This window comes from Xiphophorus maculatus, chromosome 8 (assembly GCF_002775205.1).
Source record: "Xiphophorus maculatus strain JP 163 A chromosome 8, X_maculatus-5.0-male, whole genome shotgun sequence".
Taxonomy (NCBI): Eukaryota; Metazoa; Chordata; class Actinopteri; order Cyprinodontiformes; family Poeciliidae; genus Xiphophorus; species Xiphophorus maculatus.
The window spans coordinates 27,581,394-27,836,836 of NC_036450.1; the positions used below are offsets into that span (position 1 = coordinate 27,581,394).

Here is a 255,443-nt window from a genome sequence, read left to right on the forward strand (position 1 = left end):
TCTAATATAATGTTTGAATTCCTCTTTAAAGGCTGAAAAGCAAGGTTTATGATTTGAGAATTTAGCTCTATGCATACATTTTTTGCAACTAATAAAATTAGGTTGATAATATAAAATGTTTTGTTTTATTAGTGGGATAGGAGAAGAATCTAAACAACATATTTACATAAGTGAGGGAAAAGTCACCAAGAATTTTTGGGGAAATAAATGTACAGATATTTTCACAAACAATACATGAGAAATGGCATGTCCAAAATAAATGACAGAAATCTTCCTCATATGGTTGGCGGAATGAACAGTTCATGTCTTGTTTGTAATGTTGAAGAAAAAACTTGCAGGGATAAAACGATGGATCACCTTAAAAGACACTATTTTGACCTTATTAACAATTAAATAGTTAGTCGGAAGACACCAGACTTTTTTCTAGTTGAGTTTGGAGGCAAAGTTATTCCAATAAGAGATAACATTTGAAACAGAGACAATGTCCTTCCGGAATAAGGCACGTACAATGTTAATGTTACTAAAAATCCTCTGATTTCACATTTTTATCCCCTTTTCTAAACATTTCAAATATATTTTTTTTATTTCTTAAGATTGTTCCTTTGCTTTTTAGTGGGAAAACAGATTTGACCAACACAAATTTCAGCAGGGTCTAGACTTGGTAAATTCAGTACAGAAATTATAGAGGATTTAAGAAGCATTATATTACCAGATGAGATAGCATCAAAAACAAACGCATATTTCTTTGGTGATTAGGGAAGACCAAACTTTTCTTGAAGTTCAGAATGAGACATTAAGACACCATCAGGATTAAAAAGCTGCTGAACTAAGATGATTCCATGTTCAAACCAATTTTCCAAGAAAAAAAGACTTATGTTTGTACAAAATGTCTCCATTTTGTTGGAGTCTCCATTGTTCCAAAGATGATATTGATGGGGCGAAAAATTGTGCTTGTAAATTAGAAATCAGGAAAGAAGCATTTGTTTGTGGAAATTAGATAGCTTTATGGGGAGTTTTTAATGTTGGAGAGTAAGGAGACTAAACTTAAGGCCACCAAATTTTATTTTATTTCTCTCCGAAGAGTTTTTGCGGTGCTAGTGGCTCGTATTTTTTGTACAGTAGGCAGACAGGAAGGAGGGTGAGGAGAAGACATGCGGTAAAGATCGTCGGGACCGGGAGTTGAACCCGCGACGTGAGGACTAAGGCCTCCAAACGTGGGGTGTGCTAACCCCGTGCGCCACCACAGCACACCCCAAGGCCACCAAATTTTAAGAAAAGTAATTAGGTATAAAATTTCAGATTGGGGATGAATTTTTAAGAAATTGTTTTATCCAATTTATTTTGAACATATTGTTTTATGTTGAAAAGAAAAGAAAATCAAGGCCACCAAGTTCATATGAGTTCATTAAGACTGATTTTCTGATATAACGAATCCTATTTTCCATAAATATCTGTAAAGCATTTTATCAATGATCTCAGTTGTTTGTTTATTTACAGAAAGAGACAAAGCTGGGTAAGTTAAACGGGAAATGCCTTCTGCTTTTGCTAACAAAATTTTTCCTCGAATTGATAAATTTTTGAAGCCAATAATTTGGTTGTTTTGGGGTTTTTTGCACATTTTCTATAATGGGGTTGAAGTTCAGAGCATTTCTAAATGTGAAAATGAATCATTCAGTCAGGAAGTAATACCACTTGCACGTGCCATTGGTAACATGACTCTTTTTCCTGAGTTTTCAGGAACAAATACACAAGTTGGCCCTAAAATACAAAATGGACCCTGCTACAATAAGTCGGGTAGCTGCAAGTCGTATTTGTAGAAAACATGATGGAAGAAACCTTGTATCATCATTCATCAACTCCAGCATCTGCACTCAAAACCCAACATTCAAGTCCAACTGTCTTAGATGATGAAAACATCAAATCGTACACAGGCAGCAAATGAGACTGTATCAGCCCTTTGCCTGCTGATGTCCAAAAAGTTATAGTAGAACATATTGTAAAACAGGACTCACCAGTGCACCAGCTTCCTCCAAGAGAGCTAGGGTTTTTCTCTGGCAACATTCCAAAATGTTGTCTTTACTTTTTCTGTAAAGAAAATCTTTTTCTTTACAGAAAAAGATTTTAGCATATGGCGGCTTCGAGCTAAGCAAGTGATCAACATTAGCCCATCGGAAGGGCAGCAGCGCCATATGATACTCAATGGCTTACTTACCCCTGCCTTTAAATGTGACTCTTTTCATTGGAGTCCAAGCCACACCAGGTACTTATTTTCAAGAATTAGAGAAATCATATGGTAATGTTACAGGAGGGGAAGAGCTGTATATTCAGTTTCTAGAGACACATCAGAACAGTGGAGAGAGGGCGTCTGACTATCTGTCACAAATGTAGACCACCTGCATGTTATTGTTTACATAAAGAAATTTCCCGCATGCGGACAATGCTGGAGAGCAAAAAGACTATTCTTTTACATGACATTCATAGCCGCAGTGCAAGGGTAGAATAATTCCGTTAACTCAATGAAACTTGGAAATTTAGGTATTATTAATTTCGTACAGCAAAGGGGGAAAACCGCTAAAGTACAATTCAAAACCACGTCTTCCTTGCTCTCTCCATTGGCCAGGCTACTCGTTGCCATAGCAACTGACAGCAACGCCCCTAAAAAACACTGACATATTTCCCACACAAAGAGCAGAACATTCAGTCTGTTGCAGTGGTGTAGTTGGGGCCTGCCCATAGCAATGCATAGGGATGTAATCCCTATGCATTGCATGGCAGGCACCTATTGTTCTACACCTCAAAATAACTGCCGCTTCCTACTACCGTTAATGCGGCTCGTACCGCTGCATGCCCCCTCACAATATATATATCAAAACGTGAGGCTCAATCCCGTGAGGGGAGCTATTACTTTTGTTGGCATTTCGAGTAACTGTGGCGACATAATTAACAAAAAACGAGCCAAATTTAACTCAAAACAAAAGTCTAACTGACACAAAACAGTGTCAGTTAGACTCAAAATAGACATAGAATTTAGTCTGCCTCTCTGAACTGCTCTTTAGAACTACAATGACTGAAGGTTAGAACTACAACATGGCGGACACTGAGTGCCTACAAAAGAGGTCTGAGCTGAATGTCAGAACTACAAACATGGAGGAACTGTCAGTTACTACAGAGGAGGACTGAGCTGGCCTTTAGAACTACTTGTGTTTTGGGCATTATATAACTGATTTTACCCAACCATTGTTACACATGGGATTAGTGTGGCAATTTAAAATGAAGCTTACTGAAAATTTCAAAATAAAAGCCTTGAATATTTTTACATCATGTAGTTGCTCTTTTTGGCTTTATTTGACTTTTTCATCCAAAGCACTGTTACACATGATATTAGTTTAGCTCTTTGAAATGAAGCATACTGAAAATTTCAAAATAAAAGCCTTGAATATTTTTACATCAGATAATTGCTCTTTTTGGCTTTATGTGACTTTTTTATCCAAAGCACTGTTACACATGGGATTAGTGTGGCAATTTAAAATTAAGCTTAACAAAAATTTCAAAATAAAAGCCTTGACAATTTTTACATCAGATAATTGCTCTTTTGAGCATTATATAACTGATTTAACCCAGCAATTGTTACACATGGGATTAGTTTGGCACTTTGAAATGAAGCTTAACAAAAATTTCAAAATAAAAGCCTTGAGAAATCTTACATTAGGTAATTGCTCTTTTGAGCAATAAATAACTGATTTAACCCAATGACTATTAGACATGGGATTAGTTTGGACCTTTGAAATTAAGCTTAACAAAAATTTCAAAATAAAAGCCTCAACATGCCCCTGAGGTTAGTGCACCGCCGCAGGCGGTGCAATAATATTATTCTGCATTATCTTTTTCTCTCAGGTCAGGGAACTGCCTTGCGCAGCAAGGCAGTTCATTAGCATTAGCATTTTAGCTTATATAAGCTATTAGCTATTTATTTGACTTATTAGCCATGTTTAGTCTACTGAATGGAGTAATACCATTATAGAAAACATCCCAGTGATGTCCCACATGCTACTGACAGCAATCACGCTAACATTAGCATTTTTGCTAATTTTAGCTGATACACTTACTTTATCATACTGAATGGTGCAAGTCAATGTTAGTAAACATTCTTGTCATTGTATTCATATGATTGCAGCTTTCTTTAGCATTGATGCTAATTTGTAGCATCAGAACGCTGGGTCCAAACCGACGGGCACACTTTGGCAGGCCCCGGTTAAATTTCTTCAGGAATTTTCTAGTTTTAGGCTTAATGTTTATTTTGCAATTATTAATAGGTGATTTCTGTGGTACTAAACTAAAAACTAAACTAAAAACATATCGCTGCACTTGACTATGGCTAGCTCAATGTTACTGCATCTTATCTTTGAAGAAAAAATAATAAAAGCTGGTTAAGCTAAATAAAAAATAAATACTTTACAGCAGCGGTCCCCAACCTTTTTAGTCGTGCGGACCCACCCCCCGCGCAATTTTGCTGGACGGGGGGGAGGGGGGGGGCCACACGCGCAGTACTCCGATGTTGTTTTGTTACTCTTTTTTTTTTTTTTTTTACTTTATTTACAGATAAAGAATATACAATTGCAGACAGTAGGTGCTGGGGTAACAAATCCATAGGATTCCAAGAAAGAAAAGGAAAAAAAAAAATCTAAATAAAATAACAGATTACAAATCAAATTAATTGCTTAAGGTTATAAGTTTCATAGCTTTAGAGTTGGTGCACAATCTTAAAGAGTCCAAAAAACATCTTACATAAGCTCTAAAAACAGTGAGGTTAGGTTTGTTTTTAGCAAATTTACAGGCATGTATGTGGAATTTAGCCAACAGAATAAGAAAGTTTAGAATATATTCTTTCCCAGACATACTGTTATTGGAAATACCAAAGAAAACATGTTTAACATTCAAAGGAATAAGTATATTACATTTCTGACTGAAGAAAATATTGAAGTCACACCAAAAAATTTTGCTGAAAGAGCATTCCCAAAAAAGGTGGGTTAATGTTTCTTTTTCGATGTGACAAAAGGAACAAAGAGGATCAATATTTGGAATATATTTAGTCAGTGCTGAATTTACTGGGTAACACCTGTGTAGAATTTTAAGAGACACCTCTCGTACTTTATTTGAGACAAAAAACTTTCTTGGCAATAACCATGTTTGTTCCCAATCAATATCTGTATAGAGATTGTTCCAAAAAAGATTGAAGCAGGTTTGCTAATAGTATTCCTCTGGATTCTTTCTCTAATATGTTTATTTCCAGTTTTAATACTGCGGAAAGGATCTGAATTACCAATAAATAACTCTGGAAATCTGGGATATTGGACATGGGCTGTACCTGACGTTGATATAAGAAATTTCAAACCTGCTGGAATAGCATCGAAAACAACAAATTCTTTAGGGGTCACAGGGAATTTATATTTACAAAGAAATTCACCATAATTAAACAGTTGACCATCCTCATTAAACAATTGTTTTACAGATAGAATATCATTATCCACCCAGTTCTTAAGAAATAGGGACTTATGCTTGAAGCAAATATTTTGGTTATTCCAAATAAATCAGTTGTGAGGGGAAAAGTTATGTTTATAAACCAATGTCCATAGAATAAAAGTAATTGCTTATGGAAGCTAGATAAATTAACAGGGAGTTTTTCTATTTTGTAATTACATCTTGATAAAAAGTCTAGGCCGCCCAAGGATTTAAAGACTTGTGTAGGAATCCAATGCCACATTGAATTAGGATTTTTCAAATATCTTTGGATGCACCTAACTTTGAATGTAGAATGTAGGGTATTAAAGTCCAGAACATTGAAACCACCCGAACTTAGTCTATCATAACATTCTTCTTAATAAGATGGGGCTTTTTTCCCCAAATGAAATCAAAGAGTATTTTATCAATTTTAGTGCAAAGGCTGTTTGGGACATTAAGAGCTGAACGGGCATAGACAAGACGAGAAAGACCTTCGGTTTTGGCCAGCAGAACTCGACCAGTGATAGTCAGGTCTCTTTGTAACCATAGATTAAATCTTTGTTGGCAAGAGGGTATAATTGGATCAAAGTTTTTATTAATTCTTGCTGTTTGCTCTTTAACTATAGTCATCCCAAGGTATTTAATTTCAGATTTCACAGGAATTCCTGACAAAGATAATTCATTACAACTATTGATTGGAAGAATTTCACATTTAGATAAGTTAAGTTTAAGACCAGAAGCTACTGAAAATGTATTTAAAAGTTTAAGTGCAACATCAATTTGAAACGTATCTTGTAAGAACAAAGTCGTATCATCAGCTAGTTGACTCAATAGTATAGTTTTTCCTGCAACTGAGATTCCTTTGAGATCACTATTTTTAATAAAAGTAGCTAGAATTTGCATAGGGAGAAGAAACAAAAAGGGTGATACAGGGCATCCCTGACGAATCCCACGTTCTATTTTAAATCTTTTGGTAGTTCCATGGGGTAATTTTATTGAGCTATTTCCATAAGCATAAAGAGTGCGGATTGATTGTTGAAAATTCTCTCCAAAGCCAAATAAGCTGAGGGTTTTGAAGATGAACTCATGTTCTATCGAGTCAAAAGCCTTTTGAAAATCTAAAAATAAAATAACACTGTTAGCTGAAACTATTTCTGGATAGTCTAAGATATCAAGAACCAATCATATATTATCAATAATATGCCTTCCGGCCATAAAGCCGTTCTGAGATTCCTCTATAACACAGGTGTCAAACTCCAGTCCTCGAGGGCCGCTGTCCTGCAGTTTTTAGATGTGCCACAGGTACAAAACACTGGAATCAAATGGCTTAATTACCTCCGTCTTGTGTAGATCAGTTCTCCAGAGCCTTAATGACCTAATTATTCTATTCAGGTGTGGTGCAGCAGAGGCACATCTAAAAGTTGCAGGACTGCGGCCCTCCAGGACTGGAGTTTGACACCCCTGCTCTATAATATCACTAAGAACTGTTTTAAATTTTTTAGCCAAACAACTGGCTAAGATTTTGTAATCACTGTTAAGTAAAGGAATAGGACACCAATTATCTAAAATTAATGCATCCTTCTGAGGTTTTGGGATTAGAGTAATTAGACTTTGAGAAAGTGATGGGGGGAGTCTTTCATTCCTAATGCTTTCAATAAATACAGAATGTAAAAATGGAGTGAGTTCTTCTGAGAACGTCTTATAAAGTTCTGATGTAAGTCCATCTGTACCAGGGGATTTATTTGATTTAAGACTATTAATAGCTTCTTTAATTTCATCAGGTGTGATTGGAGAGTCACATAATATTTTGTTTTTGTCATGATTCCAGCCCTTCAGCTCTGCCTTGGCTGTGCTGATTGCTTATTGCCCTCACCTGCACTGAGCTGGTCCCTACTTAAACAGCTGCTCGTCACCAGCTCAGTGTGAGATCGTCTGTTGCCCCTGTCACAGCTTTCAAGCCTTTGTTATCTCATGTTTCAAAGAGTTGTCTGGTTTCTGATCCTGCCTGTTTTTTGACCACAGATTTTTGCCTAATCCTTCTGCTGTAGAGAGTCCTGTTGCTGAACCCTGCCTGTTTCTGACCCTGCCTCCTGCCTTCTGGATTTTGGATTTTCACTGCCTGAGAACCTCCCGTGCATGACCCTGGACCGTTTTACGACTTATCCTCTGGTTGGTGGATTTTGTCCTGAGACCCCCACAGATCTCCCCTTGTCCATTCCCCTTACCCTCCCCCGGCTGGACTCCTGATCCCTGTGGATTCCTCGTCTCCGACCCACCAGTCTTACCACACCCTTCAACACCATTTACTTTTTGTAATAAAACCTTTTGGTTACCATCCTCTTGTTGTGGCTGCGTTTTGGGTTCTGGCTGATTCTGCTTTTAACATTACAGTTTTGGTCACCAATTGTTTCTATACCACTTACAGAGTTAAAGAAATAATTATGTTCCTCAGGAGAATGTCTAGACTCGTACAATGATTTGTAAAACCTTTCACATATATTGGCAGTCATTTTGGGGTCATCAATAATTGTGCCATTTGAATTAAGTTTAGTAATTCCATTTTTTGTTTTTCTTTGCTTTTCAAGTTTGAAGAAATAGCTAGAGTTTTGTTCCCCCTCTTCTAACCATTTGGCCCGTGAACGTATAAAAGCTCCTTTTGCCTTATTAATATAAATTTGATCAAGTTTAAGCTGAAGGGTTTGTAACATCTGTTGTTCTGATAGATTTTCAGGAAGAGTAGATGATAATGAAATCAACTCGGAGACCAAGCATGTTTCCTCCTTTATGCTATTTTTTATTCTATTTGCCCCAGCTTTACTTAAGATCTTTCTTAATTGGGGCCTGCCATGCAAAGCAATGGCAGGAACCTATTACTATTGTCGGAGAGAAGCGTCTCTTTAAGTATTATTGGGGCCTGCCATGCAAAGCAATGGCAGGAACCTATTACTATTGTCGGAGAGAAGCGTCTCTTTAAGTTTCTTCTTTATTTTTCTTCCGTCACCGTTAATGCGGCTCATACCGCTGGGTGCACACCTACAAATGAGGTATCAAAACGTGCAGAAAATTCACGCCATTGGAGCTATTATTTTTGGTGGGATTTGGGCTTAACGTGGCGACATAATTCGCAAAAAACTGCGAAAAAAAACCCATTATAAGTCAATGGGAAAAATCCTGGAAATACCCTATTTTTGAGGATTTTCTGTGTCGTCACAAATTCACCTAGAAATGCCATTCAAATTTCATTTTGTAGATACGTCTGTGATCTCTTCCAAAGTGAAGACGGCTCGTCGATACCAGTTACGGTTTGTCCACAATTTGCCTCTAAGCGACCCAAAGTTTCTCATTTTTCCTAAAGTTAGAGGGCTTCTCTCGCTGATTAGAGTGAGAGATCAAGACAACTTTTTCAACCCAAATCATTTTTGAAATCGCCATCACGGCCACAAATATCGCACGATTAGTATCAAAATCGGTCCTGACATTGATACGCCTGTCTGCTCCGGTAAAATGTTTTCGAAATTTATCTAGACCGTACGGTTTTCTGTCACGGTGCTTCAGAGCAAAGTCATGCGACAGGATTTTCTGAGGCTCTCAGGCTGTCTCACTGACACTTCACACCTTGGTGTGAAACTTATTTAACATAGCAACGGATCTCAAGAGGCTATTGGCTGCTGATTTGGACTACAAATACGCATCATTGTAGTTCTATCTATCCTCAGTTGAAACAGATCAGGACTGAACTGGCCTTTATAACTAATTGCTGCTATGGGCTGTATATAACTGATTTAACTCAGTAACTGTTACACATGGGATTAGTTTTGAACTTTAAAATGAAGCTTAACAAAAATTTCACAATAAAAGCCTTGAATATTTTTACATCAGAAAATTGCTCTTTTGAGCTGTATATAACTGATTTAACCCAGCAATTGTTACACATGGGATTAGTGTGGCAATTTAAAATTAAGCTTGATGAAAATTTCAAAATAAAAGCCTTGAATATTTTTACATCAGGTAATTGCTGTTTTTGGCTTTATTTGACTTTTTCATCCAAAGCACTGTTACACATGGTATTAGTTTGGCCCTTTGAAATGAAGCTTAACAAAAATTTCAAAATAAAAGCCTTGAATATTTTTACATCATGTAATTGCTCTTTTTGGCTTTATTTGACTTTTTCATCCAAAGCACTGTTACACATGGTATTAGTTTGGCCCTTTGAAATGAAGCATACTGAAAATTTCAAAATAAAAGCCTTGAATATTTTTACATCAACTACTTGCATTTTCAGCATTATATAACTGATTTAACCCAATGACTATTACACATGGGATTAAAATAGACTGTTTTGCATGAGCAGCAGATAGATCCTCTATTGCACATGTGTCAAACTCAAGGCCCGCGGGCCACATGTGGCCCGCTACGTCATTTTATGTGGCCCTCTCCCCCCTACCACCGTTTTACAGCCCCATTGATTGACTTAAAATAGGTTTTGAGCACGAATTGACTACAAACTACATATCCCATAATGCCTTCCGATTCTTACCAACCAACATTACGGCTTCTCGCCACTAGAGTGCAGCAGAGTCACCTCAAGCTGATTATTAATTTTCCCAGCGAATAAAACTGAAACATCGACAAGCTAAGAAGCTAAAGAGCGAAGTTCCGTGATGTTTCAATCGAGGACTTTTACTTTTACCGTCTACTGCCCCCTGATTTGATGCCACAGCTTCGACTCCATGCAGCTCGTATTTTGTCCACGTTTGGAAGCACCTATCTGTGCGAAGAGATGTTTTCAATAATGACTTTAAACAAGACCAAGCACAGATCGCGCATTACTGACGAAAACCTACACGCCGTTTTGCGGATTGCCACAGAATAGAACTAAAACCAGACATCGACAAACTGACCAGGGGAAAACGGTGCCTGACATCCGGCCAGAAAACATTGGTAAGCACAAACAAACTACATTTAAATAGAATGAATGTAAAACCAAAACTCAGTATACTGGAATATGCATATAGTTTATTGATTTTGCTTGTGTTTTGTTTATTTACAGAACACAACACAATGAGGATGTGTGTGAGTTATTGACAGGGTGAAGAGGGATCAGCGTTGTGTTCAAGGACAGGCAACGTCACCTCATTGTTTTGTTCTTATGTGAAATGCATGTTCGTTGCGTAATAAATAACGAAAAAGTTTTGTGAATGAAGTTGAGAGTTAATATCAAAACTTGTTTTTTATTATTTGTCTGCTTATCTTCAAAGCAGACAAAGAATAATTTTCCCAGCGAATAAAACTGAAACATCGACAAGCTAACGAGCTAAACAGCAAAGTTTAGCTGAGCAGTTTAAAAATACTGAGCATATTTTTAAACTGCTCAGTTTAAAAATCCTGTAATTTTTAAACTGAGCAGTAATTTTACATCCATGCAAACTCAAATGTAATATTTAAAACTTGAATACATAAAATCAGTTATTTAACAATATGAGGTGTTGTTTAAAAATAAAAAAGATAGCAATTTCTTTTTATTGCAGAGACATTAGATTCTTAAATTTATGGTATTCTTTAAATGTTGTAATTTTGGTTCATTGTAAACTTTACCTGTAAAACGTTTGTAGAAATCTTTAACATAAGGTCAATATATATTTTTAAACTGTAATATGTTGTGTGTGTGTGCGTTATTGAAAATTTATATTTGTGACAATCATTAGGTAAATGCTAATGAACTGCCTTCCTGCAGTTTATGAGCATTGAACTGTTACTAAACAGTTCAATGCAAGGTTCATTAGCGTTAGCATTTTAGCTTCAATAAGCTATTAGCTATTTATTTTACTTTTTAGCAATGTTTAGTATACTGAATGGAGTAAATCAATTACAGAAAATATCCTAGTGATTTCCCACATACTGATGAAAGCAATGACGCTAACATTAGCGTTTCTGCTGATTTTAGCTGATATACTTACTTTATAATACTGAACGGTGCACGTCCGCCTCGCTTAACGTTCTTGCGGTTCTCCGCGTGCCACTGCTTACGTCGCGGCGTTCTTTGGCGTCGACGCCGATTTGTGGCGCGACGACGCCGGGCCCGAACCCCACGGCCGCGCCTTGGCAGGCCCCGGCTAAATTTCTTCCGAAATTTTTTTTCTTTTCTAGTTATAATTCTTTATTTTTCTTCCGTAACCGTTAATGCGGCTCATACCGCTGCGTGCACACCTACAAATGAGGTATCAAAATGTGCAGAAAATTCACGCCATTGGAGCTATTACTTCTGGTGGGATTTGGGCTTAACGTGGCGACATAATTCGCAAAAAACTACGAAAAAAACCCCATTATAACTCAATGGGAAAAATCCTAGAAATACCCTATTTTTGAGGATTTGCTGTGTCGTCACAAATTCACCTAGAAATGCCATTCAAATTTCATTTTGTAGATACGTCTGTGATCTCTTCGAAAGTGAAGACGGCTCGTCGATACCAGTTACGGTTTGTCCACAATTTGCCTCTAAGCGACCCAAACTTTCTCATTTTTGCTGAAATTACAGTGACAGCCGATCTCGGTTCATATCTGGGCACAACATTTCTTTCTCTCATCACTGTAAATGCTCTGAGTGAGGTACAGATATGAATCTCGGGACTATCGCAGAAGACACATTGAACTGTCATACGCTCGAAACGCTTTTCGAATATGTATTACGGTTCCCGAAAAAGAAGGATTTGTTTCCAATGCTTTTTTTCAGTAAAGTGTGTTTGCTCAAACACACTTGTGTGTTTGAGAGCTCAGAGCTCAGAGCTCACACCTGCTGAGACCATTATTTGCCATAGCAACGGACCTCAAGAGGCTATTGGCTGCTGGTTAGGACTACGAATACGCATCACTGTAGTTCTATCTATAGTGGAATACTCAGTTGAAACAGATCAGGACTGAGAACTGGCCTTTAGAACTACTGCTGCTATGGGCTGTATATAACTGATTTAACTCAGTAACTGTTACACATGGGATTAGTTTGGAACTTTAAAATGGAGCATAATAATAATTTCAAAATAAAAGCCTTGAATATTTTTACATCAGGTAATTGCTGTTTTTGGCTTTATTTGACGTTTTCATCCAAAGCACTGTTACACATGGGATTACTTTGGAACTTTAAAATGGAGAATAATAATAATTTCAAAATAAAAGCCTTGAATATTTTTACATCAGGTAATTGCTTTTTTTGGCCGTATATGACTTTTTCATCCAAAGCAATGTTACACATGGGATTAGTTTGGAACTTTAAAATGGAGAATAATAATTTCAAAATAAAAGCCTTGAATATTTTTACATCAGGTAATTGCTGTTTTTGGCTTTATTTGACGTTTTCATCCAAAGCACTGTTACACATGGGATTACTTTGGAACTTTAAAATGGAGAATAATAATAATTTCAAAATAAAAGCCTTGAATATTTTTACATCAGGTAATTGCTGTTTTTGGCTTTATATGACTTTTTCATCCAAAGCACTGTTACACATGGGATTAGTTTGGAACTTTAAAATGGAGCATAATAATTTCAAAATAAAAGCCTTGAATATTTTTACATCAGGTAATTGCTGTTTTTGGCTTTATTTGACTTTTTCATCCAAAGCACTGTTACACGTGGTATTAGTTTGGCCCTTTGAAATGAAGCATACTGAAAATTTCAAAATAAAAGCCTTGAATAATTTTACATGACGTAATTGCTCTTTTTGGCTTTATTTGACTTTTTCATCCAAAGCACTGTTACACATGGTATTAGTTCAGAACTTTATAATGAAGCATACTAAAAATTTCAAAATAAAAGCCTTGAATATTTTTACATGACGTAATTGCTCTTTTTGACTTTATTTGACTTTTTCATCCAAAGCACTCTTACACGTGGTATTAGTTCAGAACTTTAAAATGAAGCATACTGAAATTTCAAAATAAAAGCCTCAACATGCCCCTGAGGTTAGTGCACCGCCGCAGGCAGTGCAATAATATTATTCTGCATTATCTGTTTCTCTCAGGTTAGGGAACTGCCTTGCACAGCAAGGCAGTTCATTAGCATTAGCATTTTAGCTTAAATAAGCTATTAGCTATTTATTGGACTTATTAGCCATGTTTAGTATACTGAATGGAGTAAGTCCATTATAGAGAACATCCTAGTGATGTCCCACATGCTAGTGACAGCAATGATGCTAACATTAGCATTTTGCTAACTACTTGCGTTTTCAGCATTATATAACTGATTTAACCCAATGACTGTTATACATGGAATTAGTTTGGACCTTTGAATTGAAGTTTAACAAAAATTCCAAAATAAAAGCCTTGACATATTTTACATCAGATAATTGCTCTTTTGAGCAATAAATAACTGATTTAACCCAATGACTATTACACATGGGATTAGTTTGGAACTTTAAAATGGAGCATAATAATAATTTCAAAATAAAAGCCTTGAATATTTTTACATCATGTAATTGCTCTTTTTGGCTTCATTTGACTTTTTCATCCAAAGCACTGTTACACATGGTATTAGTTTGGCCCTTTGAAATGAAGCATACAGAAAATTTCAAAATCAAAGCCTTGAATATTTTTACATGACGTAATTGCTCTTTTTGGCTTTATTGGGGCCTGCCATGCAAAGCAATGGCAGGAACCTATTGCTATTCTCCCAAGAAAAGTTTCTTTATTATTATTATTATAATTCTTTATTTTTCATCCGTAACCGTTAATGCGGCTCATACCGCTGCGTGCACACCTACAAAAGAGGTATCAAAACCTGCAGAAAATTCACGCCATTCCAGCTATTACTTTTGGTGGGATTCGGGATGAACATGGCGACATAATTCGCAAAAAACTACGAAAAAAACCCCATTATAATTCAATGGGAAAACTCCTACAAACGCCCTAATACCCTACTGGCTAAAACAGAGAATTGTCTCCCCCAGCTGGCTCAAATGAAGTATTGTAAGTCTGAAAAGCGAAAAGAGCAAGTATGAAAAAAAAAAAAGATTGTGCCTTGGATATACTGGATTAAACAAAACTTTAAATTTGATTGGTAAACATCCAACAGGTAGATGTGAGTGTGGTATGGATATGGAAACAGTAGAACATGTAATAATTAATTGTGGAAAATATAAAGCAAGTACAATAAATTAGGAAATATGATATAGAGACATTTAAACTTAATAAGATATTAATTAAACACAAAATAAATAAAGCGGTTATTACATTTTTGAAGGTAACAGGATTATATGTAAGACTTTAGATTGGGGAGCGGTTAACTGAAACGTGGGGCGTGCTAACCCCCTGCGCCACCACAGCACGCCCCATGAATATTTATGTTATTTCATAAAATTTCTTAAGAAAACTAAACTGATAGAAAGGATTTAGTGTTGTTTTTTTTTTAAGTTGCGCCCTGATCCACACTCCATACCAGTAGGTGGCGGTAATGCACACCATTAAGTTGCTTGCCAACCGCCATTAAAAACAAAAAGAAGAAGAAGAGCTTTCTGCTTCCGACTGCTTGGTTAAGGTAAGTATTATTAGAACTGCTTACAGTTGTTAAATGTAATGTGTTCTTTAAGAAATGTGATCGATTTTAAAAGTTTGACTGCTGTGGGATATTTTGTTGTGGCTCTGATAGCGTAGCTGCTAGCTTGATGGAACCACAATTTGTTCACATGTTAGCACTTTGCTAACTGGCTTTCGTGAAACCTGTTAGGCTACAAAATCTCTGTTAACATCAATCTGATCAGCTGAAATAAGGCAATTTTGTTTTACCTCAACCTAGAGCTATTGTGACTTGCAGAAATTGCCACAAATAACCGGAACTAGCATATTAAGCTACTTCACTGAATCAGTTGCTTCGGATACAGATACTCTCAGCTGCCGTCTTGTGCCGACAGTGAAAAACAGCAGAACTACATAATATTAGCTTGGTATGATGTAAATTATAATTTTTGTTTGAATTACATAAAATAACTTCATGATCTGAGTTTTTTTTCATTATGCTTGGCCTATCAATAATTTCAAATAATAAAACATAAAATATCTGGGTTTATTTTGTTCATCCGAACCAGAACCTCCAGGTTCTCCGTTGTAGAGTTTTACTGAAAATCAGCGGAGAAATATCTGTAGCGCAGCAGCTGCGGTACAGTCTGCCCACTAGAGTAGAACTGAACCGAACCAAACATGAACGTATTTCATCGCCTAACGAAAGACAAGGAAGCAAAGAGATTTCGGCTAAAGAAATCTGAACTTGATTACATTGCAGCATCCTTTAGCGTCGATGCCAATTTGTAGCGTGACGACGCCGGGCACAAACCAGACGGGCGCGCCTTGGCAGGCCCCGGCTAAATTTCTTCAGAAATTTTGTTTTTCTAGTTTGACTTTTTCATCCAAAGCACTCTTACACGTGGTATTAGTTCAGAACTTTAAAATGAAGCATACTGAAAATTTCAAAATAAAAGCCTTGAATACTTTTACATCAGCTACTTGTGTTTTGAGCATTATATAACTATTTTAACCCAAGGACTATTACGCATGGGATTAGTTTGGCCCTTTGAAATGAAGCATACTGAAACTTCCAAAATAAAAGCCTCGACAACATTTTAAATCGTACCGAACGGTGCACGTCCGCCTCGCTTAACGTTCTTGCGGTTCTCCGCGTGCCACTGGTCACGTCGCGGCGTTCTTTGGCGTCGACGCCGATTTGTGGCGCGACGACGCCGGGCCCGAACCCCACGGGCGCGCCTTGGCAGGCCCCGGCTAAATTTCTTCCGAAATTTTCTAGTTGGGGCCTGCCATGCAAAGCAATGGCAGGAACCTATTGCTATTCTCCCAAGAAAAGTTTCTTTATTGGGGCCTGCCATGCAAATGGCAGGAACCTATTACTATTGTCGGAGAGAAGTGTCTCTTTATTTATTTTTCTTCCGTAACCGTTAATGCGGCTCATACCGCTGGGTGCACACCTACAAATGAGGTATCAAAACGTGCAGAAAATTCACGCCATGATTGCTATTACTTTTGGTGGGATTTGGGCTTAACGTGGCGACATAATTCGCAAAAAACTACGAAAAAAATCCCATTATAAGTCAATGGGAAAAATCCTAGAAATACCCTATTTTTGAGGATTTGCTGTGTCGTCACAAATTCACCTAGAAATGCCATTCAAATTTCATTTTGTAGATACGTCTGTGATCTCTTCGAAAGTGAAGACGGCTCGTCGATACCAGTTACGGTTTGTCCACAATTTGCCTCTAAGCGACCCAAAGTTTCTCATTTTTGGTCATATTAGAGTGACAGCCGACCTCGGATCAGATATGGGCACAACATTTCTTTCTCTCATCACTGTAAATGCTCTGAGTGAGGTACAGATATGAATCTCGGGACTATCGCAGAAGACACATTGAACTGTCATACGCTTAAAACGCTTTTCGAATATGTATTACGGTTCCCGAACAAGAAGGATTTGTTTCCAATGCTTTTTTTCAGTAAAGTGTGTTTGCTCAAACACACTTGTGTGTTTGAGAGCTCACAGCTCAGAGCTCACACCTGCTGAGACCATTATTTGCCATAGCAACGGAACTCAAGAGGCTATTGGCTGGTGATTTGGACTACAAAAACGCATCACTGTAGTTCTATCTATCCTCAGTTGAAACAGATCAGGACTGAGAACTGGCCTTTACAACTACTTGCTGCTTTGGGCTGTATATAACTGATTTAACTCAGTAACTGTTACACATGGGATTAGTTTGGAACTTTAAAATTAAGCATATTGAAAATTTCACAATAAAAGCCCTGAATATTTTTACATGACGTAATTGCTCTTTTTTGGCTTTATTTGACTTTTTCATCCAAAGCACTGTTACACATGGTATTAGTTTGGCCCTTTAAAATGAAGCTTAACAAAAATTTCAAAATAAAAGCCTTGAATATTTTACATGACGTAATTGCTCTTTTTGGCCGTATATGACTTTTTCATCCGAAGCAATGTTACACATGGGATTAGTTCGGAACTTTAAAATGGAGCTTAATAATAATTTCAAAATAAAAGCCTTGAATATTTTACATGACGTCATTGCTCTTTTTGGCCGTATGACTTTTTCATCCAAAGCACTGTTACACATGGTATTAGTTCGGAACTTTAAAATGGAGCATAATAATAATTACAAAATAAAAGCCTTGAATATTTTTACATCATGCAATTGCTCTTTTTGGCTTTGTATGACTTTATCATCCAAAGCACTGTTACACGTGGTATTAGTTTGGCCCTTTAAAATGAAGCTTAACAAAAATTTCAAAATAAAAGCCTTGAATATTTTTACATGACGTAATTGCTCTTTTTGGCTTTATTTGACTTTTCCATCCAAAGCACTCTTACACGTGGTATTAGTTCAGAACTTTAAAATGAAGCATACTGAAAATTTCAAAATAAAAGCCTTGACATATTTTAGATCAGATAATTGCTCTTTTGAGCAATAAATAACTGATTTAACCCAATGACTATTACACATGGGATTAGTTTGGACCTTTGAAATTAAGCTTAACAAAAATTTCAAAATAAAAGCCTCAACATGCCCCTGAGGTTAGTGCACCGCCGCAGGCAGTGCAATAATATTATTCTGCATTATCTGTTTCTCTCAGGTTAGGGAACTGCCTTGCACAGCAAGGCAGTTCATTAGCATTAGCATTTTAGCTTAAATAAGCTATTAGCTATTTATTGGACTTATTAGCCATGTTTAGTATACTGAATGGAGTAAGTCCATTATAGAGAACATCCTAGTGATGTCCCACATGCTAGTGACAGCAATGATGCTAACATTAGCATTTTGCTAACTACTTGCGTTTTCAGCATTATATAACTGATTTAACCCAATGACTGTTATACATGGAATTAGTTTGGAACTTTAAAATGGAGCATAATAATAATTTCAAAATAAAAGCCTTGACATATTTTACATCAGATAATTGCTCTTTTGAGCAATAAATAACTGATTTAACCCAATGACTATTACACATGGGATTAGTTTGGAACTTTAAAATGGAGCATAATAATAATTTCAAAATAAAAGCCTTGAATATTTTTACATCATGTAATTGCTCTTTTTGGCTTTATTTGACTTTTTCATCCAAAGCACTGTTACACATGGTATTAGTTCAGAACTTTAAAATGAAGCATACTGAAAATTTCAAAATAAAAGCCTTGAATATTTTTACATCAGGTAATTGCTCTTTTTGGCTTTATTTGACTTTTTCATCCAAAGCACTGTTACACGTGGTATTAGTTTGGCCCTTTGAAATGAAGCATTCTGAAAATTTCAAAATAAAAGCCTTGAATAGTTTTACATGACGTAATTGCTCTTTTTGGCTTTATTTGACTTTTTCATCCAAAGCACTGTTACACGTGGTATTAGTTTGGCCCTTTGAAATGAAGCATTCTGAAAATTTCAAAATAAAAGCCTTGAATAGTTTTACATGACGTAATTGCTCTTTTTGGCTTTATTTGACTTTTTCATCCAAAGCACTGTTACACATGGTATTAGTTTGGCCCTTTGAAATGAAGCATACTGAAAATTTCAAAATAAAAGCCTTGAATATTTTTACATGACGTAATTGCTCTTTTTGGCTTTATTTGACTTTTTCATCCAAAGCACTCTTACACGTGGTATTAGTTCAGAACTTTAAAATGAAGCATACTGAAAATTTCAAAATAAAAGCCTTGAATACTTTTACATCAGCTACTTGTGTTTTGAGCATTATATAACTATTTTAACCCAAGGACTATTACGCATGGGATTAGTTTGGCCCTTTGAAATGAAGCATACTGAAACTTCCAAAATAAAAGCCTTGACAACATTTTAAATCGTACCGAATGGTGCACGTCCGCCTCGCTTAACGTTCTTGCGGTTCTCCGCGTGCCACTGGTGACGTCGCGGCGTTCTTTGGCGTCGACGCCGATTTGTGGCGCGACGACGCCGGGCCCGAACCCCACGGGCGCGCCTTGGCAGGCCCCGTCTAAATTTCTTCCGAAATTTTCTAGTTATTATTGGGGCCTGCCATGCAAAGCAATGGCAGGAACCTATTGTTATTGTCGGAGAAAGTGTTTCTTTATTGGGGCCTGCCATGCAAATGGCAGGAACCTATTACTATTGTCGGAGAGAAGTGTCTCTTTATTTATTTTTCTTCCGTAACCGTTAATGCGGCTCATACCGCTGGGTGCACACCTACAAATGAGGTATCAAAACGTGCAGAAAATTCACGCCATGATTGCTATTACTTTTGGTGGGATTTGGGCTTAACGTGGCGACATAATTCGCAAAAAACTACGAAAAAAATCCCATTATAAGTCAATGGGAAAAATCCTAGAAATACCCTATTTTACCCTATTTTTGAGGATTTTCTGTGTCGTCACAAATTCACCTAGAAATGCCATTCAAATTTCATTTTGTAGATACGTCTGTGATCTCTTCGAAAGTGAAGACGGCTCGTCGATACCAGTTACGGTTTGTCCACAATTTGCCTCTAAGCGACCCAAAGTTTCTCATTTTTCTTCAAATTAGAGTGACAGCAGACCTCGGTTCATATCTGGGCACAACATTTCTTTCTCTCATCACTGTAAATGCTCTGAGTGAGGTACAGATATGAATCTCGGGACTATCGCAGAAGACACATTGAACTGTCATACGCTTAAAACGCTTTTCGAATATGTATTACGGTTCCCGAACAAGAAGGATTTGTTTCCAATGCTTTTTTTCAGTAAAGTGTGTTTGCTCAAACACACTTGTGTGTTTGAGCGCTCAGAGCTCAGAGCTCACACCTGCTGAGACCATTATTTGCCATAGCAACGGATCTCAAGAGGCTATTGGCTGCTGGTTAGGACTACGAATACGCATCACTGTAGTTCTATCTATAGTGGAATACTCAGTTGAAACAGAGGAGGACTGAACTGGCCTTTAGAACTGCTATGGGCTGTATATAACTGATTTAACTCAGTAACTGTTACACATGGGATTAGTTTGGAACTTTAAAATTAAGCATACTGAAAATTTCAAAATAAAAGCCTTGAATATTTTACATGACGTAATTGCTCTTTTTGGCCGTATATGACTTTTTCATCCAAAGCACTGTTACACATGGGATTAGTTCGGAACTTTCAAATGGAGCATAATAATAATTTCAAAATAAAAGCCTTGAATATTTTTACATCAACTACTTTTGTTTTGAGCATTATATAACTGATTTAACCCAATGACTATTACACATGGGATTAGTTTGGCCCTTTAAAATGAAGCATACTGAAAATTTCAAAATAAAAGCCTTGAATATTTTTACATCATGTAATTGCTCTTTTTGGCCGTATATGACTTTTTCATCCAAAGCACTGTTACACATGGGATTAGTTCGGAACTTTAAAATGGAGCATAATAATAATTTCAAATTAAAAGCCTTGAATATTGTTACATCAACTACTTGTGTTTTGAGCATTATATAACTGATTTTATCCAATGACTGTTATTCATGGGATTAGGTTGGCCCATTGAAATGAAGCATACTGAAAATTTCAAAATAAAAGCCTTGAATATTTTTACATCATGTAATTGCTCTTTTTTGGCTTTATTTGACTTTTTCATCCAAAGCACTGTTACACATGGTATTAGTTCAGAACTTTAAAATGAAGCGTAATGAAAATTTCAAAATAAAAGCCTTGAATATTTTTAAATCAGGTAATTGCTGTTTTTGGCTTTATGTGACTTTTTCATCCAAAGCACTGTTACACATGGTATTAGTTTGGCCCTTTGAAATGAAGCATACTGAAAATGTCAAAATAAAAGCCTTGAATATTTTTACATGACGTAATTGCTCTTTTTGGCTTTATTTGACTTTTTCATCCAAAGCACTGTTACACGTGGTATTAGTTCGGAACTTTAAAATGAAGCATACTGAAAATTTCAAAATAAAAGCCTTGAATATTTTTACATGACGTAATTGCTCTTTTTGGCTTTATTTGACTTTTTCATCCAAAGCACTGTTACACATGGAATTAGTTTGTCCCTTTGAAATGAAGCATACTGAAAATTTCAAAATAAAAGCCTTGAAGATTTTTACATGACGTAATTGCTCTTTTTGGCTTTATTTGACTTTTTCATCCAAAGCACTCTTACACGTGGTATTAGTTCAGAACTTTAAAATGAAGCATACTGAAAATTTCAAAATAAAAGCCTTGAATATTTTTACATCAGCTACTTGCGTTTTGAGCATTATATAACTATTTTAACCCAAGGACTATTACGCATGGGATTAGTTTGGCCCTTTGAAATGAAGTTTAACAAAACTTCCAAAATAAAAGCCTCGACAACATTTTAAATCGTACCGAACGGTGCGCGTCCGCCTCGCTCGACGTTCTTGCGGTTCTCCGCGTGCCGCTGATCGCGTCGCGGCGTCCTTTGGCGTCGACGCCGATTTCTGGCGTGACGACGCCGGGCGCAGGCCCCGGCTAAATTTCTTCCGAAATTTTCTAGTTGGGGCCTGCCATGCAAAGCAATGGCAGGAACCTATTACTATTGTCGGAGAGAAGCGTCTCTTTAAGTATTATTATAATTCTTTATTTTTCTTCCGTAACCGTTAATGCGGCTCATACCGCTGCGTGCACACCTACAAATGAGGTATCAAAATGTGCAGAAAATTCACGCCATTGGAGCTATTACTTCTGGTGGGATTTGGGCTTAACGTGGCGACATAATTCGCAAAAAACTACGAAAAAAACCCCATTATAACTCAATGGGAAAAATCCTAGAAATACCCTATTTTTGAGGATTTGCTGTGTCGTCACAAATTCACCTAGAAATGCCATTCAAATTTCATTTTGTAGATACGTCTGTGATCTCTTCGAAAGTGAAGACGGCTCGTCGATACCAGTTACGGTTTGTCCACAATTTGCCTCTAAGCGACCCAAACTTTCTCATTTTTGCTGAAATTACAGTGACAGCCGATCTCGGTTCATATCTGGGCACAACATTTCTTTCTCTCATCACTGTAAATGCTCTGAGTGAGGTACAGATATGAATCTCGGGACTATCGCAGAAGACACATTGAACTGTCATACGCTCGAAACGCTTTTCGAATATGTATTACGGTTCCCGAAAAAGAAGGATTTGTTTCCAATGCTTTTTTTCAGTAAAGTGTGTTTGCTCAAACACACTTGTGTGTTTGAGAGCTCAGAGCTCAGAGCTCACACCTGCTGAGACCATTATTTGCCATAGCAACGGACCTCAAGAGGCTATTGGCTGCTGGTTAGGACTACGAATACGCATCACTGTAGTTCTATCTATAGTGGAATACTCAGTTGAAACAGATCAGGACTGAGAACTGGCCTTTAGAACTACTGCTGCTATGGGCTGTATATAACTGATTTAACTCAGTAACTGTTACACATGGGATTAGTTTGGAACTTTAAAATGGAGCATAATAATAATTTCAAAATAAAAGCCTTGAATATTTTTACATCAGGTAATTGCTGTTTTTGGCTTTATTTGACGTTTTCATCCAAAGCACTGTTACACATGGGATTACTTTGGAACTTTAAAATGGAGAATAATAATAATTTCAAAATAAAAGCCTTGAATATTTTTACATCAGGTAATTGCTTTTTTTGGCCGTATATGACTTTTTCATCCAAAGCAATGTTACACATGGGATTAGTTTGGAACTTTAAAATGGAGAATAATAATTTCAAAATAAAAGCCTTGAATATTTTTACATCAGGTAATTGCTGTTTTTGGCTTTATTTGACGTTTTCATCCAAAGCACTGTTACACATGGGATTACTTTGGAACTTTCAAATGGAGAATAATAATAATTTCAAAATAAAAGCCTTGAATATTTTTACATCAGGTAATTGCTGTTTTTGGCTTTATATGACTTTTTCATCCAAAGCACTGTTACACATGGGATTAGTTTGGAACTTTAAAATGGAGCATAATAATTTCAAAATAAAAGCCTTGAATATTTTTACATCAGGTAATTGCTGTTTTTGGCTTTATTTGACTTTTTCATCCAAAGCACTGTTACACGTGGTATTAGTTTGGCCCTTTGAAATGAAGCATACTGAAAATTTCAAAATAAAAGCCTTGAATAATTTTACATGACGTAATTGCTCTTTTTGGCTTTATTTGACTTTTTCATCCAAAGCACTGTTACACATGGTATTAGTTCAGAACTTTATAATGAAGCATACTAAAAATTTCAAAATAAAAGCCTTGAATATTTTTACATGACGTAATTGCTCTTTTTGACTTTATTTGACTTTTTCATCCAAAGCACTCTTACACGTGGTATTAGTTCAGAACTTTAAAATGAAGCATACTGAAATTTCAAAATAAAAGCCTCAACATGCCCCTGAGGTTAGTGCACCGCCGCAGGCAGTGCAATAATATTATTCTGCATTATCTGTTTCTCTCAGGTTAGGGAACTGCCTTGCACAGCAAGGCAGTTCATTAGCATTAGCATTTTAGCTTAAATAAGCTATTAGCTATTTATTGGACTTATTAGCCATGTTTAGTATACTGAATGGAGTAAGTCCATTATAGAGAACATCCTAGTGATGTCCCACATGCTAGTGACAGCAATGATGCTAACATTAGCATTTTGCTAACTACTTGCGTTTTCAGCATTATATAACTGATTTAACCCAATGACTGTTATACATGGAATTAGTTTGGACCTTTGAATTGAAGTTTAACAAAAATTCCAAAATAAAAGCCTTGACATATTTTACATCAGATAATTGCTCTTTTGAGCAATAAATAACTGATTTAACCCAATGACTATTACACATGGGATTAGTTTGGAACTTTAAAATGGAGCATAATAATAATTTCAAAATAAAAGCCTTGAATATTTTTACATCATGTAATTGCTCTTTTTGGCTTCATTTGACTTTTTCATCCAAAGCACTGTTACACATGGTATTAGTTTGGCCCTTTGAAATGAAGCATACAGAAAATTTCAAAATCAAAGCCTTGAATATTTTTACATGACGTAATTGCTCTTTTTGGCTTTATTTGACTTTTTCATCCAAAGCACTCTTACACGTGGTATTAGTTCAGAACTTTAAAATGAAGCATACTGAAAATTTCAAAATAAAAGCCTTGAATACTTTTACATCAGCTACTTGTGTTTTGAGCATTATATAACTATTTTAACCCAAGGACTATTACGCATGGGATTAGTTTGGCCCTTTGAAATGAAGCATACTGAAACTTCCAAAATAAAAGCCTCGACAACATTTTAAATCGTACCGAACGGTGCACGTCCGCCTCGCTTAACGTTCTTGCGGTTCTCCGCGTGCCACTGATCACGTCGCGGCGTTCTTTGGCGTCGACGCCGATTTGTGGCGCGACGACGCCGGGCCCATGCCCGACGGGCGCGCCTCGGCAGGCCCCGGCTAAATTTCTTCCGAAATTTTCTAGTTGGGGCCTGCCATGCAAATGGCAGGAACCTATTACTATTGTCGGAGAGAAGTGTCTCTTTATTTATTTTTCTTCCGTAACCGTTAATGCGGCTCATACCGCTGGGTGCACACCTACAAATGAGGTATCAAAACGTGCAGAAAATTCACGCCATGATTGCTATTACTTTTGGTGGGATTTGGGCTTAACGTGGCGACATAATTCGCAAAAAACTACGAAAAAAACCCCATTATAACTCAATGGGAAAAATCCTAGAAATACCCTATTTTTGAGGATTTGCTGTGTCGTCACAAATTCACCTAGAAATGCCATTCAAATTTCATTTTGTAGATACGTCTGTGATCTCTTCGAAAGTGAAGACGGCTCGTCGATACCAGTTACGGTTTGTCCACAATTTGCCTCTAAGCGACCCAAAGTTTCTCATTTTTGGTCATATTAGAGTGACAGCCGACCTCGGATCAGATATGGGCACAACATTTCTTTCTCTCATCACTGTAAATGCTCTGAGTGAGGTACAGATATGAATCTCGGGACTATCGCAGAAGACACATTGAACTGTCATACGCTTAAAACGCTTTTCGAATATGTATTACGGTTCCCGAACAAGAAGGATTTGTTTCCAATGCTTTTTTTCAGTAAAGTGTGTTTGCTCAAACACACTTGTGTGTTTGAGAGCTCACAGCTCACAGCTCACACCTGCTGAGACCATTATTTGCCATAGCAACGGATCTCAAGAGGCTATTGGCTGGTGATTTGGACTACAAAAACGCATCACTGTAGTTCTATCTATCCTCAGTTGAAACAGATCAGGACTGAGAACTGGCCTTTACAACTACTTGCTGCTTTGGGCTGTATATAACTGATTTAACTCAGTAACTGTTACACATGGGATTAGTTTGGAACTTTAAAATTAAGCATATTGAAAATTTCACAATAAAAGCCCTGAATATTTTTACATGACGTAATTGCTCTTTTTTGGCTTTATTTGACTTTTTCATCCAAAGCACTGTTACACATGGTATTAGTTTGGCCCTTTAAAATGAAGCTTAACAAAAATTTCAAAATAAAAGCCTTGAATATTTTACATGACGTAATTGCTCTTTTTGGCCGTATATGACTTTTTCATCCGAAGCAATGTTACACATGGGATTAGTTCGGAACTTTAAAATGGAGCTTAATAATAATTTCAAAATAAAAGCCTTGAATATTTTACATGACGTCATTGCTCTTTTTGGCCGTATGACTTTTTCATCCAAAGCAATGTTACACATGGGATTAGTTCGGAACTTTAAAATGGAGCATAATAATAATTTCAAAATAAAAGCCTTGAATATTTTTACATCAGGTAATTGCTGTTTTTGGCTTTATGTGACTTTTTCATCCAAAGCACTGTTACACGTGGTAGTAGTTTGGCCCTTTAAAATGAAGCTTAACAAAAATTTCAAAATAAAAGCCTTGAATATTTTTACATGACGTAATTGCTCTTTTTGGCTTTATTTGACTTTTTCATCCAAAGCACTGTTACACATGGTATTAGTTTGGCCCTTTGAAATGAATATTAACAAAAATTTCAAAATAAAAGCCTTGAATATTTTTACATCATGTAATTGCTCTTTTTGGCTTTATTTGACTTTTTCATCCAAAGCACTGTTACACGTGGTATTAGTTTGGCCCTTTGAAATGAAGCTTAACAAAAGTTTCAAAATAAAAGCCTTGAATATTTTTACATGACGTAATTGCTCTTTTTGGCTTTATTTGACTTTTTCATCCAAAGCACTCTTACAGGTGGTATTAGTTCAGAACTTTAAAATGAAGCATACTGAAAATTTCAAAATAAAAGCCTTGAATATTTTACATGAAGTAATTGGTCTTTTTGGCATTATGTGACTTTTTCATCCAAAGCACTGTTACACGTGGTATTAGTTTGGCCCTCTGAAATGAAGCATACTGAAAATTTCAAAATAAAAGCCTTGAATATTTTTACATCATGTAATTGCTTTTTTTGGCCGTATATTAATTTTTCATCCACAGCACTGTTACACATGGGATTAGTTTGGCCCTTTGAAATGAAGATTAACAAAAATTTCAAAATAAAAGCCTTGAATATTTTGACATCATGTAATTGCTCTGTTTTGGCTTTATTTGACTTTTTCATCCAAAGCACTGTTACACATGGTATTAGTTTGGCCCTTTGAAATGAAGCATACTGAAAATTTCAAAATAAAAGCCTTGAATATTTTTACATGACGTAATTGCTCTTTTTGGCTTTATTTGACTTTTTCAACCAAAGCACTCTTACACGTGGTATTAGTTCAGAACTTTAAAATGAAGCATACTGAAAATTTCAAAATAAAAGCCTTGAATACTTTTACATCAGCTACTTGTGTTTTGAGCATTATATAACTATTTTAACCCAAGGACTATTACGCATGGGATTAGTTTGGCCCTTTGAAATGAAGCATACTGAAACTTCCAAAATAAAAGCCTTGACAACATTTTAAATCGTACCGAATGGTGCACGTCCGCCTCGCTTAACGTTCTTGCGGTTCTCCGCGTGCCACTGGTGACGTCGCGGCGTTCTTTGGCGTCGAAGCCGATTTGTGGCGCGACGACGCCGGGCCCGAACCCCACGGGCGCGCCTTGGCAGGCCCCGTCTAAATTTCTTCCGAAATTTTCTAGTTGGGGCCTGCCATGCAAAGCAATGGCAGGAACCTATTACTCTACACCCAACAAGCGTCTCTTTATTATTATAGTTCTTTATTTTTCTTCCGTAACCGTTAATGCGGCTCATACCGCTGGGTGCACACCTACAAATGAGGTATCAAAACGTGCAGAAAATTCACGCCATTGTTGCTATTACTTTTGGTGGGATTTGGGCTTAACGTGGCGACATAATTCGCAAAAAACTACGAAAAAAACCCCATTATAAGTCAATGGGAAAAATCCTGGAAATACCCTATTTTTGAGGATTTTCTGTGTCGTCACTAATTCACGTAGAAATGCCATTCAAATTTCATTTTGTAGATACGTCTGTGATCTCTTCGAAAGTGAAGACGGCTCGTCGATAACAGTTACGGTTTGTCCACAATTTGCCTCTAAGCGACCCAAAGTTTCTCATTTTTCTTCAAATTAGAGTGACAGCCCATCTCGGTTCATATCTGGGCACAACATTTCTTTCTCTCATCACTGTAAATGCTCTGAGTGAGGTACAGATATGAATCTCGGGACTATCGCAGAAGACACATTGAACTGTCATACGCTTAAAACGCTTTTCGAATATGTATTACGGTTCCCGAACAAGAAGGATTTGTTTCCAATGCTTTTTTTCAGTAAAGTGTGTTTGCTCAAACACACTTGTGTGTTTGAGAGCTCACAGCTCAGAGCTCACACCTGCTGAGACCATTATTTGCCATAGCAACGGACCTCAAGAGGCTATTGGCTGCTGGTTAGGACTACGAATACGCATCACTGTAGTTCTATCTATAGTGGAATACTCAGTTGAAACAGATCAGGACTGAGAACTGGCCTTTAGAACTACTGCTGCTATGGGCTGTATATAACTGATTTAACTCAGTAACTGTTACACATGGGATTAGTTTGGAACTTTAAAATGGAGCATAATAATAATTTCAAAATAAAAGCCTTGAATATTTTTACATCAGGTAATTGCTGTTTTTGGCTTTATTTGACGTCTTCATCCAAAGCACTGTTACACATGGGATTACTTTGGAACTTTAAAATGGAGAATAATAATTTCAAAATAAAAGCCTTGAATATTTTCACATCAGGTAATTGCTTTTTTTGGCCGTATATGACTTTTTCATCCAAAGCAATGTTACACATGGGATTAGTTTGGAACTTTAAAATGGAGAATAATATTTTCAAAATAAAAGCCTTGAATATTTTTACATCAGGTAATTGCTGTTTTTGGCTTTATTTGACGTTTTAATCCAAAGCACTGTTACACATGGGATTACTTTGGAACTTTAAAATGGAGAATAATAATAATTTCAAAATAAAAGCCTTGAATATTTTTACATCAGGTAATTGCTTTTTTTGGCCGTATATGACTTTTTCATCCAAAGCAATGTTACACATGGGATTAGTTTGGAACTTTAAAATGGAGAATAATAATTTCAAAATAAAAGCCTTGAATATTTTTACATCAGGTAATTGCTGTTTTTGGCTTTATTTGACGTTTTCATCCAAAGCACTGTTACACATGGGATTAGTTTGGAACGTTAAAATGGAGCATAATAATAATTTCAAAATAAAAGCCTTGAATATTTTTACATCAGGTAATTGCTCTTTTTGGCTTTATTTGACTTTTTCATCCAAAGCACTGTTACACGTGGTATTAGTTTGGCCCTTTGAAATGAAGCATTCTGAAAATTTCAAAATAAAAGCCTTGAATAATTTTACATGACGTAATTGCTCTTTTTGGCTTTATTTGACTTTTTCATCCAAAGCACTGTTACACGTGGTATTAGTTTGGCCCTTTGAAATGGAGCATACTGAAAATTTCAAAATAAAAGCCTTGAATATTTTTACATCATGTAATTGCTCTTTTTGGCATTATTTGACTTTTTCATCCAAAGCACTGTTACACATGGGATTAGTTTGGCCCTTTGAAATGAAGCATACTGAAAATTTTAAAATAAAAGCCTTGAATATTTTTACATGACGTAATTGCTGTTTGTGGCTTTATGTGACTTTTTCATCCAAAGCACTGTTACACATGGGATTAGTTTGGAACTTTAAAATTAAGCATACTGAAAATTTCAAAATAAAAGCCTTGAATATTTTACATGACGTAATTGCTTTTTTTGGCCGTATATGACTTTTTCATCCAAAGCACTGTTACACATGGGATTAGTTCGGAACTTTAAAATGGAGCATACTGAAAATTTCAAAATAAAAGCCTTGAATATTTTTACATCAGCTACTTGTGTTTTGAGCATTATATAACTATTTTAACCCAAGGACTATTACGCATGGGATTAGTTTGGCCCTTTGAAATGAAGTTTAACAAAACTTCCAAAATAAAAGCCTTGACAACATTTTAAATCGTACTGAATGGTGCACGTCCGCCTCGCTTAACGTTCTTGTGGTTCTCCGCGTGCCACTGGTTACGTTGCGGCGTTCTTTGGCGTCGACGCCGATTTGTGGCGTGACGACGCCGGGCCCAAGCCCGACGGGCGCGCCTTGGCAGGCCCCGGCTAAATTTCTTCAGAAATTTTGTTTTTCTAGTTGGGGCCTGCCATGCAAAGCAATGGCAGGAACCTATTACTCTACACCCAACAAGCGTCTCTTTATTATAATTCTTTATTTTTCTTCCGTCACCGTTAATGCGGCTCATACCGCTGGGTGCACACCTACAAATGAGGTATCAAAACGTGCAGAAAATTCACGCCATTGGAGCTATTATTTTTGGTGGGATTTGGGCTTAACGTGGCGACATAATTCGCAAAAAACTACGAAAAAACCCCCATTATAAGTCAATGGGAAAAATCCTGGAAATACCCTATTTTTGAGGATTTGCTGTGTCGTCACAAATTCACCTAGAAATGCCATTCAAATTTCATTTTGTAGATACGTCTGTGATCTCTTCGAAAGTGAAGACGGCTCGTCGATACCAGTTACGGTTTGTCCACAATTTGCCTCTAAGCGACCCAAAGTTTCTCATTTTTCTTCACATTAGAGTGACAGCCCATCTCGGTTCATATCTGGGCACAACATTTCTTTCTCTCATCACTGTAAATGCTCTGAGTGAGGTACAGATATGAATCTCGGGACTATCGCAGAAGACACATTGAACTGTCATACGCTTAAAACGCTTTTCGAATATGTATTACGGTTCCCGAACAAGAAGGATTTGTTTCCAATGCTTTTTTTCAGTAAAGTGTGTTTGCTCAAACACACTTGTGTGTTTGAGAGCTCACAGCTCAGAGCTCACACCTGCTGAGACCATTATTTGCCATAGCAACGGAACTCAAGAGGCTATTGGCTGCTGGTTAGGACTACGAATACGCATCACTGTAGTTCTATCTATCCTCAGTTGAAACAGATCAGGACTGAGAACTGGCCTTTAGAACTACTGCTGCTATGGGCTGTATATAACTGATTTAACTCAGTAACTGTTACACATGGGATTAGTTTGGAACTTTAAAATGGAGCATAATAATAATTTCAAAATAAAAGCCTTGAATATTTTTACATCAGGTAATTGCTGTTTTTGGCTTTATTTGACGTTTTCATCCAAAGCACTGTTACACATGGGATTACTTTGGAACTTTAAAATGGAGAATAATAATAATTTCAAAATAAAAGCCTTGAATATTTTTACATCAGGTAATTGCTTTTTTTGGCCGTATATGACTTTTTCATCCAAAGCAATGTTACACATGGGATTAGTTTGGAACTTTAAAATGGAGAATAATAATTTCAAAATAAAAGCCTTGAATATTTTTACATCAGGTAATTGCTGTTTTTGGCTTTATTTGACGTTTTCATCCAAAGCACTGTTACACATGGGATTACTTTGGAACTTTAAAATGGAGAATAATAATAATTTCAAAATAAAAGCCTTGAATATTTTTACATCAGGTAATTGCTGTTTTTGGCTTTATATGACTTTTTCATCCAAAGCACTGTTACACATGGGATTAGTTTGGCCCTTTGAAATGAAGCATACTGAAAATTTCAAAATAAAAGCCTTGAATATTTTTACATCAGCTACTTGTGTTTTGAGCATTATATAACTATTTTAACCCAAGGACTATTACGCATGGGATTAGTTTGGCCCTTTGAAATGAAGTTTAACAAAACTTCCAAAATAAAAGCCTCGACAACATTTTAAATCGTACCGAACGGTGCACGTCCGCCTCGCTTAACGTTCTTGCGGTTCTCCGCGTGCCACTGCTTACGTCGCGGCGTTCTTTGGCGTCGACGCCGATTTGTGGCGCGACGACGCCGGGCCCGAACCCCACGGCCGCGCCTTGGCAGGCCCCGGCTAAATTTCTTCCGAAATTTTCTAGTTGGGGCCTGCCATGCAAAGCAATGGCAGGAACCTATTACTCTACACCCAACAAGCGTCTCTTTATTATAATTCTTTATTTTTCTTCCGTCACCGTTAATGCGGCTCATACCGCTGGGTGCACACCTACAAATGAGGTATCAAAACGTGCAGAAAATTCACGCCATTGGAGCTATTATTTTTGGTGGGATTTGGGCTTAACGTGGCGACATAATTCGCAAAAAACTACGAAAAAAACCCCATTATAAGTCAATGGGAAAAATCCTGGAAATACCCTATTTTTGAGGATTTTCTGTGTCGTCACAAATTCACCTAGAAATGCCATTCAAATTTCATTTTGTAGATACGTCTGTGATCTCTTCGAAAGTGAAGACGGCTCGTCGATAACAGTTACGGTTTGTCCACAATTTGCCTCTAAGCGACCCAAAGTTTCTCATTTTTCCTAAAGTTAGAGTGCTTCTCTCGCTGATTAGAGTGAGAGATCAAGACAACTTTTTCAACCCAAATCATTTTTGAAATCGCCATCACGCCCACAAATATCGCACGATTAGTATCAAAATCGGTCCTGACATTGATACGCCTGTCTGCTCCGGTAAAATCTTTTCGAAATTTATCTAGATCGTACGGTTTTCTGTCACGGTGCTTCAGAGCAAAGTCATGCGACAGGATTTTCTGAGGCTGTCTGAGGCTCTCTCCCATGTATTTGAATAGAATTTCAGATCTGGGCACAACATTTCTTTCTCTCATCGCTGTAAATGTTCTGAGTGAGGTACAGATATGAATCTCGGGACTATCGCAGAAGACACATTGACCTGTCATACGCTTCAAACGCTTTTCGAATATGTATTACGGTTCCCGAACAAGAAGGATTTGTTTCCAATGCTTTTTTGTCAGTAAAACGTGTTTGCTCAAACACACAATTGTGTGTTTGAGAGCTCAGAGCTCACAGCTCACACCCTGCTGAGACCATTATTTGCCATAGCAACGGATCTCAAGAGGCTATTGGCTGCTGGTTTGGACTACGAATACGCATCGCTGTAGTTCTATCTATCCTCAGTTGAAACAGATCAGGACTGAACTGGCCTTTAGAACTACCTGCTGCTATGGGCTGTATATAACTGATTTAACTCAGTAACTGTTACACATGGGATTAGTTTTGAACTTTAAAATGAAGCTTAACAAAAATTTCACAATAAAAGCCTTGAATATTTTTACATCATGTAATTGCTCTTTTTGGCTTTATTTGACTTTTTCATCCAAAGCACTGTTACACATGGTATTAGTTTGGCCCTTTGAAATGAAGCTTAACAAAAATTTCAAAATAAAAGCCTTGAATATTTTTACATCAGGAAATTGCTCTTTTGAGCTTTATATAACTGATTTAACCCAGCAATTGTTACACATGTGATTAGTGTGGCAATTTAAAATTAAGCTTGATGAAAATTTCAAAATAAAAGCCTTGAATATTTTTACATCAGGTAATTGCTGTTTTTGGCTTTATGTGACTTTTTCATCCAAAGCACTGTTACACGTGGTATTAGTTTGGCCCTCTGAAATGAAGCATACTGAACATTTCAAAATAAAAGCCTTGAATATTTTTACATCAACTACTTGCTTTTTCAGCATTATATAACTGATTTAACCCAATGACTATTACACATGGGATTAAAATAGACTGTTTTGCATGAGCAGCAGATAGATCCTCTATTGCACATGTGTCAAACTCAAGGCCCGCGGGCCACATGTGGCCGGCTACGTCATTTTATGTCGCCCTCTCCCCCCTACCACCGTTTTACAGCCCCATTGATTGACTTAAAATAGGTTTTGAGCACGAATTGACTACAACCTACATATCCCATAATGCCTTCCGATTCTTACCAACCAACATTACGGCTTCTCGCCACTAGAGTGCAGCAGAGTCACCTCAAGCTGATCATTAATTTTCCCAGCGAATAAAACTGAAACATCGACAAGCTAACAAGCTAAAGAGCGAAGTCCCGTGATGTTTCAATCGAGGACTTTTACCGTCTACTGCCCCCTGATTTGATGCCACAGCTTCGACTCCATGCAGCTCGTGTTTTGTCCACGTTTGGAAGCACCTATCTGTGCGAACAGATGTTTTCAATAATGACTTTAAACAAGACCAAGCACAGATCGCGCATTACTGACGAAAACCTACACGCCGTTTTGCGGATTGCCACAGAATAGAACTAAAACCAGACATCGACGAACTGACCAGGGGAAAACGGTGCCAGACATCCGGCCAGAAAACATTGGTAAGGACGAACAAACTACATTTAAATAGAATGAATGTAAAACCAAAACGCAGTATACTGGAATATGCATATAGTTTATTGATTTTGCTTGTGTTTTGTTTATTTACAGAACACAACGCAATTTTTAAACTGAGCAGTAATTTTACATCCATGCAAACTCAAATGTAATATTTAAAACTTGAATACATAAAATCAGTTATTTAACAATATGAGGTGTTGTTTAAAAATAAAAAAGATAGCAATTTCTTTTTATTGCAGAGACATTAGATTCTTAAATTTATGGTATTCTTTAAATGTTGTAATTTTGGTTCATTGTAAACTTTACCTGTAAAAAGTTTGTAGAAATCTTTAACATAAGGTCAATATATATTTTTAAACTGTAATATGTTGTGTGTGTGCGTTATTGAAAATTTATATTTGTGACAATCATTAGGTAAATGCTAATGAACTGCCTTCCTGCAGTTTATGAGCATTGAACTGTTAGTGAACAGTTAAATGCAAGGTTCATTAGCGTTAGCATTTTAGCTTCAATAAGCTATTAGCTATTTATTTTACTTTTTAGCAATGTTTAGTATACTGAATGGAGTAAATCAATTACAGAAAATATCCTAGTGATTTCCCACATACTGATGAAAGCAATGACGCTAACATTAGCGTTTCTGCTGATTTTAGCTGATATACTTACTTTATAATACTGAACGGTGCACGTCCGCCTCACTTAACGTTCTTGCGATTCTCCGCGTGCCACTGATCACGTCGCGGCGTTCTTTAGCGTCGACGCCGATTTGTAGCGTGACGACGCCGGGCCCATGCCCGACGGGCGCGCCTTGGCAGGCCCCGGCTAAATTTCTTCCGAAATTTTCTAGTTGGGGCCTGCCATGCAAAGCAATGGCAGGAACCTATTACTATTGTCGGAGAGAAGCGTCTCTTTATTATAGAACTTTATTTTTCTTCCGTAACCGTTAATGCGGCTCGTACCGCTGGGTGCACACCTACAAATGAGGTATCAAAACGTGCAGAAAATTCACGCCATTGGAGCTATTACTTCTGGTGGGATTTGGGCTTAACGTGGCGACATAATTCGCAAAAAACTACGAAAAAAACCCCATTATAACTCAATGGGAAAAATCCTAGAAATACCCTATTTTTGAGGATTTGCTGTGTCGTCACAAATTCACCTAGAAATGCCATTCAAATTTCATTTTGTAGATACGTCTGTGATCTCTTCGAAAGTGAAGACGGCTCGTCGATACCAGTTACGGTTTGTCCACAATTTGCCTCTAAGCGACCCAAAGTTTCTCATTTTTCTTCATATTAGAGTGACAGCCGATCTCGGTTCATATCTGGGCACAACATTTCTTTCTCTCATCGCTGTAAATGCTCTGAGTGAGGTACAGATATGAATCTCAGGACTATCGCAGAAGACACATTGAACTGTCATACGCTTAAAACGCTTTTCGAATATGTATTAGGGTTCCCGAACAAGAAGGATTTGTTTCCAATGCTTTTTTTCAGTAAAGTGTGTTTGCTCAAACACACTTGTGTGTTTGAGAGCTCACAGCTCAGAGCTCACACCTGCTGAGACCATTATTTGCCATAGCAACGGAACTCAAGAGGCTATTGGTTGCTGGTTAGGACTACGAATACGCATCGCTGTAGTTCTATCTATCCTCAGTTGAAACAGATCAGGACTGAGAACTGGCCTTTAGAACTACCTGCTGCTTTGGGCTGTATATAACTGATTTAACTCAGTAACTGTTACACATGGGATTAGTTTGGAACTTTAAAATGGAGCATAATAATAATTTCAAAATAAAAGCCTTGAATATTTTTACATCAGGTAATTGCTGTTTTTGGCCTTATTTGACGTTTTCATCCAAAGCACTGTTACACATGGGATTACTTTGGAACTTTAAAATGGAGAATAATAATAATTTCAAAATAAAAGCCTTGAATATTTTTACATCAGGTAATTGCTTTTTTTGGCCGTATATGACTTTTTCATCCAAAGCAATGTTACACATGGGATTACTTTGGAACTTTAAAATGGAGAATAATAATAATTTCAAAATAAAAGCCTTGAATATTTTTACATCAGGTAATTGCTGTTTTTGGCTTTATATGACTTTTTCATCCAAAGCACTGTTACACATGGGATTACTTTGGAACTTTAAAATGGAGCATAATAATAATTTCAAAATAAAAGCCTTGAATATTTTTACATGATGTAATTGCTCTTTTTGGCTTTATTTGACTTTTTCATCCAAAGCACTGTTACACATGGTATTAGTTCAGAACTTTATAATGAAGCATACTAAAAATTTCAAAATAAAAGCCTTGAATATTTTTACATGACGTAATTGCTCTTTTTGACTTTATTTGACTTTTTCATCCAAAGCACTCTTACACGTGGTATTAGTTCAGAACTTTAAAATGAAGCATACTGAAATTTCAAAATAAAAGCCTCAACATGCCCCTGAGGTTAGTGCACCGCCGCAGGCAGTGCAATAATATTATTCTGCATTATCTGTTTCTCTCAGGTTAGGGAACTGCCTTGCACAGCAAGGCAGTTCATTAGCATTAGCATTTTAGCTTAAATAAGCTATTAGCTATTTATTGGACTTATTAGCCATGTTTAGTATACTGAATGGAGTAAGTCCATTATAGAGAACATCCTAGTGATGTCCCACATGCTAGTGACAGCAATGATGCTAACATTAGCATTTTGCTAACTACTTGCGTTTTCAGCATTATATAACTGATTTAACCCAATGACTGTTATACATGGAATTAGTTTGGACCTTTGAATTGAAGTTTAACAAAAATTCCAAAATAAAAGCCTTGACATATTTTACATCAGATAATTGCTCTTTTGAGCAATAAATAACTGATTTAACCCAATGACTATTACACATGGGATTAGTTTGGAACTTTAAAATGGAGCATAATAATAATTTCAAAATAAAAGCCTTGAATATTTTTACATCATGTAATTGCTCTTTTTGGCTTCATTTGACTTTTTCATCCAAAGCACTGTTACACGTGGTATTAGTTTGGCCCTTTGAAATGAAGCATACAGAAAATTTCAAAATAAAAGCCTTGAATAATTTTACATGACGTAATTGCTCTTTTTGGCTTTATTTGACTTTTTCATCCAAAGCACTCTTACACGTGGTATTAGTTTGGCCCTTTGAAATGAAGCATACTGAAAATTTCAAAATAAAAGCCTTGAATATTTTTACATCAGCTACTTGTGTTTTGAGCATTATATAACTATTTTAACCCAAGGACTATTACGCATGGGATTAGTTTGGCCCTTTGAAATGAAGCATACTGAAACTTCCAAAATAAAAGCCTCGACAACATTTTAAATCGTACCGAACGGTGCACGTCCGCCTCGCTTAACGTTCTTGCGGTTCTCCGCGTGCCACTGGTGACGTCGCGGCGTTCTTTGGCGTCGACGCCGATTTGTGGCGCGACGACGCCGGGCCCGAACCCCACGGGCGCGCCTTGGCAGGCCCCGTCTAAATTTCTTCCGAAATTTTTTCTTCTTTATTTTTCTTCCGTAACCGTTAATGCGGCTCATACCGCTTGGTGCACACCTACAAATGAGGTATCAAAACCTGCAGAAAATTCACGCCATTCCAGCTATTACTTCTGGTGGGATTTGGGCTTAACGTGGCGACATAATTCGCAAAAAACTGCGAAAAAAACCCCATTATAAGTCAATGGGAAAAATCCTGGAAATACCCTATTTTTGAGGATTTGCTGTGTCGTCACAAATTCACCTAGAAATGCCATTCAAATTTCATTTTGTAGATACGTCTGTGATCTCTTCGAAAGTGAAGACGGCTCGTCGATACCAGTTACGGTTTGTCCACAATTTGCCTCTAAGCGACCCAAAGTTTCTCATTTTTCTTCAAATTAGAGTGACAGCCCATCTCGGTTCATATCTGGGCACAACATTTCTTTCTCTCATCACTGTAAATGCTCTGAGTGAGGTACAGATATGAATCTCGGGACTATCGCAGAAGACACATTGAACTGTCATACGCTCGAAACGCTTTTCGAATATGTATTACGGTTCCCGAACAAGAAGGATTTGTTTCCAATGCTTTTTTTCAGTAAAGTGTGTTTGCTCAAACACACTTGTGTGTTTGAGAGCTCACAGCTCAGAGCTCACACCTGCTGAGACCATTATTTGCCATAGCAACGGAACTCAAGAGGCTATTGGCTGCTGATTTGGACTACGAATACGCATCGCTGTAGTTCTATCTATCCTCAGTTGAAACAGATCAGGACTGAGAACTGGCCTTTAGAACTACTGCTGCTATGGGCTGTATATAACTGATTTAACTCAGTAACTGTTACACATGGGATTAGTTTGGAACTTTAAAATGGAGCATAATAATAATTTCAAAATAAAAGCCTTGAATAGTTTTACATCAGGTAATTGCTTTTTTTGGCCGTATATGACTTTTTCATCCAAAGCAATGTTACACATGGGATTAGTTTGGAACTTTAAAATGGAGAATAATAATTTCAAAATAAAAGCCTTGAATATTTTTACATCAGGTAATTGCTGTTTTTGGCTTTATTTGACGTTTTCATCCAAAGCACTGTTACACATGGGATTACTTTGGAACTTTAAAATGGAGAATAATAATAATTTCAAAATAAAAGCCTTGAATATTTTTACATCAGGTAATTGCTTTTTTTGGCCGTATATGACTTTTTCATCCAAAGCAATGTTACACATGGGATTAGTTTGGAACTTTAAAATGGAGAATAATAATTTCAAAATAAAAGCCTTGAATATTTTTACATCAGGTAATTGCTGTTTTTGGCTTTATTTGACTTTTTCATCCAAAGCACTGTTACACATGGGATTAGTTCGGAACTTTAAAATGGAGCATAATAATAATTTCAAAATAAAAGCCTTGAATATTTTTACATCATGCAATTGCTGTTTTTGGCTTTATTTGACTTTTTCATCCAAAGCACTGTTACACATGGGATTAGTTCGGAACTTTAAAATGGAGCATAATAATAATTTCAAAATAAAAGCCTTGAATATTTTTACATCATGCAATTGCTGTTTTTGGCTTTGTATGACTTTTTCATCCAAAGCACTGTTACACATGGGATTAGTTTGGAACTTTAAAATGGAGCATAATAATAATTTCAAAATAAAAGCCTTGAATATTTTTACATCAGGTAATTGCTCTTTTTGGCTTTATTTGACTTTTTCATCCAAAGCACTGTTACACATGGGATTAGTTTGGAACTTTAAAATGAAGCATACTGAAAATTTCAAAATAAAAGCCTTGAATATTTTTACATCATGTAATTGCTCTTTTTGGCTTTATTTGACTTTTTCATCCAAAGCACTGTTACACATGGTATTAGTTTGGAACTTTAAAATGAAGCATAATAATAATTTCAAAATAAAAGCCTTGAATATTTTTACATCATGTAATTGCTGTTTTTGGCTTTGTATGACTTTTTCATCCAAAGCACTGTTACACATGGGATTAGTTCGGAACTTTAAAATGAAACATACTGAAAATTTCAAAATAAAAGCCTTGAATATTTTTACATCATGTAATTGCTCTTTTTGGCTTTATTTGACTTTTTCATCCAAAGCACTGTTACACATGGGATTAGTTTGGCCCTTTGAAATGAAGCATACTCAAAATTTCAAAATAAAAGCCTTGAATATTTTTACATGACGTAATTGCTGTTTGTGGCTTTATGTGACTTTTTCATCCAAAGCACTGTTACACATGGGATTAGTTCAGAACTTTAAAATGGAGCATACTGAAAATTTCAAAATAAAAGCCTTGAATATTTTACATGACGTAATTGCTTTTTTTTGGCCGTATATGACTTTTTCATCCAAAGCACTGTTACACATGGGATTAGTTCGGAACTTTAAAATGGAGCATACTGAAAATTTCAAAATAAAAGCCTTGAATATTTTTACATCAGCTACTTGTGTTTTGAGCATTATATAACTATTTTAACCCAAGGACTATTACGCATGGGATTAGTTTGGCCCTTTGAAATGAAGTTTAACAAAACTTCCAAAATAAAAGCCTTGACAACATTTTAAATCGTACTGAATGGTGCACGTCCGCCTCGCTTAACGTTCTTGTGGTTCTCCGCGTGCCACTGATTACGTTGCGGCGTTCTTTAGCGTCGACGCCGATTTGTGGCGTGACGACGCCGGGCCCAAGCCCGACGGGCGCGCCTTGGCAGGCCCCGGCTAAATTTCTTCAGAAATTTTGTTTTTCTAGTTGGGGCCTGCCATGCAAAGCAATGGCAGGAACCTATTACTATTGTCGGAGAGAAGCGTCTCTTTATTATAGAACTTTATTTTTCTTCCGTAACCGTTAATGCGGCTCATACCGCTGGGTGCACACCTACAAATGAGGTATCAAAACGTGCAGAAAATTCACGCCATTGGAGCTATTATTTTTGGTGGGATTTGGGCTTAACGTGGCGACATAATTCGCAAAAAACTACGAAAAAAACCCCATTATAACTCAATGGGAAAAATCCTAGAAATACCCTATTTTTGAGGATTTGCTGTGTCGTCACAAATTCACCTAGAAATGCCATTCAAATTTCATTTTGTAGATACGTCTGTGATCTCTTCGAAAGTGAAGACGGCTCGTCGATACCAGTTACGGTTTGTCCACAATTTGCCTCTAAGCGACCCAAACTTTCTCATTTTTGCTGAAATTACAGTGACAGCCCATCTCGGTTCATATCTGGGCACAACATTTCTTTCTCTCATCGCTGTAAATGCTCTGAGTGAGGTACAGATATGAATCTCGGGACTATCGCAGAAGACACATTGAACTGTCATACGCTCGAAACGCTTTTCGAATATGTATTACGGTTCCCGAACAAGAAGGATTTGTTTCCAATGCTTTTTTTCAGTAAAGTGTGTTTGCTCAAACACACTTGTGTGTTTGAGAGCTCACAGCTCAGAGCTCACACCTGCTGAGACCATTATTTGCCATAGCAACGGAACTCAAGAGGCTATTGGCTGCTGATTTGGACTACGAATACGCATCACTGTAGTTCTATCTATCCTCAGTTGAAACAGATCAGGACTGAGAACTGGCCTTTAGAACTACTGCTGCTATGGGCTGTATATAACTGATTTAACTCAGTAACTGTTACACATGGGATTAGTTTGGAACTTTAAAATGGAGCATAATAATAATTTCAAAATAAAAGCCTTGAATAGTTTTACATCAGGTAATTGCTGTTTTTGGCTTTATTTGACGTTTTCATCCAAAGCACTGTTACACATGGGATTACTTTGGAACTTTAAAATGGAGAATAATAATAATTTCAAAATAAAAGCCTTGAATATTTTTACATCAGGTAATTGCTTTTTTTGGCCGTATATGACTTTTTCATCCAAAGCAATGTTACACATGGGATTAGTTTGGAACTTTAAAATGGAGAATAATAATTTCAAAATAAAAGCCTTGAATATTTTTACATCAGGTAATTGCTGTTTTTGGCTTTATTTGACTTTTTCATCCAAAGCACTGTTACACATGGGATTCGTTCGGAACTTTAAAATGGAGCATAATAATAATTTCAAAATAAAAGCCTTGAATATTTTTACATCATGCAATTGCTGTTTTTGGCTTTGTATGACTTTTTCATCCAAAGCACTGTTACACATGTGATTAGTTCGGAACTTTAAAATTAAGCATAATAATAATTTCAAAATAAAAGCCTTGAATATTTTTACATCAGGTCATTGCTCTTTTTGGCTTTGTATGACTTTTTCATCCAAAGCACTGTTACACATGTGATTAGTTCGGAACTTTAAAATTAAGCATAATAATAATTTCAAAATAAAAGCCTTGAATATTTTTACATCATGTAATTGCTCTTTTTGACTTTGTATGACTTTTTCATCCAAAGCACTGTTACACATGGTATTAGTTTGGCCCTTTGAAATGAAGCTTAACAAAAATTTCAAAATAAAAGCCTTGAATATTTTTACATGACGTAATTGCTCTTTTTGGCTTTATTTGACTTTTTCATCCAAAGCACTGTTACACATGGGATTAGTTTGGCCCTTTGAAATGAAGCATACTGAAAATTTTAAAATAAAAGCCTTGAATATTTTTACATGACGTAATTGCTCTTTTTGGCTTTATTTGACTTTTTCATCCAAAGCACTGTTACACATGGTATTACTTTGGCCCTTTGAAATGAAGCATACTGAAAATTTCAAAATAAAAGCCTTGAATATTTTTACATGACGTAATTGCTCTTTTTGGCTTTATTTGACTTTTTCATCCAAAGCACTCTTACACGTGGTATTAGTTCAGAACTTTAAAATGAAGCATACTGAAAATTTCAAAATAAAAGCCTTGAATATTTTTACATCAGCTACTTGTGTTTTGAGCATTATATCACTATTTTAACCGAAGGACTATTACGCTTGGGATTAGTTTGGCCCTTTGAAATGAAGTTTAACAAAACTTCCAAAATAAAAGCCTCGACAACATTTTAAATCGTACCGAACGGTGCACGTCCGCCTCGCTTAACGTTCTTGCGGTTCTCCGCGTGCCACTGATTACGTCGCGGCGTTCTTTGGCGTCAACGCCGATTTGTGGCGTGACCACGCCGGGCCCGAACCCCACGGGCGCGCCTTGGCAGGCCCCGGCTAAATTTCTTCCGAAATTTTGTTTTTCTAGTTCTTCTTTATTTTTCTTCCGTAACCGTTAATGCAGCTCATACTGCTGGGTGCACACCTACAAATGAGGTATCAAAACGTGCAGAAAATTCACGCCATTCCAGCTATTACTTTTGGTGGGATTTGGGCTTAACGTGGCGACATAATTCGCAAAAAACTACGAAAAAAACCCCATTATAAGTCAATGGGAAAAATCCTAGAAATACCCTATTTTTGAGGATTTTCTGTGTCGTCACAAATTCACCTAGAAATGCCATTCAAATTTCATTTTGTAGATACGTCTGTGATCTCTTCGAAAGTGAAGACGGCTCGTCGATACCAGTTACGGTTTGTCCACAATTTGCCTCTAAGCGACCCAAAGTTTCTCATTTTTCTTCAAATTAGAGTGACAGCCCATCTCGGTTCATATCTGGGCACAACATTTCTTTCTCTCATCACTGTAAATGCTCTGAGTGAGGTACAGATATGAATCTCGGGACTATCGCAGAAGACACATTGAACTGTCATACGCTTAAAACGCTTTTCGAATATGTATTACGGTTCCCGAACAAGAAGGATTTGTTTCCAATGCTTTTTTTCAGTAAAGTGTGTTTGCTCAAACACACTTGTGTGTTTGAGAGCTCACAGCTCAGAGCTCACACCTGCTGAGACCATTATTTGCCATAGCAACGGAACTCAAGAGGCTATTGGCTGCTGATTTGGACTACGAATACGCATCGCTGTAGTTCTATCTATCCTCAGTTGACACAGATCAGGACTGAGAACTGGCCTTTACAACTACTTGCTGCTTTGGGCTGTATATAACTGATTTAACTCAGTAACTGTTACACATGGGATTAGTTTTACACTTTAAAATTAAGCATATTGAAAATTTCACAATAAAAGCCCTGAATATTTTTACATGACGTAATTGCTCTTTTTTGGCTTTATTTGACTTTTTCATCCAAAGCACTGTTACACATGGTATTAGTTTGGCCCTTTAAAATGAGGCTTAACAAAAATTTCAAAATAAAAGCCTTGAATATTTTTACATGACATAATTGCTCTTTTTGGCTTTATTTGACTTTTTCATCCAAAGCACTGTTACACATGGTATTAGTTTGGAACTTTAAAATGGAGCATAATAATAATTTCAAAATAAAAGCCTTGAATATTTTTACATCATGTAATTGCTGTTTTTGGCTTTGTATGACTTTTTCATCCAAAGCACTGTTACACATGGGATTAGTTCGGAACTTTAAAATGAAACATACTGAAAATTTCAAAATAAAAGCCTTGAATATTTTTACATCATGTAATTGCTCTTTTTGGCTTTATTTGACTTTTTCATCCAAAGCACTGTTACACATGGGATTAGTTTGGCCCTTTGAAATGAAGCATACTGAAAATTTTAAAATAAAAGCCTTGAATATTTTTACATGACGTAATTGCTGTTTGTGGCTTTATGTGACTTTTTCATCCAAAGCACTGTTACACATGGGATTAGTTTGGAACTTTAAAATTAAGCATACTGAAAATTTCAAAATAAAAGCCTTGAATATTTTACATGACGTAATTGCTTTTTTTGGCCGTATATGACTTTTTCATCCAAAGCACTGTTACACATGGGATTAGTTCGGAACTTTAAAATGGAGCATACTGAAAATTTCAAAATAAAAGCCTTGAATATTTTTACATCAGCTACTTGTGTTTTGAGCATTATATAACTATTTTAACCCAAGGACTATTACGCATGGGATTAGTTTGGCCCTTTGAAATGAAGTTTAACAAAACTTCCAAAATAAAAGCCTTGACAACATTTTAAATCGTACTGAATGGTGCACGTCCGCCTCGCTTAACGTTCTTGTGGTTCTCCGCGTGCCACTGGTTACGTTGCGGCGTTCTTTGGCGTCGACGCCGATTTGTGGCGTGACGACGCCGGGCCCAAGCCCGACGGGCGCGCCTTGGCAGGCCCCGGCTAAATTTCTTCAGAAATTTTGTTTTTCTAGTTATTATTATAGAACTTTATTTTTCTTCCGTAACCGTTAATGCGGCTCATACCGCTGGGTGCACACCTACAAATGAGGTATCAAAACGTGCAGAAAATTCACGCCATTCCAGCTATTACTTTTGGTGGGATTTGGGCTTAACGTGGCGACATAATTCGCAAAAAACTACGAAAAAAACCCCATTATAACTCAATGGGAAAAATCCTAGAAATACCCTATTTTTGAGGATTTGCTGTGTCGTCACAAATTCACCTAGAAATGCCATTCAAATTTCATTTTGTAGATACGTCTGTGATCTCTTCGAAAGTGAAGACGGCTCGTCGATACCAGTTACGGTTTGTCCACAATTTGCCTCTAAGCGACCCAAAGTTTCTCATTTTTGCTCAAATTAGAGTGACAGCCGACCTCGGATCAGATATGGGCACAACATTTCTTTCTCTCATCACTGTAAATGCTCTGAGTGAGGTACAGATATGAATCTCGGGACTATCGCAGAAGACACATTGAACTGTCATACGCTTAAAACGCTTTTCGAATATGTATTACGGTTCCCGAACAAGAAGGATTTGTTTCCAATGCTTTTTTTCAGTAAAGTGTGTTTGCTCAAACACACTTGTGTGTTTGAGAGCTCAGAGCTCACAGCTCACACCTGCTGAGACCATTATTTACCATAGCAACGGAACTCAAGAGGCTATTGGCTGCTGGTTAGGACTACGAATACGCATCACTGTAGTTCTATCTATCCTCAGTTGAAACAGATCAGGACTGAGAACTGGCCTTTACAACTACTTGCTGCTTTGGGCTGTATATAACTGATTTAACTCAGTAACTGTTACACATGGGATTAGTTTTACACTTTAAAATTAAGCATATTGAAAATTTCACAATAAAAGCCCTGAATATTTTTACATGACGTAATTGCTCTTTTTTGGCTTTATTTGACTTTTTCATCCAAAGCACTGTTACACATGGTATTAGTTTGGCCCTTTAAAATGAAGCTTAACAAAAATTTCAAAATAAAAGCCTTGAATATTTTTACATCAGCTACTTGTGTTTTGAGCATTATATAACTATTTTAACCGAAGGACTATTACGCTTGGGATTAGTTTGGCCCTTTGAAATGAAGCATCCTGCAAATTTCAAAATAAAAGCCTTGAATATTTTTACATGACGTAATTGCTCTTTTTGGCTTTATTTGACTTTTTCATCCAAAGCACTGTTACACATGGGATTACTTTGGAACTTTAAAATGGAGAATAATAATAATTTCAAAATAAAAGCCTTGAATATTTTTACATCAGGTAATTGCTGTTTTTGGCTTTATATGACTTTTTCATCCAAAGCACTGTTACACATGGGATTAGTTTGGAACTTTAAAATGGAGCATAATAATAATTTCAAAATAAAAGCCTTGAATATTTTTACATCAGGTAATTGCTGTTTTTGGCTTTATGTGACTTTTTCATCCAAAGCAATGTTACACATGGGATTAGTTTGGAACTTTGAAATTAAGCATACTGAAAATTTCAAAATAAAAGCCTTGAATATTTTCACATCAGGTAATTGCTTTTTTTGGCCGTATATGACTTTTTCATCCAAAGCAATGTTACACATGGGATTAGTTTGGAACTTTAAAATGGAGAATAATAATTTCAAAATAAAAGCCTTGAATATTTTTACATCAGGTAATTGCTGTTTTTGGCTTTATTTGACGTTTTCATCCAAATCACTGTTACACATGGGATTACTTTGGAACTTTAAAATGGAGAATAATAATAATTTCAAAATAAAAGCCTTGAATATTTTTACATCAGGTAATTGCTTTTTTTGGCCGTATATGACTTTTTCATCCAAAGCAATGTTACACATGGGATTAGTTTGGAACTCTAAAATGGAGAATAATAATTTCAAAATAAAAGCCTTGAATATTTTTACATCAGGTAATTGCTGTTTTTGGCTTTATTTGACGTTTTCATCCAAAGCACTGTTACACATGGGATTACTTTGGAACTTTAAAATGGAGAATAATAATAATTTCAAAATAAAAGCCTTGAATATTTTTACATCAGGTAATTGCTGTTTTTGGCTTTATATGACTTTTTCATCCAAAGCACTGTTACACATGGGATTAGTTTGGCCCTTTGAAATGAAGCATACTGAAAATTTTAAAATAAAAGCCTTGAATATTTTTACATGACGTAATTGCTGTTTGTGGCTTTATGTGACTTTTTCATCCAAAGCACTGTTATACATGGGATTAGTTTGGAACTTTAAAATTAAGCATACTGAAAATTTCAAAATAAAAGCCTTGAATATTTTACATGACGTAATTGCTTTTTTTGGCCGTATATGACTTTTTCATCCAAAGCACTGTTACACATGGTATTAGTTCGGAACTTTGAAATGAAGCATACTGAAAATTTCAAAATAAAAGCCTTGAATATTTTTACATCAGCTACTTGTGTTTTGAGCATTATATAACTATTTTAACCCAAGGACTATTACGCATGTTATTAGTTTGGGCCTTTGAAATGAAGTTTAACAAAACTTCCAAAATAAAAGCCTTGACAACATTTTAAATCGTACCGAATGGTGTACGTCCGCCTCGCTTAACGTTCTTGCGGTTCTCCGCGTGCCACTGATTACGTCGCGGCGTTCTTTAGCGTCGACGCCAATTTGTGGCGTGACGACGCCGGGCCCAAGCCCGACGGGCGCGCCTTGGCAGGCCCCGGCTAAATTTCTTCAGAAATTTTGTTTTTCTAGTTCATCTTCCAATATGCAGGGTTCCTTTTAGTAGTTCTATTAGGGGAAATACAAACCTCTAACAAAATGCCTTTATGATCAGTAAGAGGTGCTTGAATAATCTCAGCTTTGCAATTTGAATGTTGTAAGAAGTCAGATATTAGCTAAAAATCAATTCTTGAGTGTTGTGAACCAGCTTTGTTTTTCCATGTAAAGATTTTTGTGTTTGGATTATTTAGCCTCCAAATGTCTATTAAACTTTGTTCATTCATAAAGTCAACAATGTGAGAATGCCTGCTAGGCCATCGGTCAACCTCATCATTCACAGTAATTGTTAGAGGCTGGAGTTTTTGTAGAGAGCTGTTTTGTCCACCAGGGGGAGCCACAAGGAGGCTTCTGGAGGAGGATGGTCACCGAGCACCTGTGCGTTATCAGCCTCATCTACACCAGCATAAGAGGAGCGGGTGGCCAGTTCGCCGGCGCCGGGGTGTTATACCTGTTTTGGTACCCTGAGCCCCTCTGAGCGTAGTTCTCTGAGAATTAATTCGTGTACTCTGCTAATCTGAGCCTTTTTCCTCTGACCTTCTCTCAGGATTCCTCCCGTGGAACCGTCCCTCGGTTGACTACGGTCCGACTACCTGCCCGCCCTCCGACGTGCCTCCCTTCGGCTACTCCCCGCCATCGGAACCCCTCTCTTGTGCAAGAACCCGGACTCCAGCTTCTCTACGACCTACCTCCCTGGCGAATCCTCTTCATCTCTCCCAGTAAGCCCGCTCCATTCCTCCTTCCCCATAATTCCTACTACCCACTTACCTGTCATCTCTCCAGTCCTCAAATCACTGACGCCCGGATCCAGTGGGGGCTCGAACTTACTCACATTTCACTACTGTTGATCTGTTCATCAATAAATTTTATTTATCCGATTCCTCCATCACCTGTTTGTGTTCTGCATGTGGGTTAAGCGAATAGCATCCAATATGACAGTAATGTTCAAATCTCCTCCTAAAATTATCTTAATATCATTACATTTTTTAACAAGAGCATCAATACTGGAGTTCAAAGTTTCAAACAGCATGACATTTTCCTTGGTGTCGTTATAACCATAAATGTTACCAATAAGAAAGAAAGAATTATCACATTTGATAACTGTGAGAATATAGTGTCCAGCTGGGTCGGTTTCGGTGAAGATGATGCTGCTATTAAATTAGTGTTTCAAAGTTAATGTACCTGCTGCACGGTGAGCTCCATGGGCCATCCACAAATCTTCTCCCCACTGAGCTTTCCAAAGTTTATAGTCACTATCAATGGAATGAGTCTCTTGAAGCAAACAAAAATCAGCATCACAATTTTTTGCAAATAGAAATAAAGCTTTTCTTTTAGTGATATCCCTCAGTCCTCGAACATTAACTGAGAAGAACTTTAACATAGTAATAAACAAACAAGATAAGTGTCTGAGTTTTAGTCAAACTTAACTGGGAACATAGAACTTTTCCTCCTTAATAGGTTGAATGGGATCCGACGAAACAGCTATTCAATTTCCTTGCCGTCCACAAAAGCTCGTCCTCCTACAAAGTACGCGATCTTCTTATCCTTGTGGGCTTGTTGGATTACTGGCCACAGCCGGCTCCGTTTCTCGCAGTCTTCCACAGAAAGATCTTCTTTGAACAGGAGATTTCTTTGCTTCAAGTAGCCAGAATTCTTTGCCATTTTCCAGATCATGTTGCGGAAATGCTGCATAGAGAATTGGATGACGATATCTCTAGGTGTGACTTGATTGGATGTTTTCTACCTAGCCGAATCAATCACCTCCAGAATCTTCTCTTTGTAATTTGGGATTATATTCTGACATACCTCCACTACCTTGAGCCTTACATCCTCCGTCCCTTCTTCGGGCATGCCACGGAGATTCCACCGCTTCTTCTCGCGTGTTAGCTCCAGGACTTTGTTTTCCAATGCTTGAATCTTTTCCTCAGCTTTGCTGACTCGGCTGACCGTGGTGTGCTGTGTGCTTTTAATATCTTGTATGTCAGCGGAGAGAAAATTAATAGTAGACTTCAAGTCATCGATGGATTTCCCAATAGATGTCCCTTGCTCCTCGATAGCTAGCTTTAGCACCACTATCACGTTCTCTGCTGTGGCTTGCTCCATTTTACCTTTCTTGGTAGACGGTGACTTCGTAGGAGTAAGTTCTAGATGACCTTCAGTTTTGCGTTTTGTTGTAGAGGATGAAGACATTACAAATATATCTGTTCCGACAGGAGAAGAATAAAGTTGGAGGAAAGTTCCGAATAACATCTAAACGCCAGCCGCCATCTTGGCTCTGTTTTGTTACTCATAGACCCTTTTCACATGACGTCACACAACTTCCGTTTTGGCTCGAAGCTGTGTATCCTTAGTTCCGGTGTACATAGTAAGTAATGATAAAGTTGTCTATTTCATATATATATGTCATATATATATATATATATATATATATATATATATATATATATATAGAGAGAGAGATGTATAAATCTGACAGCATATGTTGATCAGACAGATCACCGGAGCATGGAGTTTACACAGTCTCTAAAACATTTGCCTAAAATAAGATTTGAAGATATATCACGATTTGCAAACCAGTTCTCTCTGACAAAAAAATCTAAATTAGACAAAGGCTACAAATTCTTCACCGAACAATACCTGTTTGACTATGAAGGTAGGTATTTTTGTTTTGCGTAACCGTTAGCTTAGCATTAGTGAATTTTGTTAGCTAGCTAACTACGTGACATAACTGTTCCTTAACCAGAACTTTTTACTGTTTTTGAACTATAACGTTTTAGGCTCTAATCTTGATCAGATTATTAAATTATAGACTGGAGTTGCCACTCATCCCATAAAATAGGGATTTGTTTGTTATAAGCAGAGATGTCCGGTGCCGCCGCTGCTTTGTAATGCCTTTAATCGGACCACTTTTTCGGTAACGAATAATCTAACGAGTTCGTATTTCAAATCCAGTAATCAGATTAAAGTTATTTATCCAAATCATTGCACATTAATATTTTCTTGTGTATTTATTTTTATTCCTTCTTTGCGTCTTTGGGAGAGACTCTGTGACAGTTAGCAGTGACAGAAACATGAACAGTGCATGGAGATGCGCATTTTGTTGCTGGAAAAACAGAAATATCTTCAAGCCCAACTGTTATTTGTGGCTTTTGTCTTGTTTTTTCTAAACTTATAAAAAATAATGATTCACCGGTTGCGTTTTTTGCGCTGACAGAGAGTATATTTTTCCTAAATGTGGCTAAAGCTGCTGCTAGGTGGTTTACTCTCCGATCGGAGGCTGTTTATTTTATACACAGATAGAGAATGGTGAATTTACAATGATTAGTAACAGCTATCTAACACTTAAATGCTGTTATTATTAAACTTACCTTTTATTATATCCTTAAGATTATGAGAATGCGGGAAGTTTTCAGCTTGGTTCCCAAGGCAAAATCACACCGGAAGTAAAGATACCCAGTTTTGAGTTATGGCGGCCATTGTCTGACGTCACTGTGAAAAGGGTCTATTCTGCTACAAGTTGGCTCAATTTTGACGCGCAAGATGTAACTGGTAAAATCCGGTTTAGGATTTTCAAAATAAAACATCCGGAAGTAGTTCATTATTTCTTGCGCGGCCCGGTACCAATTTGTCCGCGGACCACTGCTTTACAGTACAAACCACAGGGTGAAAATAGCAATATAAATAATTTTATCATTGTAGTTTTTCATTAGGACTGTGATGGCCAAATCCATGGCCACACTCTGATGTCTGTAACTCTGTTTTATGCACAGTTTATTTTTTCATACAAACACAACAACACTTTAGTTTCAATAAAAACATTTATTAGTTGATTTGAATGCATTTGTTCTATTTGTTAGCGCGCACATTTAGTTAGCATATGTATTTATATCAACTTAAAGTTAATTTTGTTTGCTTATTAAGATTAATTCTGTTTGTTTTCCCACCGGTACTTACCTTCCTTCTAGTTGCCAGACAAAGGATGGGGGCCAGGGCTCAGCAGGCTTACATGCTGATTGGACTGCACCACTAGTTCCTGCTGGCAGGGGGAATTTGTAGTTTCTTTGTTTAGATAAGTTTTGTATTTAAGTAAATATTAGTATTTAAAGTTTAATATTTTTGATTTTCAGTTTTGGGTCTTTAGTTTAGCCAAACTTAGCTGTACTGTTATTGGTTTTGTGTTATTTGTAAATGTATTCTGTTTAGTTACCCCTATTGTGTCTTAATTGGTCTGATCAGCCAGTATATAAACCCCTGTGTGTCATTTCTGTTAGGTCAGTTATGTTTGTTTGTGCAGCCAGTTTGTTTACATTTTTTGCCTGAGTTCAATTTTGTTTCTTTGACCTCTTTTATGAGCTCAGTTTATCTTTTGTTATTTATAATCTTTGGGTTAAAATAAAAAACCCTATTTTTCTAATATGTCCTGTGACTCCTGTTTTTAACTCGGTCCATCACAATGACAGATGTCATAAAGGACTACAAATGGTCAGGTGTGCATAAAACTGACATGATACTGTCTTAAACATGACATAACACCTGTTAGGAACATATTAACAGGTGTCATGAAGTGTCATTCAGTAAATGACACTTTTAATGAGAATTTGCTTTAAAAATGGGATGACTGGTGTAGCGGACCCCCCCTCAAATGAAGGATTTTGGCTTTACTGATGAACAGTGAGGCTTATTGGAAGTAAATCCTGAGTTTCACCGTAAGAGCTGTAGCACAAACACAAACACAAAAAGACAGTGTAACACTCTCTTACAACCATAATGTTTGAAAACAATGTTCACTACTAATAACATCAACCGATTCAAAAACTATACCGTACTTGATTACAATAAAGCAAAAATTACAATTACAATTAATCAATATTAGAAATATTCTGTTACAAAATAAACATGCCTTGTGCTTCTGTCAAGGGAGCCGCTAATAACTAAATACATTTTATAACAGTGTCGCCACTTATCTTCTGTTTCTTCTGTTGCCAAGCCGCCGCCTCACAACAGTGGAAGTTCTCCCATTATTTACTGAATGACATTTCATGACACCTGTTAGTATGTTCCTAACAGGTGTTATGTCATGTTTATGACAGTATCATGTCAGTCTTATGCACATCCTGTCAAATAAAGTGTTACCCACATTTTTCAAGAGTACATTGCCAATATACTATAACAGCATTGTACAACTGTCAACACATTCAAAGTTTACAGACAACATGCTTATGAAAATTAGCACAATAAAACAATCCATACACTTTAGAGCACAGGTGTCAAACTCCAGTCCTCGAGGGCCGCTGTCCTACAGCTTTTAGATGTGCCACAGGTACAAAACACTGGAATGAAATGGCTTAATTACCTCCTCCTTGTGTAGATCAGTTCTCCCAGCCTTGCTAATGACCTAATTATTCTATTCAGGTGTGGTGCAGCAGAGGCACATCTAAAAGTTGGAGGACACCGGCCCTCGAGGACTGGAGTTTGACACCCCTGCTTTAGAGGGCATGTGAAAAATATTTCAACAAGGACAGAGTATTGTTTTAATACAATGTCAAAGTATTCCAGAATTACTCCAGACAAACTGAAATTTCTCCTTCCTAAGATTCACTGCACGACTACACTTTACAGAAACCTACAAAAGAGAACAATAGAGCAATTAAACAGAGAAAGTAGTTGTATTTTAAAGATTGCAGAAAAACAGCAAAGAAAAAAGTAAGACTTACAATTTTAGCATAGCGTTGTGGACTCGCTATGTATGTGGCATCATCAGAACTGATGATGATTGGGACTGGATGCCTGGGGTGAAAAACATTTCAGGTGTCTTCTTTGCCTGTTTATGTTAGAAGTAGAAAAAATAGTCAGCAATATCATAGAATCAGTTGATGTATTTGGCATTAACTATGAAGCTGTTTTAAGTGTGGACTTAAGGGAGACAAACTACCTTAAAAGCTTTCCATCCATGATTTGAACACGTTGATCCTTGCAGGGTGGTGAGGGGGGCTAGTGGTGCCCATCTCCAGCAGTCAAAAGATGAGAGGCAGGGTTCACCTTGGACAGGTCACCAGTCCATCACAGGGCCCTGAAAGCTAACAATGAATAAAATATATGAAAGAGAAATGGTAGATTAACAAGGGGAATAAATTCTGTCCACTTATTTTTTAAATCAAATCATGTTTATTAAGCACTTAGTGCTGGCAACACACCAGTTTTTGCTGTTAAAAATGTAGCCAGCTGCTCAGTAAAAAAAAAAAAGCCTTACACCATGAAGACGATGTGGAGGTGCATCCTCAGAACTGGTTGGTGATCTGGTGGAGCCAGAAGTGTGAACTGGAGCTAATGCAGTTCACTAACACATCGTACATCATACATCTGAAAATGGATTGGGTAAAGACAGCTTCTGTGTTTTAGTTAAGAAACTGAAAACAAAAGATCATATTCGGAGAGATGTACAACTGAAGATAGTCAAAAAGCGAAGCTCTCGATTTACCGGTCGATCTACGCTCCCACCCTTATCCATTCTCATGAGCTTTGGGTCATGACTGAAAGAACGAGATCGAGGATACATCCATCCATCCATCCATCCATCCATCCATCCATCCATCCATCCATCCATCCATCCATCCATCCATCCATCCATCCATCCATCCATCCATTTTCTGTTCACCCTTGTCCCCAAAGGGGTCGGGAGGGTTGCTGGTGCCTATCTCCAGCTACGTTCCAGGCGGGAGGCGGGGTGCACCCTGGACAGGTCGCCAGTCTGTCGCAGGGCAACACAAAGACATACAGGACAAACAACCATTCACACACATATACACCCCTAGGGAGAATTTAGATAGACTAATTAACCTAACAGTCATGTTTTTGGACTGTGGGAGGAAGCCGGAGAACCCGGAGAGAACCCACGCATGCACAGGGAGAACATGCAAACTCCATGCAGAAAGACCCCGGGCCGGGAATAGAACCCAGGACCTTCTTGCTGCAAGGCAACAGTGCTACCAACTGCGCCACTGTGCAGCCCCACTGCGCCACTGTGCAGCCCCTACAGTGGCCACTTGTATCGCGGATACAAGTGGCCAAAATGGGTTTTCTCTGTAGGGTGTCTGGGCTCTCCCTTAGAGATAGGGTGAGAAGATCAGTCATCCGGAAGAGACTCAGAGTAGAGCCACTGCTCCTTCACGTCAAGCAGCTCGAGAGGAGCCATTTGAAGTGGCTCGGGCATCTGGTCAGGATGCCTCCTGGATGCCTCCCTGGTGAGGTGTTCCGGGCACGTCCCACCGGGAGGACGCCCTGGGGAAGACCCAGGACACGCTGGAGGGATTATGTTTCTCAGCTGGCCTGGGAGCGCCTGGGGATTCCCCCGGAGGAGCTGGAACAAGTGGCTGGGGAGAGGGAAGTCTGGGCCTCCCTCCTGAAGCTGCTACTTCCGCGACCCGATCCCGAATAAAGCGGAAGAGGATGGATGGATGGATGGATGGATGGATGGATGGATGGATGGATGGATGGATGGATGGATGGATGGATGGATGGATGGATGGATGGGTGGGTGGATGGATGGATGGATGGATGGATGGATGGATGGATGGATGGATGGATGGATGGATGGATGGATGGATGATGGATGGATGGATGGATGGATGGATGATACCTGCTACATTTAGTGTTAAGGACAAGTATTGTTTTGGTTGTAGAACCTCTGTCACTAAACTGTCAATGTTTGATATTTTGAGGTATGAAAACATTATTTACTTTGTTAAACAACATTACATCAAGTTCCACTATAAGGACTGTTATTTTTTTAATTCTTTGACATTTTAACAAAAATTGTAAAAGATTATTAAGGGACCTAAAATGGCATACTTTATTAGCCTAAAGTATACACTGAGATATAATTTAAACATACTGAAATTAATCATTTTAAGTAAGCGTTAAGTGAATTTTAAAAAATTCTATTTTGAGGATATATTTTAAAATATATGCTCAGATATCTTTTAAATATCTTTAAAACATATATTTTAAAGATATTTAAAATATCTTTTAAATATACACTTGAGGAAGTATATATTTACACTTGAGCAAATACATATTTTGTTCACTTAAAGTATACTTTTATTTAATATATTTCTTAAAAGTGTATTTTGGTACAATTATATTTAAGTATGTTTAAAGCAAGGGTACTCAAAGTCGGTCCTGGAGGGCCAGAATGCTGCAACTTTTAGTTCTCTCCCTGGTTTAACACACCTGGATCAAATGATGGCTCGGATGCATAGACATGGTAAAAAGGTTGTTACTACCACCAGGGAGAGAACTAGTACCGACTTTGGGGACCCCTGGTTTAAAGTTATAATGTCAAAATTGGTACAAGCATGCCTTTAGTATACTTTGTATATATTTATAGGTAGCACACTTAATACTTAGTATACTTAAAATGTACTTACACGAATGTAAGTATATTTGAAATATACTTAAGTATTTTTTCACTAGGGTGATGACCCATCTGTTATTTGTTTTCCTATTTTTATATTAAATTCTGGTTCTACAAATGCTATTCCTATTTTTTCAGTTATTTTTGATGCATCTATAAATATTTCAATACTGTATATTGATAATAATTGTTTACATATAATTGTACTGAATAATTATCTATGACACAAGATGTATCTTTTTTTTAACCATTAATGATAAATCTACTATTGATTCTGGTAGGATCCAGGGTGGTATAATTGATATTGGTGTTGTTTGACTAAGCTACATATTTTAAATTATTTTCTTTTCTTTTCAATTGTCCATCCAAAACTGCTCATTTCTCTTTTTTCTTTTTCCCAGCAAGGATTTAAAATTTCCCATGTTGGATGATCCAAGTTACTGCCTTGTAAATTTAACCAATAATTTATTAGTTTTGTTCTTCTTAAACCTAAAGGCGTTTCTCCCATTTCTACTTCTATTGCTGCTGTTGATGTAGTTCTAAATGTTCGTGTGCACAATCTGAATGCCTGACGCTGAATAATGTCTAATTTGGCTAGATGAGTTTTAGCCGCTGAACTGTAAACTATACAACCAAAGTCTATGTTAAATCTTACCTACCTTTTGAATTTTTTTATGTTCTTTGACAGTGGTCTCTGAAAGGCTGGTATCCTGCAACTTTTAGATGTCTCTGCCTTCAGCACACCTGGATCCAATATTAACTATTAGCAGAGCTTTGTAAAGCCTGTCTGCATGCTAAGTGAGGCAGTTCAGCCTTTTAATTCAAGTGTGTAGATTCTAGATTGTGCATAGCTGACATCTCCCGTTCACAATGAACAGGAGATGGCAGCAATTTGCCCTTCATGCCCGAAACCAAAGAAGCAGAAGAAGTCCAGAAGAAGAATGCTGTGTTACAGTTGTATTCAAATGTTGGAATTTTCATTTACAAACCGAAAAAAAAAACAAAAAAAAAACAAAAAAAACTTACCAACCCCTACATCTAATTCAAATTCAGCATTGACAAACTGTTCATTAGCTCAACATCTGGTCTGTATGTCATTAATTAAGTTTCACCAATACTGTGTATTATTTTGTCACGTAGTCCCTCTAGTCTTTCATCTAGTCATAGGATGAAAGACATGCTTAAGGATTCGACCTATATCGCTAACCGTGATTGATGTAGACACTTTGCACAGTAATAAAGATCAGGTTTAGATGGCAGATTAAGATTTCCAACTTCAAAGTATTTTGGTGTGACGTCATTTCTATGATAAAGTTCCGATTTCCGAGGCAAACTAAACGCACCAAAATATAAGGAATTGTCCGGGAGTAACGCTGTGATTCTGTTATATGGTATTTGTTAACACTGAAAATAACTATTTGCTTTATCTCAAGTTACCACGGATAATGCGCTGTCGTAGACCTTTGTTCCCGCTATTGGCTGTCAGTTCTGAAGGTGGGATTTTAAGAGGTTCTGATAGCGGCTAACTACAGCCAGCTAACCAGATCCAGTCTCCGTGATCCCCGGGTTGGTTTACGAGGTAACTAAATCTATCAAATGCTGTTTGTAGCCTTTTTGTGTACAGTGACATGTTGAAGTGTGTGACGTGTACCTTGGTGCTAAATGTGCAAGCTATTTTATTTTTAGAAGTTTTAACGCAACTACTTTGCAAGGTTAGATTAGGAGGCTCAGCAATAGCCCTCTTTGCTAACATCAGCCTGGTCAGTTGATTATTTTTGAGCATTAGTCTAAACATATAGCAACATGCTTTATTTACACGCTCACCATGAAATCGTCTGGGCTAAAACATTTCAACAGTTGTTAACAAAAACTTGACACTAAATCTTTCCTGAACATCAGTTTGATGAGATTACTGAGACTTTCTAAGCTGAGTTCAGCTGCTTATTAATGCTTGTCTAAAACAAATCTAACCTCCTGTTAGAACTGCTGTCTGGAACACAGTCATTCCGTTGGATCTGATTTCTCCATTCCAACAGCAATATTTGTTGAAATTGTAGACAGCCTTGTGTTTATGGTTAACTTTTATAGTTTATGTTTGCTGTTCCCTCATGTCTAACTGGAAAGTGTCTGAACTACAAGTACTAAGTCACTAATGTTGTTGCTTAAGTTCCTTGAGAGTTTATCACTGATTGCTGTTCTGTTTCACAAAACCTGGTCCTCATCAGGATAATGTTGTCTGTGTGAATAACAGCACTGAGCCCTGTTCTCCAGCCTGCTTCATGCTAACAGCCTTCTCACTCCAACCAGGTGCTGATAGTTCTACGATGGAGCTGAATCAGTAGTTAGAGCAGCAGGAGGAGTTGAGGCTTCATCATAATCCACTGCTTTAACGCCATTCAACAGGAACTGTTTTGGAAAAGAGCCCTAAGGTAAAAGAAAGCCAAACCTCCCTAAGCCTTAGGCTCTGCTTTGTAAGACTCAGGAAATGGCTTTCCTGGACAATCCAGCAATTATCCTGGCCCACATCAGACAGTCCCATGTGACCAGTGATGATACAGGAATGTGTGAGATGGTTTTAATAGACCAGGATGTGGATCTGGAGAAGTGCCAGCTTACTCTGGTAACCAGCGGCAGCTGTGGGTCATCTGAGTCCACCTCTCTCAGTGAAGATAGTGGTACCATGGTGGACAGTCATACTTGTGACCTCTCTCAGTCCATGGACATCACTTCTAGCTGGGACTTTGGCATCCGCCGACGCTCCAACACAGGTAAACCCATCTGCAGGCGCTTGCTGGTTGTTTGGGCAGGCTTTCTGTTGGGCCCAGTTGTAACAGGTCGTACAGCTCAGGCAGCCAGAAAGCCCGTTCCTCTGTAGTTCTGTGGTGCTGTGTCCAATCTGTGACTCTTATGGGTCATTGAAAATGATTGCTGTTGTGGTGAAATCATGGGATCAGATGTATGTTAGCTATATAAAAATCATTCAGTGAAATGTGGAGAGTGGACTAGATGAAACTGGAAGTAGCCAGTTTTAGACAAGCAGGACTGGTTCAGTTTATTTATATAGAGCCAACTCATAACATTGTCTCAAGTCACTGTAGAAAAAAGTCAACGTAATGAAGTCATACAGGCAGATCCAAGGTCAAGTCCATCCATACCAATTTGATCCTAGTTATCAAACTGTTGGTGTCATCGTTCAGTGTGTGTTGTTGTGTCATGTTTAGGCCTGTCACGGTAGCAAATTTTGCTGAACGATTAATTGTCTCAAAAATTATTGCGATAAACAATAATATTGTTTGAAGACCTTTTTACACTTATTTAATGGAAATGACGTAATAATGCATGCGATTTCTTGCCAAAGATAGATACACTTTATTTTCAAAAGAACACTAAACACTGGAGCTGATAAACAAAACAACCAAAAACAAAAATAAAATGGATTCTCAGTCTCCATTAACAAAAAAATACCTAGGATTTCTGTCGACTAATGTGTGGTCTGTCAGGTTTTGAAAATGGGCCGACAATGGAACGACAGCTCTAAAATCGTGTAGTGTGCGCTGGGTTTTACACTAAGGAAATGAGGAAGGGAGGAGTCAGTGGAGAGCACCGGAGTTGAGCCTTTTTTCATTCAGTGTCATTAACAGAAAGAGAAAAAGGTCGGAAGAGACGATAATGCCGATAATTAAAATGACGTGGATAGTTTTAATTTATCGTACGATTAATTGATTTATCGTTTATCGCGACAGGCCTAGTCATGTTACTTAAAATCCACAGCAGGCAAGCACTGAGCTAACTTTGATTGGTTGTTGATCGAAAAGTTAAAATGACATTGCATATAAAGTGAACACATCTTAGCAAACTCAATAAAATAAGTGCTATCCACCTTATTCCTAGCCCCCATGAGGCTTTGCGTAAACTATGGGCTTGACTTCCGTCGCAAACCTGAATCGTCATTTGTTTACATTTTAGCAACTTACTAGCCGGCTTTCATCAGAGCTTTTAGGCTATGGAATATATGGGAACACCAGCTATCACACCTTAAATGTAACAGTATTGTTTTAACCCTGCCGACAGCTCAGTGACGTGCGGTAAAGTTCATAGCTGGTGAGGCACTGACTTAATAATAATCAGATTTGCAAATATAGACCCTCCTGAATGTTGTTGTTTACATACAGAAATTTCATGCATGCGGACAACGCTGGAGAGCAAAAACACTATCCCTTTACATGCCATCCATAGCTGTGCTGCCGTGGTAGAATAATTTTAACTCAATGAAACTTGGAAATGTAGGTATTATTAATTTAGTGCTATGCTCCACACCAAAGGGAAAAACAGTTAAAGTACAACTCAAAACCAATTCTTTCTCACTCTCTATATCAGCCAAGCTACACACAGACTCGTTGCCATAGCAACTGACAACAATGGCACTTTATACTTCAGGAGACAACACCAAAAGAACACTCAAATATTTCCCACATAAAGAACTGAACATTAAGTCTGTTGCAGGAGCATGATTTTAGGCTTACTGTTTATTTTGCAATTATTAATAAGTGATTGCTGTTGTAGGTTATAGCTACCGGTGCTAATCTAACTCAAGGTTTCCCTTCCCAAGGGCAGTCATTCATCCAGCGGCCTGTCGTGTTTTTGAGTTAAAGAATGTTTATGGTTGAGAGGAAATTTGAAAATATCACTTGGTAATTATGTGTTATTAAAAGATTTGAAGATTAATACCTGAACACCAACTATAAAGTCTTAAAAATCCACACATTTTAAAAAGACTTTAAAAAATAAGCGATGCTTAGCTTGGTGGGGACACAAGTAAAGCTTGGTGGCCCACCAGGCGTATAATACACTGGGGGAATCCCTGTAGCACAACAGTTTGTGGGTTGTTTCTTTTCTGCATTCTTTACAAATACAAGCTGTAGCTCACAAAACGCACATTTAATTAATAAACTAAACAAAAAAAATTTATTGCCGTCTTACCTTTACATATAATTGAAGTCCATGCGCCACTTATTCTGCACAAAAATATCAGATGTACTTGGCTCCAAAGCCAAGTCTATCCTCTATACAAGTTGAGAAAGGATAGCAAAGAAGGCAGAACATCTAGCAGGACATCCACAAAGCCTGTCTTTTCTTTCCATTTGAAACAGCAGCCATTTTACCATTTTGTCTCGTAGTTTGAAGCAAACCTTTCAGCTCAGGTATTGGTCTTAATTTAGTAATTTCCTGCTTTGATTGAAAATTCACTTTAGAAAATTGCTTAAGTGTAGAAATGTAGTCATCCATGTTGAAGTCAGAAGAGAGGAGGAAACAGTATATCACTGCACTTGACTTATTTACTGTGTGGCTAGCTCGCTGTCACTTACTCTGCAGACGTGGAGTCACAAGACCAGTGTCTGGAATCATAAGCGCCCCTTGCTATGAGGCAAGAAAACTGTCTGCCTCACCTCGGACCTATTCTCTGCCTTTTAGGATCACTCTTCCGCACACAAAGCACGTTAAACACACACAGTTGACAAAAACACTGTACATTATATACTGTACATAAGCTATCCATCCATCCATTTTCTGTACACCCTTGTCCCTAGTGGGGTTGGGATGAGTGATGGTACCTATTTACCTTTCGGGCGAGAGGTGGGTTACACCCTGGACAGGTTGCCAGTCTGTCACAGGGCTATACATAAGCTAAATTATGGAAAATCATTTTGTATATTAAATGTTTTTTAACCATTTTATTGGCGACATACAGACAGGAGGAACATGCTCTCATCGAATGACAGCCAGCCAACTTACTCAGAGGTTGCGCAATCCAAGATGAGGCTTAGCTCGCTGCTGCCTCACCAGCTATGCTTCCGAGCATTTGAATGGGAAATTGTGAAAATTCAACAATTGTGAAAAAATGTTTTTAATTGGTTAAACAAAATGAAAAATAAAAACTTTATAATACAAACCACAGGGTAAAAATAGCAATATAAATTATCTTACCATTACATATTATTTTTCCATGATGACTCCCCTGACCGCACGTCACTGCTACAGCTATTGCAGGGTGGGATGGTGAAAGAAGCGGCCGCAAATAACCCGCACTAGCATATTTAGCTACTTCACTGACACAGTTGCTTCGGATGTGGATTTTTTTCCGTTGGCTTTTTGGCCACACAATGAAACGAGCATACACGGGGGGGAAATCCCGGGGTGGGGGTGATAATAGAAAAGTTTAGAATTGTCCCCCACAAAAAAAAAAATATAAAAGAAACCTTTGTATTTAAACAATATGAATATAAAAAGGCGAAAAAAACTGAATGAAATAAATTTGCCATACATGAAAGAAAAAAATAAGAATGAATTTTTACAAACCCCCGCCATTATTAGAACAATGGTTCAGTCCAAAGTTTAAAAGGAGCAACAGCAATGCTGCACAGGCTCTGTCAGAGCCGCTGAAGAGAGGAGTTGGCTGTGGTCCTGCAGCACAAACAAAAAACCCTCCAGTAAGTTGGAGCAAAAGATGTAACACCTTTTATTTACTTTCACTGCACAATAATAAGAAACACATTAACAATAAAAATCAGACTACAGTTTATTTCATTAATTTGGCTGAATTATGCCTTGGAAATCAAATCTATCAAAATTGGCTGGATTGCTTTGATAGACTTAGCTTTGTTTGTCGAAGGTAGCAAATATCAGTTACATTTAGCTCTTTAACTCTTACATTAGTAAGAGTTTGAAACGGAGGGACTGATCACTACACCTAGCCGACAGCTCAATGTGTGGGAGCCAAGAGCAGAAGCAGAATCAATGTTTGTACTGCCCCAGATCAGTGTTGTATAGTAACGAAGTAAAAATACTTCACTACTTTACTTAAGTATATTTTGGAGTACTTCATACTTTCCTGGAGTATGAAAATTTTTGATGACTTTCACTTTTACTTCACTATATTTCCGAACTTAATTGCGTACTTTTACTCCGATACATTTTCAATGTGTGGTTTAGTTACTCGTTACAAAAAAGCGAGAGAGAGAAACGAAGTGTTTTGACCCCACCTACTGATTAGCAAGTAGCAAGTAGGCTACCGAACAAAGTCCGTAGCCTACTTGCCTGGGCTTGTTCATCACCACCAATAGGATACACCTGTTTCGCTTCTCCCATTAAACACAAAGCAAGTCTTGCAATCAGGAACAGCCGCAAGGAGCAGGAGACGGAGACCACAACGACTGCAACTACGTCAGACACGGCTCCAGGGGAACCACCAGCTGGTGATAGGGTGACCAGACGTCCTCTTTTTCCCGGACATGTCCTACTTTTCAGACCTAAAAAGATGTCCGGGGGGAATTTAAAAATTGTCCGGGATTTTGGTCAATTGCCTCAAAACACATTACATAGCTTACAGTGCATTGTAGGGCACTGCGCACGGCGCTGCGTGTCACGTAATCCCTGAGCCGCGTCAGTGGGCAGCATCCCCCCACCAGATACTTTAAGACTTTTACTCAAGTAACATTTCAGTCAGTGACTTCGACTTTTACCAAAGTCATATTTTGGAGAGGTACTTGTACTTTTACTTGACTCTGAGATTTCAGTACTTTATACAACACTGCCCCAGATTGACTCAATGGTTAAGAGGCAAAGAGCCTTTCCAGACTCTCAGACAAGTGTTTTCATTCATTACTCAATGGCTTATTTTTAAAATACAATTGTAAAAAAAAAACAGATGATTTTTTTTTTTCAAGATTGATACTCATTTAAGATATTTTGTAAGCCTTGTTATTGAGTGCGCCACCTCTTCTGCCGTCATCTGTTGGGGAAGCAGCATCAGAACTGCTCAACCTGATAAAGAAGACTGGCTCTGTTCTGGCCCTGTTCTGGGGACGACCGTGGAACCTCTGGAGATGATGATGCAAAGGAGGATTCTTCATAAAATTATTTACAACTCTGGACACTGTATTTCCCTTTGGGATCGATCACTAAAGTATTTTTGAATTTGAAACGAATTTGAATTTTGAGACACTGTAATACTTAATTTCATTTATATCTCACCCATTCTGTTGTAAATCTGTTATTGTACTCGGAATCACATTTGACTCTAGAATACTTTTATACATAAAAGACTGCAAAGCAAGCCCACATCATCAACCCCCCACCAACATTCTGCTTGTTGAAGGAAAGACCCGTTGACATAGTGTTGCTGTCGGTTCCAGCTGAGCAACGCCTTCAGCTGTTTAAACTATTCCTCCAGAATAATAGCTGTCTATTTACGATTAGCTTGGCTGAGAAACAAAAGGTAGGTAGAAATAATGAATATCTGGGAAGATTCATAAGTTAAACTTAACACTCCAAGCACCAAGGTTTTTATAGAAAAATATCCAGATTTTTTATGTGCTTGTGGTTTTAGAAGCTCTATATTGAAAATGGTAAGAAATAAAGGCATACATTTCTGCTTTTCTATCTGCAGCATTTTTTTTCCTAGACAAAAAGTGACCCTTCTAATTGAGTAATACCTATTCAGTACTGTCTGCTACGGAAGCAAGACCCAGCGGCCCGCAGCGGACTCGCGTAGCAGCACTAGTCGGAGGAGGAGAAAGCGAAGGCGGTGCGACCGGCAGCGGAAGCGCGGCTGTCGAAGTGGACTAACAGCTAAGCTAAACACTAACCCCCACAGATCGCCGCTTCCGTCCATCTTCCTCTCCAACGTCCGCTCTCTGGACAACAAAATAGACCATCTGCAACTAGAACTGTCTTCAAAGAGAGAGTTGAGGAACTGCTGCGCTCTCATTCTGACGGAGACATGGCTCAACTCATCCATACCGGACAACGTTGTTAGCCTGGAGGGGCTCGCTACATTCCGCGCAGACAGGAGCAGCGCTCTCAGTGGTAAAACCCGAGGAGGGGGGCTGTGTATTTACATCAACAACAACTGGTGTAAAAATGCCATGAATGTTGCCAGTTACTGCTCCCCGGACATCGAGCTTCTCACTGTTAACTGCAGACCATTCTACCTGCTCAGGGAGTTTACTGTTGTTAGCATCACTGCTGTGTATGTGCCCCCCAGTGCTAACACTAAAGAGGCTATGAGTGTTCTCTACCGGACCATCAGTGAGTTGCAATCCTCACACACAGAAGGCGTTTTCATCATTGCTGGGGATTTTAACCAGGCCAACATGAAGACTGTTCTCCCTCACTTCAACCAGTATGTGGATTTTCCAACCAGGGGAGGAAATACTCTAGACTTGGCCTACACCAACATCAAAGAAGCATTCAGAGCAGCCCCCTGCTCCCACCTTGGCTTTTCAGAACACCTATCTGTTATGCTAATTCCTGCATACAAGCCCCTGCTGATCAGAACAAAACCTACAGTGAGGCAGGTGAGAGTGTGGACTGAGGGGGCCATGGAGGCACTTTAGGACTGTTTTGAGTGCTCTGACTGGGAGATGTTCAAGGCAGCAGCCACTTACAACGACCAGATCAACATCGATGAGTACGCCATGACTGTGTCAGCCTACATCAACAAATGCACAGAGGACGTCAGCATCACTAAGAACATTATCACCCAGGCCAACCAAAAACCCTGGATGACTAAGGAGGTACGGGAAATGCTAAAAGCACGGAACTCAGCCTTCAAGTCTGGCGACAAGGAGGCACTGAGGACAGCGAGAGCCAACTTGAACCGTGCTATCAGGTTAGCAAAGCGAACCCACAGTCGGAAAATACAGGAGTTCTTCCACGACACCAGCAACACCAGGAGTATGTGGCAAGGCATAAAGGCGATCACAGATTACAATCCATCCTCCCCCCCAGTGGGTGAAGTTGATGCTGACTTTCTAAATGGACTCAATAACTTCTTTGGGAGGTTCGAGGCACTGAACAGTACTCCGGCAAGGAAAACTGTTCCCCACCAGGAAGAGGAGGCACTCTGCCTGGACACAGCCGATGTGTTGAAGACTCTGAAAAGAGTCAACCCACGGAAGGCCCCAGGCCCCGACAACATACCTGGGCGGGTGTTCAGGGAATGCGCAGGTCAGCTGGCTGGTGTCCTAACAGACATTTTTAACACCTCACTGGCAGTGGCGGAGCTAGACTTTTATTTCTGGGGGGGCGAATGGGGGGCCAGGGCTATCTGTAAGGGGTCCACTGACTATGACAATGACAATACAGTAAAAGTACTTTCATTCACATACTATATATAAATAAAGACTCATGAAATGAGATTTGCTCATGTAATTTGCAGTTTATTATCAATGCATGCCACACAAAGCATAAGTGGACATTAACCTCTAAATGACACCATTGTAACAAGACAAGACTTACAATGAGAATGCAGTGTCACACAGTTCACAATTACAATATCTCAAAAAAGAAGGTTGTATGTTATGGAAACTGTTATTTAATAGATGCTACATGTGCATTTTATTTTCGAACTTAATGCAGCTATGACCAAATGTACTGACTCCTAAACTATCATTGGTACAAGTAGCCCTTTTAGCCCTTTTATATTGACTCCATGCATACATTGCATTTACATGGTGCTCTAACTTTGAGTGAAGCTTAAATCCAGACTCCTTGGACAATGCCTTTTTCCAATTACTGAAGCCGGAATGCGAAGCAAAGACACTATCTGGTGCATTAGGCAAAGAAAAATGCCTACAGGCAAAGCAGTAGGAGGAGTCTTTAATAACAGAATATTCTAACCAAGAATAGTCTTTGTACCAGGAGCTGTGAAAAGTTCTCTTTCTTGTTCCATGCTGAGTTCTGGGGAAGTTTGTCAAACTTGGCTGAACAGGGCCCTGTTCTTTTGACTTTGAAATATCTGGAATACAGACACAATGGTTATGTACACATAATTTACATGATCATTATGTCATGTAAATTGTGCAGCTACTAAGCAGGTCTTAGTGTAAGTAAAATTACCACTGGGTCCTTTTGGAAAAGCAAAAGGAGTGCTGGACACTGCTGAGAAGAGATCAGTGGTATCTCCTGCAATTGCCCCTTCTGGCTCATCATCATCCTGGTCAGGCGCAGAGCTTTCTGTGTTTTCAGACTCCTCCTTTGATGGAACTACGTTGTAAAAACAGTACATTAACATAATTGAACCAACAATTAAAGAAACACATTAGCAGAAGCCAGCAAGTAAAAATAACCTAAAACGGGGCAGGAATTTGACTGTTTCTGTAGATACTCTGACCTGGTGATGGTGGATTGGTGTTTGCCAGACTTTCTTTCTCGTGACTGTTCTCAGGACATGAGCTACCAGGACTGCTGATGTCAGAGCTGAACCCTGTTTGATCTGTGCCTGATTTGCTTCTTTTTATAAAGAAGCTGTCTATCCTGCCTCCCTGTCTTTTCATTCTCAACTGACCCTAGGAAAAAAAACAAGCCAGTCATGTTATGCCAAGTATCACTTCCTATTACTTAGTGTTAATAGATCCCCACTTCCAGTGTGTAGGTCAGGGGAAACAGACTGTGGCTGTATGTTCAGCATTCAAACTTCTCAGCTACTGGACCGACTAACCTGTTTTTGTTCATGATCATTATCGACTTTATTTATAAAGCACTTTAACAGCAGCCAGAGCTGAAATAAAGTGCTAAACATCAGCGATAAGATAAAAGAAAACATAAAAGAAAATGACAAAGCTAAACACATAAGAATTTAAATAAATTAAACATTTCATGGAAAACATAATAAAGCAAAAAGAGTAACAGATTAAATTGTCACAAGTTCATGCCCTTTCCTAGGGGAAACGGAACCTCTAACAAAGTGTTGCCGTTTCATAGAAAATGTTTAGAAAAGAATTAGTAAAAATAGCAAATGTCAGTGGGGAACTTGTGTGGAGTTTTTTCACTCATTTTATAGTACAAGCTGGCTCCATTAGCATTACCTTTCACAGGTAAGAAAGAAAGAACACAATTTTATGAACAGAATTTCTTGACTTTGTGGCCAAACGACAGCTTCTGAGCCAATAAATATTTCCCATGTAATTATATTGGCCAGAAGTAACTACTCTGATTTTTATTTTCTTAGTATAGCTAACATTTTTCATTCTGTATAGTTTTATTTAATGCGAGAGCTAATAAGAAATCGCTGTTAGAAAGAAAGAGCATTACAGACCAGAGGATTTTGGCAGGTCATATAATCAGGAATGTCGTGATCCATTCTGTCTGATAACACATGCACCACGTTGGATACTTTTTTTTTTACTTCCCGTATTTATCCTCCCGACATTGTTCAGGCAGACGTGAGTGGTAAACACACTGAAACACGTCAGCGTCTTTACAATACTTTTTGCTTCTGCGTGCATTACGAGTCTGACTGGCAGACGTGACGTATCATAGCAACTGGCCGACTCGCTCACTAAGTCGGCGTCTACGTATGTCTATAGCTGTAGCATTGTTAGCTTGATGCTCGCAACTTATAGTAGTAACTCAACTACCAGAAACTATTTCCTGGCTGAGCACAAAATGTTTTTAACGGGGTTTTTTTATTGGTAGTAGTAAACCATTGTAAAACTTACCTTTGAAGTCAGATTATCCGTCTTGGAGTCAAATCGACTGTATTCCTCTTAGCTGTACAATATTTCTCTATCGTCTCTTCGCGGTTCTCCTTCTCTTCTTCTGTTGGGTCAACTCTGTTGTGTCCAAATGGTGTATCACAATAAACGTAAATGGTGCATATCGCCCCCTGCTGCTTTTGAGCAGTCACAACAGTCACAAGTGTCACAACCCATTGTGGTACATAGTGCTACCTACTGTGAAGGAATGACTGGGTGTCGTGACATGTCGATCATTTGGGGGGGCCGCTGGGGGGGCCAATCAGATGGCTGGGGGGGCACTGGCCCCCCCGGCCCCCCCTCTAGCTCCGCCTCTGCTCACTGGACCAAGCCACAGTGCCAGCCTGTCTCAAAACTGCCTCCATCATTCCGGTGCCAAAGAAACCTCAAGTCACCTCTTTCAACGATTGCCGGCCTGTGGCACTGACTCCCATCATGATGAAGTGCTTTGAAAGGCTGGTAAAAGAACACATCGTCTCCAGACTCCCCTCCACATTCGACCCGTTCCAGTTTGCCTACCGCCGAAACCGCTCCACTGAGGATGCCATCTCCTCCGCCCTACACCTGAGCCTGGCTCACCTGGAGGAGAAGAACACTCATGTGCGGATGTTGTTCCTGGACTTCAGCTCAGCGTTCAACACAATCATCCCACAGCATCTGGCAGAAAAACTGGGACACCTGGGCTTCAGCACCCCCTGCGCAACTGGCTGCTAGACTTCCTCACCGACAGACCTCAGTCAGTCCGGATCGGACAACACACCTCCGATGTCATCACCCTCAGCACAGGCTCCCCTCAGGGCTGCGTCCTGAGCCCTCTGCTGTTCACTCTGATGACACACAACTGCGTCCCCAGGTTCGCCACCAATCACATCGTGAAGTTTACGGACGACACAACGGTGGTGGGCCTCATCAGAGACGACAACGACCTGGACTACAGAGAGGAGGTGGAGCAGCTCGTGGACTGGTGCAGAGACAACAGCCTGATCCTGAACGTTGACAAGACGAAGGAGATGATCGTCGACTTCAGGAAGAACCGGCCCAGCCACGCTCCACTGCTCATCAACAGCTCGGCTGTGGAGGTTGTCAGCAGCACCAAATTCCTGGGGGTGCACATCACAAACGACCTCACCTGGACTGTGAACACCGACGTGACCAGAGACGTTCTGGTCAAGAGGGCACAGAAACGCTTGTGTTTCCTGCGGAGGATGAGAAGAGCACACCTGCCCCCGCCCATCCTCAAGACGTTCTACAGAAGCACCATAGAGAGCATTCTGACCAGCTGCCTCTCTGTGTGGTGTGGAGGCTGCAGCGCCTCCGACTGGAAGAACGTGAGGAGAGTGGTGCGGACAGCAGAGAGGATCATCGGGGCCCCCCTTCCCTCCATTCAGGACATTTTATCCCAGCGATGCGTGTCCCGAGGCCGAAACATCGTCAGTGACCACTCACACCCCCACCATGGACTGTTCTCCTTGCTGCCCTCTGGAAAGAGGTTCCGCAGCATCCGGTGCAGGTCTACCAGATTCTGAAACAGCTTTTTCCCACTTGCCATCAGACTGCTGAACTCTTAACTGGACTGCACTCAAAAACTGGTCTCCACTTCATACCTTGCACATATACATAGCAAAATTATTTCCATTTTACTGTCAGTCCTGCACTTTATATTTTATATTCATATTTTATCCTGTATTTTATTTTATTCTGGAGTAACCTCACAACATTGGAACCTCAAAACATTGTCCTGAGCCGTATGCAACAAAATTTCGTTCTGTATACACCCTGTGTATGCAAAATGACAATAAAGTCAGTCTAAGTCTAAGTCAGTAGTTGTTGTTTTTTTTAAATTTTGCTTAGTAATTTTTCATGTATTATATTCTGGAATTGACCATCTTCCAGAATTCTATAGAGTTGTAAATTGATGTTTTTAAAAGAGACTGTCTGTCATTTACATTGATGTCCCAAATATTCACACACATACCTGCAGCTTTATATTAGAATTTACTTTCATTCAGCTGAGAAGTTTTTCTTTCTTATAGATAAAATATGCACTGATCAAATCATAACAAAATTCAAATTTGTTTCAAATTCAAAAATACTTTGGTGATCCCAAAGGGAAATACAGTGTCCAGAGTTGTCCATAATTTTCTTAATTTTATGAAGAATCCTCCTTTGCATCATCATCTCCAGAGGTTCCACTGTCGTCCCCAGGACAGAGCCAGCCTTCTTTATCAGGTTGAGCAGTTCTGATGCTGCTTCCCCAACAGATGACGGCAGAAGAGGTGGTGCTCTCAATAACAAGGCTTACAAAATATCTTAAATGAGTATCAATCTTGAAAAAAAATCATCTGTTTTTTTTTTACAATTGTATTTTTAAAATAAGCCATTGAGTAATGAATGAAAACACTTGGCTGAGAGTCTGGAAAGCCTCTTTGCCTCTTAAGCGTTGAGTCAATCTGGGGCAGTACAAACATTGATTCTGCTTCTAGTCAGAAAAAATGTGTTTGTAAAATTAAAGCTAACTTATGAGCTAAACCTGCCATGGGTATGAATATATTACAGCTTAAATTTACCACTGAGGAACCAGCTTGATCAAAGGTACCTTTTCACACACTGCTTCTGCTTTGTTATTCTTTATGAACAGCATATGGTGGGTTTAGATCAAGTGGAGAAAGAATTGGTTCTAAATTGTGAGATATTATAAATGCTGTTTTCTTGACCTGCCAGACCTTTCATCTTGACAAATGAAGAAAGAATAGAATAACCCAAACTAGACAAGCATATTTGCATGCAACCCCTGTCTCATTTTATCTTAAGTATTTAATACTCAAAAATGTAAAAATATTAGCATATTACAGGTTTCCCTGTTTTTGCTTAGTAACTCCCTTCTTTTAAAGTGTCTTTAGACAGTATACCTGGAAATGGTCTCATTGATTCAGTCAGCAAATTTTGAAGCTGTTGCCTGAATGTCATTGAATTTACAATATAACCTGTTTGATACCATGATGAGAAGTGTAAGACTTTCTATTTGATTGTCAGAATACCAAATCTGCCATTTAAGCTAATCCTCAAATCATTCATCATTGTGCTTAAGATGGGATATGGGTTTGTTTGATGCAGAGATGCACCGATAGAATGGTTCAAATCTGGTTGACCCAATAGATTTTTATTTCAAATGGACCCAGTTTTCATTGTAAACTACAGTAATTTCAGTCTGTATGAAGTACATATTTGGAGTCTTGATCATGCAGACAATGGAATCACACTGACTGTTTTGTTATTGACTGTGATGCAACACATTCACGGTTTCTTATAATGTTTACATGCTGTGAACTTTTAATATGGCTTGTTTTGTCATGTTAAAACTATGAACTTAAATATATTTTACTGGGATATTATTTGTTATATCAAGATAATGCAGAAATTCAAAGTTGAAAAGAAAAACATTGAGTGTTTTGCATTAATATTCAGCATTAATATTCAGCTGTATTCTGATAATTACACTCAAAATATAAACTCTTCTCCAGAGGTCACCTAAGCAAGTACAGTTTACTATTGTGTAATTTAATCTGTGTTTCTGTCCTCTGAGGTTTTATGGAGAATAACCAGCATCATGACCAAGGAACACTGTAGACAGGTCAGAGAAGCTGTGGGGACGTTTAAAGCAGGATTAGGTTAGCAAACTATATATTCCATGCTGTATATATCTTTTAGCTGCAAAGGTCAGGTGAGATGATCGGTTTTCAGTCTTGCACTCAACAAATCTGAACTTTACCTATTACTCTAGAACAAAGTAATTTCTGAAAAAAACCCATAAGAAGTTCTGTTTGTAGTATGCTACAAGCCAAGGAAGTTGCTCTGGACAAACGTCAACTTTTTAGTCTACATGTAGAACTGAAAATTACTACACCTGGATCACGCTTTCCCTATGTTACTAGCACAACTAAGTAATTAAATGGTTTAGATCACAGCATGTTCTTATATGACAGAGTAGCCATTAAAAGTCCAGACCTAAATCCAACCAAATTTCTGTCAAGAGTTAAAAACTGATATTTACGGATACTTTCCATCCAGTCTCACTGGGTCTGAGCCAATCTGCAGATACGAAAAAGCACGTGTAAGTGGTTTGTTAACTTATACACAATGAGGTTTTACTTTTTATTTTCAACTTTGAAATTATGTACAACGTATTGTGGAATGCACTGAAGTTGAATCCATAATGTAACAAAATGGAGAAAAAGTTCAAAGCATGTGTAAGGCAATGGAAGGTAAAGCTTCAGAGTCCTAAAGGGGTTCTGACTCTTGACAGGACCAAAATGGTCTACCTGTGAAAGTTGACCAGAATAAACTGGCCTAGTTCCTCCCTGAATGATCGGTGCATCTCTGATTTGATGTGATGCAGAAATCTCCATTTAGTGAGCCCCAATTAAAGGGGTAGAATTAAATCTGCCTCAAGCGACTTGTCCTTAAAAGGTGAATATGGTTTTGCCACGAGGGAGTCCAAAGGTAGAGATCACCTTTCCTTTTGACTCTCTTGATAGTTGTAAACTGTTTTGTGGTGTTAAGCTCAGGGTTCTGGGAATGGGGTAGTATTCTACATTCCTCTCAGGTTTTGCACTTAGATTTAAATACTGACCTGTGGTGGCTGTCTCATCAGGATTCCAACAGGAAAGCTGTGAAAAGCCTGGTGCTGCTGGTAAGATGAGTGGGGTAAACCAATACCTTGGTAATAAGTCCTATGTTTTTTTGGGGGCGGGGGGTTCTTGACATAATTGATGTTTTTGTGTATATGCCCAAAATCAAGACATTGCTGTTCTCCACTGTATTTCACATTTGAATGTGTACACTGTTTGTATACTGTACTGTGTCCATTTTATACAATGTAAATATGTATTGGGGTTATTATTCCTTAAAGTTAAAACAATCATTACCATCTTTAATTTGTTGTTTTAAACTAGATATTTTAATTCATAGTTATTACATAGATGGATAATGTGGCTTTAGTAGAAACTGAAGATGCTTTAATGTAAATGGTTCAGTCGACTGTGACTGTCATGGTGTGATTTACATAAACTATGAATTTTATTCCACAGATTTGTACTAGCTTGGAAATGTTTGCATGTAAAAGAAATGTAAAATTTGTTTTTCTTTGCAGCACAAAGACTTGAAAGACTCAGAAAAGAACGGCAAAATCAAATCAAATGTAAAAATGTTCAGTGGAAGGAAAGGACAAGCTCTCATTCTGGTATGGATCCTTCAATTTTTCTGCTTCCAATATCAAAATATTTGAGCAAATCCATGTTACCACTGTTGTCTTGCAGCAAGAAGGTCGTTGGTTTAAATTTGATATGATTTATTTACTTCAGACAGGTTTTTAAAAACAAGAAAAAAGCAATCATTAGGACAGAGGATACATGTGCATACATAACCAAGAACAAAATATTTTGTGTACCACTACTTTTCTGTTTGAAAAGGAGTAGGAAGAAGTGAACACTTTTTCAGTCCTACTTCTTATTTCAGTTTAATGAAATATATTACTACTGACTCAATGATTATCAAAAAATTGTAATTAAAACCATATTATAATATTCATGTGCCTGATCAATATACTGGGCTAAAGAGCCAACAAATAAATTATATTACATAGACAAAATGGTTACAACTAACTCTCATAACAAGACAAGAAAATCTATTAATAATAATAATAATGGTAATAATGACCACTGTAAACAACAACTGGACATACAGCATCAGGATAATTACCAACTCCTTGCCAAGGTACACCTAACAATTCTTCTTAATCTGTCTTTAATTTTTATACAACAATAAATAAAAATAAAAAAAAGACAGAGAGAGAAAAACTGACTCTGATGTACATGCAATATTGCAGAGTCACGTCAGCCAACACAACCCTACAACATCCAGTTCCTTAAGAAACCCAGGATGAATTTCATCCACCCACTGGGCCTTGCCACCGAGGAGCTTTTTAACCACGTAGGTGGCCTCGTCCCCAGAGATTGGAGAGCCCGACCCAGAGTCCCCAGGCTCAGCTTCCTCAATGTTGGTGGGATTGATGAGGTCTTCGAAGTATTCTGCCCACCGGCCCACAACATCCCGAGTTGAGGTCAGCAGCACACCATCCCCACTATCAACAGTGTTGGTGCTGCACTGCTTCCCCCTCTTGAGATGCCGGATGGCAGACCAGAATCGCCTCGAAGCCGTACGGAAGTCTTTCTCCTTGGCTTCTCCAAACTCCTCCCATGCCCAAGTTTTTGCCTCAGCAACCACCCAAGCCTTAGAAAACCAACCTCAAATTGGTTTTCTAAGCTTAACGGGTAAAAATCAGCTGAGTAAAATTTTTTTGGCCCACTAGAAAAAGATCGGATTTAAGACTTTTTTTCCATTCTTTTTTTTTTTTTTTCCCATTTTCTAAAATAGGTCTCCAGAGTTGAAAATCATTCATCCTTTTGTGTCATCTCATCTGGACTACTGTAATGCCATTTTTACCTGCCTGGATAGGTTCCCAATTTCATGTTTGCAATCAATACAGAAAGCAGCAGCTAGACTTCTCACCAAATCCAGTAAATTCAGCCATATCACTCTGGTTATATTCTCTACATTGGCTACCGGTCGAATTTAGAATTCGTCTTAAAGTACTTGTGCTGATGTACTGAGCTTTAAATGGTCAGACTCCAGATCATCTTTGTCAGCTTTTAACTAAATTCTCTGCTGCTCGTGATCTTCGTTCCAAACACTACATCTCTTGGTTGCTCCTTGGTTGCTCTTTCAGTTAGTGGCCCCAAGACTGTGGAACAGTTTTCCCTTGCTGCTCCGTTTTGCACACTGTGGATGTTTTTGAAAAGCAACTGGAAACGGTTTTATTTTTCCAGGCTTTTATGTCATGATTTTATTGTTATGTTTGTTTTATGCTTTGCATAGTTTAAGGTTGATTTTTATTTTACTACGCCTTGTGATTTTATGTTTGTGAAAAGCACTTTATAATTAAGCTTTACTTATTTGCCAGCCCACCAGTTCATGCCTGCAGGTTTGCAGTTAACAATAATCACCCCAATGTTGCCAACTCAGCGACTTTCTTGCTACATTTTGTGACATTTCAGACAAAAAAAATCGGTATCAGCCAAAATCGGAATTGCAGGTCAGGCTTTTTAATGACCAGAAAACTGCAATTGGTGCAGCCTTATTATTAAAAACTTGTTCCTTCAATGATAATTCCCCATGATCTCTAAATAAAATTAAGTGGAAACTTATCAGCTAATGTACATTTAAGCTATAACTGAGTTCTGCAGCATCAAGACTATATAAAACAAATATCAAGAACTAAACACAGACACATTAAGTATTTTGTATTTAGTTCACAAAAGTGTAAACACCCTGGTGAAAATTCCAATTGTTTGAGACCATGATAAATTATTTCACAGCCATTTTATCTCTTATAATGTGACACAGACCAACTGAAGAATGAGCAAATTTGTTTGGAAGATTATATGTGAAAACATAGTAAGGTGTAATTTGTTAATGTGCATGTGAACACTCTAAAATTGCACTTTGAAAAGCCACTATATGCATTACAGGGCAAAAGTTCAATCTTATTTCTGTAGTATACAGCCAATCAAAATGCACTTTTAAAGTAGACCTAATTATCTGTTTTAGGATTTATTTCCTGTACATATTTAAACAAAAAGCTTTTGTGTAAATGTACAAAAGAAATAGAAGTGTGTTGGCTGTCAATCTAGGTAGTTAAGACTGAATAAAGTTACTCTGATCTTTTTTAATTCTTTGAGTTGACTTGAGTTATGTTTGCTGAATGTTGTTTTCTTTTCTTTTCCAAATTTTGTTGCTTTCTTGTTTCTGTCCAGCGGAAGATTTGGGATCTCTGTTTGAAAAGCGGGACTACAAAGACAGGCCGCGAACAGCTGGGGCCAAATCCACCTTATCACTACGGCTGGAACAGTGTCCACAGCAGCTCAACAACCCCTTTAATGAATACTCTAAATTTGATGGCAAGGTAAGCTCATGGAGAGCCATGAAGATTGAAGGGCTTTGGTATATGTTAGTGATGAAACTGCGATGAAGCTTTGATCACTGCCAAATGATGACATCTATTCAGCTTATTAAATGCATTTCATAAGCTGCTAATGTAATTATTTGTAAAAAATAAAATGTATATCTTTGTTTAATGTAAAATGAAGAACATGACGGTGCCATGGAATCTAATACTATTTTTCAAATTTTTATCAATAAGTATTTTGTCCAAGTTCTAAAGATTTGATAAGTGAAACTTGTTTTTAAGCTGCACCAGTTTTTAACAAGTTAAGGTACACTGACTCATTAGCTGTAACTTATGCACTTTATTCGGTTATATTTAGAAACAAAATGTTGATGTTGTACTCCATTAAATGGTAAATGCTCTGTACTTGAATAGCACTGTATCAAATTGAGAGGACCCCAAAGCTCTTCAAAGTACATTCAATCATTCACATGCTGATGGTGGTGAGCTAAATATCAAAATATTGTATTTATTTAGTAACTCCATTGTAGCAAAGTTTGCCTTTTTTTTAAAAACATTACATGCTGTAAGAGAGATACTACATACAGTAAATACAAAATTTTGATGTTTTCTTTCAGCATCACCTGTAGGGATGCACCTATTGCAGTTTTCTGGCCGATCACCGATTACCGATCTTTTAAAAAGCCGAACTTACTGATTCCGATTTTGGTTGATACCAATTTTTGTTTGAAATGTTGCTCAATATATCAAGAAGGTTCCTGAATTGGCAACAATGGGGTGACTATTGTTAACTGTAAATGTGCAGACATGACTTGGTCGGCCAGTTTGTCAGTCAAACCTTTCTCACGGGAGAAAAGAAAATTTTTAGACCTTTGCCGAGGTTGATGACATCGGTGGATAAGATCTGCTTCACATGTAAAAATCGGCCTATGGGGCGTGCTGTGGTGGCGCAGGGGGTTAGCACGCCCCACGTTTGGAGGCCTTAGTCCTCGACGGGGACGTCGCGGGTTCGATTCCCGGTCCCAACGACCTTTGCCGCATGTCTTACCCCCTCTCCTCACCCTCCTTCCTGTCTGCCTACTGTCGAAAAAATACGAGCCACTAGCGCCGCAAAAACTCTTCGGAGAAAAAAAATGGAGAAATAAAAAAAATCGGCCTATCACCGATCACCCAATATTAAGGAAATCGGTGCACCCCTAATATACAGTCTTTTCTCTCTTTATCTCAAGGGTCACATAGGTACCACAGCTACCAAGAAGATAGATGTCTACCTCTCAATGCAGATGACTCAGGAGAAAGTGCATCCGATGACAGTGGTCACCATTGCAAACGCTCGTGTTCACGACCTCATTGGACTCATCTGCTGGCAGTACACAAGCGAGGGACGAGAACCCAAACTCAGGTGAGTACAAACAAATTCCAAATACAGTTTTGTGTTAAAGCTCTTCATTAACAGTGTTTCCTGTTCACCTATGTTGTTATATACAGGGCATTAACACTGTTATTTTGCTTACAGTGAGAATGTGGAGGCCTATTGCCTTCACATTGCTGAGGATGATGGTGAGGTGGATACTGACTTCCCACCACTTGATTCCAATGAGCCAATCCATAAGTTTGGCTTTAGCACGCTAGCATTGGTGGAGAAATACTCTTCACCTGGCTTGACTTCTAGACAGTCACTGTTTGTCAGAATGTAAGTATGAAAATGTGCAGAAGCAATATTATAGGGCGCTCCACCCAGTCTGGTTGTTTGTCACTGGGCAAGACACTTCATGCACCTTGCCTGCTGATGTTGGTCAGAAGAGCCAATGGCACAAAATGGCAGCCTGGCTTCTGTCAGACTGCCAAAGGGCAGCTATTGCTACTATCCATTATCAGTGTGTGAATGTGTCCTTTGACATCTCAATTTGATATTAGAAGTGAACTAAAAATAAAATTGATTATTAACTAATGTTGTGTTTTAGAATGAACAAATGATGATGGCATCATTTGTTTGTTCTAACACAGAATAATGATGCCATTTTCAGGCTTTGAAACTTTTGCTGTGCATTTATAGTTGGACTCTCCATACCTCACTGTTTCCATATTTTTCTTTTTAGAAATGCTGCTCATGGTTTCTCTTTAATTCCTGTGGATAGTCTGAAGGTAACCATGAAGGAGATTCTCCAAAAAGCACTCAAGAAGAGAAAGGGTTCACAGAAAGGGTCAGGTAATGATGCTTTGGTCGCTCAAAGTTCTTGGTGTGGTGTGCGTAGTGTTTGTTTTTGGTCGTTATGATGCGATGGTTGTTTTGGGGTTAAATTTTTAAAAATGTAACCACAAAAAACTCTTTCGCACTGGCAAGTCTCACTCTAACCTAGCATTTCTCAACGGGGGCGGTACCGCCCCCCGGGGGACGTTCAGAGGACGGCAGGGGGCGCTGGCGGAAATTTTTGCAAAAGGGGGAGCGGGGATTCCTTTGGGGGGCGGTTGCTCAAAGGTAAACTTTACACCTTAAATGCACAACAATACCAATTTAGACTTTGAGCAAATTGTTAAACTTGTACTGTGTAAAATTAAACATGCTTGGCTAGACTGTATCGATCTCTTCAGTGTTTGTAGCTTCTCGGCTCAGCTCCGCGGTCCTGCTACTGGTAGCTTCACCGCATCAGTTCATTGTTACACTGACTGATGACATTACTGTGATTCACTTGTCTGGTGTCTCATTTTCAAGTATTTTATGTTTAAGTTTGTTTAAGAAAGAATCCAAAGAAAATTAAATTTTACATCACAAGCTAATATTATGTCGTTCCGGCATTTCACACTGTCGGTGCAAAATTACAGCTCTGAGAGAACCGTTTCTCTCTCCTTTATTGCTGCCTTTTCCTCAGTGAGACAAGCTGCTGCGGCGCTGTTAAATCAGTCATTCCAAAACTTTCTGCATGTGTTCCTGGTTCTGCTTGTGATTAAATTCATAATTGTTCCTCCATACTGAGCAGCTCTCTGATAGCAAATGGCATGTCTGCTGTTCACAGCTAAACTATAATGTTGTTTTGGAATTTGATGTGAGGTCATTAAGAGCTAATCAATGAATGTGGTCAGCTATCATTTAAATTGGTTTGGTGCTGTACTCGGCTCGGTGTGGCTAGTACTACCCCTGAAGTAGGTATCAATACATGAGAACAGCTGGGCAGAACAGCGCCGGATTTGCTAATGAAAAATAACTCTGGTCGGGAATGACTGGGACCGAATCGGTAAGACGGGCTAGTGGAAAAGTGCCTTTAGAGCAGGGGTGGGCAATCCTGGTCCTCGAGAGCCGGTGTCCTTAGATGTCTCCCTGGTCCAACACACTTGAATCCAACAGCTGAATCACCTCCTAAGTGCAGTCAAGTTCTCCAGAGTCCTGCTAATGACCTCATTATTTGACTCGGGTGTGTTGAAGTAGAGACGCATCTAAAAGTTGCAGGAGACCGACCCTCGAGGCCTGGAGTTGCCCACCCCTGCTTTAGAGGATCCTTGTTAAAGCAGGGTAGGTATGAGCTCCCAGGCAGCTGTTTTCTCAGGACTACAGTAGGCGTAGAGTGGAACTTGGTTATGTCAGTCTTAAATGAAGCACATGTAATTTCTTAGACATTTTCATTCATTTCATGTGTGTTGTGCACATAAGTCTATTTTTCAATTCATAACAACCCACACAAAAGGTGTTTGGCTGTTGTCCACTTTTAAAAATCTGATCGGTCTCTGCTGTCTTCGCCAAAAACATCCAGTTAGTTGTTGTGGAAAACACGTGAGCTTCAAAGATGCACTGTATCCTCTTTAGTTCTGCAGCCAACTGGTACCATTTGTCATCAATTATTGCTCCCTCATACTGTCAAGCTACTCCGGTGGCTCGATTTGATTTGGCATATAGAGGCAGTATTAGTCATTTTAGAGAACACTTCTCCACTGAGTACTAAAGACATGGTCTTTGCTTCCTCTGCCCTAACATTTAAACTTGAAATAATCAGTTAATGTATGCACTGTAAAAACTCCAAAACACAGATTCACACAGATACCTCTGTTTGGAGGTATCTGTGTGAAGGCCTGATATAGTGAATCAGCCCTTCACATATATAGTGAAGGGCTGATTCACTATATATGAATCAGCCCTTACAGTTAATGCAAATCATCAAGAAAAATTCCCTGACAACTGACTTACAGACTGTGAACAACTACAAGGAACTGAATGGTAAATGAAAGTGATCCCTTGACACTCCTACAGGGCCCATGTATCGTCTGGAGAAGCAGATGGAGCCGAATGTTGCAGTCGACCTGGATTCTACTCTGGAAAGCCAGAACACCCTGGAGTTTTGCCTGGTCAGAGAAAACAGTGAGTAAACTCGGCATGAAGGTTTAAATATGAGGTCTGCTGCAAACTTCATTTCAGTGACTGTTGTGGCAATTCACCATCCCAGAATGTTGTCGGCTGCTGCTGCTTCACCAAATGAAATATTCTTCAAATCATTTCTATGCCATATGTACAGTATATAGCAAGTTTAGACCAAACGCAGGCCCACTAAAAACTCTATAAGGAAAAGTGAAAGTTTTGTGAGTGAGCAGAGATCTTATTATCAGGAGCTCTTGTGTTTTATTTAGACTTCTTTTCTTAACTCGGCTTATTCATTTTACAGGCTCCAGAGGTGAGGAGAGCTCTGAGGAGGACCCTACTATTGATATAACCACAGTCCAAGACATGTTGAGCAGTCACCACTACAAGTCCTTCAAGATCAGCTTGATTCATAAGCTGCGTTTCACCACAGATGTCCAGCTAGGTACATGCTACTCAGTGAGGTGCTGCTGTCTTTTCCAGATATGAAAATGTTTTTGTTTGTACTGATTCTTGTGTATAAAGTCTGTTTTAAAAAGACAGTTAAATGTGTGAAACGTTGACCAATAATGACAAGATATGCTGAAGGATTCTTGATGGAGGCAGTACTTTTAAAACTAATGGAAAATGATACAGACTCACTCTGTGCCTGTCTCCACTCAGGGCAGTGTGGAACATGATAGTTCTAGAGGACTGTTCATATGAGCAACAACTCAAGTAGTCTACACATGCAAATAAATGTAGAAAAAAAATCCACAATTAAAGTTATAGGTAAAGAATTGGAATGATTGAACACACTTGTCTACATCCCAGAAAGAAGGACACCAGGGGCTGGCTGTTCCTCTGGGGAATCGTTACCTGGACCTGGGAGTATAGAGTGCATCTTCTTGTGTGTCTTTACACATGGTATTTCAATCAATCAATCAATCAATCAAATTTTATTTGTATAGCACATTTCAGCAGCAAGGCATTTCAAAGTGCTTTACATCATTACAAACACAGAATCACAATGCAATATAGAATCAATCTTTAAGTCAAGTTCCATCAATAAATTTGTAATTGATTACATTTCAAATACAATTCTAAACAGGTGGGTTTTCAGTTGAGATTTAAAAGAAGTCAGTGTTTCAGCTGTTTTACAGTTTTCTGGAAGTTTGTTCCAAATTTGTGGTGCATAGATGCTGAAAGCTGCTTCTCCTCGTTTGATTCTGGTTCTGGGGATGCAGAGCAGACCAGAACCGGAAGACCTGAGAGGTCTGGAAGGTTGATACAATAAAAGCAGATCTTTAATGTATTGTGGTGCTAAGCCGTTCAGTGATTTGTAAACTAACAACAGTATTTTAAAGTCTATTCTTTGAGCTACAGGGAGCCAGTGAAGGGACTTTAAAACTGGTGTTATGTGCTCTATCTTCCTGGTTTTAGTGAGAACGCCAGCAGCAGCATTCTGGATCAGCTGCAGCTGTTTGATTGATTTGTTGGACAGACCTGTGAAGACGCTGTTGCAATAATCAATACGACTGAAGATAAATGCATGGATGAGTTTCTCTAGATCTGGCTGAGACATTAGTCCTTTAATCCTGGAAATGTTCTTCAGGTGATAGAAGGCCGACTTTGTAACTGTCTTTATGTGGCTCTGGAGGTTCAGGTCAGAGTCCATCACTACTCCCAGGTTTCGGGCCTGATCGCTGGTTTTCAGTTGTAATAACTGAAGCTGTGCATTGACTCTACATCGTTCCTCTTTAGGTCCAAAAATAATAACTTCAGTTTTGTTTCTGTTCAGCTGGAGAAAGTTTTGGCACATCCACACATTTATCTGTTCAGTGATTGGATGGGTTCTGAGTCCCCTGGTGACATCGTAATGTAGAGCTGTGCGTCATCTGCATAGTTATGGTAGCTAATATTATTTCCTGTTATAACCTGAGCTAGTGGGAGCATATAAATATTGAATAAAAGGGGCCCTAGGATTGAACCTTGGGGTACCCCACATGTGACCTTTGACCTCTTTGATGAAAAGTTTTCAATTGAAACAAAGAAATCCCTGTTCTTTATGTAGGATTCAAACCAGTTTAGCACTGGACCGGAGAGTCCGGCCCAACTCTCCAGTCGATTCAGTAATATGTCATGGTCAACAGTGTCAAAAGCTGCACTGAGGTCCAACAGAACCAGCACTGTGATTCTGCCACAGTCCGTATTTATATGGATGTCATTGAACACTTTTACGAGGGCGGTCTCTGTGCTGTGGTGAGCACGAAAACCAGACTGGAAGGAGTCAAAGAGGTTGGTTATAGTTAGGAAGCTAGTTAATTGTTTACACACAGTTTTTTCAATAACTTTGCTGATGAATGGGAGGTCAGAGGTCGGCCTGTAATTCTGCATTAGCGATTTGTCCAGATTGTTCTTTTTTATAAGTGGTTTGATTACTGCTGTTTTCAAAGCCTGGGGGAAAACGCCTGATGAGAGCGATGAGTTTACTATTTGGATCAGGTCAGTAGCAACGACAGGCAGGACTTTCTTAAAGAAATGTGTGGGTAAAACATCCAGACAGCAGGAACTGGAGCTTAGTTGACTTATAATTTCCTGTAGGGTTTTATAATTAAGTAGTTGGAATTGGGTCATTTTTCCTGTATTTGTTTTGTTTGGGCACAGCATTGGTACTGACTTTATAGTGGATGTACAGATTAATCCTCTGATTTTTTGAATTTTCTCTGAGAAGAAGCTGGAAAACTGGTTGCAGGCGGCAATACATTGGAATTCAGGTGGTAACGTCACAGGAAGGTTTGTGATTCTGTCAACTGTTGCAAATAAGCTCGAGCATTGTTAATGTTTTTGTTTATGACATCTGCAAAGAAAGCCTCTCTTGCATGTTTTAGTGTTAAATGATAGTTACGTAGTCTTTCTTTATAGATGTCACAATGAACGTGGAGTTGAGTTTTACGCCATTTTTGTTCTGCCCTACGGCAGAGTTGTCTTGCAGATCTAACTGTTTGTGTATTTTTGTGTATTATTTAGATGTTTAGAAGATGGAGCAGAATACACAAGTAGAAACAAAACTGCTTCAAGACTTTTTCTATGTTAATAAAAAGTTTATAGCGGGAGAGGGAGATTGATTAGATGATGGGCTCATTATCTTTGCCGATGTTCTCCTCCAGGAAGAAATTGCAGCTAAACGAAACACCGGGTGTAGCTTCAATGGCATGAAAAATAACTGAGAATACAAAGTCAACAGCAAATGATGCAAATTGGAGAGTAGTAGAAGAAGAAGATAGCAGACTGAGGAAGGTAGTCAGCGTGACCAACTTTGATGGTCCCACCTGCAAACTACACCTTTTATATAATGTTTGTTTTTAGTGTGATGTGTAAAACAAGTTTTCTCTGCTGACCCAGCCAGTGACCTAATGTTACTCCCATCAATCGGCAAATACTACCTGAATCTCTCAAAGTTAAAAGAAAGCTGACTCGTCTATTTATTTCGAACTATTAAAACAGCTGTACTTTACATGGCTTTATTTTCATTTAGAGCTTTCTGAATAAATCTAATTATCCAGGAATGTTTAATATATTTTACTTTTATTTTATTCCAGTTGTACTCAAATCACCCATCACAAGTGTTTTAATCATGCCTGGTTGGTTTTTGACTGGTTGACTTTTTTTCAAGTACCGGTATATATCAGAAAACAATTTCTGTGCAACATACAGATGACACAATAAATCACAATAAATGTTCTGTTCTTTTTGACAAACATAATGATCAGTTTGCAGACAGGAGTCTCACAGCAGCAGGCATGTCTGCATTGTTGTTATAAACAAGCATCTGCATCACAGCAGATCTGCAACATCCACAGCATGCTGTCTTGTACAAGTCAATGTACAGTATATACCAGGGCTGTTTTTATTTGCTGAGCTAAAGTGAACAGACGTCATTGGTGAATTATGTTGCTTGTAGGGGGTTTGGATGTTAGAATGAGTTGACCATTTGCATCTTATCTTGTGGTATTGTCTCTAGGCCACAAATTACACATTGCTTTTCAGTGCTTCTTCAGATCCATTAGATTTTATGTTACAACAGGACACATTATCTCTGTGGTGCTACAGTTGTTGGCCTTTTAATTGAGTTTTTCACATTTTATTTTGATTTTATGGTTTTATGCAGATGCTCTGGATAAATCATGCTCTTAATGTTTACTTAAAAATAAGTGCTTTTACCACATAACCCAATCCTATTAGCTTTTTTTTTTACCTTAAATATTTCCACCATCCAAAACTGTCCTTGCAGGCATTTCAGGTGAAAAAGTGGAAATCGATCCTGTCACAAGTCAGAAGTTTTGGATTCGCCAAAAACCCATCTCTATTGACTCGGACCACCTTTGTGCATGTGACCTTGTTGAGGAGAGAAGTCCCAGTAAGTGTTCTCATGAGGTTCTCTAAAGTGAGCCCCTGTCTGGTCATCCTTATAAATTGATGGTTTCTGATTGTGTAATGTTTTAGAAATGAACTGTGTAATTACAACTGCAAAATGATTTCACATCTCATCAGAAGGTCTTAGCATTTTTTAGGCATGGATAGGAAAGAGTAGAATGATTGGGTCCTAATGATTCTAAAAGGCCACCAACTGTATTTTTGTGTAATGGAACACTGATTTCACTCCCCCTTTTTTGGCTAATTTGAAGTCCTTATAGCTGCAGTATGAAACCTTTATAATTTTGTATTTATATTTTTGTCAATTTGTTCAGGGTTTCCCCCAGAAAACTTGCTAAGCCTGGTGGTCGGTTCACCGAGACGGTCCACCAGGGTTTTGTATTAAAAGATGTTAAGTTGACAGGAAATGTAAAATATTACTGGGTAATTATATGTTACGGGAATACATTGCCGACAATACTTAAACTCACAACTATAGAATCTTAAAAACAACAAATTAAAAAAAAAAATACAGTTAAAATAAATATCAATTATTTGCACTTCTGATAAATCCAGATTAAGTAATCAGTTAGTGGCTCTAAAAACATGATGTAATGCTGATCACATTTAGCACCGGCCCAAAGCAAAAGTGAACTAAGAGAATATCAAATTTGATTTAATGTTTTCAGCATAGTTAAATTAAAAGATTTTAAATTGTTTAACATTTAAATTTAAGATGCTAAGGAATTGGCAAGTTTACTTTGTAAAAGTTCAAAGAACAATCTTTATAATTGGGTTGTTTTGTTACCACAATTAGAATCTGATACTCTTAGTTTAATCTTTGAGTTTTAGCTGTTTGTTCACAAATACATCTAAGTAAACTACAATTGTAATTGAGTGCTCGGCCAATTAAACGAGGCCCCATGTCCCAGATTTCACTAAATCCATGGTGACATGCTGTCTGGTGCTGATGTTCTTAGCAACAAGAGGGACCCCTAAATCAAATTCTGCTCACGGTCTCATGCAACATTGGTGTTTGAAAAAAAATCAAAAATGTCAGATGCTTTTTGATTACGTTTCTGACGTCACTGTGACAAGTCGATGTCAACTGAACTTTTACCATGTTGAGTCCGACTTTAAAAAATATGAACTTGTGCGACCCCCAGTCATGACAGTAGGTTGCAAGACTAATAATCTGTGAAACAACTGACTTCATCTGCCTCCTCCTTCAGCTTTTATTGCCATCTGAAGAAATGCACCGCTTTCGGCTGGGACCAACCAATCAGAGCCAGGAACGCAACGCTGTCAAACTCTCATGTACTCTCTGCATGAGGTGCAAATGGCAGAGAAACATTTTAGCGTTACAGGAAAACCGTTTATCTGCCATCATTAGTGGCTATGCCACTGATGATGAGATTTCACAGGATCTGCTGAATGGGGAAAAAGCTGTAGAGAGAGGAAGAGGTGTGGGGAAGAGCAGCGGCACATGAGGTTGTGATTGACATCCTCCGGGCTCTGATTGGTTGTTTTCAGTTAGAACGGGGGAAGGCAGATAAACTCAGTTTTTTTTCACAGATTATCTGTCTGATACCATACTGTCATGACATGATGACAAATATGTAAAATAATATATTTTATAAAAGTTGCATACTGCAGCTTTAAAATACCTTGACTAAAAAGTTTCACTCAGTTATAAGCAAACTTTTGATATGTAGCCAATCAATTCAGTCTAAGTTACATTTTCTGTATGTCAGAACATGACTTTCTGTCATTCCTCTCTCTCAAAGCTGCCTTTCAGAGGAATAGAGGCCCTATTAGAATGATGTTGCGTAATTGGATGTGTTGGAGCTGCAACCTCCTTTCTGTACATTTATAAATCAACAATCAGTTAACTAATATAACAATATTTATTCCTGACCAGAACAAGTGTCCGTAGTACAAGATGTTTATGGTTATAGTTTTCATTAATACACACACAGAACATTATGTTCTTTGGCTAATGGTAGCTCCACAACAACTAAAGTCTCGTAGATTCACAGGAATGTGACATCATTTTCAGACCAAGGCAGTGACTTTTCAATCTGTACACAATAGACCAATAAGAAGTAATAGCCTTCCTTGTTTTCTGGCTTACATTTTCTCTGGCATCTGGCACAAATACTGCCTATTTACACTAGCTTAGCTTTTATATGTTTTATCCAGATAAAGTTTTATTAGATATGCCACTTCCTCTCATCTCGGGTGTGTTATTCTTACAAATGAAACCACTCGATCAATAAGAGATTTTTTTTTTCTTTAATTTTCCATCTTTGATTTATTTATTTTTCCTGGAATTATACAAATGCATGACCCATGATGTATGACAAGGAGAGACTGGTTGATTTGTGTGCTTTTTTGACCAGTTGAACATGTTTTCTGTTCTACAGGTCATGCCATTTTTAAGATTACTTATCACAGCAACCATGACTACAAGGCTCTGTACTTTGAGTCTGATGCTGCTACTGTCAATGAAATTGTGCTCAAGGTGAGTTCTACATGAATGATGTGACCCTGCAGCTCCTGTACTGTAATCTGTGTGGCGTGCTCATATATACACTCTGATCTACTACACCTCTGGTTGCATGATTTATTCACACATGACCGTATTCTGACTTGCATCCACCCAAATTCCCAGCCTTCCAACCTTTTGGTCAGAAGGTTGGAATTTTGTCCTGACTCATAGCTTCATTCTGTAGTGCCTGAAAAAAGTATCTTAAATTAATCCTTTCAATAATAATCAACATTTTATAGAATCACATAAACAGTTCACAGCTATTCAGCTCAGTTATCCAGTTCTTTCCCCTCATCGTTATCACTGAAATTGTTCCAGAGTCCTTCCATTGTTTGTGATTATCTGCACTGTAGACAAAGTTGTGTGTAAATTACTGCTACTCTTTTAGTGAGGAACAAAGGTTTTCTAACAATATTTCTTTAGCTAATGCCTAACCCGTTAATCATTGCAATTGCTAAGTCTAAGGTAAACTTTATGACTAAAAAGTTGAAATACTAAATCACTTTTTTTTTTTCCTTTTGCTAGGTGAACTACATCCTGGAGTCTCGGGCCAGCACCTCCCGGGCAGATTACTTTGCCCAAAAGCAACGCAAACTTAGCCGCAGGACAAGCTTTAGTTTCCAGAAGGAGAAGAAAACTGGGCAGTAGATGCACACTACTGAAACCACTCCACTGAGGCTACACAGGTCCATCGGCCAGACGCCTTTCACTCCTGTACAAAGAGCATCTTGGATGTAGTTCAAGATTTCAGATATAGAATCTGATATAAAGTCAAGTTAAAGACTAAAGATATGGCAGAAAACAAAAGTTGTTCTTCAGCTGGTGCAGATTGAAAACCTCTGTAGCCCAATGAAGGAGCAGATTTCATAACTAGAAGGAACTTGCATGTTGACTTTTGGACAGATTAGCTGCTGTGCTCTGATTCTTCACTTGTTGCCTCTGTATGCGAGTACTGCTCAAGCAAGTTGTTAAAGTTACACGTTGAACATTAGTTTCACTTCTCTTTTGTTAACAGATTTGAATCCTCACCATTTTATGTATAGTATATACAAATTTTATAATCAGAAAATTAAATAACATCAAATTATATTAGCCAGTTTGGCTTTTTTTTCCACTTCTTCCTTGAATCACCCACATTTTGCAGTCATTTTACTCCCGTTTGTTTAGAACAGCATTGCCTGTTAGGTTTTTCAACTGTACTGTTGTGAAGTTCTGTTCTTCTTAATTGTGATGAATCTTCTCGGTTTGCAAAATTTCCATTAACACCCCAAGATCTGCTTCCAAGAAATGTGTGTGTGTGTATGTATGTCTAAAATTTTAATTATTTCGTGAAGAATCAACAAGTGGGACACAATCGTGAGGTGGAATGAAATTTATTGGATATTTTAAACTTCTTTAACAAATATAAAACTGCAAAGTGAAACCAAAATCGTTTGGCCACAATGCAAAACGATATGTTTGGGATAAAAGCAACACAGCTCACCCTGAACACACCATCCCCACTGTCAAACATGGTGGTGGCAGCATCATGGTTTGGGCCTGCTTTTCTTCAGCAGGGACAGGGAAGATGGTTAAAATTGATGGGAAGATGGATGGATGGAGCCAAATACAGGACCATTCTGGAAGAAAACCTGTTGGAGTCTGCAAAAGACCAGAGACTGGGACGGAGATTTATCTTCCAACAAGACAATGATCCCAAACATAAAGTAAAACCTACAATAAAATGGTTCACAAATAAATATATCCAGGTCTTAGAATGGCCAAGTTAAAGTCCAGACCTGAATTCAATTGAGAATCTGTGGAAGGAGCTGAAAACTGCTGTTCACAAGCGCTCTCCATCCAACCTCACTGAGCTCCAGCTGTTTTGCAAGGAAGAATGGGCAAGAATTTCAGTCTCTCGATGTGCAAAACTGATAGACATACCCCATGCGACTTGCAGCAGTAATCGCAGCAAAAGGTGGCGCTACAAAGTATTAACGCAAGGGGCCAAATAATATTGCACGCCCCATTCTCCCATTTAAAAAAACTATTAAAGTTTACAATATCCAATAAATTTTGTTCCACCTCATGATTGTGCCCCACTTGTTGATTCTTCACAAAATAATAAAAATTTTAGATTTTTATGTTTGAAGCCTGAAAAGTGGCAAAAGGTTGAAAAGTTTAAGGGGGCCGAATACTTTCACAAGGCATATATGTCATACATGAATGTATAAAATTCTGCTGAAGAAATGTGTATCAGCTCGTACAAAAATTGCAGCACCTGTATCCATCATGTAAGAAATGTTCCATTTCGCTTCATGAAGTCTACTTTGTTCCTGGCATCAATACCACATGAACAAAATTGCTTTAATATTTCTTAGCCATAGTAATCCATATTCACAAAATGAAAATGTTCAAAATTATTTTATCTCTCTTTCAAATATGATTTACTGTACTTGTTAATTATCAATTAGCACAGGAGGAGTGTCCACCTCCAGTCTTCTCCTGCATATTTTAGATAAACCCCTACCACGCCTAAATCAAGCGGCTGAATTCCCTTGTCAGTCAGCCAGCTCTGCAGAGGCCTGCTAACCAGCCAGTCATTGATTCAGGAGGCTGGAGCGGAGAGTCCCTGAAGGAGCAGAATAGAAGAAGATTTCATCTGAAAAGCTGGAGGTAGTCAAATCCTTGATATTGCACAGATTGCAACTAATGTTTTCTGTGCTTTTTAATAATGACACTCCCTCTTCCTTCATGCAAATTGCGAGGTACAATTGTCAAATTAACCTTAATTGAGCTGTCCAGCAGTCATTAGATGTATGTGTGTGTTGGAAATATTGAAATGCAATGCAGGAGTTCTGATTAAAAAAACATGGTCGTTTACATCAGCTTTTTCTAGATATTGTAGGATTTATAACAGTGGGATTTGGATAACAATACATATCAATGCAAGTATATGGATTATATGTAGCAACAAACTGCAAATCTTTTTTTAGTTCTGTTTGAGTTCAGATTATTATGGGTTGTTCACCCTTAGCTAAATTTGACCTTGTGGGTTTATTTTTCTATAATACAGTAAAAAGTGCATACAGTAGCTTATCAAGATCAAGTCTAACTATGGAAAATATTGACTGAATTTTTAGAAGGGCAAAAACATCAGGGAATTATTTTCAATGTGATTACATTGTATTGATGTAAGGCCCAACGACAGGTTTCCGGTCGTTGGGCATTTATTTGTTAGCTGTTACCAGTGAGTTGGTCACAGGAGTAACTTCTAGTAACTAGGAACATGCATGTTGTAGTGATGTTTAAAAGCAGGTACACTGCCCTCTGCTGGCCTCTTCCTTTATGACCCTCAACATTTAGACTTGCTGAATATAAGACACTTTAGATTTCAAGTTTGATGTAATGCATACTTCATCATTATATCAGCTTGTTTGTGCTGTCTTACTTAAACTGCTTATTGACCAAGTACAGACTGTTTAATATTTCTACTTCCATTTGTGGGTCATAAGAATAAAGGGCAGAGATGGAGGATTATTCAAATTCAGTTTTTAAAGAAGGCTGCACAGTGGCGCAGTTGATTGCAAGAAGGTCCTGGGTTCAATTCCCGGCCAGGGGTCTTTCTGCCTGGAGTTTGCATGTTCTCCCTGTGCACTGGATACTCCGGCTTTCTCCCACTGTCCAAAAACATGACTGTTAAGTAAATTGGTCTCTCTAAATTCTCCCTAGGTGTGAGTGTGTGTGTATGGTTGTTTGTCCTGTCTGTCTCTGTGTTGCAGACTGGCAACCTGTTCGCTGGAGATAGGCACCAGCACCCTTCCCGACCCCACTAGGGAGAAGGGTGTACAGAAAATGGATGGACTTTTTAAAGAGCTTATTTCACTGATCCCAGGTTATGAACCTTTATAGTTGAATCTTACTAAAACCAAATCCATCAAAATGCAACAAATCCTTTATCTGCTATTTAAACTATTTCTTTATCTGTAAATTGTATTTGGAAATGTTTTACCTTAAATTTCCTTCCACATACATCTTTTCTAATTTGCCTGTGCTTGTAACCGTTCTTTGGAACCTAGCCTGTGGTTCTTACTATTATTGCTCAGATTTTTGCCTACAACACAGGTTTCCGGTCATTGGGCATTTATTTGTTAGCTGTAAAATGGGACTGTCATGTTCCGGGTCAAATTGACCCGTTTTAAAGTTTAAACATTTTTTAAAAGTAGTTGGAAGTATTTTTTTTGCATGAAACTTTTTCTATTTGTATTAATAGGTGCACTCTACATATAAATTAAAAATGTATTCATTTTACACATTTGTACCAACCCCTACGTCTACTTTTTACATAGATACTGTTTGGGTCAATTTGACCCGGCAGTCAGGTTAAACTGCAAAAACAGATACAAAAATGTCCAATTCTATATGTTTCCTTGCAGCCATGAACCATATTTCACCACACACACAAACACACCCCACGACACATATACATGCACACTCCGACACACACAAGTCCACTTTCTCACTACTCTCTTTACTTCACTAGGAAGCAGGTGTTCACACAACTTTTGACGGGAATCTTTTCTGTTCCCGTGGACAAACTCCACCCACACTGAGTGGACACTCAGGAGAAGTGGAGGAAAACATAAATACTCTCTGTATGACTCATTTATCTTGATTTTAATCAGTGGATCAATTCGGCCCTGTGTGTCTCAAATTCAATTATAAAGATCACCCATTGGAAAAAAATAAATAAATGTAATATAAAAAAAAATACCAAAGATCAATTTAAAGAAAATTATAGTTTTTTTGTGTCTAGGTTTTTTTCAGTGGACATTTAAAATGTTCAAATGAGTAAATGTTGTCGTCATTGATCCTTAATTTCTGAGAAATAAAAAAACATCATTGCACATATATTGATTGAAATGGTTAGTATTAACAAAAGAAAATGGCTCATTTGTAATATTCTTGTCTTTTAAATACTCTGATTAAAAAGCTTAACTTGAATAAATATCCCCTTGAGAAAAGAAAGTAGGCAGTTCCTGTTCCATTTATTGGACATGGTTTATAAATAGACACACACACACACACACACACACACACATATATATATGTTGAAAGTATAAAAAATACAAGATTACAGGATTTTCTAAACATTTTAGTGAGGTCTCTTATTGTTTAACATGATAAATAGAAATGAAGAAAACAAATCTTGCACAGCATTGTATCACTTTCACGGGCTCATTCATCAAGCATGTTGCAGTTACTAACATGTTAAAATGAGATTGGAGAAGAAAAATCAAATAACATGCAGCCAGTCAACTTTTCAAGATTTTTTTTTACAGTACTTTATCTTAAAAGTAACTTTTTTAAAAAATATATATATATATGTGTAAGCCTCAAGTTTCATTGTACTTTGTTGCACAGATTCTGAGGACTGAGAAAGATATATCGCTAAAGGACAACAAATTGATCCACCTTCATTTGTGATTAATAAGAAATTTACATATTTGTGATATACTGCGACTTATATGTTTTTGTGGTGTCAGGTAAACCATATTTAGATAGACTATTAGCACTCAAACATACAATAAATTCAAGCCACACCCTTCTTTCCATTCACCTCTAGGATAAAAGAGGTGAATGGAATTCACCTCTTTTATCTTTTAGGATGCTACAAATACACAATTGACAGAAAAAATGAGGCAATATGGCTAAGTGGTATTATTAAACTTTCTACATTTTTGTACCTAATAAACAAATTAAAGACTCTGATTCGCTAAAACTAATAAGGATATCATACATGTAATAAACCTAGATCGGCACAAATTCACAGCTAACTACTTCTGTCCCTATTTCAGAAGTCTACCTTACAGTTACCGTGCCAAAATCTGGCTCACTTTGTTCAAAGGACAATAACTCCTATAGATTTTGTGAAAATATCCAAAAAGACAACTCATAAAATTGTATTTCAAAGAAGTTGCATTACATGTTGGTATTTGACCAAGTTGAGTTTTTAGATAACTTTCACTATTCACAGTGTTTAAACTGAAGAGTACAGGCCAACACCTCTAGTGGGGCTTGTAACTGGCACCATTTTAACATCCATTCTGAAGGTTTTCAAGTCCAGGATTGATCTGCTAATTCTGCAGAGCAGAATAAAGAAATGTTATGCTGATGTGAACTTCTCTAAGTATGCCTTTAGACAGAAGAGTCCATGTTTTCAATAGAGTACTTTTTCAAATCAGTATAAAATGTTGTGCCTTTTGTACTAGATATCTTAAACAGCACAAGATGTTTCTTTCTCGGTCATCCTTTATGTCTAATAAGAATTTACACTTCCATCAAAATCATTACTTTTCACACCAGTCTCTAAAGTCTCTATATATTTCTATAATAATATGTATGTATCATACATAATATAGCAGATGCTACACCTGCAGGAATGTGGTACTTAATTGATGAAATAACCTTGCATAGAAAGTGTTTGCGTTGCTAAGAAAATAATGTTTCTTATTTCCAGCATGTCATACCATAAAAGTTAAATATGAAAATATTTATGTCGTACTCACATAATAACCACTATTTACTTATCTGAGATATTAAAAAAACAATATGTGAGTTTAGCAGTCCCAACCAAGGGGAATGTTTTGTAACAGTAGAAACCAGGAAATGACTTGTGGATGACTTAAAAGCATTTTATAGTGTTAAAATAAATAACTAATATATTGTACTTCTACACCTGATGAGAAATATTTTAATAATAAAGAATACTGACCAAGCAGGCATGAATGTATGTAATTTCTACAGTTGCACTACACACAACTGTATACAGCTAGACCAATAGAAATATGTGCAAGAATTTGTATGTATTTCTATACACATCTATTTTCAACAAAAGGTGCCCTTAAATGATGTCATCAAGCAGATGTGGTGCACCAACCCAGTCCAGTGTTCTGGGCTCAGAGGCAGCCATGATCATGCACATAAACTGTTTGCCAGTCCTCTTATCAATTGGATAAATAGTTGTAGGTGTGAACCTTCTGTTGCTTTCCACAAATTCACAAAGCTGTTGATACACATTTGGGTATTCATGGCGTAGAAAAACTCCTCTCATTCTCAGTTCCCGTTGTATATTGATGAAACAGATTTCTCGTGCCTTCCGACCTTCCTCTCCTTCCATGTCAATATCAGCCGTTCCTGGAGGTGGTGTAAGGATCAGTGTTTCCATGTCATTCTCTTTCTTGTGAACCTTTCTCTCAGGACTAAAAGAAGCCAATGCAATTTTTGCATATTTTCTAACTGTAGGAGCTTGATTCCTTGGCGATGGCCCATCGGGCAGCTGGTCACCCACAGCAATGGATACATTCAAGATGAAACATTCGTTTGGGTCATATTCTTTACCAGCTTCTTGCAGCTCATTACAGTATTCCCCCAGGTTGTCCTTGAAGCTTTCAAGCTCCCGAAGAGACAGGTATGTAGGAGACATTGGTAAACTATTCAGGCCATACTGTAGGAAGCTACAAGATGAAGAAGGATTTGGAAAGCCAAGGAAGAGGACCCCCCTACCTCGAGAAAGGTAGCCAACCTTGGCAACACGGGAGAAGGCTTTGTGGACTTCAACAGTCTCCCGGCAGTGTTTTATAATATGCCGGCATGTGCTTCCAATTCTTCCATATAAGCAGCTTTCTTTATGTATGTCCCAATCCTCTCTACGGCAGTTCCGAGAACAGTAGTAGGTGTAACAGCTGTGGCAGGATTTAAAATAAAGACAAGCATTGAATAAGGTCTCTGTTCTCCGGCACTTATTGTTGGAGCACATCATTGTATCATCCTCATCTGGACTTTGATCTGGAGAGCATTCCTCTGCGGTCTTCATTGCATCACTTGGCCCATCCATGTCACGAAAAACATCTGGATTAATTTTGATTGAAGTTGGCTGCTTATCCAGAGGCAGTGGTTCATCTGTATCTGGCTTTGAGCATTTTCTGGACAGAGATACTGCTTCTTCCTCATCAATTAACTTCTTTAATTGGTCCAAAATCTCCTCACTTGTTCGTCTACTGGGTGGCTTGTAGTCAGTCACAAGATCTGCTAGGAGCTCATCAAGCTGCTCAAGGCTTTGCTGAAGTGAGGCATTATCATGTGTCTTTTCTTTGGTTGAGCTATCAAAGTCATGTAATTCTAGACCCTCAGCGTTTCTAGAGTCAAGAATATCCCAACTTGCAGACCGTCCTTCAGCCTTGTTAAGATTTCCTGGCCTAATGTCATTATCAGTGATTGTTATTTCAGGAGTAACAAACCAAAGTTTGCTTGTGGGACTTTTTGACGTCTCTGTTGGACTTTTGTCAATAAGTGAATTATCAGACACTGATAAGGCTGCATAGCGTCTTGGTGAACTGGAAAGATTGACTACCACTGGTTTTGGTTTGTCACCTGTGGCCGTAGGCGGCTTCCTGGAGTCCAAAAGATCATCGTAGCTCTGACCTCTCTGTACAGGAAGAGGTTGTTCTCTTTCTACACGTGAGTTGAGAATGTTGTCCCAAGACCTGGAATAAGATTTGGAATCTGTACCTATTTTTTGAGGTTCTACACATGGATTGGTATACCATGGAGTTAGTACAGGCTCTTGCCGGACTCTGGTTGGAGTGATCTGCGACACATAGGAGGCTGGATTAGTAGAATAACCAGATGCATCAGAGCCATACCAGTCATCAGTTTGTGGTTGAGTGACTCTAGCATGTCTTCGACCTTCAGTATAGTATGCCCTTGCTGGAACATGGTGCTCTGGGGGGACTGCAAACATATCACTGGAATAATAAAATCGTGGTGGTGCTGTCTGAATTTGATAAGTTCTTGGATCATCACCATACAATATACTTGTGGGGGGTGTGCTTATGATGTATGGCCCTGGTTCATTTTCAGCATATGGTTTGGGATATCCTGACTGCACAGAGTAAGGGTGGGGCTCCATTTCAGAATAATATGGCCTAGTAGCTACAGCATGCACTATTCGAGTCCTTGGATCTTGCACATACTGTACTTTGGGACTGTATGTTTTACCTGGTGTGTAGTGCTCATCATGAAAAAAAGATCCTGGTTTTGGAGCAGGAGCAGTCACATATCTGGCTACATCATCTGCATAAAAGAAATTAGTTGGCACATTAGGACTGGAATGAGCTCTATGTTCTCTACCATAATAATCACTAGCAGAAGGCATTCTTTGTAATGGAAGCTCCATGTGTTGTAGGTAAGTATTTGGCATGCTTCGGGAATATTGATAAGCTTGCCTACTTTCTGCACCCATTGAGTCAGTGGGAGTTGGAGTTCTGGAGTAGGAGAAATGACGTGGCACAGTCAGACTTCTCCCAGTACTGTGATGCCTCTGCCAGGGTATTTCCATTGCAGATGTTGTCTGTTTTCGACCTGAATGATGTAATGCTGCATCATCGGGCTTGATGTCCACTCGACACCTAACATGGGGGCTAGTTGCTGATTTATCTAGACTTCCATCCTCAAATTTATCAGAAGCATAGTGTGGTGAATATCTACTGCTGTCACCAATTTGAGGCTGCAGCTTAATGGGATGTACTTCATGCATATGAGTCCTTGTTGCTACATAAGATGACTCTCTAAGTGGGGATGCTTCAGCTCTCCAGCGAGAATCTTTTGGAACCCTTTGGGACTCTCTTCCTTTCCTTCCTGATGATGAGTAACCTTCAAAAGTCACAGGAGTGAGGCCAGTCTGAACACGAGAGGCACTTTTTGACCTGGTCCTTCTTTTATTTTCAGGGACAACTACCTCACTTGCCCTTTCTGCAGCCACTGATTGAGGAGTTAATCTGTGACTGAAAATGTCTGGAGCAGAAAAACGGTATCTCTGGTGGCAACCCAGGGCATTCCAAGCAACATCTGGGTTGGCTGCATGCCTATCAGCTTTTCTGTGTGGGGACTCCATTGAGGACTTGTGTGATTTTGGGTACTCCAATGACTTATAGTCAAAGGTTTGACAGTGCCTCTTATTAACTTTGCTTTGACTGTCCTCCACTGTAATGCAATTTATAAAATCACATTGTTTGGAGGGTTGCAAAGATTTGTAGTGGGTAGATATAGGAATCACTTTTATGTCTTGATGCACAGTTGATACCAGTATATCAGGTGGATCTGTGCGTGTCATCTTAAAGGGATTCCTTTAGTTTTCTCCATGAAGTTGCCTCAATATTGTGGTAACCTAAGGAGGCAAACAAACAGACAATCATTTTTCTTTCTGTTTACGTTAGATAAAGGACATGTATTAAAAGACATAAACATGCTTTTAAATGTATTAAAAGACATTTTTTATGCTTTTTATTAAAACATAAAAAATAAATTTGTGACAAAGTGAACGATGTGAAAAAGTGATTGCTCAATCAAGAAACTGTGGTGAAATTTCCCAGGAGTGACTAGCAGACCAAAATTACCCCAAGAGTACAGCAGCGACTGCAGGCCTCACTTGCGCCAGTTAAGTTCAGAGATAATGCCTCCATCATAAGAGACTGGACAAAAATAACCCCATGGGACAGTGGTAAAATGAAAACCACCACTGAGCGTAAAACAGAAAGACCCCATTAAAGCTCTTCTCATTTTTTCAGAAAGATCTTGATGATCTAAAATAAAACAACCTCTTTTTAAGAACTGAAAAGGATGCAAATCCTGAAATCACTGGCTATCCACAAATCAGGAGAAAAACAGTTTAGAACAAAAATGGCAGAGAAACCCTACCAGCTTCCACTGTGAATACAGACACCATTGTAGTTGGATACTTAATTCCTCATAATATTGCTCATTTAATCATCATTTAAAGATCATTTAAGTCACCACAGACGACAGTCAGCAGACAGACAAGATCATTGCAGATCAACGCCCAGGGAAAAGGGTCCTAACATCTCTTGCATGGAGCTCTTTATGGAGTGGCTGACGAGCTCCAATACATTTTCAACTGAGGTAGCCAGGTAGCGCTGAAACACGAAGAGAGAGGGAGCTCATGAGGAGAGCTCCTACAGGTCAGTAACCAGAACTCACAACCACAGTAATATTTCGGTCAGTGAGCAATAAAAGCAGTTTATCATGATCTACGTATTGTCGAGATTGCACTGCAACACAGAAATACTGGAACTAGATCCCCACCCCCAGGAAAACCTAATTCTGCTTCTGTTTTTTAAACTCTACAGTTAGACAAATCCCTCTTAGCATTTTATCAAAACATAACAATATATTATTTACATATAAAATTACCTTTTATATTTTGATGCTGTTTGTAACATGCTAAACTGGATACAAAGAGAAGATTTGCATAAACCGACGAGTCACCTTCAAGAGTTGGGTACTTTATATATGAAAACTTGTGCAACTTGTGTTAGTCAAATTCTTCCTATTTATAGCATGCTACATCTCATTGTTTTACTCAAAATAAAGACTAGTATTAGAATTAGATTGTGTTTCAGGCAGAAAGCTGTGCTTTGTTGGTGCTTGTTGACCCACAACTCTACAAAGAAAAAAGCTTTCAAGAGAGGATCCAGTTATTGGTTCTTTGAGTCCTGGGGAGGATATGAAACTGTGTTATTCTGGTTCCATGAGCCTGAAGAAAATGAGTCTGACATAGTAAGCATAGTGTACAAGAAGTTAGAGTGACATAAATTCTGTATACTGCACTGCACTGAAGTATGTTTTTGTGTTCCTGGAAACAATGTTTTTCATAGTAGCAAATCTAGTAGATGCTTAACAATTGTTGCTAATAATAATAATTATTATTATTAATAATAATAATAATAAAAGTTGCCTACCACTCTGCGTATTGATGTATAAATGTGTGTGTGTTTCTGAATGTGATTCTAGTGTCAAGCGCTTTAAGTAATCAAAATGATTGGAAAAGCGCTATATATGTTTAGTCCATTTACCAATTTATGAATAACAACAATAATTGTTGTTAATAATTGTAGCTCACATTATGTGTACTAAGAATTAGTTGTGACCCATAATATTCACATGTACTAATTTATTTTAATTTATTAATCTATTAATTTAATTATTTTAATATATTTCTTTGATTGAAATATATTCAATCAAAGAATGATTACAAAAAAAACAGCTCAGATTCAAATGACCATAAATCATCTGGTCTTGAAGCCCATAGGAGATGTGATGCCAAACACAAATGTTGTGTCCTTTACCTTTGCTTATGCCAAATTCTAATTTAAGACAAGAATCTTGTTCAAACTTTGGAAGTCTGATTTTTATTTAGAAAATGAATAATTAAAAAAATAAGAATCACCCTTTTCTTAAGCTGCAGTCACATTGTTTTTGATTTTGGCATGTGTACTGGCATATCAAGAAGCATTTCTTTTATAGGTACAGGTGTAAAACATTGGGCATGTTTTGTGAACTATTATGTATGTGAACTATTTTTATAGTTTACAATCTTACCCTCATATATAACATGTGTAATGGGACAATGACCACCCAAAATTGACTGGCCACTTTTGCTTTCAGATTGACTTCCTGTTTGCCTTAGACACAATCTGGATGCTAAAGGCAGTGCTTCGACCGTCATTGCTGAATTCTGTTTTATTCTTCTTCTTTCACTTCACACAGTGAAAATACACCAAAACTACTCTGTAAGATGTTTACCTCCTATTGGACCAGTAGATAGCACTGTTTTGCAGTTTGTATGCCCCATTCTAATAGTTGTAATGTTCTATCAGCCGAGGTTTAGATTGGCAGGATGCCAACCCCACTGGGGTTGTGGGATTAGGTCATTAGAGGACCGTAATATCTTACTAACTCCAGGGTTTAGGAGTTTTATTTTGCTTTTGTTTGAATAATATTCAGTGCATGTTGCTTGTTGACTCATAAAGAAGCTCAGAGAATAAAGTGAGTCCAACCAAAATTAAAGGTAGAGAAACTATTCTTTGTTCATAAAGTGTGGGTATTCAGAGGGCAAAGGTGAAACAATTCTATGTTAAATTCCATATATATTTGTACTGGTAAAATCGGTATACACTTGGATGTTTAACACGCAACTTAATGCAGTAAAGCTTTAAAACAGTTGATTTAGCCTATCTAGTACACTATACCTTGGTTATTTTCATTGAGTGAAGGACGGTAATGTGAAAAAAGTAATGTGTAAAGTTAATTATTACTGGTGAGAAAAGTAAACAAGGTTTATTAAACAAAAGTAATGTAAAGCATTAATATTGTACAATATAAAAGGTTTGTTGGTTAACAAAAAAATGAGATGCAATCTGGATGCTAAAGGCAACGCTTTGGCCATCATTACTGATTCCTGTTTTATTTTTCTTCAAATTATGATCATCACTGTTGCAGCAGTCCTGACACTGTTGTCAGGACTATTTTATTGAAAATGATATGGTAATAAATAATATGTCTAAAATAGTTAATAAATTCAACAATTTCTTTGTTCTTTCTTGTTGGTCCAAAACTAGTAGAAGAAATACAAGATCCTGTGAATGTTAATATTGTAATAGAAAGAAATGTCTATACAATATTTGTTAAACCAGTTAATGAAAGTGAAGTTATATTGTTAACGCTGAAAAAACATCCTCTGATTATGACATTGACATGCTATTGGTAAAAAAAAAAAAGTAATTGAGAGGATTTCTAACATTCTTACTCATATTTAGAATTTATCTTTATTAACTGGTCAGTTTCCCAATAGTATGAAAATTGCTAAAGTTATTTACACTGTATCCGGAGATAAAAACCACTTCACAAATTACCACCTTGTTTCTCTTTTTCTACAATTTTCCAAAATCCTGGAAAAGCTATTCAACAGCAGACTGGACTGGGCTTCATGGGAGGACAAGTGGAGGTGGCTGAGGAATATAAATACCTTGGTGTTCATTTGGACAACAGACTGGATTGGTAACAGTTCCAGTAACAAGCCACACCATTCAGTTTATAAAACTCCTGAAAACTGAACTGAGGCCAGGTGAGTTTAGAGCACCTGAGTGAAGTTGGCCCCCCCACCTTCTTCAAATTAGACAAAATTGGTGTCAATCAACTCAGCTACGTTTGTGCTGGTTTGTGCAGCAAAAATTTTCGTTTGTGCCGCTATCATTTTAAAGATATAAAGAAATGTTTTTAGAGGTCATCAAAGGTCAACCAGCCCCCCACCTTCTTCAAATCAGACGAAATGGGTGTCAATCAACTCGGCTACGTTTGTGCTGGTTTGTGCAGCAAAGATTTTTGTTTGTGCTGCTTCAGTTTTGAAGATATTAAGGAAAGGGTAAAGGTCAAAAGGTCAACCAGCCCCCCCACCTTCTTCAAATCAGACGAAATGGGTGTCAATCAACTCGGCTACATTTGTGCTGGTTTGTGCAGCAAAGATTTTCATTTGTGCAGCTATCATTTTAAAGATATTAAGAGGGCTGGTTGACCTTTGATGACCTCTAAAACATTTCTTAATATCTTTAAAATGATAGCAGCACAAATGAAAATCTTTGCTGCACAAACCAGCACAAACGTAGCCGAGTTGATTGACACCAATTTTGTCTAATTTGAAGAAGGTGGGGGGGCCAACTTCACTCAGGTGTTTAGAGCGCCTGTTACAGTTCATATGCTGACAAAAGTCAGAGTGGAAACAATTTAGTTCATGGGCTGCAGGAAGCCTCCCACCAGCCTGGTGGGGAAACCAAATCTTAACACCACAGGTGAAATCCTTTAGGCTCTTGGACCTGATTCTTCAGCTCACCATCGAACCTGGCCTGTACAATAAAGCAGGACCAGTCTCAAATATATATATAATCAAACATTCCAGTGTGCACACAAAAAATATAATCGGCACTCATTGCACTATGAATAATCCTAATCAATGCATTTCTAAGTACAAATTTTCTAGATAAATCTTATTCATAAAAAGTCAATAAATATGCTCCATACAAACAACAAACAATGCAAAAATCATCTAGATAAGCAAATACTTTTAATATTTAAGGCATCTCATTGTTCTCCAATTTGTTTGTTCAGAGTCGCAATAGAGCATCCAAATTGATATCAATTAACGCCAAGTCTTCATAAAATGACTCACCAATTCCGCAGTTCATAAGGCATACAAGCGGTTTTGTGTTTCTCTTATCCCTCAGCTTACGACCGGAGACTCCTAAAGTTAGTACAATTTTATCAGCATCATACAAGATTAAAGAAAAACAGAATGTTGCGCTTAACCGACCTGCAGCTCTGCTCTCCCAAACTTGTTCTAATCCTCCATGCTTTTTGCTCCAGCTAATATACCCAACAAATGAGCTGACGGTGGTACATGTGACTCAGACGCTCAACAATGATTGGCTGTTTAGTAAATCTCGCGAGAATTGCAACTACCGCGAGATTTTGGAGGGCAATAGTAGCGAACCAAAAAATGGAACTCAACATTTCACTTGGGTTACATATGGTATTAAATGCTGAGCTGAAGTCCACAAAGAGCATTCTGACGTAGCTCCCCTGCTTCTCTAAGTGGGTCAGGGCAGCATGAAGTGCAGTGGATACAGCGTCCTCTGTGGACCTCTTTGCTTTGTAGGCAAATTGGAGAGGGTCCAGCTCAGCAGGCAGGCCAGCGAGGATGTGACTCCGCACCAGTCTCTCGAAGCACTTCATGATGATCGGTGTGAGTGCCACTGGACGGTAGTCGTTCAGGGTGTTGATGTTGGTTCTTTTCGGCAGGGGGACAATGGTAGAGGACTTTAGGCAGGGAGGGACAGTGGCTTGAGACAGGGACTGGTTAAAAATCTTTGTGAAGATTCCAGCCAGTTGGTCTGCACAGTCTTTAAGCACCCGTCCCGACACACCGTCAGGTCCCGCAGCCTTCCTTGGGTTCACCTTCCTCATCACCTCACTCTCCTCTACTCCTCTACACTCTCCTCCACATATCATTTGATTTGAAGATATTATTCTAGGAAAAAATCTGGTGGGTGTGGCAAAATACTTTCACAGCAGCCCACAGAGGCATTAAAACAATCAGCCTCAAGTTTTCATCAAGGATAATGAAATTTGGTACACATATCTCAAGACCTGCAAAGAAGTCTCTTGAAGCCATGATCCAAATCTGGCCATTTTGATCCTCTAATACAGTTTACTTTTCCTACAGATTCCCATTTAAAGACTTAAAAATTACTCAAACGCTAATAATCAAAAGCTATCAAAAACGTTTTAGTAGTTTTTATCCATCCATCCATCCATCCATCTTCTTCCGCTTATCCGAGGTCGGGTCGCGGGGGAAGGGAGGCCCAGACTTCCCTCTCCCCGGCCACTTCTTCCAGCTCTTCCGGGGGAATCCCGAGGCGTTCCCAGGCCAGCCGAGAGACATAGTCCCTCCAGCGTCTCCTGGGTCTTCCCCGGGGCCTCCTCCCGGTGGGACGTGCCCAGAACACCTCACCAGGGAGGCGTCCAGGAGGCATCCTGACCAGATGCCCGACCCACCTCAACTGGCTCCTCTCGATGTGAAGGAGCAGCGGCTCTACTCTGAGTCCCTGACTGAGCTTCTCACCCTATCTCTAAGGGAGAGCCCAGCCACCCTACGGAGAAAACCCATTTCGGCCGCTTGTATCCGCGATCTCGTTCTTTCGGTCATGACCCAAAGCTCATGACCATAGATGAGGGTGGGAACATAGATCGACCGGTAAATCGAGAGCTTCGTTTTCTGGCTCAGCTCTTTCTTCACCACAACGGACCGGTACAACGCCCGCATAACGGCAGACGCTGCACCAATCCACCTGTCGACCTCCCGCTCCCTTCTTCCCCCATTCGTGAACAAGATCCCGAGATACTTGAACTCCTCCACTTGGGGCAGGACACCCCCCCTGACCCGGAGAAGGCACTCTACCCTTTTCCGGCTCAAGACCATGGCCTCGGATTTGGAGGCACTGATCCCCATCCCGGCCGCTTCACACTCGGCTGCAAACCGCTCCAGCGAGAGCTGCAGATCACAATCTGATGAAGCCAAAAGGACCACATCGTCTGCAAAAAGCAGAGATGAGATCCTAAAGCCACCAAATCGGATCCCCTCAACACCTTGGCTGCGCCTAGAAATTCTGTCCATGAAAGTGATGAACAGAATCGGTGACAAAGGGCAGCCCTGGCAGAGTCCAACTCTCACCGGGAACGAGCCCGACTTACTGCCGGCAATGCGGACCAGACTCTGACACCGGTCATACAGGGACCTGACAGCCCGTACCAAAGGGCCCGGTACCCCATACTCCCGGAGAACCCCCCACAGGGCTCCCCGAGGGACACGGTCGAACGCCTTCTCCAAGTCCACAAAACACATGTAGACTGGTTGGGCGAACTCCCATGCACCCTCCAGGACTCTGCCGAGGGTGTAGAGCTGGTCCAGTGTTCCACGACCAGGACGAAAACCGCACTGCTCTTCCTGAATCCGAGGTTCGACTATCCGACGGACCCCCCTCTCCAGGACCCCCGAATAGACCTTGCCGGGGAGGCTTAAGAGTGTGACCCCTCTGTAATTGGAGCACACCCTCAGGTCCCCCTTTTTGAACAGGGGGACCACCACCCCAGTCTGCCAATCCAGGGGAACTGCCCCCGATGTCCATGCGATATTGCAGAGTCGCGTCAACCAACACAACCCTACAGCATCCAGAGCCTTAAGGAACTCTGGGCGGATCTCATCCACCCCCGGGGCCTTGCCACCGAGGAGCTTTTTAACCACCTCGGCGACCTCGTCCCCAGAGATTGGAGAGCCCAACCCAGAGTCCCCAGGCTCCGCTTCCTCAATGGAAGGCATGCTGGTGGGATTGAGGAGGTCTTCGAAGTACTCTGCCCACTGGCCCACAATGTCCCGAGTAGAGGTCAGCAGCACACCATCCCCACTATAAACAGTGTTGGTGCTGCACCGCTTCCCCCCCCTGAGACGCCGGATGGTGGACCAGAATAGCCTCGACGCCGTACGGAAGTCTTTCTCCATGGCCTCTCCAAACTCCTCCCACGCCCGAGTTTTTGCCTCAGCAACCACCCGAGCCGCATGACGCTTCACCCGCCGGTACCCATCAGCTGCTTCCGGAGTCCCACAGGCCAAAAAGGCCCGATAGGACTCCTTCTTCAGCCTGACGGCATCCCTCACCGAAGGTGTCCACCAACGGGTTCGAGGGTTGCCGCCGCGACTGGCACCGACAACCTTGCGGCCACAGCTTCGATCGGCCGCCTCGACAATGGAGGCACGGAACATGGTCCACTCAGACTCCATGTCCCCCACCTCCCCGGGACGTGTTCGAAGTTTTGCCAGAGATGGGAGTTAAAGCTCCGTCTCACAGGGGATTCCGCCAGACGTTCCCAGCAGACCCTCACAACACGTTTGGGCCTGCCAGGTCTGACCGGCTTTCTCCCCCACCACCGGAGCCAACTCACCACCAGGTAGTGGTCAGTGAACAGCTCCGCACCTCTCTTCACCCGAGTGTCCAAGACATACGGCCGCAGATCCGATGAAACGATGACAAAGTCGATCATCGAACTGCAGCCTAGGGTGTCCTGGTGCCAAGTGCACATATGGACACCCTTATGCTTGAACATGGTGTTCGTTATGGACAATCCATGGCGAGCACAGAAGTCCAGCAACAGAACACCGCTCGAGTTCAGGTCGGGCAGGCCGTTCCTCCCAACCACGCCCCTCCAGGTCTCACTGTCATTGCCCATGTGAGCGTTGAAGTCCCCCAGCAGAACAAGGGAGTCCCCAGGAGGAGCACTCTCCAGTACCCCCTCTAAGGACTCCAAAAAGGATGGGTAATCTGAACTGTCGTTCAGCCCGTAAGCACAAACGACAGTTAGAACCCGTCCCCCCACCCGTAGACGGAGGGATGCTACCGGGGTAAACCCCAACGTACAGGCGCCGAGATGGGGAGCAACAAGTATGCCCACTCCTGCTCGACGTCTCTCACCCTGGGCAACTCCAGAGTGGAAGTATGTCCAGCCCCTCTCAAGGAGACTGGTTCCAGAACCAGAGCCATGCGTCGAGGGGAGACAGACTATTTCTAGCCGGAACCTCTCGACCTCACGCACTAGCTCCGGCTCCTTCCCCACCAGAGAGGTGACATTCCACGTCCCAAGAGCCAGTTTCTGCAACTGAGGATCGGACCGCCAGGGTCCCCTCCCTTGCCCGCCACCCATCACACAGTGCACCCGACCCCTTTGGCCCCTCCCACGGGTGGTGGGCCCATGGGAGCGGGGGCCCATGTTTCCTCTTTGGGCTGAGCCCAGCCGGGCTCCATGGGTAAAAGCCCGGCCACCAGACGCTCGCCATCATGCCCCCCCTCCAGGCCTGGCTCCAGAGTGGGGCCCCGGTGACCCGCATCCGGGCGAGGGAACACCAAGTCCAAGGTTTTCCTTCGTCATTGGGGTCTTCAGGCTGCACTTTGTCTGGTCCCTCACCTAGGACCTATCTGCCTTGGGTGACCCTACCAGGGGCATGAAGCCCCAGACAGCATAGCTCCTAGGATTATTGGGACACTCAAACCCCTCCACAGTAGTTTTTACTGTGACAAATTTGCCACCTTATTTTTAAATAAAACTGTGAAAATAAGGGAAACAATAAACTCCTCTGTGACTGCTGTTGGGAAACAATTAACTATGTTTTCCCCTAAACAGAATTTACCTTTGATGACCCACTTTAACCTGATCACTCAAAAAGATTTGAGTTACACTTTACATCATATGAAATCATCCACCTGTTCCCTGGACATCATACCTACGAATTTATTCTTAAAGGTCTCAGAGGTTTTGGCTCCGGACCCTTTACAAATAATTAACAAGTCACTCTCCTCTGAAGTCTTTCCTCAGGCTCTAAAGACTGCGGTAGTTAAACCACTTCTCAAAAAGCATAATCCTGCTCATCAATTTTAAGCAATTATCGACCAATATCAAACTTACCTTTTTTGTCTAAAATACTAGAAAAAATTGTTTTTCAGCAGATAAATGGCTTTCTGGCCCTGAACAACTGTTTTGATGTCCATCAGTCAGGCTTCCGTGAACATCACAGCACTGAAACGGCTCTTGTCAAAATATTCAATGACCTTCGTCTAAACACTGACCGTAATAAAATGTCAATATTAGTTTTACTTCACTTGAGTGCTGCATTCGACACAGTCGATCATGATATTTTATTATCCCAATTAGAAAATTGGGTTGGCATTTCTGGTATAGTACTCAGCTGGCTTAAATCTTACCTGTCTAATAGAATCTTTTGTGTGTCCATAGGCAATTTTAAATCCAAACCGAATGAAATTATATATGGAGTTCCCCAAGGTTCCATCCTGGGGCCGCTTCTTTTTAATATCTATATGCTTCCATTAATTCAAATTATACGAAATAATAAGATAGAATACCACAATTATGCCGATGACACACAGCATCATAATCCTGACTGTAATCTTTCACCAGGAGAAAGTCAGGTTCAAATACTCACTAAATGTATTGAGCAGATTAATGTCTGGATGGGCCAAAATTTTCTCCAACTAAATAAAAATAAAACTGAAATATTAGTGTTTGGAATAAAAAAGCATAGATTAAATATAATCACCCACCTTCAGTCCATTGGATTAAAATGCTCTGATGAAGCTAAGAATCTGGGGGTGATCATGGATCTTGATCTGAACTTTAATAACCACATCAAATCTATCATAAAAACATCATACTACCATCTAAAAAATTGCTAAAATTACACGACTCATGTCCCCACAGGACCCTGAAAAATTAGTTCATGCCTTTGTTTTTAGTAGACTTGATTACTGAAATGGAATTTTTACTGGATTATCAAAAAAAGCAATAAGACAGCTCCAGCTTCCCCAGAATGCTGCTGCAAGAGTCCTAACTAAAACAAAAAGAGATCAACATATCAGTCCAGTTCTAAAATCTCTTCACTGGCTGCCTGTTGCTCGAAGAATAGAATTTAAAATCTCCTTAATGGTTTACAAAGCACTTCATAATAGAAACCCAGACTACATTTCTGATCTTCTTCAACCATATATACTGTAATGGTCTCGCTATCTCGTGTCTTGAACCAACGCTAACCATCAGCCAAACTCCTTTCACACGAGTCAGGATTTGTCAGCTCCTCTTTATTTTTCATGTAGAACGGAGTGAAACTGCGAAAACAAACTACTCAGAATAAGCTCAAAGCAGCTAATAGAAATGTTTCAGATACAGTTACATAAGTACCAAACAACGCTACGTAATGGTCTAAAATATCTTAACAGCCTGCTAGCAATGACGTAGCAAACAATCGACTCACTCACATTTATCTTCAGAACCAACATAAATTCAATAGACAACTCACTCAGTCTTACACGTTAACACAAACGCCCATTCTGAACTACAAGATGTCACTTACAGGCATTGCCTCGAAGAAACCGAACAGAATGCGACACCCACAACAGACACATCCGTCCATCTGCTCCACCGCTAGACAAACAAACGCACACTAAGCAACATAAAAGTAAAGCATTTCCCATTTCCCAAAACGTCCTGCAGATGGCAGCAATGTGCCATACAAAATAAAACACCCACAGTTCACAGTTTACAAGACAACTTACAGGACATATACCACTCAGACCTTTAAGATCATCATAATCAAACCTTCTAACTATTCCGAGAGTCAGAACTAAACACGGTGAAGCAGCTTTTAGTTTTTATGCTCCAACACTCTGGAATAAGCTTCCTGCTCATTGTAAGACTGCCTTGAGTTTATTTAAAACAAGGTTAAAAACCTTCTTATTTGACGTTGCCTATTCTTAAATTTTTGTTTTTTTAACTATATTCAAAATAGTAATGTTTATTTTGTTTATTTTTAATCTGTTGTATGTTGTTTTTAACTTTTTTGTAAAAGCACTTTGAATTGTCTTTGGCTGAAAGGTGCTATATAAATAAAGTTGCCTTACTATGTTAAAATTGGACAAGAATGAACTGTGTCAATCCACAAACAGACACTGTTCATGATATAAGTGAAACTGCATCTAGTAGCAGATGTCATATTCAAATCCTACAGGAAATCTTCACTAATCTTTCGCCACCAAAAAGGAAGAGACTCAAACTTCTATTAGGAAGGTCAGATTTCAGCCATTTTCAAGTCTTCACATCAAACTGGAACTGAAAAGAACTGAAAGTAATTCAGAAGGCTTGCTAAAAGTTTTAATTATTATTAGGCCCGAGCAGTTAAGTGCAGCAAATGTGTATTGCAATTTAGTGTTCATTTTTATTATGCTTCTGTCAAATTAATTGCCTTTTTGAGTCCTAAACATATATGAAAACTCACCAAACTTGGCGGACGCATAAGGCCTGGGTGAAATGTATGTATTTTAAGGTCATCACAAAAATCAGTTGAAAGAGACCGTTCCGCGGTCAATTGGACTCTCAATGAGTAGGCGGGTATAAACCCAAATGCCTAATGTGGAACCATACCAGAGATATGGCAAACATGACACACTAATATGTCTTGTGCTTATCACAGGAAGTGACTGGGTTGACAGATGTTTTTCTGTCAACCAGTCAACTGAATGTGCTATGTAACACCATAATTGTACCGTACCATTTTCTTATCAACCTACAACTGACGAGGGCCCATGAACAGTGCTGTATTGGTCGGTTGTATGGGTCATTTTTACAATGGAAACAGACAAAACAGGATACTGTACCCCACTGATCTTCAGCTGAAACAAAACAAAACATATGAAAGAGACACATTTGTAGCCTAAGGATACCTTATGGTGAAGTGACAAACACATATTAAAGGAGTTCAACAGGAGTAAAGTAGGGAATAGATCAATGGCCAGTGGAATGAAGAGAAAATTACTGACAATTGCTAAACAATTGTCAGTAATTGTTTACCAACTGTAAACAATTACTGACAATTGTTTTGTTGAACAAGCTTGCAACAAAACAAGCTTGTAGCATGTTTGTGGGAATATGTTCAAAATATTCTTTATTTGTGCGTTGATGTGTTGTTGATGTCTATAGTCACCTACCAGTATTGCATGTGTTATTATTTAAATTTTTGTTGTTTTTATTTCCTCTTAAGATATGACCAAACTGATAAGAGATTTCCAGTGAACCCTGACTGCCAAAGGCAGACATGCTTAAGACAGGAGTCAAGATATCATGATTTAATTCTTTTCAGATTTTGTTGAATGTTTTTTTTCTCCATATTTGGTTCTGACTGCTTCACCTGGCAAGAACTGGAGTAGTTACAACCTGAAAGGAAATATCCTGATTGTACTACATCTTCTAAAAGATGTAGTACAATCATGCTTTAGGCCTCATTATGCTTGAGACCTAAAGCATGAAGATATTTGTTTAAAGTCTTCATTTTGTTATCTGGTGGGATATAACGTGAAGATCTCAGTAAAAGAATCTGATACAATACTGAGAGTTTTTATTTACGCACATTTAAACCTGGGTTGTAATGATTAACCAGCAGACCCTATATTGTCAGATGGTTGAATAGCACTGGCTCCTGCCCTAATTTAATGTGAAATATTTCTGCATGGCCCTGTTCTACAGCATCCAGCCTCTGAAGAATCCAGCCTCTGCAGCAGTACTACACTGACGGCCTGCAGTCTGTGAAATAAAATAAACTTGAGCCGCCGAGCGCAGACATCGTCGTCGCATTGAGGCGCTGAGCTTGCAAACGCTGCGCGTTGGGAGTACTGCATGAATAGCCGCTGCCCGGAGCCAGAATCCTGATGAGGATGATGTCAGTGTTCTAAGATGGGAAAACAGCTAGTAATGAGCCGCCTGATTCTTCACCGCTTTACTGCATGCTCAGAGCGCAAAGCTCGACACTCACTGCACGCTGCAAATGAATTCAGACGAATAGATTGTTGCAGATTTAAGCCTGCCCAGTTCACACCGTGTTCATCATGTAATGACAGATAAATCACTGCACCAAGAATAACTAAATGCCGCAGCTGCAGAAGATGGAAAGCTTCACGTGATCAGTCACCGCACACATCACAGTGGTCTTACAGCACAAATATATATATATATATATATATATATAATGAAGCTTCAGTCTTACCGCATTAATCTCAGCTTTTGCTTGTCCATATTTTGTCAGGCCAGAGCGCAGGTGTTCTCCCAATGACGACATCTGATATGTGCACACGGTGAAACTGCAATGTGCACCTTATTAGTCAGTCAGACTCCAGGGGAGAATTCTTCCTTTCGTCCTGATCTTACATCGCTAGTGAATCTGCGCAACACAGCTGCGCAGACCCGTCGCAGCGTCCGCGTCGATGTGGCCGCAACCACAACCCTATCCTCCCCCCTTCCCTTCTTCCATTCCGCCTCCATGATAGCAGGCGCTTAGGACAGGGAAATCAGTTTTGTGTAATATTTTTTTTAGGAATGTTGACTGGTATTCTTTAAAACATCATTAAAATATGAATTACTCTTTCCATTCAGATATAAATATTTCCTTCTGTCGAACATTGGCATTTAGTCCCAGTTCCATGGAGGTCTGAAGACATGCATGGTGGTGCATGTCTTTACCATGAGAAATTTTCATTTTCTGGAATTTTAAAGGCTAATACAAAAACACTTGTACAAATAACAAGTCCGTTTCATAGACTTTTTCTAGACCAAATTTACCATAGGGATCAGGGCGGTCGGTGCTTTTTCATGGGGGCAATTAAAAAAAAGAATGAAACAAAAAACAGGACAATATTTCATCATTTACCTGTTTTTTGTTTCATTCTTTTTTTAATTGCAAAAAGCCACTTGTGTCAGCCTCTGTCTAGCCTATTGGCTTCAGGGCTGTGTCTGGTGCATTTTGTTAAAATGTTTTCCTTCATTCTTATAGCTTGATTGTCATGTTATCTAAACTGGCAATGCACATTAATAAAATAATATTGACCATAGGACACTGTATTTATAAAAGATAGCATTATTCCTACGCAGAAAGACCTAATAAACCTTTTTAATATAGAAAAAATAAACTGCATTTACTGTTACACTATGATTTGTTTTTTAAATTGCCATTCATATTATATCAGCTAATAATTGCATGTGATAAAACATAACAAACTCAACATCCTTAGCAAATAACTATCATGGTTTACCATAATAGTGGACCAAAAACACCATAAGAAACTGAGGCAATCATAGCTAACTGTTCTGTACCGTGTTTGCCTTAGGAGATGATTATGGGATGAAGAGACTTTATTCTTATGAATTACTTGTTACATTTCTTTGTCTCTAAAGTTACAGCCATCTAAAATTAGAGATGGTTTTTACGAGTAACAACTGAATATGTAATCATGCATATAATTTGCCAAATCACAAGAAGAATTGCTTATAAGACTATTAAATTGAATGTAACATTTAATGTGTATTTTTTGACAAATCATATTGCCATCTTGGAAATGTGGCAGTGTTCACAGAGCAAGTTGTGTTTGTTGTTAAAAAAATGCAAAGTATTGAAATAATTTTTGTTTTACTCTACGGAACATGTGAGAATACATTACATTTTGCTCTGTGTTAAACAAGTCATAAAAAACCCACAATGACTTTGGAAAGCAAAAACTATCTATTTAAAATACATTTAAAATACATTTGTTGTTGTTATAGTTTTACTTTTTAACAGTACAAATGCCTAAACAGTGACCGGTTCGCCATTTTGGATGTCGAAGTTGCGACACACTCGAACACGTGCTTACTTTGATTGAGTACACACTTCATGGAGGGGCGAGGATGAAAGTATTGGGGCGCATTATTTTGAACACGGCTGCGCGTGTTCAAAATTACGGTGGCCGACAGGTGCAAATGCGCAGCAAAAGAGAAATATGCAAACAAAAAAAAAACGCGCACAAATTAAATGCGGCAAGCAAAAAGCGAATAAAATGCAGCAAACAAAAAGAGAGACGCAAACAAAAAAGAAGACACCCCCGAATGAAATGCAGCAAACAAAAAGAGAGACGCAAACAAAAAAGAAGACACCCCCGAATGAAATGCAGCAAACAAAGAGTGTTGAAAACGGAAGTGCTCCAGACCACTAGGGGGAGTCAAAGAAAATAGTATTCATTTCTATGGGACCAGATGCAAGATTCAGAGAAAGAAATTTGAAAGAAAGTAAAGGTATCTCTCTGAATCTTGCATCTGGTCCCATAGAAATGAATACTATTTTCTTTGACTCCCCCTAGTGGTCTGGAGCACTTCCGTTTTCAACACTTTTTGTTTGCTGCATTTCATTCGGGGGTGTCTTCTTTTTTGTTTGCGTCTCTCTTTTTGTTTGCTGCATTTTATTCGCTTTTTGCTTGCCGCATTTAATTTGTGCGCGTGTTTTTTTTTTGTTTGCATGTTTTCTCTTTTGCTGCGCATTTGCACCTGTCGGCCACCGTACAAAATAGCGTCGTACTGGCTTCATTTGACTTCCTACAGACTTCCGGGATGTTCCTACAGTGCACTCTAGTGGTGGTAAATTGTAAAGTCTTAATTTCCACTAGGCTACATTTTCATTAACAAAGAAAATACTCCTACATCAGTTCAGCTGTTTCTCCTTTGTGTATCTTCTCTGTCTTCTCAAACCTCTAGTCGGTTCTGGCAGATTTTTGATTGTACTGAGCCTGGTTTCGGTTCTGTTGGAGGTTTTTTCCTTTGAAATGGGAGTTTTTCCTCTCCATACATGCTCATGAGGGATTGCTGTAAAGTCAATGACACAAAGCAAGCGATTGTCTACTGTCACTACGTGTTCATCCAGGAGGAGTGAACATGACACTATGGGGTGGACCTTGCTTACGCTCCCCTCTCTCACCCTGTCTTTGCTTCTCTCTTGGCAGTATTACTTCTTTGTCTTCAATGATAAGATTAGGTTACCCCAACTGCAAGTGATACAGCTTCATAAATATCTTGCTTTTCATAAATAATTGGCAAGTTTGCCAGCTAAAGTGAGCATGTGTACAGAAATAGGCTGCAGGCAGGTAAAGCAGTCACTGTTTATGGAGCAGCAAACCAAAGATGGATATTTCTGTTCTGCCCAACAACAATCACCCTGAAAAGTTTCTGCAGCTCGATGTTGGCATTTTGGATGCTACCCATGGCATGTTCCAGGTTGGAGCATTTGTTTCCAGTCAGAGACGATGGCAGAACCGGGTCTATTTACAGGTATGGAACAACAGAGCTACCATTACTCTACAGCATGCTCTTTCTGCACAGTGATTTTGTGTGTAATATGTATTGTTCTTATATTAGTTAAAGTCTTTCTATACTTTAACTAATAAATATTTAAATATTTGTTAAAGTATAGAAAGGCTAAGCTTGCATGTAATTGCATGAGGTCAGATGCAAGCATATTCTGATAAAACAGTAATTTAACAGAGTTCTGTTGTTGCCTCAACTACATTAAAAGGTATAGTTTAGGAGTTCAAGTTTAGGTTACTTTGTAAATCTGCAAAATCTACAAAATCTGCAGTGTTAAGATTTTATTCTCAGAATAATTTTATTCTTAGAATTCTTTTATTAATTATTTCTTTTTTTTCCTGACAGCGGGAACAAACAACCCAACATGGAAGAAAAATTCCTCCGTACTCAGAGGGCAGTCCTGTGGTGCTTGTGGACAGATATCTGGAGAAGCATATAACTCCAGTAACTCTGAAGTATAACATCAAAAGGAATCCTCTTTACATGGATTTAAAATCCATCGACACGGTGGACAGTGGCGGAAGATTTAAGCCTTCCTGGACCATCAAAGAATATGACACAAAAACTATCCATGGCAACTTAGATTATTTGAAGGTATTTTGCAGTTAATGACAGAAAATAAGGGATTTTGTAGCCTTTATAATCATAAACTACTGTATATGTTCATTTTTAACAAAGGCAATAAAAGGTCAGCTCATTTGATCAACCTTTAGAACATTTCCACCACATTGAGTCAGCTTTTCACCTGTGAACCACATCTAAATGTTTAATTAGGAAGCAACTTAGACTTATACTGACTTTATTGTCATTTTGCATCCACAGGGTGTATACAGAACGAAATTTCGTTGCATACGGCTCAGGACAGTGTTTTGAGGTTCCAATGTTGTGAGGTTACTACAGAATAAAATAAAATACAGTATAAAATATGAATATAAATATGAATATAAAATATAAAGTGCAGGACTGACAGTAAAATGGAAGTTCTCGGTAACACTTCATTTGACGGGGTGAGCGTAAGACTCGCATGACACTGTCAAAGTTAGCATTTCAATGGACTTTCAAGGCAAATTTTAGAACAATTTTGCATTAGAAGTGTCATTATTTACTGAATGTCACTTCATGACAACAGTCATGAACATGGGCGTGCCATAGGTTTTTGATTTCTCTCCAGACTTACTGAAACAGTGCCAAAAGAACCAACGACTCTGATGGCTCAAATTAGCATCCATTCTTCAATTGTAAATGTGGTCGTTTACCGTCAGGCCAGAAGGTAGGAGTGTGAATAGTCCATGTTGGGGGTGGGTATCTATGATACCAACAGGAGATCAGATCTCCTGTAGGTAATGCTCTTCAGTCTAGTTTTGAAGCATACATGAAGTGTTTTTGGAGAGATGTGACCTTTTGCAGCTGATGTTGTGCTGCATTATCCAGTCTAAGTCGAAGTCGAAGTCTAAGGAACAATTGTGCAACTGTGAGATGCGTTGAGGCCATTACCAGGGTACTTATAAGGTAATGGCCTTATTTACAGAACAAAAGCAATCCTTCAGGTCATTTGGCCTATCTCTAGACTGCATAGGTAAATGTCAAAGTGGAGTCAACGTGGACTAACTCCAGCACTTCTAGTGGTAGTGGTTAGCGCGACCCATATTTGGAGGCCTTGAGTCCTCGACGCGGCCGTCGCGGGTTCGACTCCCGGATCCGACGATATTTGCCGCATGTCTTCACTTCTTCTGTTTAATGTAGATGGCTTGATTTAATGCTCCTTTGAACCATTCTCAGTCCAGATGTGCATCAAATGTTTAATGTTTAGCTGAGTTTTTTAATTTTTTTTTAGCATAAACCAAAAAAAAAAAACTAAGCAAGTGCAACACTTGTCAGATATGTAAAATAGACAGTTTAAAAAGGAGTTTAAAAACATAAATCACAACCCCTTGCCAAAAAGGATAAATTGTTTTCCTTTTTGCTTCTGTTGTTCGGTTGGTTAAAATTCCCAGGAAGAAATTACTATGAAATTAGTAGAAAATCACTGAGAAAATGACGATTGGTTTTCACTTTTTTGTCCCCCAATATAGGACACAAAAACACCCAAGGAGTTGGACTTCTGGCTTGAAGACCTGTACACTCCAGGATTTGACTCTCTGCTCAAGAGAAAAGAAGCAGAGCACAAGAGAAAAAGACTTTCCAAAATTGTTCTCTCAATAATTTTGCTGATTTGTGCTTCTCTTATCGTCATAATAGTGCCTATTGTAGTTTTACAACAGAACTGAATTGGATGCAAAAATCGTGCCATAATCTGCGTCATCTACTCTAAAAGACAATAGGGGCTGTCAGTGATTCAGTGTCCAAACTATCTACCAATAAGATCAAAATCATTACCTCCAAAATATAAAATATTTTGGAGGTAATGATTGGCTTTTTTTAATCATAAAGAATATGGGTGATTGTGGTCCTACTTGCTATGAAATTAAAATAAAAATTTTGTAAAACATCTAGTCATACAAAACTGTAAAAGGCATCTATCTGCATTAAACTTACACACCCCATCTTACAGGAAATTACATTTTTCTCAAAACTAAAACTTATGGACATTTTAAAGTTTTTGAAGGTCAGCTTGCTGCAATCTTCTGAAAATTTTGCTCCTGACTGAAGGATGAGTGAATATGTTATTTTCAACAGGTCATATGTAAAATGATCGTACTTGGCAAAAATGACAAAAGCACACAATACATATTATATTGTAAAGGATAATAGAATCTATTCTAGTCTAAATGTTTTATTACTTGCATGCAAGAAACGCAATGGTAGTCAACTTTTCCTCCTGCATGTAGGATGAAGAGTTATGTGCTTTAGACAAACACATAACCAATGCTTATAACGACTAATCTGGCTGCCTTCATTTTAAAAGGACAATTATTATGCAAATTTCTATTTAAGTGTCATAAAGATAAAATTTTTTGCTGTGCTATTAAATTCATAGATGATATTGGGTCTCAGGGCTCTTTGAATCACTATAATTAATTTCAGAGAGCTGGTTGATTAGTTTGTATGGTAAGCTCAATTAAAGGAAATCTGCTTAAGAGTTCCATATTATTAAGCAGGCCACAGGTTTCAAGCAATATGGGAAAGAGAAAGGATCTCTCTGCTGACGAAAATCATCAGATAGTGTAGTGCCATATGACAAGATATAAAAACATTAGATATTTAACAAAAGCTAAAGCGTTACTATACTGTGAAGAGATTTGTGACTGATTCAGAACAAAGATGGGTTTGTGCAGATAAAGACATAATGAGGAAGGTTTCTGTTAGACAAATTCATCAGATTAAGAGAGCAGCTGTTAAAATGCTGTTAAAACTGTTTGCCGCCCAAAGCAGCAAACAGTTATTTGAAACTGCTGGTGCCTCTGGAACCCCAAGGTGGAGGATCCTCCAGAGGCCTGTTGTGTACTATTCGCCCACCCCTAACCAGAGCTCACAAGCAGAAATGGTTACAGTGGGCCCAGCCGTACATGAAGATTAATTTTCAAACAGACTTGTTCACTGATGACTGCTGTGCAACCCTGGATGGTCCAGATGGACGCAGCAGTGGATTGTTGGTGGATGGCCACCACGTCCTGATGTGACGTCAGCAAGGAGGTGGTGGAGTCATTTTTTAGGCCGAACTCATGGGGACAGAGCTGGTCGGCCCCTTCAGAGTCCCCGAAGGTGTGAAAATGACCTCAGCAAAGTATATGGACTTTCTGACTGATCACTTTCTTTCATTGTTCAAAAAGAAGAGCCATACCTTCCATAGCAAAATCATCTTCATGCATGACAGTGCACCATCTCATGCTGCAAGGAATACCACTGTGTCATTGGCTGCTATGGGCATGAAAGGGGATAAACTCATGGTGTGGTCACCATCCTCCTCTGACCTCAACCCTATTGAGAACCTTTGGAGTTTCCTCAAGCAGAAGATCTGAGGGTGGAATGCAGTTCATATCAAAACAGCAGCTCTAGGAAGGTTTTCTGACATCCTGCAAAGAAATTCAAGCAGAAACTTTCCACAAACTCACAAGTTCAATGGATCAAGAATTGTGCTGTGATATCAAAGAAGGGCTCCTATGTTAACATGTAACTCGGTCTGTTAAGATGTTTTTGATTGAAATAGCTTTTGATTTTAGTACATGTAACCACTAAATACTTCACATTTAAAGAGTGACCGTTTGCAGTTCTCTATAATCCATAAAATGTTTAGAAAATCTGCTGTGCATAATAATTTGGAACAGTGCATTTTGAGGGTTTTTTTTTTGTTTTTTTTTTTTTAGAAAATAAATGAAAAACCTCTCATTGGGTTGTTTGTTCAATAAAATTTGATTTATACTGTAATACTTCATGACTTGAAAATTATCCTGACCATCATTTGCATTGACCATTTAGGAAAATCTGAGAAAATATCACTTGCATAATAATTTGGAACATGGTGTATGATTCAAAAACACAAACCAAAAACATATTTCATTTGATTCATTTATTGCAATAAAGATATACAAAGTATTTGTAATCATAACTGTTAAAATGTTAGAAAAAGCATATCTGTGACTGTTAACAGTACAGTGAATCAAATCATTACTACTTCAACCAGCCAGGTTGATTCCATCCATGTTTGTCAAAGCTTGGCATTGCTTTTTTTTAATCTTAACCAGGTCGTTGTCTCAAAAGGCATTGAAAAGATAGTCAAAAAATAAAATTTAGCTAAAATTAAAAGGCAAGAATACTAACAGAAAACCATGCAAATAAATGTTGTACTGAGTCCAAAATATTACACAAGAAAAACAGAAAAAGAAATTCCAGATCTAAAATAAATACTTTCTTCATACTAAATGAAACATTATTAGACTATGAAGATTATTTACAGGTTAGGCCATGTTAGTGAAAAGGAGGCCAATGTCCGCAGGTTTTTAGGATTGCGATTACTTTATTATGTTGGAAATCTTATTAAGTCACTTTGGTTCTGGAATGAGCAGGTGACAGGGATCAGGCTAAGAAAGAATAACAGTGGATTATGATCTCAGAAACGCTGCCTTAAATCTGAAATATTAACAAATGACTTCTGATCTGTGGAATATTCTCCAATATTCTTTATAACCTATTAATAAAGAGAACCGATCAAATCAATAGGCACAAACCCGAACTATTTGTAAAAGTTATATTTTGGTCAAAATGTGACATATCAAAGACAAAGATTTCCTATAGGTCAGACTGACAGGTATATGTATGTGTATATGCTGAATATAGGTTTATATATTTTCTTTAACATACAAATACAGAATAATGTGTGTGCATGGTTTCTTCAGTGTTGCTCTAGAACAGAAGGGAGAGTGATGGCTCACAGTATGGCAATGAACATAAAGTCACATCTTTATTCTGTTTAGTACACAAAAGTGATTTCAAACATCAAAGCTAATTTCTCTGAGTACAGGCTTAAATAAAGTCCAGCTTGTTCTGTGCATTTATTTGTATATTCTTCAGTTAGTTCATATTGAAGGCTCAATGGACATTTATAGAATTCACCATTAACAGCTCAAAATAGCCTGAAGTGTACAGCAGCTGCCTGGGATGGATAATTATCATACTGCTTATGATAACTGGGGAAAATGATTGATAAGAACTGACTTGTGGTCATAAGGATAAACTTGATTATGTTTGGAAAAACTATAAATAATATAATTGGAGTTGTTACTATTGCTGTTTGAGCTGTTGGTTCCATGACAGTATCAATCAATCAATATCATTACATTTGAAAATGTGAATGCAGTTATTGTATGCTGTTTAGTACCACAACTGCACTACACAATGGACCTGCTGTACTGTTTGGTAATGGGTGTCTTGGCTTTACAATAGTTTGGATTTGTGGGGATATGAATGAAGGACAGATGTATCACTAAGACCAGTGAAGAACACATTTTGTGAGCTGCATCTTTGAGAGAAAACCTGATTTTTAAACAAACTTAAAACTAATTCTGAAAGGTCTACAACATTCCACTTTGATAGAACAGTCCTCAGAGTGGGAATGCTTCCTACAGCTTCCCCAAACACAAGAAAATGAGCTGGGAAGTTTGTCCCCCCAAACAGAAAGAAACCACCTTAATCTTGTCTTCAACATTGGAAAGTTTTCCTTAGACAATCAGGAACATCCTCTCTCACTTCTTCAGATGGGTATAATAATGGTACAGGTGCTTTGATGATTTCTCAGGACAAAGTGTCTGGAACACTTTGTCCACAGAAGGATGAGTGATAAAGAACTAGTCTTATTGCTGTCTATGTGGAAAATTAAATACATGAAAATGAGCAATCAAAAAAAAAACATCTGCTCACTCAGAAGCCGGACTTCATTATACATACATTACATTCCACTAACCTAAGCATTGGTTGACATTCTTCTTCATAAATTGCATACAATCAATGACTGATTATAAGGGAGCTACAAGGTGAATATTAAACTTGTTTAAAAAAAAAGAACACACGACTTGAAGAGTAAATCAAAACAGAATTGAACTCGACTTTACTGATGAAAGCCATCTCTTTATCTAAAACTACATTGATCAGCAAAATTAGGAGCTGTTCATCTGACTTGCAAATATGAAGACCTAAATCACTTTCTATAGTCGAACAATCTGCAAAGTCACATCAATTCTCTTATTTCTTAATCAAATGGACTTATTTACTTTAGTCAACATTTACTCAGAATTTGAGCTGAAAGGTATCGCCTCACTCTAAACTAAGTCTATTCCTGATCTAATCTATTTTTTAATTTGACAGCAGAAGTACACCATTAAAACTGTACTTATTGACTTCTAATGACCGCATAAGCAATAGATGTCCATTTATTAAGTTTATTTTGTAAAAACCTTTAAAAATCAGCCAAATTTTACTTCTCCAAGCATAAATTACAGTTCTATTCGAGCTTTGTGTTCTACATCTGACCTATTTTTCACACCTCAGAGCAGGGAAGTTCTATATGGCTTTTAATGGAACCATGGTACTGCTGCTTGGAGCCAATGGAGGATGTGTTGAAGGTTCCCATCAAATGAAGCAAGGCTCCTCTGCACAGAAAACCACTGGACTAGAACTTCAGCTCACCCGCTCAAATGCATAGAGGTACATCTTCACGCTCAGTCAAGACATTTTCTGGATGTGGGGAGGTGTGAGCTCTGTGAGAACAGGAGGAAACAGTCCACAGTGCAGCCTGATGGAGCCCAGTAGGTTGACATGACAGTGTATATAAGTGCCAAATATTACAGTCAGTGGACAGAGCACTTCAACAACAATGTGCAGTAAAAACCAGAGCACACCAAATTCAGCGACACTACAGATGCATCTACATAACAAATGAGCTAAGACTGAAGACAAACCACGGATTGCTTCCACATTTATCCACAAATCACACAGCCACTGGCTTTGGAGAAAGGAAAGCATCATTAAGGCAAGGTTTTAATTAGGTCGTTGAAGAGAGTATAGTCTTTAGAAGGGAAGAACAGAAACAAACATTACTCAGCAGCTTCCAACCAACAAGGCTAATTATCATTAGCTTCACATCTTTGCTAACTAATGGCATGTTTAATTTGAAATAAAATACAATCTGATGCAGGCACTGGACCCAAACGGTCAACTGTGTCCAATAACAGGCTATTGAAAATGATCAACAGCTTTACAATGGAAGACCAGCAGAGTTTTGAACCATAAGCAGATTAGATGAATCTAAAAACCAAATGACAGAAAGGCTTCATGCAATCAACCCTCAAAGCTAAACTGATTCAACTAAGAAAGAGTTACCATAAATGCATTAAAATTATTACTTAACCACCAATAATATGGATCATATTGTTTATCTGATTAGAGATTCAACTAATTTCATCAGATCCAACCGAAAGGCACATCTGTAAGGCTTTAGAATGTGTGGTTCTCTCCAATGTCTAAAACAAATAAACTAGGTGATTATTGCTAACAGACATGGCAACTGGTCCTAATAACCTCAAAAGATATTCTATACCATAAGGAACAAAAAACCACAAATATAATGAATGCCTGAATTGCAGCCTGAGAGAAAAGAATGTGAACAGAAATGACAACTTATGCACGAAAGTTGAAAAAAACTAAAGCTACAAAAAAACAGAACATTTGGAATAAATAGAAAAGAAGGGAGCCAAGAGGGCAACCTTACCTATAATTTCCACCCTAACCCTAAAATTCCTTCATCAACGTCTCAACCGGTATCACTTCCTTCTTTAGATCAACAGTGGCTGTGTTTTCTACAGTCTCTGGAGTGTGATGGTGCACCTTTTATTTTGGGCTTTAACTGGAACATGTGTGGCTTTGCTATCAGCCGCAGAAGTGAATGTGAGACTTAAAGACGCAGAATTTTTCCCTGTGCTAACACTAAGAATAGAAGGTGAGGACACTCTGATGGTTGCCACGCACGAGGAGGATGGGAGGCAGGTCCTTAGACAGCACCTCCAGCCAGGCCATATAGAGGGCACTAGAGACTGCGCCCTTCCGAGCTAATGGCAGACTCCTGGAGAGAGGAATAACAGTTAAAACAAAGATCTAGTTCTTTCATACTTGGGCTACAGCGTTGGAATGGACACACTGTCACATTCATGAAGTGGTGCTACAACCGACAATCAATGGTGAATGCTGGCTTACATGACGATGAGGTTGGCAGTGCTGGAGTGTTCCTTCAGTAGCTCATTGAGCCTGATCTGACGATTGGTCTGGAGAACAAATACAACACACAGTTGGAAAACATTCCTCTAGATCCCCCCACTCAGACTCAGGGTGTGGGGGGCAGGACAATCTCACAGATGGAAACAGATGCATTTCATCATGCCTTTTTGATGCTGTACTCCTTTATGTTTTCTCTGCTAATTGCATAAGCTGCGGTCATTGTTGTAGAATGATCTGTAAATACAACAATCATCCAGGCTCTTCAAATGTCAGTGTATCATGTGAAGACGTCAAGAAAACAACTGACAGCTTATGATTTAGTTTGAAGCTTTGCAGTGACTTTAGCAGCTAGAACCGAGAACAGCTGTGACTGCAGGCAGTATATTACAAGTTAGGTGGGTTGCCAGGCTTTACACGCCCTTTTTCCCCCAGGCTAAGCGTTTCTTGTTTTTACTTTTACTATACACAAGAAGAAAAAAAAAAATCACAATCCTTTATTTATTTGTTTTAAATAAGCCATACTGCAAGCATTGAGCACATCACTGGCAGAGCAGAATTGTTCCTGATAGTTGATCGGGGCATGAAGCCGAGAGCACACACCAGTCACACCGCCTCGCACACTGTCGCGGTTTGATCCCTGAAGTTTACCTTGGTGCAGATTGCCTCATAATTGCGCATCATGCTGGCTTTATTTTTTTCTTCTTATTTTTTGAGTGACACGATGCATTGAACGGGCACCATATCAAATGTTTTGTCAACTTAGTGAGGCAGCAATGCTGCGCGCGGAAATCAGAAAAACTTTTTCCCTAAAGCACAGGCAACCAAAACAGTCTATGTCTCTGAAACTCAATAGACATGAAATGGAAGAGCTACTAAAGCCACATGAATGAAATCTTCCATTTGTCCCTCTGTGTCCAGCAGAGAGATGTGCAGTGCAGCAGATTTCTCATCATGCAGGGCCGGTCCAAGGCTGCATGAGGCCTTGAGCAGAATTTGATTTAAGGGCCCTTCTTGCTGCTAAAAACATCAGCACCACTAACAGCATTTCACATGGATTTAGTAAATTCTGGGAGAGGGGTTCTAGTTTATTTGGCCAACCGTAAAAGTGATAATTGTAGTTCCTGAGATGTATTTGTGAACAAACGGAGCTTAAACTTAAAGATTAAACTCATAGCATCAGATTGTGGTAACCAAACAATCCAACTATGAAGATTGTTCTTAAGTAAACTTTGCCAGCTCCTTAAAATCTTACATTTAAACCACCGGGCTTAGCTAGTTTCCTGGGGGAAACCCTGGGACTGGCATGAATCAGAAACCTTCTGATGTCTGAATGCTGTCATTGATCAGGTAAGTTTTTATCTGATGATATTCTGCTTTAACTGGGTTAAAGTCATGTGACATATTCCTGCAGAATGTTGACCAAGATTTGATTGCGTAAGCTTGATTTTGTGACCGGATTGGTGACGTTAAAAGTTAGTGTCAAGCTTCACCAGGACCTCACTGTGTTTGAGATGACATAGAAGCAGCATGCTGAGTGTACTGCTCAGCAGTGTACTGCAGCTGAGTGTACTGCTCAGAGTGAATCACTGCATCATTCTATTTTACCATGCAAATACTTTTGCATGGTAAAATAACGAAATAAAATATTATTGCAGCATTTTCCTTCCAAACCAGTGAATCATGTGTGCTGCAGACCTTGGCGCGGTACAGTTCCAGCTCATTGTCTGTGATCCTCCAGGGTTCACTGTTTTTCAACCTCTCAGCTGCCTCCAGTTCCATGTTGTCTTCCTTCAGCCGATAAGGTTCAACCATCTCCTCAAAGGTTGCCACACTGAGTCAGAACACAGAATTTGTGGTTAACAACATGATATAAGCCGCAGACTTCATGGTACAGCCACAGTTTCCAGAACGTGACATCTGTACAACAAAAAAGTCACACTGGCTTCTGAGTGGGATTGGATGATATTCTTAGGATGTAGGTTTAAATAATCATATATGAGCAGTGATAAGTCTTCACCCATGTCAACAAACATAACGGACAGGAAACCAATCTGCTGCTTTTTGATGTCCCTTAGAAGCCCAACTTAAAATAATAAGTGAAAACAGGAGGGAGGGAAAGCTGGCATTTGAATCTTTAAAAAGCAAGAAACACTGACATGAAATATATTCTGTCACACTTTTTTACAATTAGGAATTCTGGAGCATCCAAAGATTAGTTTGAGCTTGTTGTCAAAATACCCCTTTGCTGGTAATCAATGATGATATATTTTCACCACCAGATGGCAACAGTGAGCTGAACATTTTCTAATGAAACTTACTTCTAACACACTAGGTTTAAAAACATTCTGAACAACAAATACCTAAAAGAAGACAAAAATGTGTTCCTGTTTTTCAGAGAAATGTGTTGTTTTTTTCTCCACGTTTATGTGATTCTCTCTGTGACCTCAATGGGAACAAAAATAATGTATATGTTTGACATTCTAAATGTTTAAAAAGCCTCTTCTGTCCCCATTTATGTGAACAACCTGCAGAATGTCGAGGGAAAACTATTGATCAGCTGATATCAAGCACATGTTTGATGTTGCCTTTATTGTTGCCCAGTTTTTAACTTGGCTTTAACTCATTCAGTCCTAAAGCATCTTTTAGAAACTCTAAAATATAAAGGTCAATCATAATACAAAAACTCTATTTATTTCAAAGTTTGCATCTCCAGAAAATATTGAGTGGATGAGACTTTGAAAGTAGAGCCAGACTTTAGAAGTGACCTAGTCAAGTACAGGTGAAATGTTCTCAGAGGAAGGCGAGATGATGGTGAGGATGACATGAAAACGACTGAAAGGACAAACTTACTGTTCCTTCTTGGGCTTGGTGTTGATGTCCCCCAGCACGGTGATGTCAGAGAAGTCTATTCTGAACTTGCTCAGTAGAGTTGCCATCCTGCAAAAAAAAAAGTCATTGTAGGTTTTGTGTTTTATTGCTCAGAGCCGCAGAGTTCACCTGGAACTGGAGCTCATTTATTTCTGCACTAACTTCAAAGGAGCAGAATGCCTGACAGAGTGAGGCATCGGGTGTGCTGCACAGCACTTTCGTGTTATTATTTCTCTGCCATCAACAGCTAATAATGCACATGTTGAATATTTCATGTCTTTACACTGACAGTTGGCATAGCAACTTTACAGTGGTAGCACCCAGTCTGTAGCTCCTGTCTACTTTCTTTTTTCACAATTTCAGCTTGAGAGAACCCCTCACACAGCACACAACCAGAATGGAAACAAACAGTGATGGGTGGTCCCTAGTGCACGCTGGGGCACCTTCCCAAATGTGGAGGGTAAAAAAAATCTAAAAATGATCTATAAAGAATTGTATCATCAAAGCCTACTTTCCTTAATAATGTATGCCCAAATGAAATCTGATTTGCACAAAATTTCCACCAAACGAGTCATTGTGAATTTCCCCTGATAGAAAGGTTTTGTGTTGATGGCGACAACTGCAGGTTAACAGTAAAGCTAGGCCGAATTCTCCATCTCAAGTAACAGTTCAGAAGATTTTTCAGATGGCAGGTAAGCTGTTGGTCAGTGTGTTTTATTGCTCTTAGCTTCCATGGCGCTCTGTTCTGTTTCACTGTTTACTTTTTCCTGCTATCATTTGTTTTTTGCATAAATGATAATCATATCATTTATGAACACTGCGGTAATTTATAGATGTTTATGTTTTTCTGGTTAGCATAATGTGGATCAATGTTGCTAAGATTTCTTTTTTTTTGTTAACGATAATACTCTTGTTGCCTTGTCGAGTTTCTGTGCTGTCATAATAATGTTAATGATTGGATATTGTTATGTTTGCTGGTTCAAATGATCGTTCTGATGTACAGGGAGGAGCTAAAGTCCTATTTGCTGACTCAGGTTTATGAAAATCTATATGTGTGTTTGTTTTTAGCTGTGATCATTTAATCTATACCAATGTGTTTCAGTTCTTTTAGGAAGAAAGGTCTGTTGGTTTATTGCTATTAGTTGATTCTCTTCAGTTTTAATATGTTTGTTCAAAGTTAAACTTGAAGACAATCTTTGGTGTTTTTCACAGTTTTGAGTCTGATTCAGAGATGACAGTGATTTAATGATTAACTACTGTATATTTACTGAAGTTACATTAGATCTTTTATTTTAGTTAAATAAAATATAATTGTAGTCATTTTCTTACCATTCATTTGAATTCTTTTACTGGAATAGGGAGGAAAATCTATTGGCACATCAGCCTCACAAAAGAATTTTTTTTTTTACCAGCCGCCTCTGGAAGCAAACCACGGAAACACTTGGAGCCCAGTAAAGAAGACTGATGATGAGAAGCAAATGAAGCAGTTAAACACATCAAAACTTAGATGAGTGCTGCTTGATGTACTGGTATGAAAGTGATGCAGTGAATGGAGGAGAAACAGTGAAGTGCTTTGTGTTTGTTCAAAGAGCATGCAATCCTCTTTGTTTAAAACTGAGAAGAACAAAGTGCATCCAGTATTGTACAGATGAAAGGCTCTGCTGCTACTGTAGCACCAAATTAATTTTATCCTACAAAAGGAAGTGGGAGGCAGCTGGAAGAACCATGACAGACTATGGAAGTGAGAGTGTGTACCAGAAAACACTGTAGGAAGGGTCATCCATACATTAAAAAACCATAATGGCACCAAAGTTTAGCAAATCTAGTCAATGGACAGTTTAATTTAACTAGCTTTGTGGAATATAACACTTATCTTTATATTATAAATTCCTGGTGGGAGCAACGTGGAAATCTGTTCTGACAGGTTTACAACTTGTGTTGTCGGCTTCTACCATAGAAAGCATTCCTCGGTCTCGTTCTTAAATAAGTTTCCTTGGAAATCCAGCTGCTTATTTACAGACTGAACAGAGAGTGCACGGATCATATCAATACAGAGTAATAAAGAGTTTTTATAATCACAGGATGGGACCCAGCTGGAAAACTTAAAATTATCCATAATACCTCATTTCAGCACAAACAGGAATATTGTGTCAAGTATTAGATTTTGCTGGAATTGCTCTGTAACCCTGACTGTCTCCAAGTATTTACTCCAAACCTGTATGTTCTCTGGAACATCTGTCTGACAAACATATCCAACTTCCTACCTTTCCTGTGGTCTTTTTTCTCTTTCCCCTCTAATGTTTCAGACACCATTAAGTATGGGATAATGAAAGTTAGCAGCTTTGCAATAAAAATATCTGCATCTTGTACTCAGATTTGTGTTAAACTCTTAATGATTAAACTAGACATATTAGAGCACTCTGCCAGTCACTGACGAGACAGTGATGTCTGATTCTTAACATAAATAAAGAAATATGATTTTATAGTGAAACAATAACAGCTGTAATGAAGTAACCCAGAAGAAGACTGACCCCAGCAGAGACAGGATGTTCCCAGGATGTGTTGCGCTCTTTCAAACACAGCAACTTTGATGGTTCACCTTCTTGATTATAGGCAAAAATGCTATTTTTAACAATGAAGACTACTTTCCAAAAGTTTTGACATTAGGTGATTTATTTCCTTCCTCTTAAGCTAACAAGAAAGAGCATTTTTATACCAAGCAGCTCCTTTTAGTAGCATGAAACATTTGCAGCCTAAGTAACTTTCTGAAAACCATATAAGAGTTGCAACCAGCATGTAGAGAAGTTTCTCCATATCTGAGAGGATGTCTTATCAAAGTTACACTGCCAACATTAGTAATAAATGGCATCGATTCTTCAAACTTATAGGTAACCGTTGTGAACACATCCCCTGCTCCTACAGGAGCTGTAGATGGAACAAGAGCTTCATGCCAAGATCTCCATTTATCTCCAGTTGGGGTTATGGTATCCTTTTTACTAATTTGTTAAAAAAAATTACTTTAAAAAAAACTTCAGTTGTATTTCATGTCATTATTAATTACCCCAGAAGTAGATGTCCAGATGTTTTATAGAAAACGATATGAGAAAAAGCAGTTTTTAACAGTGACAGGTGTTAAACTCAAAGACTTTAAAAGTGTGTTTGTAAGCACTGAGAGCAGAACTGCTGGGGAAGAAAGAACTTCATACTTTCAGTAAAATTAACTGCATCTCAACTGCTTTTATAAAGTAAGTCACAAAAGCTGGAGTAAAGGGCAGGAAAAGTTGTCAGGCCTTACGCTCTGCGGTCATGATCAATCCTGTTGATCTTCCCTCCAATGAAAACACGGATCTTGCAGTCCTTCCACCTCTTCTTGTTGGTTAGCAAGTATGGGATCAACAGGGTCAGACCTGATCCAAGGAAAGCAAACCGATCAGCTTATACAAACCTGAAACCAACAAAACCTAATATCAAATGTGTGCATTTTTCTCAAAAGTACAATCCATTAAGAATGTACTGCTTATAAATGTACATTTAGTTTACATACTATTTCTCTGATTTATAGTTTTCAATAAACCTTACCTGTAAATCTACACTGTATAATTAATATACTGTAATAAATATGAAATAACATTTATTTCACACTTCTTGTTTTTTATTTTGCATATCAAAATCTTCCTCACCGCTCAAAAGCGATGAGTCCGACTTGTAAATGATATTTAAAAAAGAGGATTTAAAATTGGGTGAACCGGAACAGAAAGAGGTATGAATCCTGTCTGCATCCATATCTGAAGTGAGAATAATTTCATCCATACTGCCTCGTAGGGTGTCAATGGGCTGTAGTAGTGACAAATGATGAGGATGACATGTGTCTCAGGCCCATCATGTTTTTACACTCATCTGGAATCTGATTAGCATACCGTTTCTGTCAGCTCCATTAATGAACACAGCAATGATTGAATCTATTGGAATAGCTCAGGAATGTTTTCCTGCAATCAAGATTTGTTTCAATAAAATTACAATGCAAATGTGATTTTATAAGTTAAATTTTTAATGAACATATGTTTTTCTTCTGGATGTAAACCATTAGTGTTTGGTCTAGTGAAGTGTTTCTCAATTCCGGTCCTCAGGCCCCCCTGCCCTGCATGTTTTAGGTGTTTCCCTTCTGCCACACACCTGGATTGAATCTTTGGGTGATTAACAGGCTTCTGCAGCACTTGATGGTCATGCAATCATTTGAATCAGCTGTTCTGGTATAGAGGCACATCTAAAACATGCAGAGCAGGGGGGCCTGAGGACTGGAATTGAGAAGCACTGGTCTAATGCAAGTATGTGAAAAGAGTGACCATGTCCATGTTCTTATTTAAAAGTTTTTAAGTACACAAAGTCTGTCTTCAGATAACTAAAATAAAAATGAAGCACTGGAACAGCTCCAGAAGGCAACAGAGAAACTTTAATGCAGTGGTGCCAAAATTCAGTCCTCGAGGGTCGACATCCTGCATGTTTCAGTTCTCTCCCTGGTGGTAGTAAACTTTTCAGCATGTCAATGTTCTTCTTAGGCTTCTAATGAGCCATCATTTAATCCAGGTGGTTAAACCAGGGAGAGAACTAAAACATGCAGGATGCCGGCCCTCGAAGACTGACTTTGGGCACCACTGCTTCAATGGGACAAGGTTCTTTTGGTTTGTGGCTGCAGTTTACTGATCTCTGGCTGATTTCCTTTACCGGACAAGAAGTCCGGTCCCGTCTCACCTCCATCATCAAACAGCCACCAGACATCCACTGTGCCCTTCCCCTGTTTCTGCTGGAACTGCTGACTGGCCTCCAGCAACCTCTGGTCAGACACATTTAAAGGAACGGTTGGACTCTTCTTGTCTGTAAGGCAGACAGACACACAGCACATCCAATCAGTAACAGCAAAGTGACAATTAAGGGTCAGAAAAACTCAGGTGTTTAAAACTTTTCATGTCCATCTCTTTATTTTGAGAACCTTAGCCTTAATGGGGAACTATAATGAATCAAAATGAAGTCACACTGAAGCAGAGGAGAAACACTGTTAACACTGAGGAGCCAACAGACAGCAGCTGAGATGTTTCTGAAGCAGAATTAGCATCCTGGAAAAGAACTGTAGGAAGGAAGAAGCTTCAGATGCTTTGGAGAAACTGAAATGTCACCAAAAAACGATAACTACCGAGTATCTGAAGTGAGATAAAAGTCATGTGATGCAGCAGGACATCAGAGACTGAGTGGAAACCAGAAGAAGTTTGAGACTGATCAGGAGAAATGACTGTTCTTCAAGCCAAGTAGCTAGCAGGCGGAAGCACAGAACAAGCAGAGACTGAAGACAGAGACAGCAGGATGCAGGGCAGAATGTTAGTAGAAAAGATTTCTAAATCTACTGTGAATGATGAGGTGACAGGATGAGAGAGGATGAAGCATAAAAATGGAAGAAAGCCAGCACACAGTAGAAAATCTCAGGGAGAAGAAGTTGAAGGCAACAAAATGAAAGGGGTCTCCTGCCTTTTTTCAACAGAGGTTGAGTTGTAGCTTTGCCATCTTCATCATCATCTGGGAAGTATGAAACAAAAGAACAAAAAAGAGAACATACTTAATGTGAAATGCTGATTTGATGAACCCTCCAAGTACCAATGATGTTTCGCTGTGCTCAGGAAGATGTTAGTTAATAAAAAAAAGGAAGAAAAAAAACCCATCCACAAGTCAATTGTTTGCCAGTAAGTTACAATGCAGTAACCATGAAGTGAACAGAAAACCTAGGAAACAGAACAAAGTTCAACTGTTCTCCGTGGCTTCTGGAAAATTTCTCGTGTCCGTCATGAACAATAAAAGCTGAAGCAGGAACTCTGAGCCAGAACTGCCTCATTAAATCAAACACAAGTCCACTGCCTTTTGTAAGCAACATGTGAGTGTCTCAAATAGACATGAATCAGTTCTAATTCTTCACACTTCTACTTCACCAAGACTGTGCTTTGGATTAAGGTGAATGTTTGCATGATGACTCAGTGAGGGGCAAGGCTACAGTTCTAAGAGGATTAGCCAATAAATGGTTTTAATCTTCATTTTGCTCTTTTTTGTATGATCACTGAGACAGCTCCTCCATAGTAGAGGTTCTGGTCAAAAAAGTGTAATATCATGAAAAAGTTAATTTAAATCAGTAATTCCACTAAAAAAGTGAAACTTGTATATTATATTCATTCTTTACACACAGACCGATATATTTCAAATATTTTTTTCTTTTAATGTTGATGGTTAACTCACAATTAATGAAAACTCCAAACTCAGTATCTCAGAAAATTAGAATATTACTTAAGACCAATACAAAAAAGGATTTTTAGAAATGTTGGCCAACTGTAAAGTATGAACATTAAAAATATGAGCATGTATAGAACTTAGTACTTAGTTGGGGCTCCTTTTGTACAGATAACTACAGCAATGGGGCATGGCATTGAGTCGATCAGTCTGTGGTACTGCTCAGGTGTTATGAGAGCACAGGTTGCTCTGATAGTGACCTTCAGCTCTTCTGAATTGTTGGGTCTGGGTCTTTCTCTTCACATAATGCCATAGATTTTCTATACGGTTAAGGTCAGGTGTGTTTGCTGGCCAATTAAGAACAGGGATACCATGGTCCTTAAACCAGGTACTGGTGCTCTGGCACTGTGTGAAGGTGCTAAGTCATGTTTGAAAATTAAATCTGTATTTCCATAAAGCTAGTCAGCAGCGGGAAGTGCCCTAAAACTTCTTGGTAGATGATTGCATTCACCTTGGTCTTCAGAAAACACAGTGGACCAACTCCAGCAGATGGCATGGTAACCCAAATCATCACTGACTGTGGAGATTTTGACTGGAACACAAGCAACATGGATTCTGTGTCTCTGCTCTCTTCCTCCAGACTCTGGGACCTTGATTTCCAAAGGAAATGCAAAATTTACTTTCATCAGCGAACATAACTTTGGACCACTCAGCAGTAGTCTAGAGTCCTGTTTGTCTTTAGCCAAGCTGAGACGCTTCTGATGCTGTCTTGTTCAAGAGTGGCTTGACACAAGGAATGCGACAGCTGAAATCCATATCTTTCCTGTGCGTGGTGGTTCTTGAAGCACCGACTCCAGTTGCAGTCCACTCTTTATGAATCTTCTCCACATTTTTAAATGGGCTTTGTTTCACAATCTACTCCAGGATGTGGTTACTTGCTTGTCCACTTTTTTTCTACCACATCTTTTCTTCCCCTTCACCTCTCTATGAATGTGCTTGAACACAGAGCTCTGTGCACAGCCAGCCTCTTTAGCAATGATGTTTCTGTCTTGCCCTCTTGTGCTAGGTGTCAAAGGTTATCTTTTGGACAACTGTCAGGTCAGAAGCCATCCCCATGATTGTGTAGCCTACAGAACTAAACAGAGAGACAATTTCAAAGCATTTGCACGTGTTTTGAACTAATTAGCTGATTAGTGTGTGGCACCAGGGTACTTCAATACTGAACCTTTTCACAATATTCTAATTTTCTGAGATACTGACTTTGAAGTTTTTATTAGTTGTCCATTCCAAAAAGAAATAAACATGTGAACTATATCAGTCTGTAGGTAATGAATTATTATAATATACAAATTTTACTTTTTGAATGGAATTACTCATTTAAATAAACTTTTTCATGATATTCTAATTTTTTGACCTCCACCTATATGTGTAGCTCTTTCTGTTTTGGTACTAAGTAATTAATGTGACGACGAGGTGTTTGTCCCGCAACTAGTAGGTTGCCAGTTCAGTTCCTACTCTGTCTGCCTTGGGCTCCATGCAACATACTTGCAGGGAGCTGCATGGCAGCTTTGCCTCTGTCAGACTGACCCAGAGCAACTGTGGTTACTATCCAGAAGTTAGCCACTATCAGTGTGTGAATGACTAAATGACTGTGATGTGAAGCGCTTTGGAGTCCTCTGGGCTTGATAAAGCATTCTACAAGCACAAGCCATTTACATTCTGAAAGGAGAATATTCAACATAGGCAATAAGAAAAGAAAAATGTAGCTTTACCTTCTCAACTTCAGGAGCAACAGACCATACTGATCATACTGATCTCTGATTTAGAATAGAATAGAATATAATTTATTGATCCCTAATGGGATCAATAAAGTATATTATTTGTTGAACGCTACTCCATCTTGGGTAATAAGATTTCATCTTTTTGGGTTTTCACAGCAACCCATCAGAATATATTCAAGAAAAACTGGCTCAATGAACACTGGACGGTTTTACTCCTTTACGACCCTACTAAAAAATATTACAAATACTTTTCATCTGGACATCTAGCCTGGTCAGTGCCTTCTTACCAATTCCACTTACTTCACAGTCTCGGCTTTCTCCCATTGACTTCAATTCCTCCAGTAGAATTTCGACAGGGCCAATCAGAAGGAGGAGTTGTGACAATGACATCAATTTTCTGTGCCGTTTTAGAATTGTAGTGTGCCTGTAGTCCTCCATTCTCTTGCAATGGAGGAAGAGAACGAAGCCGTTCATGTTCAAATATTGAATTAATATCATCAGCCGCCTCTTTCAGCTCAGCACTTCTCTCTTCATTGCAGGCAATTTCCAGGAAACTTCATTCCATTACATAAGCCACGGACAGACGTTAGCAATTGGGTAAAATTTAAACCCTCAGAGTCTACACCTAGAGGAAGCAATCATTTCTCAACAACCAAAAGCACACACCCTCTGTAGGAAGCAAAAAGCAGCATTGTACAAGAGGCTTGTTTTTATATCAATGTTTTGGTTTGGGGCAAGTAAGTGAAACGAGTCATGTTTGGCTTTATGATAGAAGGCACACTTGTCGGCACAATTGCCTCATTGCTGAGAAGGGCCTTTCTGTGTTGAGTTTCTATGTTCTCCCTGTTCGGTTCACACCAAGTACGTTAGATTCTCTCCCAAAATCCAAAAGCATGCAGATTAGGATAACTAGTCTCTTAAAGTGGCCTATGTGCGCGTGTGTGTATGTAAACCATGTTTTCATATCCTTGCCTGTCTACATTGTGGGGTTGTGGGAACAAATCCTGGTCCCCATGAGGGAAAATGCTGTTTTTGGGTTAGGGGTTAGGTATGTGATGATTAGGCTGTAAGGAATGGAAGTTAATGTAAAGTCTGTGTGTTCTGCGTGTACGTACCCACGTACGTACATGCATGTTAGTGCTGCCCTGTGATGGACTCCACCTCGTGCTTTCTGATTGCTTGGACCAATAACACAGTCTCATTGGACAAACATTTAAATCATAAGCTTTACATTTCTCAAAAATATACATTTGAATGACAGCATAAGAATTACAGATGAAGCAGTAAACAACACTTTCTCAAGGTACTGCAAATTGTGCTTTCAAAATGGAAAGACAAAAGTTTTTCAATTTATCCTACGGTAACAGTACTGAAAAAACAAGTAAGTATCTTAAGATTCTGAACTTTCCTCTCTAGTCTTAATAAAAGCAAAAGCATGGTTGTACTGTGTGCAAAACTATGGGAACAGTTGTGTGACTATTTCAGCTCTACAAGTGGCACTTTTACATTACACTGTTGCTATCTCTCCCACACATGTATAGACAAACACACAGTGTTGCCAAAAACATCTGTGAGGCAAACACAGTCAGCTCAGCCAGGGGATCTAGGTCTCTAGGTCACTTCCTGTCTGGGCAGAGCTTTAGGGTATGCAAAGGGGGTTAGAGATTAGCAGAACTTTCTCGCAATAGGGTTGAATTGATTAGCTAAATGAAAAGCTTTACTACAAACACACATAACACACTAAAGAACTACGGGTGTAATAATTTGCTTTGTAATATTTCCCATCTGCCATGTCTGTGTCTCATCTACAGCAGCTTCCTGTGTGAGCTGCAGGAAATGAGCTGACTGACCTTTCTGTACAGCTGGACTGTTCTGCAGGCTGGTGGTCTTTGAAGACGGCTTGGATGAATCACAATCCGAGTCTTTGCTTGTGTCAATGGACACAATGACGTCCTTCGCTCCTGAAGACTTCTCCTGGGAGGACAACAACTCATCTGGCAAAAACAGCAATTTAGAGCACAGATTGAGCGGAAGCCAAAACAAAATACTTAAATTAGAATAAGTTCCACATGGAGAACTAAATAATTTTCAACTTTTCAAATTGTTGCAACACTAAAGAATTTAAAAAAAGATGTGATGGGTGGGATTTGATTATTTTGTGTCTAATTCTGAATGCCTTGCTCATACTGGCCATATGGGGAATCAGTTTTTTATAAAGAGGCTCTAGTGGCAGGGGTCTTATACCTTGTCCTTGGATATGAGACACATCCAGCCCCTCCTGCAGCCGCAGAATAACAGCACCATACTGGAAATCAAAGGCATCACTGAGGAGGACAAAAAAAAAAAAACACATGGTGACAGAAAAGCAGGTCATTGACTGCATCAAACCATCAATGGGCTTGTGAAATAAAGGCCAGTTGAGCAAAAAAAAAAGAAAAGAAAAAAAACCTTAGAAAAAAATAAAGCAAAGCATTTGGAGCTCAACTGATTTAAACCCAACACTGTAGCTTGATCTCTGTAGCATGTCGGCCTCCACAGCTACATAAAATTTAAAAAAATTTTTTTAAAAATCTGAGAGTGCATAACTGTATGTATTAATTAGCTCCACTGATGCAGGACAAGACTATTTGTAACTGTCAGGTCTAGTCTAGACCGTCTAAACTTAAAATCCCCACCCTTCATGAACTCTTAGTTGAGTCTTTCACACGCAATCTCAAGCTTCAATCATAAGAAAGATTTGCTACCTACTGCATTATTACAAGGGCTGCACTGTTCTTCCTCCACCTTCACCCCTACTTTGTTTTCTATTTGTTTTAATATTAACCATGTTTAACCATAGCTGCTCTCCATTTTGATAATCTTCTAATACAATAGCTGCTAAAGTGAAATGGGAGTTGGCAGGTCAAAGCTTTACAAAAGCTAGGGTTTGGAAATTTGCCAAAAAATTCTGATTGGTGCACCTGTTTTTTAACTGAAGCAAATTATCCTATAATGCCCCCCCTTTTATTTATAGGGGTAAAAAGATCATCTTTGTCTAGTTGTAAAAAGATGCAAGATACCAAAGAATGGCATCAATAATGCCATTCCAGTGGAGGGATGGCGGAATGACAGAGCGGAGGGGGCAGACTTGGAGGACAGGGAGTGGTCTGTTTCTCCTAACGTGGCCAGAGGAAGGGAAAGAGAGAGAGCCATGTTGTTTGAGCAAGATCGACGCTCCAGCTCTGAAGAACAGGAGATCTGGCAAGATCTGAATAGTTTTTGATGTTTAGTATGGCATCTATAATATCAAGTGTCATGTGTCTTGATTATTTATAGTCAGAAAAAAAAACTAATAAAATTGAGTCTTGATTAAAAAAAAAAAGAAGCCTCAGTTCAAAATCGACCTGTAATGTAAGTATTGCTTTAGGTGCTCCTACTTACTGGATCATATTAATGTAAGTCTCCACATTCATCATGTCACCATCTCTCCAGTCATTCTTGAAGCCAAGCACCAGTGTGTTTGGCCGGAGACGACCCAGACCCGCAGCCTGAAAGAACAAAAGTTCAAATCACTGAACATCACCCTCACTTTTATCTGGCTTTAGGCAGAACAGCAGCAAGCACTACGAGTATGACTGGTTGCATAGGTTTAGACTGCCATTTCAAAGTTTAACAAACATCTTTTTGAGCAACAAGTTTCTAAATGCTTCTATTGAATGAAAGTAGTGTTCAGTTGCATGCTTATTTTGGGGGCAAGTTGTGGATTAACCTAATTAATACATGGACTTGTCATTTTTAGCCTTAGCACTTGAGTTTGAAGGTTTAGTACTATTGATGACTGACCATTAAAAATGACCTTCAAAATTGCTAGGATTTAGCAATTAGACTTAAGGGGGACATATCATGTAAAATCTATTTTTTTGTGTACTTTGGATGCATAGAAGTAAAAAAATGATTAAACTTATTCTCTCCCGGTGCTCTGTAGATATCTTTATATTTTTGGGGGTTATATTTTTCAGTCTGTTCATTTTTCTCTTTTGCCTATAACATTTTTCTTGCCTATGACATCACCGCATATGACTTTCAGCAAATCAAATTTGTGAATCCACCAATTTAATATTTTTTCTTGCAGCAATTTTGTAGTCCAAATTCAGTTATGCTGAAGTTGCAAACAGACGAGTCAAAAGGTTCGATTACAGCCCGTATTAACACACATAACTCCTTACATCGCCCCTGGCATCAGGGCCTCTTCAAAGTGTCTGGTCAAATTTTATTTTTCTCAGGAATGCTCCCACAGTGGGAAAAGTCTGTTTGAACATGAGTACTTCAGCAACCTGCGCCAGTATCAAGAGGGATTTTCTGAAAGACTTCGTCTGATTGAGGGTCAGTTCCTTATCTCTATGGAAATGAGGGACACAGCAAAGTGGTAAGCTGCTAATAACGCTAAAATAAGAGCGTTTATTTTAGCTATGAATTTAGTGTGTTGATAATGACGTCCTGGCCATGCGTCCAATAGTATTCTGCTTCTGTTAGCACTGTGTGCTAGCTGTTAGCTGCCTCTTTGAGAATATAATTGTTCTTCATGTTTTGGATATAATGTTTTGGCTTTGTTTTAGCCATTTTTGTCTTGAGGAACAAAAATTATCCAAATGCATTCAGTGACGTTCTTGACACTCACCTTAGCTAACTCCTTAATTATGTCAAGGCTTTATTTATTTATTTACTTTATTTATCATCTTTCAATTCCTTTATTTAATCAGGTAAACCCCGTTGAGATCTAGATCTCATTTTCAAGAGGGACCTGAAACAAACTTCACTCCCCATCGGGGAATCGAACCCTGGTATCCCGCGTGACAGGCGGGGATACTCACCACTATACTAACGAGGAGATTTCCTAAGAAATTATGTACTTATTTCTTAGGAAATAAGTACATAAAAACACCAGCATTATTGTTGGAATGGTTAAAGAACCAATACAGTTTAAGGTAATGTTTCAAGGTAATGCAAGAACATTAGATAATACATGAATTGCTGCTCACAGACAAATAGAGCCTTGGAAAACTGAACTAGTTTCTCACCTGGAGCAGGTACTGGGAACCCTGTCGCAGGTCCTCAGCAAACACTGGTGTGTAGAAGGCCTTGGTCTCATTCCTCATTAGCCAGCGCTGGTACCGGGACTGATCTGCTGCAAGGTCTTTGAAGTTTGGCTTTCTATAGCCCTGCTGGAAAACAACAGAACCTTCCATTCATCACTGCTGATACATAACTCCATGTAGAAATCTTGTGCTTATTAAATACCAGAGGTGGGGACTCGAGTCACATGACTTGGACTCGAGTCAGACTCGAGTCGTTAAAATCACGACTTGAGACTTGACTTGAAAAAATACTCGGACTTGACTTTGACTTTCATGCCATTGACTTGGGACTTGACTCGTCTTGAAGCTGTTTACTTGAAAAGACTTGATATTTTTTACTCAAAGTCTTAAAATTTAAAACACATTATTTATAAAGTGGCGTCATTAATTAATGTCACTCATTCCGTATCAATATGCGCAGACCGTCACTATGGTTTTCCTCTCTCCTTATGTATGTATGTGTACGTAGCTGCAGCACAACCAATCAAATTAACAGGATTTGGACGTTTAAAAAAACGCGGCAAAGCTACAGAGCTCAGGGAACGAAATACGAAATAACCGCTCGAATGTGCTTCTGCGAGTAATTTCTTTTGGCTACGTAGGTTATAAACTTTCGACTAAAAAACGAACTGCAACTTGTAAAACATGCAAGAAGAGAATATCGGATGGAGATGCCACGACGTCTAACTTTGTCCGGCATTCGAAGTTTCACAAAGATCGGTAGGTGGCACTTTTCTTTTGCTGTAAGATAGTTGACTTTAGCTAACTTCGTGTTAGCATGTGTACTCCGGGTTAAATTGGTGATTATTTACCATAAATCAGGTCCTTCAAATGCCTCCACAAATAATGTGCACCGTGTTAGCTCAGGAAGTCGGTGGATAGTGAGCGGGGCTCCGGAACAGAAAGCAGATTCTGGACCTGAACACAGGGAACAGAGTCTCTCTGTCCCATCATGATGATGAGCCGGGTCTAGTATCATCTAAGGATGGTTGGTGTATTTGAAGACATCTACGTTGGGAAATTATATTGACAATATATTGTTTTGACAGGAAAAAAAAGAGGAAAAAACTGCTGTTATGGTTCTTTGTATTGTGCTGTGGAAATGTCAGCATTTTCGTCTTTTTTTATTGAATATCAAGTTTAACAGAACTGGGCAATAAAGTGGTCCAATTTAAAAATGTTTTTTATACTTTGTGTTCAGCTACACATGTTCTATCATTTGAGATAAATACATATTTTAAAAAGAACAAATGGTCTATTATTTGAATTTTATGTATAATTGCAAATAAAAAAATAAATAAAATAAAAACGACTCGAAATGACTTGAAATTAAAGGTTCCTGACTTGAGACTTGACTCGACTTTTGTCTGTCTTTACTTGAGACTTGACTCGGACTTGAGGACAAAGACTTGAGACTTACTTGAGACTTGCAACACAGTGACTTGGTCACACCTCTGTTAAATACTGAGCTGATCTACCCTTTGGCTCAAAGTTATGGCTCATGGAAAAATTAATGGGATGTTGCAAATTAATGTAAACAGTATAAAATTATGATTTTATAAATCAGCCTTAATTTAGACTTTTTTTTTTTCTTTAATGAAGAGCGGGTGAACAATCCAGCTCTTCAGCCAGGAAAGTGTAATGCTATTAGCTGGGAATGTTTATGCCATTTAACTTGAGCCAAGTTCCTTTTCATACCTAATGGAAGCAACAGAACCAAGCAGGAGAGCAAACAAGAGGCCACAGCTAGAGGGCTGCTGCCAGTGAGAACTGCACAGAGGCCGCATTCATCCGCTCGCCAAGGCCTTTCAGTTGTGAAGCATTTATGCCCAGCAGGGGATTTGCTAAGCATGCAAACACAACAACTTATTTGCAATTATGGATAACTGATGTTTTTACTGCAGAGGTCTCATTATCTTGTATGGTCTAAGTTTTTCCCTGCTGCAGTATCACACCTGATCAATTATTCCCTCGGATTCCCTGAGAGATCAGAAATAAATCTGTCACTTCAATCAAAACTGCTGAAATGTGGAAAACTAAAACATGAAGGCTTTTCAAACTCCACTGTAGATTTTACAGCAGATCGTATTATATGGCGTTTAAAACAAATGACAAAAAAAAATCAAGATTTCTGTAGGAAGGTTAAAGCAACTATCTAAAGGTGGAGTCACAGGTTAAAACAGACATTCAGAAAGCGCCAGAATTGTCTGGTTTCCTTATTCAACACATGGTGAGAACAAATGTTTTTCACTTCTATGAGAACAAACTTTGTCCATACGGTTGAAAGGTAGAATAACATGGATGAAGCAAGGACAAAGATTTGGTTGGCAAAGCTTTTAGAGGGAGTGTTGTACTTAATCATCTTCTCCTTTGGATTGGCCCCTAATTTTTTTCCATCTGTTTTTGGCGCCACCCTCTGATTGCATGCTCACAAAAATCTGGGTAACATGAGAACATCCACAAAGACTCCAGGCCGACTCTAGGGTATACTGCTGAGATTTATGTCACACATGGAGGTAAGTGGACAGCAGAGCTGACTATAAGGTTTGATTTGATCCAAACCATCTTAGAAACAGTTTTAAAGATTATATAAAAACAAAATGGAAAAAGAAAAAAAACCTAGTAAAGTGAAAAGAGTAGAACCCAGCTCTCTCTGAGGCTCTTTGCAAGGATTATTACTTCACCTTAAAACTTCCCATGTGTCAGCTGTCAGCTAGATTCATAACAACAGGAAACTTTGATCAAGCAGAAAACTTAGAGCAAGGATACCACAACCAGCAGCAAAGTGTGGCCACAGATCAAGAGTCACTAACAATCTTTAAACAGCCTCAATCACTTAACACTACTGTGAAAATAAAAGCTGCCATTTCGTGGCCAGAGTCCTGGCTTAGAGTGGCCATGAGCTCAATCCACAGTGAAGGTGACAGAGTGTTGGTGGAAGGAGTCAAACGACCGAGTAAGACTGGGAGCTGCTCAGTCGTTAATAGATGTGATTGTTGTTAGAGTGACAATTAGCCCTTTCCATTATTTGTCCAAAACATTAAGTATCTTCACAAGCTTTTATTGAACTATACAATTTTCAATCGTCAATAATTTTCCCCAGCTCATCTTTATAAACATGAAAAAGGGGAAAAAAACAGAACTCACCATGCGGACATGGCCACAGATCATAAGGCCGACGTTCTTTGTAAAGGTGTGAACAAGATCCAGGAGAGCAGGACGAGAGTTGGGATACCCTGTCATCACCAAGCACTGCGGTCTTCAAAGGAAAACAGAACAAACAATGTAACAGTGTGTAAAGATTTGGCATGTTAACACGCATTTTTTATTTTGGTGTACTGCGTGACATTTATGAGATTAGAAGGTTTCAAATCTGCTGACTTTTTTGTGACCTTCACACAGGGATAATCTTAACACAAATTAGGGGCAGAGTAGCGCACTTCAAAGAACATACTTTAAGCAAAGGGATTTATTAGAAGCAGAGAAGGGAGACAAGCACCTAAGAGGAACAGGTGCCTTTAAATCCCTGCTTGTGCTACCATGGGAACAGCCAGTGCCACATGGTTACCAATAAGTCCACAAAAGCAACCCTGTTACTGTGCTGTGTGCACCCAAACCTTCAGGAGTAACAGTATATTAGATCTTTACTGGTATAAGTAAGACAATACCAGTGAGACAAAACCAGCATGCATTAACTTTTCTAGTACTGTTTTTTCTAGTACTGCTAGAAAAGCAGAAAGTTCAGTAGTTTGTTTACCACAAAGCAACTATTTCTTCTGCCAATTAATCTGAAAAGCACTGCAATGTCATTTCCACACGAGAGTCAGTTGTTAAGGTTAAGGCATTTGAGGCTAATGTGGCTAACAATCTCAAAAATGAAGGTGGGGCTAAGTCTGAGGCTGACAGTAATAGCAGCAGAAAGTAGGTACTGTAACAACCCTTAACATACCCTAATGCTGTAGGAAAGGAAATATTCAGGAAAGTTTCCAGAAAGACCCAAATTATACAACGCTGCTGCTTAATACATCCACATGAACCACTCTCGTGTAGACTTAAAAGGTTTTTAATGTGCCACATCCATGTTTGTTTTGAATACAAAGTACTTTAATTGATTCTGTACTTGCTCCTCAGTTGTAAAATTTATTTGCATCAACATCAAATTGACAGCCAAATGGAAACACTCAGTGAAGATAAGGAATTATAGTAAAAAATATCTACATAGCTGAATTAGGGGTTGACTAGACCAGTGGTTCTCAAATGGGGGTACGCGTACCCCTGGGGGTACGTGGAGGTACTGCAGGGGGTACGTGAAGCTTTTCAAAATATCTTTAAAAAATCAGTAGGCTCCTCATAATAAGTCTTGGGAAAAATGATTTTGTAAAAAGTTTGATAAAATATAAATGTGTGTTCATGCACTGAATTTTATATTCAGTATTAAGTTTCAATATCCTTTAAAATAAAACGGACCCCCCCACCAAGTTAGTTTGACCCATGGACCCAGGGCACTCGTCAATGACCTGTCGTTATCATGATTACACTGTAACTATGGAGACGTGGCTAAAGCGTAGCAGCAATGCTGCTGAAAGTACAGATAAAGTGAAAAAGAAGGCACTGTACCTCTTTTTTATTCCAAAAATGTTTTGCCCGTGTCAGGGGGTACTTGACTAAAAATATATTTTTAAGGGGGTACATCACTGAAAAAAGTTTGAGAACCACTGGACTAGACAATTCTTTACTCTGCAATGGCTTTTTAAGTGGCTAGTCACAATCATGTGACAAAATTGATTTTTTCAGAAGATGAACTTGGCGAGTTTGTTAGTTTGAATTGTATTTTTTAACAAAGTAGTTTACCAACTAGGGGTACTGCAAACTCTGGCAAAGGGTACTGGAATAGGAGCGCTGCATGGCGTCATGGTTAAAGCAGGTGCCCTATATAGAGGGTGTCCCGAGCTCGACTCCCATTCCCAGTCTCTTTACCTCATGCCCTCCCCTCTCGCCTCCTGAGCTGGCAGAGGAGCAGCAGGTGGCTGCACTGAATTTTATTGTCATCAAAGGTGATCCATTCTTAAGCTTAGTTAATAATACTTCCATGGCACAATTGTGGTCAGCGTACTGATGCCCATCCAATTCATCAGTATCAGACTGATAATACTTAGTCTAAGTGGGTTTTTTGGTAATGTTTGCTGTGTAGACATTTGTGTACAGTTTTGCAAAACAGGAAAGTGACACTTTTTTGGTTTAATATTTTTCAAAACAACAATTGAATTATCTTCTTTTTATTGGTTTCCCCCTAATTAAGGAAGCTAACATTTTGCAGTATTATAATTAATCATATTTTTGTTCTCAACTAGAAAGAAGTATGTTCCTTCACAAAATGTTGCCATTGGATCAAAAATGATATTGAGCATTTCTCTTAGTATCTGTAACAAGATTGAAATGTTTGTATGGCAACAATCCTGAGGCCTAGGCTTTGTCCTGAGTGGACCAAACTACGATGGAAGTGTTCCTTTGCTGTCAGTTTGAGAGTTCATTTTATTGCATTGCTTACTTTTAACCAACAATCTGATTGTTGAACAAGTTAATGAATTTTAATCACAAGCAACTTAGCAGTACAACATAACATAATCATCTTAATTAAAAAACAAATATCTAATACAGACAGCTAACATGCTCCATGGTGAAATGTCCTGGGTTCAAATCCCAGCCTGGTATCTTTCTGCATGGAGTTTACATGTTCTGTTATAACGACATTGTCTTATTTCCACCAAGAACTATGTACAGGAGATTTTTTGCCAGAACATCTTTTTTAAAGGTTAAAGTGAAAAGAGTGTAAAGATTTGGCATGTTAACAAGCATTTTAATAAAGATGTAGAGTAAACTATTTTTGAATATGATAGAACTAGTATCTGTAGTTCTAGTTTCATATCAATGCTCCTTCTGAAAATACTGTAGATGTTTAGGGAGAGTAAGTGCAACACCTCTGCTATACCTGAAGTTCTTGACATGGTCCTCCACTGCACTGAGGTGCAGTGTGTGAGTCAGAGCCTGCTGGTAGGTTAGAGCCTGGGTTGACGAGCCCCAGTTCACATCTGCAAAGGCGGACACACGCAGGCAAAAACACACTGGAGTTAGTCAATGTGTTTATGGATCAGTCTGCCAAGCTAAAGGCCATGTGACCCATGCAGAGCTACAGTCAGAGAAAAGGCCTACTCTGTGTGTGTAGCTGCATGTCAAACTGCGTGAACACACGTGTGTGTTCTGAGCTTTGTGTTTAGCGGAGTACAGATCAGCTTCATGTTACTTAGAAAACATTTCTTCCTCCTCCAAATTCTGGTTTTCCAACAGCAAAGCTACATTCTGAACAACTTTTTTTGGGGACCCTGGAGAGCCTGGTCCAATTCGGTCTTACTTAACAGAAAGGAGAGGTTGATCTCCTTTCCTCATCCTCAGAGGATGAACTGATATTGCCGTCAGCAGAACTTAATGAGCTGATTACAGAGTATTTTTCTTTACAAAAAACCATCATATTTCTTCACTACTGTTACTGATCCACAGCCAAGGAGAAAAACATTTAAATTTAAATCCATTCCTATTATATTCTGCCTCTAAATTCAGATAGTACTTGTTATGAACATTTAGATATTGTTAATATGTAAATTTAGCAAACAACAAAACATCTTAAGCAGTTTAGTGCAGAGGTCCTGAGGATGGCATACAGAGAACAGTTTTACTGAAATGTGTCACATTATTTGTCACACCTGCAAAAAGCACATCTGCAAAAACAAAAACTCACCTGGCTTTTTGTGACTCACATAGATGTAGAGAGCCATAACAATGACATTAGTGAGTAGAGCAGCCGCCCAGTTGATGACAAACATCACCACACAGCATAGCACAGCTCCAGCAAGCGAAACCCACATGTTGTAGTATTTGAAGCTGGGACGCCAGCCTGGAGCAGCAACAACAATTTATCACAAGAAGAGAAAGTTTGGGCCATGGATGTATGATGCTGTGGGAGAGTTAGAAGTTATCAAAAAAAACAACCATATAATGAAGCTAAGATACAAATTCTCTTTAAGCTTGAGACAAATTCTATTAGAATAATTAGAATTAGAAGAAGAAGGGGCACTGTTGTTCTCCGAATAAGGTCATGGTCTCTAAAACAGTGAACAGAGTTATTAAGGGCATGGACAACAAATGCTTGGGTTAAACAATGAAAATTAGAAGGAATTAGACTCAGGACTATAAGGTTATAACAGCTATTAACAGGATCACATTTAACACAAAAGCTAGACGGACTTTAGTGATGGCATATAACTAATGTGTGTTGTTACAGAAGGAGTCAACAACAAACCACAGGACATAAACGGTACACCGGTATCTCTCTTTTTCCCATGAAAGGTTTGCAGTTCCCAGAGGCAGATGGAGTTGGAGGGGGGGTGGGTCAGAACACAAAACTGGGTTTCCAACTTGTGGTTCCACATGCAGGACAAAACATTCTGTCTAAGTGAGTCATGTACCATTTAGGTCCAGATGACCTGCTGCAGATATTAGAAACAGATAAATAATCTGTACCTGTTGGTCTGCACAGGATTTGGTATAGAAGGAGGAAAGAGCACAACTTAATAAAATACCATCTACTCAGCAGTAAAACATGTATTTTAAATAACAAATTAAAGAGTTCAACTCCAAAAAATGTATTTCAAAACTGCTGTTATTTTAGGAAAGACAAACAAAACATAACAGCAGAGGTCAGGAATGTGATTTGACATTGTGTTTGTTTTCATATTGTATATTTATTTTATTTTAAATCTGTATCTCATTTCTCAGCCTGTCTGTGCAGCCATCTCCTCTTTCCTTCACACTGCGCAAGCGCACGTCAACAAATCCTGTCGTGTGGAACTGAGTGAATGGGGAAGTTTGCGTGTTGCTGCGGAAAACTACCTCGAGGGTGCAGCAAGTCAAAATGCATAAACACAGTGAGTCTAATATGACATTTATAAAACAAGCACTTGACAGAGTTTGGCTATATTGAGGCTCACTGCCAAAAAACAGACATCCGGAGCGGCCAAATAGCAGGTAAAGCAGCGCACAACTACCAACACTCGGAAGAGCATCACAGTCAGAAAGCTAAACAAATAACCCGAAAAATAATTTAAGTCTTCAAGCTGACGGTGCAAGATCCTGGGTTCTGCTCTTGCTGTTGGACCACTGCTACTCGCTACTGGTAGTAATATTTCACAGACGTAGCACCGCTCTACCTCGACTTGGCAGTGAACTCTCACACCAAACGTTTGCTTAAGATCGGTAGAGATCGGCCTTGTGGATGATCGCAATCAGAAGCAAAAAACCTGATCAGAGTATCCCTATTTGAGACCATGCTAAAATCTTTGGAAAAACTCCACAATAATGGTCACCATCCCCACCAGTTCTTATAAGCTGCGAGTCAACAGCAGGAATGCATGCTTCTGCTTAGGATCAGTTGATACTCTAGTCACTCGTTTTAATTCTTGGTAATGTTTCATCACATTTACATTTTAGTACAACTGAACTTCAAATTTAAAATCATTAATTCAATGTCATTAAACCAATCACAGAACGTGTAGAAAACCTCCAACATTGTCTAACATTCTTAGCTTAACATATTTTTATGCTGTTTTTCACTTTTTGCACCTTGATCTTACCTGGAGAGTTGGCCAGGGATGCGTGGAACACAGAGAAATTGATCAAGGCGTAGGATGCCAGGAAAAAGTTGGAGATAATTGGCGCAATTGTGTTTAACTCAGCTGGAAGCAGAAGAAACAGAAACTTAAGAAAAATGATTATTTCCACTTTCTCTCCAACTGCCTTACTTAACAGTATGATGGGTTATTAAAAATACTACACTTTAAAACAAAATAGATACCAGAGAAAAGTTAAAACCTCTTTTTAGAGGGGAAAGTCATAACGCACTGTACAACATAAATCACAGTTAAGTCGTACAAACAAGCACAAGAAGCAACAACAAGTCTGGGAAAACACTTTTTAAAAACATCTTTAGAATCAGCAAAACAAAGCTGCACCGATGGTCCCCCGAGTGTCCAACTAAATATAACGGAAGATTGTGGGTTTGGGAGCCAAGACCAGCAGTGTATTTAGTTAAAAGCTGACACAAATAATCAAGAACCTGGCCAAGAACTTTTAAGCCAAATTCTAAAATCCACTAAGATGCAGGAAAGTGCACCGGGTGATGCCAATACTTTACTAGATATGGTGAGAAGTCTGGCTGCTGCGTTCAGAACAGCTGCCAGACGAGACACCGACCATCTGTGCAGACTGGTGAAATAGCATTACAACATTCCAGGCTGATGACAGAAAAAATGTGTCATATTTTGGAACTATTGTTATTAAAATTAAAGCCACATAGGCTTTGTTAACCAAAACCTAATGTGGATTAAAATGCAACTCCTAGATAAAAAAAAAAAAAATTTAAATATGAACATACTACATTTAAAACCATTTCAGAAGCCAGTGAGATATAATAGTTTGAAAGCATAAAATCCCCTGATGAGCTTTTTATGCTTTTAAGCTAATGTTATTTATATATTTTTACCATAAACTTTAGATGTACAAGTTAGTGTAAAAAATGTAAAAGTAAGCAACGAGAGCAGCGTACCGATTAGGATGAAAGCCAGAGCGATGCCGAAGGTCAGGATGTAGCCTCGGAGAGGCTCATTGTTCTTCCCGTATCCTTTGGCAAATATTCCAATATAAGGGTAGATGTTGTCTTTACATAAAGCCTGCAAAAAACAGAAATGCCGTTATAGTCCTGAGTCTAATTCCTTGTAATTTTCATTGTTTAACCCAAGCATTTGTTGTCCATGCCCTTAATAACTCTGTTCACTGTTTTAGAGACCATGACCTTATTCGGAGAACAACAGTGCCCCTTCTTCTTCTAATTCTAATTATTCTAATAGAATTTGTCTCAAGGTTCATATCTTAAAGAACATAGTACTAATACGTAAAGAGGGATAAACAGTTTGCCAGTAGTATAATGTATTAGTTATGCCGGTGCATGGATTAACTCTTACCTGGAATACTTTAGGCGCACTCACTAAAGAGGCCAGAGCAGAGGACAGAGTGGCAGAGAATATTCCAGCTGAGATGATGGGAGAAAAACCTGAAACCAAGCTCATCACCTGAAGCAACACAGAAACAAAGTCAACTTTCTGACGTTTCCATCTAGGAAATACGTGGCAAATTCATGTCGCTATTTGTATGTGCCAAGTGTGACTTTGTTTGCATTCATTCTGAAACCAGATTCAAAGGAAGATCTGGGTTGGTTGAGGGAGTGGTAACGTTTGCATGACACAACCTCAAAACGTTTTTTTGGTGTTACTTACTGTATTTCCATAGACCATATGTAGTGATTTTATAATCTCATACATTTGCCATTTTAATTAATACTTTATCTCTCCCAACAACATGGTCCTCAATCACAAGTGTTGCACTCAATGGATATGAAGTAATTTACATGACATAGCCAAGCAGAGCATGTGTGTGGGTTTGTTGTGAAGTGTTAGTGTTTTGTGCGACAGTTGAATAAGTAAAGGAGGGTGGGCCTGCCAGCACACATGAACAAAGAACAGGAAGTTCAACTTGGTAGCATTGTTTGTATCTGTATGTATTAAGTTCTTTCTGATTTGGGCTTTTTGCACAGAATGAAGACATTACAATGCTTTGAGAATTGCTTGGTTTGGAGTTTTACCTAATTCTCTGCAAATAAAAAACATTAACAAATTCTTCTTTTATTGAAGCTGCTTCATACCTGGAAGTCATAATGGAGTCCATAGCGGCAGGTTTTTTGGCTCTTGCAGCTAGAGAAGTCAAAGCCAAACTTGCAGGAAGCACCAGTGCAGTTTGCAGTGCTGATTGTGTCATTCGGATTTCCACTGGCATCTCTCACAATGCAAGACCCTAAAGTCAGAAAAGCAGAACACACATAAGATGTATCCTCAAAAAAAGGTGGGTGAAAACTGCAACAGGAGAGCAGGGTGTACCTGTGGAAACTGCGACCCCCAAGTAGACAATGCCTGTAATCAATATGGCTAGTAGTGTTCCTCTGGGGATTGCCATCTGTGGGTCCTGCAACAAACACATGCAACAAAACCTACAAATATTGACCAAGCTATAAATAAAATATAAATGAAATAGCTCTATTTGCTCATGGATGACAAACAATATTGAAATGATCGTTTAAACAATTGCTCATTTTATTTGGAAACTCATTCCAATCAGCACCATAAAAACAAACTGAAAGGGGAATTTGATTAAATAGTTTAAATGATTAGGTTTTATAGCTAATTACACAATTATTTTAAACTGAGGTTAAAAATAATGTTGAAATAAAACTCTGAAGAAGGTTGATCCAACAACCTTCTTGTTGTTGGATTAACAAGAAGTTGTAGGTAGGGTGCAGCGATTGCAGTTATTTGGCCAATCGCTTTAATTGCGATTGGCCAAATTGGCCAATTAATGATTGATTGACTACCAATCATTAAAAAGCCTGAAACTGCCAATTCCAATTTTGGTCGATACCAATTTTTTTTGTCTGAAATGTTGCTCAGTATATCAAGAAAATTATCAACAGTGTGGTGACTACTGTTAACTGTAAATGTGCAAACATGACCTGATGGACCGGTCTATCAGTCAAACCTCACTCATAGAAAAGAGCAGAAGAGGACAGTGGTTGATTTTTAAACCTTCATTGAGATAGATAAGATTGGATTCAGCCGACCACCAATTTCACAAACTTAAGTAAATTTGTTGGCCGATAAATTGGTGCACCCCCAGTAATAGGATTCTGACATTTGACACCTGTGTGCACCGTAAGTGCATCTACCTTTAGTTGCATTGTTTACTGCAACAATGTCTTCACAGCTCTGGCAAAAAAAAATTAAAATCAATCCTCCAGCTGCAGCTGATTGAAAATACTGCTGCTGGGGTTCTCACTAAAACAAGGAAGTTAGAGCATATCACCCAGTTCTAAAGTCCTTACAATGAGACAACAGACTTTAAAATACTGTTAGTTTATAAATCACTTAACGGCTTAGTACCACAATACATTAAAAAATCTGCTTGTGTTGGATCAACCTTTCAGACCTCTCAGGTCTTCTGGCCCTGCTCTGCATCAGAACCAGAAGCAAACATGAAGAAGCAGCATTCAGCTTCTACGCACCACAAATATGGAATAAACTTAGAGAAAACTACGAAACAGCCGGAATACTGAGTTCCTTTAAATCAAGACTAAAGGCCACTTGTTTAGAGTTGCTTTTGAATCATAATAAATGAAACACTGGCCAACATAATTGATGTGTATTAATGACACTTGACAAAATGTCAAATGTTTGATGTTTTCTCAATTGTTGTAATGTCTTCTATACCTTTGTTTTTTTGTGTTTTTATCATGTAAAGCATTTTACATCATGTAAATGCCTTGTTGCTGAAATGTACTATACAAATAAACTTGATTGATTTATTGATACGTGGACACTTTTTTAAAATGTGTATGAACTGGCTGACTTACAGCAAGGTCTCCAGAAATGTTAGCACCAGCCAGAATCCCAGTGGCTGCGGGGAAGAAGATGGCAAAGACAGAAAAGAACGTCTCATCTCGAAAGTCTGGTCCCATGTTCTCCCACATGATTTCACCTGAAATCAAAAAACAAGTGCAAGAAGCAGTTGTAATTGCTGCTATTAACCACTGTAAAATATCTGAAATATGAAAAATAAAAGTTTGGTTAAAAAGAAAAAAAAGAACTTTGAGTCACAGGCTGATCATACCATCATATCCAAAGAAGCCTGAAGGTTTCTTTGACTCCACAGAAATGAAGGATCCGATAAAATAGTTCACAATAGCTGTGACAAGGACAACAAGCAGGAAGATCTGGGCCTGAAGAAAACAAATGACTGAATTATTATTTCTTGAATTCTATTAAAATCAGAGGGTTACAGAGAGATATGAAAGTTTTCGAGAAACTTTGTGTTTCTATACTGATGGTATCAGCTGACAGGTTATACCTTAGCCTCCCATTCCATTCCTGCCACAGAGATACCCAACAGAACGATTACTGTAATGGTGCCAATGATTCGGATGTCATTGATGTCATCAGTCATGAGCGCATCCGCACCCTGACAGACATTTCAGGGAGATGTTAAACAAAAATGCAATGATCAGTAGGTGGACATTTAAATAATACCTGACTTGCATTAAAACTGAATCTGCTAATAAGTCATCACAAAAAAAGCTTTACAATGAGCAACATAGGGAATCAAAAGACTTACTCTGAGAAGTTCCACAACAGTTTCAGCAAAGCCGACTACATACATGGCCACAGCCACTGCATTAGCAAAGGCAAATATCAGGCCAATAGAGCCTCCAAACTCTGGACCCAAACTCCTCGAGATCAAGTAGTACGCTCCTCCTGCATGAAGACCAAAACATGGTGAGACTGAAGACTGAAGTCATCCAGTTTTTGGAAGAAAGAGAAAGAGAAATGTGATTAATCATGCAAATGCTTATTGCGACAGGCCTACTCAGAACTATTTGTTTGTGGTTTCATGCTGTAATACTGTTCTACATCATAAAAACGGATCAAAATCAATGATCACAATCACATGGCATCAAAAAAATGTATTCAGCCTAATGTGGATCAAAGCCAGCCTGAGTCTGGGTCCAAACATGGTATGCTCTGTGGGAAACTCATGTTTACAAGCTCCCACTAGTCCCAGTCCATGATGTGAAAGTGATTGTCAAACACTTTCGTTATTGCATCAGCACCCAGCCCACTAGAGAGAATGCCATGACCACAAAAACAGAAAAGAAATGACTTGTGAGGAACTCAGAGCTATTTCAGTTCCAGGATCCAAACTGGAACAGACACTCTACATCAGCTGCCTGCCTGTGCCTGCCTTTTAGAAGATCTAAAAGAGCTTAACGTCACAAAGAGGCCTCTTTGGAGACTGCATAGTAAACTGGTTTACTGGGTTTCTGGTGTTTTCTGATGGGTACTGCAACACCACTTTATAAGTATGTCTGCATCTCTGTGTTAAACTCCAGAGCTAATCCCAACTATCTGTTCATATTGCCAACATCAAAAACTGTTAAGCCCCCCACATACTCGGGCGTACTGTGTGCATTTTAACCAATTTAAATGGGTATTACTAATCCAGGTTGCTCTAGAGGCAGACTGGGACTCGACAAATACCTCCTCGAACAAATCCATTGGTGGCTATGGCAGAAGTAGAGAGGCCAGTAATGGTTGTCACAACAGTTGCCATGCCGACGATCACACAGGCCAGAGCTGCAAAATAAAACACAAAGATGTATCATGTTAAGTCGTTTCACTCAGAGCTCTGTGAAGTGTTAAGGGCCCTTACCCACAATCAAACCCCCCCTGTAGTTACTTAGAGGTTATTTTTCACATCACAGTGGAAAATCCCAGCTTGTGGGCTAGTGTGATGGCTGTAGGCTTCTGAACAGATTATTGATAACTACACCACATGCCAGTGGTCTGCAACCTAGCCAGAATGTTTTCAGTATCCACAGGAGACCAGCTCTCTAACACCAGTGGTAAAATCTGGTCCTGCTCACATATCACATATCAGACAACACATATCACTAACATCATATGTGCATAAAAAAAGGTCCCTTATTGAACCACTTCTGTTCAACACCAATAAAACTGTCCAAAGGTGGAGTCCAGTAATCTGTCCTGTCTCTGTGCCCTTTAGCATTGTGGATCCAATATAGCCGGGGTGCCCAAAGTCGGTCCTCGAGGGCCTGCATCCTGCATGTTTTAGTTCTCTCCCTTGTTTAACGCACCTGGATCAAATGATGGCTTGTTAGAAGGCCGAAGAAGAACACTGACATGCTGAAAAGGTTGTTACTACTACCAAGGAGAGAACTAAAACGTGCAGGATCCCGGCCGTTGAGGCCCAACTTTGGGCACCCCTGCAATAGAGGATTTAAGGCACCAACTGACCTGCTCCGTCTTTAGGCTAAGAAGGACTAATGGATATCCTGAATCCAAACCAGGTCAGTGAATTCATCCAAGTTAGCTTATTATAAAACTGAAAGAATAACCCTTGTAACCTTTTTTCAAGCAACAAGGGGAAAAGTGATTTGCCCTCATTTCTGCCAGCAGACAAACAAGTAGGTGCGGCTGGTATAAGTTGGCTAGTAGAGCTAAGCCCTCCCTGAAGTTTACAATAAAGTTGTTAAAATAACTTAAAAACTATCTACAAATAATTACATTTTAGAAATAATGTATCACATTTTGTTAAATTTTCAACAAACCTGGTGTCAAACTGCCTGGGGAAAATCCCGGGGTCTTTCCGAAGGGCTAACTTCTGACTGCCCCATTCAGCCTGTCTGTCATGGCACAGAATGACTGACAGGCGTCTAGCCACGCCCCCTCGGTTTAGCTCAATTGGACTAATTTTGGTCAGCCCAGGGCCGGCTACAGGATTCATCCAAGGATGGACTTGCCTTGAGCTTGAGTGTGTCCCAGAAAAGCAGTCGGAGTGCTCTTATTTAAAGAGTTCTCTTTAAACTCTTATTCTTTAAACTCTTATTTAAAGAGTTCTCTTTAAATAAGGCAGGCCTTATTTAAAAACATTGTATCTTGTTTCATTTTATCAGTGTGATTCTGTCCAGGAGTGTTGGAAAATTAATGCAGATAAATTAATTTGGACAGAATTATGCAAGCTTATGTAAGCTTTGGTATGTTTCCGTGGTTGATTTCTTATGATTGACTACAGCAGGTTTTATTCCTATTTTGCAAATTGGATGCGTCTCTTATTTGGAATTATATATATATGTATATATATAAGCCCATCCTTCAAATATCACCACCAGCCGTCACTGCAAATAAGGTTAACATTTCTGAGTCTAGCTTTGAGGTTTTTGGGTCCTAAACTCACATAGCCCCCCTTAGAGAAGAACTGTAGTCTGCAAATGTAAAATATCTTTTTTAAAAAAACAATAGTTTACACTTGTTTGTCCATTTTACCCCTTTAAAAGGATCCAGGACTAGTTGAACATGTTGGCCTAAATATGTTGCAATTTTCCTATTACCTAAAAAATTGCTGTTTGTGATACGCCAAAACTCAATAATTGCATCAAAATGTGCATTTTTTGTTGTATTTTTCACGGAGGTCACCATTTTTTCACCGATGGGTTGATGACGCGTTTTGGTCCATTCTGTACTGGAGTCTACAGAGTTAAAACAGGAAGGCTAACTTTTCCCGAGTAGTTGTTTATCATATTGCGTTTGACTGGTGTAATTTTAGATAATGCCATACTGTGTCACTATTGGCTGTGATTAAAAAAATAGGCAAATCTGGATAATATCCCACATGAAATAAAGGAGAGTGCAGTGCGGGAGCCGCAGTGGAACACAACGAAGGACCTAATCTGGACCTTTCTTCACAACACTTTGAGCCATTTATACCAGCAGAACTAACGAAGGCTCTAACAGATGATCATTACCTTAACGAGCTAAAATTAAATGTCGTGCTGCCATGCTGAGACAGGCAGAGCTTGACGATATGTATATATATATCAGTATTTATGCACTATACTGCCTGCGGTACTGCCATCACCGATCCGACCGGAAACCATGGCTGTACGGTGTTGGTGGTAACAATGTCCGGTGTCGCTATTACCACCACACCAGACTCTACACAGCACAGCTGATGCCAACCGGACACAGCGATACAGACGCTGGGAGAAACGTCAAAGACAAGCAGCGCTAATGGAGCTATCACTACTGGAAATGCTAATGGAGCTACAACACTGGTACTGTGGAACCACTACCAACACCGAACAAATTTCGGACCATACACCGCTATTGCCTAACTGGACACAGAGTTACAGAAGTACTTACCAGATCACACAGTCCGACCAGAGTCCTTCACCGTTTCATTTACGAAGCTGAAGGCAGCAGCAGAAAAACACCAGCTCCTACTGCCAACTCTGTCCTCTTCCTCCATTTGGTCCTCCTCCTCTCACCTCTTCTGATTTCTATGTTCTGATCGATTTCAATGTGCTCCGGTTCAAATTAAAAAGGCTTGACGTTACTCATCACTGTTTTGGCTGGAGGAGCCAGGCAGTTGGACCATTACACGTCATTTACCCAGAATGCATTGCAGCGTGAACAACATGGCGACATTTCTGTGAAAATATTTTTATTAAAATTTATAAAAAACTAAATACCCTACAGTATTATTACTGTATTGTTTTTTCATCCAAGATAAATATTTCCCAAATAAGGTCTATTTTTATAACTAATTGTGGTTCCCTATAAAATTAAATATGCTCTTCTTTACTAAACTGAACTGTGTTCATCCCAACAGCTGCTTTTCATTCAGCAGTGCAGAACCGTCATGCTGTAAACAGGTGACTTCCTGTTTCTGAAAAAGAACAAGTGACATTACAACAACTTTTTCATCTAGTAAGTCAAGAGTTGTTGCATCAGATTGTGTTTGTTTGTAATACCTTGTGGGGACCATTTTCTTGACACATACTACAATGTGGGGACCGAAGCCTGGTCCCCACAAGGGGAAATGCTGTTTTTGGGTCAGGGATTAGATTTAGAACTAAGGTGTAAATTGAGTTTTGGCTAGGGTTAAGGTTAGGTATGTAATGGTTAGGGTTAGTGTAAGGATAAGGATCAGGCTGTAGAAATGAATGGAAGTCAATGGAAAATCCCCACAAATATAGCCACGCAAATGTGTGTGGGGGTGTGCGCATATACACACACTAAACATAAGTTCTCCATTTTATGTAAGCATATAAATAAACAAAGCTTACACCAGTGCTATTTTCTTAATACTGGAACTGTGTGGAATTGAACATGAGTTGGCAGCTTACCAATTCCAGCCTGGCCAACAATCCATGTCATGCGGATAAAGAGCATGACTCCCCAAATGTTCAACATGCAGCGTACCTGCAGAGAAAATCATTTGTTACACTCAAAGACTGGCAAAGTTTTTGGAAGTTAACTTCTTTCAGCAACTTCTTGCTACTCAAAATGCCAGACTTTGAAAGACTTCCACTAGATTTATGAAGTAACATATTGTTGTGTCTACTACTAGGTGGTGTACGAGAATAGTACTGATGTAGAGGGAAGAAGAAGAGATAAGATGGAGGAAAGGAATACCTGATGTTGTTGTACTGAACAAGTTAAGAATAAAAGCTGTTGAGAAGAGTTCTTTGTCTACTCGTGATTCTACCTGGCTTCCAAACATAACACACATCTGTTCAGACGAAGGTACAAACTGTTGGTAAGGACGCTGGTTGCTTGTGGGCCAGTCGGCTACATCAAGGAGTAGCCTGAATGATTACGGGCAACAAGAAAACGATGTGTGACAGCTGGCAATGTGATCAGCCTGTTTTAGTCTGCCAAGGCATCAGATATAAATAGTGGAGAACAGTATGTTTCTACCAATGAAACACCACAAACCACTTCAGTCTGAGGCTGGGCTCAAACTCACCAATAACAAATCAATATGTAATGACCACCATGTTTCTATCTTAGTTTATCTTTTGACTGCTTTATCTAAAATAACAACCAACCCTAAACATCGAATTTCATTAAAGTCAGGTTAGCTTATCTTTTATATCACTGCTGCTTGTTTAAATATCACCCAAGGCAAAGGCAAAAAATGAACTACTTCACAACTGTCAGAACAATGACTCTCTGTTGATGCAGTGAAAATAAAACAAAAAAACCCCACAAGAAACCATTTTTTCTTAGTGTTTGAGATTAAATCACTTAAAACTATTTCCAGCAGTGGGTCAGTTAGGATCAACAAAGAAAATACGTGTTTGTTAAATGCCAGAATAATTTCCTTTACTCTCTGTCAAATTCATATTTCCTTAGTATTTAGTATCTACCTGTTAATGGAATGATTTGGGTCAGGATATCTGTATAAGCTTCTCACTCTAATTTGCTGGAATTTTAATCCTCCTGAATGAACTGGCTGTAGGCCTCCTCACTTACACACAGTTTTTAATATGGTTCAAGTTATTTATATTGTACCAATTCACAATAAAGGTCTTACATTCAATCATACATACGTCCCAATTATAGCTTGTCAGCAAATAAGCAATTTCCCGTTTAGGATCAAGAAAGTCTATTCTATTCTATTCTAGTTATCAAATAGTGCATTAAGTTCAGTTCATTATTAACATCAGTCTAAAAAAGTATTTTTGTCAAAGGAAACCCAGAAAATTGCATCGAGTCATTCGCTCTTCCTGGACGAGCACTGGTGACAATCATTTCATTGTGTCATTGACTTTACAGCCATCCCTCAGACTGAGCATGCATAGCGACAGTGGAGAGGAAATCTTAGCTTCTAGCTCAGCTCATATTGACTTTTACCCGCTTTTGACATAATTTGGGGTTATTGTCCATTTGAAAGACTCACTGGTGTTTTGAGACTTTCCTATAATATTTTTGCATAATGTTCTTTACTCATGATGTCCATTAAGTCAGTCTCTTCTGCAACAATACAATACTGTGCCACCCCGTACTTCACAGTTTAGACTGTGTTTCCGGTCTTGTAGCCAGTCTTTCAAAGTTTCATAACAATGGCAATTTTGTCCAAACACTTTAATTTTAGTCTCAGACCAAAAGAAATGGCTCCAAAGATGAGAGAGTCATGGCTTCTTCTCCTCTGAGTCACCTTCCTGCCCATGTAGGTAAAGGACATGTCTTCCCAGTTTTAACATCTTTGCAGTCGCTTGCTTTTTTTCTATGGCTGATTTACAGATTTAGCACCAAAACATTCATCTCTGGAACACAGAACCCGTGTCACTACATAAAAAAGTATTGGACACATCAATCTAGCACCTTCACACAGAGAAATGAAAAACATCTGCTTCTATTACTTGGCTAATTTCTTTAAAATGTTTCATAATGTCACAGAAGGAAGCAATGTGTTTTAGGGATTGCCTCAAAGTAAATCTAGAGTGCTGCTTCTATTTAACACAAATATTGTGAATTCACCTATGAGGAGCCATGAAAGTTACAGTGGAATATCATCTCTGCTGTCCTGATACTGAAGCTGTCAGCATGTCATGACAGTCAGAACTAGGGGTGCACTGATATATTGGCCAGCTGATTTCCTTAATTTTGGGAGATTGGTGGCCAGTCAGTTTTTACATGTAAAGCCGATCTTATCCGCTGATCTTATCTACTTTGGCAAAGGTCTAAAAATCAACCACTGTCTTCTACTCTCAAGTGAGAAATGCTTGACTGATAGACCAGCCCACCAGGTCATGTGTTTACAGTTAACAATACTGTTGCCAATTCAGCAACTTTCTTGATATATTGAGCAACAAAAAAATTTGACAAAAAAATAATAAAATTGTTATCAGCAGGTTAGGCTTTTAAAAAGATTGGTAATCTGCAATCGGCCAGAAAACTGCAATTGGTGCACCCCTGGTCATAACAAATAACATGACAAATTATCTGAAATTTTAACAGTTTTTGTAACCATTTATGTATAATCTTTTTCTAGGTTGGGAGCTATAGAGAAAAGGAAAACAACAGAATTTCAAATGCTTCCGAAGAGACATCCTAGAAAACTAGCTTGAAGCCACCTCATAATACTACTTTCTGAGGAACAACAAACTGGTTCTAGTTGAATTAAACCAGCACCAGCCCTGGTCTACCAATGAATTGGCTATGGTTGCAGAAACATTTTAACCATATTATTATAACATCATTACAATTTGATTAATCATAACAGAAAAACTAGGCAACTAAATACACTTGTATTACTTATTTAGATAACCCAATTATAAACAATAAAAGCACTGGTTTGATACAAGAGTATCAAACCAGGATTTTTAAAGTGACTTACCAGAACCCCCTTAATCCAGCCAAACTTGACCACTCCTTTGGGCTCTGCTGCCTCTTTTGCAGCAGCCTCTTCAGCCGGTGTCAGCTCATCACCATTAGGAAAGCCATCCTCAAATGGCTCCTGAGAACAACAAATATTGTCACATTACTCAACAAAATAAAATAATTGTACAGAGTTTCTTGTACAGGGTTTCCCTAAGCTCAGTTGGAGGTGCGGCAGAAAAGTTCACCATTGAAGGGTTCACTCTACTGTCGGCGATCGATATATTCGTCCAGTTGTCCATTCTTATTACGTACATTATATAGCTTTGCTTCCAGGAGCATTTCAAGTTCATAAAGTGACGTCAATGAATTTGCCAGTATCAAAGCTCCTACAAGCATGACAGATTTAAGCTGAAGTTGGAACAGTCCATTATTCTGTTACCAAAGCTAAAAGCAAAAAGGTCTTCTGTCAGAAGAAAACATCTCTTAGGAGGGTGGAGAAGAGGGCAGCATTTATCAATGTATAAATGCAATAATTAGTTAAGTTAGTGAAGCCTCCAGTCTATTTTCTCAGCTCGTTAAGAGGATTATATTATGAGTTTTAGAAGGTTGTCTGATAAAAATATCCAGAAAATGGGGAAATGTGTAAGTAGATGATGGATCGTGAGATTTAGACCTAGAGATACAAATGATAATATTTGCAATGTTACTGGTGGCAAACTAAAATTTTCCACCAATATGTAAATGGTCTTCCTGTGATCGGGTCAGTTAAACTAACATGAATTTACTGCTTTTTGACTAAATATGAACTTGTATGTTGATTGTGAATAAAGCTAGATAAGGCAGATTTAAACTAGATTAAAGGACAGATTTTTTTAGGCATTTAAAGAACCAGAAAGTCTGGATCCAAGTCAGGAAGTATTTGTTAAACAACAAAATAAAGGTTAGGACTAACTTAGCAGTATGAATGGACCTATTAAACACTGTGTATCAGTTACCACACACTGACTAAAGATCATGTTCATAATTTGCTTTCTCAACAAAAAATGAGCTTCAGAGTGGTGTTTCAACAACAGAGTATTTGGCATGGATGACCTTGGCTTTTTCAACATTCTTACATTTTGCCATTTCATCAAGCAGCTGCTATTGATTAGCACTGATGTGTTCATGCCCTCCAGGTTTTTGTGTGCTACAAATAACAATCCTGCTAATGTAGAGTAATACTTATGTAATAGAGTATTCTTAAAAATAAGATCTCACACAATAAAAGTAAAACTAAAGTAATCCCACAAATAGTTATTTTGTTTGACAATGGATTACCACCATGAAATAGAGCAGAAGAAGGTCTAAATGGACAGACTGTGCTGACACTTAACTCTGCAGCAAAGAACTGCTGCCAAGTGGAGGAGTTTTAAGGAGTATGCTCATTCTCCTCCCCTCATAAAACCTTTGGGGTAAAAGTCCTCCACCAAAGGGGAAGTGGTGGAGGAGGTGGAGGATTACAAGTACCTGGGAGTTGTAATCGGCAACAGACTGGACTGGGCATCTAACACTGACGCTGTGTGCAAGAAGGGGATGAGCAGACTCTATTTTTTAAGGAAGCTGAGATCCTTCAATGTGTGCAGCAAGATGTTGGAGACCTTTTATCACAGTGTTGTTGCCGGTGCCATCTTCTTTGCTGCTGTGTGTTGGGGAAGCAGCATCAGAGCCAGCGACTCTAATAGACTAGACAAAATCATCAGGAAAGCTGGCTCTGTACTGGGACTAAGGCTGGAGTCCCTGGAAACTGCGGTGGAGAGGAGGACACTGAAGAAGGTTCTGTCTATTATGGACAATAAACAGCACCCTCTCCACCACATAGTGGACAGACAGCGGAGCACCTTCTCACATAGGCTGCTCCAGCTCCGCTGTCGTAGGGACAAATACAGGAAATCCTTCCTGCCACATGCCATCTCACTGTACAATAAAAGCTAAATCATTGTTCTGCACTAATCAGTCCAATTTTGCACAACTGCACTGTGGCACACTTGCTGTACATATATTTACATATACATACTGTATCTGCATTTTTTGAATCTTTGCAAGGACTGCTCTAAGTTGCTTTTTATATTGACAGCATGTTATATTTTACTTTTATTTTTTATTTTATTTTGTCTACAATTGCTACTCAGTGGTGGTTGTTGTGTGTCTTGTCTCTATGCTGTAACTGCGAAGTAATTTCCCTGCTGGAATGAATAAAGTAATTCTATTCTATTCTATATTCTATTCTAACACAGTAACAGTAATACTAGAGAGTCCTCCATTTGTAATTGGATCAGCTAGGATGATGATGTAAAGAGCCTCTCACATACTTTACATGGAAGGCTAAAATCTAAATTTTAAGTACTTAGCACACACACTGTCTCATACACTGCATACCTCAAAGGTGTTTTTATTCATTATTATATATAATGAATAGAAGCACCGTAATTGGGTAAAATTTCCTGTTACTATAATTCAGTTTTTTTATCTGAAGCTAAAGAAAAAAGAAAATAAAACTGTGTGTGCAAGAGCTTAGAACAGCAATAAACAGAATGTGGAATAGAAAATAATCCATCTATCTACTGTAAAACTCAAATGTGTCCAAATTCTCAGAGTAATTGATGTACTGCAATTTAATTGTATTTTACAAGTTGTTTTTTTTCCCAATATAAGATTAAAAGTGAACTTTCTAAGATCTTTAAGGATGGGCCAGGTGCTTGCTGCACATAGCAATACAAAATTTCTGGCTTTAACTAATTATTCAGCACTAAGTAGTTGTGCATAATAGTACAGGGGCAGTATGGTTCATTCTTCGTTTTTAAAGAATGATTCTGGTTTCATTCTTCGTATTGAAACTAGAGCATTTCAATAAGCTCTGGTTTGCTTCAGTCAAGAGAAACAACAAAAGTGGCAAATACAGAAATGACTGGACATTTGGTTTGATTTTTTTTTTTAATTGACGGATGGAAATCTAATGTCAAAAGAGTTAAAGCTAATGTTCTTAGTCGTGTGTGTGTGTGCGAGCATGGTAGTGTGTTCTGTGGGTTGCTGCTCTGCCCTCTGCTTGACTTGCCTGTCACCCATTGACAGTTGGAGATTTGCAGACATGTTTTGAGACTGTGGCACTCATGCACCAAAATTTTTCCACTACCTTTCCAAAACTTAAAAAATTAATTGCAACACGGGGTTGAAAAGGGCAACCAAATAAGTGGTAAATGCAACTTAATTTCTCAATAATGTGACTACAAAAAGTCTATCTTCACAGAAAATACACCAAAAAAAGACTCCAAGAAACAGACCATCACAGGACTACATGCCTACAGGTTAATTGCCTTGACATCTGTGGTCATGAAAACATTTGATTGCCTTGTACTGAAACATTTGAAAGACATAAGAGGCACCCTAGAATTTGGTTTTCTGGTCAATAGGTCACCAGAGGATGCAGTCAACTCGGGTCTACGCTTCATCCACTTAGACCATCCGAGGGCATACATCAGAATCCTGTTAGTAGACATCAGCTCTGCCTTCAACAACATCAATCCAGACATCCTCCTCCAGGAGATTATCCAGTTCACTGTGCCAGTCTCCACCTGCCTGTGGATCACCAACTTCCTCACTGATCGGCAGCATCTACTGCCCAAGAATCATCAACACCCTGTGCGGGCGCATTCTCTCCACACTCTGTTTTGCCTGGTATAAAAATGACTAATCATCACTGGTCTGATCCAGGACCGTGATGAGTATGCATCCAGTCAGGAGGTGAATCAAATGAACCGCTGGTGCAGTCAGAGCCACCTGCAGCTAAACTTGCTAAAATCTGTGCAAATGATAGGTGGAGGCAGAGCCTCGCCTATTATCGTGTAAAAATAATATATAATAAGATAATTTATATTGCTATTTTCACCCTGGTTTGCACTATAAAGTATTTTTTTCATTGCGCTTAACCAATTTTGATTATTTTTTCTTCAAAATTGCTGAAGTTTCGCGGTTTCCTATTAAAATGCTCAGAAGCGCAGCTGGTGACCAGCGAGCTGAGTCTCACCTTGGATTGTGCAACCTCTTGCTAACTGTGCTGGCTACCATTTGATGGGAGCGTGTTCTTCCTGTCTGCACATCACCAATAAAATAGTTAAAAAGCATTTAATATATGAACTGATTTTCCATAATTTAGCTCATTTATATAATGTACAGTGTTTTTTGTCACCAACTGTGTGTGTGTAATGTGTTTCGTGTGCTGAGGAGCGATCATAAACTGCAGAAAACAGAGTCGAGGTGAGGCAGGCAATTATCTTGCCTCATGGCAGGGGGTGCTCATGATCCGAGACATTGGTTTTGTGACTCCACAACTGCAGAGTAAGTAATAGCGAGCTAGCTAGACAGTAAAAAAGTACAGTATTTATTGTTTTCTTCTCTCTTCTGATGTCAACATGGATGACTACATTATTACACTTAAACAGTTTTCTAAAGTGGATTTTCAATTGAAGCATGAAATAATAACTAAAGGAAGATCAACAACGGAGCTGAAGGTTTGCTTCACACTTACAGACAAAAGGGTACTCCCTCTTTTCAAATGGAAAGAAAAGACAGGCTTTGTGGATGTCCTGCTAAAAACTGCTTTTTCTGCTTTCTCTGCCATCTTTTCTCAACTTGTGGCACTGTGTGATTTAGATGGGATTTTGTAACCTAAATAATTTGCTAAGAAGCCCGACCAAACACGAGCGATCTACTACTCGTATTCAAAGCCAGATCAAATTAAAACCGTTTGGGATGTCAAGGATAGACTTGGCTTTTAATGAACGGATATTTTTGTGCACAATGAGCGGCGCACAGACTTCATTTATAAGTAAAGATGAGACAGCAGTAAAAAAATTTGTTTAGTTTTCTAATGAAATGTGCGTTTTGTGAGCTACAGTGTGTATGAGTAAAGAACACAGAAAAATAACCCACAAACTAGATTAGCTCAAGCAGCGATAGCTAATCTACGACAGTGGTCACTTAGTAATAATCGCAAAATAAACATTAAGCCTAAAACCATAGCACTGCAACAGACTTAATGTTCAGTGTTTTGTGTGGGAAATATCTGAGAGTTTTTTGGTGCTGAATCCTGAAACAAAGTGCCATTGTTGTCAGTTGCTATGGCAAAAAGTCTGTGTGTAGCTTGGCCAATACAGAGGGCGACAAAGAAGTGGTTTTGAGTTGCACTTCAACGGTTTTTCCCTTTGCTGTGGAGCATAGCACTAAATTAATAATACCTACATTTCCAAATTTCTTTGAGTTAATGGAATTATTCTACCGTGTCAGTGCGGCTATGGATGGCATGTAAAAGAATAGTCTGTTTGCACTCCAGCATTTTCCGTATCCGCAACATTTCCGTATGTAAACAACAACATGCAGGGGGTCTATATTTGTAAATCTCATTAAGTCAGTGCCTCACCAGCTATGAACCTCACCGCACATCACTGCTGTGAATCAGCTACAAAATACAGACATATCCAAACTGCAACAAACAATTAGGTCTGACGGTCATCAGGATTGACATTCCATCCATTTCTGACTTATACAGGTCTAGGACCAGCAAAACAACCCAGCACATCCTGGTCACAGGGTAGAGTTTCATCCTCAAGTTGGCGCTACAGAGCACGAAGAACAAAAACTCCAACATAAGAATAGCTTCTATCTGGTGAACACAGTGAATATCTAACAGCTATTGCAGTCAGCTACACAGTTGAAAACAAATGAGCACATTTGCACTAGCACAGTAGGACTTTCACTCTTATGTGTATGTACACGTATGTATACATTTATGTTAGCATATAAACACAAACACATATCTGTATGTGCAACAAACTGCTGCACACACATTTAAATACTGTTCGTCATTCCCCCCATCCTAACTAACTGAAAGCTTATTATGTATTCATAAGAGATAAAATCATTTATGTTTTAGTTAATATTTTAAATTATACAATGATTTTATATGACTAGATTGTTTGGACTTCAGGATGTCAACTTCATAATTAATTTCTTTGGCAATCTTACTATCAGATTATATACCAAATTATTTCAGCTGCAGTTATGGTAAAAGAAATTGCAGGCTCTGTCGCTTTACCATGGTGAACAGTTAGTCTTCTACACTATTTGGCAAGGAACTACAGTCGAGTGGTCTAGTGTAAAGTCTAGTCTTGGTGTAAAATGCTACACAATACAAAACTGGCAGGAAACAAGAAGTGGAAAATAAATTACTTTCACAAGTTATGTTGGAAATGGTCCAAAAGACAGTCAGTCTCCTCAGGCACCAGGGACAAAGCAGGAAATTAAAGAGAATTGCTTGTGGTTTACAGCTAATAAACAATGAAACACTCTGCCATTTCATTTTAATCATCTGCAATCTCATCTATTTGTAATCCCAAAGTAATTGAAACCATGTTGTAAAAGAACTCTATAAAAGCTCCAGCTAATTAGTGACACAAGTTACAAAATTAAAGAAGCAGGTAAACTGTCTTTAAGCCAACTTGGGACATGTTTACAGAGAACAAGAGTGAGAACAGTGTGTGAAAGCTAGCACTAAAGCTAAGCAGCCACGGTGCCGAGGAATTTACATTATGGAGATCTACGACATTTACTTTGGTTGTTAAAAAATGGTAATACATGAAAAATGAACATCTAGAAATCCCAGATCTATGGAGAACTCCACAAAACTATGTTCCTTTAAGTGGCTTCAGACAGTTAATCATTTGCAGACTAATTCAAACACATACTTGTCTGCTAATTTGTGCTGTTAGGAGCTGGTTACGGGGAATCCCAATGTGGTTAACACTACTGTAATGGGTATTGGATATACAGATGAAATTCTTGCTAAAATATATTTCATAATTGTCCTGTGATGGCTGGCTTTTGCCGCCCCCTACTGGTTGCCTATAAATACGAGGGGAAACCGGAAATTCCACACAGTTTGTTCAGCGCTCTCTTGTGGTAAGCCATCAAATCCAGTTCTCTTCTGAGTACTGTTGGTGGTTCTGTTCAAAGGCTAACTTGGAGTTTTGTTACAGTACACAGAGTGACTAGTGGACCAGTAGGGAAGCTCACTGCGCTATTAGTATGTTGTTGACAACTCATTTCAGTTCCAGTAAATGGCATAAAATCCAACCAACTGGCCTCCGCGAGTGCATGACGGGACGGGTATGGAGCTGTCACACTAGGAATCTGCAATATAAACGGTATACGGTAGAAATTTGGCCTACAATCTACGGACCAACCGCGGAAATGCATGTTGAGGTAATCAACCGGTGTCAAAATAGAGAAAGCGGGAAGCAGCGTAGTTCATCTGCTCTTTATTTATTGTCAGGTGAAGGCACTCAGAGAAAGCCACCTGCCATAGCAGTGCTTGAATATGGTTAAAATAGCTTTGGCCTGCACCAAATAATGACAAGATCACAGGTGTCAAACTCCAGTCCTCAAGGACCGGTGTCCTGCAGTTTTTAGATACAAAACACTGGAATGAAATTGCTTAATTACCTCCTACTTGTGTAGATAAGTTCTCCAGAGCCTTGCTAATGACCTAATTATTCTCTTCAGGTGTGGTGCAGCAGAGGCACATCTAAAAGGTGCAGGATACTGGCCCTTGAGGACTGAAGTTTGACACCCCTGGACAAGATCGTTCATGTCTTAATGCTGGCACTGCATGCTGGGAAACGCAAAACTTCATTTTGTGTTAATGTTTTCATGTTTCCCATTATTAGACCTGTAAATGCCTCTTAACATACATCTCTGTATATAAATTTACTTTGTGTTTGGGCACAATCATCACATAAGACAAGAAAACCGCTATTTAACTAAAGTGAATTTACTTAAGAGTTGTCGGCCGATTGTCGCCCATTTTCAAAATCACACATTAGCCGACAGAAATCCTAGGTATAACGGTTCGATCCTGGTGTCCAACAATGGGCACAAAATAATGGCTACAAGTTCAGTTAACTAATTTTAAAACCAAGCATTAATCAATGCTTTACTACAATCTACCTGCAATGCATGTTGCTAGTGTCAGTCCTGACTGAATGAAAATCATTAGAACCCATTTATGTCATGTTAACGAAGAACAGCTGAAAAGTTACCGGGTTTATCAACTGCAGTAGCAATTTCACTCCAACTCCTCCCCTTATCATTTCTATATTCTATGCACGAAATGTTGAATAAACATTAATGTTGTTTCCACATATCATCTCCAATGTCCGCTGGACTTGGGTTGCGCTGTGTCAGCTGTTTGGGATTCCCCTCCATAATTTCCCCTCAGAAAGCACGGATGGAATCCGAGCTTGCTGACTGGCTACCTGTCACATTCAACAGGCTGCTTTAATGCTCCCAGTCGGGGAAAACCCGAGTTAGATCAGAGCGGCCACGACGATCTACCGTAACGCACCACACACTACAGGGTGATCGGTTATAAAATCGTAAGGGACAATCTTAGAACGGCCAACGTTCTAAGATTGTCATAAGGGGAAAATCTGGGCAAAAAATCGTGTACTGTGAACTATTCCATCATGTAGTCGGATGTGCCAATTTTCTCTATTTAAATCTAATTATTGCTATAGGGCAGTGCTTCTCAAATAGTGGGGGGCGCGAGGCTCCATCAAGGGGGGCACGTTTGACCTCGGGGAACATGCTTTTTTATTCATTTATTTTGATTTTTTTTACTGTCCTAGAATAAAGTGCAATTGCACCTCCACTACATTAGGGGCAGTGGAGCTCTCATTGGCAGAGTGTGCGCAGGGAGCATCCACTCGGTGGTGTAGGGGTTTGCGCGCTTTGCACACAGCACATAGTATGACACAAAGTGTAGCAGACCCTCAAGTGACACCATGGAAAAATATTTAACAGGGATGAGAAGACAGGCGAAGAGAGACAGAGATAAAGAGACAAAAGAAAGTCTCCCAAAAGCTAAGACGAGGAAATATGACGAAGCGTATGTAGTGCTTGGCTTCACTGTGACTACGGTGGGAGACAAGGAAAGACTGGTGTGCTTACTGTGTCTCAAAATGTTGACAGCGGACAGCATGAAGCCAAATAAATTAAGGCGTCACTTAAAGACATTACACCCCAATCACGCTGATAAGCTGCTTGAGTTTTTTCAGCGAAAACGTGCCGAATATTGCCAACAATCATCCCGCTTTGTGACTGCTACTTCAGTAAACCAGCGAGCGTTGTTGGCATAAGTTGGTGTACCAAATTGCTCAGTGCAAAAAACCCCACACCATAGCAGAGGAGCTGATACTGCCTGCAGCATTAGACATGGTCTCTGTCATGCTGGATGACGCAAGTGCTGCAAAAAAAAAACTATCCCTCTGTCCAATGACACTGTTGCTAGACGTATAAATGACATTGCTGATGATCTTAAAGAACAGCTGGTAGATAAACTCAAAGACAAACGTTTTGCCTTACATTTTGATGAAGCAACTGACAGCAACCTTGACTGTTTGTTTATTCCCTATGTATGTTTTGACAAATTCCCTGTGTGAGGATCTACTTTTTTGTAAATATGTCAGAGACAGAGCCACAGCTGAAGAGCTCTTCAAAATGCTAGACTGCTTCCTGACTGAGAATGGGCTAAAGTGGGAGAACTGCATTGGTGTTTGCAGTGATGGTGCACAGACCATGGCAGGGATGAGAAAAGGACTTCTCATCAAGAGGGCCTCACCTAATGCTGAGTGGACACACTGTGTTATACACAGAGAAGAACTGGCATCAAGGCACCCTTCCTCTGAATTAAGTGAGGTTATGCCTGACATTGTAGGTGTAGTCAATTTAATAAAGACCAGACCACTAAAAACAAGAGTCTTCTCTGCTATCTGTGAGGAGATGGGAGCTGAACATCAAGCTGTGCTGTTTCACAGTGAGGCAAGGTGGCTGTCACGAGGAAAAGTGTTGTCCCGAGTTTTTGAGCTCAGAGAGGAGATAAGAATGTTTTTGGAGCAGGAGCACAAGTATGAAGTTGCAAGAAAGTTTAGTGATGAGAACTTTCTGATGAAACTGGCCTACCTGAGTGACATATTTGGAAAGCTCAATGAACTAAATCTACAGCTTCAAGGGAAAGATAAACACCTCCCAGTTCACAGACAAGATCAGCTCTTTCACTCGAAAGCTTGCAATGTGGGGCAGGCGACTTGATGAAGGAAATACTAAGTCATTTGAGAACCTGCAGGAATTTGTTGACACTACTAACTATGATGCCACCTCAGTGATTCCATATTTTAAGCAGCATATTTCATCACTGATGGGATTCTTTACAAAGTACTTCCCTGAAAACAGTTCCCAGTATGACTGGGTGAGAGATCCTTATAATGCACCAGCTCCAACTGGTTTTAGCTCTGCAGAGGAGAAGCAGTTCATAGACATCACATCTGACTCCATATTGAGACTAAGCTTCACATCCCAGACACTGAGTGAATTCTGGCTGAATGTGGAGAAGCAATATCCACTCTTAGGACAAAGAGCTGTGCACATTCTTCTTCCATTTGCAACTTCTTGTGTGAGACTGGCTTCTCTGCTGTTGCTGCTCTGAAAAGCAAATACAGGCCCCGGCTACACATTTGAGCAGGAGCTGAGAGTTGCTGTGTCCTGCTTCAAACCCCACTTCGAAAAGCTGTGCATTGCAAAACATCCTCATTGTAGCCATTAATCCAGACATCATCTTTGATTAAAAAAAAAAATCAGCACAAATTATTTTATATATTTTTGTTTTGCAGGTTAAAGTTTTTTTTAATATTGTGCTCCTGAGTTAATGTTGGTGATCAGTTTGAATGCATTATTATTTATTGATTTTATGTAATTTTATTTTTCAGTATCATATTGTTTGACATGGTCAGTCAAAAAATGTTAATAGTTTAATTAAGGATTTAATTTTATTTTTGAATTTCAGATGCACTTTAAATCTTTTCTGTTACAGTTAATAAAGCTATTCTTTGTTGTAAGTTGGTCCATATTTCTTTCTTTTTTTATTCTCTTATACTTTAATAAGGATACAGTGTTATGCAGAGGTGTACTTATAACAATTTTGTAGACAATGATACTATTCATAGTCGCGCTGGGGGGGCTCGAGATGTTTTCCTCTTCCTAGGGGGGGCATGACAGAAAAGTACATTTTTTTGTTAATGGAGACTGAGAATCCATTTTATTTTTGTTTTTGGTTGTTTTGTTTATTTTGTTTATCAGTTCCAGTGTTAAGTGTTCTTTTGAAAATAAAGTGTATCTATCTTTGGCAAGAAATCGCATGCATTATTACATAGTTTCCATTAAATCAGTGTAAAAAGGTCTTCAAACAATATTATTGTTTATTGCAATAATTTTTGAGACAATTAATCGCTCCGCAAAATTTGTTATCGTGACAGGCCTACATATACATTGTGAAGATACAAGCAATTTTCAGGTTCAGTAATGTTATGTCAAAGTCAGGTTTGCCAGTGCATCAAATTTCCTACCAATGTGCGTATCGGTGTGGCCTTCTGAGAGTGCGAATGTGTGAATATGAGTCAAGTGTAATGCACTTTGAGTAGGCAAAATGACTGGAAAAGTGATATATAAGTTCAGTCCATTTACCATTTAATTGTACAGGAAAATCAATATACATTTTCTAACACTAACTGTCTATTTATAAGTTTCCTTTCATCTTCAGACAATCTGCAGCAGCTGAGATTCTGGGAGGTTCCACACCAAGAACTCAAGCTTCAAATTGTGCAGACCACCAAACCAGGGCGCCTGCCTTCCAAACAACTATAGTAGTGAACGTGCTCTGCTGGTAGACATTATGGTTGATCCTTAATCTGAACAGACTGTCTTTGTTCTTCTTTGAGTACACACCTTTATGGTGTTTTCTTTTCTTAATTGATTATAGTAAATATTTGGCATTCATGTAAATTTTAAGACATTTAATTGTTAACTTTAGGTAATAGTGAAACAACCAATGTAAATCTTTGACTCTATTTTGTTAGATTCAACAGATTAGGCCGATCTTAAATATTTCATCTTTCCTTTGTGTGCAGTGAGGTGTACATTAAAGTTAATTCAGGAAACACTTTTGTCATCATCTTCTTTCTACAGTATAAATCGAATGACGGCTCTTAAAATCATATATTTGTGATAAACTATTTTCTGCCATATCGTAGTGGTCAAACTATGGGTAAATGTTTGTAATTTACTTTCAACAAGTGGTCACCAAAATGGTTTTAAAGTAAAAAAAAAGCTATGCAAACTCCTCATCTACCTGTGGACACATTACTACAGGTAATGTTTCCACATAATGTACTGTATGCAAGTAAATGTGATTGCAGTTGAGTGAAAGTTGTACAGCAGGACTTCACCTCCAGTTCAGGAGGTTTGGTGTCCTCCAATTTTTATAAGTCTCTGCTTTAACACATCTGAGTCAAATCATGAGGTCATTAGCAGCACCTCAAGCAGCCATTTGATTCAGGTGTGTTGAACCAGGGGCATATCCAAATGTTGCAGGACACCAGACTTTGATGCCTGGATTTGAGGACCCCTGTTTTAGAGGGTCAGCGTGTTCCTACAGTTGTTTCATCGGATCAGAGGGTTGCTGAGATCTGAAGGGTCCTGATCATCCAGTAAGTAAAATAGCACTTGACCCCAATCCATGAGTCAGCCACTCTGTCCTGTGTAGAAGTAAATTTAAGATGTTATTTATACATATAGAAATTCAATAAATTAGAATTGAATTCATTTCAATTCATTTGACTTAATTATATTCACTTAGTGAATTTAATAAAAGGCAAATCAGAATATTTTACATACTACACAAATATCAATCAGAAAAGGGATTTAAAATTTTGATTGGAACTTGTTAGGGGCAGAACAGATACTGTAAGAACCAGAGATGATTTTCATGGATCAAAGACATTCTCTTAAACTGTGCTGAGTGGGACACTAAAAAAACAAGGACTTAGCAACCAACAGCTAAAGTAGCACAGAGCACATGGACATCATCATCTGAAATGATTAATTATTTGATGTCTCATTATAATCAGCGAGCAAAGTATGAAGGATTAACTTGTACTTACTTCCGAGGGCAGACCACCGGGACGCTCGTCTTGCTTCTTCGTTTGACTGCCAGTTTTTCCGGCCAGCAAACCATTCCGTCACCCAGTGGTCATTTTTTAAACCATGTAATCTCATCTGTACTGCTCAAAAATGCACAATATGTCTATAAACAATTTTGGAGCATTTTAAATACTAATAATCTTTATTGTCATTATAGAAACCATGCAATAAAGTTACATGGATTATAACGTAATTGGGTGATAAACAGTACTAGAGGGGATTTAATGCCCTTATGGCTACTGGGTATAAACTGTTCTTCAGTCTGTTTGTCCTTGCTTTAATGCTCCTGTATCTGCAGCCACATGGCAGCAGTTGGAACAAATTGTGACCAGGGTGTGAGGAGTCTTTAAAAGTACTGAAATATTCCGTTTTCCAATGAAATAATGTCTTCGCCGCTTCAGCACAACCACAGTGACAAACATTCAGAGGATAAAAACACCAGACGCCGAGCAAAAATCAGATAACCAAGCTTTCCACCAGCATTTAAGCACACCACTTACTCATGAATCTGAGGCTGTCTGAAGCATGAAATGAGTCTCAGAAATCCTCGTGCACTCGTAACCTGATCTGTGAGTAAATGCAGTTTTGTCTGCGTATCAGGCAACTCGTGCGTAGTTACATGTGCAGGGGTAGGAGAAGGTTTGAATTTGTAATTATCAGATTTGTGAGGTTGAAGTTAAAAAATTTGTGTATAGAAATGTAACATTTGTAGAAATTGTAATTGTGTGTGTGTACTTTTATTTTGTATTCATAATTTCTTCATATTTGTGTATGCATTTGACCACATATTTGCCAGTACCCAGAGTTCTTTCTTTTTACGGTTTACAAATCATGTTTCAGATACAACTATCAAAAGTTACACACAAAGATGCTTACACGGATTACAAATCCAGTATTACACACGCGCAGGTTTTTTGAGACTATTTTCACTCCATACTACTGCCACCCATCACGTTGCACATTGTGATACATTTATGTGATATCACACATTCCTACTTAACACCGGTGACTATACAGCCATTTCAAACAAAAATAGTAAAACGACTTTGCACCAATTTGCTATTGGCTCAACTTTCTGAAAACAGATGGACAAAAACTGAGGTCAGTTGCAACCTGAAAACTTCCCTTTTTGGCCTGATTTTAATTAAGGATGCTTAAAATACAGGTCAACTGACTGTATCGTCATGTAATTTTTGTCATTGATAGTTAGAAAAGCAGAGATTTGACTTTTTTTTTTTGCCTTTATTTGATTTATGATAAAATGTTATTTAATATAAAGGCAGCATGACAAACACAAATTAGTCTAATATGTAAGATCACATAGGGACATGATGGGAAATTTAAGCTAAAATCAGAAACACGTAAATTCTGTCTGCACTGAAAAAAATCTTTGCAAGAGAGAAAATCTTTGGGAACCACTGGGAGGGCCCAGAAGAAAATCTTTGGGAACCACTGGTTTAGCAGGTGTTAATGTTTTTATAGAGAGTCCCCTCCACAGCGGTTGATATGAAGAATACGTTACACTGTTGCATGTTTTGAGTCGAGGTACTGCAGATGAAGGTTCTAAAATTGTTGTTCCACCACCTCCCCTGCCAAGCTGTCAGACTTGGTGGACTGATCACATGTCCACTGTCTCAAACGTCTATTGTTTGGAAAACTTCTCAACACTCGGTGCATTATTCTTTTACTACACAGAAACTCTCCCAGAGCTGGATACACTGCTGCTTGAGTCCTGTTGATGGAGACAAAGCTGTCCACTCACTGCATAGATGATTGTTTTTAGATTGGATCAAATTACTATTTGCCTCTGACCTGAACAAGAAAGAGGTGATGAGTGAGGCACCTCCAAATAGAGAGCACCTTTGTTACTGAGCAACTATAAATCTGTAAACAGACTAGAGGAGCACTATTGATAGGCAATAATAGGTGGCATGATGGTATTAAATCATGAAGGACTAGAGCATGCTGACAATCTGTCAAAGCAAAGAGGTGGTAGGACTGTCAATTAGGCACATTCTATCGAATACAGTTCCATAACTTTGCTCAGATTATGAGTTTAATACAGAAACTGTTGGTCAGAGTCTCACACAGTAGATGCATACACACGACACGGATGACAGTGACCTCGTATTTGAAGGTTAAAAGCCTGGAAGCACAAATTAGAAACAGATATGGATTTATTCACGACTTAAAATCATCCCAAAATTTACAGATGAAATCACCAAAGCTTTTTTCTAACTGTAAATTAGCCAAGTTGTGCCATTTACCTTTTAAATCAAAATACATTTTGAGTTAAACAACAGTTTGAGAAATCATGTCCCTTCAGTAATGTCATACAGTATGTTTATCAACATTTGAGAAAAAGTGGCAAAACTGTGCAAACTGAGAAAAATGTATTCAGAAATAAAGTGTTTTGGTTTTTTAGGAGCTACTAGCAAATACAAGAAATACATAATGTAACATTCTCTCTCTCATACTTTCATACATTCTAACATACTGCAAAAGACCAACAGAATTGCTACACGTATTAGCAGCACTGCCTAGTACATGAGTCTGCTATCTGCTGCTCCAGTTCAAATAGGGAAAAAATTACTCTTTAAATGGAAAAGGTTGCTGATCCTAGAACATGGAATACAAATGCGGTAATTACGGTATCCCTCTTCATCCAATTTGCTGATTAATTACATTGTGAAAGCTCCAAAAAGTCTGTCAGCAGTGAGCGTATATGATAACTTTGCTCCTATCATCTGCTGAATGTCTCCTCTTACCAACATGGCCATTCTGTTAATGTTTAAAAACAGGGCTCACCATGAATGCTTTCATGTTACAGATGAATAAGTTTGTTGGTGCCTACTGCTCCATGGGCAACATGTGTATACATCAGGCCATGTGGCAGCCTGTAAACATGGGAATGTTTGCAAGTTTTCCATGATGCGGTGAGTTGTCTCAGAGGAAGTCAATTTTAGTTCCATCGATGTCAAACAGATGGCTGAAGAATAGAAGAACATTTCTAAACATGAAGTTGTTTGCTCATACACCAGAGGCTCAGAGCAGCGAGCTGAACCAAAAAAACAAAAGCTGTCTGTCAAAGTGTCCATAACTTAGGGTGAATGACAGAACTGGGAATGCAGACATACAGTATGTTACAGTTATCAAATCACAATTATATTTACAACTATAACCATTTTAAACTGCATATCCCTATTACTCTAAATGTATCTTTGCTTGAACTACTGTATATAGCAAAGGTACATGAACTATATATAAAAAAGGCAACTTTAAGATATTAAGAAATATCTGTTAGGATATTCATTGACATTTCTAAAGAACCCCCATTTAAATCAGTTTTGACAAAAAAATGACTTATTTTTAGGAAGATGATGATACTTCACGCACAAAAACAGATTCCACATCACACAATAATAAACCATGATATATTTGCTACATTTTTTTAAATGTCAATGGATCTAAGGGTCATGTTTTATTTTTGAATGTGGCTTCTACTTTTGTATGCAGAAATCAGTTCATCTTAGAGAAATCAATGAGTTTAAGAGATTGGTCAAAAGGTGGTGTTCATTTGATGAATACTAACTTTATGTTAATATTATGTTAGTAATACTTTATGCTATATTGTATGCGAATTGCGTGCAGCAAATTTGTACATAAAACATATTGGGGACAACATGTTTGAGAGATCAAGCATGTCAACATCATGTTTGAAAAGATGCACATTATACAATATGGTTTATGAGAAGAGCAAGCTTATTATGCTGATATTTCTAAATGTCTTTACCTAGGTATGGTTTCAAAAGGAGATGCATTCAACCACTTCTACTAACCTTAGGAACCTTTCCAAACGTGTCTGTTTTTCTTTCAGTATCAGCATTGCACCGGGTCTAACAGTTTGTTGTGGCTCTCTGGGGAGAATGAGGGTTGTGTGAGAAAGTGATGTCAACATTTGCAGCACATACCATAACTGAACCTCTGCATCAAAACAGTGCACACACTTTGTAAAAGGCTGAGCTTAGCAGTGTTGCGAGGGGACAGTCAATATGTTAGCCAGCACCAACACAGAGGGTGCAGGACGCAGCCATTATGAAGGTCACTGCAGTTATGTTACATAGGCTGAAAATATTATTGCAAGGATGAGAGAATTTTAATATCTCAGTTTTCAATAGTTATTTTGAAGCACAATAAAGAAATTATGTGACCTTCAGTTATTAAAGTGTAGTATTGTTGTTGTAAACGAGTATTTTAGTAATCAAGTATTTTAGGGCTGAAATGATTCCTCGAGTGACTCGAGTACCTCGATTATTAAAATTCCCCAGGGAAAATTTATTTGCCTCAAAGCTTCGTTAAATTATATTTTATTATTTAGCACACCGTGTTCCGGCCGGGTTATTACTTGAGTTGCACGGAGCTCTCACTTCCACCTGAGTTGTTGACGAAAGCTAAGTGTTAGCAGCATAACGTTTTCAAGTTTGGCCTGGGAGGATTTTATTGATTCATGATAATGTCTGGGTCTTTGTCGTTTTTCGGGGGCCCAATAAGCATCCTTAAAATGATTGTAGTACTGGTACAGTAGTACTCCGTGCCTGGAATACGGTAGTCTTTTCTCCTCCCGGAACTGCTGCCTAGTGGCCGGTGTCCAGAGTAAATAGCAGTAAAGAGCGCTGCATGTGTACAGGTGAGTGGATAGATTGTATACTGCGGGAGGCTGCGCATTAGATGATTAACGTAAGTGTAACTTTATGAATAAACCGGAAAATTTATTTTATATCATCCCGGTCTCAGCGTGCCTGTACATTGCTGGCAGATGTGTTTCTGGTAGATGTCACGAACAAAGGTGTTAAATCACGTCGCTAACAAAAACACAAAAGCTACAAATGTCTGGGCAAGGTGAGAGTTCATCTATTAAATTGACTGAAGATGAATGCCTAAACAAAAAGCTGGAGTATAGACACTTTTTATATGTGTATTTGTGAGCCTGCCTCCTTATTATTAAATTGAATATAATTTCAGATTTTTGTATAACTTTTCTTCAGGTTAACTTGGAAAGTGAGCTATTATCGTTACAAGTTAATTTTCTAAACTACAGAGAAGTTATTGTTAGGGAAGCTCAACTGTGAAAAATTGGACTGATATGCAATGTAATACTGCTGTTATGCTAGATTTACCAATTTTTTACTTTCTTTTTTTTTTTATCCGATTACTCGATTAATCGTAAGAATAATTGATAGATTACTCGATTACTAAAATATTAGTTTACAACAGCCCTAAAGTATTTTATCAATTATTCTACAATTAATCGAGAAATCGGATAAAAAAATTTAAATAAAATACTGGTAAATCTAACAGCAGTGTTACTATTGAATAACATCAGTCCAATTTTTTATATTTGTGCATCCCTAAATAATTTTTTTGTAGTTTAGAAACTTAATCTGTAACAATAATAGCTCACTTTCTAAGGTAACTTGTTAAATAAGTTATACAAAAATCAGAAATTCTATTCAATTTAATAATAAAGAGGCAGGGTCACAAACACGCTTATAAAGAGTGTCTATAATCCAGCTTTTAGTTTATGTATTCATCTTCAGCCAATTTAATAAATGAACTCTCCCAGCCATTTATAGCTTTAATGTCCATGTTAGCGACAGGATTTGACACCTTCGTTCATCACATATGGAAACACATCTACCAGCTATGTGCCGTGACGATGCGCTCCGCCAACCATTTGTTGAGACCGAGATGAAACAAAACTTATTTTCCAGTTTGTCCGAAAAGCTACACTTACGTTAAACATAAACTACAGAATAGCTGCCCACAGTGTTCAGTCTATCCGCTCACCTGTATTAATACACTTGCAGTGCTCTTTGCCACCACCAGGAAGCAGCTCTGGGACGACAAATCTAACATCCTGATATATTTTTTTGAAATATCACGATGCACGATATATATCACAATATTCTTAAATGAGCTCCAATTTTACTTTAAACTATAGATCCCTTGCAGCATGATGTCACCCACGAACGTTCCTGCCCCCATTTCCCAGCTAGACTTAAATGTAAGCTCATATAAAAAGGGATTCAGTATTTTGCTATGAACTGTCTACTCTATGACTAGATAAGGTGAGAAATAAGTTTTAACTAAAAAAAAAATTGCAAGGGAGAGGCAAGTTGGTCCATTATGCTTGACTTTGACAAACTTAAATAGATGTGCTGTGGATTAAGGTGTGTTTTGGACAGATCATCAGTAAAGCAGGTGTTTAAATTAGCTAATCAACCATCGCTGTGGCTAACATCGATGTTAGCCACCGATGTTAGCCGATGATCACTGTTAGCAGTGATCACTGTGGTAGATCACTGTGGCTAATCTACCACAGTGATCACTTACTAATAAAAGCAAAATACACATCAAGCCTAAAAACCCCAAACTGTAAAGAACTAAATGTTCTGTTCTATGTGGGGTTGATGTTTGAGTGTTTTTGGTGCTGAATCCTGATACATAAAGTTGCTTTGTTGTCAGTTGCTATGGCAATGAGTCTGCGTGTATCGCAAAGCTGACATGAGAGAGAAAAAAAGAATAATGAGTAGTTCTATTTCGTATAGCTTCGCCCTTTAAGGCGATCGCTAGTGGGTTTATCCCTCGTGAGGAGCACTGGGAAATAAAAAAGCTTAGTCCACGCCCACCTACTGGGTGAGCCCCTCCCTGGTCTGTATAAATAACAGTCAGACCGGACAAACGGCTCCCTCTTTTTCTTAAGAGCGAAGATGTTTTCTAGCGGTACCGTCCGTTTGTACCCGTCTTGTCAGACGGGGTACCCCCCCAAGATGGCGGCGCACGCAGTTGCAGCGGCTCATTGCTCTCCCGGTCGGTGCTATGTTTGGCTGCTTGTGTACGTGTTGATTTGTGTTCCGTACTCGTCATGTCGGACAAACAAAATATACAGTCGGGACGATCTCCTGACGATCGGTGCCCGCTACGAACTAGATGTTACAGCTGATTTTCAACGCTTGTTCAATATTCCAGTGGACATAGCAAGGAGCCCCGGCGCGCCGTGAATTACCATCGCAGCAGGGAGGAAGCGACGGCGGCGTAGAGAGAGAAGGCAGAAGCGGGGCTGCAGGGCCGGCGTGCTAGCTAGGCTACAGAGGCAACCACACAAACCACCGCTCCCCAGCCTGTTTCTTTCGAATGCCAGATCCCTTGCAAACAAGATGGATGAACTGAGACTACAGGCTGCATCTCACAGCGCAGTGAAGGACAGCTGTATTCTTCTGATCACGGAGACCTGGCTGTATCCAGACGTAGCGGACTCTGCCATCGAGCTAGCAGGCTACACAGTACAGCACCACGACAGAACGAAAGACTCCGGTAAGATGCAGACCATTAAACCTCCCCAGAGAGTTCAACGTAGTCATGGTAACCGCTGTTTACATACCACCGGATGCTAATGCTAAAACAGCTATTGGACTTTTGCATGGCAGCACTAGCCATCTGCAGAGCATCTATCCAGATGCTGTACACATCATAGCGGGGGACTTCAACCATGCAGACTTGAAGACAGCGCTCCCCAAGTTCCACCAGCATGTAAAGTGTGCTACAAGAGAGGCTAACACTCTGGACAAAGTCTACTCCAACATCAAGCTAGGCTACAGGGCTAGACCACTTCCTCACCTGGGTCAGTCGGATCACCTGAACCTGCATTTAATTCCTGCTTATGCCCCCCTCAGGAAAACTGCTCCAACCATCACCAAAACCATCAAATCCTGGCCCAAGGATGTGACACAGCAGCTGCAGGACTGTTTCGACAGGACAAACTGGGATGTTTTTGAACATCAGGACCTGGAGGTTTTTACAGACAGTGTACTGTGCTATATCAAGAACTGTATTGACACTGTAGCTGTGGATAAACGCATCCGGGTCTTCCCAAACCAGAAGCCCTGGATGACTCAAGAGGTCCAGCGACTGCTAAAGACCAGGAATACCGCCTTCAGGTCTGGGGACAGGACCGTCTACAGTACAGCCCGAGCTAACTTGAAGAGCGGCATCAGAATGGCTAAGTCTGACTACAGGAGGAGGATAGAGGGCTACCTTGACAGCAACAACAGCAGGCAGGTGTGGCAGGGAATCCAGCATCTCACCAACTACAGGACCAACCTCGCAGCTGCGGAAGGCGACGCCACGCTGGCAGAGGAGCTGAACCTCTTCTTTGCCCGCTTTGAGGTGAAGCCAACAGAGGCAGCCACACTACACCAAGCGACCCACAACACCACACCCCTCGTTGTAGAGGAGCACGAGGAGAGGCACACACTGCAGGCTGTCAACCCAAGGAAGGCTGCTGGACCTGATGGCGTCCCTGGACGTGTCCTGAAAGACTGCACCGATCAGCTGGCTGGAGTCTTCACCAGGATCTTCAACCAGTCCCTAGCCCTGTCTACAGTCCCATCCTGCCTGAAATCTTCCACCGTAGTCCCCATACCCAAGAAACCTCACATCTCTTGCCTCAACGACTACCGGCCAGTGGCATTAACCCCTGTGGTGACGAAGTGTTTTGAAAACCTGGTCCGGGGTCACATCACAGCACTTCTCCCTCCTGGCTTTGACCACCACCAGTTCGCCTACAGAGCCAACAGATCCACAGAGGACGCTGTGATCACGGCCCTCCATACTGCTCTGTCACATCTGGAGCAGCAGGGGAGCTATGTGCGGATGCTCTTTGTAGACTACAGCTCTGCTTTTAATATCATCCTCCCTCACAGACTGGTGGACAAATTGGGGGACCTGGGCCTCCCTCACTCCACCTGCATGTGGATTCTAAGCTTACTGACCAACCGACAGCAGAGAGTTAGGGTGGGAAAACATACATGCACTGCCCTCAGCCTTAGTATTGGCTCTCCACAGGGCTGTGTGCTGAGCCCCCTGCTCTATTGTCTGTACACATACGACTGCACCTCTGCCCATATCCTCCATATGAAATCCAAACCACTGCCAAATTATTGATCCAGCGCTGTTACTCTTTGGAACTAGACATCTGATTCATCTTCAGTTACTGTCTCATTCAAGGCTCGCCTCAAACTCTCGCTGTCACCATGTTGTTTGTTTTCTCTGCGCAGCATGATTGGTAGAAAATTTTCCGGTTGGGAGCGGGGATGAACTAGTGATGTCTTCATAAGGTGTCGGATAAACCATACTCATAGGCCTGTCGCGATAAACGATAAATCGTACGATAAATTAAAACTATCGACGTCATTTTAATTATCGGCATTATCTTCTCTTCCGGCCTTTTTCTCTTTCTGTTAATGACACTGAATGAAAAAAATGCTCTGCTCCGGTGCTCTTCACTGACTCCTCCCTTCCTCATTTCCTTAGTGTAAAGCCCAGCTCACACTGCACGATCTTAGAGGTGTCGGCTGATTGTCGGCCCATTTTCAAAACCTGACAGACCACACATTAGCCGACAGAAATCCTAGGTATAACGGTTCGATCGGATTCGTTCCTGCCGTGTGGTGTCCAACAATGGGCACAAAATAATGGCTACAAGTCCAGTTAACCAATTTAAAAACCAGGCATTAATCAACGCTTTACTACAATCTACCTGCAATGCATGTGGCTAGTGTCAGCGTAAAGTCCTGACCGAATGAAAATCATTATAACCTATTTACGTCACGTTAACAAAGAACAGCTGAAAAGTTACCGGGTTTATCAACTACGGTAGCAATTTCACTCCAACTCCTCCCCTTGTCATTTCTATATTCTTTGCATGTTGAATAAACATTAATGTTGTTTCTACATATCATCTCCAATGTCCGCTGGACTTCGGGTTGCGCCGTGTCCGCTGTTTGGGATTCCCCGACGTAATTTCCCGTCAGAAAGCGAGGAGAATCCGCGCTTTCTGATTGGCTACCTGTCACATTCAACAGGTTGCGTTAAGCTCCCAGTGGGGAAAAATTTAGATCGGAGCGGCAACGACGATCTACTGTAACACACCACACAATCTTCGAAAGACCAATGTTTTAAGATTGTTGTAAGGGGAAAAATAGGAGCAAAAAAATCATGTAGTGTGAACTATTGCATCAGGTGGTCGATGTGCCCATCTTCTCTATTTAATCTAATTATTACTGAAGGGCAACATAATATACAGACTTCATAATCTGCACTCTTTTGATTGAATGCAGTATTTATTTCCACTTTTACTTTATGTTGTTTAGTCTTTTTTTCAAGTGCGTTTTTTGTTAACGGAGACCATTTTATTTTTGTTTTTGGTTGTTTTGTTTATTTTGTTTATCAGTTCCAGTGTTTAGTGTTCTTTTGAAAATAAAGTGTATTTATCTTTGGCAAGAAATCGCATGCATTATTATGTCATTTCCATTAAATCAGTGTAAAAAGGTCTTCAAACAATATTATCGTTTATCGCAATAATTTTTGAGACAATTAATCGCTCAGGAAAATTTGCTATCGTGACAGGCCTACATACTCACAGCAAATTTGACAGCAAAAGTTTATTTGAACAACAATTTATGCTCGATAGTTGTGATAGCTGTGACACTTCGCCTTCAGCACGTCATCACAACAGAGCTTCTCCATTATACCAGTTACAACCCGACTTAAGTGCTTTGTACTGAAAAGTAGTGGAAAGAATCAAAGCAACATTTCAGGTATTTACTCCAGGTAACACACTAACCTTTTGGGTGTTTACTTTTGTTAATTAAAGCAAGTTAAATGGTGTAATGCAATTAAGAGGAGCATAACAGGCTTTAAACAGAATGAATTCAATATTTATCTATCATGTAAAGCCCTAAAATAGCAAGATCAGTTTCAACCTGTTCCACCCAGTGGTGGGTGAACTAAATCTGTACTTGAAAGGTTAATTCCTCACATCAAGATTTTTGTCATCTAAATCTGGAAATAAAATAGAAGAGAACTGATCTGCCCGGACACTCACTCACACACAGCTATCACGCAGCCTGTGCACAGATGCGTGTGGTAAAACTGCTGGAAAGTAACCAGCAAGATTATGAGTCTGAGACAAAGAGGGTGCCTGCTCTTGTAAGGAGCCACACCAGCAGGGCTGCGTATTATTTTCCTTCCTGTCTCCATGTCCAGTCAGAGCCATTAACACAAAGAATATGGGTTCCTGGAGATGGCGAAGGAAGGAGACACTGCCTCCCAAAATTGGATAGTAACAATACAAGCGCTCCTGTTGTACTTTACATCTCCAAGAATGTAAAGTACTTTCTTGAGCTTTGTACTTTGTACAAAAAAATTCTGGGAGAAGTGGGTAGTTTAATTGGCCAACCTAAAAAGCAGTCAATGCTGATTGTAGTTTACTGAGACATTTGTGAACAAAGAGCTCAAACTCAAAGATTAACCCCTTAACCTGCACCGGAACGCCCGCGTGCCGTTTTTCCTTTTATTTCTTTTTTCAGAGCTGATATTTAAGGGTTTAAACTCTGCCGCTGTCCATTATGATGCTTTTATTCGACATTTTCTTCACACTTTTGAGTACTTGATCATTACTAGCTGCAATAACAAGGTCATCAACCCAAATAATCGAGATCACTCTCTCATGTTCATTTTCTTTACTGTAAACAAAATAGTCAGCAGGGTTCTGCACAAAGCCATTTTCAATAAGGAAATCATGTAACATTTTCTTCCAATTTCGTTCTGACTGTTTAGAGTGACTTATTAAGCTTTCAGACTCATTTTTCTCCTGTCTCTGTTACCTTCTCAAATCCTTCAGGTTGTTCTAAAAATATCTCGCAATCGTTAGGGGTGTGTAAATATGCCGTTTTGACATCCATTTGGTGCAATTCCAAATCATATCGAGCAGCAAGCTGCATTGGAACACACAAATGTCATAACAGCAGTCAGGGGGGAAAAAGTCTCATTATAATCAATACCAGCAACCTGACTATAGCCTTTTGCTACATATCTAGCCTTATAATGTGTCTCAACAGGATTTTCTTTAATAGTAAATACCCATCTACCCCCCACTGCTTCCTTACCCTCAGGTAATGAAGTTAGGCTGTAAGTATTATTCTCTATCAAAGAATCCATTTCATCATTCATAGCTTTAGCCCACAGTACCTTTGTGCCATAGATCTGGGCGTCGTCGATCTGCTTCACTTTGAAAGCAAACGCATGGTCCTCCTTATCCATTGCTTGTTTGACCTTGTCTCGCCTTTTCTGCAGAACAATTTACGTCCTTATGCGTGGCGCTCTTGGAGAAACTATACCACTGTTTCGTCTCTCTGCACTCGCCCGAGGTTGAAGGACAATCCTGGGCTTTGTGCCCTCTCTGGCTGCAGTTGTAACAGGTGAGTTTTATACTCCAATTGTCTCTTTGTTTAACTTTCATCAAGCTATCTTCAACTAAGCCAGCAACACAACTTCTCTGTGCTCTCATAGCTTCTCAGCTTTGTTTTAAATTGGGCAAAAGTTAAAAATTCATCACTCTGTGTAACATAAACACAGAATGGTTTGAACTCATCAGGCAGGCCTTTTAAAATCATTGCCGTCAGCAGGCCATCACTTAAAACTTCTCCTGCATTACGCAGTGCTGTAATTGCAGTTTCTGCTCGGATAATATAGTCAGTGACGTTCTCACTGACACCTTTCTGAAGAGACGTCAGCTCCGTATACAGACTAATCACTCGTGGCTTACCCGAACCAGAATAGTGACAGAAAATTTAGCTTGTCATCTTCATAAAGAGACCAAGCTTTTGCATGTACTTCAAGTTGTTCAAGAACAGCAGCTGATTTAACTTGGGTATGCCTTTTCAGCCGTTTTTGATTTAGGTGATGAGGGTTAAGGGGTTAACTCACCACATCAGATTGTGGTAACAAAACAATCTAACTATGAAGATTGTTCTTTGAACTTTTACGAAGTAAACTTGCCAGTTCAATCAGTTTAATCAAACTTTGATTACCATTAAATCAAAGTTAGCAGCATTAATGTTCTCAATAAACAAAATTTGGATTAATAATTTCTGTTAATTTTAATTGTAATGTTTTGATTTGTTGTTTTTAGGACACTATATATGTGAATTTATAGCATTTCACTGACAATGTCTTCCTGTAACATAAAATTACCCCGTAATATTTTTACTTTTCCTGTCAACTCAACATCTTTTAATACAAAAACATGGTGTTGGCGCCCCAACCACCGGGCTTAGCAAATTTTCTGGGGGAAATCCAGAATGTATCTGTAACTTTGGGATAAATTTATACACAATACTCATGATACAAAAGTTTCACACTGATTCACCCTTGTGGAGTGCTGTAGTGTGGCAGTGGAAGTGCCACACTACAGCACTCCACATGAGTGAGATTACATCAATATTTAAGCGGCCTGGGTTTATGCTTGGCTGCCTCTGTCGGAATTAATCTCCTTTGTCACTGGTTCCCTTCTAGCTTGTCAATATGAACTTTTAGGATGCTGTTGCCATATGGTCAGAAAAAAAACTTCTGCCCAAGACACATTGTTCACACTCACAAAGACATTTAATTTGAATGTACCATCACAGCCTGTATTGGTTACTAAAAAGAACCTCAAGAGTTTAGCTATTGTGCAGCCAATACACCGGAACAAGTCTATGATTCAGTCATTAATTGCGGTGGAAAAGCAATCAATTGGTACAGTGGAATTTCCAATGCTCATTCCAATCTGTGTAACACAGAGAGGAAAACATAGTAAAGACATGATAGGGTGGAAGCATTAGGGTCAGTCCGACCTTCAAACTGCACTTGTCCCATTCATTTCAAAGTGAGGTTTTTACCAAGCTATTTCGCCAGAAAGTACACACATGAAAATGAGCTAACTGCAGCAGCTCACCATCCCCATCCTGAGAACTGCAGCTGTTCTAATATAGAGGTGATGAAAGAGACACCCGTCATTGTGTCGGACATTTGCCATTAACTAAGGACTAAAGAAAACAATATAGGCTTCCCCCCACTCACCCTCATCGACAACCTTGAGAGGACACATAAGAAGCTTTTCATCACAAATCACTTGATAACTGACAGGTATCTCAGAAGAAATTCACAGGACAGAGTTCGTCTTTGGCTTCATTAACTACACTAATTAAAGACCTCTATCCTCAAGCAAGGGCTAGGGGAATCATTTATTACATAATATACTTAATCCCAATATCAAACCTGTCTCTTTAGATCTACAATTTAAAGCTTTACGAACATATCTGTATCAACCATGCTCAGACTAAGGCTGTTGTAAACAAATATTTTAGTAATTGAGTAATCTATCGATTATTCTTACTATTAATCGTGTAATCGGATAAAAAAAAGATAAAGTAAAACATTGGTAAATCTAACATAACAGCAGTATTACATTGCATATCAACATCAGTCCAATTTTTCACAGTTGAGCTTCCTTAACAATAACTTCTCTGTAGTTTAGAAAAATAACTCTTAACAATAATAGCTCACTTTCCAAGTTAACCTGAAGAAAAGTTATACAAAAATCTGAAATTATATTCAATTCAATAATAAGGAGGCAGGCTCACAAATACGCATATAAAAAGTGTCTATACTCCAGCTTTTTGTTTAATAGATGAACTCTCACCTTGCCCAGACGTTTTTAGCTTTTGTGTTTTTGTTAGCGACGGGATTTAACACCTTTTGTCGTCACACACAGAAACACGTCTGCCAGCCTATGATTCTGTATGTACATGCCTGCACATACAGGCATGTTGAGACCGGGATGATATGAAATAAATTTTCCGGTTCGTTCGTAAAGCTACACTTACTAACGTTAATCATCTAATGCGCAGCCGGCCGCAGAATACAGTCTATCCACTCACCTGCAGTGTTCATCCCCGCTGTTCGCTCTGAACACCGGCCACTAGGCAGAACCTCCGGGAGGAGAAAAGACTACCGTACAACAGGCATCGCGCCAGTCATTTTAAGGACGCTTATTGGTCCCCCGAAAAACGACAAAGACCCAGATATTATCATGTATCAATAGAATCCTCCCAGGCCGAACTTGAAAACTGGACGTTATGCTGCTAACACTTAGCTTTCGTCAACAACTCAGGTGGAAGCGAGAGCGCCATGCAGCTCAAGTAATGACCCGGTCGGAACACGGTGCGCTAAATAATAAAATATAATTTAACAAAGCTTTGAGGCAGATAATTTTTCTCGAGGAATTTTAATAATCGAGGCACTCGAATCACTCAAATCGTTTCAGCCCTAGCTCAGACCCTGCCTCCATGTGTACCCTGTCTGTTGATTGTATTGTTATCAATGGGGGGAAAGATCTGTGAATTTACCTAATTATTGAAATGTTGTAAACCTTCACTTAGTTTTTAACGTTTTCTTAAAACAGATGACATTGCGCAGGCTCAATGAAACACCAGGCTAACTGCTGGATTTCAATAAGGGAAAATCATACAAAAAACAGTCTCTGTGGCGGTTATTAAAATAGAATAGAATAGAATAGAATAGAAGTACTTTATTCATCCCAGCAGGGAAATTACTTTGCAGTTACAGCATAGAGACAAGACAAGAGACAAGACACAATAACAACGTCCGGGTGTTTACTCTGGAGTTTGGCTGTGTCAGAGCTGATGACGTCACAGGCCACCGCTGCATCAGCTGATGGGGGAATGTAAACAGTGATCAAAATGGCGGACGTAAACTCCCTCGGTAGATAACACGGCCGCATTCCCACAGCCAGAAGTTCAATGTCCGGGCTACAAATCTGTTCCTTCACGTTAACATGGCCGGGATTACACCACCTCTCGCTCACATAAGTGCAATCCCGCCGCCCCTCTTCTTCCGACTCTTGGAAAAGTCCCTGTCCCCCGCACCAAGGAAGATCCAGGAACCTCCACGCTGTAGTCCGGAATAAGCGAGTGTAGCCAGGTTTCCGTGAAGCAGAAGATACTGCACTCCCAGTACTCCTTCTGGGTCCTAACCAGTGCCGTGAGTTCGTCTGTCCAATTTACCAAAGACCTCATGTTCCCTACAATAATCGCCGGTAACGCTGGCCTGCGCCGTCTCTTCTTCTACCTCCATTTAACTCCAGACCCGCAGCCCTGTCGTCTCCTCCGTAACTTCTCCGGAACCACAGGCCCATCTCCAGGCAGCAGCAGAGGCCCACACAGTGCAATCAGCCGTTCACGCAAGCAAACAATGCCGCTACTCCGCTCGGCGAGGTTCTCCACAACCAAGAGTATAAAAAGTAGCAGACGAACGCGGAGAACATCGACAGAACCACATCCAGCCATTGTGGAAAGCCCAACTGATGATCCATTGGTTCTTCAAGCACGGATCATTAATCGGTTACAGCAAATATACACAGACAAACACACACGACGGGAGCTGCGTCTACAGGCAGCCAGCTGCGCCGGCGCCATCTTGACCAGTTTAAAACACAATAGATATGAAATGGAAGATCTACTAAGCTACATAAATTAAATCTCCTGTTTTATCCCTTTACATCCAGCAGCAGAAATGCACATCATGCTCATAATGCAGGGCCAGTCCAATGTTTAATGAGACCTTGATTTAGGAGCCCCTCTTGCCTCTTGCTGCTGAGAACATCAGAAGCAAATTAACAGCATTTCAATATGGATTTAGTGAAATCTGGGACAGGGGCCTAATTTAATTGGCCAAATTTAAAAGCAGTCAGTTAAAATTGTAATTTACTAAGATGTATTTGTGAACAAACAGCTAAGACTCAAAGATTAAACTGAGAGCATCTGATTGTAGCTGTAGTAACAAAACAATCTAATTAAGAAGATTGTTCTTTGAACTTTTACAAATTAAATTTGCCAGCTCCTTACAAGCCTACATTTAAATGTTCAAGAATTTAAAATCTTTTAATGTATCTATGCTGATACATTATATTAGTTCTGCCATGGGCCGGTTCTAAATGTGATCAGCACTACATCATGTTTTTAGAGCCACTAATTGATGACTTAATTTGGATTTAACAGAAGTGCAAATAATTGATATTTACCTTAACTGTATTTTTTTGATTTGTTGTTTTTAAGAAATCAACATTGTATAGTTGTAGGTTTAAGTACTGTCAGCAATGCTATCCAGTAACATAATTACCCAGTAATATTTTACATTTTCTGTCAATTTACTATCTTTTAATACAAAACCCTGGTGAACCGTCTCAGTGCCCTGACCACCGGGCTTAACAAGTTTTCTGGGGGAAACCCTGCTGTGAAAGAAATCAGTATAATGCATCATAACTCTGGGCAATGAATATTTCTAGCCATATTATAATCACTATGAACAATTTTGCTTGTGTCAAACATTGTTTGACATTTAAGAAATATGCTCCTATTCTTATGACATGAAGGACACCAACACCAACATTAAATCTTTCCATCTTATATGTAACAGCAGGAAAAATCTTAAATCATGGTACATGTGTAAAATTCAATCAAAATCAAATCAATTATCATTAATGTTGTCATTTATATTGGTTGCAGTTCTAACATTTTCCATCAACACCACTCAGAATTCCTCCTGAATTTAATTATTTCTATCAGGGATAAATTAAATCCTGCAAACTGAACATGCACCACACCCTGCACCAAACCTGACACTAGAAGCAGTTTTAATTAGCTATAGGATATTTGAAGTTTGGAGCACTTATTGTGAAAGTTTACTGTATTGACTCCAAAAAAACGGAATTTATCATTGATTGTCTTATTATTGTTGTGACTACTCTACAGAGTAGAATCAGTGCAAAAATATAGGATTGCAATGTATAGAATGTACCTCATTGACAGTGATGTCAGTAACGCGTTACTGACGTCGAACCACTTTTTTCAGTAAAGTTGCTATTTCAAATTAAGTAGTCAGACTACAGTTACTTATCAAAATCACTTTGCGTTACTATCTTCTTTTGTTATCAATCAATCAATCAGCTTTATTGTCAATTCCTCTTACATGTCCAGACATACAAGGGAATCGAAATTACGTTTCTCACTATCCCACAGTGATACAAGACAGGGCGTTACTAACATTGAGTAACAATAAAAGACACAGTCTAACTAAAATTATCCTAAACAATTAATAAATAGATGTACAATAACTAGACATATAGCGTAAAAAGTTTTACAACTGAGAATGTATATGTTTATATACAAGTATGGAGATATACAGATAAAAAAAAGTGGCAGAAGTGCAGAGTTTAAATGCCGAATTTGCCCTCTATTTTAGGAGGAAGGGCAGTTGTGCAAGGTTCTGGGTTTCTTCTTCTTCATCTTCTTGGCCGCTTTGATGCTGAGGGGAGGGAATTCAGCATCCTCACAGCCTGATGGATGAAACTGTTGGAGAGTCTGGTGGTGCGGGAGCAGAGGCTTCTATATCTTTTCCCGGAGGGCAGGACACTGAACAGTTTGTGGGCAGGATGATTTACATCTCCCACAATCGTGACCGCTTTCTGGGTGAGTCGGGTGGTGTACAGGTCTTGCAGGGCGGGGAGTGGGGCACCAATGATCTTGGAGGCTGTTTTCACAATGCGCTGCAGAGCTTTTCTGTTCTGTTCAGCTTCCGCCCCACACTGTGATGCAGCTAGTCAGGGTGCTTTTTATGGTGCCTCTGTAGAAAGTGGTCAAGATGCGTGGTGAAGCACTTGCCTTCTTGAGCTTGCGCAGGAAGTAGAGGCGTTGTTGGGCCTTCTTCACAAGTGATGTGGTGTTGGTGGTCCAGGAGAGGTCTTCACAGATGTGCACCCCAAGGAATTTTGAGCTGCCTACTCTCTCTACTGCAGCGCCATCTATGGTCAGTGGTGGGTGTTCGATATGGCCCTTCCTGAAGTCCATAACAATCTCCTTGGTTTTGCTGACATTTAGCAAGAGGTTGTTGTTGCTGCACCACTTGGTCAAAAGATGGACCTCCTCCCTGTAGTGGGTTTCATCGCCCTTGGTGATGAGGCCCACAAGAGTTGTGTCGTCTGCAAACTTTACTATATGGTTGGAGGTGTGGGTTGTTGTGCAGTCATGTGTCAGCAGGGTGAAGAGCAGAGGACTGAGCACACAGCCCTGGGGGCGCCTGTGTTCAGGGTAATACTGCTCGAGGTTAAGTTGCCAACCCGTACTGCTTGAGGCCTCTGAGTGAGGAAATCTAGCAGCCAGTTGCAGAGGGAGGTGCTAATCCCCAGCTTGTCCAGTTTGCAGATAAGTTGTTGTGGTATTATTGTATTGAATGCTGAACTGAAGTCAATGAACAGCATTCTCACATAAGAGTCCTTTTTGTCCAGGTGGGGGAGGGCAGGGTGAAGGGCAGAGCAGATTGCATCCTCTGTGGATCGTTTTGATCTGTATGTAAACTGAAAAGGGTCCAGGGTAATGGGAAGGTTGCACTTGACGTGGGCCATGACTAGCCGTTCAAAGCACTTCATGATAATGGATGTCAGTGCCACTGGACGGTAGTCATTGAAGCAGGATGGAGAGGATTTCTTTGGCACTGGTATAATGGTTGCGGTTTTGAAAAGTGATGGAACAATGGCTTGTTCCAGGGAGATGTTAAAGACATCGGTGAAGACATCTTTTAGCTCCTCTGCACAGTCTTTCAACACACAACCTGGGATGTTGTCTGGTCCCGCTGCTTTCCGGGGGTTGATTCTGGCCAGTGTCCTCTTCACCTCTTATCAAACTTCAGGAAATACGTTATTTTATCGTATTTCCTCTACGCGTCTTGTCGAGTGACAATGGAGGGAGATGCGCATTTTGTTGGTGGAAAAACTGGAACTATTTTGAGTTTCTGTCGCCAAGTCCGATTATTATAAGCGGCTTTGGGCTTTTTTTTTTTTTTTTTTAAGTCACTTGCAAATTTAAAGAGTGGTGGGTTGAGCCTTTTTGAGCTCGTTTTTGAACGTGAAGTTACTCATTTGGGCTTGGAAATAAGCAGAGACTCATAATAAATCCCAGAATTTGTCCGTCATTAAGGTAGTTTTAGTCAGGCTCTCCCTGTCCATCATTTCCCGGATGATCCGCCCCGCTGTGTCTTTGTTAATGTCAAGTTAATATATTACCTCTGAATGACGTCGAGCTTCGCGTTGTGCTCCAGAAAACTGCAAACATTGAGACTAATTTGAACAGCGCAATAAACGTGAAAACAGCCACGAATAAACGTGTCCGTAGTTGCCAATAATTATAATGGCAACTTAACGCCATTATAACTATTTATATTAAGATAAGTGTCACAAATCTGTGCAGCCATGTGAGTTGTGAAGCTGCAGGAGGAGCTCTGTGCGCTGTGCTTAGACACCAAATGCAGGGCCGTAGCGCAGAACCTGGAGGCTGGGGGGACATATGGGGGCTTTAAAATCCTTCTTAGAGTTTTCCAGACAACAGTGGACCACACAAATTACTCACGTTTTGTTTTTTTGTACTGTAACCATTAAAAAATCTCCCCTTCAGTTCAACCTTATAAGTGGAGACACATTGTTGATGTTACCATTATAAAATAGCTTACAATTAAGTATTGGCAAAGCTCAATGTAATTTTCACAGGAGAGTTGTTGTTAGCATCTGCTGAAAGTAATTAAAAGTTACTTTTAATGTAACTTAGTTACTTTCCAAATCAAGTAGTCAGTAATCTAACTAAGTTACTTTTTCAAGGAGTAATCAGTAATCCAATTAAAGTTACTTTTTCAAAGTAACTATGCCATCACTGCTCATTGATTATTTCAAGATCCCTTACTTTGGCAACTTAACGTTTTCTACAGAACCCTACAGAAGACTCTTATTTAGTCAACTTCATGGTTGTTCAGAGTCCAAAATCACGACAAGTCTTCTAATCGAGTCAACCCACAATGAACCCATACAGAATCCTTTTGGTTTCTTTTCAAACATTCCAACTGAAAAAGAAGCTTTCATGCCAATTTAAAAACAAAATGGTTCCAGATATGTTTCACAAGTTAATTAGAAGTGTCTGTAACAGTATTTTTTTGTCTTCAGAAGAAAAATAGTGTGTTGCAACATGTTTTCATATGAAATTGACAACCTGCAAAAGCTAAAACAGATATTTTTATGTGGGCACAAGCAGTGCCAAATACTTTAGAATGCTACTTATACGCTTTATCTATGAACTAGCTAATATTGCTCTCATTTAGCACAGATTGCAAATCCAAAATATGGAGAAACATGTATTTAGAATGATTTTTTTAAATATTTGAGAAATTCTGATTGGGGTTAAGTGCTTATGTTTTTAATTGCTTTCTTTGTATAACAGCAATCCCTCTGTAGAAAAATTGACTGCTGTAATAAATGTAACAACCACTAACACAAACATAATAAATGTAACAACCACTAACAGAAAACAAACCTGTTTAACATGTAAGGACTGTTCGATATGCCGTCTACATCTTCAACAACACGTTAAGGGAAAATAGAACTTGAAAATGTTCTTTATTCATTTTTTGTTTTTTCTTTATCAGTCTCTCTCCATCCTTCTGTCTCTCTTTAACTATTTCTGTCTCTCTCCACTTTTAAATCTTCATCCACAGTCTCCCTCTCTATTACTTACGGCTTTCCTTACAGACTTCTAGAGCCAGAGGAAGCATTTCCCTTTTCAGGGTTTTCCCCTGAAAACCTGCTAAGCCCGGTGGTATCAGCGCTAGGGCAGTCATCCAGTGGCCTAGTGTGTTTTTGAGTTAAAATTTTTTTTTGGGAAGTTGACCTTTAAAATATCACAAATATCACAAGGTAATGAGTAATAATGTGTTAATGTAATAATATCTTATTGGAAGACATTATTAACAATACCTAAATTCCAAATATAAAGCCTTAAAGGCAAACATACAAAAAGATATCAGAATAAATAAAGCTTAGCCTGGTGGGAGCACAAGTAAAGCCAGGTGGCCCACCAGGTGGCCCACCCTGAACAATATACAATTAAGAGATTTGGACAATAGAATGGCCAGTTAACCATAGATTCCACATTCACAGCCATAGGGATGAACAAAGAAGAACAGGCTGTGCTTTGACTTAATGAGACTATTACAAGCTGAAAATAATACACCCTCACTCTCCATATAGAGTTTTAAATTCCTGAAACTACAGAAAGTGTTCATTTTCTCTCAATTTTAGTCTCACTACTGCATTTTCCATTTTTTAAGCAATGATTGCTTAGATATTATAGCATTTCAACCTTGATTAATGATTTCAAAAGTTTAAAACGACTTTCTGCTTAGTGAAGTGGAAAGCTAACAGTGAAATAAAGAAAGAAGCAGAAAAATCATCTGGGATTATTTGGAGTTTTAGCAACAATACAAACTAATCTGTCCCTAATTTAGCAGCATATCACTGAGCGTGAGGATCCCACAAAGCGTGATATCTTGCTGTGGAAGTCATGTTTAACTCTCATTCTAAATTAGTCACCGAGCTAAACACGCTGGCTTCTGCACGCATCAACGCTCTCTGAATCTTGAGGGAAGCTTACCTTTTCCAGCCCGTCATGGAGCTCCGACAGGGTGGGTCTCACGAGTTTCTCTCCCAGAGGCGCAGCCGTCTGTCGGTAAAAGTCAATTTTGGGAACAGCATCAATGGTGTTGTGGCCAAAGGTCCTCAGATAATAGGTGTTGGTATGGGTGTCATAGTGATAGTGATGCTGGCCCCCTGTGGATGAATGTAAGCTGGTCTCACTCATCACCGTGTCTCCGTTCTGTAATCCCTCAGGCGGCACTGCCTCCGGAGAGGCCCCGCTCCCCGACCCGTTTGGATCCGCAAAGTTTACAACTCTGAACCGTCCTTTGGCTTCCTCACCCCCGGCCCCTGAATCACCATCCGCTGCAGAGTTTTCGGAGCTCGCAGACTTTTCTTCAGAGGCGCCCGCAGCTTCAGACACAAGATCCACCTGGAAGCGGCTCTGACTAGGTGTCGGACCGGACGGCCTTTGCCCGGCATCTGGAGCTAAAAAATCATTTTCCGGGGCAGCACTGTCTGCTGGCGCGGAAGGCGCAGAGGATGGTTCCGACATAGCTGTTAGGAGGAATGTAGCCAACACTCGCTTGGATCCACTAAATCAGTAAAGAACGCGCTGTATTGTTCCGTCACTAAACCCCTGCTAGTTGCAGGAAAACACACGCTGTGCTGCCCGCTGAGGAGAGGCGCAGGATCCCTAGCAGAAGGCGGTATTAGAGGTAGATAGCTGCTTAGCAGCGTCAAGACATGCGAGTACAAGCTGGAAAGTTACCACCACTCTTCTTTTTCTCTTTCTGTCGCAGTAAATAAAAACGTTCCAACAACCTTCGTCTTTTAAAAGTCAGGAAGGACCACTTGTAAGCGTTGTGTTATTATAAAGGATGCTGCTGTCGACCTTGCCACGGCTCCTCCTAGAGTCCAAGCGTCTCTCTGCTTGCTATTATACACGCTGCAGACGGCACCGGAGAAGGGTGGGATCCACAGAGAAATGCATCGCGAGACTTCAGTGATTACCTTTTGTGTCAAACAGTGGGATGAAAACGTCGCGAGAATATTGCAATACTTACTCAGTATGGATGACGTTATCAAAACCCTATGCGAGGAAGGTAAGGTGGGGCGCCAAACTGTACCAACAGGCTAACCAACAAAACATGTGCACGGACAGCTCTTCAGGGTTATTTCCTTCATAAAGGAAGAAAACTTTATGAAGGAAAGACTGTCCTTGACACTTTGCCTCTAACTTAGACTCAAATTATTAATCGGTTTTACCTGGTCAAATAAACTGTGAAAAGTGCTCTTAATGTTTATATTTTTTTGACTATAAATCTCCTCAATTTGATTTGTCCATCAGAAAGCTTTACTTAAACACTTAGCATTGTTCTTAAATGCTATTAACAGTTTTTGTTTACCATTCTGTGCAACTTATAGCATACAAAAATGATCTGGTTCACATCTTTTCCATTCACTTCTAATCTTGTTCAGATTGCAGCAAGATTTTTTGAACAGAAATCTATATTTTCACTTTTCTAGTGTGTTGTTTAACACTTTATGTACCAGCCGTTGAATAGAAGTTCAGTGTCTAGGTTTATTCATACTGTCACCTTCCCAAGATGACAGTGTGCCTGTGACATTTTTTGTGCAAAGTGTGTGTGTTTCTTTCTTCTTCTTTTTTTGCCCAAAACCTTTTTTTTTGTTGAAAAAGAGGTCATGATTTTTTTCTTTTTTCTTTGCCAAAATCAGTTCCAGGCCATCAGTTTAGGAAGGTGATGATAACCCTAACTCTAAATGGTGGAGCCAACCCTTAACCTATTCATGACTCCAGCATCATAAAACTATTTGTGAAGGGGAAAAAGAGTGACAAAGAGTCTTCAGATACAATCCAAGAAAATGCTGTAGTTCATCTGGAATGTTGGGATCCATTTTTATTCATGAACTGATCAGAACTAATTCCTAAGCATTCATTGTGCTGGAGACACCACTGGTTGTGATATCAGTGCCTCAATAAAGCTCAGAACTGATCCAGCAAGAACTGATCCCCACTAAAAAAGCAAGACCTGAATCCCAAAGCCCCGTCTTTGGATTCAGCCTCCAACTGAGACACAACAGCTCTGAACCTTTTTCTTCTAACCTGTTAGCCAGGAAGAAGAATTTATTCAAAATCTTCAGTATTCCCTGTAGAACTTTTAGAAAGCAGTCTGCATACCCATAGAGACTTGAGAAGTCTATTGCCGCGTCTGCCTGTGGAGGCCTGCTGTCGCAGCTTCTTTATTCATCAAACAGAAGAGTACTTTCCTCTGTTTTTCAACCCAAAATACTGGAGGTTCTGCTGAGAACCTAGCTGGGATGCCACTCCTTAATTCTCGCCTGAAGAAAAGTCTTTTCTGTTCCGTCAGTTTTGGTCATTGCTTTGACCCAACTGACAATCAACTCAAAGTAAGACCGTTCCAGTATTTGGGCTGAATTAGATGTTTTAAACTAAGGTTTTTGTAAATTGCCTTTCTGTTGTATGCTTGCTTAATGTTTTGCTGATTATATGGTTTAATATTCTTACGTTATGTTGCTGCTTTGCCATTTTAGGTTTGCCACATGTTAGAAATTGTTGAGTTCCAGAGCAATTGAATTCAGCACTGCTTGAATTCACTGGCGCTCTCTCGGCCATTCTCTTCTATCTTTCTTCCTCCTGCTTCCACTTCTCTTCTTTCTTTGATTTCAAATACTTATCTACTTTGTGGTCATAAAAGGCCTAAGACCACGATTTCTTTATCTAGCCTAATTGTTAACCCTCAACATGGAGTTTTTTGACCTATTGTTGGAAAGTGGTGGACAGGTCTGAGAGTGACCTGGCCTCCTGTTCTTTTACTTAAATCTTCCTCCTCCCTTGCCAAAGATTGCAGTGACTCTTTTCATTAGTAGCTAGATTGTATGCCAGTAGTTAAGGAAAGAGGTTATTATCTGCTGTAAAATTGGGCTATTTTAATTATAAATTCTCAGACTTGATTAGAAATAAGAGTGTCAGTGAGCATTCTTTGTTGAGTTAATTCTGCCAGTAGTGAGAATTCATTCCTTCATGAGAGTTTGCTTATGACTCCAGAGTTGCTTGAGTAGGTAGGTGCCTTGATTAAACTCAAGAATTTTAATTTTATTAATAATTTGATCAATCATACATTATTGATTACAACTATCAACCTCCTCAATACTGGGAGGTTGAAGCCAAACTTCAACGCAAGCTCTGGATCCTAACAATTTTGATACCACCTTGTGAAGTTGTTAGAAATATTTCTGTTTCCATAATCCTAATTCCCAACAGGAAAATGTTACAGAGTTTCAGTAATACATGCTTCAGTATATTGAAATGAAGAGAAATTATTAAAGAAACTTCTGGGATCCTCTTTACCTCTGATTTGAGAAAGTTGCAAGACTGAAGGCCAGAAGGACAGCAGGGAATCCCTTAGCTGTCCTTTCTACCTAGACTTTCAATAAGTTAGTAAAAATGAGCTTTTCTTTGCACTCCTGCAGAATACTTATGGTGAAGTGGAACATTTTTAGATATAGTGGCTCGTACAAGTCATTGTCTTCCAGTTAACGTCGAGTTCAAGCCTTCTACAAAATATTGAAGATTCCTTGTGCCAGATATTGAACCTGATGTGTTCAGGGTGTGTATCAATAAGGAGAAATACTGCAGCATGTATAGATTCTAACTATAGATTCTAACAGAAGTACTTGTTAGGACTTTGTTTAAATGAGAATCAGATTTTAAAGTGTCCTGTGGAATTCAAGTTTCCTGTTCCTGTATGAGTCATTCTACATCCAGAATGTAATGAATAACCAGTTCGCCCTCCCTCTGCACCCTCTCAAAAAAGCAATGTCTAGGTACAACAATAATATACATGACATTTAAAGCTGTCATGTATAAGTGTCAGCTTTATACATTGGACAGATGAGCAGTTCTCTGGATATCCATCTATAGTGATATAGAGTGGTTGACTCAGAGTAGGCATCACTTCTATGATAATTTCACATAATTTTGCTGTTAAATAAGTTTTAGATCAGTGTACATTAGAATTTTTAATAGTCAGTAACCTTGATTAGTTATTTGATATAGCCTACCTAGTACAAAGTCTTTATAATTTCATTGCATTTGTTTTCCAGGTTTGCACATATGTTTGCTACTTTTTGTCATTTTCATTACTCTCCTTCCTGGAAGGACCCTTTATAGAAACTATGGATGGTATTTAAGACTTTTGCACAATATTATAATTGATCACTCCAGTCAGCCACAACTACTAAACTGTACTTACTTCCAGGATAAAATGTCACCTAACTATAACAGAAATATTTGATCAATATAGCATTACTAAATGCTCCTAAAGCAGTTGCAATGTCAGAGTTGTTTACGTCAAACGGGAGGAACTATGGGAATGAGACGGGAATTGACTAAATGAACCGACGAGTAGTGACTAACAATGAGGTGCTTAAATACTGGAAGGTTGAGTGCTGGAGCAAAAGACGTGGGCTGATAAGCTAACTGCTAGCAGGTGTGAGTGGCGGGAGCAGGAGCCAGACTGAGGGAAGGAAAAGAGGAAGTGGCTTTATTATGTTCTAACATTAAGATACACCACCTTATTGCTATAATAACAAGTTGGTGATCTCATTCCTGTAGTTCCTCTTGTTTGCCTCATGTCTCCTGTCTTGTTGTGTTTTGGATTATTCTTGTTTCATTCTAGACAGAGAAGCAAAGGAGATAACACAGAGGAACAAGCAAAAATACAAGCAATAAGGAATAACTAGACCTTATGAAATGAAACCTGATGAAACAAGAGTAACAAAAAATAACTATAAGAAATAAATATAACCAGAAACACTATAAGGAGATAAACTAGGAAAACAGGAATTAAATTGATCTAACCAAAAATCAACAAGACAACGGAAATAAACAAAACTCAACCAAAGAACCCAGAGTCCTGACTATCTGATTTCCATAATGTGACTGCAAATATCTAAAGCACTTCACCACACAAACAGCTTATTAAAACTATGCAGCTTCTTAGTTGTGTTCATGGATGTGTAACAGCTGTAATTGTGTAGTGTCTCTTTAAGATACTCTAGTATCGCTAATAATGTCACAAGTATGCGCCACTGCTTCTCTGTAGAGAGAGTGGGAGAAATGTGCTATGGTTGGACACATGAACCGAGACGGACATGTTAGCTCTCTAACTTTTTTGTAACGTTACAGGTTGTTTGGACTCTGCTCATTTTCATGTCTGCTAATATAGCAGCCATTCAACCGGGCTTTGTAAGGTTGGTGAAGAGAGTGTTTATTAAAGGACAACACTGTGGAATTCCCAGTACCAGTGTGGGTGTGAGTTTTTGACCGTCCTGACAAGTCTGCCGCCTCCTCTAATCCCTTAAACACAACCCAAGCGTTACAGATGGTATCTAAGCAGTCAGGAAACCCTTTAGAGCAGTCTTAGTTTATCAGTGGACCAAGAGACACAACAAACAAACAGTCATTGAGCTAATTTGCAATTCTCTGTTAACCTGTTGGAGTATTTTGAGAAACTTGAAGGAAGAACATGCAAATGTCATTCCAAAAGAAGATTTAAATCCATGATCATCTTTTTGCAACTCAGCAGAACTGACTGCTACTGCACTCTGGAGCTCTGCTAAGATTCAGTTAACACAAACCAATAATATCTGTTCATGGAAAAACTAAAAGTGAAGGTGTATGTCTACAATGATTATATACATAGACTACAGACAAGGGAGACAGCTGACTGAAAAAGGCTATGTATTTGGGGTTCTTATTGTTATTTCAGACTATAATAGCGGCTTGAAACCAGTGTTGTATAAAGTACTGAAATCTCAGAGTCAAGTAAAAGTATAAGTACCTCTCCAAAATATGACTTTGGTAAAAGTCGAAGTCACTGACTGAAATGTTACTTGAGTTAAAGTCTTAAAGTATCTGAAACTTCTTGTACTTAAGTATGGAAATTACTGTAAAAATGGATGTACTCAAGTAATGTAATGAAAAGTACAAGTAAAAAGTAAAACAAAGCAAATGCAGTTTGAATGACATTTTTTATATTTTGGTAAACTTGTCAAATACACTTAAAATAATGTACCCAACCAAGTGCAGGCAAAATTAAACCTGCTAATAGATATACCTGCAGGCATCATTTAGTTAAGAAAATTAGGTGCTTTACCTATAGCACAAGGTTAACTTAACCTGCTTTACAACTGAACCAGCTTCTTAGTATACCCTCCAGGACAGAAAATACAAAGTTTTTGTAAGCCTTAAGTTTTCCCTTCAAGTAAGGTCAGTGCTGAAAATGAGAAAAATAAATAGTGCAGAAAATGCGGCCAACATGAAGAAAAAGAGCTGTTACGATTACTCTACTTCACAAATCAGTGAATCAGTCAATGCTACAGTCAGTAGGTGGTGCACACAACTGGTCATTATGCAAAAGAAAAAAAGAATTGGGAGGGAAATGCAGCTTATTGGCATCTGTAAACCTGGTTTTGAACTTGCATGCCTTTCCTATATTCGTTAAATTTAGTCTAAATTGCTATCGCTATGGTTTCTGTCCCCCCTTGAACAGAGGAGTCTAGGTAGCCTGCTACAGTCAACATTAGGCCTAAGCTAAATACACCACGTGTGGAACTGAAACAATGCCAAACAAAGTTCATTTATGGTCAACGTTTCACAATACAGTAGTGTCTAGTGACCAAGCTATAGTTACTGAAACAGGAGGATTATAACCATTTCATAAGACGTTACCTCGATGTGTTTCTTCAAGTTGGACGGGGAGTTTTTGTAAGATAGAATTTCCACATCTTCGGGCAGGAATAACATAAACTGCATGCGGTCCGACGAATCTTTAACACCCACGAAAGAGTATATTGTGTTTAAATAAGGCCATGGGCTCTCATCACCAGCTGGTGGTTCCCCTGGAGCAGTGTCTGACGTAGATGCAGTCGTTGTGGTCTCCGTCTCCTCCTCCATGTGACTGCTGCTGACTGCGAGATTTGCTTTGTGTTTAATGGGAGAAGCGAAACAGGTGTATCCTATTGGTGGTGATGAACAAGCCCAGGCAAGTAGGCTACGGACTTTGTTCGGTAGCCTGCTTGCTACTTGCTAATCAGTAGGTGGGATCAAAACACTTGCGTTTCTCTCTCTCGCTTTTTTGTAACGAGTAACTAAACCACACATTGAAAATGTATCGGAGTAAAAGTACGCAATTAAGTTCGGAAATATAGTGAAGTAAAAGTGAAAGTCATCAAAAATGTTCATACTCCAGGAAAGTATGAAGTACTCCAAAATATACTTAAGTAAAGTAGTGAAGTATTTTTACTTCGTTACTATACAACACTGCTTGAAACTGTTGTGGATCTCCGGAGGACTGGAGGAGGTTCCTGCGGCCTTCTCCACCAGGGGGCGTTCAGGAACATCGTGGTGGGCGTGGTCGGCGGATTCTACCGGCACACCTGCTGCCACTTACCTTGTTGGGAGGAGTATTTCAGGAGGACATCGTCAACACTCTTGTGCCAGAGTGCTAGCTCGTAAATGATAGATCCAGTTTTATTGCTGACCTCAGACCACCTGCTCTATTCTAAAATTCTGCTCTTGTGGCCTCGCCTCAGGTTTCGTTGCCGCGGAGCTGCCGGTATTTCTGTCCGTCTGGATTCCCTGTGGCCGGAAGAATCATCGAGACCACACGACCTGATCCTCCTTGTTTCCCGAAGAGCCTGTCTCACCTGTCCGCCCTCCAACGCCGCCGTCGCCCGTCCTCTCTGCTCCAACCCCTGATCCACCGTGCTGCCTATCCCTCTCAGCTCCGCTTTATCCACCAGCAAGTAAGGCCTCGAACCGCTGAACTTCCGTTTCCCTCCCGTCACTCTGTTCTCACTTCTGTGTTCCTCTTCAGGAAGACCATTGGTCCGGTTCGCCCTCCCGAGTGTCCCATCCTGGATGTTTTTTCACATTTTGCACCGTGTTTATAATAAATCACTGATCTTACTTTGGTCTCTCTAGTGTGTTCTGCGCATGTGGGTTAATCGAGTAAACCAAAACATGACAGAAACTATCCTACATAAAGAGCTTAGTCAAAATTGTAGTTGGTCACATCATCCATCCCTTATGTTTTCTATCCATGGATAATTAGGGATTCGTTTTCAATAGCTTAAAAAGCTCAGGCAGAGCCAGTATCAGGAAAATCAATGTTTCAACAGTATATGCTTCAGGAGGTAAGCAACCACGAACCAGAGATCAGACAGATGAAAGAAAGAAAAGCATGCAATAAAGTTAGGAGATGAAGAGCTAATGCTCTGATGTCATACTGGTGCATGCTCAAGACCTCTAGAGAGGTTAGCAACCACAAGTAAACAAAAAGTCTTAAAGCAAAGCACATTGTGGTAGCCCTTATTGTTAGAACATAATGAAGCCTGCATGAATACTAAAATTGTTTCATGTTGAGAGATAAATTTAAAATTTATTTTTGAATTGAAAAAATACAAGTTATAACTGAAAACATTATCTCTCCTGGTAGTTTGTATCTGAACTCAGGCAGGAGACTGATCCAAAACACTGCAGTCCACAGGAAATTGTGTCTAAGAAACTTTTGAAGCATTCAGAGGAAGATCTGAGGCAGATCCCCATGGGGGGATCTGTATTCACTACACAAGAACATGCTTAAATGGTTGGCTGCTTGCAACTTAAGGTATAAAAGATATGCCTTGAACATATTCAGACAAAAGTTTACTATGATTTAGAATGAAGTAATTTAAATTAAGCAAATGTTGTTTTGTAAGCAGAAAATGTTCTATTTTACAAAAAAGAACACAAGGACAAACCTTTTCTTCTAAAACTTTTACTGTGTGTATTTTCAGATTATAGCACATAAAAAAGTATAGAACTAGCTAGATCTTTGGAACAGAAAAGAAAGTCAAATGGTAATAGTGCCTACTGACCGACAGTGAAGTACTGAGAATATTTGGCCTTCTAGAAAAGTGAGAGGACCATTATTAAACAATATTTGCCAAACAATGGCTGCTCAATAATGTAGTCAACATTTTATTTTCATTCATTATTAATTTAAAACCTACTTTGTCTGACATTTGTGCATAAACATTGTCATTTTGATGTTGGGATCCTTAAATCTAAATAGTGGCAGCAACCAAGAATTTGTATGTTCTCATAACTAATATGTTGACACAACATTGGTGAGCTTCAAATGTTCACTGGACAAAAGGAGAAGTGTAAATTCTAAAGCCTCCATTATTTAAAGAGCAACAAATATTGTCTACTTGTGAAGAGCAGAGTAAAAACCCCAGCCAAAATGTATTTAAATCAAAACCTTTTTGTTTAACTGTTCAAAATCAAACAAGGGTAAACAGTGCAAGTTTGAAATGAACCTGTACAATCTTTTACATGCTCCAGATAAGCAGTGACCCTTTTGACCATTGGCTTTATCTCCTTCTGCTTTATATGCATCTACATCCATCTATCAACTAAAACTGATTATCCTTGCAAGGTCACAGGGGACGGGAGCATACCTCCAGCGGTCATTGGGTGAGAGCCAGGGTACAGATCGGATGGATGGCCAGTACATCAGACACCCGCAGAGCAAACTAAAATGCACAAAAAATGTTAGAAAAATGGAGCTCCTGAACAGAAACTATGTATGCAAGAGGAGAGCTTGCAAACTCTGTGGAGAAACAGCTCAGATTGGATTTACACTTCAACAGCACAAACAACTCATCTACGTTAACAGCTAATTTGATATCTTCTCACCTTTTTCACAGGCTTGATGTCATTTAATTGTGCTGTTTCTGGTCAAGCTGGACACAAAACCTAATTACAGTCAGTGATCGCATTTGACTGATAAAACAGAGCGATGTGATCTGACAACACAGTATACTTATCAACATAGAGTACAGCATATGTCAACACGTTCTCACTCCCGACTCGTCATATATTGACGCTTGGGCAGGTTCCCTCAGCGTCACATATTGACGCGTCGGGTACCCCGTTAGGGGGTACCCGACGTTAGGGGGTACATATGCAACAGAACGTGTTGCATATGTTCATACTTGTGAGCAAAGGCATAATTAAAAATTAAAGCAGAGATATTAGTGTTGTAGTTCTCGAGACCACTTTTTGATGGTCGGGATTTTATTTCAAGACCGGTCAGCTGCGGAAATGTCACTAAATTGCCAGCATATCGTCCAGTTTATTTGTTAACGTCTTTGTTTTCACTGGATGCAAAACATACTGATTAAAATCCAAGCAATAACGTGGCTTACTAATTTTGTGTTTCTGTTACCGCTGTCACACATCACATCCCCTGTACATTCTAGGGGAATGTTCTTTTATATTTCAGATACCCAAGAAGACAAAAGAACAATGAATTGAAATTATACTGATGGCTGGATAGGGAAGCAGTCGCATGGTTGCAAAAAACTTTTAACAGAAAACATGGAACGAGCATCACACATGACACTGTGGCAAAAACCTATTTGCAAGTTTCAGAAAACTGGAAATGTTGCAGATCAACCACGAAGTGGTCCAAGACGTGCAGCGATTACACAGAGTCCCACAAAAATAAAAACCGCTGTTCCATATAAAATGTTTATTTTTTCTATGTGTGGAAACTTATGGCCCATCCTGTAGTATCCCACTACATAAATCATAAGAAATCCGATGGCCAGCTCTGGTTGATCTTCCTGCTGATTTTCCTTCGCTGGAGATCGAGTGGGCTCACCGAGCCTTGGCCCCCGCTCCCGATCAGGGCAAAGCTCCGAGGAGCGTTCTGGTTCGGTTCTTAAGATTCTCTCAACGAGAGGCTGTGCGCAGGGCCGCTTTGAAGAAACGTGATATTCGACATGGCGACTCCCAGCTGCGCTTCTACCCCGATTTGTCCTCTGAGGTCCTGCGTAAGCGAAAAGAGTTTGATGGTGTGGGGAGAGCGCTGGCTCGGCTCAACAAGTATCGTGGATTTGTTACCCAGCTCGCCTCCGTTGTCTGCATGAGGGTCGGATTCACCTTTTTGACACTCTGGAGTCAGCTGCTGTGTTTTTGGACTCTATAAAGTGAGGCATCTCTTTCGCTCTCCATTGCTGTTGTTTTTGTTCTCAATGGCGCTGTAGAGAGTCTGACTGTTCTCCGAGTCATTTCTGACCGTTTCGTTCCTCTCACACCAAGTTTTGGACTATGAAAGCGTGACTACACTAAGAACAATTTCATTTTGTATAGTTAAGGTGTCTTGAACTATAGTATTGTATCTAAATATTCATTCTCTCTTCTATTAGAGAGAACGGAAACAAATATGAATGTGTTCCTGGACGTGTCCTGAAAGACTGCGCCGATCAGCTGGCTGGAGTCTTCACCAGGATCTTCAACCAGTCCCTAGCCCTGTCTACAGTCCCATCCTGCCTGAAATCTTCCACCGTAGTCCCCATACCCAAGAAACCTCACATCTCTTGCCTCAACGACTACCGGCCAGTGGCATTAACCCCTGTGGTGACGAAGTGTTTTGAAAAACTGGTCCGGGGTCACATCACAGCACTTCTCCCTCCTGGCTTTGACCACCACCAGTTCGCCTACAGAGCCAACAGATCCACAGAGGACGCTGTGATCACGGCCCTCCATGCTGCTCTGTCACATCTGGAGCAGCAGGGGAGCTATGTGCGGATGCTCTTTGTAGACTACAGCTCTGCTTTTAATATCATCCTCCCTCACAGACTGGTGGACAAATTGGGGGACCTGGGCCTCCCTCACTCCACCTGCATGTGGATTCTGAGCTTACTGACCAACCGACAGCAGAGAGTTAGGGTGGGAAAACATACATGCACTGCCCTCAGCCTTAGTATTGGCTCTCCACAGGGCTGTGGGCTGAGCCCCCTGCTCTATTGTCTGTACACATACGACTGCACCTCTGCCCACCACAGCAACACCATCATCAAGTTTGCTGATGATGGCCCCACAGTGGTGGGGCTCATCTCAGGAGGCGATGAGTAAGTCCTACAGGGGTGAGGTGGAGCGGCTGTTGCAGTGGTGCAGGGAGAACAATCTGCTCCTCAACAACTCAAAGACAAAAGAACTCATAATAGATTACAGGAGGAATAAAACGGACATTACACCACTAACCATTGGGGGAAAATGTGTGGAGAGGGTAGCTGATTTCCGTTTCCTGGGGGTCCACATTGAGCAGGGCCTCACATGGAACATGAACACCTTCGAGCTGATAAAAAAGGCCCAGCAAAGACTGAACTTCCTGAGGGTTCTCAGGAGGAACAACATCAAGGAGAAGCTGCTGGTGTCCTTCTACAAGTGCTCCATAGAGAGCATACTGACCTACTGTATCTGCATATGGTATAACAGCAGCACTACGGCTCAAAGGAAAGCTCTACAAAGGGTTGTGAATACAGCCCAAAAAATCATTGGCTGCCCTCTCCCCTCACTGGAGGACCTGCACAGCGACCGCTGTCTAAGAAAAGCACAACACATCACAAAGGACACTTCTCACCCCGGACATTCTCTGTTCACACTGCTGCCTTCAGGCAGAAGATACAGAGCAATCAGAACAAGAACCAACCGTCTCAGAGACCGTTTCTACCATCTAGCAATAACAAAACTAAATGCAATCAAAAACAACCATTAATCATCATAAATGATGCATGTGAGAATGTGGCTGTTCTTATTTTTTATTTATTTTTTTGTCAGTTGTTTGTTGATTCTTGCGTTGTGGGTGAATTGTGAGACAGTTATTTTTTGTTTTTGGGCATGTGCACCGACTGATGGCACCCTTTGAATTTCGTTGTCCTTGTGACAATGACAATAAAGATTTATCTGATCTTATCTTATTTATCTTATAAGCAAGGCAATGCATGCCAATATTGGTCTGAAATTCACTTATTCATGCATCAATATTATTTCACTTTTTTACCAATATTATTACATTTTATATTTTCCAATTTTCTATGGAGGGAGGATTGTAGGTGGTGTTCAATTTTCGTCCAGGGGCACTGATGCGATTTCTTGTTGTCCTGTTTGTTTCTGTGATCACACTGTTTAGATACAGTATTGTGAAGTTATATTTAGATTTTTTGGTGACTTCTTTTGGGATGTTTCTTTCCTGCCAATTGGGGGCAGGATTTGGGAGGGTATGTGCTGCTTGTCAAGGGGTTTTGTTTTGTTCTTTTTTGTTTTGTTACTTCGCAACAATCTTGGTTTTCTCCTCCTCATGTCTCTTTTTGATTTCAGTATTTCATTCATCTTCTAACATCATTCATAATACCTTACGCCAGTATGCCTCGGCCACTTAATCTCATTTCCTGGAATGTCCAGGGTTTAGGCCATGTAATCAAGAGGAAGAAAATTTTGACTTTTTTGAGGAAGCAGGGAGCTGATATTGCTCTTCTTCAGGAGACTAGGCTATCTAGGGTAGAACATCTGAAACTCAAAACATTGAGTGGGCAATGTTTATTCTTCTTCTCATCCACAGAACAAAAAGGGCACAGCCATCCTTATTAATAAGAATCTCCCCTTTACCCTCTTACATGAGGAAAGCGATTCAGAAGGTAGATTTATTCTGATTAAGGTTCAATTGCTGGTCAATCTATAACCATACTCAATGTCTATGCCCCTAATAATGATTCACCTAACTTCATTTCGCAAGTAATTTTATTGTTTAGTCAGTGTTGTGATGGTTTTGGCTTGCTGGCTGGCGATTTCAATTGTATAATGGATGCCGGTTTAGACAAATCCTCCACGGCACATGTGTCCAACCCCAAAGCTTCATCTGCTCTTAAAGAATTGTGTTCAGACATTGGGTTGATCGATGTGTGGCGTCAGCTGAACCCCAAAGTAAAGGACTACTCTTTTTATTCACATCCTCATAACTCATATTCTAGACTTGATTATTTTTTTATCCCAAAATCCTACCTACATTCTGTTCTGTCTTGCTTTATGGGTTCAATTGCCCTTTCAGACCATGCCCCTATTTATTTACAATTTGAATCTTCATTTAATACTGTGAGGACTCCCATTTGGAGATTTAATACCTCGTTCTTGAACAGCAGCTCTTTTTGTACCCTTGTTAGGAATAATCTTTTACAGTACTGGTCTGATAATGAGTCTTCTCCAGTTTCTTCTGCCATGATTTGGGATGCGGCCAAGGCCACCTTAAGAGGGCAGCTCATTTCCTATAGCTCTTTTCAGAAAAGAGTTTTGGAGGAGAACAAAAAAAAATTGGAGAATGAGGTGTCTAGGTTGGAGCATATACATAAACAGTTTCCTACATCAGGGAATCTCAAGGCATTAGTTGCTGCTAGGACCAAGCTGAATATGGACTATACTCGCCATGCCCAGAAGCTGTTACTCTATACTAAACAGAAATATTACGAGTTTGGTAACAAGTCAAGTCGTCTGCTTGCCTATCAATTAAAGAACCAAATCAACGATCGCTCTATCAATATGATAAGAACCTGCAACGGGGAGGTTACCTGTGATCCGTCTGTTATTAATAACACTTTCAAAGACTTTTATAAATCCCTTTACACGGCTGGTAAAATAGAATCAGATATTGGTTCCTATTTAGATGGTGTTCTCTTACCCTCAATTTCAGAGGAGGCTCGCTCTGCCCTTGATGCTGCTTTTATACCTGAGGAGGTTTGGGTGGCAATCCAATCAATGCCAAATGGAAAATGTCCTGGTCCTGATGGATTTCCACTGGAATTTTTTAAGAAGTTCTGGCCCGAGATCCATCCCATCTTTTTACCTGCTATAAACGATATCTTAGCAGCAGGTGTGCCTCCGTCTTGGAGTTTTGCTTCTATTAGCTTATTGTTGAAGAAAGATAAAAATCCCCTAGATTGCTCATCCTATAGACCTATCAGTCTCCTTAATGTTGATTACAAAATTGTTGCTAAGGTGTTGGTGCAGAGACTAGAAAAAATTCTTCCAAAGATAATAAACCCCGACCAGACAGGTTTTGTGAAATCTAGACGTCATTCATTATCTTAATCAACATAAAGACCCTGCTTTGCTTATCTCTCTTGATGCAGAAAAGGCCTTCGATCGGGTAGAATGGCCCTTTTTATTCCTAGTTTTACAGAAATTTGGCATGGGCCCTAATTTTATTAACATGACTAAAGCCTTCTATTCCAGTCCAGTAGCCATGGTAAATACTAACGGTTTGCTGTCAGACGGCTTTTCTGTTCAGAGGGGTTGTAGACAGGGGTGCCCCTTGTCTCCTTTGTTGTTTACGTTGTTCATTGAACCTTTAGCTGTGGCTATCAGATCTAACCCAGACATATCTGGAATTAGGATAGGTGAAGATCACCATGTGATCTCTCTTTTTGCGGATGATGTCCTTTTATACCTGAAAAACCCAAATAAATCGGTCCCGGCTGTACTTAGTTCCATAGATAAATTTGGTGCTCTTTCGGGTTATAAAATTAATTTAGGCAAGTCTGTCGCTTCTCCTTTCAATATCCCCCAAGATATGGTGCTACAACCTATTTTTCATACATCTAAAAGTGGTTTCAAGTACTTGGGCATCTTTATTACCCCTGATCTGAAAGACTTATTCTCATCAAACTACTCCCCCCTAATTCAGAACATTAAGAATGATCTGTCGAAATGGTCTACTTTACCTATATCACTTCTCAGTAGGGTTAATACAATAAAAATGAATGCTCTCCCTTGCTTAAACTACCTGTTTCAAAACCTTCCTTGCTATTTGTCCCTTACATTCTTTAAATCCCTTAATTCTCATATTTCTCGTTTTATTTGGAACAATAAGCATCAACGAATTAGGTTCTCCACTCTTACTAAACCCAAGCAGTTGGGAGGTTTATCTTTACCCAATTTGCAGCTCTACTACTGGTCTGCTCAGCTTAAAATGATGTCTGACTGGTTTTCTAGTGGAGACACCTGCTTATGGTGGGACCTTGAATCTTTTTCATGCTGTCCTAGAAGGTTAAGTTCTCTCCCTTTTATCAATAACTTAGATCTCAATGAATCATTGGATTCATTGAAGGAAAACATGGTAGTTTATAGTACTTTGTTAGCTTGGCAAGACATAAGGAAATACTTGAATATTCCATCCTTTATATTCCATCCTTTATCTCAATTAGATCCCCCCTGATTTTAAACCCAGACCTACCAACTTCTATTAGAAGTATTGGCCTATTGAACTGGTCTTGTTCTGGTCTGAATGATTTCTCTGATTTGTTGATTTCCGGTGCTATCAAATCATTTAATCAAATCAGGGACAAGAGCAACATTCCTCAGAAAGATTTTTATAAATATCTTCAGATTCGACATTTTATGGATTCATTATTTCGGTCCAATGCATTCCGTAGGGAACTGACAGACTTAGAAAATGTTCTGGTTTCCACCAATTCTCCTAAAGGTCTGATTTCCAAATTCTATGCTTTCTTACTCTGCTCTGTACCATCAAGCTTTGACTCTGTCAAGCGGTTGTGGGAGCGTGATCTGGAGATGAAATTCAGCCGTTTAGATTGGCTTAAGATTTGCAATGGAACCTTTCCTCAATGCACTTCTATTTCTATACAAGAACAGAATTTCAAACTTTTCTATAGATCCTACTATACTCCTGTTCGTCTTCAGAGAATGTTCCCCAACCGTTCCAATCTGTGCTGCAAATGTTTGAGGCACAGAGGTACTTTTCTCCATCTATTCTGGTCATGTGATTTATTAAGGACCTTTTGGAGGGACGTACATTTGGTGATTGAAAAGGTTTTGGGTGTTCGCTTTTCTTTGTCTCCTGTGTTATATCTTCTAAATGTTTCCCCCAATCATTTGGATGCACACTCTAAATCCTTGTTTACAATTCTTCAATTTCTTGCCAAGAAATGTATTTTGTTACAATGGACTTCTCCTTCTGCCCCCACAGTAAATATGTGGCTCACACAAATATCTGTTATCCTTCCTTTGGAAAAGCTGACCCATAATCTCAATCACAAATCAGATACATTTTTGACATTTTGGGGTCCCCTTGAGTCTTTTCTGCTTGGTCCCTAGGATTTTATTTTATTTTTATTTTTTATTATTATTATTTTGTTTTATAGCTCTATTTATTCTTGCCTGCTTTTGTTTCTCCGCTCTTGATGGCTGAGGGGTGACGTGGACTGGAGGAGAGGATTGACACCCTATTTCTCGTGCATGTGGGGTATTTTGTTGTAGATTTTTTTTGTTTGTTTGTTTTTATGTGTGTGGCGGCACAGGTTTCTTCTTTGTTCTTTATATTGTAACGAATCTAAAATTAATAAAAATAATATATAAAAAAAAAGAAATCCGATGGCGACATTTAAATCCATCAGCGCTTCGCTTTCACAGACGGTGGGGACTACGTTTAACTTTTATCGTCACTTAGAAAATGAGCTCAAAGAAAAGTAAGCTTTGTGGACGTGATATTAGCAAAGCTAGCTGTACAGGGACAAATTGCATCAAAAAAAAGCTGTCACTCACTGACCTGAATTATTGTGCGGAGGTGTTGACTGACGTCACATATATGGGACAATGCTGTGACCAAAGTCTGCAATACAGTGATGTGACATTCACAAATGATCCGATTCTTCTGAACGGCTTTTTACTAAGAAGATAGAACTGGAGCCTCAGTGAGAGCCTTTCTTTGTTCTTGTAATGCTCTGCGTAAACTGCAGTAGCTATTATATATTTTTTAAAATGATATACATTGGTACTTATTTAGTTAGCAAATAAATAAAACACAAGAACATAAGACCACGCAGAGAGTGCTCATTGCTCTTTGATTGTTTTCCTCACCTGTCATGGTGGCAGACATTAGCACTGCACTGCCTGGCTTCATGCAGCCGGAGAGAGCCGGTCTTGTGCGCAAGACCTCTTTCTCTGATCCTGATTCACATTTAGTTCGTTGCTCCCTATGTCCTGGTTCTCCTGATTCTACGAAGCCCCCTAGCGGACATGGGGATTTTTTTTCTTTTGCGTTACCTCGCAAAACTTTTGCGTTCCCTCGCAATACTTTTGAGTTCCCTCGCAAAACATTAGTGTTCCCTTGCAAAACCTTTTGCGTTCCCTCACAAAGCTGTACTGATCAGTCAACACATTCTCACTCCAGAGTCATTATATATTGACGAGTTGGGACGATTCCTGACCATGCGTGAATGGAGTGAGAATGGGTTGGATCGGTTATGCGGCTTAATTGAATACTGTAAGCCTTTCTTACGCTGGCCACCGTACTTTCTGCTTTAATATAAGGTTATGTGAGGTTTTTCCATGAATGTTAATATCTTATTGTGAAATATCTGAAGTTTTATATCTTTCTTTAGGATAGAGAGGCACCACAAACCTATGATATAAACAGAAATCTTCCATAAGTAGGAAAGAAATAAAAATACATCCAAACTATATTTCTGACTTATTATCGTGGCGTAATAAGTCATCTGACAGGTTTGATTGTATCTCTGTTGTGCTGGTTGCCTGAATGGTTTAAAGGGCCGTTTTCATGTTCAGTTCCATCTCAACCTTAACAGAGATAAATATGCAGTGAATAAATCGACTTTCAATCAGTTTTATTCACCAATGACTTAATAATAATAAACACGTTTTATTACTAAAAACACAACAAACTAATTATGGTAAAGGGCCACACTGGGTTAACTTGGGGAATCTCATCTATCTGTGTATCAATCAACTCCAAACCACTTCTTTGTTCTGTCACAATTATCGATTTATTCCATTCAGACAACCAGCACAACATAGACACAATTAAAACCACAAACCTATGATATAAACAAAAACTTTCCATAAGTAGGAAAGAAATAAAAATACATCCAAACTATTTGGACTATTTCTGAGTTATTATCGCGAGGTAATAAGTCATCTGACAGTTTTAATCGTGTTTCTGTTGTGCTGGTTGTCTGAATAGTTTAAAGGGCTGCTTTCAGTGCCGTTCCATCTTAGCCTAGCCTTACCATTGCAGTAAATAAATAGATTTTCAATCTGTTTTTTGCACCAAACAGTTAATAATAAACATGTTTTCACTAAGGCTCTGTGAGAGTAATATGAATGAAATAAGTAATTATTGATATTACAGGAGCACGAGACTTTGACACTTAGTTGGTGGGTGTGTCGATGTGGGAGTGACGTCACCAGGTATGAATGGGAAGGTTACTGGCCTGCTGGTTTTGTGTGTATGAGCGGGGTGGTTAGTCCTTAAAAAGTTTGGAGCATAATAATCAAAATGGAATAAATCGATAATTGTGACAGAACAAAGAAGTGGTTTGGAGTTGATTGATACACGGACAGATGAGATTCCCCAAGCTAACCCAGTGCAGCCATTTACCATAATTAGTTTGTCGTGTTTTTAATAATAAAACGTGTTTATTATTATTAAGTCTTTGTTGCAAAAAACTGATTGAAAGTCGATTTATTCACTGCATGTTTATGTCTGTTAAGATTGAGATGGAACTGAACAAGAAAAAGGCCCTTTAAACCATTCAGGCAACCAGCACAACAGAGACACAATCAAAACTGTCAGACGACTTATTACGCCACGATAATAAGTCACATAGATAGATAGATTTTATTACAGACTCAGAGTCCAGATTACATAAAAAGGAAAGCAAAGACAATAAAAAAAGAAGAAAAGAAAAAAACCCGACTCCTAGCCATTCAGAAGGCAATCATACCAATGTCTCCAGAGTACAGTGTGATGGCCAAATCCATGGCCACACTCTGATGTCGGCAACTCTTTTTTATGCACAGTTTATTTTTTCATATAAACACAACAACACTTTAGTTTCAATAAAAACATTTATTAGTTGATTTGAATGCATTTGTTCTATTTGTTAGCGTGCACATTTAGTTAGCATATGTATTTATATCAACTTAAAGTTAATTTTTTTTGCTTAAGATTAATTCTGTTTGTTTTCCCACTGGTACTTACCTTCCTTCTGTCATGTTGGGTTTAACGTTCTTTGCCCACATGCAGAAACACTCACAGAGAGACTGGTGTAAAAGTTCAAAGGGTTTATTTTTTTTCTTATTCACAAAAAACTTAGAACTGGTAGTTGGACTTGGGCTTCAATAAAGGGTTCTGGGTTCAGCCACTCACTGAGGGAGAGAGATATGGTGAGTTCAGGATCAGCAAATCAACTCAGGTGAACTGGTTCTGAAGCTCTTACTTGTGGGAGTCGGGGTCCGAACAGAGGAGGAGGAAGGCCAGGCACCAGGAGGTGGGTATGTCCAAAGGCAACAGCTGGGCGGCTGGGCAGAGAGTCGGAGGGCGGACAGGTTGTGCTTAGACCGCACGGAGAAGTAATGGAGCTGACTGCCAACTGAGGACTGCACCGGAAAGTAACTGGGAAGATGATGGTGAGGCTCGGGCTCCCAGTTAGAACTCTCACGGCGCCTCTGGAGGATTCCTTCCAAAGAAGGGATGGCTCGAGTTCTCCTGAAGGTTTCCTGGAAAAAGGATCACAAAGGAAGTTTTAGATCTCCAAACAACTCGAATTTCAACAAGTGTACTCAGCGAAACAACTCTTGAGGGCTCAGTGTACCAGATCAGGCAAACACTCTGGCGAAGATGTGCTGGCAGTCAGCTGCTCATATACTCCACCAGGAGATGGCAATTCCCCACAGGTGCGTCTGGTTAGGACCTGCCGGCACGCCCTCCAAGAACCAGCTGTCATCAGGTGCCCTCTGGTGGATGACCTGAAAAGAACCCACCAGCCTGGTACCTAACAGTACCCCCCCCCCTCAACAACCGCCACCTGGCGGTCCAGAAGAGGTAGAGGGCAGGGAGGAACGGAAATCACTAATGAGGGAAGGATCCAAAATAAAAGAACCAGGCACCCACATGCGGTCCTCTGGACCATAACCCTCCCAGTCCACCAGGTACTGCCAACCCCGCCCTCGCCGGCGCGAATCCACAATCCGGCGGACTGTGTAGGCAGGGTGGCCCCCAATAACGCGAGGAGGGGGTGGCTCCGCAGGGGGGCACAAGGGACTGGAGTGGACCGGTTTGACCTGGGAAACATGAAAGGTGGGGTGGACACGAAAAGAGGGCGGCAGACGTAAACGGACGGCAGAGGAGCCGACCAGCCTCTCAATCTCATAAGGACCAATGTAATGGGGGGACAATTTCCTAGAAACAGATTTCAACAGAATGTCTTTAGTCGACAGCCAAACCTTTTGTGGGGGCAGGTCGCCTCTTGTGGTCGGCCCAGCGATGATTTAGTTCAGCCGTCCGGTTGAGGGCAGAAGTCGCTCTGTCCCAGAAGGTCTTACAACGGCGGATATGGTGTCGAACAGAGTTGACTGCAATCTCTTTCTCCTCAGCAGGAAAAAGCGGAGGCTGGTACCGTAATGAGGCTTCAAATGGAGACAGACCTGTCGCAGACGAGAGGTGGGAGTTGTGCGCATACTCAACCCATGGTAAGTAGAGGCTCCAATCAGTCGAACTGGATGATGTGAGACATCTAAGGGTGGCTTCCAACTCTTGATTCATTCGTTCCACCTGGCCGTTAAACTGAGGATGATAACCTGAGGTTAGAGAACTCTTGGCCCCTAGGGCCGAGCAAAAATGCCTCCACACCTGAGAGGAAAACTGTGGACCTCGATCAGAGAGGATCTCCTGAGGAATCCCATGCAGTCTGAAAACATGTTTCACTAGTAACTGTGCTGTCTGGAAAGCTGAAGGGAGTTTTCTCAGAGAAATCAAATGGCAGGCTTTAGAAAAGCGATCGATTATGGTTAAAATAGTAGTCATACCTCTAGAGGCTGGTAAACCAGTCACAAAGTCGATGGCAATGTGGGACCAGGGGCGAGTGGGTGTAGGTAGCGGTTGCAGGAGACCAGACGGAGGCAGATGGGATGCTTTATTTCTGGTGCAAATTGGACAGGCCAACACGTACTCCTTGACGTCTTTTTGAATGGACGGCCACCAAAAACGTCGATTAATCAGGGCAACGGTTCTGCTAATCCCTGGATGGCCAGAAAATTTAGAGGAGTGCATCCAGGTGATCAGGCGTGCTCGAATAGATGTGGGAACATAGACCCTGTTGTCTGGGCCTGTGCCTAGGTCGGGTTCTGTTTGCTGGGCTTGCTTCACCAAATCCTCGATTTCCCAGGTAACCATGGCAACAGAGCAGCTAGACGACAGAATAGGAGCCGGCTGTCTCTCGGCATCGGTTGGCGAATACAACCTGGAGAGCGCGTCGGGCTTAATGTTCCTGGATCCTGGACGATAGGAAATACACAGGTTAAAACGGGAGGAGAACAACGACCATCGGGACTGACGAGGATTAAGTCTCTTAGCAGATTTGAGGTAGGATAAATTCTTGTGATCTGTCCAAACAAGAATGGGATGCTCGGCACCCTTCAACCAGTGTCTCCATTCTTCCAATGCCAATTTAATGGCTAGTAACTCCCTATCACCAACATCATAATTTCTCTCAGCAGGAGAAAGTCTACGGGAGAAAAACGCACAAGGATGGGTCTTGTGATCGGTTGCTGTGAACTGTGAGAGAACCGCTCCCATCCCCGTCTCAGAGGCATCTACTTCAAGGATGAACTGCTTGGTGGGATCTGGTTGTATGAGAATGGGAGCATTCGCGAACAGGGTCTTTAGCTGTGACAAGGCAGCCTCTGCTTCCGGGGACCAGCTAAACGGAACCTTGGTGGAGGTCAGGGCAGTCAAAGGTTGGGCTGTTTGGCTGTAATTTCGAATAAACCGCCGATAGAAGTTGGCAAAGCCAAGGAACCTTTGTAACTGCTTACGATTCTCTGGGGTGGGCCATTCTAGGACAGCTCTGATCTTTTCCTCAGTTGGCCTTACCTGTCCACCCTTGAGGACATACCCCAGAAATGTGACTGATTGTTGGTGGAACTCACACTTCTCCGCTTTAACAAACAGTTTATTCTCCAAGAGGCGTTGGAGAACCTGGCGGACATGGTTCTTGTGTTCAGGTAAGGTCTTCGAATAGATCAGGATGTCATCTAAGTAGACAAACACAAAGACATTTAAGTAGTCTCTTAGCACATCATTCACTAAAGCCTGAAAAAAGGCTGGGGCATTACACAAGCCAAAAGGCATTACCAAATACTCAAAGTGGCCCAACGGTGTCTTAAAAGCTGTCTTCCATTCATCACCTTTTCTGATTCGGAGCAAATGATAAGCGTTCCTTAGGTCCAACTTAGTGAATATGGTAGCTCCGTGGAGGGGTTCAAAAGCAGAGGAGAGTAATGGTAAGGGATATTTATTTTTAATTGTTATCTGGTTTAATCCCCTGTAGTCTATACAGGGTCTCAGAGAACCATCCTTTTTACTAACAAAGAAAAACCCGGCCCCCAGAGGTGAAGATGAAGGTTAGATTATGCCCGCTGCTGTGGATTCCTTTATGTACCTCTCCATTGTTTCCCACTCAGGTTTAGAAATACTATAAAGTCGACTATTGGGCAACGGGGCTCCAGGCAGGAGATCAATTGCACAATCATAAGGTCTGTGAGGTGGTAAGGACGCGGCTTTAGACTTGCTAAACACCTGTGCCAGATCATGATATTCTGCCGGAACTCTGGAAAGATCAGGAGGATCCGCCTCATTGCCGTTAGCCGGGGAGGGACCTGGAGGAACGGCAGAGCGGAGACAGGTTGAATGACACGAAACAGACCAGGAATCAATGTGTCTGTCGGACCAGTTTATATTTGGATTACGTTGCTGTAACCATTCAAACCCTAAAACTAACTGTGAGCTGGCCGTGGGAAAAACATAAAAAGAAAAAGATTCAGAATGATTGCCAGAAACGGTTAATTGTAAGGGTTATCAGAGGCAGCGCCTTCCCGTCGAGGGCGGAAACACGAAGAGGGGTACGTAGGGGAACTGTTTCTATGGCCATTTGTTGAACAAAATTGACATCCAGTAAATTGCATTCACAGCCGGAATCCAATAACGCCGACAGGGTCATAGAGCAGTTTTGAAAATGAATGGTTGCGGGCAACAATAAACGAGGTGAGTCTGATATTCTTTGATGGTCCGCCAGTTCCCTCGTAGTTACTGGCGGACCCTGGCTTTTAACAGTGTGGGGCAGTCGGCAATGAAGTGTCCTGCCTCTCCACAATAGAGACAGAGTTTCGCCCGCATCCTTCGCTGTCTCTCCTCAGGCGTCAATCTAGCTTGGCCAATTTGCATTGGTTCTGGATCAGATGAAACTTGCTCTCTCTCTACTTGGACTGAGTGGGGGGGAACAGGAAGCGATCTGGGTACTACGCTTTGGCTGTTTCTTTCCTTAGCTCGTGCACGAATACGGTTATCTATTCTTATGGACAGTTTAATTAAATCCTCGAGAGAACCAGGCTCATCTAAAGTAGCCAGTTCGTCCTTTAGGGAATCATTTAAGGCATCCAAATACGCGCTCTTTAGAGCAGGGGAGTTCCATCCCGAGGCAGCGGCTTGGATGCGGAAATTAATAGAAAAATCAACTACAGATCTCTGCCCTTGTCTCATTTTCAACAGAGTGCGAGAACTCAGGGATTTATCGGTTTCTTGATTGAAAGCCTGTTTAAACTCTGTTAAGAATTCAGCAAAAGAGCAGCCATATTCAGGGGAGGAGGAAAACTTGGCTTCAGCCCAATCTAGAGCGCGGTCAGATAGATGTGCAATAATGTAAGATATCTTGGCTGAATCTTGGGCGAATCTATGAGGTGAGTGATTGAATTGAATGTTACATTGCATCAAAAACTCCCTGCATTCAATAAAATCCCAGACAATTTGAAATACTCTATTTTTGTCCTCCTTAGTGCGACAGATCAAGATGATACTTTTTGATGGATTGAATTTTACATCAAATAATTCACCATATGCTAAACAGACATTAAGCAGCTTCTGAAGACCAGCTGAACTTGGACTAAAAACCACTAGATCATCAGCATACATTAAATGATTAATAATAGTGTCACCAACCATACAGCCAGTTCTACACAGGTTTAGCTGCTTAGAGAGGTCATTCATATAAAAATTAAACAACATAGGAGATAAAATGCTTCCTTGTCTGACTCCATTGCCGACACGAAAGGATGCAGACACACAGTTGTCCCATTTCACCTGCATCATTTGATTAGCATACCAGTAGGACAGACATTGTACTATATACTTAGGAACACCAGCTTAGCACAATTTTAAAAATAGTTTTCTATGATTTACACAATCAAAAGCCTTAGTGGCATCTAAAAAGCACAGAAAAAGTGTAGAATTTTTACTGTTATAATTTTTCGGTAATTCTTTTAGGCCATATATACACATATCAGTGCCTTGTTTGGACTTGAACCCAAATTGATTGTCAGTGGACATAACTATCTTTGCAAATTTTGGCAAAAGAATTAGTTCAAAGACTTTAGACCAGGGGTCTCAAACTCCAGTCCTCGAGGGCCGCAGTCCTGCAACTTTTAGATGTGCCTCTGCTGCACCACCTGAATAGAATAATTAGGTCATTAGCAAGGCTGGGAGAACTGATCTACACAAGGAGGAGGTAATTAAGCCATTTCATTCCAGGGTTTTGTACCTGTGGCACATCTAAAAACTGCAGGACTGCGGCCCTCGAGGCCTGGAGTTTGAGACCCCTGCTTTAGACAGTGTACTAGCTAGGGCTATAGGTCTATAGTTATCAGAGCTGCCAGTTTTACCAGCTTTGTTTTTAATCACAGGAAGTAGAAGAACATTCATCAAGGTTTCAGGAATAAAACCATGCATAATAAAACCAGTGAAACACAAGGCAAGAAGAGGGACGACCCTTGAACTGGCAAATTTGAGATGTTCAGCTGAAATAAGATCCATTCCTATAGATTTATTTACAGACAGTTCTTTAATTGCTTGATAGACCTCGTGTGTTTTGATAGTTTCTACACTACTAACCTTGTCAACCTGGAAGGGTTCACTGTGTACACAGGTGAATAACTTGCTGTAGTGGTGTTGCCAAAAATTCACAATCATGTTCACCCCAGAAACACCATCGACAGTGAAAGGGAGAGAGGATTTACTGTTATTGATAGTTTTAACCTCTTTCCAAAAGGTTTTTGTATCCTTACCTAAAAGATTTTTTACTAAGGAATCAGCCCTCATGGTTTGCTCATTCTGTCTAATGAAGCGTAATGCATATTTGTATTTAGAATTAGACAACTTTTTATGCTCAAATATAGGGCCCTGCCTAGGTTTACCTGCTAGAGCCCAAGAAGTAGTAGCTTCACGGGCTTCACTGTGGAATTTAGACACATATGTGTTCCAACCTGGTCTATTTTTAATCTTTACATTACTTTTATTAAAAGGCAGGCTAGCCCCCAGTAGCGCTTCAATTATGTCAGAATATAATCCAGTTATATTGTTCAATATTAGAGCAGTTACAGTCTGTACAAGTAACTGACTCTCTTGATAAGTTAATGGTAGATAACAATTGATCAGTTTGGGCATAACGGGCTATTTGTTCAGTAGATAAAGAAGACCAGTCTATACGTGTCTGATTTTGAATACTGTTCTTATTTACAGTTGCGGGTACATGATCAAATCTAATTGATACCTCGAAGGGGATGTGATCAACAGTGGATACATCGTATAAGATATTAATATACAGTATATCAAAGCAGCATGAGCATCTGCTGTAGTGATACAATGGTCCAACCAAGATGTAGTATGCCAGGCTTCATTTATATAAGTGTAACTTGCAGCTGGCAAAAGTTTTTTACTTGACAATACTAAATTAAAATCTGTACAAAAATGAATCAGGTGTTTAGCAAACAGCGAGTTTTTATCCGAGATATCTGCACTCATGTCACCCATAAGATAGATACATTTTGACTTCTCATTTTGCATAAAAGAGCTAATATAAGCAAGTTTACTAAGGTATTCTTCTTCATTATGATGACATTCATATGGAGCATAGACATTTAAAATAATAAACTCTTTGTCAAGCTGTTTCACGTGTACTGCAATACACCAATCCACACCTAATCTCATGACATTTATCACTGAGTCCAGGCTTTTTTTCCCCATAATATAGAAACCCCTCCTGGTATCCTTCCTCTTTTAATTCCCAAACTGAGGTCAGTAGTAGATTCCCTAGCACCCAAGAAACTGTCATTGATAGAGTTTAGTCCTTTTAAATCCTGTTTGGCTAAAAATGTTTCTTGCAAGCACAAGATGTCACAATGTAGCAACAACTGGTCGACAACCAAACAGCGAGCTTTATCATCTGCACTCTGCCCTAAGCGCAAGGCCACGACAGTTCTAAGAGATGACTTTAATGTCCATAATTCTTTATGACTTTGTGCTCACGCCAGCAATAGGCGCGCATATGTCCATGGAAGAAAGGGTAGCATTTGCGCCGATGACAGTTTCGTGTGGCTCATAAAACCTTCTCACAATGATTCCCTCTGGCCAGAGCTCTGGGTTGTACATGACAGCCACCTCACTACATTCGGCAGAAACATTGAATGAGGCGTACCTGGTATTAACCAGGTATTAACATTCTCTGGCATGTTACATTTTGCCCAAGTTTGGTTTTAAGATAAACACATAGTGTTTCCGCATCCAAGTCAGGTGAGAATTTAGAGGCAAAAACACTCACCAGTTTGGTTTTCACCATTTTGTTGTTCCCTGCGGCCCCAGTACCAACAATAGTTTGGCCAGCTTTCCTGCATCCCAGTGAAGGGCCAGAGCGAGTCGTCGTATTCACAACCGAGGGATCTTTGGGCTGTCGGTGGTGCAGTTTCACGACCTGGCTCCACTTAGGAGATCCCGGAGATAGCGTAGATTCTCCGGTACACAACGCAGGAGTATCTCCCTTTACAGTTGATAGCGAATCCCCCTCCAGAACTTAAGGATGATGTTCCATATCCAAGGCAATGTTCAGATCCATGTCCGCTGCACCCTTCTCCTTCACCGGTACAGATCCTTGATCGGTGCATTGCTCAAGAGCAAACACCCAGCTTCGCAGATCCGCCGTAACATCGTGAAGACCTTCACTTACTTCAGCCTGTGCTTGAAGTGTTTGCTTCATGGCAGATACTGCAATGTGGAGCTGTTCCATTTTGCGTAGCAAGCCGCAGACAACCATGTTGGTAAAAGTCACCGAAGCCAACTCGTCTAAGTAATGGGACACAAATCTGGGAATTTTATCCCCGCATTCATTTAGCACTTTGAGGCAGGCCTTCACATTGTTGATATCCTTTTGTGCTCCTTTATACGAGATGTTATGCTGAGAAGAAGTGCAGAGCTCATACAGTGTCTTCTTTGATGTTTCTATCCAGTCTGAGTCAAAAGTGTTGACGGCTAACAACACAATCTCATCCTGGCTTAGAGTCTTTAGTTTGATAGAAAGAAAGTGTAAAAATTCATCCTCTACGATAATTTTATCCTCAATAGTTTTATACATACATGGTTTTAAGCGAGCTCTAGAAAACGCCGGAGATCCGGAAGAGCTCGCTGCAGCCACGTCAACCACATCAGCCATGTTCACTCAACAAAACTCTCAGTTTGATCTTTTCAAACTGCGAGTTTAAAAAGATCAAACTATATTTCTGCTTTCAAACTTAAGAAATATAGTTTGGATGTATTTTTATTTCTTTCCTACTTACGGAAGTTTTCTGTTTATATCATAGGTTTGTGGTGCCTTTCTATCCCAAAGAAAGAAATAAAACTTGATATTTCACAATAAGATATTAACGTTTATGTGAAAACCTCACATAAAGTTATATTAAAGCAGAGTAGCCTATTCAATTATGAAGCATAACTGATAAGTACAGTTTTGCGAGGGAACGCAAAAGAAAAAAAATCCCCATGTCTCATAGGGGGCTCCATGATTCAGTATTGCGCAATGTGCGCGTCGTCTTTTTTTCTTCTTTACCCCATACGGTGTGGAGCGGTCGGGAAGCGCTTATCGATGGAGAAAAGCAGACTGTCGTAAACCTTTTAGCTCAGGTATTTTGATGATTAAAATTCAAAAGTGCTGTGGTGCTACCGTTTCATACCGGATCACGTACTGTCATGTTGGGTTCAATATTTCTAGCCCACATGCAGAACACAACACAGGAGACACAAATATAATAAAGTGAATTTATTGAGAACACAAACTAGAAAAATAGTGAAGCGACGGGTCTCGTCCAGGGGAGAAACGGGCTCACAGAAATGCTCGGCTCACTGTCAGAGGCAGAGTGGGGAGATGGTGAGTTCAATGCCGTCGGAGACGGGAGTAACAACTGTTAACAGGAGTGGTCTTACTTGTTAGACGGAGGTTTGGAGTTAGGAAGGGTTTGCTGAAGTGTCAGGGGGCTTGGCTACTTTGTAGGTCCAGATAGTCCAGTGCTCAGCCACAGAAATCCAGAAGGCAACGAGGAAGTGGAACAGAGGGCGGACAGGTAGGCTCAGGTGCAGCGGAGACAGAGGGGCGGCGTGACTGCCAACCAGGAATTCCAGGAGAACCTGAAGACAAAGGAAGGCAACGAGGAAATTACTAGACGATCAGAACAACGAGGAATGCAGAGACAAGCTCTAGGGGGCTCAGAGGTACCGTTACTGGCTAACACTCGGGCATCGAAGTGCTGGCAGTCCGCTCCTCTTGTACAGGCTGCCTGATGAGCTGATGAAACTCAGGTGTGCAAGATGACGACACCAACCTCCGGAGAGAGGTGATTCTGGCACTACCTGGTGGCTGAATGGTGATTAGCAGCAAAAGGAACCCACAAAGAAAACCAAAGAACCCCGGAACACAACACCTACAGCCAGGGGCGCAACTACATATATTCTGAGGTGTATGCGAACGTGTCATTTATTATTAATTTATTTGTATGATTTGTTCTTTAAATTGCCATTTATATTATTTTTCGGTCTCAGGAAATGACTGAGGGATGAAGAGACTGATGTCTGGTTCTTTAGATTCTGACGCGTCTGCGGTTCCTCTCCTGACCCATTCTGTCTGATATCAAACAACCCACTGTGCGCCACTGAATATCGCTGACACATTTTTTTAAATGCCCCTATTAAACTTCACTGTGATTGTTTAGCCTGTGTCTTCCCACTCACGTCTGTATTTTTGCCAGAGGTTTTGATTCTAAGGACGGTGTAGTATCGGGTGGACATTTTGAAAAGATGCGGGTTGACAGCAGCTCACCACGACTGTGTAGTGTCCGTCTCTAAGCAACCATGACAACAGAGTCAGTTCGTGGGGGTTGGGCAGGCGGGGGTCCACAACGACAATTTAGCTGACCCTAATATTTCCCGTGTTTTGGTCATTATTATTACACTTATTGTTGAGGTGTGTGTGATAGGTGTGTCTATCAGACATTTATAGCAATACGGAATAAATCGCGTCCCGTACCGGTACAATACGGGGCGGAGACAACAACAACCACCTGTCATTTTAGGCTAGCTTGAGCTAACCTGAATATTTACAATTCTCTTGTTGATACACTGACATTACTTACCTTCTGTCTTTCAACCACTTTGAAAAGCTTTTCTTTGTCTCTCCAACATCTTTATCCCTCCCCCTCTTCCGTTTTCTGTTTTGTAAATGCCCATTCCATTATTTATGCTGTTTGTAGGTTGCTACCCATAGTACCCACTAGGGGCGCTGTAGTTTGGTTCACTTTAAGTTAGTACCTTCATTTACAGTGAAAAATAAGAGGAAGTGTTGCTGGTTTCCTGTCAGTCAGAACTTTAGGCGGAAATATCCCACGGACAAGAGGAAGAGGAGGATATTCTTCAAATTCATGACTCTGGGTTAGTGCACATTCTTCAGAAAAGGCTAAAAGCAGCGCTGCACGGACTTTACCGCCATAAACTTTGCAGCCCTTGGACAGCGGAGCGAGGTACATGTTTAGAACAGCATTAGTTTGTGAAGTTAGCGTTTTTATGTAATGTATTCATGTTTTGTGTCAAACAAAGGCACTTAAGCAAATGTATTTTCTTTTCTTTTAGTTTTCACGGTGTATTTGGAGCACGGTGTATTCAGTGCTAGTCAGCAAACTTGGTTTGGAAAGAAGTAAATACGAATCTGCTGCACCCGTCGAAGCTCTCTGTGTTTTCTTGGGTCTGAAGGACTGCTACATGTTTTGTGCCCCGGAGTTTTTTTCTGCCGCCCCATCTTTAGCTGCCTGTTGTTCAGTACACTACTACAATTCAAATTTAACACGCGCTGTGTTAAAAAAACGCGCCTCAGGGACGCTGCCCAAGCTACCTGTATGGGAGGGGAGAGCGGCTGGCAGGAGGGGAGGGGCGCCTAATCAGTGCTGTTCCTCTGTTATTGATCATTTCATACACAAACAGCTGTTAAGTACATAAAATGCTGCCTTGAAAAAAAACTCCCCACATCGTTTTTGCGCCCTATGTAGTGCAGCGCCCCTATGCGTTGCATACACTGCATACCCACTTTTTGCGCCACTGCGACAGCACCAATGTTAACGCTATAAAATGAACGCTCTCTATGTTATCACCCATGGAGGGATTTCTTTATTTAAATGGGTTCATTTTTCTGAGGGATACACAGTAAGGGTATTGTGATTTCAGTCATTACATGTTTATAAGAGCGATATTCTGTTCTCCTTCTATGGAAGAGTGCAGCATCCAGACGAACATTAAAACACTTTTTAATATAAGTTGCTGCTTTGACATGATCACAGCCCTGCCAAAACATATGTACAAAAATCCTCAATAAAACATAAAATATTTGAAAATCAGACACCAGACAAGTTAATAACAGCAACATCATCAGCCTGTGTAACACTTAACTGATGCGGTGAAGCTACCAAGAGCAGGAAAAGCTAACAAACACTGAAGAGAAGGAGAGCAACCATCAATACAGTTGCAGCCAGGCATGTTTTAATGTTACATACAGGGCCGGCCCAAGGCAAAGCAAACTAAGCAGCCGCTTCGGCCTTAAGCCCTTTTCCAACGGCTCTGCTCGGCTCGTCTCACTTTCGGAGCTTTTCCGCCGGTGTTCTGTCAGATAGCCATGCGTTGTCAGATCGTCATACGCGTATGACAAACTGATGGCTATATCTGTCAGATCAGCATACGTTGTCAGATAGTCATACGCTTAGCTCAGACATGTATACGTTGTCATTACCATATGATTTTATTTAATCAGCAACATAGAATCATGACGTAGATCATCATACACTTTGTTATTAACAGTTATATGGCATCCTGACTTAGCGGTTAAGTAGGTTAATGAGTTTTACACGGGCCTGTGTTGTAATTGACTGCAGCTGCAGCCAGACCTGCTTTAAATACACTTTGAAACCATGACAACGCATGTATATTTATCTAGTTATCATATTAGGTCATATTATAAACAATTTAATGACTTATTTTCGTCATAACTTGTTGCGTATGCTGAACTGACAACTCCACTGACGGTCGGACTTCTTAATGCGCATGCGCGGGCATGCGTACTGACTGCATGTGTGCTATCCTGACAGCGTATGGCTATCTGACAGAACAACGGCAATTTCGCGGACCTCCTGCAGAATGCGTATGCGTGCGCATGCGCTCTTACCATATGTATGCTATTCTGACATGTATGGCTATCTGATAGAACACCGGCTTTTTTCGGGGCTGGCCCTGCTTTGGTCTGTGACGCAAGCTTCGCTCCTGTTCACTGATTGGCTGTGGGCGTGGACAGGCGGAGCAGCAAAGAGAGAAGAAAAACCAAGGCGCAACGTTTGAAACTTGCTGCAACACGGAAGTGATGGAAGATACAAACAAGCCGTGAACTAAAAGATGCCGACTTTGCTTTGAATTTAAATATTCAGCGGCAGCTCGATGGAGCAGTGAGGAATGAGTCGATTTTTGTCAATGTAGCGGAGAGAATGGAAAGCCTCGTTAGCCGCTTCGGAGCCCGACGCAGCCCCAGACCGACTGAACACCGGTGGAGCAGCCAGGTGAGCAGTTTGTAGATATATCTGTCTGTTTTTTGTTGTTGTTTTTTTTTAAACTATATTTAAGGTTGCATACCTTAAATATAGTTAAAACAATGTCTCAAAAAGGACTTATCCTTCAGGGAGGGAGAAAAGAAAGATGAAGTTACCAGATCCATTTTTCATGCATCTCACCTGGATTCCTCGTTTGAATCCAGATTCCCTCGGTCTCCTCGCTGCTCCTTACGGCCTTGTTCCAGGAGAACATTTGGAACATCAGCAGTCAGCTTGCACAACCACCAGAAAACGTCAATAACTACATCACCGGATATCACAACTTCCTGCCAACCTCAACCACTGTTCAATCCATGTACCCCTCTCTGCCCATCTCCATCCTCAGACCTTAAGCCGTTGCAAGATCCTTTCGTCATCATCTCTGTTTTTACTTCCTAATCTAATCACTTGCCTCTCTCCTCAGTTCCTCTTCTGGTCTGGTATTTGTGTTGGCCATTTTTCTCGTTACAGATAATGAAACATTAGTTAAGATTAGAATATTACATCAGCAGAGAAAATATGTTTAATACCTGCTTAAGGTTTATTTTCATAAATGAGAGCACTTATCTAAATTAGTTGGTTTGCTGGTATGATTCCTGGGTTTTAGACATAACCTGCAAATTTTAAACAAGGTTGAGATCAGAGGAGAACCTTTACTAGATTAAATCCAATTGCGGGTTAATAAGAGGGAAATCAGACTCAATTCTCTGAAGGCTCAGTCTAAATCAAGTCTTTAAACATTTTCTCATCAAATCCACAACATCGAAGTTACAAGTTGCTATATGTTGCTATAGTTAGAAAAGCAAACATGTACTGTTTGTCCTTAGTGTCAGGATCTTTGTTTGTTTGACCTGGTATTCTTTTTTTTGTGTTCCTTCTCTTTGATCACATCAGCTAGGTTTCTGTTTTACTTTTTTCAGTCCTAGTAATTCTAGTTTGTTTCTTGTGTCTAGTCCTTTACTTAGTTTTATTATGTTGGTACGAAATAAACATAATGACCAGGTTTTATTCTGTAAATGTAATGAAATCTGTTATCTTATTTTTGAACACTACAGGCTGAATAAACTGTATAGTAATATTATTAAGAACAATTAAGGTAAGGTAATTTTATTTATATAGTACATTTTCAGCAACAAGGCAATTCGAAGTGCTTTAAAAGAATTAAAAGAAAATACAACAAAACAACAAGCCCACGGAAAGAGCAAAATAAGAAAAACAACAAAAAAAATTAAGCTAAATGCAACCTGACGACAACTGTAACCAAATTCTCTTCTTAGTCTCTTTATTATTTTGCTTTTCTTTCCATGTATTTCTCTGTTTCAAGTTAATTTTCACTGGGGTATTGTTATTATTAGCATCTTCCTTTTTTGCGTTATTACTGAATTCTTATGTATTACATATGTATTAAGTTATCTTTAAAAATTTGGAATACATTTTCATGAGTTGGTCTTCCTTTTCAGATTGCTTATTCATAAAATAAGTGTCATTCTAATAACCCTACAGAGGACTTTGTTTTATGGAGGTGTAGTGTAGTTTATGTATCATCAGTGTTTTGTTTGTTTTCATCATATTTTTGGCCTTTTGGTTATCAGGGTGCTGTGTCTTTCACTGTGGACAACTTTGATCTTTTGACATCAAAACGTGAGTTAGTTAGACCTCTCTAAAATCTATATGCAGCTAATTTATATTTTTCCTGTAAGGAAAAGCTAAACTGGGCAGTAAAAGGTATGACACACATGCCCAAAGGAGACAGGATTTTTCAAAATGAAAGAGCATTGGAGCATTGATGAGAAGTATTAGATTTCTTCTTGATGCAGAGAAACAACTGAAGACACAATGGACTTGACCTGGTGCGGTGCTGGTGGTGGTTAGGTCAGAGATGGAGGTGGGTAAATCATCCTGAACATAAATGAGCAAATTTAATCATGAAACCAATTTTCACCCTCCATATGCGCTCTCTCTATCCATCTATCCATTTTTTTCTGCTTTGTCCGGGGTCGGATTGCGGGGGCAGCAACTTTAAACGGGAGGCCCAGGTTTCCCTCTACCCAGCCACTTGTTCCAGCTCTTCTGGGGGTATCCCAAGGCGTTCCCAGGCCAGCCGAGAAACGTAGTCAGTCCAGCATGTCCTGGGTGTTCCCCGGGACGTCCTCCCGGTGGGACGTGCCCGGAACACCTCACCAGGGAGGCGTCCAGGAGGCATCCTGACCAGATGCCCATGCCACCTCAACTGGCTCCTCTCGACTTGAAGGAGCAGCGGCTCTACTCTGAGTCCCTCCCAGATGACCGAGCTTCTCATCCTATCTCTAAGGGAGACACCCAGACACCCTACGGAGAAAACCCATTTTGGCCGCTTGTATCCGCGATCTCATTCTTTCGGTCATTACCCAGAGCTCATGACCATAGATGAGGGTGGGAACGTAGATTGACCTGTAAGACCTGTAAAGCTTCGCTTTTTGACACAGCTCTCTCTTCACCACAACAGACCGGTACAGCGCCCGTTTCAGGGCAGACGCTGCACCAATCTGCCTGTCTATCTCTCGCTCCCTTCTTCCCTCATTTGTGAACAAGATCCTGAGATACCGTATTTTCCACACTATAAGGCGCACCTTCAATGAATGGCCTATTTTAAGACTTTTTTCATATATAAGGCGCACCGCATTTTAAGGCGCATAGAATAGACGCTACAGTAGAGGCTGGGGTTACGTTATGCATCCATTAGATGGAACTGCGCTAAATGGAATGTCAACAAAATAGTCAGATAGGTCAGTCAAACTTTATTAATAGATTACAAACCAGCGTTCTGAAAACTCAGTTCATTCCCAAAATGAATAAACAGCTGTTTTATTATTTTCCCCGAGGTAAAGTAAGTGACATTGTCAGAATCTGTGTTTTTCTATGTATTTATTTTGAGTTTCCGTATCCCTGAGTTTCTGTTGTCCTGTCTCCCCTTGATTACCCCCGAGGTGTATCTCATTCCCTGATTACCTCATGTGTATTTAGTGTCACCTGTGTCTCTGTGTCTTTGTCGGGTCCTTGTCGCACTTGGCGTCTAGTTGTCCGTTTCTGTGTGCTCTGTCAGTCTGATCCTTGGTTTAACCAGTTGCTACTGGCGTCGAGCCCTGGTTTCTGCTGGGCCGTGCTGCCCGGCATTTTGGATTATACTGGACTGAGTTATTTTCTGGATTTACTTTTTTAAACCATCATTTCTCCTCTCATCCTGAGCCACCACTTCATGACAGAATGATCCGACCAGAACGACATGAGGAAGCAGCTTTCATGGCTCAGGCGTACCAGGAGGTATGGATCCAGCAGCAGTTGGAGTTGGCTCAGAGGGATCTCTACAGGGACGTAGAGATCCTGCCATCTCTGCTGCTGCTGGAAGAAATCGGTCTTGATTCGGACTATGATATATGGAGGAACCATTGTCATACCCGACCAGCCACCACTCACGAATCCCGGTCCACTCAAACCAACATCTTTAAGATGGATTCCGAAGAGGATTTTACTCACCTGTTCAACCAATTCAAGAGAAACTCAGCTGTTTGAACTATACGACGAGTTCATCCAGAAAAAACACTCCGCTCTCGAGCCCGTTCCAGACTCTGCTCTCGATCCCGTTCCAGACTCCGCTCTCGAGTCCATCCCTACCATTGTTTCTGCCGGCATGTCAGCCTCCAGGACCGGGCCAAGCCTTGTTTCCAGCCACAGTCCCCATGGTGATGGGGTTCCAGGTGGCCCACCTGGCTCCAGGCTGACAGGCGGCGTGGTTAGTGGCTTTTTCTGCCCCAGTTTGCGGGTTTTGTGTTCCTTTGTTGTTTCCCTGTGCTACTTCCGAGTTTCCCTGTGCAAATTCCGAGTTTCCCTGTGCTACTTCCGAGTTTCCCAGTGTACCCTGTGAGCCTTCTAGTGTCCCCTGTGAGCCTCCGGTCCTCCCTCCATGTTCTCTAGTGTTTTCAGTGTTTCCTTGTCGCCCCCTAGTGACCCTTTGTCACTCCCTCGTGCTCCACCCAAGCTCCCTAGTGCTCCTCCCGAGACCCCGCCTCCTTGTGCTTTTCTCAAGTCCCTCACGGACTCGAGCTCCTCTCGAGTCCGCCTCGGTGCGTAATGAACAGAATCGGTGACAAAGGGCAGCCCTGGCGGAGTCCAACTCTCACCAGAAATGAGCCCGAATTACTGCCGGCAATGCAGACCAGACTCTGACACCGGTCATACAGGGACCTGACAGCCCGTATCAAAGGGCCCGGTACCCCATACTCCCGGAGAACCCCCCACAGGGCTCCCCAAGGGACACGGTCGAACGCCTTCTCCAAGTCCATAAAACACATGTAGACCAGTTGGGCAAACACCCACGCACCCTCCAGGACCCTGCTGAGGGTGAAGAGCTGGTCAGGTGTTCCACAACCAGGACGAAATCCACACTGCTCTTCCTGAATCCGAGGTTCGACTATCCGACGGACCCTGCTCTCCAGGACCCCTGAATAGACCTTGCCAGGGAGGCTTAAGAGTGTGACCCCTCTATAATTGGAGCACACCCTCCGGTCCCCCTTTTTGAACAGGGGGACCACCACCCCAGTCTGCCAATCCAGGGGAACTGCCCCCGATGTCCATGCGATATTGCAGAGTCGCATCAGCCAACACAACCCTACAACATCCAGAGCCCTTAAGGAACTCCGGGCAGATCTCATCTACCCCTGGGGCCCTGCCACCGAGGAGCTTTTTAACCACCTCGGCGACCTTGTCCTCAGAGATTGGAGAGCCCAACCCAGAGTCCCCAGGCTCAGCTTCCTCAATGGAAGGCATGTTGGTGGGATTGAGGAGGTCTTCAAAGTATTCTGCCCACCGGTCCACAACATCTCAAGTTGAGGTTAGCAGCACAACATCCCCACTATTAACAGTGTTGGTGCCATACTGCTTCCCCCTGCTGAGACGCCAGATGGTGGACCGGAATTGCCTCGAAGCCTTGCGAAGTCTTTCTCCATGGCCTCTCCAAACTCCTCCCACGCCCGAGATTTTGCCTCAGCAACCACCCAAGCCACATGCAGCTTCGCCTGCCGGTACCCATCAGCTACTTCTGGAGTCCCACAGGATAAAATGGGCCGGTAGGATTCCTTCAGCTTGACAGCATCCCTCACTGAAGGTGTTCACCAACGGGTTCGAGGGTTGCCACCGCGACAGGCACCGACAGCCTCGTGGCCACAGCTACGATATGGAGGCACGGAACATGGTCCACTCAGACTCAATGTCCCCTCTCCTCCCCCGGAATGTGTTCAAAGTTCTGCCGGAGATGGAAGTTAAAGCTCTGTCTCCTCTCATGTGAGGACTCTCCTAGCAGACCCTCACAACACGTTTGGGCGTGCCAGGTCTGACCGGCATCCTCCCCCATCACTGGAGCCAACTCACCACCAGGTAGTGATCAGTGGACAGCTCGGCACCTCTCTTCACCCGAGTGTCCAAGACATACGGCCGCAGAACCGATGAAACGATGACAAAGTCCCTGGCGGAGTCCAACTCTCACCAGAAACGAGCCCGAAGTGCACATATGGACACCCTTATGCCTGAACATAGTGTTTGTTATGGACAATCCGTGACGAGCACAGAAGTCCAACAACAGAACACCACTCAAATTCAGAATCGGGGAGGCCGTTCCTCCCAACCACTCCCCTCCAGGTCTCACTGTCATTGCCCATGTGAGCGTTGAAGTCCCCCAGCAGAACAAGGGAGTCCCTAGGAGTGGCACTCTCCAGTACCCCCTCTAAGGATTCCAAGAAAGGTGGGTAATCTGAACTGTCTTTCGGCCCGTAAGCACAAGCAACAGTCAGGACCCATCCTCCCACCCGTAGGCGGAGGGAGTCTACCCTCTCATTCACCGGGGTAAACCCCAACATACAGGCACCGAGACGGGGAGCAACAAGTATGCCCACTCCTGCCCGATGCCTCTCACTGTGGGCAACTCCAGAGAGGAAGTCTCCTTGAGAGCCCCTCTCAAGGAGACTGGTTCCAGAACCAGAGCTATGCGTCGAGGTGAGACCAACTATTTCTAGCCGGAACCTCTCAACCTCACACTAGCTCCGGCTTCTTCTCCATCAGAGAGGTGACATTCCATGTCCCAAGAGCCAGCTTCTGCAACCATGGTTCGGACCGCCAGGGCCCCCTCCCTCAGCTGCCACCCATCACACATTGCACCCGACCCCTTTGGCCTCTCTCATAGGTGGTGGGCCCATGGGAACGGAACCCATGTCTACTCTTCAGCCTGAGCCCGAAAGGAACGCAGAAACTAGAATAACTAAAATAAATACTAGACAAAGAAATTAACCTAATTAGAATCACTAAGGAAGAACAGAAGAAAACAAAGTAGAAATAAATAGAAAAAACTAAGGAACACCAAAAATGATGAAAATAACAAAATTCCAAAACCAAACTCAAACAATCACAGATCCCAACAACATTTGTAAAGAATCATCTGTTCTCCATGCTGAGTTCTTGATGTAAGAGTCAGTGAGCTGAATTCACGAATTCCATCTATTAATTCCAACATACAGCTGGTTCATTATGACCTGCTACCTTTAAGAGCTAACAGACAAAATGGCACCCCAGAACTGTTTTCCATTCCCTTTGTTAGCCTCTCTCTAAGCTACATCCCAAAAAGGGCATTACCTAGTTTGTCATATCCTGTAATCTTAGCTTTGACGGTGTTTCCTAACATGTAATTTCCTTTAGCTTTAGCTTTGCAACTAGCTAACAGAGATAGAAGGAAAACACAGAATTATTTATCATACTAGCTAAACCATACAGAACCAAACAGTTTCAGGACCATTCTATTCTGGCACTGATATTCTAGCTGCTTCTTATTTATAACAGAGGATAGTAACTATAGAGAGAGCATGTAATTCTTTAACCCATTTAACAAACAACCCTCCCCCCTCCATGCTCAACACTTTATCAAGAACTACTCAAATATATTTAGGATTTAGATTTTTACACATGCATACCAGACTGTTATCTAGCTTTGTATCTGATTCTGGAAATTATATTTTCCTAACTAAAAGTACCCTGCAGCGTGCTTCAAAATACTGGAAAATGCAGTAAAGTTTGCATGATGTACCATGTCAGAGTATACAGCCAGGTTTCATGGGACAAAATTTTTATAAGTAAACCCATTCTATAGTGTTAGTAAAAGATGTCACCCAATCAGAATAACAAATAATAAAAATAGATGCATTATAGTGTATTCACAAGAACTTGGTTTCCAGGATGAATTGCATCCAAATCTTGAGCCAGCATCCAATTGAATTGTAAATTTAGCTTTTTAGTAACGAAAGAAACAAGAGATTAGATTCAGTCTTGAAGGTGGTTTTGTTTTTCAGGAAGAACTGGCAGAGAAACATTGAGCTCATGTGTCACAGCAACCTTTCAGAACAGTGTTAGCCCATTAGCTCCTAGTTGACCCATACATGGAGGCAGCTCACATTCCTGCAAGACACTGTAATGCAATAATCAAGTTCAGGTCAAAGAGATGTTGATTTCAAAGGCTCACTAGAGTTCAAAAAGAGGTAACGAAATGAGTAAAAGAGACATCAATTGTTTTTCTTAGAATGCAGATGATTTAATAAAAAAGCAAGTATGTTGTTAAATCAGATCTTATGCCAGATATTTGTCATTAATTGAAGTTCTGAGAGCCATTTAATTTTTGTTTATTCATATAACACCAAAGTAAACACATATTTTAAGGCCCTTCACAAACCAGTAAATTCTGTCTTTTCATCAATTTATTTTATTATTATTATCCCTTTTTACAACACTTTGGTGCAGTGTTAGTCTGTTTTTAAAAGTGCTCCATACATAACTTTGGCATTGAAATAAAACACCAATACACACCCACCCTACCAACACGAGACGCATGTCCTATCCTGCCAAGAGGGAACTTCTGTTTCTAGTTTGTTGAAAAAGCAAAAATCTAAAATAAAATTTACATTAAAGCTCTATTACCATAATATGATAAGAAATTGCCAAGAGGGGACCTGGATCTCTGAGTGACGTCTACATATCCAAGTGGGGACCTTAATCTACTGCAATAGAACTGTCTGTACTAATTTTTTGACCTAAAGAGTATTTGCTTACTACAATGAATTACTTGAACTCTTTTAAGAAATTGATGATTTAACTCACTAAAATGATCCAGTTTGGTGAGGATGAGAAAATCCTCACCAAAAAAATGTCCATGTTGTGTTCTGAATCAATGTGACAAACATTTCATTTTCTCTTTGACAAGCTTCGAGGGGAACCTTTAGTAAGTCTCTGATTCTCAGGTACGTTCCAGTGGCTTCAGCTACTTCCGTGTATTCAGGGGTGTCTTCAAATTGAACAATGCCAGCTGCAAATTTGCTCCTATGAGGAACAGCTATGATCTTCTCATGACTAAACAAAACATCTCCAGCCCCGTCATTTGGGATCTCTGCATTTGGGCTGTCAGGGCTGTAATTATAGTTATTATAATTATAATTATGAATTATTATTTAATTAATTCTTTACAATACAAATATTGCCAAAAAAGTGAAATTATGGCCACATACTTTTGAATAATATTTTGAATGCCATTTAATGATGACATGAATTAATAACAAGGTCTACAGTATAAACAAGAAGTATATATTTTTAATAAACATTTTTGTCTCTTAATGTGGTAAGTTGCTCCTCTGTCTTTAACTATTCAAAGTGGTGCTGCCATGTCGTTCTTAGCAGACAAAGAGGGGACCTTGATTTGCATTAGTAAAGGTACCCACTTGGTTTGTACAGAACGACAGGGGTCCACTGTTGGCTGGTGCAAAAACGACATAAGTCCCCACTGAGATAGGATGGAGCGACAATCACATTCCAGAAGAAATTAACTGAATTAATTTTTTTAAGACAAAAAAATATGAAAGCTGAACCAAAACAACTAGAGGTCTTGAATTATTTCAGTTGATGTAAATTACAGATCCCAATATTTGTCTGAAATGTTTCCTCAGCAAGAGGATTTAACATGGGACATTTGGGAGGATTTATAATGGGACATTTGGGAGTATTTCGTATGGGACATTTGGGGGGATTTAATATGGGACACTTAGGAGGATTTAATATGGGACATTTGGGAGGATTTATCATGGGACATTTGGGAGGATTTATAATGGGGCATTTGGAAGGATTTAGTATGGGACATTTGGGAGGATTCATAATGGGACATTTGGGAGTATTTCATATGGGACATTTGGGAGGATTTAACATGGCACATTTGGGAGGATTTAATATATGACATTTGAGAGGATTTAATATGGGACATTTGGGAGGATTTAATATGGACATTTGATGTATTTATAATGGGACATTTTGGAGGATTTATGATGGGACATTTGGGAGGATTTAATATGGGACATTTGGGAGGATTTAACAACACGTTCTCACTCCCGACTCGTCATATATTGACGCTTGGGCAGGTTCCCTCAGCGTCACATATTGACGCGTCGGGTACCCCGTTCGCGTCAATATGTGACGAGAAGGGTTCTCCCATTGAATGCTGTACGGCTCCCTAAGCGTCCAAAACCGACGATCTAGGAACAAATAAGATGACGAGTCTGTTCTATTTTTGTAAAGGCACACAATTCGTGCATAGCAGATGTATTTGTAGGTTTTTAACAATTTAGTTAATTTTACTTCAGTTTTAAAAGATCCTCCGGTTCTCTGAAGCCGCGATTTTATCTACATGTCTGTTTATTTCTTAACAGCAGACACGAATTACACCAGTTTCACTGATTTCATCGTAACTTCATGATTGTAAAGGACATAACATTCTAATTTTTACACAATAATAAAAAAAGAAAGGAATACGTATGTTATTTGGAGTTTATGAGGTTACAGATAATAGCGGCATGCACCTCCGAAGTCGTTTGCAGTCCATTAATAATAAAAAAAATAATTTTAATAAAAATGTTTAAGAAGAGTGAGGGTGCATTTCCTTTTGTGATTACATGCCAGACGGTTCTGTAAACGTTTGATTAAAATAAAAATAAGGACAGATCCCACCCGTCCATAAATCTAAGAAGAAGAAGAAGCTGACGTCATCGCATGCGACATTGGACCCCGGTGAGTACAAACCTGAATCTGTCAGAAATGGTTTTGTATTATAAAACAAAAGAAAATACTACAGAATGTGATTGCAGTTGTAGGACTTAATGGTAGTAGGACTGTGCCGCGAATGGTTGAAGACATTTGGACACGTTTGTAACATGTATTTTTTTAATTTTTGTTGCCGCTAGCTACATTAGCTAGCTACATTAGCTAGCTACATTAGCCTCTTGGAGCCCAGAGAGTTCAGCTGAACCTGCACTTAATACATTTAATTAGCCATGATAGAGTCACAGAATTGTTTGTTGTATAATTTGAGGGTTGCTATAACAACCCTAGGCTGTGATGATCCTAAAGGTTTTCTGAATACACTGATTGCAGCTAGGTCATGCATTTGAATTAAAAACGAACTTGGGTCATTACAGCCAAAGTTCTCTCCACCTGTCTACGTTGAAATAAATAACTTCCGAAATCTGAACATTTATTTTGTTTTTATGTCAACAGGTTCTTCTTTGAGATATTCATCGGACATACATTTCTGCTCATTCATAGCACCCACAAAAGGCACTTTTAAGAGCCACGTTTGTCAAATCTCTGCGTCATCTTTTTTGTCATATCTCTTCGTCATCTTTGTGTTCTTAATTTGTCTATTCTTCACATAATTTGTCAACAGTTCTGTTTGTTTGTTTTGTTTGTTTGTTTGTTTGTTTGTCCATCACCATGAGTGTCTCAAACATCCCCGATCCATTAATGGTCCTGGATGCTGCGATACATCAGCATAAAATAAATGTTGAGCTTCAAAAACTTGATGACTTAATTGTTGATCTGAAGAAAGATAAAGATCAAGTACCTACGCAGATCCCTGAACCCACAGTAAGGTGGAGAAAAAGGGACAAAGATGGAAACATACTATATAAGAGGCCTAGATCAACAAGAAATCAATTACGTAAGAGTAAGTACTTCTTTTAAAACATGTATGTAGATATGACACATATATACATATATGACACATTTTTGACACATATATCACTAAATTAATGCATTCATTACTTGATATTTTGGCAATATATATTTTTTTAACCAAGTAATTTATTCTGTTTGTTTTTACATCTATAATGTTGATATTTATCTGCTTTTTGAAACAAATCACTATTTCTTAGAGGATTGATAACTTTCCCCAGCACATAATTATTTTCAATTATACGGTAATAGTATGCTGAATAGAAATTACTCCACAACATAGAACATGTTAGTTATTTAAGTGAGGATTTTTTCTGTTTTGACATACAGTAGAATGCAGTTGAAACAGAGTGAATGTATTTCCAGCAGTTGATGTATATGTATTTAGAGACATACCTTGTTACAAAAGGTTACAAACAAACGTGTTGTTCCTCCATTTGTCTGACAGTATAAATTACTTTCTTAATTTTTTAGTTACCGGTAGGAACCGGTTTCTACTACAAATTTTAATCTTAAGATATGGGAATGTAATACAGTTATTAAATTGAAATTGTACTTTGAAATGTTGCTTTAAGTAAGATGTTAGATATACTCCTTACTTTTATATTTGTTTATTTTATTTTTAAAGTGCCCCACCGTCGGAAGACCAGCTGTCCCTCTCAACCCTCTAACATTCATTGTGAAGTTGCCTTTGCTCCAGAGACTGTTGGTATGTCTGTAGTAGATCTTATTGTATTTCTTCTAAGCATCTTCTATGTGCCATACGTTTCTAATATGTAAAACATTTTTTTATTTTTTAAAAGAGTCTTTTCTACAAGAACTCCAGAGCTCACTGAATGATGCTGCAGGTCAACCAGTAGTGCCAAAAGCTCCTCTGGCTTCCACAAACTGGAGCAGAAGAAAAAGCCTTTTTTCAGAGAGTTGGAAAGCAGAAAGACCCCGTCTGGTTAACACCATGGCAGCTCAGCAAAGTGTGTCAGCACACTTATGCCAGCATTGTGGAAATAATCCATCTGCACTTCGGTGTCGTGATTGCCTACCACACCCCTTCTTTTGTGAAAAATGTGATGTGATGATGCACACCAAACATGTCTTTCACAACAGAGAAACCATCATAGCTGGGTTCTTCCAGCCATTGCCTCCAACTACCTATGTTTTAAATACAACTCTTTGCCATGATGGTAAGTTCAAGGTATTAATTAAGCTTTTTATTTGTACTGTTTAAACACTCCTCAGAGTGTTTTTCTTACTGTTAACTTTTGACTGTATTTTGAATGTTCTGGTTTTTAGGTCATCTGGTTCTGCATATATTAGTTACAATGTGTTAATACAGTTTAGGTGAATTCATATTTTAAACATGTCAACCTCTTTAGCACGATTCGTACCTGTGGAGATCCCAGTTAGAATTTGTGATTGTCCATCAGAGTGTTTGAGGATCAAAGCAGGAAAGGCTGTCACTGTCGTCACAATCAATGGTATGAATAACTTTATTTTTTTCATGAATCAAAATCAAAACATAATAAAAACCAATGTTAGCAAAATTTAAATATTAAGTATGTTTGTTTGCTGACTACAAGGAATTGTTTGTGACACAATGTCAACCTGACACTAAAATAATTAAGTATTACAACTTTTACATTTTTTTGGTGTTTTAGGTCGTTATGATCTCAGCATGCCAGAGCTGAGGTGTGAGGGATGTGAGGCTAGTTGGACATGTGGAGTACATGATCTAAATTTAACTGATTACTGGCCAGCTACCCTTCACTTTTCCACTCTATATGCAACTGATGTGCTTTTTACATTTGAAGAAATGAAGATGGCAGCACCAGGTCTCTCCTGTCAAGCATTTCTTAAAATGTTAGACCAACGAACCGTCCGCTTTGGCCGTGTGAGTACTTTGACGTACATATCCCATAAGGGCCGTCTGACTCAATTCTTGAGTAGTTATGTTCTTCAACCTTTTGATGTAACTGGTTAAACACACTTGAATCAAATGGCTGAGGTACCACCTCATTCATTCAGCATTCAGATCATATGTAGTAACATCAAAATTTATTGAATGAGATGTTTTGTGCCAGAGACACACCTAAAACTTGAAGAACACATATCCTGATACCTGGGATTTGGACAACTATGTCCTTTCTTTAGTTTGTTTTTAATTATTATTTATATATTTATATCTCTCATTTTAAATCAGACAGGAAAGATATCAGCTGACAACTTCCTGAAAAGTTTTTTTGAGTGGGAAGCTATAAGATATGAGTTGGATAAAATGTTAAGGAAGGATCCCTTCAAGTGTCAAGCTTGTACCCTGGATATGCTTGCAGTTTCAGTGGATGGAAACCGCAAGCATTACCGTTTCAAGAATGCAGCAAGGTATTGTAAAATGTGTTCAATATAACAATTTGTATAAGTTAGTGATGTTCACTACCTGTGGACCATAACACCTATTAAGTGCTTTTTTTTTTTTTTTTTTTTTCAGATCGGAGGAACAGGCCCTATTTCAGGACCTGTTCATAGCCAAGGATGAAGACGTAAGACAATTTGTGGACTATATACACAAATCAACCAAACATGTAAGACTGCAGATTATAAATGTATAACGACAGTAACCTTTTAGCCTGTAATGACGGCGTGCCTGACTTAATTTTATGCATTCTAGACTTCTGGAAGAGGTGTCTGTGGTGGGCAATGGTCAGCAGCCAGAGAGACCTCTCACAGATCCAGCAGCAAACTGGACGGGGAGGGATTGGAGCTAGCGGTGTGCAGACATGGGGTGCTACTTTGTGCCCTGAACATGTATAGGGGTGAGATATATGCATATCCCTTGTACTTGCAGCAAAGGCTGGCCAACAGACGGATCACATTTTTTTGCATGGATGTAACATGCAAGTACTGGCCATATCTTGAGAAAGTATCGAAAAACTGTCCTGAGCTCCAGCACCTGCTTCAAATGAAGCCATTCCTCTCCGTGTTCCATGCCAAAGCCCATGACTTCAAATGTGAGGTAAGGAAAACTGACTAGACATGGAATAACCTTGCTAGAACATAACTGCATGAACATCGTTGACTCAGTTGATATTGTTTGTGCGTGCATGCTTTTATTTAGGCTAAGTGGAGTGGAGCATATCAAGATGGTGCTGGCTTGACTCTAGGGGAAGAAGTTGAGCAGTGCAATGCATTTCTCTCAAGGATTGCTGTTACGACAAAACATATGTCAAAAGCTGGTGAGAAGACCAAAGATTTCTTTCCTGAAATTTTAACTAATTACGATAAAGGAAAACTCTACTATTGGGGGCCTCTTTCTGTTTGCAGGACGGACAGACATGCTGACTCTTATGGCCATGCGCTGGAATCAGCAAAAACTTGACAACTTGGCCACCTCACTAACCCGTCGATATCAGAAGGTAGTGAAACTGTTGATGTTTGTTAATTCCTATACATGCTGTGATCTGATTTTTTTTTATTTCTTTGAAATTGACAATGCAGGCCACAAAAGCTCTTCAAAAACAACATCAGAACTTGGAGTCCTTAAAAATTGAGCTTTTGGTGACTGACAGTCAACTTGATGACTGGGTCCATGATATTAAGGAGTGGGCAGAAGGTGAGCTATTAGAGTTCAAAAATTAGAGGAAGTTCCAAAAGTACTTCTATGTTAACTGCATTTCCCTTATTTATCATCATCAGCAACATCTAGCACAACTGATCCGGACTCCTTGGCAGGCAGAATTGAGGTTCTGGCTGCGAGCATCAAAAGGCGATCTCAGCGTCTTTATAAAGACATAGACGGAAACAAAGCTCGTGCCAAGGCTCGTCGCAAAATAAGACAGGAGAAAAACGTCTTAGCATTGGCTTTAGAAAACTACAAGACTGTTACAGGCACAGAAGCACTATCTTTAGAAGAGATCCTGTCCGGTGACACAACATTGCCATGGCAGCAATCAGACAGTGGTAAATAAACATACACTAATACATTTTATACTGTCATCATACCTGACAGATAATGTGGCTAGATACTCCAGGTGTTGACCTAAACTTTATTACAAATTCAAACTGAGTTAATTTGTCTTTTTCCTAAATGCATTTCAGACTCTGTCAGTCTTGCCACAAAAAGGAGGGCATTCGATGGCATTATGACAGTAAAGAGACTGGAAGAGGAAAAGAGGATCCTCGTAGCAGAGATGGACCGTCATTGGAAATCTCTGTCATCCTATGAAGATGCTCTAAAGGAGCTTCCCCGCCTGTTATCGAGCGGCAAATTTAAAAGTATGTTTTTAAGTAATGTATAAACCTATCAAGAGTTAAAACATCTAAATTTTCTATTAATTGTTATTTTTACTTATGTTCAATTTTAAAGGTTCGTCCTGTTCCCTAACTGATGAAGCTCTAAGAGGTCTCCAGAGCATCATCCTCAGAGAGCTACAGCACTTAAAACAAATGAAACTGCAGGCAAGAGAACATTATCTACAGACTTTGTCAGGAGCAGAAAGTGTTAGTTTTGACGATACTTCTGATGACGACTTTGGTAGTGACTCGGAAGCTTCTGATAATAGTCTTTAATCATTTGTGCATATACTGCTGACAAAGATCTACACTAGCGTGACAGTATTCGGCTCCTTCTGGATTGACCAATATGTCACAAGTAAAGTATGTTTGCTCATAAGTCACAAAGAGACACAATTCTGTTTAAATTTGTTCTTGTGCTTTCATGTTTCCAAATAGGGAGTGTTTTATTTCGGTGATTCTTTTTTTTAAAATAGTTAATATGTTTGTGCCTTTTTACTTTCTAAAAGGGTCTTACTAGGGCTGTGATTACTTGCGCAGGCATGTCATTCATTTTGTTTCTTTTTCATTATGTTTCTCCATATCTACTGTATTTCCAGATAATAGTAAGAGTAATTTTACTGTAGTTAATAATTTTAGTTACTACTTTTACTTCAAATGGAGTAATAGCAGTTGTGCTTATGTTTAGCAGTTTAAAAATGGCTACAACACTACATTAAGCAGTCGCAGTGATTCTGCACTAACCAAGACATCTTTTTGGATATTATACTTTTATTTTCTTTTTTTATTAACATGTGCAGCTCTGACTTATTTTTTAATTCAATAAACACACAGTGTATAGTGGTGGAACACTTCGTTGTCTGTGGTCACTTGAATTCTGTTCAATTTTTCTGTCAATTTCTGTATTAAAAAGAAATGAGTTGCAAAGTTTCAGTACATATCAATGTGATATTTTAATGCAGTACTCACGGTTCTGATTTTGTTTAATTACATACATTTATACAAGAAATTCATCAAGCATGACTTTACAAACTAAAAAGCATCTAGCTTAGTGGACACTTTACTAAGTAGGATATGTTCTGAATCCACTAGTTGATAAAAAGCCAGTAATGAAGCACATTAAAATTTTGGACAAACATAACAAAAAGTGGTTTTAAGAAATACGTTTTTCAGCTTTTAGGTACCCCTTAAGGACATTTGAAAATTAATTATAATTGCATACATAGAACTAACAGGATTAATTTCTGTAACAGAATCTAGTCACCTATTTTGAACCTGAAGTCATGGAAATGGTCTATTATTTGTCCTTCCAATCATGGACAATCACTGATAACTCGGACATCACTCCTCAAATATGTGTGATATGTATTTTTATATATTTAATATATATTCATCTTTTCATATATATTACATAGATTACTATAAAGACATATATGCAAAGAAATGTATAAAACTGTACATAAGGCCATGTGAAAATATAAATAGATTTATATCAGATGCGGAAGCCTCCATTATACTCCCAGATTTGTACAGAGGTAGGGTAGAAGTAGGGTTAGCTGGGTCTGCTAAGTGTCTGAGTGCTGGTGGTTCATGGGTAGTGTGGTCCACGGGCATTGTGGGGGATGGGGAGGCCTGCCACTTGTGTATTCTGACCGGTGTTCCTTCGTGGACAAAGTGGCTTAGCTGGGTGTGCTAAGTGTCTGAGTGCTGGTGGTTCATGGGTACTACTCTGGAGGTCCATGGGTGGTTCATCCAACCTCCATGCGGGGTTATGGTGCTCCATTCCTGTGTACTTGAGCTCCATGATGTGCCCTGGTTCTCTCGAGGTCCAAGTACTTAAGCTCCATGATGTGCCCTGGTTCTCTGAAGGTCCAAGGGGGTGGTTCATCCTACCTCCATGCGGGGTTATGGTGCTCCATTCCTGGGTACTTGAGCTCCATGAGTCCCCCTGGTTCTCTGGAGGTCCGTGGGGGTGGTTCATCCAACCTCCATGCGGGGTTATGGTGCTCCATTCCTGGGTACTTAACCTCCATGATGTGCCCTGGTTCTCTGGAGGTCCATGGGGGTGGTTCATCCTACCTCCATGCGGGGATAGGGTTAGGGTTAGGGTTGGGGTTAGAATGGTTTTAAAACAACAAAGAGGACCTAGGCTGTCCCTGGGTCCAGGCTGTTTTATTTAGATTGAGGAGACTAGTGGAAGGGGAGTTTTTCTTTCCTTTGCTGTATTAATCAGGGCTTTTTGTGTGTGAGTGTTTTTGTTGGGGAACACTTAGGTGCATTTAGTTGTATTTGTGTTTTCTTTATTATTATTCCTCCCCCAAACTGTCTAACTTTATTTAATTGGGTTTTAACGATGTCTCTCGGCTACAAGGTTTCCAGGGCCAGCATAGACTCTTACTACCTCATAATTTTTACAAACTTATCTGTGTGATCTGGTAAAAAGAGGATTTAAGGTTCTCCACACATAACAGAAACTGTACCTGCTCACAAGTGCATTTTCTTTCCATGCTGTAGTCATCAAGCTGAACATTTATCTTTTTCTGTACAGTGAGAACGTTTTTTAAATTGGGTAACATTTCACCAAATGAAGTAATTAGAAGTCAGTAAGACCTGATGCCGCACACACTTCTCTCTGCAGGAGAAAATTCTCGCAGAAGCGCATCAACTGCGCTAGACGCTACAAAGCGCCTGCTCCAGCATCCCGATCACAAATTATAGTCTGACAAATATTTTTCTTATACTGATTGATGGTGAGCTCCGCAATTGTTCTCTGTTCATTAAGTGGAAAATGTCAACGCACCAAGTGCTCAGGTGCGCATTACGACAGTCTGGATAAGAAACCAGTGAACTGCACTCTGTCCTTGGTCAGGGTTCGGGGGACCCGACATATTATCTCAATGAAGTTTTTACTGGTTTAGAGTTTTAGACTACCATTAGCGTAAGTAGTGTAACTATTTATTTATTTGGCGTTTGTCATTTGATGTGTGATTAGTTTGAGCGTAACGGTGGAGCTGCGTGCGCATTTATTGTCCAGCGCACTGCACTTGTTACTGTCTTACCCACATCTATGCTTTAATTTCTTTCCTTCCTCAAAGTCAGCTGGCTAATCCTCTATCTATGAAACACATAAGTAACATAACATAGCTTCACACACTTCTGCAAGTGTGGAGGAAACCAATCAGTTGTACAGTTTAACTTGGCGTCATGCCTTCAAGACAATACACAGGGGAAACTTGACCAACCTCTAACGGCGGCCGGCTTGTCAGTCACTGAGAAGGGCAAACTTAAAAAAATGTTTATAAATCCCATTATGACTCTTTCTGTAACATACGCATATTTTAACTACATTTTGAGGGACCATTTCAGAGTGTTTCGTTGACCACTAACTTGACCTTATTTCACAACTGACAAATAAGGTTGTCAAACATCATTTGTGCCCTCTCTCCCCCGAGATAATCCTGTAAGGTACAATGTGTTGATGGAGCTCGATGTGTTCCTTTCTTCTTTTACTCGGTCTGCCGTATAATGGCTGCATTCCATTTCAAATTCCTGCCGATCCGCCGTACAAGAATTCTAGAACTAACTATGCGGAGCTGTGATGCTTCAGAAATATTTTGTATAGTTTATAATAAAACATTATGGAAGATCAGGTCTGAAACAGGTTTCTCGTCAAGGTACTTCAGTCTAAACAGCTTTATTTAGACTGTTTCACGTTGGATCATCTAAGGAAATGTAGCCAGCAACATCCAGTACTTAAAAAAAGCACTTCTTTGGTATTGACAGATCAGTTCTGGAATATATATATATCAAGATATAGATATAAATGATTTATATATAAATTACAGGCTTAGTTTATATATATATATTTGTATGTGTGTTCTTCAACATGTGCATGGCATTTGTGACATAATTTTATTAAAATGTGTTGGTGTTATATAGTCAGTTGATCTGGACATTAAAATGTATTTTATCATGTTCTTCATCAGTAACTTCACTTAAAGTTGCTGTGTTAAAAAGTAATTGTACTGCATTTGAAAGCAATTTTATTATAGCATTTCACAAATACAATCTCGATTGACAAAATACATGACACAAAAAAGGTGATGTTGAATTGTTGAAATTTTCATGCTTCTTGGCATGAAACAACTTCCAATTAGTTATATTTAAATTAAGTTATATTTATACATTTTTTTTCTATTTTAATAGACTATACTTTGTACATCCACATCAACCTTCAAAACACTCAAAAACAAATGTTTAAAGGATTTAAGACATCAGGTCAACTATTACAAGCCAAAATGTACAAACAATCCTGTTCAAAATTTGAAGCCTCAATACAGGCAAAATAACTTGTTCATGCAGTGACTCAACCAGCATCACTCAGTCTTTTACAGAACATGACAAAGACGTGTCAATAAACAGCCCAAAATAAGCCGAAAACAATATTACACAGAAAACCTTTTAATATAGTCAAACTGCAGTTATAGAAAAATGGAAATTACAACTTTGTAACACAAAAAAAGAAAGAGCAACATCATGGAAGGACTTGTTTGCTGTCTGAAGGAAGAAGCTCTTGGGGGACAGCAACATGTGTGAATTCACTTGCAGGTTCCCAGGTGTCATCCCAGATTTTCCCGCTAGAAAAGATCAACAACAATAAAATCAAGTGGTGGATTTTTTGTGCAGTAAAGTTGACAATTTTCTCTTTCTAAAAGAGAGGTTGTGTAGCCAAAGACTTTTCCCTGCCTAAATCCCCCCCAATTAACAGCTAGTACATACATCTTGTTGTGTCCCAAAGATACAATATTATCTTGAATTATCATTAAGTATCCAATGACAAACTGACTGCACAGTCATTTTTTACCATTACACAAACAAGAAAAATCTCTCATAGAGCTTTAGTTTTTTAGAAAAGTCTAAAAAAAATAAAACACAAAGAAAGTGACCGTTTCAGATTTAATTTCCAGCTTGTATGAATTATAAAAGGCACAGTATTAAATAATTTATAGGACCATAGTGCCTTTTCATAATATAATAAAGTAAGTCTGTTACCTTCAGTTATTATAAAAAATGAAGGCAACATGTTTGATAGGTATTCTATCAAAAATGACTTAAAAGAAATGTCACTTTGCCATTTGCACACTTTAAATTATGGATCCCAGGAAGAATAGCCATGTTTAAGGCAATGGCTATTGGAGATACAAATAAACCCCTTTGAAAATGGGTCATCGTTTCTTTAAGAAGCGCCTGCTCTTCTGACACTCTGCCTTCAGGATGTAATCACAACATCACTCCTCCAAGCAGTTTACAGCCATTCTTAGTAGAGTTGGACTGAGAAGATCCCTCACATGAGCTCAGCAGAGGGGCTGTTCCACCAGGTGTTTGCTAATTGTTGTTGCCACTAGCTTTGAGGGGTTGCATGTGGGATGTATGCTTTGTAGGGCACTATCTCAGCTAGAGACTGAAAAGCCAAGGAAAAGCTTTTGTGGCAAAAGGCCACAGAAAGCTTGATGACATTATAACATGATATACAGCTCCAAAAGTTGATTTTCCATTATACTTCCCCCTGAAATAGCAAAATAATATTTCTAATAAGTGCAAAGAAACACTTCTCACCAAGCAGAGCAGGGCAACCAATGAATTTTTACTTCCTCTTTGCCCTAGACACCACATAAAATAAGATAAATGCATTAATTAAAGCAATCATCACACAACATATCCATAAATTGTTTCTAAAATACTTAAGTGTGGAAGTGGTTTTTACATGTTATTGAAGGATGATAAGTGGTCATGGGTTTTCTTTAGAAAGACGAAAGAACTCCCAAATCAGCATTTCTTTTATGATAAAAGGCCTAATTTAGTTATTTGGAGTTCTATCTCTATGCTTCTATGTTTCTGTGCAAATACTGACTTTTTTGTGTGAATTTGTTTTGCTCTGCAATACCAGAGATGTTGTGACTTATGTGGTATAAGTACTACTGATTCCTATTGTAATGCCCTTCTTTGTCCTTAGAAAACAATAGACAGATAGAAAGAAAGAAAAGGAGTCTGGAATGTCAGTAAATGTAACCACAAGGTTTATAAGTAAACAACTGTGCTCATTTTTGCATACCACAGTCCCACTTATCACCCCTCCCCCCATCTATTCATCTCCACACAGGCAATGTCTCTCAGTGCATCTTGGCATGTTTGACTGGGGTGGAGATAAACTTTGAGAGGGTACATTAGAAACACTTCAAGTCTTACCGCATTAGTCCTATGCCCAGTGATTGAGTCAAACAGGAACACCTTTTGTCTGCTACATTTCCGGCAACCTTAATGAGAAGAAAAGAAAAAAAAAATTATAAAAACAAAATAAGAATTAAAGTCAGAGTGTACACTGAAAAATGAAAACTAGTATGGTGACTCATATTTTATAAACCTTCTAAACTTTATTCTTCTTTACATGGATTTACACATTTTCTCAAATTAGGTCAGAGGTTGATATTATATTATTAGTAGTTAAATATTTTTAATATTTAACTACTTTAGAGTGGCCACAGAAATGGAAAAACTAATACTTAAAGTGTAACTAAACCCAAAACAAGTTTTTGTTGCTTATAAACTGTCTATCAAGGTTTTCTGTGTCTGTGAGAATTTTGTTTTAGTGCTTGACTCCTTAAGTCGGTAGTTGGGTTTTCCTAATAGTTACAGTGAAAGTCATTAACACAAAAATATGAAATAATACTATAACCATGTCACTCAGGACTCATTCTGGTATATGACAGTCTCACTCAGCCCCACTGCCCCACACGGTGGTTGTGGTTGAGTTGTGAGTGAGTATGGAGTATTGAGCGTTGTGGTGAGTATTGATGATAGCATCATTCTGCTTTACAAATGTGTGATTTATTTGTAATATTGACTAAATTGGAATGGGTCTGCTCTGCTATGATTACTGCCACAGGTATTCTGCAGGACAGACAACTGTTATACTGCAAGTCTTTCTAGAAGCGAGGGGGAATCAAAGCAATCTATGCTGCTTGCTCAGGCCAGACAGGCTACAGCAAGGCCGCAGAGCAATGTTGACTTAAGAGTCTCAAACACACAAAAAAGAGTGGCTACACATATCACTAGCTGTTTTGACAAAATGTCTGTAGAGGAGTATAAAAACAATGTACGAAGATAGCAACAAAGTGGATAAGCTTTGCCTCTATCTTTGTTAATCTCCATCTCCAGTCGTGTCTTTTCCCTCTGCTCACTTGTGTCAAATTTCAAAAGGCTTGGGTTATGCTTTCAGGGCAGTTAGTTAAACTTAAAACAAATACTGTGTACTTGTCCAAAGGTTCACAAACAAGGCCAAGACAAGCATTATTGTTGTTTCAGAATTTGAGGTTAGTATAACAAAAATGTACGTTAAATGCACAGTGGCACAGTTGGTAGAGCTATTGCCTTGCAGCAAGAAGGTTCTGCGTTCAATTCCTGGCCCGGGGTCTTTCTGCACGGAGTTTGCATGTTCTCCCTGTGCAAGGTGGGTTCTCTCTGGGTTCTCCGGCTTCCTCCCACAGTCCAAAAACATGACTGTCAGGTTTTTTGGTCTTTCTAAATTCTCTCTAGGTGTGAGTGTCTGTGTGTATGGCTGTGTGTCCTGTCTGTCTCTGTGTTGCCCTGTGACAGACTGGCAACCTGTCCAGGGTGACCCCCGCCTCTTGCTGGAAATAGGCACCAGCAGCCCTACCGACCCCTGGTGTAAGAAAATGGATGGATATAAAAGAAATAGTCACAGGACTAAGGAAAACAAAACTTACCCTTTCTCTTCTTATTTTCAAATAGGCCACCCTGACTTAACGAGATGGCATGGGCAGCAGGCGATTTATATGAATGTTGGTTTGGCTGGTCTATGGGAGAGACAGATGGCAGAGTAGGAGGAGAGGCAGGTGGAGAGGTGCTTCTGGCTCTTTTCTTCTTCAGGAAAGCCGGAGAAGAAGGAACAATAGGAGGAGAAACAGGAACCAGATCAAGCACAATCACAGGCTCTTCCTCAGCTATGGTCTCTGTTGGTTCATAGACCAGGTTCTCAGCTTTTTCATCAGCCCACTGCTCTTTGGGTGAAAAAACCTGCTGTTCCGTGGAGGTGTCGGGCTGCACTGGTACAGACGTGGCTAGGAAAGACGTAATTTTACAGAAAACAGAAATAAATATCTATAGACACATATCTTGCTCGCTTTCTGTGGACTTGATATAATGCACCACAGAAGTACACACACTCTCACACACATACATGCATTACCTTCAGGGAGGAGAAATTCATAAGCCCTTTGCATCTTCTCAAGAAAATTATTTGTAGTAGCAGTGGGCTCCAAAAGAGTAATTGCATCTGCTACCCACTTGCTTGAAGACTTATCTTCCTTAGCAAAAAATAAAATAGGCTTATAGCCTAAAGCATGAAGTTTGCGAACCTGCAATTGATAAGAACATGTTACAAGTTACTAAAACGCACCATCCTATTAGAGCAGTTGTTTTTCATCATTTTGCTCATTAACAGAACTTTTTCAGTCTAAAATTTTCTACTTACTGCAATTTCCGCAGAATCCATTATGCGGGAAACATTTCTGTTTTTTAAAACTGTTTCCCTCCACTGATCATTGAATATCTGAAACTTTTCTTTTATTTTTTTTTTTGGTGTAAAGACTCTGGTGGCAGGCGACACAAGTTTTTCTGTTTGCCTGATTGGGCGTTTGACACTGTGCGCATGGCCTGAATTTGGGGCGTGTCATACTTAAAAAACACTGACAAAGAGCAAAATAGAATGCAAAGACTTATGATGGACAAACAAACAAACACACAAACAAAACAAACAAACAAACAAACAGAACTGTTGACAAATTACGTGAAGAACAATAGACAAATTAAGAACACAAAGATGACGAAGAGATATGACAAAAAAGATGACGCAGAGATTTGACAAACGTGGCTCTTAAAAGTGCCTTTTGTGGGTGCTATGAATGAGCAGAAATGTATGTCCGATGAATATCTCAAAGAAGAACCTGTTGACATAAAAACAAAATAAATGTTCAGATTTCGGAAGTTATTTATTTCAACGTAGACAGGTGGAGAGAACTTTGGCTGTAATGACCCAAGTTCGTTTTTAATTCAAATGCATGACCTAGCTGCAATCAGTGTATTCAGAAAACCTTTAGGATCATCACAGCCTAGGGTTGTTATAGCAACCCTCAAATTATACAACAAACAATTCTGTGACTCTATCATGGCTAATTAAATGTATTAAGTGCAGGTTCAGCTGAACTCTCTGGGCTCCAAGAGGCTAATGTAGCTAGCTAATGTAGCTAGCTAATGTAGCTAGCTAATGTAGCTAGCGGCAACAAAAATTAAAAAAATACATGTTACAAACGTGTCCAAATGTCTTCAACCATTCGCGGCACAGTCCTACTACCATTAAGTCCTACAACTGCAATCACATTCTGTAGTATTTTCTTTTGTTTTATAATACAAAACCATTTCTGACAGATTCAGGTTTGTACTCACCGGGGTCCAATGTCGCATGCGATGACGTCAGCTTCTTCTTCTTCTTAGATTTATGGACGGGTGGGATCTGTACTTATTTTTATTTTAATCAAACGTTTACAGAACCGTCTGGCATGTAATCACAAAAGGAAATGCACCCTCACTCTTCTTAAACATTTTTATTAAAATTATTTTTTTTATTATTAATGGACTGCAAACGACTTCGGAGGTGCATGCCGCTATTATCTGTAACCTCATAAACTCCAAATAACATACGTATTCCTTTCTTTTTTTATTATTGTGTAAAAATTAGAATGTTATGTCCTTTACAATCATGAAGTTACGATGAAATCAGTGAAACTGGTGTAATTCGTGTCTGCTGTTAAGAAATAAACAGACATGTAGATAAAATCGCGGCTTCAGAGAACCGGAGGATCTTTTAAAACTGAAGTAAAATTAACTAAATTGTTAAAAACCTACAAATACATCTGCTATGCACGAATTGTGTGCCTTTTACAAAAATAGAACAGACTCGTCATCTTATTTGTTCCTAGATCGTCGGTTTTGGACGCTTAGGGAGCCGTACAGCATTCAATGGGAGAACCCTTCTCGTCACATATTGACGCGAACGGGGTACCCGACGCGTCAATATGTGACGCTGAGGGAACCTGCCCAAGCATTGACGAGTCGGGAGTGAGAACGTGTTGGATTTAACATGGCACATTTGGGAGGATTTAATATATGACATTTGAGAGGATTTAATATGGGACATTTGGGAGGATTTAATATGGACATTTGATGTATTTATAATGGGACATTTTGGAGGATTTATGATGGGATATTTGGGAGGATTTAGTATGGGACATTTGGGTGGATTTAACATGGGAAATTTGGGAGGATTTAAAATGGGACACTTGGGGGGATTTAATATGGGACATTTAGGAGGATTTAAAATGGGACATTTGGGGGGATTTAATATGGGACATTTGGGTGGATTTAATATGGGACATTTAGGAGGATTTAAAATGGGACATTTGGGAGTATTTCATATGGGATATTTGGGAGGATTTAACATGGGACATTTGGGAGGATTTCATATATGACATTTGAGAGGCTTTAATATGGGACATTCGGGAGGATTTAATATATGACATTTGAGAGGATTTAATATGGGACATTTGGGAGGATTTAATATGGACATTTGGTGTATTTATAATGGGACATTTTGGAGGATTTATGATGGGATATTTGGGAGGATTTAATATGGG

At 39.4% G+C, this 255,443-nt stretch overlaps 5 protein-coding genes and 3 long non-coding RNA genes across 12 annotated transcripts; 3 read left to right on the forward strand and 5 right to left on the reverse strand.

The window, feature by feature from the left end:
• Window positions 1-57,514: 57,514 nt before the first annotated feature.
• mapkap1 (mitogen-activated protein kinase associated protein 1) lies at window positions 57,515-89,135 on the forward strand. Of its 2 annotated transcripts, XM_005809980.3 has the most exons (12): window positions 57,516-57,777; window positions 58,506-58,966; window positions 73,884-73,973; window positions 76,606-76,754; window positions 77,987-78,159; window positions 78,274-78,450; window positions 78,857-78,966; window positions 80,998-81,105; window positions 81,407-81,547; window positions 85,376-85,501; window positions 87,924-88,021; window positions 88,574-89,135. In XM_005809980.3, the coding sequence occupies exons 2-12, from the start codon at window positions 58,684-58,686 to the stop codon at window positions 88,694-88,696; spliced, it is 1,578 nt and encodes a 525-aa protein (XP_005810037.1). In that variant the 5' UTR covers window positions 57,516-57,777; window positions 58,506-58,683; the 3' UTR covers window positions 88,697-89,135. The 2 variants fall into 2 exon arrangements, with proteins under 2 accessions (XP_023193717.1, XP_005810037.1); XM_023337949.1 differs by lacking the exon at window positions 85,376-85,501 and having other exon boundaries at window positions 57,515-57,777.
• On the reverse strand, window positions 66,398-69,124 carry LOC111609454. Its single transcript, XR_002753130.1, has 3 exons — window positions 68,699-69,124; window positions 67,098-67,244; window positions 66,398-66,996 (listed from the first exon to the last, which is right to left on the reverse strand). It is a non-coding gene; the product is annotated as an uncharacterized LOC111609454 (long non-coding RNA).
• A 3,921-nt stretch (window positions 89,136-93,056) lies between the features above and the next one.
• LOC102217194 (uncharacterized protein C9orf172 homolog) lies at window positions 93,057-112,275 on the reverse strand. Its single transcript, XM_005809979.3, has 2 exons — window positions 112,092-112,275; window positions 93,057-98,255 (listed from the first exon to the last, which is right to left on the reverse strand). Exon 2 carries the CDS (start codon window positions 98,199-98,201, stop codon window positions 94,932-94,934), a length of 3,270 nt encoding a protein of 1,089 aa, XP_005810036.2. The 5' UTR covers window positions 98,202-98,255; window positions 112,092-112,275; the 3' UTR covers window positions 93,057-94,931.
• Window positions 112,276-114,369: 2,094 nt separating this feature from the next.
• Window positions 114,370-118,216, forward strand: kiaa1024l (KIAA1024 like). Its single transcript, XM_023338658.1, has 3 exons — window positions 114,370-115,174; window positions 115,556-115,804; window positions 117,283-118,216. The coding sequence occupies exons 1-3, from the start codon at window positions 115,028-115,030 to the stop codon at window positions 117,475-117,477; spliced, it is 591 nt and encodes a 196-aa protein (XP_023194426.1). The 5' UTR covers window positions 114,370-115,027; the 3' UTR covers window positions 117,478-118,216.
• A 1,486-nt stretch (window positions 118,217-119,702) lies between these two features.
• On the reverse strand, window positions 119,703-197,323 carry slc12a2 (solute carrier family 12 member 2). 4 transcript variants are annotated; one of them, XM_023337717.1, is made up of 27 exons: window positions 196,390-197,323; window positions 160,854-160,973; window positions 157,855-157,930; window positions 154,187-154,282; window positions 153,264-153,403; window positions 153,000-153,110; window positions 152,763-152,871; window positions 152,506-152,630; window positions 150,980-151,064; window positions 150,748-150,896; window positions 150,011-150,118; window positions 149,596-149,719; window positions 148,625-148,726; window positions 146,734-146,889; window positions 145,930-146,029; window positions 143,088-143,199; window positions 139,884-140,024; window positions 138,247-138,353; window positions 137,071-137,150; window positions 136,677-136,820; window positions 132,299-132,346; window positions 131,531-131,653; window positions 130,077-130,188; window positions 126,764-126,850; window positions 125,609-125,744; window positions 123,893-123,960; window positions 119,703-123,761 (listed from the first exon to the last, which is right to left on the reverse strand). In XM_023337717.1, exons 1-27 carry the CDS (start codon window positions 196,924-196,926, stop codon window positions 123,626-123,628), a joined length of 3,432 nt encoding a protein of 1,143 aa, XP_023193485.1. In that variant the 5' UTR covers window positions 196,927-197,323; the 3' UTR covers window positions 119,703-123,625. The 4 variants fall into 4 exon arrangements, with proteins under 4 accessions (XP_023193485.1, XP_023193484.1, XP_023193487.1 ...); XM_023337716.1 differs by having other exon boundaries at window positions 139,884-140,027; XM_023337719.1 differs by lacking the exon at window positions 132,299-132,346.
• Window positions 197,324-225,461: 28,138 nt separating this feature from the next.
• Window positions 225,462-226,118, reverse strand: LOC111609587. The gene is made up of 3 exons (XR_002753199.1): window positions 225,930-226,118; window positions 225,641-225,841; window positions 225,462-225,559 (listed from the first exon to the last, which is right to left on the reverse strand). It is a non-coding gene; the product is annotated as an uncharacterized LOC111609587 (long non-coding RNA).
• A 16,544-nt stretch (window positions 226,119-242,662) lies between these two features.
• On the forward strand, window positions 242,663-244,349 carry LOC111609570. The gene is made up of 7 exons (XM_023338712.1): window positions 242,663-242,766; window positions 242,873-242,924; window positions 243,230-243,397; window positions 243,500-243,617; window positions 243,706-243,797; window positions 243,880-243,994; window positions 244,078-244,349. Exons 1-7 carry the CDS (start codon window positions 242,663-242,665, stop codon window positions 244,347-244,349), a joined length of 921 nt encoding a protein of 306 aa, XP_023194480.1.
• A 4,790-nt stretch (window positions 244,350-249,139) lies between these two features.
• Window positions 249,140-252,524, reverse strand: LOC111609545. The gene is made up of 4 exons (XR_002753179.1): window positions 252,459-252,524; window positions 250,921-250,988; window positions 250,291-250,334; window positions 249,140-249,311 (listed from the first exon to the last, which is right to left on the reverse strand). It is a non-coding gene; the product is annotated as an uncharacterized LOC111609545 (long non-coding RNA).
• Window positions 252,525-255,443: the final 2,919 nt, after the last annotated feature.

Bases quoted from the DNA above. Each gene is read 5' to 3' on its own strand.
- mapkap1 (XM_005809980.3), top strand. From the start codon at position 58,684: ATGGCTTTCCTGGACAATCCAGCAATTATCCTGGCCCACATCAGACAG. The intron at 73,974-76,605 runs GTATGGATCCTT...GTTTCTGTCCAG, and splicing joins AAGGACAAGCTCTCATTCTG to CGGAAGATTTGGGATCTCTG. The intron at 85,502-87,923 runs GTAAGTGTTCTC...TCTGTTCTACAG, and splicing joins TGTTGAGGAGAGAAGTCCCA to GTCATGCCATTTTTAAGATT.
- LOC111609570 (XM_023338712.1), top strand. From the start codon at position 242,663: ATGTTAAGGAAGGATCCCTTCAAGTGTCAAGCTTGTACCCTGGATATG. The intron at 242,925-243,229 runs GTAAGACAATTT...TTGTACTTGCAG, and splicing joins TCATAGCCAAGGATGAAGAC to CAAAGGCTGGCCAACAGACG. The intron at 243,995-244,077 runs GTGAGCTATTAG...TATCATCATCAG, and splicing joins TATTAAGGAGTGGGCAGAAG to CAACATCTAGCACAACTGAT.
- kiaa1024l (XM_023338658.1), top strand. From the start codon at position 115,028: ATGGATATTTCTGTTCTGCCCAACAACAATCACCCTGAAAAGTTTCTG. The intron at 115,175-115,555 runs GTATGGAACAAC...TTTTCCTGACAG, and splicing joins AGAACCGGGTCTATTTACAG to CGGGAACAAACAACCCAACA. The intron at 115,805-117,282 runs GTATTTTGCAGT...CCCCCAATATAG, and splicing joins GCAACTTAGATTATTTGAAG to GACACAAAAACACCCAAGGA.
- LOC102217194 (XM_005809979.3), bottom strand. From the start codon at position 98,201: ATGACACGCACAGATCCACCTGATATACTGGTATCAACTGTGCATCAA.
- slc12a2 (XM_023337716.1), bottom strand. From the start codon at position 196,926: ATGTCGGAACCATCCTCTGCGCCTTCCGCGCCAGCAGACAGTGCTGCC. The intron at 150,897-150,979 runs GTACACCCTGCT...TTCTGACTTTAG, and splicing joins GGGGGTCGCAGTTTCCACAG to GGTCTTGCATTGTGAGAGAT. The intron at 146,890-148,624 runs GTAAGATCAAGG...TTGCTGCTCCAG, and splicing joins ATCCCTGGCCAACTCTCCAG to GCTGGCGTCCCAGCTTCAAA.